The sequence below is a fragment of the Monodelphis domestica genome, chromosome 6 (genome assembly GCF_027887165.1).
Source record: "Monodelphis domestica isolate mMonDom1 chromosome 6, mMonDom1.pri, whole genome shotgun sequence".
NCBI classification, from domain to species: domain Eukaryota; kingdom Metazoa; phylum Chordata; class Mammalia; order Didelphimorphia; family Didelphidae; genus Monodelphis; species Monodelphis domestica.
The window spans coordinates 289,374,400-289,662,757 of NC_077232.1; the positions used below are offsets into that span (position 1 = coordinate 289,374,400).

Consider the following 288,358-nt stretch of genomic DNA (forward strand, 5'->3'; position numbering starts at 1 on the left):
ATTCCCTTTCTCCTTTCCACTTTCCTGAGTGGTACCATAGATAGTGATATATCTTGAATCAGAAAGACAGGTGTTCAAATGCAGCCGTAGACACTTACTCAATTTGTGGCTCTAGACAAATAATTTAGCTTATCTTCCTCAGTTTCTCTTATCTATAAACTAGAAATAATAAAGCACCTACCTCGCAGGGTTATTTTAAAGAAAAAGTAAGATAATATTTATACAGTATTTTGTAAGCATAAAAAGTTATATAAATACTGTAAATTTTTTTTTTATTTTTAAAACCCTTACCATACATCTTAGAATCAATTCTCTGTATTGATTCCAAGGCAGAAGAGTGTAAGGGCTAGGCAATGTGGATTAAGTGACTTGTCCAGGGTTACATAGCTGGGAAGTGTCAGAGGTCACATTTGAACCCAGGACCTCCCTTCTCTGGACCTAGTTCTCATCCCCTAAACCACCTAACTTTCCCCAATACTACATAATATTAAAAATGTTTTGAAATCCACTCAAACTTGTCCAGGGTCACATAGCTGGGAAGTGTCAGAGGTCACATTTGAACCCAGGACATCCCTTCTCTGGACCTAGTTCTCATCCCCTAAACCACCTAACTTTCCCCAATACTACATAATATTAAAAATGTTTTGAAATCCACTCAAACTCCATTTTTTTTCAAGAATATTCTCTGTAGGCAAATAGCATAAAAGGTAGGAAGCTTTTTTCCCCAGAGGGGTGACAGCACAATGGGGAACTTCCTGAGATTTCTCATCACTATGCTGCTATTGCCAGTTTGCCCATCATATGTCGGAAATCTCCCTTTGTATCTGCATTACCTGGATTCAAATTGAGATTGAACCAAATTAAAGCCCCAAGAGGTTACACCTCAAAAAAACAAGTCCCATTGCCCATGGCTTAAAGCAGGAAGAAGTTATTTCTCAAGTTAACTTTAAAACCAAGTTCATAGTTTTAGCATAATGTGTGAGTCATCCAAAAACATATTCAGTAAATGTAGATGAGGTCCTTTCACTTCCAGCTCTTTTCTCTTTTAGTTTAACACATTTTGATGCAAACATCAGTTTTTAAAATTGTGAAAATAAAGTCGTCATATTCTGATAGTTTATACGACAGGTGAAAATATGGCTACACATTTTTTAAGGTGGGTTCTGTAGCTCTAAGGCAGCGGTTCTCAACCTCTCAATTTGTAGCAATGAGAATACATAATGCATATCAGGTATCTACATTCCGAATCATAACTGTAGCAAAATTACAGTTTGGAAGTAGCCACCGTTTGGGGTCACTGCAACTTGAGGAACTGTATTGCGGGGTCACGGCATTAGAAAGGTTGAGAACCACTGCTCTAAGGTCAGAAGTCTCATTATTAAGTAGCAATTGATTTGATGTCCAATTAAGGTCTTTTGCTAGTAAACTTTGGGAGAGATTCTGGGCTTGAGAATTGCAATCTTAACATTTTCATCAATGTCTTCCAGAAACTGAAAACCTTCTCTCCAGAGATCTGCACATAGTTTGCCATTTCCTTATCCCTACTATTTCTCAACAATATGTGACTAGCACATGGAGCAAGTGCACTTGGGACATGGAGTTTGGAATATACTGTTTAGTTACCAAGTTGCCCTCTTAAGTAAGCGTTCACAGGTTTTCTAATCAATCAGTAATATGTAAGGGATAATAATGCTTGTGAACTGAATTGCTTTCAAGCCATACTTACAATGAACTGCTAAAGAATCATCCTCCTCATTTCAGGGAGGTAGTAGGGACTAGTTTTCTATGGAGAGAAATTCACTCAGAAAGGCCACTGTCCAAATATGTAAATTCAGGAGCTCCATGTAACGCTTCACAATACATGGCAATCCGAAGCATTGGAAACATTCACAATTCAATTTCTTACTGACTAGAGGCTGCTTTTCTTACATTAAAAATCAATACAGCCTTTCTTGTTTCATCATACATTCTTGCAGCTGATGTTACTTTTTTCTCTAAGTTGTAAGTTTTCATAGAGCTTCCTGTAACAAGGTCGTTTGTGTTTTGCCAAAAAGCCAATTAAAGCTGAAAACAATGGTACAGATGACATTATCTGCTGACCCTGAAAGGCTCTCCAGCTATTTTCCAGTGGTCTGGGGCTAGGGAGTTGCCCTGCCGTACTAAAACAATCAATATTCTTTACTTTGAGGGGCAAGGGAGTATCTAGGCAAATTTGTCCACTAATTCCATTATATTTCTATTTACACATTCTAGGAAACTCTTGAAGATGTTAAGTCGTAAAGATCATCCCCATAAAATTTGGAAATACACAAAAAGATCATGTCTGATGCCTTTGAACATGAATTCAGACCCTTTTTCGTGCCCAGTGCAATAATAATATTTATAGAGGGAGAAGGGGTAGGTAGAAAGTGAACTTCTCCCTTATTTCCTCTCTTTTTGCTACTGTTGTGGCTACATTCAAATGCAGAGGAAAGACTCTTAAGAGACTCAGAATCCTTACTTCTTCTTTCCCCTTTTTCTCAGAAAAGAAATTGCTTTTTTTTTTTAACTCATGACTGATCAGAACAAGAGAGAAAAAGAATTCTGACTAGATCAAGTGTTCTTAACCTCTTTTTGTGTTGTTGACCCCTTTGACGATTTGATAAAGTCTGTGGACCCCCTCTTGGCATAATAGGGATGGAGGAAGTTAACTGGGCATTCTAATGTAATGACCAAAAAATTTCAAATTAAAAAACGCATAAGATGAAATACATCAGATTTCAAAGGAAACGTTATATTAAGATACAATTATCAAATTTTTTTAAGTCCTCTTGGGCCTCAGGTAATCAAATAGACATTTCTGATGGCACTCTCACTCTACACAAAGCAAGGCAAAACCACTCATTGTACTAAGCATTGAGAATATAGATTCTTAAAAGGGGGAAATAGCAAGCATTTATTAAACATCTGCTATGTGTCAGTCATTGGGCTAAGTGATTTATAAATATTATCTCACGTGTATAACTGAGTGGAATTGCTTGTCAACTTTGGGAGGAGGGAGGAAAGCGGGGGAGAGGGAGATAACACAAATCATGTAACCTTGGAAAACGTGTAAATTTGTTGCTGGAATAAAATAAAGAAAAAAAATAAATATTATCTCATTTGATCCTTTCTATGATTTTATGAGGTAGGTGCTATTATTAACTCCAATTTACAGTTGAGGAAACTGAGGCATATAGCAGTTAAGTGACTTGACAAGAATCACACAGGTAGTAAGGTTCCAATTTCAGATTCACAGTTAGGGCTGTGTTACTGAGCTTGAAAGTTTTTTTTTTTCCCTCTTCTATAAAGTCTCTTAGGCTAAAGTCTCCCAATCCTGTTCCCCCTCCTGTTCGCACCCCCACCCTTTTTCTTCTCTACCTGCCATGCCACCTGCTCGAGTTTATTGGGACACACAATCTTATCACACCAGTGGGACTTATCTTACTCTGTTTACAGCTCTTGTGCTTACAAAATGCCACGGGGTAGTACTAGGCTACCCCTGATAAGGTAGGGGAGTGGGTATGTGGCGCAGAAGTATGTCCTAGTCTTCCCTTGTTTCTTAAACCAGAAATCATTTTTGCCACCCTACCTGATACATCAAATGTGTTAGGAAGCTCAATTAGCTACTCTAAACCCAGGGCAGAAATATCTTACCTTAGAGAAGTAAGGGTACTTTTTCTTTTTTAGCAAGTAAAATCAAGTAGTTTAATTTCTCTTGCCAAAACAGAGTTGACAGTTCTAGTAAGCACCCAACCTCCTCTGCCTCCTATTTTCATCTATGAAGGCTCACTCTGGTTGGTGACTTTTGTCTTAACAGAGGGAAGAACCTGGCAGGATTGAGGGGCAGAGATGTTCTCAAACAACTTCGGGGTATTGGGGAATCCAAAACAAGACGCAAACTGTGCCCATCTTTGAACATATACACAAATAAATAAACATGGAGTAGACTCGAAGTAAAGCAGGGAAGTTTCAAAGATGGGAGCAAGAGGAATTAGGAAAGGCCTCTTGGAGGAGGTGGTAGTTTAGTTGTCTTGAAGAAAGGTAGGGATTAATTCTGCAGGTGAAAGTGAGAAGGGTGAATGTTCCAGAAATGATCACTTCAGAAAGTATGTGACGAAGGAGGAACAGTCAGCAGGCCAATTTGATCAGAATGAAGAGTTGGTGAGTAATATGAAATAAGACTGAAAAGTTAGATGCTGACCAAACTGTGGTTCCCATCAGTCCCTCTCCTTTTTTGGTGATTTGTCCCATAAGGTTTAATGAAACACAGTCCCTTTCATCATAGGAATGAATTTCAATTGCTCATATCTCCTGTCTTCCTCCAGAACCTGTTCAAGTACAGATAGGTTATCACTTGGTATCATGAATGAACTTGCTAAACCCATTTTCACTTGGGCAAGAACATGTTACAGGAAGTCAAAATGAATATAAAATGATTGCTCATGTTAAACGTATATTTTTTTCTGTTAACATTTCCATATTTGGTCTCTATGTCTTGTCAATGCATGAGGGTCATTTCTAGGATAGTTATTCCTGGCAAATACCATTTTATACTGTTAAGAAATGACTTTAATTCCTGGCAGACCCAGGAAATAGATGGAAGCATCTTCATTTTAACCTGAGGTGTCTGAGGCAAAGAGAATCAGTGAAAAACCTTGGAGTAGAACCCATATATCCCAAAATTCTATGCAGAAAAAAAAATACTATTGGATGAAATTTCTTCTTCTTTTCTTTAAAGATTATTTCATCAGGGTAGGAATTTGTAGCATCAACACAATGAAAACCCCTTTCACACATTAATGGACAAATTTCCTGAGATGTCATGGCAAATGATGATAACAAAAAACCCCTTTGAATTTAGTGAATTTAGTGAAACTGGTCCTAGAATGACAGAATCACAGTACACTCCTGGGTTAGCACTCAGAATCTTTCCTCGCTGACCTCTAGTAATGCAATGGATAGACCATAGAACTTTTTTGTACTTAAACAACAACAACAACAACAACAAAAACCCCAAACCTTTACTATTTGTCTTGCTATCAATTCTAAACCAAAAGAGTGTCAAGAGCTAGGCAACAGGGTTTAAGTAACTTGCTTAGGGTCACATAGCTATAAGTATATGAGATTTGAACCCAAGTCTTCCCAACTCCATGTCTGTCAAACTGTGCTACTTAGCTGCCCCTAGAACATTGAACTTGAAGTTAGGAAGACCCAAGTTAAAAATTTATCTAAGTTGATTTTTGTTCCTCAGTCATTTTTCAGTAATGTCCAACTCTTCCTGACCCTGGTTGCCTTTTTTTGGCCAAGATTCTGGAGTGGTCTGCCAATTACCTTCTCTAGCTCATTTGACAAATGAGGAAACTGAGGCAAACAGGGTTACATGACTTGCCCAGAATCACACAGATAGCTAAGTGTCTGAGGCCTGAATTCAGGAAGATGAGTCTTCTCAGGCTCCAGATCCAACACTCTATCCACTCTGCCATCTAGCTGCCCTACCTAACATGATTACTTAGCTACATGACTTTGGGCAAATAATTTAACTTCTCCCAACCTTACCCAGAAAATAAGGATAGTAATAGCAGCCACATCACAGGGTTGTTGTGAGGATCACGTGAGATCAAATATTAAAGTGTTTTGCTAACCTTAAAGTACTTTGTGAAATTCTAAGCTATTTCTGTCTGCTATTATTGTTATTGTGGTTATTTCCAGTTTGGCAGAGTCTAGGACAGCTGTTGAAAGCCTAATCCATATCATATTCAGAAAGCATAAAAACTCAGGTACCTGAAATTTTGTGGAATGTGTCTTGAAACTGATTAAATTTTAACTGGGAAAATGTTGAACAAAATAAATAAAAATACAACATAACATAGATAATGTTAATTCATAGTTTTCTAAGCTAATATGCTGCAGGCCAGGATCTCTTTTTTTTTGTTTTTTTTATTTTTATTTAACATCCCTAAAGGACAAATGGGTGAGGGAAATAGGCATATTTATCCTGGGGAAGAAAAGGTAAAGTGGGAAATGATAGCTGCCTTCATATATACTGTATTTGGCCTCTAAGAACATGCCCTAGAGCAATTCATAGAAACAGCAAAGAGGAAAATGTAAGCCTGATTTTGAGGAAAAAAAAAATCCAAACAGAACTTTCCAAAAGAGAAAGGAACATTCTATTTAATCTTACTGCAGAATCCCTAGAATTTTCTTTTGGGAATTAGGATGACACTTTTAATGAGATGAAAACAAACTTCATTCAAAAAAGCCAAAGAACTCAAACTCTTTCAAAATGTGGCCCTCCTCCATGCACATCCTTACAGAGGCTGGATGATTGAATACAGCAGAATTATGGGAGGAATTTCTTTCTGTATAAGTTGGTCCTCCCAACTGTAAAAATCTGTGATTTTGTGAAAGTTGAAAGATTGGGAAGTCATAGTCAGAGATTTCTGGGATAAGACAGTCAACATTTGGGAGGTAAAATTTTGGTGTTGCCCTGGACTTGTCATTGTCACCCCACATATACAATCAACTGTCTAATCTTATTGTTCCTCCATGCACAGCGTGTCTAACATCTCTATCCCTTTCATAATCCACACCCATCCCTTTCTCTCAATTTACACAACCACTATTAGAATTCAAGCTTTTATCACTTCTTGACTGAAGTACTGATCTCCTTGCTTTCAGTCTCTCCCAACTCCAATGCCTGCACTCACCCCCCCCCCCATCCCTGCCCTCCAGCTGCCAAGGGGATGTCCTAAACTGCAAGTCTGACTCCAGTGGCTGACTACCAACATCTAATCAAATATAAACTCCTTAGTTTGGCATAGAAAACCCCTCATGACCTGGTCCCATACTACTCTTTAAGCTTTGTTGCACTTTGTTTCTTCTTTTTCTTTCTTTTTAAACATGTTTTTTCATTTACCCGTTCATCTTTCTGATCCAATGTATTGAGATACTCGAGAGAATGTGAATTCAGTGTTGAAGGAAGTGGTCAGGGATGGATGCTGTGTGTTCTGAAGGGTGCTGGTTTTCTATGAGTGCAAAATGGAAAGGATTTCAGAGGAAGAAATTTAAAAGAAAAGGAAGTTTGTTATTAATAGAACTGGCATTCTAGAGGGCACAATGGAAGAGAAGAGTAAAACTGGAATAAAGAGGGCTAGAGTTAAGATGGAAGGGAATGACGGCATGGGAAATGGTAATAGGAGAAAAGTTTTTGTTTAGGGATCCTGTGACTGAATCACAGAAATAAATTGGGGCAGCTGGGTAGCTCAGTGGATTGAGAGCTAGCCCTAGAGACGGGAGGTCCTAGGTTCAAATCTGGCCTCAGACACTTCCCAGCTGTGTGACCCTGGGCAAGTCACTTGACCCCCATTGCCTAGCCCTTACCACTCTTCTGCCTTGGAGCCAATACACAGTATTGACTCCAAGATGGCAGGTAAGGGTTTAAAAAAAAAGAAATAAGAAACTATTTAGAAACCACAGAGTCAGAAAAACCTGAGTTCAAGTCCAGCCTCAGACACTACTAGTTTTGTATCTTTGAGCAAGTCACTTCACTTCTGTTTTTCTCAGTTCTCTCATTTTGCAAAATGGGGATAATAATAGCACCTACCTCAAAAGGTTATTGTGAGGATCAAGTGGGATATTTATAAAGCACTTAGAATAATGCCTGGCACTATAAACATGCTAACTATAAAGTACCACATAATTGGGTCTATCATCCACAAAAGTTCTGAAAAATGATGGAGGGTGTCATCCATGGGTTCTCTCTCTCTCTTTTAACATTAGGGGGAAAGGGAGCTTGACATGGGATCTCATGATTTGGATCTCAGGGACCACAATGAACTCAAAATCAGTGTATTTGTTTGCCTCATCTTGATTAGCAAGGGTTGAATGATGCAGTCAGAAGGTATCATGCACGTAGTTCTTACTTGGGGCTGATATCTGAAATCTTTCTCTTACATGGTGTCCTTGTGGGAGAAAACCTCATTTCTAAGTTTTCCATCAGTGCTGTCTTGTTAATTTTTTTACTTACCTTTCTGGTGGTGAGAGGTGGGAAGAGTCTTCTATGATAGCTATAGAACTAAAACTGTGGTCTCACCTGCTCCGATCTTGGTTTTCTTAGAACCTTGGCTCTTGTGAGTGGCAGTCAGTTAGGTTGTGCAATGGATAGAGTGCCGAGTCTGAGGTCAGGAAGTTTCATCTTCCTTAGCTCAATCTGACCTCAGATACTTACTAGTTGTATTACCCTAGACAAGTCACTTAGTCTCAGCATTACATAGAGGGAATTGTCTGATGAGCAAGGTGACTATAGAGTTGGAACAATAATCAAGCACATCGAGAAAAATGAAATTATAATGTCAAAAAAACACATAATCCATGTGTCTTCTTCAACACATTTTCCATTTTTAAAAATATGAAAGTATGGGAAAATATGAGGTAGAGAATGCTGGGTCTTATAGAAAGGTTTGCCTCAGTTTCCTCTACTGTAAAATGATCTGGAGAAAAAAATGCAAAAACATTCTAGTATCTTTGCCGAGAAAATCCCAAACCAGGTCAAAGAGACAGGCATGCATGCTAAAAAATGATTGGAAAACTATTTTACTCATATATATGCATATACGTATGTGTGTGTATGTATGTATTCTTTCCTTTTCTTTCCTTTTTCCCTTTCTTTTCTTTCTTCCTTTCCTTCTTTCCTTTTCTGTTGCAACAGTTTGTTTGTTGGTCTCTCTCTACCTCAAGCCTCTCCTTATTCTAGTCCATCTTCCACTCAGCTGCTACATTGATCTTAAAGATCTGATCATATAGCCCTTCTTGACAAATGCCAGTGACTGTTACTTCTAGGATGAAATACAAAATCCTCTGAAATTTCTAAAGCTTCTTTCAGTCTGGCTCCTTCTAATCTTTCCCATTTTCTTCGGCTTATGTCACTCTACATACTCTATGATCCACCAATTCTGGCCTTCTTGTTGTTCTTTCTATATACAATCTCCTGACCTTTTCACTCACTCACTAGAATGTTCTTCCTTCTCACCTTTGTCTTCTTGCTTCCTTGAAGACTCAGCTCAACTCCCACCTTCTACAAGAGATCTTAATTCCACCCCACTCCAACCTGTTCATGGAATTCCTGTGAGATCACCTTTCTTTTGATATCTATTTATCTATCTCTACCTCTATCATCTATCTGTCTATCTCTATATTTATCCATATGTGTGTGTGTGTGTGTGTGTGTGTGTGTGTGTGTGTGTGTGTGTGCACTAGGGTTTTTTTACTCTTTCTACCATGTTAATATTGAACCATATTCAAGGTCCAGGGTCCAGGGCAAAAACTGTCTTCCATTTTTCTTTGAATTCCCAGTCTGGCAAAACAAACAAACAAACAAACTTGGCTTACTAAGTGCTTAATAAATACTTTCCAACACTGAATAAGGACCAAGACTTTGGTTCACCAATAAGTCACTATTTATTTATGTCCAGAGTCTTCTAGGAGACTTGGGTTCAAATCCCAACTCTTAATAACTTTCAAATTGTTGGACTTCAGCTAAGTCAAGTTTTTGTCACAGTTTCCTCATCCATAAAATGGACATGACACTATTTTATCATATGTGAATGAAATGCTTTGTATATTTTAGAAATGTGAGTTTTTAATATGATCACTGGCTAACAGGACTCAAGTGAACAAAACAGAAAGATAACTGAAGCAGTTAGCCAGAGAAGTCTCTGAGACCAAAGTTCCTTTCTATCTTAGCATAGTGCTTAAGACTTAATAAATATTGATTGATTGATGTGTTAACCCATCCACCATGATCCTGGATCTGGTAATTTCCTATGGTAGCTAATTGCCATAACTAGCAATTTTGACATTCCAGAGCAAACTTAATGGTAATGGCCTGGAGCAACCAACCCAAGAACTGCTCTGAAATCAACAAGGAGTGGTGTTGGTCATGGTGCAGACCCCAAGACATCTCTGGTCCTTGCTGAGGATGATCTCTGGAGAGGAGCCAGGCAAGGAGAACTATAGAGTATCAATTCGGGGGCTTTCTAAATTTGAGGGTGAGTGCCCTGGGATATTTTGATACTTTAGTTCTCACCCTTGTTGAATCAACATCTCTTGCTTTCCAAATTATTCATCTCTTTCCTTGCTAATATTTTCAATGGCCCCCTCTTTACAAAATTTGCTTCCTTCTATCCTCCTGCATGGCTCTGAATTCCTTATATATATTTAATTATTGCCAAAAATATTTCCTCTCTCCCTCAACTAGACTGTAATCTCTTGGATGATATGATCCTGTCATCTGTCACATGCATGTGTGGGAGGCATGGTGATGAGTGATTGGATCTGAGAGCCACTGTAGCTGTGGAGAGTGAGAGTTAGCCTGCTAGGGAGACTAGCGGCAAGAGAGAGAGAATGAGATAAAGATGAAGGACAGGAAAGATTGTGTCCAGCATGCCTGAGGACCTAGCAGAAGAATCATGGGGCTATGATCTTCATTTATTATGACAAAGAGAAAGACTTTCATAGAAGGTAAAATATTAAGCATTACAACATTCCAGGGGGGGGGATGTTACTTTCCCAAAGGATGATGTTTATTAAAATGATTTCACACATGAACATTACCAGGGTTGCTATTACAGACGTAAACAAGTTGAGAAATAGTGCTTGCTAATCTGTTCTTGGGGAAAGGCAGATTTGATACTTTCAATCATGATGTTACAAGGACTTCTTTGCTCTTCAGAGTGAGGGGGGCTGAGAGCAGCAGTGCCTTTGGGTGAGAGATTGGGACCTTGCCAGCAATCTCAGTCAAGCATGGCTGCTTTCCTCAGTGGGCCTCTCGGTCATCCTTTGTATCTTCCATTGTACCCAGCACAATGAAAGGTAAGGATTTGTTGCTTTATCTAAATGTGCGCATGGTTTCTTTAAATGTTTATTGATTTAATAATAAATCAACTTCTTTAAAAGATATACTTTTAAAGGAAATTTTAAATCAATTGCTTTAAAATCTTTGGTAAGTTTCTTTAAAAGAAGTCCTTTTGTTTGGCTATGATGCTTCTTACAGGTAATGGTAAATTTCCTTCTAGCTTTTGCTAATGGACTCTTTGAACACCAAATGTCTCAATTTCTTCATTAACTCTCTGCAGCATGATTCTTTCTCTCTCATCCCTCCTCCCCACTGATTTGGCAAAACTATTCTCTCAAGGGCCAGTGTGATCTCTTTCTAGTCATTTTCAACCTTTCATCAATCTCAATCTTTCTATAACATTTCACTGTATTGATCATAACTGTAACTAGCCACTCCATGCTCACAGTAAATACTGAAAAATAAATGAGAGTCAAGGACACCATAAGGCAGCTGCTAAAGAATTCACCAGAGGAGGGATTATGGTGTATTGACCAAGGAACATCAGTTGTAGTACATGAAGGTCTTGGGATGCCTCCCTGGATATGTGGCTAGTCACTTAATCCTCTTTGCCTCAGTTTCTTCATCTGTAGAATGAGCTGGAGAAGGAAATGGTAAACTACTCCAGTATTTCTGACAAAAAAAAAAGCCCAAATGGGGTCACAAATAGTTGGACATAACTGAAACAACTGTAAAACAAAAACACAAGATGCAAGGTTAACAGGCCTGGCAATCCCTCTTCTAAACATTGATACCCTGGAGCAAAATCCCCAATCATCCCACTCTAGATAAAACTAATTGATTATGCGTTGGATCTGTAAATTCTTCCTTGGCTTTTCATGTGGTTGATTTATATTCCTTCTCCTCTTTAGTGTTCTAATCACTCCTTAACTATATATTCCCTATTGTTTTTATCCTTTCTTTTTTTTAATCCCTATATGTAAGAATAATTGAAGTCAAGAAGCCTCTGCTACACTAAAACCATCCAGTTTCATAAATGGGAGCAATAGTCCTGTGGACATAAAGCATTCACAGGCGGAGAAAGAGATCCACTTAATACTCTTAAGTCTACCATTTCTGCACTTAACCACTCATTCACGTCTCCTCCACCCTATGTCTATAGATAGGTATAAATATGATATTTTGCCATTACCTCAAATACCACATTCCAAAACTGGATTCACTATACTTAGTAATAGGAGTCATTAGAGCTAATATAATCTAATTCCCTCTTTTTTTTTTCATATGTGGAAATGGACTCCCAGAGAACTCAAGGCAGTATCAATTCATTCTTTTCAATGTTTGAGGAAGCTAATTGGTGCAGTTGATAGAGCACTGGCTCTGGAGTCTGGAAGACTTGAGTTCAAATCTGACCCCAGATACTTATCAACTGTGTAACCTTGGGCAAATCCCAACCTCTGTTTGCCTCAGTTTATCCACTGGTGAGATGTAAATAATGAGTATCTACCTCCCAGGGTTATATCAAATGAGATAATTATAAAGCAATTAACAAGGTGCCTGGTACATAGTTATGCTATAAGATGATGATGATGATGATGGTGATGATGATGATGATGTAGAAATGTGTATGCCTTGTTCATTCTATTTACATGAGCACTGCCATAGCCCAAGTCTAGATTTTGACAGCCTCCTAGCTGGCCTCCCGGCCTCTATTTTTTTTTTTAATTTGTTTTAATCTATCTTGTGAAATGCTACCTTTTTCATTTTCCCGGAACACCATTTTAATCATATCATTTTTCTGCTCAAGACATACAGTGAGTGGCTCCTTGAGTTGTCAGTGGATTAAAGTTGAAACTGTCTGTCTTCCAGGGCCCTCTTGTAATCCAACCCCTCCCTACCCATCCAATGTTATTTCCCAATAATGCCCATACATCCTCCAATCCAGTCAGTCAGGCTGGTTTTCTCATTGTCCTACAAGCATATCAAGTTCATTCTTGCCTCCACCTCCCCACACCCCCTCTAATGCTCTCCTGCTCTTCCTCTGAGATTATCCAAATCCTATCCATCCTTTAAAGCTCAGTTCAAATCAGTTAATAAAGTTGTGAGAATCTGTCTGTCTCTTCTCTGCAAAGAAGAAAGATTCCCTACAGGGCTACATTCTTGTAGCTTCTGTACATTCCCAGGTAGGGCAAAACTCAAAATGGACTTGTTCAAAGTCCTTTCTCACTTATTGTCATACGCTTTGTAGGATGCTACCACAAGACCATAGCCAGAAATATGGATTTGAGAAACAGGTTTAAATACAACCAGAATGACCCAAGAGTTGGCAATTGACTTTCCTGCAGAATTCCAAAATCTCATATTTGAAAGGAACCAAGGTAATTGGTTCAACTCTCATCAAAACAAATTCTCTTCTATATATGTTGCATGAAAGAGAGGAAAGAACTCAGAATATGGAGTTAAGGAGACCTGAATTCAATCATTCACAGAAACTTCCTAGCCATGTGACCTTGGACAAGCAAGTTGACCTGTCTGCTTCAACTTCCCTAACAGTAAAATGGGGTTAATAATGGCATTTACCTCCAAGGGTTGGAATGAGGAGCAAATGAGACTTTTGCCAAGCATTTACCACAGTGCTTGGCACATAGTAAGTGTTGAATAAATGTCTATGCTTTTCCGTTATTCCCTCCCTGTTTGGGCACTTTGGTTTCCTCTTCCAAAAAAGCAAGAGGTTGAACTGAATGACTTCTAATGTCATGGTTAATGGTGATCAACATCATCAATCTGTCACTTAAAGACTCCCAGTGAGGATGAACAATGAGACAACCCATTTCATGTTTGGATTTTTGGAGAGGAGGGGTGAAGAAGTTAAGCTACCAGAGTTACAATTTTGAAAGTGTGGAGGGCCCAATTCTCACAATATTTGAAATGCAAAACGGCATGAAATACTTGGTAGGAAATGATAGTCATTATTTTTCACCTTCCAAAAAAGTAGTGATCAAGAAAAATTGATAATAACTGACTCATATTCCCTTTGTTCTATTTCTACAAAATCTTTAATTCACTACACACATTTTGACAGCATCTCTGATGGAGGCATGAGAAGGGAACAGTCAGGCTTTCATGAATGATATTCCAAAGGAGACTACATCTTGTTAGTTACACAACAGAGAGAAAACAAGATCCTATTGTGTTGACAATTGGGTACAAAAGAAAGCATCTGATTCAGAAGAGTAAAGCCCTCCCTTAAATGATAGCCTCTGGATGTCTCCCATCAACATGGTGAAATCCTCCAAGATTCCTTTAAGGACATTGTTGTGAATATTCTCAGAAACTTGTCATCTGACTATATGTCCTTTATTATTTCAGCATTCTGTAACTTAATCTTTTTAATCAATCAGCGTTATCCACAAGGAAAGAGCAATTGCTGCTTTTGTTTGTTTATTAAATGAAAATGAAAACAATAATCCTTAGTAGAGAATTCACAAAATTTTGTGAGCTGCCTGTTTGAGAATTATTCCAGACATGAAAAATAAATATAATGTAGAAATAAATAGCTTTGTAGTAAAATATAGAAGTTTTGACTCTTGAATGATAAATAAGCCACAGGACATTAGTCTTATTTTAGTTCCATATATCAAGAGTTTTCTAGTAAATTATCTTCTTGGCTGCCAGAAGGGTATTCCTCAGAAGCATTGCCACAGTCATAGGCCCCACACCGCCTGGCACTGGAGTGATAAACTTAGCTTTCTTCTTAACTTCTGATAAAAGAAACAGAACATTTGTTATTGTGACACATTATTCAGATCATATTCCATGTTAATAATAAAAAAAATAAACATCCATCAGAGGGACAGTTTGGTGGCTCAGTGGAGAGAGAGTCAGTACTAGAGATGAGAGGTTCTGGATCAAAATTTGGGCTTAGGCTTCCTAGCTGTGTGACTCTGGGCAAGTCACTTTACCCCAGTTGCCTAGCCCTTACTGCTCTTCGGTCTTGGAATCCATACTTAGTATTGATTCTAAGATGGAAGGTAAAAGTTTTTTTTTTAATCCATCAAAAAAGAGAACTTCAATATATTATACACATATGTCTTTTGCAAGAAGCCCCTCTTTGTGTTGAGAAGAGGTGGGGAAGGGTGTGGGGAGAGACAGAGAGACAGAGAGAGGCAAGAGAGGCAGACAGAGAGACAGCAGAATGTTTTAATATAGGACCATAGTTAGTTCCTCATTGTCTCTCTGGTGTAGTAATTTCTTTCTCACACCTTCCCCATAATATTCCAATCATTTAGAGTGCTCATAATGCAATAAGAACTGGATTCCAAAGAGATAAGGGATAGAGGGAGTGGAAATGGAGACAGGATAGATGCACTAGAATTTCAGTATTCTGTGCAAGCAGATCACTTCGGAAATGGGTCATTTAACTATACAAGACTAACTGCTCACAATTATATTCAATTAGGTATAGTAGTACCTTTTCCTTGCAACTGACTGGTTAATGATGCTAGAGCTCTTCCACCCAATCCCAGGGCTCCAAAATTCCCTGTGTTCTTCTACTCAGCATCACCATTTTCCCATTTGTTCAGGTTCTATTGTCTTCATTCTATTTGCTTCACATACTCACCCCACACATCCAATCAGTTTCCAAATCTGATTATTTCTACCTCTACAGTATCTCCATATGTGTCTCCTTTCAATTTAAATAGTCATCCTAATTCAGTATCCCCTCACCTCTCACCTGAAATCTCTCTTGTTTCTATGCCATGGTATGTTCTATCCCCAGTACCTGGAATGTGCTCCCTTCTCATCTCCACTTTCTTAGAATTCCTATTTTCTTTCAGGACTCAACTCAAATACTACTAGTCAGAATGAAGCCTTTCCTGATCCCCAAGGCTACTAGTATCTCCTCCCATCAAATTACCTTGTTTTTCTTGTGTACGTATTTTTATATACCTATGTTGTCTCTCCTTAGAGAATGTATGCTTCTTGAGGGCACCTTGCTATATAGGATATAGCTTAAGACATATTACTTCAATTGATCTCAACCTAATGGAATAAAAATAATACATATTAACTAAATTGCTCTGACGTGTTTATAGAGACCCAGAACATAACTACATTTAACATTCCATTCATACACTGATTTTGGACAAAACTGAGCAGAAATTGTCTGAAACTTTGCCTCCTGTCCACATTTCCTTCTAATTTTTACAGTAATACTTCTTTCATAACAAATGACTTCTAACAAATCCCCAAATACTCTCCTTTCCTAGTAATAAAATCCTTTTTATAAGCTAATTTATTATTAATAAAAAAAGAAACTTTTGTTTCCAGTTTTTAAAAAAAGAGTGTATTATTGTAAGGAAAAGCAATTAAAACTGTATAATTATCACTTGTGAAAGTAAAATTTTATTGAAGACTACATTAACCTCACAACTTTCTTCTTTCAAAGTTAAGAAAGGTTTCTGGGAGGAAGAGGGCGTTAGAAAGCAAAAAGAAAGTGATTGATGTATAGAGGGAAAAAACATTGGCCTTAGAGACTGAATATAAGTCTGAATCCCAGTTTTCAACTTGGTCGTTGTATGATCTTATAAAAATTATATTGAAACTCTCTGACTTTGTAAAATGAGAGCATTGGAAGAGATAATCTCTAAAGTAGCTTTAGCTCCAAATCCATGATATGATGATAAATAGAAGAGTGAAAATGACTGCTAAACTGAGTTAACTTTATTAATGTAATGAATTTTGTATTTTCTACCTTCTAAATGGGCAGGGGAGCAGAGGAATGGAGAGGAAGGAATAAAATCTGGAACTGAAAATAAAATCGAATGAAAAACATTATACTAATTGTGAGTGAGATTAACTTAGTAATAAAACAGAGGAAGATAGCAGAATAAACTAGGAAGAAAAATTCAACATTTTTTGTTATTTGTTATTTACAAGAAATACTCTTAAATGTAAAGATTCACTTTGGATAAGAACAAAAAAAGGAAAATGAAGAAATTGTATTATATGATTTTAACGTTCCCTTTTAGTTCTAGATCTTTGAAAATCTTTCCCTCTCAATTATGACCTCTATTTAGTGTTTCACAGCTAGTCTATTATGAAGCACTTTTCTCAGGTGTCAGGTCAGATCAATGACCGTTAGTGCAGAAAGTTTGAGTTTTAGCCATTATGGGTATACTGACCTGTTGGTATGAGGGACAATTGGGGTGAAGTAAGCAAGGTTAGAAAATAAGACTGTGTGGTCATGTATGGCCTAATGTTATACTTAGTAATAAAAAGATAGTTAAACCTTAGAAAAGATAATAAACAATAAATTATATTAATAACAAAATGAAAGATTATAACAAGGGCCTCACTGCCTGCCTCTCTTTCAAGCCATGTTTAAACTATTTTCTTTAGCAATCTACTTTTATCCCAAATGTAACCATTTGAATTTTCATAACTGAAACATAAACATTTGTCTGATGTATGATTTGATGAACTCAGCTGATGTTACTACATGCTTTCGCATTTGCCATCGAGACCCCTGGCATAAGTGGTGATAATGACTTAGATCAATGAAAAATAAAATAGAACATAATGTCAAGACAACATTTACTGTGTATCAGGTACAAAGAAAGGGGAAAACAGTTTCTAGTCTCCAGAAATCTACTGGGAGAAACAATGTGAGACCAAGTAGGTGTAACAAGTTACATACAAGAAACACTAAAGATGATCCACAGAGATGAGGCACTAGAATTAAGGGAGTTCAGGAGAGGCAAACTAGAACTCCAAGGAAGCCTGTAGGTGGAGATGGGGAGGCAGAGATTTCTAGGTATGGGAAGAAATGGGAGTGTCCTGTGTAAGGAAGCAAAGAGGGCAAATGTAACTGTATCACACAGTATGTGGGACTGTACAGAGTGTGAAAAGACTAGAAAAGAAGGTAGGGTCAAAGCTTGAAGAGTTTTCAATGGCAAATAGAAGACTTTATTATATAAATATAATATATTCTTGACATATAAGATGTAATTAATATATACATTATAATTCTGGAGGTGATAGGGAGGCACTGGAGTTTATGTCTGGGTGAATATGTCTGATATAATACTTGTGCTTTAGGATGATCAATTTGACAGCTGAGTGGAGGATGAGCTATAGTGGGAAGTGATTTGAGTCAGAGAAACCAAACAACAGGTTATGGCAATAGTATAGGTGTGAGGTGATAAGGGTCTGAATTTGGGTGTCAGAAGATAAAGGAGACAAATGAGAGAACTGTAATAAAGGTAGAATCAATATGTCTCAGAATCAGATTTGATATGGGAAGCTGGGATAAGGTTCAAGAAAGAGTAAGGACTTGGGGAATGACATCTAAGAAAATGGCTGCTCTTTATCATCCGTTTCAATGAGCATTAATCAGATAAAAGCCAAGAAATGCCATACAAATATTATTTCATGCTACTGTTCATTTCCCCATCCCCATTTTAATTTTATTATTATCTCAAAATTGATACTACAGTCATCTCTCACTATATCAGGGTTCACTTATCTCAGCTTTACTGTATTGTGGGTTTAAAAAAAAATCTAATTCTGTATCACAGAGTTTTTGCTATATCGTGGGATTTTTCAGATGAATACCATACAGTACAATGGAAATGCAGTACGCCACTAGCGCTTACACAAGTTTGCCAAGTAAGGTTGTACACAGCACTGACAGAATGACAGAATGAAAAGCGATCAAACACAGTGCTGTGTTCTGTATCCTGGGTGCTGATTGGTTCAGTGTTTATTTAAGAGTGTGGAAAATGTTAATAAGACTGTGAAAAAGGTTTATAGGAGAGTGGAAAGGGTTTATAAAGCCTTAAAATATATATAAATAATAAAATAATTATAATGCTGCTACTTGGCAAATTTTCACCTATCCTGGGAGTCTCTGGAATGTAATTCCCTCTACAGATGAAGGATCCCTGTAAGAATCAGTTCCAAAGCAGAAGAGAGGCAAGGCTTAGACAATTGGGCTTAAGTATCTTGCCCAAGGTCACACAACAAGGAAGTGCCAGAGGTCATATATGAACACAGAATCTCATACTTCCAGGCCTGACTCTCTATCTACTAAGCCACCTAGCTGCCCTGCCCATTTCCATTTTATTTTATTTTACTTTACTTTTATTAAATATGTATTTATTAAGTATCTCCTAGGCACTATACTAGATGATGCAGATGCAAGAACAAAGAACTAAATGATTCCTACTCATAAAGAGTTTCAATCTAATGGAGGGAGAAAATGCAAAAATTTATCTATAGTATAAATATAAAATTTACATACACACTTACTGGTTAAATACAAGGTCATTTCATATATTATTAAGTGAACCACCTTTTTTTGAAAAAAATATATGTTTTTTACCAATTATATGAAATAACAATTTTCCAAGAAGCTTTCTGAAGTTATAAGATTCAAAATGCCTCCTTCCCTCCCTTCCCTCCTGATCTGGGTTATACATATATTTTCATGCAAAACCTATTTCCATATTGCTCACTGTGGTAAGAGAATAATCATATAAAAACAAAATCCCAAAATAAAAACTCACATAAGGTAAGGTAAAAATAGTATGCTTTGATCTGGATTTCAACCACAACAGTTCTTTCTCTGGGAGTGGATAGCATTCTTTGTTGTAAGTCCTTCAGAATTGTTCTGCATCAAGGGAGAGAAATCTGGAAACTTTGGCAATAAGCCTGGAAGAGCTACAAGAATCCTGCAAGCAGGGAAGAGGCGATGGGCAAAAAGGAACTTGGAAACTTGGAGGAAGAGAAAAGCTGATCCAGGCAGCTGAAATGAACTCCTGGCATAGAGTACCTGGGCAGAGGGTTTTTTTTTAGGACTCTGACTGAATCTCAAAGTCAGTGATCTTTCTCTCCCAGAATTTCTGATCCCAGATCCTCCTGAACCCCAGTCAGAGGACAAAGACTTTTAAAGACAAGCAGTCCACAAAGAAGATCTCTACAATTCCTTTTGAACCTTGAACTTGGGGACACTTGCTATACCAACCAAGAAACCCGGGTTTCTCTACTCTGAACCCTTAAGGGTTCAGGTTATCAGACCTGAGCAACCTAACTTTGGGGGGAGGGTGTTAATTAGATAGGGATACCCTCTCCCTCTTTCCCTCCTAAATCTCAATCCTTACCATTTATCAACCCTGTCCCTTTCCTGCTTCCCTTGAATAAACTCAGTCATTAGAACCCAGAACTGACTTCAGCTTTATTAGAAGACAGCCTGAATTGAGGGGGGAGGAGAAAGGGTTTCTCTCTCCCAGAAGAAAGAGACTTACCACCTGAAGCCTCTACCAACAAAGATCACAGAGAGCCTGCCAGTAGGAATTGAAGGCAGCCATAGTGAGGGAGTCTAGTCAGAGAGTGCTGAGGAGGAAAAGACAAAATCCATCCTCTTTCTCTCCTCTGGCTAAACAACACTCACTCTGTCCCCTGCTTTAAAAGGAAGAGGCTCCATTTCCATTCTCCCCTTTCCCCATTATATTATACTGTATTCTTGAGAATAACTTAAGTCTTTCACAGTTTCACAATCCAAAATACTGTTGTTACTGAGTATAATATTTTCTTGGTTCTGCTTATTTCACTCTGCATCCTCTTCAGCGTTCCTTCCACAATAGTATTCCATCACTGTTACATACCACAATTTGGTCCGGTCAAGATGGCGGCTTAGAGAAAGCTAAAGTTGAGATCTCCGGAAAACCCTTCCCGACCGATCTCAAACTATAAGCTCCTAAGGCGCCGAAATTCAAGACGATCAACAGCATAGACCCTGGGAATCCTCCTCCTGGACCTGGACCTGGATCAGAAGGTACGGCCCCCCTCAAAAGCCAGAACCCGAGATCACTCGGACCTAAGGGGTAGGAGCGCAGAGTCCAAGGCTCCGGGAAGCCGCAGCCCCGCCCCGCTCAGAGAGCAGGGTAGTCTGAAACAACAACAACCCTCAGGGCCTTCTATCTGAGTCCCAGTGAAAGTCACTGCCCTCGGAGCTCCCCCTGCAGAGAGCAGGGTTGTCTGAAACAACAGCAACCCTCAGGGCGGGCAAGACAAGCCCATCCCCCTGCAGGCCGACGAAACAGCCTCACTGCCAGCTATTCTGAAGGCAACTTCCAGAAAGCAACCCGACCCAGAGAGCCGGGGGAGAGTGTGGCCCCCTGGTCCAACCCTTCCACTCCAGTTCCAGTGAGGCATACTCAATTTAACCCAGGGAAACCTCATAGAACCAACAATCTGCCCAGGACTAAAGCCTCTGAACACCAGACAGAGATAAGAAAAGCTAATCCTCCACATTCAGAGATGGCAAACTCCACAGAAGCACAGAAGCCCCAAAATACCAAGAAAAATAAGAAGAAAGGGGCGACTTTGGACACATTCTATGGAGCCAAAATACAAAATACAGAGGAGATAGAAGATGATATACAAGAAAATGCTCCAAAACATACCACAATTTGTTCAGCTACTCCCCAATTGAGGGCCACATCCTTAATTTCCAATCTTTTGCCACCACAAAAAGGGTTGCTATAAATATTTTTTGTAGAAGTAGATCCTTCTCCCTTTTTTTAGATTTATTTGGGATAGAGACCTAGTAGTAGTATTACTGGATTAAAGGATATGCAGTTTTATAGTCCTTTGGATACAGTTCCAAATTGTCCTCAAGAATGTTTGGATGAGTGGACTACCAGGTAAACATGGTTGCAGTCTAGACGCAAGACTCTTCCTCTCCTCAGCACCTACTGATATAGACTACCTTAAAAGACCAAAAAACCCAAATTCATGAGAATGAAGGGACTCTACAGTACGGTGAAGCATTGAAGGTACATGGGATTTGTGCATTGCCAAATTATAAGGGGGTGAAAAAGCCCCCACCAAAATATGAACTGATCTATCCTCCCCACACCCTACCTACAGAGCCAGAGTCAGAGCCAGCTTGTGCTAGAAGCAGTGAATGAGCAAGGGTCACCTCTGGAGTGAGTGAGGGGAACCTCTGGAGCAAGCAAGGGACACCACTGGATCCTTGGCAGCTGACTATGACCACCAAAGACTTATCCCTGAAAGCAGCAAGACCTGAAACCCCAGCAGGATGAAGAGCGCACACCATGGGCACTCACAGGAAGATAGCACACAGAGAAGGGCAGCAAACAGCAGAAGCTGTGGAGATTCAAGAGCTTGCCTCAGGCAAAATCCTTGTTCTTAACTCGATACACAGAGAGCCTGCCCATCTCACTCAGATTTCTGACTAAAAAGGGAAGGAAAAACCTCCAGAGTGATGGCAAATCATGCCCAGGAACAACAACCCCCCTCCAGCAAGAAAAACAAGAAGAAGGGGTGGACCCTGGAAAATTTTTACAGAGGAAAAACCCAGGCTACAGAGGAAATAGAAGAGGAAATTCAAATGAATGCACCAAAACCTTCCAAAAAATGGAAATTGTCCACAAGCTCTTGAAGAATTTAAATTGGAGCTTATTAAAAAGATGGAAGTCTTCTGGCAAGAAAAGTGGGAAATAGTTCAAAAAGAAAATAACAGTTTAAAGGACCAGAATTCCCAATTGGAGAAACAGCTAGAAGCCACAAAAAGCAGGATAGACCAAACTGAAAAGGAAATTCCAAAGATTATAGCATAAAATCAAAAGATTAAAGCAGAAAACCAAAAGATTATAACAGAAAACCAGGCCTTAAGGACCAGAATTGGGCAATTAGAAACCAATGATCTTGCAAAACAGCAAGAATAAATGAAGGAAAATCAAAAGACTGACAAAATAGAAGAAAACATAAAATATCACACTGAAAAGATGACAGATCAAGAAAACAGAGCAAGGAGTGACAATTTGAGAATCATTGGTCTACCTGAAAACCCAGAAATAAACAGAAATCTTGACATCATACTACAAGAAATTATACAAGAAAACTGCCCTGATGTTCTTGAACAAGGGGTCAAAATAGACATTGAAAGAGTAAATAGAACACTGTCTACACTAAATCCTCAAAAGACAATTCTCAGGAATGTAATTGCCAAATTCAAGAGCTTCCAAGCTAAGGAGAAATTTTTACAAGAAGACAAAAAGAGACAATTAGATATCTAGGAGCACCAATCAGGATTACACAAGATCTGGCAGTTTCCATGCAAAAGTACTGCAAGGCTTGGAATATGATATTCAGAAAGGTAAGAGAAGTGGGTCTTCAACCAAGGATCACCTAACCATCAAAACTGATTATAAACTTCCAGGGGAATGTATGGGCATTCAACAAAATAGAAGATTTCCAAGTATTTGTAAAGGAAATTGGAGAAAAATTGATTGTTCATGGGTAGGATGAGCTAACATAATAAAAATGACATTTTTATTATCGAAATTAATTTACTTATTTAGTGCCATACCCATTGAACTACCAAAAAACTTTTTTACTGAATTAGAAAAAAACATAACAAAGTTCGGGGGCAGCTGGGTAGCTCAGTGGATTGAGAGCTAGCCCTAGAGACGGGAGGTCCTAGGTTCAAATCTGGCCTCAGACACTTACCAGCTCTGTGACCCTGGGCAAGTCACTTGACCCCCATTGCCTAGGCCTTACCACTCTTCTGCCTTAGAGCCGATACTATGTATTGACTCCAAGACGGAAGGTAAGGGTTAAAAAAAAAAAACATAAAGTTCATTTGGAAAAACAAAAGATCAGGGATATCCAGAGAAATCATGAAAAAAAAATGCAAAGGGAGGAGGACTTGCAGTCCCAGATCTCAAACTATACTATAAAGCAGAGGTCATCAAAACAATTTGGTACTGACTAAGAAACAGAAAGAAGGATCAATGGAATAGACTTGTGGTAAATGACCTCAGCAAGGCAGTCTATGATATGCCCAAAGATCCCAGTTTTGGGGACCAAAACCCAATATTTGAGGAAAACTGCTGGGAAAATTGGAAGACAGTATGGGAGAGATTAGGTTTGGATCAACATCTCACACCCTATATCAAGATAAACTCAGAATGGGTGAATGACCTGAATATAAAGAAGAAAACTATAAGCAAATTAGGAGACCACAGAATAGTACCCTTGTCAGATCTTTGGGAAAGGAAATACTTTAAAACCAAGCAAGAGCTAGAAAAAAAATCACAAAATGTAAAATCAATAATTTTGATTACATCAAATTAAAATGTTTTTGTACACACAAAACCAATGCAAACAAAATTAGAAGGAAAGTAACAAATTGGGAAACAATCTTCATTACAAAAACCTCTGACAAAGGTTTAATTACTCAGATTTATAAATAGCTAAATCAATTGTACAAAAAATCAAGCCATTCTCCAATTGATAAATGGGCAAGGAACATGAATAGGCAATTTTCGGTAAAAGAAATAAAAATTATTTATAAGCCCATGAAAAAGTGTTCTAAATCTCTTATAATCAGAGAGATGCAAACCAAAACAACTCTGAGGTGTCACCTCACACCTAGCAGATTGGCTAACATGACAACAAAGGAAAGTAATGAATGCTGGAGGGGATGTGGCAAAGTTGGGACATTAATGCATTGCTGGTTGAATTGTGAATTGATCCAACCATTCTGGAGGGCAATTTTGAACTATGCTGGAAAGACACTAAAAGACTGTCTGCCCTTTGATCCAGCCATACCATTGCTGGGTTTGTACCCCAAAGAGATAATAAGGAAAAAGATATGTACAAGAATATTCATAACTGTGTTCTTTGTGGTGGCAAAAATTGGAAAATGAGGGGATGCTCTTCAATTGAGTAATGGCTGAACAAATTGTGGTATATGTTGGTGATGGAATACTATTGTTCTTAAAGGAATAATAAACTGGAGGAATTCCATGTGAACTGGAACGACCTCCAGTAATTGATTCATAATGAAAGGAGCAGGACCAGGAGAACATTGTACCCAGAGACAGATACACTGTGTTAAAATTGAATGTAATGAACTTTGCCATTAGTGGTAATGCAGTGATCCTGAACAACTCGAAGGGATCTATGAGAAAGAATACACATATTCACATTGAGTGGAAAAATATTCACATTTAGGGGGAAAAGTGTGGGAGTAGAAACACTGAAGAAAAACAACTGCTTGATTACATGTGTCGAGAGGGATAGGATTGGGCATATAGACCCTAAATGAACATCCTAGTGACAACATCAAAAACATGGAAAAATTTCTGATCAAGGTCACATGTAATACCCAGTGTAATTGCAGGTTGGCTACAGGAAGGGTTGGGGAAGGGGAGGGAGGGATAGAATGTTTCTTGTAACCAAGGAATAATGTTTGACTAAATAAAAAATAAATATATAAAAAAGATAGTGGCCTAGAGAACTGAGAAATTAAACAAGGATCACACAGATAGTAGTCGTATTTGAACCTTCCTCTTTCTTGTTTCCAGCACATATTTCTAGCCGCCATATTATACTGCTTCTCTTTTATTATCTTCAGCTTATCCTACTAAGATGATTTCCTAGATCAGACATTTTATTTAAAATATTTAATTAAATGTAATATGATATAAACATGATATATTTAACCAAAATATTAAATACTTAAATAAATATAAAAAACCATCTAATCTAAATATGTCATAAAATACAATATTGAATGTTTTAAATAAAAAATGCCTGATCCAAATATAATTTAATAATTAAATATTATTTATTGTATATTTCAAATAAATACAAGAAATTGCCTGATCTAAGAATCGACAGGAATATGGGATTAAAATCTGGTCTGTTATGTTTCCCTTTTGTCCCCATACTAACAGTTAGATACTTTTCTTTTCTGAAACTGGTTTTATTTCCTAACTAGAAGAACTAGAAGACTCAGGTTCTAGAAGAAGATTATATAAGTCACTTTCTTACTAAAAGGATGAGTGTAAATTTGACATTGGAAGTCAATTAATGCTTAAACCATCACATGATAGGGATGATGGGAGAACAAAGAGCTGTCAGATTACATCAGTGCCTTAATTTTAAAAAAAATCCAGAGGTCACATACAGTCACAGGGTGTGGCTAGATTACTCATGATAGGTAGTAATAGCAACATAAGGGACATGCAGATATCCTTTTAACTACCCAAGTTAGAATAAAAGAATATGTATGTGATCATCAGCCTTTTGGCATCGTTCCCTAGTGCTTCATGACAGGGTGTCTATGGCTCAGGTATTATGGTCTGCTCTAGACACCTTATGCTGCTAACCTTCTGGAACCTAATGTTTTGATCAGTCAAAGTAAGCTATTTACTCCCTTAACAAGTTGCCTTGACTCTTAGGGTACAATGTGGGGCATAATGGTTAAAGGGTAGAATTGGGGTTCTACTCAAGAAGCCTAGGGTGTATATCTAGTAAATGCTTCCTATCTGTGTAACCATAGTTTAAATCGTTTCACCTCTCTGCAGCTATTTCTTCATCTGCAAAATGGCTCTAATAAGAGCTATTATATCTACCTCAAAGGATTATTATATGACTCAAATGAGTGTATATAAAGTACTTTATAAATCTTGAAGTACTCCATAAATGTTAGCTATCACTATTAGTATCATACCATCTTCTTCATCTTTTTTGATGGTGTCCAGATAGAAATAGTCCTGGGATAAGTTGCTATCCTATTATTATGAGTCCTTTAAATTCAGTGTTCTATGAATAATTGATTGCCTGGGTGGATATAACTGCTTACTATTGTTGTTGTTCAGTCATTTCAATTGTGTGACCCCATTTAGAGTTTTCTTGGCAAAGATCTTAGAGTTTGCAATTTCCTTCTCCAGCTTCTTTTACAGATAAGGATTTACCCAGAATCACACAGCTAGTGTCAGAGGCTTAATTTGAACTTAGAGAAGTGGGTTTTCCTGACTCCAAATATAGTGTTTTATTCACTGTACTATGCCTTGTTGCCTATAAAGGATCTTATCCCCATCTTTTTTTTTTTTTTTATCATGATGCCTGATGTTTGATGAAGATCCAGAGAGCTTCCAAGTCATGGAAGTGTGACAGAGACTGACACATAAGAAAAGTGCCAGGCTGAAGATTGTGTGGAACTGATCACCTCAACGGGGATGGGGCCCCAGCTGATGGGAATCTGGAGGAGCAGAAGACTCTAGTTGATAGAGGAGATGGGCTCTCAGTCAGGAGAAGCGGAAGAGAGAAGGTTGAAAAGGACTTTCTCCTGAGGGTTACTCACTTTTTCCTGTCTGTGACTGGAAATTCCCCCCCCCCCTCAACAATTCCCAATTGAAAAGACTATTGAAGAAGAAACATTTTAAATCTGTCTGACTTTACTTCGGATCCTGTTTGTCCTGAGTCTGAACTGTGGCCAAGGGGTCAAACCCAGGGTGAGTCAACCTGACTTTCTCTCAGGGAAACTCAGGTCAGGGTTGCCAATGCCTGAGTTCCCCTCAAAATGAAGGAGGGAGGGGAAAGGGTTTAGATGGAGACAGAGATCCCCTTTTCCCCACTTTCCTCTCCCATTCTTTCCCTGCTAGTTATTCCTTTGTATTACCCTGATTGAGCTGACATTAAAATAGTTATTTTTTCCCCAAGCTGTGAATCAAGTGTGATTGAACAGATCAAGGGGTCTCGAGTAGTGGAGGGTAGACAAGAGGGACAGAAGAATATGGGAGAGTAGCCTTAGCTAAGGAGAGAAGGCAGAAGAGGGAAAATCTTCAAACCCCCTCTCTTCTCTCTGAGTCAACCTTAAACATCAGCTGTCTCTCCTGAACATCACACTGCTTTGAGAAGGGAGGTCTCCACTCTTTCTCTCTCTCTCTATACTTCAAGATTGAACCCCTCAGTTACTACTAAAAAACTCCTTCAATACAGAAGACAGAGTAGTGGTGGGAATCAAACCAGATTTGCTGATGGACATTTCCAACTATCAGAAAGCACTGAGGCCAGCACTCATTCAGTTCCTGATGGACCTGATGTGAGGCCAAAACATGCAAATATAATTCAGGTAATAGTTATCTCCCTTCTTCTGACTTGGACAATTAATCAGCTGGTACAAAGAGGCTGTAACGGTTCTGCCATATTGTGTGACAACTAGAGAGAGGACATCAGAGAATGAGAACAGTGGAGTTCCATAGAAACCTAAAGAGTACTAATAAAAATGATGATTTACCTCTCCAAGGCCAGTCACAAGGGATGATATTTCCTCTTATTCAAATTCTTTCCCATGTGAGAGAGAATCTTTCTTTCTTGGAATGTTGTTGTGGTTATCCGGTCACAGGATTTGCTCTGCCCTTCCACTGAACTCTAAGTCCTCTTAACAGTAAGTTTTGAAGTAATGGGCTATGAGGTTAATAACCTATTGATTCAGGAGATACTTCTGACCATATTTGCCAGGTACAGTTTAACATGGCAGCAATGTATTTTTTTGGTAAGACTTAAATTGATCATCGTAGCATCTCTTCAAAGGTTCCACTTCTCTGCTAGAACAACCTAGATGCTGGAAATTTTAAAAACTGGCAATTTAGGTACAGGTTCACTTTTAGGAAGGATATAGAAGCCATTGACAAGCTAATTCTTATGCAGACTGGGCACCACCATCTTGAAACTCTGCTTACTGCAGTCAAACAAAAAAAAATTAGGATGGAAACACATGCTCTTTGTTTACCTGTTACCATGAGACTTTGAATTCCTTGCCCATGATGCTAAACCTTAGAAACATTTTGTCCCATTTAACTTGGAAATTATAAATATTTTGTGATGTTACTACAATTAAAAATGTCTTTCTTTAATTTTAGGAATGCATACTATCCGATTTATCTGGCCCTTTCTGAATTTCCTTTTATTCTCCATAAAAAAATTAAACAAACAATAACATTCTTACTTTCTCTCTTAGTATCAATTCCAAGACAGAACAAGAAGGGGTAGGCAATTGGCATTAAGTGACTTGCCCAGGGTCATATAGTTAGGAAGTGTCTGAGGTCACATTTGAACCCAGGTCCATCCAACTCCAGGCTTTGTACTCTATCTATTGTGCTAACTAGCTGTCCATTTCTGGAGATAGTCTTAGATAGTCTTTGAGGGAGCTTTGCTGTAGACTATGGTTTGGATTGTGGGCTTCAACTTGGGCTCTGACTCTTGGATTACTTTGTTGGGTGAGTATAAGGCTGACCCCTTTCCTAGCTTCTGGAGAGACTAGCTTCCATCTTGGAGAAGGCTGCATGGTTACTCATTACCAGCCTTCCTGGTGGAGAGCTAATTAATCTCTGCCTGGACTAAGCAGATCTGGAGCAAAACATTTAGGTTGATAGGATAGATAACTTCTCTATCCCCCTCACATTTCTCTTCTTTATTATTTCCTCTCTATTTGCAAATATTTGTAAATAAATATCTGACTCAAAATATAGTAAATACTGGAGACCACATAATTTCATATAATCATTGTCCAACCATTGATTTTAATCTTTATACTCTCAAGTCCTGAACTCCATCTAACTGCCTATCATATGGCCATTGAAAGATTGCTTGCATTTTTCTTCTTTGAATTACTTTTTTACTTCCTTTGACTATTTGCCTATTTGTAAATGGTTTTCAGATATCTATATCAATGTCAAAATTGACTTCTATTTAAATATCAATAGATATATATTGATATATACACATACATGTATTGTGAATCTTAAAACTGCTCAGACTCTACTTCAGAAGATTTGATTAAGCTATTCCCCATTCTCTACAATGGAGGTACTTGGTCAGGAATGTATTGGGAATTTTAAAATTACTCCACCCTGCTCAGACAGTGCCTTAGGGGAAGATAAAGTTGTAAACTCCTGATTGAACAATGAAAAGTCCCTAACTCATACTTATAGTAAAGCTAGAACCTTAAGCTAGGTCTATTTTTAGATCTAATACAAAAGGGTGCTAAGTACTTATAAAGGTTAAATTAACCACTAAAAGGTCAAGCAACTTACAAAAGGCAAGCTTAACAAAAGAGGTGTGAAGTTTTAGTCTACCCAGAGAAGGTGAGAACTAAAGAGTGGTGAGAACTAAGAATGGGCAGTCCTGGGGGAAAAAAAAACAACAACAACAAAACATCTACTGTGATTGGTAGATGTGAAAATTTAGGGGAGGTGACATAAGAGAAAATTTCTTTAAAAGGAGGGGACTTATTGAATTTGAGTTAGTTGGTGAACTTAGTTGGAGTTTGCAGTTAGTTGGAGGAGCTGGGTCTCTGAACTCAGTTCAGGAGTTGAGGATTTCAGTGAAGGACTAGAATTTGCTTGGGACAATCTTGTGGTGAGTGATAAAAAACTGACTAGTCTCTCTTAAGGCTCTGGCCTAGGCCCTTCCTACTATTTTTCTCTCTTCTCTCTCTCTCTCTCTCTCTCTCTCTCTCTCTCTCTCTCTCTCTCTCTCTCTCTCTCTCTCTCTCTTCCCTTAATTCCATCATTTGTATTAATTAAAATCTCCATAAAACCCAGCTGACTTGGGTATTTCCATATTTGGGAATTTTCCCATGGCGACCACTTATTTTTGATTTAAATCAAGACACTAAAAATTATCTTTACAGTTTTGGCAATTCATTCTTGAAATCCACATTTTCACGGTTACAGTATACATGTATGTATATAAATTCCCTATAAATCTTGTATATCTGAATCAAAGATATTTTCCCTGATATTTTTCCATGTTAACTATTTCCCTTCTGTTCATTTTATTTGTGTGAAATCTTTTACAATTTAATGTAACTAGAATTGTCTATTTTATCTCCTCTGATTATAAAATGACATGTAAGCAATTTGTTAATCTTAAATTACTATGTAAATACTACTTATTATTGTATTATTATTATTTTCTATGTCCTTTATTTGGTGGAAAATTCTCCCCCTATCCATAGCTATGAAAAAAAAATATTTTCCCCTTTTCTTATAATTTATAATCTGACTTTTTATATCTAAGTCAGTCAGTCAACAAGCAATTGTTAAGCATTTATTATATGTCAGGCACTGTACTATAAGGAGAAATACAAAGAAGGGTAAAAACAGTCTCTAATTCACCTCCTAATGTGGGAAGCAATATGCAAATAATGAAGTACATGCCAGATAATTCAGAGTAAATAGTAGGTATTTTAATGGGAAAGACACTTAGCACTATGAGAAGGAATCATTTCATTCTTTGTACTTGTAGCTCATGCCTGGCATACTACCAGGCACATAGTTCATTTTGTTCAGTCTTTTTCAATTATTTCCAACTCTTTATGATCTCATTTGGGGTTTTCTTTTTTTTTAAATCCTTACCTTCCATCTTGGAATCAATACTGTGTATTGGTTCCAAGGAAGAAGAGTAGTAAGGGCTAGGCAACAGGGGTCAAGTGACTTGCCCAGAGTCACACAGTTGGAAGTGTCTGAGTCCAGATTTGAACCTAGGACCTCCCATCTCTAGGCCTGGCTCTCAATATACTGAGCTACCCAGCTGCCCCCCATTTGGGGTTTTCTTGAAAAAGAGTGGTTTGCCATTTCCTTTTTCAGTACATTTTACATTTGAGGAAACTGAGACAAACTTGGGCAAGTTTCCTGCCCAGGGTCATGTGGCTAAGAAGTATCTGAGGCTGGATTTCAACTCAGGAAGATCTGTTTTCCTGACTCCAAGTCAGGCAATCTTTCTACTGTACCATCTAGTTTCCCTGGAACATAGTAGAGGCTTAAAAAATACTAGCTGATTGATTTATCTGGTCTATTCTTCTATATTTCTCCATTTTATGAGTGAATTGATCCCTTTTACATTAATTATCATGACTATTAATTGTGTTCTTTCCATCATATCCTCTTACATGTTTTTCTCCCTTACTTTACAAAAGAGAAAGGGATGAAGGAGAAATAATGTGATCAATTTATATATCTTGTATTTGAAGTAATCTGATCAAACTCTTTTGCTGTCCTTTCTTCACCTAGCCAAGACCATAATCACTGATCCTTACACTTCATGTTCCTATTTTAAATGTTCTTTGTGGCCACCCCTTTGAATTTGAAATTTGTTCTAATTAAGATTATTCTCTCCATAACTCTCCCTACTTCCTTAACCCCTTTCTACCACTTTCTCTTTTTTCCATGTGGAATTTTATGTATTTTCTACACCAAAGTCATTTTTTATGCATGAACAACCCTCCTTTGACCACAAGGGTTCAGGTCAATATGTGACACTGACCAGCTAATATTCTTTTATTCCTGAGCCAACTAATTGACCAAATTTTGCAAATTTGAGATTAGAATAGCAAAAAAAAAAAGTCTTCACAAATTGAAGAATGAGAAGAAACAAGAACTGTTTAGTAGGACCAGTTAATTCATTTTATCAGAAATATATATATATATATATATATATATATATATAAAATTTTACAAGAAAATAATGAATAAAGCCTAGCTAAGACATAAGAAAAAAATCTCAGAAGCCATAAGCCAAGATGAATCAAGCAATTAATCAAACATCTCAGATAAGCAATAAGCATTTTTAAGCAATGTGAGCCTTAAGAACAAAGATTATCATGTTTTCATTGTCTCCTCAGTGTTTGACAGATAATCACATAGTAGACACTTAATGAATTCTTGGTAATTTACTGCTGAGAATATGAAAATACAAAAATGAATTGGACTATTCTCAAAAGGACTTTATATTCAACTAAGTGAGCCAAAATTTGCATATATAGAAATGTATGGAGACAAATGTCAAAAAAATATGTAATTATGGAAGACACAACCAGTTGGGGAGATCAGGAAAGGCTTCAGGTAGAGGTATCAAATTTAAATAGAAACATAGTTCTCTAATCCATACATAAAGATTTCTGCAGACCACATATTGATTTAGAAACTCAGATTATAATACTATGTATTTTTATTTATTTTATTGAACATTTCCTAATTACATTTTAATCTGATTAGGGAGAGTTGTGGGGCACATGAGACATGTATTTAATACCTCTAATGGAGAATATGGTGTTTGAGTGAAATAAAAGTAAATAATTGAGCAGTGCAATTATAAAAGAAAATTTACCAACTCATAGAAGTAGAAATGTAGAATATTGGAATTCTTAGTTTCATCACTCATTTAATCAAAGAAAGGATCATATTTTAAAGCTGGAAAGGTCCTCAGAGCATATCTAGCCCAAGGCATTAGAGATAAAAAAAAAATATACAAAGTGGCACCTTGACACACGAGTTTAATTAGTTCCATGGCCAAGCTTGTAACTCAATTTGCTCATGTGTCAAATCGAATTACCTCATTTAAATTAATGGAAATGCAATTAATCCATTCTGGCCCCAAAAAACCTTTCCATGGAAGTTTGTTTCTTCCTCCCTTTTAGAACATTCCAACAATGTGTGAAACAAGTGTTATAACACAGTTCCAACGCATGACCTGTTGCAGCATTTTCTGGGTGTGACTTTTCAATAAACTGTTGAATGTTTTCCCAAATCCTCAACATTTCCTTATTCTTGCTTGTACTGATTACCTCATTCACCTCGGGCTCCTCCCCACTACGTAATTTTCTGCAAAACCTTCGTATGCTGCTGCTGTGGTAACTCCTTTAGTTCCTTGGTCATTAGTTCCTCGCTGTGCTTCTCCACAAGGTCAGCAACCTCGAGCAAAATCAGTTTAATACAGATGCTTGCATGGCCATACAAACACTGAACTAAAGGAGGCAGCCTCCTGTAACTTGTAAAACCAAATGTTCAGCAGGCTATCTAGTGGAGCGTGGCACAAGCTCGTGATTCAAATATTCAAAAAGTTTGTACAAAAATATTCATAGCGGTGCTTTTTGTGGTGGCAAAAAAAAAATAGAGGGGATGTCCTTCCATTGGGAATTGCTGAACAAACTGTGGTATCTGATAGTGATGGAATACTATTGTGCTGTAAGGAATGATTAACTGGAGGAATTCCATGTGAACTGGAAAAACCTCTATGAACTGATACAGAGTGAAATAAGCATAATCAGGAGAACATGAAATATTGTGGAACAATCAAATGTAATAGACTTTGCTATGCAATGCAATGTAATGATCAAAAACAATCTCATGGTATTTATGAAAAAGAATGTTATCCACATCTAGAGAAGAACTATGGGAATAGAAATGCAAAAGAAAAACATGATTTTGTATTCAGTTACATGGGTATATGATTTGGGGTTGTGGTTTTTAAAAGATTACTCTATTACAAAAATAAATAATACAGAAGCAGGTTTTGAGTAATAATGCTTGTCAGCTCCAGGATGAGGGAGAATACAGGAAAGAGAGAGAACATGAATCATGTAAACATGGAAAAATATTTTTAAAATAAATAAATTAAAATAAAATATAAATAAGGAGTGGCCAGTCTTTATGACTTAGTTTTCTTCAAAGCTCAGGTCAAGAACCAAACAGTGTTGGTTCACAGAGAAAATGCTTTAAATGTGCTTGTTGCTTTGACTTGACTTCACCTCCCACATAAGGTCTTTCTTGATCTATGCCAGTAACTAGTAGTTTTTTCCCTCAAATTATCTTGAATTTATCTCATATTTTGCACAAACCTATAGACATGCTTGCTCTCCCCAAATATCCTTGAAGGCAGAGTCAGTTTTACTTTTCCCTTTATAATCTTGTGCCTAGAACATTCTTGGTTGATGGGTTGACCTTCACTACCAAGAATTTCAATATTTTCTGAAGAAATGAGAAATGTTTTTACCCAGTGACCTAAATTTAATTTAATCAATTTAATCATTAGTTGGGGGTCCATAATGTAAGACAAATATAAAGAACTTTTAAAGGGTACTTTTAAAGTGGGACTAGAAGGAATCTTAGAAGATCATCCAGATCAATGTTTTCCCATTTGTGAACTAAAGACCTACTTGGGGGATTACAGTAATAGTCTTAAAAGTTGGCATTAAAATTCTTTAATGGTGCCTTAATCAGTAAATAATTATCAAGAACATTAAAAGTAGCATATTAAATTGTCACAAAACAATTTGGGGATGTCAAAAGGAGTCCATGGGATAAAAATGTTGGGAGTCATTGATCTGATCTGCTAATCTCCTTCCTTTCTCTCTCTGCATATTTTAAAAATGAAATAAACTCAGAAACCAAAGCTCAGAAGTGTAAAGGGACTAGTCCAAAGTCTCAGAGTTAATTTGTCAAAAGATTAGAGAATAAAGTGGTAGCTAGGTTGCTCAATGGATAGAGTACTAGGTCTAGAGGTGGGAAATTCTGGGTTCAAATCTAGCCTTAGACACTTCCTAGCTATGTGACTCTGAGCAAGCCCCCAATTGCCTAGCATTTACCACTCTTCTGACTAGGGATGGATATTTAGTTTTGAATCTAAGATGAAAACTAAGGGCACTTTTAAAAATAAATAAATACAGTATTATGGAATGGGAATAAAGAAAAGTCAAAATTTGGGAATCAGTGTAAAAACATGTTTGAAAAATTATTTACTAAAATTCTCAAGCATATGAGGTAAATAGTGGTAGTAAATAGATGTTCCCATTTTCTACTAATTGGGCATGTTACTAGAATTTAATTTCCAACTGGGGACATTTCAATGAAGGTGTGCCATAATCATGGCAACTTCTATGAGCTCTCAGATCCCTCATTTGGGAAGCGGGGAGAAGAAGAGGGAGAAGAGTTTAAGGTTAGCACTATAAGGTTAGCCAATGAGCTGAAGTCTGAGCCAATAAATTACTTCATAGATAAGAGGCATCTACCAACCCTTCAGGGAGGAGTCAGCAATTAGCAAATGCTTTAAGCCTGACTTAATTTTTCAAATCCCATACAGAAAGCAAGCATACAGTGCTGTGGGGGAAGAGGTAGTCAGGAGCAGCATGAGCCACCTTCTTCTATCACCTTTAGTTCAATTATATATAGCCAGTTAACTCTTAGAGGTCATATAAGGAGAGATGAGTACATAGGTACAGAATTACTACCTAGGTACTGAAATGTGTCACTACCCACGGGGAGTACAGAAGACTGACTATCAACAGGTGAAGCATGCTTTCCAAAAGCATGAGCATTCAAAAGAGAGAGGCAAGAAAAGTACAAAGAATCCCCCTTTAATTGTCCACGGTGGATGATAGAAGCAAATGATAAAGTGAGGTTTCCAGTCACAGAAAGAAATTAATGATAGAGGAGAAAGAACACTAGCTCTGATGTTAGAGCTTGAGGGTTCAAATCCCATCTCCCACCCAAGAAATATTATTTTTTTCTTCTTAGATTTCGCTTCCTCTTCTAAAATATGTGAATGCATTGCTCTAGATAAATTATGTCTTCATTAAGACTTATTTTCCTCATTTATAATATGTGGACTTGATGGATTTCTGATGCCTACATGAGTAACCTTGATCACTCTGTTCATTTTCCATATGGAGATGGGAGGATCCAAATCCATAAAACTATAAGGACTACTATATTGTTGTTGTATATTGCTGCTGTATTAGGACAAAGTAAATTTCCTTTTGTGAACTGTTCAATGATTAATGAATGGCTCATTTCATCCCAAAATTCAGTTTGAGCTGGGCCTTGGCTTACTCATCTGTCATACAGGACAAACAGTATTGAACTCATGAGAACTGAGTTCCCTTTACCTCTAATTCTATTATGATTCTACAGCCATTGTAAAGTGTTTTTTTTTTCCTGAAACAAAAAGGAAAAACAGAAATGTAGTTTAAATTCCTATGACACACTATATTTCTCCTCGCTTTAAAATGTAAAAACTTTACACATACACACACAAAAAAAACACAGAAATTTTACATGAAAAGTATGGATACACAATACTGGAGCAATGAGGCAGCTGACACATTGCTTAATCTGGCACCCATGGATTGGCATAGTGTCATTTGCCTCATTGTCAATGATGATTAGACCAAATTGGTCTGATTATACCCTATTCTGGCATATAGGTTGGAATGAAATCTCTATGAAAGGAGTGCTTGAAATGGCAATGAAAAATAACAGTTATACACCACACTCAGGAATTTGGGAAACACATTAAAGTGTGGTTTCTACTTAAAACAAGAATTTGGCTTCTCCAGTGGGAAATTAATATAGAATGTGCCTTGAAGTGCTTGAAGCCCTGTCACCAAGTTTGCCCATAGTGCCAAGAGCCCTACCCTTTCACCTTAGGGTCCGACTTGGCAAGTGGTCAGCCCAAGGACCTGAAACGCACACAGAGAAGATTAGGAAAGGCATTGGCAATCATCCTTGGCTTTTCAGGAGTACACAAGGATACCAGTCTCACCCAAAACAAATACAAGACTTGTTAGGTAACAATTCTTGTTACCAAGAATTCAATTTTCATTTTACAATTACGTAAAGAGGAACTCCAGACATGTGATCTAGGTTTCTACTGTGAGAAAATCATCCTCACTCTTGGCATTTCAGGAAGCAGCCAGTTTTCTGATAATTTTATGTTAACTTAATAACAGTTTAGATGAAACATTTTAGTTCATTACAGTATCCATTTTCTCTCCATTATATCAAATCCTTAGAACAGGAATTCTTAAGCTTGGGTCTCTGGATAAATTTCAGGGGATCTATGAATTTGGGCAGGGAAGAGGGTATCTTCTTCTTCACTGACCTTTAATTGAAATTTAATATTTCGTCAAATCATTTTAAAATATTATTTTGAGGAGTCCATAGGCTTCAGCAGACTGCCAAAGAGATCAATTACACCAAAAAGGTTAAGGACCCCAACCTTATAGTACGATTCTGCTATGATACCTCTACAGAATAGCTATGTGAATGCCCATCAAGGGAAGTAACAAACATGTCTATGTTCATAAAAGACTTTTCCATACTGATAACAAATGGGAAAGGAGAAAGAAGGGACAAAGAATAGGCATTTATTATGCATCTGGGGATAAATAATATGCATCTATTAAGCATCTACTATGTGCCAGGCACTGTAATTTACTTTTCCTTAATAAATATTATCTCATGCAATCTTCACAACAGTACTATGAAATCAGAACTATTGTGAGTCTGATTCTGTAGTTGAGGACACTAAGGCAGTTTAAGTTTCCATCATTAACATCATTATTAGCAACAGAGTGCTACTGAATGTCTGTTTGTTTGTTTTTTAGTAAAGGGGTGTTATAATTTTTCAATATCAATTTGACAGATACATAAAATATCAGGGATAGGAGAGACTGGAAACTTGAGGTTTAGGGACTGGAAGCAAGGTCATCAATCAATCAGTAAGCTGCTGAAATAGTCTAACTCAAAATTAATGAGGATCTGAAGTAAGATAGAGGCTACATGAATGAAGAGAAGGGGATAGATATAAGAGATATTAAGGAAGTAGAATTATAGAAGACCAAAACTTGATACTTGATGAGATGTGGTAGGGGATGAGGGGATGAAGAATTGAGAAGGGTTATGGATGACTCCATGATTGACTGGAAGGACGAATAGCCTGAATGGGCTCTCCCACAGGGAATGAGACAGATATATAAGATAGATCAACTGAGAAAGAGTTCCCAGTCTTGTTCAAGGGGAAATTTTCCAAAACCTCTAATGGGACAAACTATAAATATAAACTTGCATGAAATTCTGAAAAATTTCTCCTTGGATGAGACTGAGATAATCTGAAATATTTGTCTCATTCCCATTGAGAGAGCTCATTCACCCTATGCATTATGTTATAATCTGCTATATCAAATTTTTCTAATTTTATGTTGCTAATGACTTTGACATATGGACTTATTAATATTCAATTTTTTAAACCCTTACCTTTCATCTTATAATCAATAATGTGTATTGGTTCCAAGGCAGAAAAACAGTAAGGGCTAGGCAATGGAGTTAAATAACTTGCTCAGAGTCACACAGCTAGGTCAACTGAGGTCAGATTTGAACCCCGGACTTCCTGTCTCTGCGCCTGGCTCTCAATCCACTGAGCCACCCAACTGCCCCTGAGAAAAGAAAATATTCGATATTTTTGATGGCCTTTGTTGAGCATTTGGTGGGAGGGGAACCAAGCCTTTGGTAGCTTGGTGCATTTCTCATTTTCTGCAGACTAGTAAAACTTAGGAAGGAAAATTATTCTAGTCTGATATTCCTTCTTTGTGGAGAGTAGATGGGCCAGCTTTGTGGACCCAATCCCCTGCTCCTCTCTTGGTAGGAATCAAAATCTCCTCTGGAGATAAGATTCCAGCAATACTAATGTATGTCTCTCCTCAAGACATGTTTTGACAAAACCATATGGACATAAACATAACCTCCATGGGCAATTGAGGGAAACTAGTTCTGTACAGATGATACACTCAGAACATGTGTACCAGATTTCTTTAGAATGATAATGTAAATGGCAGAGCACACATTGAGGTTGTGTGTAGCTAGGGTTTTGCTTATTTTAGAAATTCATCTATAGCTCCCATTTTATGTCTTCTTAGCCTTAAGAAGTCCATGTTTCTTCTTCCGTTTATAAGTATTAAATATCATGCATCTCAAATTCATTTCTACATGTGCTGTCCTTTACACTTTGAAGTGGGGACAAGAAAAGGAGGTATTACTATTATTTTTAGAATTCTACTCTAGGATGTACAATGTATACAATAATGTATGTAGAACCAGGAAGACCTGAGTTCAAATCCTGCAGAGAGATAGAAGCACTTGCCTCCCAAGATTCTGTGAAGCTCAAATAAGATAATGTATATAAAAGCACTTTGCATATTTTAAAAGTTGCTAAATAAATATTAAATATCATTATATTTGACCTCTCTCCTAATTACATGTTGGCATTAATGAGTCACAAAACATTATAGTCGTAAAGGACATTAATATTCGCAGACTCCACTCAACACTCTCCACTGTTGTCAAAAAGTCATTACCATTCCCCTTCTAGGAAGCTCCATTGGGAAATTTTGATTCACATGAAGCTGAAAACTGTCTGCACGGTTCACCCTTTGGTCCTAGTTCTGACCTCCTGGACCAAGGAAAATTAGTCTTTTTATTCCCCATTACAACTCTTTAAATACTTGACAGTGGTTAACCAAGCCCTACCAAAGCCTCTTCTTCAGACCACCCCTCCCTACTTTCTTTAACAGACTCTCATATAGTGTATCCTCTAGATTTCTTATCACTCTGCTTCCAACCTCTTCCATATATGTTCAAGCTTTGTGAGAATCTTTTATAAAATGTGGCGACTAGAACTTAGCATAACACTTCAAATGTACTCTAGACAAAAGTCAATGGAATGGAATGGAATGGTGAATTACTTTCTATTCTCTGGACACTAGATTATATTCAATACTTTTTTAATAGCATGAAGCTTCCCACCTTCCTCTCTCTTCCCCCCCCCCCCCGCCCCTTTTTCTTTCTCTTTCCTCTTACTTCAAATGAAGTCTTACAGCTAGGGTTAGAAGAGGAGAGATGCTCATATTTTGGGGAAATGAATGAATGAATAAACATTTATTAATCTCTTACTAGGTGCCAAACACGATATTAAAATCTAGAGATGTTCTTTTGAGAACTATTTATTTGTTCACAATGCCTTTATGGTAATTTATACCCTGTATATACACCTGAAAATACTCATACTTTAATGCTTTTAATTTATTTTTTATTTTAATTTTAATTAATTTAAAAATGCTCCTCAGTGGAACCCTCACAGACAAATCTGTTCTAGAATGAAAGGAACAAGACTCAAAGAGAAACAGTTGGAGGAAGTTTCTAGGCAAAGTTCTTTAATCACAAATACAATTTTCTTTTGCTTCTTCAGGGAATGTCAAAAGCAAAGGGTGGCTATATGACAACAGGCCAAATCAGCCAGCTATTAAGATAGCAAATCCACTCTTCCTCTGTCAAGCAGAGAAATGTGACCACTGATGATGGCCTGGGAAAGAACTAAGGGATGGATAGACTGGAGGTCATTATGAAGTCAAAAGGTTTGGAATTTTGGGGTTCATAAGCATGCAAAAGGAACACTTGTGGGTGCCAGCAAGATCAAAAGAATGATCATCTCTGTGAGTAAGTAAGGTGAGGTAGAAGAGTAGATGATGGGAACTCAGCAGATTGAGGAACTGGGAAGTTAGAGTTTTTGAAGGAATATCAGCATGCAATATGAATCCTCTAATATGAAGAGGAGTTGGGATGAAGAGAAAGACTGTGAACTAGAGACCCTGAACTAATTTATTAGGAAGAAAGGAAAGTGTCCAGAGAGACTGAAAGAAAATGGCCTTCAAGATCTTGACTGAGCAATAAATTTGAGACAAAGCATCCTAGAAAATACATGCCTGTTATATAATTATATATTCAATATAATTATTTGCAACTTTTTTATTTGCAACTATATTTTAACTTTATTTTATATCTGCAACTATAATTAAATGCAACTGAAAGGATTTTGTTCTTGGGTACTCTCTCTCCTTAACTTCTGTCTTGGTTACTAACTTCTCACTTAGGTCACAGAGAAGACATAGCTCAGTAGATTATAGTATCCCCAAACCCATCTGTGAGTGTAATATTACCCTCCTTTCCCCAAGGACACTCTCTGGGAATTGTCTAACTTCTCTGAGATAATCATGGACATAAAAGAAGTTCCACCATTATCAAGGTGCTTTTTAGGATCTCTGCAACTTGTCTCAGATAAATTCCTAGACTAACGATGGTGGATGCCTCTTTTGACTGTCCCTCCTTCATCTATAGATGCATTCTTTGCCTCTTACATGGGCATATGAATGAATATCTTAGAATTTGAAACCAGATGAACTGAAGAATAACTCAACCTTAGGGATGACAGCACAGATCTAAAGCTAGAAAGTTCTGGTCTGCCTGTCTTCTGGTCCAACACTCTTATTTAACAGATGGAGAACTGATGACCATGGAGATGTAGTGACTTGCCCCAGGTCTCACAGGTGGCAGAGGCCAAATTTGAACCTATAACCTTTGGCTACAAAATCTAGTATTTTTTGTGGCATTCATACTTTCTGTTTTCTTTCTCTTCTAGCCCATTCTCTTGCCTTAATACTCCCCAAAACAAACTATGTAATCAGTGTGGGCAAGGGTCTTCCTACCTCCTCATGGTAATAGATTGGAAATCCTTTTCCCTTTATTGATGGCATCATAAATTACTGTGGTCAAAACAAGCCTTCAAAGAATGGATGATTTTTTTTATGCCAATTGAACTAGGCTACTCCTCAAAAAGACCTTAGGCCTATATCTTAACAATATCTATCTGAAACCATCTCAAAAGAAGTATATTATCTTTATTCTAAATCTGTTCCTTCTTCTGACTTCATTATTTGTGTCTATGGCACCACTTGGTCTCCCATGTTAATAATCTTGAAGTTATCTCTGACTTCTTTCTTTTTCTCATGAGTCCAACTGGTTACTAAATCCCAGCCATGACACATCCTAAATATCTCTTGCATCTGTTCCCTCCTCTCTATTTCCATTACCACTATCCTAGCATACTCCCTCATTATCAGCTGCTTGAAATGTCGTCATCTAAGCCTAATAACCTGCTTTTGTTAAATGCAGGATAGTCTCATTTTACTGAAATAAAGAATATGAACTACCAGATTGGCCCCAGTGAAACCTGGCCCAGAACCAGGATGGGGAAACTGAGGCTGAGAGGTTAAAAGATTTGACTAGAATCATAAAGTTGGCCAAAGTCAACTCCAAGCCTTCTAGTACCAGAGTGGGGGGGGGGGGGGGGCGGGTTAACACTTAACCATATCTCTTCTTTCTTTCTTTTAAGGAAAACTAGAATGACACATTCTTATTCCATCATCTTTACTGTGTTTTGTTTTTTTAGTCATATTTACCTTTAGTCATAAATATATCATGTTAATGTTAAAATATTTTAAAACATTTATATATATACACATACGTACATTATGTACATATATGTAATATATCCTCTTAGACGATAATTTTTGGTTGGTTTGTTAATTTCCATAAAACCCTATTTAAATTTATTTATGATCAAATAGTACAAAGCAAACCCTTTTTTTTAAAACTGTCCCTACCATGCAAGAGAGATTTTTTTCTGCTTATTACCTTCAAAGTCCACATCACCTACTAATTTTGTCCTTCCTGTTACAGGGTCACGGATATGGTTGATACCTACATCAATAACAGCAGCACCTTCTTTTACCATGTCAGAGGTAATCATCTTTGGAATGCCTGAAAAAAAAGAAACACACAGTTCCAAAAATAAAGCTCATTTAGGTTGTTTTCAGATAAAATAGCACTGTTTTTACTGTATATTTCTAAGATTCATAGAATGTGATATGTGAAATAACTTCCAAAGAAAGAAATTTAATGTACATATTACTTTGATGAAAGGAATTCAAATTAGTGAGGTAAGCTTTAATGGACAAAACTTTGGTAATACCCAAATTGGTAACATGAGACTGTCTAAAACATAAACACAAAATTTAATTTATGGCATCTTTACGGCATGTTCTTAGTATAGAAGTATCCTCTCTTTTATTAATTCTGGGCAAGTTACTTTGTTTGTCTGTTTCATCTTTAAAATGAACTAGAAAAAGAAATTGCAAACCACTCCAGTATCTTTGCCAGAAAAACCCCAAATGGGGTCATGAAGAATTGAACATGACTGAAAAATGACTAAAGAAACTACCTCTCTTTGGAGAACTGAGTAATTCCTGAAAAGTTATCTCTACAAAACAAACTGTGTTCTCATTGATTTCCATCCAAGGTTTGTGCATGAATACAAATGTTTTATGGGACAGTATAATTCCCTATATACTTTCCTATTTTAATTATCGGAAATATCAGCAAGATTCTATAGAAGAGCATGATTTCCCATAAACTTTTTAGTTTCATCATGGAAAATGCTAGTGGCATAAACCATTTTTCCCCAGGTTACTTGGGAGACACGCTGAGATGAGAAAGTAGCAGGTTGCTCTGGCTGAGGTTGTGAAGGGGCATAATTTTACCACTAAAGAGACTATTACCCACCCTATCATTATCATTACCCACCCCAATTATTGCTAAAGTTAGCACCTTTCTCTGCTTACCACATGGGGGCAAGGGAGATACCTGTCCGTAGGTGAGCGATGTGAATCAAGTAGGGTATATGAAATGAGTCAAAGCCTATCAAGTGCATAATTCAGGTGCACATCTCAATATAGCTCAAGATTTTCAATACTGTTTTCTAATCTGCTCAACTATTTCCCTTAGCTTCCTCTATTTCTCAATAGGATATTTGTATCTGACCTTACACTAATAAGTGATCACTGTTCTATATCCTAAAAAAAATCATTATTTCCTGGAGATCAACAAAAAATGTAAAATGCTGGCCTTCTCATCTCATCAATTCAGTGAATGGAACAGAATTCATTATAGAGTCAGACCTGTTAGGTAACAGGTAAACCTGCCAGTGCAAGCGACTATAAGAAGGTAAAACATACATAGAAAAGGTATTTTTAGTTGCCCCTTCATAAAATATTCATAACTTGGACTTAGAGCTGGAAGGAATCTCAAGGGACACTTATTTCAACACCTCTAATCTCCAAATAAGAAACCGGAGGCTCAGGATGTAGAGTGACTTGCTTAGCATCATAAAGCGAGTACATGAAATGTCAGAAATGAAACTTGAACCTAGTTATTGCTACTTTAATTTCAACACTATCCATTGCACCACCTCCTCTACTTGTATTCAATCTATCTTGAGGTACTTTTGTGAAGAAACTGCTTAGTAACCTAATCCTGACCCTAATTCCATTTCTAACTCTAACCAAAAAAGGGAGCTAGCAACTGGAATAGTAGAAAGTATGCCTGTTGGATGGTGGCTCACTGTCCACATGTGCAAACAGGGGAGAAAGAAAAGACTTCTCTTAGGGATTCTTCACATCCACCAGGAAACCAGTGTCTACCCATCAAAACATCTGCCCTCCTGCCACACAGATAACCTCTCTGACCCCAAACCTTGCACTTTTCACCTCTTGCTCAAAGAGGAGTCATTAAGTCAATACCACCTTTGTTATGAGAAACAACAAATAATACTAATGATAAATTATTTACATATCACTTTATGATTTGTGATGTAATTTATAAATATTATCTCATCCTTACAACAAACTTGGAAGGTAGATATTATTATTATCCTCATTTCACAGATGAGGAAACTGAGGCAGATAAAGGTTAAGTGACTTGTCTAACAACCCACAGCTGGAAAATGAATGAAGCAGGATTTGAACTCAAGGGTTCCTGAATACAAATTAAGCATTCTTATCTATTGTACCACCTACCTACCTCTGAAATAGGAGAAAAGCTTCCCAGCTTCCATATACCCATATCAGCAAAAATCTAAATTTCACACAAGATTGAATAATGATTAAAAAATCCAATGAGAAGCTTTAACGACTTCTTCCATCAACAGAACTGCATAAACTGTCAGCTAGAGTCCTTGTTAGCAAAACAGGGACCAGTAGAAAGTAGCCTGTCAATATGACCAGAGATGATCAGGGATATATCATGCAATGTGTCTAGAGGCAGCAAGAGTGGAGAAAACCCTGGGTTGAGGATATTAGAAGCTCCCATAAATGGGAGTAACCAGCAAATAGTCCACACAGTACCCACCAGTGTGATGCCCCATGTTGACCAAGACCTAGAGGACCAGTATAGGATCCTCTATTTGGCTTTTGAAGTCCTTCATAACCTCGTCTTTCCTAGTTTTCCAGACCTTACTCCCCTCTGTGCACTATGGGATTGAATGACCCTGGCCTCCTTGCTGTTCCTGAAAGAAAACACCATCTTTGAACTCCAGGAATTTTTTTTTTTATTACTTATCTCCCATATCTGAAATGTTCTTCATCAATTCTACTTTCTGGCTTCCTGGGCTTCCCTTACATCTCAGCTCAAGTCCTACCTTCTCAAAACAAACCTTTCTCATTCCTGCTTAATTTTAGTGCTTTCCCTCTGAAATCATCTCTAATTTATCCTGCACACACCTCATTCTTCTACAGCCTGAACTTCATACATTATCTACCATGCCTCTGAACCCTTTGTGTTGTCTTCCCATAGTAAAAATGTAAATTCCTTGAGGGTGAAGATTTTCTGTGTCTATTTTTATTCCTAATGCTAAGCACATTGCTAGGTCAAGATTAAATTGTGTTTGTAGAAAGTAAATTTTGATTTAGTGGGAATTATGAAATAATATCAGTTCACATTGAATATGAGTCAAAATCTAATTAATGTGGTGAATGTGAACTAACTGAAGGTGAGTCTGGCCCCATTCCATCATAAAAAGACTTTTGACAAAAGTTGACAAAACAAAGAATACTTCATATGGAAATACCACCAGCTCAAAGAGGAGGAGACTGGTTATTACAATAGTACAAAGATGATACTGTAACTAAACAACATTAACATTTTAATCCATAGTAACTCTAAGATAGGAAAAGTGAGAAACTCCAAGAATATGATCCCATGAAGTATATATTTCAGAATATCATTTGCAAATCTTTTCCTTTTCACTCCTATATCTTTAGCAAGGATGTTCTTAATAACTGTGTTAACTCTTCTGAATAGTTTGTTGAGATAGGAAAGTAATCATATACACTGATAAACTATTGATCCAGCCTCCTTTCAGATGAATTGAAAATTGATCTTCTAATATTTCTAAAATTGTGTGGCCTTTAGCACAGACCTCTTCTGTATAAACTTTATCTAATTGACCTACTTTTTCATATTTTTTCTGATATTTATATTTAATCAAACAACAAGGGGAAATGTGATCCTATAGTCCAAATATGTTGCATTTACGATCGTAAAGTTTGTTATAGATATTTTTAGAGATCCTTTACATTTTTAATATTTATTGTTCTTATAGCATCGAGGTTAAACCAATTCAGGGAGATCTAAACTAGTTATGTTTCTTCCCAAGGTTTCTATAAAATTATTTTTTTCTCTCCACTATGTGCTGCTATTTTGTAAGGCAGAAGTGTTCAGTCTTCAACTACATACACCATGAGATTCCACAAGAGTTTTTATTATACATCAATGCTACCAAATATTTCTATTTGGCAAAAAGTTAGGTATTTGTTTCTAGGTCCTTTAGATCTTTATGTTATAATCACTATTTTTTAAATTTTTGTAAATTCTCAACATTTGCAAAATATCCTTAATTTTTCAAGCCACCTTAATTTTAAATATATGACTTACTTATAGTCATTAAACTTCCTTAAAAAAATAATAGCAGTCTGTGGCAATATCTGTTATTTTATCTTTTTCTCATTTTTGATACCAATAGTTTGAGTTTTCTTAACTGTGTATCATATTTTCTTTTCATATTTAATCTTCCTTCTAATTTGGGATTTATTTTGATCTTTAATCTAAAAAGTCAATGATATGATGGAATACAGAAAACTGAGTCTGAAATGGCCCCATACAACTTAGTCATTTCTTGTCTGTTTGGATATAATCAATTTCATTTTTTTTTATTTTAAGTGAATCCTAACTCTCTTCTGTACTCAGGATGAATAGGTTTAAGGCATCTATATAATTAATAAATCTTTGGCATCTGTCAGCAGACCAGTCAACATTTGCATTTATTAAAAACCTATTATGTTCCTCATTTCTTTCTCCAGAACTATGTTTTCATTTTCATTAAAAAAAAAAAAACAACTTCTTATCTTCTGTCTCAGAATTGATACTCAGTGTTGGTTCCAATATAGAAGAGTGGTAAGGGCTAGATTAATCAATGTTAAGTGACTTGCCCAGGATCACACAGCTAGGAAGTATCTAAGATCAAATCAGAATCATATTTTCTAATACGTTTTAAACTGTCCCCCACACATCTAACTTTGCATTGAATTCTTTGAGTATTCACATATATGACAACTTAATTTGGGGATGGTTCTTTAATTTTTCTGCCTCTTTTCCTTCTTACTGATGTTGCCTCATGAATTACAATTTTTTATGGTTCTCTTTCTGTAAATGATGATAATGGGCATTAAAATATAAGATGGCCACTGTTTCAAATAATACTACGTCATTTATATTACAATATGTCAGCATGGATTAAAGGTCTTAGGTTAAATTGTACAAAAAATCAAGCCATTCTCCAATTGATAAATGGGCAAGGGACATGAATAGGCAATTTTCAGTTAAAGAAATCAAAACTATTAATAAGCACATGAAAAAGTGTTCTAAATCTCTTATAATCAGAGAGATGCAAATCAAAACAACACTGAGGGATCACCTAGCAGTTTGGCTAATATGACAGCAAAAAAAAAAGTAATGAATGCTGGAGGGGATGTGGCAAAGTCGGGACATTAATTCATTGCGGATGGAGTTGTGAATTGATCCAACCATTCTGGAGGGCAATTTGGAACTATGCCCAATGAGCACTAAAAGACTGTCTGCCCTTTGATCCAGCCATAGCGCTGCTGGGTTTTTACCCCAAAGATATATATAATAAGGAAAAAAATGTACAAAAATATTCATATCTGTGCTATTTGTGGTGGGAAAAATTGGAAAATGAGGGGGTGCCCTTCAATTGGGGAATGGCTGAACAAATTGTGGTATATGTTGGTGATGGAATACTATTGTGCTCAAAGGAATAATAAAGTGGAGGAATTCCATGGAGTCTGGAACAACCTCCAGGAATTGATGCAGAGTGAGAAGAGCAGAACCAGGAAAACATTGTACACAGAGACTGATACACTGTGGTACAATCAAATGTAATGGACTTCTCCATTAGTGGCAATGCAATGACCCTGAACAACCTGGAGAAATCTATGATAAAAACCACTATCCACATCCAGAGGAAACACTGGGAGTAAAAACACCAAAGAAAAACAACTGCTTGAATACATGGGTCGAAGGGATGTGGTTGAGGACATAGACTCTAAATGAACATCCTAGTACAAACAACAACATGGAAATAGGTTCTAATCAAGGACACAAGTAATACCCAATGAAATTTCGCATTAGCTGTGGGAAGGGTAGGTGGAGGGGAGGGAGGGAAACAATGTGATTATTGTAACCAAGGAACAATGTTCTAAATTGACTAAATAAACTAATTCAAATGTGGGGGAAAAAAAGGTCTTAGGTTATTGAAGATTATGCCCACAAAGCAAAATTCCCATAAAGTTTTACAATAGTGGAAATTTTTTAAGTATGGACCTGGAAACATAGTGATTTTCTTTTCAGGGACCAGCTTAAATAATCACAAAGAAGCGTATCTGTCCAAGGCAACCCATGGAAAAGGAGAAAATAAGAAATAACCCCCAGTCTTGAGCTACTGTTCTGCTTTTGCAATAATGTCAAGCAGAATATTTTGAAAGGGAACAAAGTGGGTTAAGAATCACACAGTTTTTAGATACTCAATAAACTTTAATTTGACTATTGATGCTCTAAATGTTAGATCATTTTCAGTGACTAGTGAATGGGCATATTGTCAGAGGATCTGAATCATATTAAATCTGACCTTGCTGGAAATGAAACAGAAAAAAAGAAGTTGCAGCTAAGTAAAAGGAGCTCCCAGGTACTGAATAGAGAAGCAAAGAAAATAATTGGGAAAGTGAATTTTATCACACACACTCAGAAGGTATGAGACATATTATTTCATGAGACATTTAGCCATCATGTATTACAGTACTAACACTATATATTTATAGAAAGACCATCATGAAACTAATTGTGTACCAACATTAGCAGTCAGTGACTAAGTAGTAGAGAAATTCACTGAAGAACTTGACAAGACCATTCAAATTATATTAACATACACTCTGACATGGTGACTTTCATGCAAAATTGGCAAAAATGTGAAGACAGGGGAAATGTTTTTAACAAAATATGGCCCAAGAGAAAGAAATGAAAGGTTAGACTTCTAGATTACACAGAAGTCTGTCTTTGTCTCATGAACATTTTATTAAAAAAATAATTGATAGGTGTTGGCTGTGGTGAGTACCAAATATTTTTTTTAAAAAAAGGAAAAAATAAAAGAAAACAGATACATTTTAGAAGACTAGAAAATATTTATTATAAAAGCAGGAATTGTCCCATGATCTGTTTTCTGTGCACAGACAGATCACTGATTCATCAAAACAAAGATCAAAATTTGTAATAATGATGAGAAAATAGTAAAGGAAAATATATATGGCATACAATTAGAGGCAGCTAGATGGTACAGACCTAGACTTGGAGTAAGGAAGACCTGAATTCAAATAAAGTGTGTGACAGAGGCTGGCACTAGAGAAAAAGTGCCAGACTGAAGAGTATGTGAAATTGATCACGTCAACAGGGGAGGGGCCCCAGGAGTGGAGATCCTGAGGGGAGAAGGTGGATAAGGACTTTCTCCTGAGGGTTACCCACTTTTCTTGCTGGTGACTGGAAATCTTTCCCCCCAACACTTCCCAACTGAAGGGACTTTCTGAAGAGAAACCTGAGCAGACTTTACCTCAGCTCCTGTTGCCCAGGGGTGAATCAACCTGCCTTTCTCAGGCTGCCAAGGCCCGAGTTCCCCCCAAACTCGAGGAGGGAGGAAAAGGGTTTAGCTAGAGACAGGGACACCCTTTCTCCACTTTCCTTTTCCCTGCTCATTATTCCTTTTGTATTACCTGATTGAGTGGACATTAAAAGTTATCTGTTCCCCAAGCTGAGTGTGAGTGAACAGATCAAGGGGAGACCTTTTGGGTCTCGAGTAGTGGGGGGGGGACAAGAGGAACAAGAGCAAATTGGGGAGAACAGCTTTAGCTAAGGAGGGAAGGCAGAAGAGGGAAAATCTTCAAACCCCCTCTCCTCTCTCTGAGTCAACCTGTTACATCTGCTGTCTCTCCTGAACCCCACTTTGTGAGAAGGGGGGTTCTCCTCTCCTTACCCCTCTCTATACCTCAGGGTCCAAGCCCTCCCTTGGGACTACATTCCTTTTCTTTTTTTATTTTTTTAAAACAGTCACTTACTAGCGCTATGACTTTGGATAAGTCACTCTCTATGTCTCAGTTTTCTCATCTGTAAAACAAAAATAATTATGGCACCTACCTTATAAGGTTCTTGAATGTACTAAATGAGATAATATTTATAAAAAATAATTATGAAGATTTACCCTTGAATTATTTAATCCATTAAAATGTATAAAATGAGAAATGGACAATAGAAATGACGACACTAAAATAATTTCATCCATAAGTTAAATCAGTATAAGTTAATTGCTGCAACAAGGAGACCAAGAGTCTAGAAATAGCCTTAATCAGGAAGTATTTTACTTAATTGACAAATGGAGAGTGATGGCAGCAAAAGTAGTATTATGATTCCTGAAGTGCTAAGAGAGGAAGTAGAAAGGCACTATAGAAAACAAAAGTGGGGAAAAGTTATTAAATTTGATCAAGTCTATTTAGAAGGATGAAAAGATACAATTTTGAGAATGTGGAATGACTAATTTACAAATTGTTTTAAAGAAGAGAAAATCCTGGAGGTACAGTAAAAATCTTGATAATTTTTTATTTAAAAGGGGAGGGGGAGTGAAAAAATCCAGTAACTAGACCTGCTTTATCTCTTAGTTATACAAAATCTTCAAGAGGATAACAAATAATCTATTCCATAAAGGAATAGATTATAATATAATATAGAATAGAATATAAAATAAAGAACAAACTGGGTTTTACAAATGTTCTTCAATAACAGACCATATGCTTACCTTCTCATGATTCAATGAAATATGTAGAAAATATTAGATTTCATTGGGCTTATTATTTGTTGATTAAAAAAAAGTTTTTCACTTTATAGAACGAGACATTACCTTATAGACTCATTTATAACAAGGATTTCCCATCCACGTATTATGATCACTTAGAATTCCATGGAAGATATAATAACAGAATTGTCTGTTCACTTAATAATAAACATCAGATAAGGTATAAAATGGGAAGATATATGCTTGCCAAAAGTATGAGGCAGATTCAGCTAGGAATCCAAGTTGAAATGAACCCCCAAGATCTTGTTTATGGGTGACATTATTTTGATCTAAGTCCAAAATATTGTGGAGCCTCTTAGAAGAGATTCATAATCACTCAAAGGAGTTTGGACCATCCTTTCATGCAAAAATAATCAAGTTAAGGAAGAATATTTCTTGCCCTGCTTTCAATATGCATAAAGTATATCCTTATTAGAACTCATTCAATGGTACCTATATAGTCAATTTTCAATATTCATGCATTTAATTGTTATTTCAAGCTTTTGAATATTTTTATTTGTAACCTCATTTTCACTTTTCCATTGGCACATTCACAGTGCAGTAGAGAAAAAAATGAGAGTTGTGATGTGCACAAGTTTGTGGAGCAGCTGGTATCCCACTACTAGGTGTTTCACTGATCCTTTTCACCCTACCATTGTAGAGTAATGCCCGTGCATTAGTTTTTTGTTTTCGTTGCTTGCCTTTAAAACTCAAGTTTTGTGTTACAATTATACCCCCAAAGCATAGTGCAAGTCTCTTGGGCTCTAAGGTGAAGTCAAGACCTCATCAGTCTCAGTGTCTTCCAACAGCCTTAAAGAAAATATTAGTCATTTCAGAAGGTGGCCAGGGTAGAAAATTTTAGTAGAACAGTATATAGTAAAATGCCTCATACCATCATCCAACATGATGGAAGGTTCAGGTTCAGGTTAAAAATTGTTTTCTTTTTAAGAATTTTACAACCTCTACAGTATTTATAGTACCACATATTTCATGTGTTTTGATAAGTGGATATTGTCTAAAACCAACTTTTAAAAAATTGAGATGTTAGTATAGTTCAGAGAACTCAAAGGAATTACTTGTAAGAAAAAAAATGTTTCACACTTTACCAATGTGATTTTATATACTACACTTATGGATTATGTGTCAGAAGGAGATGGACTGGTCCTAAGAGATGACAAGAGTATAAATGGATGGAAAATGGACTCCAGAATACCCTTGTTATATTAAAAGAAGGAAAGGAAAGGCTTCAGAATGTAGAGGTAGGAGCCCCCTTAGGAATATTTTGATGAGAGTTCACACATGGATGGGTTGTAATTTGCATCCCTTGAGGAACTCTCAAATTGAAGAGATCACAACTCCTTTTGAATATTTCCCTTTATTTGAAATGATATAGTATCTGTAATTCCCTCAGTCTCATTTAAGGCAGGCTTAGCAATACTCCTTTTTAAAATCTAATTCCATTCTTAAAAGCAAAATATTAGATATTTAAGTCATCTGATATTTTTTTCCTCTAAAGAACTACTAAGAAGATATCCCTTTGGATAAATTTTATATAGCTTTCTAGTTTATACATGGAATTAAATTTCTTATAAATGGCATAAAGAGTTAGCAGGTCTCTTTTTTGAAATGACCAAATATGTTGTAAGAAAGAAATGAAAATTCCTGAAAGACATGGTGTTAAAGTAAAATAACTTCTCATCATCTGTTGATGGAATTTAAAATATAAATGTTTGATGTCTAATGGAATGTAGTCATCTCTAGTCCTTTCTGCTCACATCATTTCAATATTAGCTCTTTTGTCTTGAGAGGCGGTATAGGGGTTGCGGGGGGTGGGGAGATACTGTAGGGAATGATTCTGCTTGGAGTTAGGAAGGGCTGGGTGTGAATCCACCCTCTGGTACTTACTAGCTTAACTGCTGGGAACATTCAAGTCTTCATCTACAAAATGGAGACGATCATCCTAGTACTTGTACTGTATCTCACAATGTGGTGGCTTTAAAGAACAAGTGAGGGAATGCATGTGAAGTGTTTTGCCAACCTTACAAGCCACATGAATATCCACTATTATTATATACATTTTGCACCATGAAAGGCACGCCCACAGTCCTATCTATCTCCCTAATGGGGGTAGTTATCTTTCTTATTTATAGGGATCTAAAGATAGGTAAGCCAAGAAGTTTCAGAGGCCCTAAATTAGGCTCCTAATTTGACATTAATAACATTTCAAAGTTGTTTTCATTCACACAGGGGCACAAGCAGATCTCAAAAGTGCTTAGCAAGAGAGAAGAATTCCATGTTTAGTTCCTTATCTGTTGTCTTCCCATAACCTACTATTGTTGTTTTCAGAAAACTTCCTCTTTAATGGCTAACAATCTGAGCCCATCCCACATCAATCATTTCCGAACCTAGACAAAAAATAATGCTGTTCACATGGTGAAATGGTTACAATGAGCATTTGGTAACATCTGTGATTGAAGTCATGCATACCTTTAATATTATAATTGAAAAAAGTCTTACATTAGTAAGATAATTATATGTCAGAGCCTAAGGCAGTTTTATGTAGGAAGGTTTGTTTCTTTTTTCCCCAAGCCAATTAATTCATCTATGAATTTCTTTCTGGCAGAGGAAAGAGGTCTATTAATTTGGAATTTCAAAAGTAATTGTGGTAATTATAGTAGGGCGGCATCTTTTCATTTGGGAAACCCAATAGGAAGATGCCTATAGTAGCCAAAGATTTCTCTGCATGAATGAGGTGGCTGGTGGGGACCTCTCTGATTGGTGGAGAGACTCACCAATGAAAAGGTTGCTCTGAATCATACTCCCTTAAAGTTAAGTGCCCCTCTACTGGAGAGGAGTGTACTTGGGAGTCTCACAGCCTACTAAAGAAGAAACATAGGTTGCTGTCCAAGCTCAATGCAACAGACAGAATGTGAAACAAAATAATCTCTATTCCTCATTCTGGGCACTCCCTGGGAAGGGGTAAAAGCCTTAACATGTTACAGGGCTGATATACAGAGCTATCTTTTCCTTGATTAATCAGGGTCCAAACTGGGTATCTTTCATGAAAATTCAGCAGATTCACAATGATGAATTCATGAAATTACTCTCAGAGAAAAGATTGTCCTTGTGGGATCTCCTAACAAAGCCACCTTTGCTGCCACCAAGTGGCTCATTTTATGCCTTTCTGATAACAGGAAGGCTGGTGTTTACATAGCATTTTTATTTATATAACATAAGCTCAGAGTTGTGCAGGCATTATCTAATTAACTTCCACAATAACTCAGTGAGGTAAGGGGAGGATTACCTATTATCTTCATTTCATAGAAGAAAATTTTAAGGAGCTGAAAGGATGGGTGGTTTCTTGAGCTTACATGATAATTCAGAGGTGAAATGAGGAATAGGATGAAGGACACTTATTCAGGGGATAAAAGGGGGATCTTCACTTACCATAATGGCTCACTCAGGTGAGATGGTTCTAAGGTATGAGGTTGAAAACCAATGGAAAGAAGATGGATGTTACATATAGAGATACCTATAATTCTACTTCCCAATTGGGGGAGCTGCTTTCTGTATTTGGCTATTGCATTTCTCCAAACTATTTTAGAAATAAAAAGGAACTATAAAGATCATCTAATCTACTACCTACCTCACTTAACACAGAAGGAAATTAAAGCCCAGAAAAGACTTTTTTAAAATACATTCTGTCTTAGTGTCAGTTCTAAGACAGGAGCAGCTGAGGCAATTGACAGTAAGGGACTTGCTCAGGGTCACAAAGCTATAAGTTTCTGGGGCTAGATTTGAATCCAAACCCTCCCAACTCTAGGCCTGGCACTCTACTTGCTGGGCCACTTAGCTGCCCTCAGATTCATTTTTGTAAAATCATTTCACCTCACTAACATGAAACTGACTTGCAGTTTCTTCTTATCTTAGAAATTTTATAATAAACATTTATTTACAGAGAGTTCTTCTGATACATAGTATGTTTCCCAGCACATACTATATACTTAATTGAAATATTTATTGAATGAGAGATTCAGCATGGCAATATAGCGTAATGGACAGAAAATTGGTCTTGGCATCAGATAGATTGTAGGATCCTGGGGAAATCACTTCAGAGAAACTGGCAATTGCATTGGTAGAAGGAATTTTCTCCACTGAGAATTCCATATACCAATAAACTACACACACAAACATATACGTACAATATATTATATGTATATGTGTGTATATATGTATATTAATGAGAGAGAGAGAAAGAGAGAGAGAGAGAAAGAGAGAGAGAGAGAGAGAGAAATTGATACACTGGAGAAAGTGCTAGACTTGGAGTCAGGAAGTTCTGCATTAAAATCCTGCCTCATATACTGTAAGAGAGTAATACATTGTAAGAGAATAAGACTGCAGAAAACCTGGAGAAAAGATGCAATGAATGAAAGCTTGGAGATCCTTCCATCAAGGAAAAATTCCAGGGGAGAATGTGACCTGGAGAAGGCAGTTAAAACAGGAACACACAAACTGCTTCTGGCTGACTCTTTTTCCTGAGACCATTGGGAGAAAGAGCTGAGGATTTTTCTCTGCCTTTTGGCCATTAATTTCCTCTCTGAGATATTGGAGGTTGACTCTGAAGACACTTTCAAAGCTGTAAAGAACATCCCTCTTATAATTTTCATTATTCAATTTAAGATTTATTTTAGATTAAGGAAATCCTAACCCCTCTATCCTATCTAACTTCCTTTTCTCCTCCTTCCTTAAAATAAACCCCATTTCTAACAAATTTATAGAGTTGAGTTATCTGTCAGACTTTTAGTCAACTTACTCAGTCTGAATCCCAGCTTCACTCCAAGGGAAGAGAATAACAGAAGTTGGTGGGAGGGGAAGAGGGAGATGGGGGTCTGACTCTTCACTACCATATTGCTCAGCAGCCCCCTATTACCATAAACCACCTAACAAAATAGCCACCTAATACAATACCTATTAGTTGTTTGACTCTGAACAAGTCACTTAACCTCTGCCTGACTCAGTTTTCTTAGCTACAAAATAAGAATAACGATAGCACCCATCTCCTAGAGTTTTTGTAAAGATTAAATGAGATTATTTGTAAAGTATTTTGCAAATTGTAAAGTGCTATATAAGGGATAATTACATTAGAATCTAGAGGTATTACATGGATATAATGGAAAGAATATAGTTCTGTAGACAGAGGAACTACATCTAAAGCTTATTTCTTGTGATTTTTTTTTGGTAAGTCTTTAACTCCCTGGGCCTCAATTTTTCTCATCAGTAAAATCAGTGAATTGAACTAGGAGACCTCTAAGGTCCCCTACAGCTATAAATCTATGATCCTATAATCCCATGAGTATTTACATAGGATTCTTCTTTTATTTGGACCATATTTGAGACATCTTCCATTCGTTGACATTACCAGTCAGAAGACTACTAAAAGAATTATCTCTTCAATTGAATTCATCAAGAAATTATATATGACATAAATATGTAAATGAGAGATAATTTGTCAGAGGATTTCCATAAAGGAAGAATTTTGTTCCAAGGTGAGTGCCATTTTATAATCAATGTGCAAAAATCACAATATTATCCTGTATTCTCTGCATTTTTCAACAATTATGTAAGTACAGGTGTTAAATCGACTATTTCCATCTCATAAGATACCCTGAATATCTGTGTAGATAATTCTTATGAAGTTAAGAAATAAGATACATAAATTGGTAGATATTATTGCCTTTATTACACTTGTCTTTTTTTCTATTCTGTTGGTATTTTCCAATTCTTGAGATAGCTCATAAGATGCGCCTTCAATTTTTAAATTTGTCCTTCAATCCAGACTTTCTTGGTTGTGTTTGGTCTAGTCCAGCTACTCTTACAACTTCATGGGTTTCATTTTCCAAACACATTGGGAACTAAGGTACTAGAATCCAAATGTGGTGATTCCATTGTCAATGATAGTCAGATTGGAGGTTTATGGACATATCAATAAATCTTTTCAATTTTATTGTTTTCTCCTAATTTTGTTTCTGAATGCTGTTGGGATGGTTTGGCTTGGTTAGGTGTTAGGTCAAGTTTTACATAAAGGAATTCTCATTTTTAACACTTTTCACTATTTTCTAAAAGTTTTGTTCATAACATTCCATTATACTCCTCTTTTTACAGTAGCATTTTACAAAATGAACTTGCATTTTCAACTGTTGTTGCCTTCAGTTGTTGTATCTCTCCATTTGACAGGTCATACATTTTCTGGTGAAGTAAAATTTCTGGATTCTTTTGATTTCTTCTTTTGGTTACTTTATAGTAATGATAACCAAGGTTAATAGATATGCCTTTTTTCCATTTCTCAATTTTCAGCACTGATGACTTATTTGAACAAGTCAGATTTGAGCTGTTATAATTATAGGATGTCATTTCATCTTTATCCAGTCTTCTAATTTGCTGTTGATTATGACCTTTGTTCTAGGCAGAGAATTGTCTCATACAAAACAATTGAAAGGTATGATTTTAACTAATGACTTTCTGTCCGTTAAGATATGGTCAATTTATTTTTTGTTTTCTTGATGTAGTCTGGTGCTCGCCATATCCAAGTACCTTTTGACAATCTTCGGGGGAAAAATTATTACACATATGTAGACATGAGGCTTCTAAGAAGTTTTCTAATCTCCTGTCATCCTTCCCTGTGGGACTTTCATGATGAAGTCACTAAGGGTTAATGTATATGCTGATTTAGTTTTAAGAACCATGTCTGGTGTTTCATTGACTTTGAATGAGTTGATGAATGACAAAACATTTATTGCACTGTTATTTATGTAGATACACATAGGAAAAGTGATACATTCTTTGCCCCTCAAGAGTTAGTTTATGGAGATAATACAGAAAAGGGATTTCATCTGCAAGGCAGATAGAAAGGCTCAGTACTCTCAGGGGCTCAGTGGTACTATATATAGCAGGGTCTAGGAGTTCTTAGGGTACATCAGTAGATGACCTTGTCTGGGGGTCTGGAATTGTAGAGGAAGATTAGAATATAATGACTGGAGGGTAGTAGGATATAGTAACAGATCTAGCAGTAAAGTCTAGTGGTCTTCCTTCTTACTGAAAAGATTATTGTTGGTGATTCTCATTTCATTTATTTAGTGTTTGAAGTCATGGTACCTTACCTGCTAATCTATGAGGTCTTGTAAGATAAGAGAAGAGAGATTCTACATTGAAGAGAGACCAGTCTCTGGGAGAGACCAGCTGAAGAGAGAGTGGAGGAGAGGTAAGAAAAAAAAGCTGAGAATTCTAAGGAAGAATCAGAAGCTTGAGGATCCAACTTCTGGCTTGGGGAAAGTAGAGGAGAGGGGTAGATTCCCTGAAGCTGAGAAGAAGTCTATTTCCTTGGAGATGTACTATTCCTTCTGAAACCCTGAATACTTCCACTAAAGACATTCAGTTACAGCAGTCTAAAATTCTCAAATGGGATTGTGGGTTGGGACTTTTGAACAGAGCCATCCACAGACCCTTGTCTTAAGATTTCTCTTTCTTTCTCTTTCTCCCTTACCTGTGCCTGGACTCATAGATTCAAGATCTAACTAGTTGAGAGTAGGGACAAGAAAGCAGTTGGCAAATGCGACAGGTCAGGGCTGAGAATCCTGTGACCTCCAGACTCGGGGGGTGGGGGGACAATCTGCATGAGGGGAAAATCTGTATGGCTTCCCATTTTACCCACTTTCCTGCCTGACCTCTCTGCCATCCCCCTCCTACCTGAACCTCAATAAACTATTTGACATTTAGGATTTGGATTAGGATTCTCTAAACAACATAGTTAAGGGGATTGAAGTTTGGGGAAGGTCACACCTCTCCCCAAGAGAGAGTTGGCTTCCAGACCCCAGTGATTCAAGATTGTCTGACCAAAGGAACTGACATCTTTCCTTGGCAGCTAACCACTTCTAAGTCACCAAGAAGGTTGACAGTTAATGTCCCTGGAGGAAGCAGAGGCATAAGAGATCATCTTGCCTCTCAAGGACCAATTTGACCTCAGGAGCCTCTGAGTGGGATTCTCCAGTCTCCTGTCTTCCATCTCCCAGAAAACATCTCTGTGGAGATAGTCCTTTCTTTAAGGGGATAGGATCTGACTTATCTCCCCCCAGAAGTAAGGGAGGAGAAGAACAAACAGAAGAATCCTTTCACTATCACTCACACCAATTCCCTCTTACTCTCCATCATCTCTTCTCCAACATTACAGTCTGGACTGGAAGAAACAGTTAAGAAGGCAAGCTGTCTCTTGGGACTTGGCTGCCCCAGGGTCAAGATAAAGAGTAAAGGGGAGGGAATTAGGAAAGTTACCCTCAGTAGTAGATTTTCCCACATTTTAAAATCAACTCTGTGGCTTGCCTCTTAAATAAGGGCCTTTGAACCATCTAGGTTTTCTTTTCTCACCTAAGAAAAGTATTGGAGTCCCGAATAGTTAATTACTCAGAAGACTTCTAAATCAATAGGTTACATTAACATTTTAATAAAACATGACTTCCTGGAGGTCAATAACTATTTTGTTTTAGCATTTGTAGCTTCAGTACCTTCCACATTTTATTTGACTTGTTTTATTCTGAAGTCATTTTTTTTCTTTTTTTATATATTTTTTATATATTCTTTATACAATGCTGCCTTGTTTGCTTCCTGATTAATAACTGGACCATACTTTGCTCAATCATATTCTAGTAGGAACTTAATAAAATTTATTGATTGATTGATTCACAAAAAGTTTCAGCAATAATAAACCAAATACTTTGGAAGGTACGCTTTGGAAGGTAACAAGTACCATCCCCAAGCCAGCTCTAATTGTCAGGAACTTGGTCCTTGTGTCACTCAATTTCCCTTTGAAACTTCCAAGATTGTTTCCAGATACTTCCTTGAAAAACCTGATACTGTGTTGCCCCTTTGCTTCCAACTGGCTTGAAATTCTTACTATTATAGTTTGGAGTATCATTGGGTTACAACATTGTCTCTTGAAGGCTACTATTTAAATGAATTTCCCCCCACCACAAACACCTTTGGGTTGGTATAGAAAGACTCCATCAATCTTTTCTAGCCCTTTCTTAATCAACCACTGCTCAAAGTTCCAGTGATCAAATGAACTCAAGTAAAATAAACATAAGGACCAAAAAGCATTTTTTTTGAGGGGGGAGAAACAGCCTCATGAAAAATGATTGAAACAAAGATGGGACAATAATTTGTAGAAGTGGAAGATTTAATTTTCTTCCCCTTGTAAATAGTCAAAATTATGGAAAGGAGTGAAACCACTTTTTCCAGATTTTGATATGCAACAGAAAAAAATGTGTTTAGTATAACCAATGAACCTTCCACTGAGCTTCTGGACTTATTTGGAATTCTAAGGCTGTTCTTTGCAGAAAGAAAATACATGTGAAATTGAGACAACCCCATAATCTCAGACTTAGAAGAGCCCCCAATTAGTCAAGCCTGTTCCTGAAAAAAAAAAATCTTCAACCAGCCTTTGAAGACTTCCATAAGAGAGCATCAAAGAATTGTAGCACTTGAGATACTTTCAGTTTGTCCCTAATTGTGGCTGTGAAGAGGCTTTTTTTATGTCAAGCTAAATTGGTCTCTTTCTATTTTTTAACCACAGTTCCTGGTTCAGGTCTCCAAGGCCAAGGAGAACAAATCTGTTTTCTAATCAATGGAATAATTCTTCAGATACTGGAAGACATCTATCTCCATGCCATGAATCCAAGGTCTTTTATGATCCTAGCTGCCCACTTTTAGCTGTTTTCTAGCTTATCAATTTCTTTCTTAAAATGTGGTATCTAGAAGTGAACACAAAATTCCACATGTGGCCTGGCCAGGAGAGAATAAAGAGAAGCTATTATATTAGTCTCCTGGTCCTAGGCATAAAGCTTCTCTTAATGCAGCCTAAGATTTCATTAACTTTCTGGACTGAAAGTTAAACACACTCTTTGACTCACAGTGAGCTGTGAGCCCATTAAAATGCTCATTGCCTTTCTAAGTCAAAGTGCTATCTAGCCATACCCTCCCCTTTTTGTGCTGGTGGAATTGATTTTTTGAGTCAAGTATAAAACTTTGCAATTACCTCTATTAAATTTCATCTTCTAAGAATCAGCCTATGTTTCTAGTGTGAGATGATTTCTTGGAATCCTGGTTCTTTCATGCAGCAAGTTACTTATCCCTCCTACCTTTCTGACATAGGCAAATTGGATAAGCATGTTATCTTGACCTTTATCCAAAACACTGACTACAATGTTAAACAGCCTAAGACTAAACCACAGATCCCTAGGGCACTCTTCCTTCAAAGCTGATATTAAATCATTAATGACTATTGTTGTAGCCTACCCATTCAGTCAGTTCTGAATTCATCTAATTGTCATTGTTAGCCTACATTTCTCTAGTGTCTGGCAAAACTATCAGGAGAGATCTTAACAAATGCTTTGTTAAAACCTAGATAACTCCTCCCCTGATTTCCTAGACCAAGGGTCAGGGAGCTACAGCTTAAAGGCCAAATCTAGGTTCATTTCATTTCTATTTTTGATATGGTCCAACCCTCATACTTGACTATTAACCCAGTCAAGAGAGGAAATGAGCTTCAGCTGACATGACCTGCTATTGATGAAGCCATATTGGCTCTCTGTGATCATTGCTTCCTTTTCTAGCTGTTCCCTAATTACCCTTAAGTGATACCTTGTAAGATGCTCCAGAAAGCCACTATCATCATAACAGAAACTCCTCAGTCCTTGCCTCTGAACACTAAAGCTTGGTGAAATAACTGAATGATAACTTGCTGGATACAAACAAAAGTTAATTGAAAATCAAGCAAGTGAAAACACATCTTGAGAATTCAGATCAGATTTGATTAGAGAAACCCCAAGCTTCTTCTGGGAACACTTTGTTCCCAAGGAGAAAAGAACACCCCAGAGAACATCATTTTAATAGTCTTAAATTCTTCTTCAATCCCAAACTAATTGGCTGGCACTACAGCATGGTGGAAAGGCAGGGCACTGACTTAAGCAGTAAGTGAAATACTTGGGACAGTCACAGGTCTAGGGAGTGGTGCCCCAGGGTGGGGCAGCAGTTGTAGAGGAGAAAAGGAAAAAACAATGAACAGACCTTTATCAAGTGGCTTTGATTTTCCTAATTTGCAAAATGAGTCCATTTAACTAGATTTCTAAAGTCCTTTCTAGCTTAGAGAGTATGTCCTTTTACAGTTCAGTGGGTTTATGATGTTCTAAATTATCTAAATCAGAGAAACAAGTAGAGGTAGCATATATTGATACCAAGAGCAGAGGTTGCCTCAGGAGGGTTTTCACTTTCTCCAAAAATCAAGAGTCAGATCTAGATCTTTCCAGATCATAGAGCATTGGGCTTCAACAGAAGTTGTTGCTATTCAGCCATTTTAGTCACATAGGACTCTTTTGGGAACCCATTTGGGGTTTTCTTGCCAAAAATACTCAAGTGGTTTTCCATTTACTTCTCCAGCTCATTTTATAGGTAAGAAAACTAAGGCAGTGACTTCTCCAGTGTCACACATCTAGGTCTTTTTTACTCTAGGCCTCTATCTAAGACATGAGTCCAAATCCAGTCTCAGCCACTTAGTAGATGTATGGCCCTCAGCAAGTTGCTTAACTTCTAGATACCTCAATTTCACACTAGCTGTGACCCAACGCAAGTCACTTAACTCTAATGGACTCGGTTCCTCAACATCTCTAACATGAACTGGAGACAGAAATGATCAACCACTCCAGTATTTTTGCCAAGAAAGTCCCAAATGGGTTCACGAAACATTGAACCTGACTAATAAAAATGAATGATAGCATATGGTAGGCATCTTGTAAAGCACTTTGGGGATATTATTTCATTTGATCCTCACAACAACCCTGTATAGTTAATTCCTCCTTCTCCTTCCTTTCCCCACCCATCAAAGGCTGGAAGACTTGCTAAAAGTCCCAGTATTCAAAGCAAATTTATGTTTTAGTGTAGGATTAATAAACCTCAGTTCCAAATGGATGCCCTTCTCTGCTCTTTGAAGGAGGTGAAAAAATTATACAGATTATTAATAAAGCCATAATCATCAGATCCTTTGATAGACACAGGGACCATCAAACCTGCAGACTGCAAATTAAATCTAATTGTTAGAGCATGTTTGAATTCCCTGCAATATCTTTATTTTGAGTATCAATTCTAGCCATTGTCACCCTTCTATTTGTCCTTCTTTTATGCAATTAAAGATATACATCACTCAGAGGCAATTAATATTGATCTTATCTTCATCTAGTGAAAGTCTTAAATTATTATTTAAAGAATTATTGAATTATTATTATTGAAATGTTATTGAAATTATTATTGAAAACAGAAAATAAACAGCTTAAAAAAACCCTAGATTCAAACCTCTGGCTTTTTGAGGTAAAGAGAGGAGGGAGAGAAAGCTAAATCCCAGAAGCCACCTGGATTTCTCTGGATAGAAGAGTCTTATCATCTCTCAGATTCTGTCAACATGGAGAGTGGGCAATCATCAGTGGCTGCAGTCACTCAGTCTACTCACCAGCAGTTCCCATTGAGATCTTCCAACATAACTATTGCTACTGTTGGTGCTGCTACTGCTGTCACAGAATCCCTGGCTCTTTTTCAACTCACAGAAAAATTCAAAATCATCCACTTTGGTGGAAACCCTGCCCTCCAGCTCAGAACGTGTAATAAACAGTTCAATCTCTTCTCAGACTATAAATCCTAGGAGTCTATTCAGCTGTTGCGAAATGTCTCTCACAATTTCAGGAATAGATCTCAAATATGTGGTAGCACCTTCTCTACTGATTTGTACACATATATCTAAACACAGACATATATGCCACTTACCCATATAGACAGTGGAAAAGTTACCAAACCTAGGAAATCCATTTGGTGAAATCCTAGGCTTACTCACTCTCATTCAATTGCATCTTTACATAGAGTTATAAACAGCAAATGCTTGGTGGTTGTCATGCTAACTTCCCCTTCTTTCTTTCACAAAAGATTTACAGTGGGGAGAACCAGCAGTCTTCCTTCAATCATGAATAACGTTTTTTCTTTTTAGCTTGGCTACTCACTTTTTTGATCCTATTTTTGCTCACTTCACATTGGATAAGATTCTGCTTGGGCTTTCATGGATTCAGGCTGGGAAATTCCCAGAGTAAAAAATATTAGAGGAGCATGATATGGTTCAGAAGTGTCAATCTCAGATAGAAACAGTGATCACTAAATTGTAATAAGGATCTCTGTGTTCTGCATCTTGATTTAGTAAATCACACATATATTTTTATTAAAAATTAACACACTAAAATTAGAGAGAAATGACAGTTTAATCTGGTTCTGGCTACCATTATTAAAAGTACTGTGGGTCACATGCACACATGTACACATTTGATCTCTCTGATAAGTCATATTGCTACTGGCCTTGGAGAAAAAATACTTAGGTTAAAATTCCACTTTAGATACTTTTTTTTGTGTTCAGTTGTTTTTAAGGCATACTGATTCATTGTGAGCCCATTTAGGATTTTCTTGGCAGAGATATAGAAGAGGTTCACCATTTCTTTTTCCAGCTCATTTAACAGATGAGAAAACTGAGGCAAACAGGATAACTTGCCCAGGGTCATAAGTCATAGCTAAGATGATGCTTTCTGACTCCAGGTCAGGCACTCTATCAACTGGACCATCTAGCTGCTCCGGAGTGAGGTATTTAGCCTCTTTGTGCCTCAGTTACTTTATATGTAAAACAAAGGTATCAGACTCAGTGGCCTCAAAGGCCCTTTGACCTCAAAATTTATCATATCATAATCTTATTCTTCCATATGTAAGTTTTCCACCATAACTGAACTGAAGTTTCTCATTGTTAATTTCTCTTGGCGAGCAGCTATTTATCTTATTGAATGATGAGGTGTGTACAGCCCTCATATCTAATGTTCAAAGGACTATGTATAATGAACTAAAATTGTCCTTCATCCTAATAGCCCAAGAAAGTCCCCATTGTTATCTGACCATGGCCTCCAGCAGATTCCCCAGAGCCCATTGTCAGAATCAGAGTGATTCATTCTTTTCTCTCATACAGAAAATGTTCTCGTTTACATAATTACCCCCTGGATTATGAGTGCACCAACTAGTTTCCATTTAGAGTCTACACTTCAGACTCCCTAAGGGAAAGGAGGTGAAATGTGATTATGAGAAAATAGTTTATGAATATGCAATAATAAAGGGTAGGAACAAAGATTTAGATTTGATCTGCAAATTAATTCCTGGCCATCAAAGTTATATAAAAAAATGTCCCAAGAGTCTGAGTCTGTTCCAATGAGCCAATCTAACTACATATTTTGCTAAAAACACATTGGGGACTCTGGAAGAAAGTTGTAGAGATGAAGGGATAATTTCTTCTCTTTCAGATGAATAATCAGTTCTTCTACCTGGTTTGGAGAGAGTGGACATTTCATGCTTGACACATGGTACAAGAAAAAAAAATCAGCAGCATAGACTTTATAGGGACTGAGAAGAGGAGGGAGGGAATAATCATTTACGTGCCTACTCTGTGCCAGGCTAAGCTCCTTCTATAGATATTATCTCATTTCATCCTCACAAAAGTCCTGTGAGATAGGTGCTATTATCCTCAGTCTTTAAATGAGGAAACTGAGGCAAATAGAGGTTCACTGACTTGCCCAAGGCTTAACTCTTCTTGACTCTGGGTCAAGTGCCATGTCCAAGTGCTGTAGATGAGGCTAAAAACACCCACATTCAGCCATGGGGAAATATGAGTGGTTTCATTGTTGTTGGTTTTCTTTTTTATTATTTTAACAGATTTTTTGTCATCTGATCAATAATTCATTATTATAACAGATATGGGGGGGTGATATGAAGTATCAATAGAACTTAGCTTTGTAAAACACTTTACATGCTTGTTGCTCACTATAACCCTGTGAAGGAGATGTTATTTTTACCCCCATTTTACAGAGGCTGAGCGATGTGTCCAGGGACTCATGGCTAATAAGTATCAGAAGCAGAATATGAACTCAGGTCTTGCCAATTCCAAGATTCCATATTATCCCAGCAATCTTTAAATCTTCATGTTTTAAAAAATATTTTGTCATTAAATAAAACAACATTCATTTTCTTTTCAACCCTTTCCTCCTCCTTTCTTTTAATTCTAGAATTGCTAAAACCATCAAAATTAATACTTTGTGGACAATGGCCCATGAGACCAGAAGCTATGCATGTAAACACTCAGTGCTCCTTCAATCTTTCTTTCTTTCCTTTCAAAGTTGGAGAAAGGAAGACTTAAACCACTCAGTACCAAATAAAACACCTACCCCTTCCAAAAGTCATGATAACAATAACCAAAAGCTGGGGGAACTCACTACTTGGAGCAATCACTTGAAATCACTCATCATCTCTCATGTGAGATAACTGAACTTGATCTCTAAAGCTCCTCTCCAATCTTAAAATTATAGTAAGGAAAAGTGATACCTCATCTTCTCCTTTTCCAAGATGATTTTGTATTCTAATTCTTTTTTAAGAGATTAATAAGCATCAATAACCATAAATGTTTGATTTGACATTTGTCTTTTCAAAAAAAAAAAAAACCTAACCAACATTTTGAAGTTGTAGAAAGAACACATGGCATGTTCAGAAGACTTGGAGGGAGTCTTAACTCTGTATTCTTCTAGGCATGTGACCTTTGGTAAGTCAGTCTATATATTTTCTTGCTTCAGTTTCCTTTTCTATGAAAGGTGGCTACAGGGCAGCTAGGAAGCACATTGGATAAAGTAGTGGGCTTGGAGTCTAGAAGACTCATCTTCCTTAATTCAAATCCAGCCTCAGACACTCACTAGCTGTGGGACCCTGGGCAAGTCATTTAACCTTGTTAGCTTTAGTTCCTCCTCTGTAAAATGAGCTGGAGAAGAAAATGGCAAACCCTTCCAGTATCTCTACCAAGAAAGACCCACATAGGCTCACAAAGAGTCAGACATGACTGAAATACAATAAACGGTGGCTGACAATGTTTGGAATAACTATCTTACAAGTTTTTAGGGAAGAAGGCCAAAGAAACAACTTCCAGAAGAAAGCTGTCAAAGCTTCAGAAGATTTATAGGGAAAGAAGAAGGGGGTAGGTTTTCATGTTGCTTCATAAGCCCTGTTTCAGGATTTGACTTGTGTTCACTTAGAGGAGTAAAGTGATATCCAAAAGACCTTATGGAGGGTCCCTGACATTTTTTCTACAGGTCTATAAAGTCAAAACTACTTTTATAATACTAATTATACATTATATACTAATTAAAATATTTTATCCTTTTCCAACTACACACTTGAGTGAGGCTGGGTTTATTCATATACTTAAATCAAAATAACATCATAGGAGATTGAATGCAGAAGCAGATAAGAAAATTCAATTTTCTTCTAAGACAAAGATTTGCAAAAATTTGTAACACCATGCCATTTTCAGTAATTTATACAAATAATTTGATATATAATCAGCTATATCAATTTTATGCATAATTTCAAATACCCCTAATAAAATTATTTAGCAATGTCCTGAAGGAGAAAGAATGATGTATTAGATGTATGAAGGAGGAGAAAAATGTTTCAATGATAATGAAATCAAGATGGCAAGCAATAAGTTTTGTGGTGTGGAAAATGGATATTTGTCAGGCTTTAATAGGTAAAAAACTTCCCTCTATCCTTTGTCCACTCCCCACTTAGGTTCTGAACTGAGAAGTTCTTTTTCTTTTTTTCTTCTTCTTATTCTTAAAGGCCTTTAACAATCAGAGCTCCCCTTTGATTTTCCTAAAAGCATTAACTCTGAAGACACCTGGATAGCTTCAAGAAGCATTTAGAAGATTTAAAGGATGTAATGTGAGGATCAGGAGCCTCTTAGGGAATGATGTACCAGCCCATGGATGAATGATTTATTAAACACTTATGTTTTTATGTTTTATATTTATAAAACACGATGGTAAGTGCTAGGGATATAAGTAGAACATCAGATAATTCTAGCACTTAAGGAGCTCACATTCTAATGGAAGAGACCATGAAAAAAAAAAACTTTTCAATCTTTAAAATACTGTGCAAATGCTAGCTATTATTATATACAGCTTTTAGGAGAAATGATGCACTACTTTCTGTCAATTATTTCTTAAAATCCTGAGCTTATTCTCAAAGGTAAAGAAAAAAATCCTCACTATTCATATTTTGAAATCTATTAAATTTCTGTGTATATTAGTAAGATCTATTCACTTGTGATATGGCAGTAAATAAGGGAAAAAAAGGTAAAACATCAATAATTCTCAAAAATTTCCCTCATTTTCAAAATTATAAGTAAATTAGGTGAACACAGAATAATAAACCTGTCAGATCTAAGGGAAAGGAAATAATCTAAGACCAAGAAAGAGATAGAGAAGATTATAAAATGTAAAATGAATAATTTTGATTACATTAAATTAAAAGGATTTTGTACAAACGAAACCAATGCAACCAAAATTAGAAGGGAAGCAACAAATTGGGGGGAGGGGAAATAACATAAACCTTTGACAAAGGTCTAATTTCTCAAATTTATAACGATCTAAGTCAATTATACTCAAAAAAAAAAAAAGCTATTCCCCAATTGACAAGTGGTCAAGGGACATGAATAGTCAGTTTTCAGATAAAGAAATCAAAACTATACAATAAACACATGAAAAGGTGTTCTAACTCTCTCATAATTAGACAAATTCAAATCAAAACAATTCTGAGGTACCATCTCACTCCTACCAGATTGGTCAATATGAAAGTAAAGGAAAATAATAAATGTTGGAGGGTTTGTGGCAAAATTGGGACACTAATGCATTGCTGGTGGAGTTGTAAATTGATCCAACCATTCTGGAAGGCAATTTGGAACTATGTCCAAAGGGGCTTTAAAAGAATGCATACCTTTTGACCCAGAAATACCACTACTAGTTTTGTACCCTAAAGGTATAATGATGAAAAATGTTTGAACAAAATTATTCATAGCCATACTCTTTGTGGTGGCAAAAAATTGGAAAATGATCGCTGAACATATTGTGGTATATTATGGTGATGGAATACTACTGTGCTGTAAGGAATGATGAACTGGAAGAATCTCCAGGAACTGATGCAGAGTGAAATTAGCAGAACCAAGAGAACATTATGCACAGAAATGAAACATTGTGCAACAATATAATTTAATGGACTTTGTTAATACAGAACAGTCCCAAGGGACTTATGAGAAAGACTGCTATCCACATTGAGAGGAAGAACTGTGGGAGTAGAAACACAGAAGAAAAACAAATGACTTAACATTTGTTTATGTGGATATATGATTTGGATTTTTGGTTTTAAAAGATTTGCTTATTGCAAAAATGAATAATATGGAAATAAATATAAGTGAAAACATTTGTATAGCCATGTGGAAGTGCTTATTGGATCTGGGATTGGGGGAGGAAAGAGAGGAGGGAAAGAAAATGAAATATGTAAACATGGAAAATATTTTTTAAATAAAATGAAAATTTCCCTCATTTTCCCTAAGCTAGTCAACACTAGACTTTGTTGGGCATGAAAGAAAGGAAACTAATCTTCTGAATTTAATAAATGTTTATTCATTGATTTATTGAACAATAGTTAAGGGGCATGAAAATACCTTAAAAGCTTCTAACTTCAGCCCTAGAGATGAGAGGTCCTAGGTTCAAATCTGGCCTCAGACACTTCCCAGCTGTGTGACCCTGGGCAAGTTACTTGACCTCCAATGCCTAGCCCTTACCACTCTTCTGCCTTGGAGCCAATACACAGTATTGACTCCAAGATGGAAGGTAAGGGTTTAAAAAAAAAAAAGCTTCTAAATTATTCAGATCATTAGCATTTTTCATTCTGGGAAATGTGGATCTTAATTTAAAAACAACAATAAGAGCAACAACTCTCTCAGTAGTCCAGGTAACATCATTTGATACAGGGAAAACCTATTCCGCTCCCCTTCATTTTTTGGCTATATTTAAAGTAAGATCCACTATGAATTAAGGTGAGAGGAAATTAAAAATTATTGGGACATCAACATCATTTTTATGGGATTAGCATCTGTGCCATGATTAAAGAGGAAATGATTTGGAAGGTTCTAAGACTGAAAAGTTGGTGATCTTCATTAAAAAAAAAATGCCTTCCAAGAGTTGCTGTAAAATGGTGGGTTGAAGGCCAACCTTGAAGCTATGAAAACCTATCTTTCTCATATACTGATTGTGTTACTTGGCAAATCATCTCATCTTAGTGTTTCAGACAATTATCTTAGACTTATCTGTGCTAAGCTGCACTGATAGAGGGAATTTCCTTACTTAGGATTTCTCTATAGTCATTAAAACAACAAGTCTACTATAAGGTCATCCTGTTGAGATTACCGTCCATTTTACTCTGTCTGTATCTTGTATGCACATAGTGGTTTGCAGGGGGTCTCTCCCCATCAGCTCCTTTTACCCTATAATCCTTTCTGTGTATTCTGAATTTAGCACAGTCCCTGAGATACACAATAAATGCTTAATAAATATTTCTTTATTAGAGGCAGTTAGGTGGTTCAGTGAATAGTGTTGGAATTAGAATCAAGAAGACCTGGAGTTAAAATCTCCCTTAAACGCATAATTGCTGTGTGACCCTGGGCTTAATTTTAATCTCTTTCAGCCTCAGTTTCCCCATTTGTGTAATGTGAATAATAATAGCATTGAGATTATTGTAGGGATCAAGTGGGATATATGTAAAGTCTTTTGTAAGCTATAAGATTTTATATAAATAATAGCTATTGTTATTATTATTATTATAGTAGCCACCCTGCTGACTACCCCCTTCCTTATTTATCTAAAGAAGCCACAGATGCCTAGCCTCTTCAATGAAAGCAAATTCTAAAACCTTGAGGCACTAACTCACATAGAACAGAAACTATAGGGAAGGTATCCTGATGAAATTTTAACAGTCAATCAGAAGGCTTTCACAAGCTCCAAGGTGATGAAAAACAAGAATTGTTTCTTGGAGAATTGAGGAGTGACGTGCCAGCAGAACTCCTGAAATCCAGACAATTTCATGAATTTCTTCCAAGTGTGAGAGTTCCATGTAACGTTGTCATTAAGCAATCATATACCACAAGTTCTCTACATCCAACACTAAGGACCTTCCTCTCAATTTAGCTGTTGATAAATTTTCACATGTGATATTCTGAAAGCAGAACTAAAATGCTTTTCCCAAAAAAAAAAATGGCACTTAGGACCAAACATATGGCTCTTAGGAGTGAATGGCACTTCTAAGCCTCAACCCATTGATGACTGATGGTAGGTTTGATGAAATCATTTCACTTTCTGCTAGTTATTACATGTTAGGAAGTTCCATTCCATACTACACCATCTGAATATATCACAAGAAGGATAACTACTCTTGTGGAAAGACCTGGTTTCCTACCCACACTAAAAAGTACAGAGACAATCTCTTCCATTTTGGGCATAAGAAGACTGACACCATTTCTCAGTTATGTCTATCTACCCCTACCCCTGCAGGTGTGGGCACTGAGTCACTGAGCTTGGTCTCATGCCATGTTAAGCCTTTGCAAGAAGACACAAAGTCTCCCAGAGAATCTGAATTCTGAGTGTGTCCTGAAAAGTTCTTCTAAATAATCTGCCCTTTTACTTCTGCCTTCTGGCAAGACCCTGTGAGGGAATGAATTCCCTTTTGGTGGAGAAGGTCAAGCAGAGATGTGGACTAACCACTTGTTGGAATGACCATTTAGCTAGGTAGGATTCTTCCTGGATTTTCAAGCATGAGGAAGCAGGGACCCCAGGCATCAGTCAGAAAGGTACCGAGAAACACTTGGGAAATGGGGAAAAAAGGCTAAAGAATTTCTAGCTAGGACCTGGCTTCTAGGAAATCTGAGAGAAAACCTTTAAACAACCTCAACACAAATAAGCATGCCAAGTGAGCAGATGGGTAAACATAAGATAATTTGCAAACATAAAGGAATCTAATTTGATTTCTTTCCCTTTCTGGACAGAGGACCAGATCTAGAGTCAAGAAGACCTGAATTCAAATCCAGATTTACACACTAACTGTATGACCCTGAGGAAGTTGTTAAACCTCTACCTGTCTCAGTTTCTTCATATACAAAATGGGAATAATAATAGAGAATAATAATAATAATACCCCCCTAGAATTGTTGTCAGGATAAATAAGATTTTTTAATAATGTGCTTCACAAAAGTTAAATCAGTATATAAATGCTAAACATAATTATTATTGTTGTTGTTAGGGAAGGAAGGAAATAAGTATTCATGGAATGTCTACTATGGGCCAAGCACTCTGCTAGGCTCTTTACAAATGTCATCTCATTTGATTTTCACAATAACCCTGGAAGGCAAGTGCTATTCTGATCCCCATTTTACACTTGAGGAAACTGAGGCAGACAGAGGGTAAGCAACTTCCCCAGCAACTAGTAAATGTCTGAGGCTAGATTTGAACTTAGAACTTCCTGACATAGGTCTATAGCCTGACTCTGAATTGTCTCAGTAGAGTGGATTGGGCCTCTCTGTCTTAGTTAAGTCTAGCTGGAATCTAGTTTTTTTTCAAATCTCAGACAAACTCTTTCACAAATTAGCATCAATTCATTCTCTCAAATTACCTTACATCATAGGTTATTATGGTCCCTTAATTCTAAAACTTACAATGTTGCAAAAAATGAAGTAGCATATTCATTTGTATATTGACATAGTTGCATGACTGATGTTTTAATGATCAAATATAATTTTTCAATTTTACTAAATTATTGACTAAAAAAATGGCACTAGACTTATGAAGTTACTGGTTTTCTGAACTCCCAGATAAAGGCTTTCTTGTCTATGCTGTGATACCTTCTCTGCCACTTATGGTTTTTTTTGGTTTTTTTGGGGGGGTTGTCTAGAACAATGGTGTCATATTCAAATAGAAATAGGGATTATTAAACCATACAAGAGAACCCCTGAAGGCTGCATATCAATTTAGTTTTAAATGCAATATTTGTTGTTCTTCAGTTGTTTTCAATCATGTCTGACTCTTCATGACCCCCATTTTGGGTTTTCTTGGCAAAGATACTTGAGTGGATTGAAATGTCCTTCTCCAGCTCATTTTACATATGAGGAAACTGAGGCAAACAGGGTAACATGACTTGCTCAAGGTCACACCGCTACTAAGTGTCTGAGACCAGATTTGAAATCATGAAGTTGAGTCTTCCTGACTCCAGACCCAGCACTCTGTGCACTATGGTACCACCTCACTGACCTAAATGTAATATTATCTATGTCCTATTATATTTCTATTTATTTCAAAAAATTTCCAATTATATTTTAATCTGTTTCAGGCAACAGAAGTGCTGTGGGCAACACACTATATTTTGACACCTTTGACCTAGATGATTAAGAGGTTAGGTATCACCCAAAATACATAACCAGGATGTGTTTGTCAGGCTTGAACCCAGGTCTTCCTAGCATTAGAGCTGATAGTTTATCCATTATCCCCATTTTCTCATGTTTACAATGAGAAGAAGAAGAATAACTATTAAAATTTATTCATATATTTGATTTTGTCTAATTTGTTTTAAGTGGTTATGGATCTAAAACTATGCATACCTTACCCAGCAATACCTTATGAGACCTGAATCCTAGAGACATCAAAGAAAAAGGGAAATGCATATATGTTGAAAAATATTTATAGCAGGGGACTAGGTGACTCAGTGGATTAGAGTCAGGCCAAGAGGTAGGAGGTCCTGGGTTCAAATCTGACCTCAGACACTTCCTAACTCTGTGACCCTGGGCAAGTCACTTAACCCCCATTACTACTCTTCTGCCTTGTAACTAATACATAGTATTGATTCTAAGACGGAAGATAAAGGTTTAAATATACATATATACATATATATGTATATATATTAGCAGTGCTTTTTTGTAGTGGCAAAGTACTGAAAACTGAGGGGATGTCTGTCATTTGGAAAATGGACAAGCAAGTTATGGTATATGACTGCAATGGAATACTATTGTACTGTAAGAAAGTCAAAAAGGATAATTTCAGAAAAATCTGGGAAGATTTCTATGAACTAATACAAAATGAAGTGAGCAGAAACAGGAGAACATTATCTACAGCAAAAAAAAAATATTATATGATGATCCATTGTGAAGGACTAAACTATTATCAGCAATGCAAGGATCCAAGGCAACCCCAGGGAACTCATGATAAAAAATGCTATTCATAGCCGTAGAAGGAATTGTTGGAGTCTGACTGTAGATTAAAGCTTACCATTTCTTCACTTTATTTCCATCATGAGTTTTTCCTTATAAGCATGATATGTGTCTTCTTTCACAACATGAGGAATATGGAAATATGCATTGCATGACAGCACTGGTATAATCTATGTCAGATTACCATCTCAGGGAGGGGGGAGAGAAGAGAGGGAAGAAGAAAATTTGGCTTGCAAAATGACAGAAAAGAGTTGTTAAAATTATTTCTACATGCAATTGAAATATATCAATATATATATATACATAACTGTAAAAAAGTGGTTATGGCTTTCATTTAAGATATCATTATTTCATTTAGGATATCATCATCATCAAACAAGTCATCAAAAATGGAGGCATGAACTTGCTAAGTCATTTGCTACTGTCAAGGAGAATTTCCAACACAGAGTACAAACAGAAAAGAGATTCTCTAGAGATGGTGAGGTCTTCTAGATTCTCCTGTTTATGGGTGGCATTGTGCTGATTGCATCATTATCTGGAAATTTTCAGCTTCCAAACTGTGATTCATAACCACTTAAGCTAACTACTGGACCAGAAAAAACCCCACCACCACCAACAAACAAGTATGTGAAAAAGGCCAGTTGTCTAGACTATGATATGCAATTGAATTGACCCCTCAGTATATATGCATACACACACACACACATATATATATTACATAAACATAGTTGGCATTGAACTGTCCCCAGGATCACTGTGGAGGAAAAGAGTGGGTCGGATTTCATTTGAGAAATTACTCAATACTTTTAATGACTCCATGCTTCTTTCTGAAACAAAGGGCCATATTTTTAACATCAGTATTCTTTTGGTGATGTCATATGGTTTCAAGTCATGGAATAATACCATTATCACCAAAGAATTAAAATTTCAGGTCACCTAAAGGGAATGGCAAGATGAATGGAAGATATAAATAGGCGGTGACATGTAACCAACAAAGAATTGCACAGGAGAAATGGTGTAAATTATTTCATCACCAAAGAGATGCGTGGCTAGATAAGGAGGTAATTCAGTCATGCAGAAAGAATGAGGGATAATCAATGACCAATTAATATCCCTGAAATTTCAAACTACCTAGAAGAAGACCATTAGATTGTGAAGTCAGTCCTTTAGAGGACTGATTAAAGGGTATGGATAAGAACTGAAAGACAGGAAGCCTTGGAAGGGTTTTAATCAGTACCACGAAAAAGAGTAATTATCTACATTAGCTGAAGACTCTTTTTGAAGTACTAAGATCATAAGTTATTGCTAAGCTATCAGACTATGAGAGAGAGAGAAAGAATTCAAGAGTGAGGCTTTCCAAGGACAAAGGAACTGTAAGTAGATAAGCTAGAGAGAGAGAAAAAATGGTGGAATTATGAAAGACCATAAATGGTGTTAGATATTGGATTAGATTACCTTTGAAGTCTTTTCCCATTCTAGGGATCTGTTTCTAGGGCTGCAGGCTTACAACATCTAATTCAAAGTTGTCAGAAATTGTACCAACTAGGCTAGACCTTTTAAAGCCCCAACCCTTGAGCCTCTCTCTGCCAAACACCCTGGCATTCTGAATATCAACTCACCCTATTCCAAGGAATTTGTATATGACAATGACAGAGGAAAAACTTTATTTGGAGCAGAGGGCACCCTTTGAAGGAAGGTTCTCAAAGATGATGATGATAATGAAGTTGGAAAAAGCAGCAGAAAGCTATGGATTAGTCATTTGGCATTGCATAATGGAGTTAAGAAGAATATCCCACACAACTGGCCATTTTCCCTGCCTTATATAGCAGTGCCGTTCATTAAAGGGGTGGCCCTAGAGAGGCTATGGTCATGATTATGAAGCTATTTGTGAAGTGGGAGGGGACAAGGACTCGATGAATCATCATTAGATATTCTGAAAATGAACTGAATCCTGACTTTCAGAACAAAGATGGACCTTTGGAATAAAGTTTAGAGACGGATATTTGGAGGAAGCAAAGAGATTTAATTTTCCCACGTCCTAAAGATTGGTAGCATTTTCCATTTGATTAAGGACTTCCCCAGTTCCATAGTAATAAAAGATATCTGAAATAAGTCAACTTTAAAGCATGTCTTATATTCTGTATCATTTTCTATTATTTAAATTCTACCTGATTCAAGATTTTTAGCAAAAAATGGCAATAAAGAACTGATGTCCAAAAATATATTGAGAGAATTCATATAAACATAAGAATAATACATATTTCTAAAAAATAAATGGTCAAAAGATATGAACAATTTAAAAAAGAAAAATGCAATGTATCAATAATCATGTGAAACAAAAATCTGAATCATTAATGCTAAGAGAAAGGTAAAATAATAAAATTCTGGGGCCTCACCTCACCCTTATCAAATTGATGAGATCACAAAAGAGGAAAACAATAAGTGATGGAGGGACTATAGCAATGCTGTGGATTGGCTCAAATGTTCTAGAGAAGTATTTATAATTATCTTTTAAAAGTATATGCCCTTTGATCCAAAAATGGTCCTACTATTCATATACCCAAAGAGATTAAAGATAGAAAGGTCTCATTTATACATACATATTTCAACATCTGTGTAGAGGGAAATGGCGGGCTAATAGCAAAGAGCTAGAAAGGAAATGGGTTCCTGTTCACTGGAAAGTTACTGATGGTAATGTGGTATCTGAATATAAAGAAATATTACTATCCCTCAAGAAATGATGACCATGAAAAATTTAAAGAAATCAACTTATCTGATCAAAGGCAGAGCAAAGTAAGCAAAATCAGGACAATTTATATGATGACCACAATCATGTTAAGAAATGAAAAAAAATTTCAGAACTAGGATGAATGTGACCTATGTGACTTCTGAAAATGCTGGGTAAGTTTGCCAGAGATTAGACCAAGGAATACATTCTGATTGGTTTTATTGGCTGTAATTATTTGTTACAATGGAGAGTTCTATTGGGATTGGCAGATATTGGGAAGTTTGGATATTAATTTGGATTGGACATTTGGATAATAATAAGAAAGGAGCAACTATGAAAAATTTTAAGAGAAAAAAATTAAATATTACTTTGGTGGTTATGTGGAGAATGGATCAGAGGGAAGAGACTCAGAGGCATGAAGACCAATTAGAGAGTCATTCCAAACTATTTTTACGGCAATCCTTCAGAATTCAGAATCCACACAAAATATCAACATTTCTGTTTGTCACCAGCAAAAAGCAGCAGGAAGAGATAGAAAAATTCCATTTAAAATTAATACACACTGTATAACTACTTGGAAATCTACTTGCCAATATGCCCGCAGTAACTACATGAACATAATTACAAAACATGCTTTAATAAAAGAAAGAAAAAAGGATCTTTATAAAATCAATGGTCAGCAATATCTCTAATGGGGATAAGGTAGCGTTTCCAATAAGAACAGGAGTAAAACAAGAATGCCCACTAACCCCATTATTATTCAATGCAGTATTAGAAATGTTAGCTTTAGCAAAGATCAGAAAAAGAAATAAATAAGCATAGACAAAGAGTAAACAAAATGATCACTTTTTGCAGATGATAATGATGGTTTACTTAACCCACAAGAGTCAACTAAAACACTAACTGAAACAACATGAGCAAAGTACACACATCAGAATGATTCTGCCAGTCCCCTTATCCCCTATGGCAGCATGCTTCCTTTGCCTATTATCTCCATATTTTGTAATATGATGAAGCCTCATATTCCCATGGCCAATGTCCTTGGGGAAAGGAATGGGAGTTGGACTTGTGATTTTATTAATTTGGGTAGCTCCCCAATGAAAAAATTCCTTTGACCAATACAAGTCAACTCCTTCTTTGAAATTCCTTGAGTTTCCTACAGCACTGAGAAGTTTGACTTGACTAAGATCACACAAAGAGCACACGTTAGAGGAAATACCTGGATCCAAGTCTTATTAGCTTTTCAGGCTGATTTTCTATCCATTTCATAATATTGTCTCAATTTTTCTTAATGACCTCAAATCATAGGATCAGGCCCTCTCATTTCACAGATAACAAAACTGAGTCCTAAGAAGTAAACAACTGTTTCTTCAAGGTAATACAGCTAGTGACAAGATTTGAAATCAGCTTTTTAAATTAATTCCATGTTCTTTATCCTATCCCGTCCTGAAAATTTCTTAAAAATTAAGTGATGTCACTGAAAGGAAAAAATATAGACAGTTACTATTCTTGCCCTGGTTAAACTTGAATACCTCAAAGATTAGTTTTCACATTTTTAATGGTGTTCTTATGGTCTTCAGTAAATGATCATATCTGGTTACCTTTTACTATCTCTTTTCTCCACCTGCCCCCTAGTAAAAGCTAATTCAAAATAGTTCATCATCACATTATTAAGTCATCTTCTAGGCATTTTATCAATCTCCTTGAAACTCCATTTTACTCCTCCTTCTATTCATCCTTATTTCTCCTAGATGCCATTGCTTCCATATATGCTGACAATCAAGTCAGGACAGTGATCCAACCCTCCCTGTTTCAGTTACACTATTTGAGATCATTATCTACTTCTCTGATAACCATTCCTAAATTAATTTGTTTATTTCTCACAACTTCTTTAGAGCCTTGTCACCATAGACTCTCCAGAGTGCACTCATCCTAATCCCGATCCCAATCCCCATCCTCAACCATACCACCCAGGGAAAGTTAATCTGCCCAACATTCAAATATACTCAGGGCTATGCTGGCCAGGTAGATGACTGACGGATGAGTACCAGCCTCACCCCTCTATAACCAGCCAAAGAGAGGCTCCCTGCCTTTGACTTTCAGGCAGGGCCAGAGACTCCCCATTTGCCCAAGAATCTCCCACCCCCTACTTCTTCCCCAGGAAATAACAATTAAATCATCAATGCCATTATTTACTATAAAGGGTGTGATAATCTACCTTGTCCTGTAACTCCAATCAAAATTCTTCTGATTGATTCCTAGGCTAAATGAGGAAACCGCATTCTCTTCTGGCTACTACTACCAATAGCCTCATCTTCATCATATCAGTTTACTGTGTCTCTATCAAACTCTATCTTGCTCCTCATTACTCACCATTTCTCAGCAATCTCTCTCCACCTTTGAGGTTCACTTTGGCTGGATATATTACTCGATCCATTTCTAAAAGGCTATTCTCTACTGGCCCCTGGGTTATTCTCCCTTCTTCGTTGAGGAATCCATTAACTGGTTTACAGTCTCCCTCTTCTCCACAATTTTTACCCTCATTCTTGTGCACTTCAATTTCCATTTTGTTTTTCTTTCCATTCCTTTGCTTCTCAACTCTTATGAGTTGCACTTAACTCCACTAAAGGTCCACATAGGTATGGCAATTCAGGAGAATACTGGAACTACACAATACCTGATTGACTGTTAAATTTTCAGTGTGAGCATTTATACCCCAGAAATTGGCAAATGCTACTAAATAGAGCTTAATTTATTATTTTATTAATCATCTAGACTTAAAAAGAAATGGAGAAAATGTTAACAATGTAGATTAAATAAAAAAGTGCATTTTTGATAGCCTGTTGTTAAATATTTTACCAGAATACCCCAAATCTCATCATCACCCACAAGTATCTACCTTCACTACCCATAATACTGAAATTCCTCTAACCATAATCTTCTGTTTTTCCAATTCACCTAAAGCTTATCCCTCACAAACTTATTAGCTGCCCTTGCTGCAACCTTCAGTCACTACCCGCTCCTACCTTCCTAGGAAGATCCCCAGTTCTGGCTTCATTTTCTTCCCTTCAAAAACTTAAGCATAACTATCAGTTCAACCTTTCATTGCCCTTTATGTCTTTTGTCACAGGTCTTTCCAAATTCCAGTCTTATATTGCAACTGCCATCTGCCTCCTTTGCTCCTAAAAAGTAGCTTACTAAAAGTGGATGAAAGAAGCCCCACAGTTCAGTTGACCTAAGTGTAAATTTGCTTCATGTAATCTCAATTTGGCCTCCCTGCTGCATATCAGTCCTTTTGATTCTTCTCTCATTGATTCTTCAGTTCATTCTCCTCAACAAATATTCCATCTTCTCCCTCTTATATTCATTCAACTTACATGACCTTGACTCTCTCCTTTTTGGCAAAGGACCCCATCAAACTCTGTCTTCCAGATCATCTCTCCATTATCTCTGGTTGTCACTTTCTTTGTTGCATCTCAAAGGAAAAGGTAATCCTTCTCCTTGCAAACACACCAATCCTTTACTTATGCCCCTAATTCCATCTTTTCCCATCACCTCTAGTATGGCATGTTGCCCCTTTGATCTCTCCTTCACCTGACCCTAATTTTCAGGCTTTTCTTCCCTATCAGTAACAAATCTGTCCTGATCAACATCCACCACCAACAAGATTTCAAGAAAAAAGTTTACTTTATTCTCTCAAGTTATAATTCCATGTATCTCATCCCTTTCACAGCTAAAGTCACCTAGTCACCACTTCTGTACTCACTGATTCCACTTGTTCATGTCCTACTTATTTCTCAAACCTTTGCAATCTGGCTTCCAAACTCATCTTTCAGCTGTTGCTATCTCTCAGGCAACCCGTGAGGATTCATATGCTATATGTGATGGTCTTTTCTCAGTCATGATCCATATTTGACTGCTCTCCAGCACTTGGTAATGTTGATCACTCCCTCCTTCTGGCTCCTCTCTCCTGGTTCTTCTCTTTCCTGTCTAACCTCTTTCTTAGTTCCCATAAATGCACTTCATTAATTTTGCTTATGTTGTTCATTTTTCTTTTTTTAATCATCAGCTTTTGTTTTATATCATCTCCATTTGCAAATGTATTCCTCCTTCTTTCTCTGCCCAGTGAGCCATCCTTAGTAGTAAAGATTTTCAAAGAAAGAGAAAAATGTGAGCTGCTTGAGTTTTTCCCTCCTTGTATTCTCTCTCAGAGAGAAAACAAGAAACGATAGAACATAAAAGACTAAATGGGAGTTGATACCTATGATCAGTAAGGAATGAATTTAAAATAAAATAAAAGTATTTATAAGCACTATGTGCCAAGCTCTGGACATAAAAATATAGAAACATTCAAGAGAGTGTCTGCTTTTAAGGAACCCACACTCTAATAGGGAGTTAATGAGAGAATTTCTCTTACCCTCTCGTCATAGCTATCTACATATATATCCACATTATGTAACAATACATATATATTAACATGTTACATATAGCATCTATAGTACATTATAATAGAATGTTAAATATAATACATACTTTTGTACATGAAATTTGTGTTTATGTCTATAATTGTGCATAAATATTATAGTTACATATAATATATACTACTATATATTTTATGTGTAGTTATACATGTATAAATATTTCTCTATGATTAATGTTATATATACATTATTTATATGTACACATATTATAGGAGGTAAAGTAGAGATAGAGGGTTAGGCCTGAAGTCAAGAAGTTGTTGATCAGTCATTTTCAGTTGTTTCTAACTCTTCATGACCCCATTTAGAGATTTCTCGGCAAAGATCCCTAAAGTGGTTTGTCACTTCTTTCTCCAGGAGTCAAGAAGATATGAATTAAAATCTGACCTCATACACTTACTATCTGTGTGACCCTGGGCAAGTCACTTAACCCTGTTTGGCTCAGTTTTCTCATCTGTAAAATGAGTCAGAGAAGAAAATGGTAAACCACTCCAGTCACTTTGCCAAGAAAATCCCAAATGTTGTCAAGAAGAACCATATATTAAGATGTACATTTAACACATTTGTACATAAAAATAAGTTTTAAAAAGTAACAGGGGACATGTCCTAGCACCAGGAGAGATCAGGAAATGTTTCAAGAAGTAGTAATAATTTGGGCTAAGCTTTGAAAGAAATGAGAGACAGAAATGAAGAGGGAGTGCATTCCAAGCATAGGGAAAAGCCAGGGCAAAGGTGTATGGCAAGGTGTATGGGAGACAGGAGATGGAATGTTTGTCACCCAACTGTGTGTGAGGAACACCAAGACCAGTTTGGCTGGAATGTAGAATGAGTAAAGGGGAGTGACATGCAATAAGGTGGGAAAGATCATTTGAAACCAGTTGTGAAGTCCTTTGAATGCTAAACAGAAGAACCTGACAGGTTTTTGCATTGGGCTGAATTGAATATGATGAAATTTATTAGAGATAAATGTAGTCCTATTCCTGGATGTGAATGATCAACTTTACAAGTACAAGATTTGCAGTTTGTCAAAAAAATATTTGGAGGGTTGGCTAAATTGCAAGTTTAATATAAACCAACAGGGGATGAAAGTTAAAAACAAAACAAAACAAAACAAAAAAGGCTGCCCATAAAGACCAGAGCTGGCAAAGTGCCTGGTTTTGCAAAAGAAAACTGAGGAAGATGATGTATGCCAATCCACTTGTTTTGTTGAATTTTCCCAATCTTTGTAAATGGTCTTTCCCTCATTGTTAATTGTCTTAAATTGCTCGTTTTCGGTGCTCTTCTGCCTTCTTTTATCCCTACTCATACTTTTTTTTAGGGACTTAAGACAAAAGGATACCTAGGACAAATGGTTTCTCTTGTCTTCATATACAATATCTTGGGGCCAAGATGAAGAAAGACAAAGGTGTTATGGCCAATATTCTACACGCCTAATTGGTGCCCTCTGGTGGTAGGGACATGTCCAGGGCCATAACTCAAAGCATTCTCTCTCTGATCAGGGTGCTTTCTGTCAGGGGACTTGATTTGGGCTTCTGGAATTTTCACAACTAAAAGGGATGGTAGAAATATAGTCCTTCCATGGTCCCCTAGAATCCCAGCTATATTTAGCAATGCTCCAGGAGCACAGGTTCTCTCGGTCGTTAAACTGTGTGGTTATTTTATTACTTTATTTACTCAGCTTAGAAGCATGGATACAGATCATTACTAGAATACTATATTTGGGTTGTAATTCCAAATTTATTGTAAGGTCACAGAAGAACTATTAAAGTGTTGAAAATCAGATGTGGATTTGAATGTACTACTTTACAGCTTTCTCCTCTTCTTGACATCCATGCTACAACTAGGGATTAAAGGGTTTTTTCTTTCCCTTTCTGTCAATTATTTCTTCCTTGAAGACCATAAATTTTGCTTTCAGAAGTCTTATTCCTTTTCTAAACCATTTAGAACATCCTGTTGTGGTTCCATGCACTTCTGAGTATCCATGGGTCCTCCCTCTCATTCATTTTATTTATTCATAGATGCCCAAATTCTTTTGCCCTCCTTATTTTCTTCTTTAGCTCACTTCTGACTTGCAAACCTTTGATAGCTATTTCAGTCTCAAAGTGTATCTTATTCTGGACAATTTGTGGGTCCCCAACTTCAATTTCTGGCCCCTGTAACATTTGGGGGAAAATAAGTGGCCTCAGCTGGATGCAGAGCACTTTCCCTCCACCTTGTGTGGTACAAATACACACACACACACACATACACACACACACACGCGCGCGCGCACATGCATGCACATTCTTCTCTGTCCCCTCTGTTTCTCAGTTTCCTGTCTAAGTGCCATAGTGCTGCTGTTACCATAATATGAGCACATTTCTGCCATTTGGAATTTATCTCTCTTCAACCCTGGGCATTGGGACAGTTGGGAGCTGAGTTCTTTTGCAGGAACAGATACATATCTTGAAGCCCCTCCTCCCTTCCATTACCACTGTTCTCCATTCTCTAGCTGAGATCTGTGATAGCAAATAGTGCTACAACTATTCATTATTGTAGAGTTTTTTATTGATATCTTAGTCTGAGTGATTTTTTTTCCCATTTTACAAATGGATTTCCTTAGCCCTGAGTGTGTGTATGGGGCAAAGGGTGGGAAGGATGCTTGGTGTCAGGTTGTAGAACTGAGTTCTGATGCAAGCATCAAGATCTGCTTGTGCAGTCCTACTTCTGGGAGGGTGTGTTATTAGGGGATGTTTAAGGGGAATAAACAAGAGGTAAACATCTAAATATTTTGAGTTTATTACTGGGGAAATGGGATAGGAATGAGGGTAACAAGAAGGGAAATTTCTAAATCTTATCCTCAAAACTAATTTCTCTAATAACTATCCTATTAGCTAACTTCCTAAGTTAAATAACTTAAGTTCCCCCCAAACAGAACCTCAGCTTACGAGTTAAAGGAAGAAGCAGTATCTTCATTCCTAAACAAATTCATAGCAGATATATATTTCTGAGCTCAAACTATAGTTCCAGAGATGTTTTTTGGACTTCAATGGACGTACAAAAGAAATGTCCATATATTTAAAGTCCATTTAACTGTGTAACTTGTGAGCTTCTACCTAATCTTCAACAGAATGTGATTAATGTGCAATATAATGACAGCTAAAAACAAATATGAGAAGAATCTAATAAAATTCACTTGTTGAGACTGAATATAAATTTAGTTGGTCACCAGAGATTTAATTTCTAAATCCCAATGAAGCACTCAAGTCAGAATGGTTTATTTACAATAGGAGGAAGAAATTAAGAGAGAGAGAGAGAGAGAGAGAGAGAGAGAGAGAGAGAGAGAGAGAGAGAGAGAGAGAGAGAGAGAGAGAGAGAGAGGAAAAAGAATTTAAACTGCTCCAGCTCAGGATGAGCCAGGAAGGTGTTCAGAGGCCTTGGCCAAGGGGGCCTCCCCAGAAGGCCAAGGGAAAGGGGAGTCAGTCTTATCACTCACCATGTGACCATCTCAAGGAAGTCTTCTGGCGCCAAAGCTCCCTTACCACAGGAAGTGATGCAAAATATAAAGGCAGTTCTTTACATCACTTCCTGTGTCTCACATGTGCCAATGGTGGCTTAAGCTTGGCTTAGGACAGCCCAGGGGACAGTCAGTTGTTTCTGATTTGTCACTTGCTAGCACATGCCAGTGTGGTGTGTGTGTATACATTCCTAGGTGCTAGAAAATGGAGAAAATCTAAAATTTACACTGTGTGACCCTACACAGGTCATAAATTCTGTTTGCTTCAGTTTTATCAACTGTAAAATGGGGACAATAATAGCACTTACCTTAAGGGTTGTTGTGAGGATCAAATGAGATACCAATTACAAATTCCAAATGCTTTGCACTAAATCAGAGGTCAGCCACTTGCCTTAGCACAATGCCTGGCACATAGCGCTATATAAATGTCAACTATTGTTTTTACATAAAATATCATAATGGATCAGCATTTATCTTTAACAGATAAATATTTGCAATTGATTTTTATGATAGAGAATGCTAACTTTGAGTCCCAGTTAAATGAGCTATTCTCTCCCTTAAAAAGAATTCCACCCTTCTAATTGGTAAATGTCTATTATTTTAAAAATTGTGCTAAATTATTACATTATGAATTTATTTTCAAGTATTAATTTGATCAATAAAAAATTCATGCTAATCATTTTTCTCTTTTGTTATACCTGTATAATAATGTAGATTTTACCTCTTGGCCATCAAAGTCTAAAATATTTACTATGTGGTCATTTACTAAAAAAGTTTCTTCCCCTCCCCCCCTCCACAACCAAAGGTATAACCACTTTGGAAAAATTCATTAAGAGTTCGGGAAGGAACTCTGTTTCTTGAGGATACAATTAGTGATTAGTTCAGAGACCCCTTGATAGATAAACTTAAGAGGAGTCTTCTCCATTTTCAAGTCTTCATTGCAGAAGGAAGAAGAGTTTGATAATGTCAGGTAATGGTTAGAACTGTTAGGTTCACCTTGGACCAGGCTGAAAGGAGAATCCTTGGAGGAAGTGGTCAACAGAGGAATTCAGGGAAATGGTTCTCTAAAGTGCACTAACATTTTAAGGAGACTGAGACTAATCTCTGAACCTTCATTGAATCTTGACTGGGGAATTGTGCTTATGGTTTAAGAATATTTTAAATTAAAACTCCAAAATAGGTTGTTAAGAGAAGTTTTCAAAAATAAGATGAATATCTTAGCAGAAGATGCTTATTTTCGTTAATAGAATGGTTTCCACCAGGCTCATGCCCCAAATTCAGAGTACAGAATTTTCTTCCACTGGTCTTACCTGCAGCAACTATGATAATATCAGCCAGTTGTGTGTGGATCTTCAGTTGCTCTTCTGGAGTATATCTATGAGTTATTGTCACTGTTGCATCACCTGAAATGAATGTATAACTCCCATTAATATTGACCAAATTGTGATCATTTTGTTATATGTATATATATATACAAATCTACAATCAGGGAAGCTATTTCCTGTTAAGACATTCATTTGAAACAATCAGTCACTTTTTAGGATGCTATGATACTGTTTCTTTCATGAAGTCCATCCTCATATGATGTGATGATCAATTCTAAGGCTACAAGAATGGAATATAATTTCTTGAAGATATTATACTAAGGTAGGAAGAAAGGCTTGTGGAAACTGTTTCTGTCATCCTAGGACCAGCCTAACTAAGTTTCGACAAGTTTATTACCAAACAGATTCCATAGTGATGAATATTTTGGCTAAAACAGCTCCTGATGAGTATCTACCAAGCCAGAAAGGGCCTGTAAAGGAATTTTCAGGGTGGCAAAAAACACCTCCTTTTTAAAGTACAGAAGAGAATGAAGCAAGAATTGCCTCTCCTACATGGGGAATGGCATCTTAATAGATTTAAAAGTCCATTGAAATGTCCAAATGTTCAAGGTATCCATAGCTAAAATGTGCTTTTTAAAAAAAAATACAGCTTTCATTACTTCCTCATCCAATCAGGGCATCATCCCAAATAACAGAGAAGGGGAAGGAAAGCAATTCAGTGAACCAACCAACACACCCAGATTTTTTCACCTTTTTTTAAAATGATTTTTAATTTTTCCCCAATTACATGTAAAAACAGATTTTAACATTATTTTATAAAATTTTGAGTTCCAGATTCTCTTCTTCCCTTCCTTTCTCTATCTCCTCTCTGCTCTCTGAGATGATAAGCACTGTGATATAGATTTTACATGTACAATTATGTGAAACATTTTTCCATAATAATAATTGTGTGTAAGAGATCTCAAACAAAAAAAAAATAGAACAAAGTTGAAATATAGTATGATCTAGTCTGCAGTCAGAATCCCATCATTTCTTTTTCTGGAGGCAGATGGTGTTTTCCATTCTGAGGTTTTGGGGAATTTTCAAATCACCATTTTGCTGAGAACAGCTAAGTCATTCACAGTTGTTCACTGCACTATATTGCTGTTACTTGGTACAAAATTCTGCTTCTGTTCACTTCCCTTTGCATCATTTTCATTTAAGTCTTTCCAAGTTTTTTGGAAGTCCTCTTGCTCATCATTTCTTATAGTCCAATAGTGTTCCATTATAATCATATATCACAACTTGTTCAGTCATTTATTGCCCAATTTAGGCACAATCCCCTCTAGTTGTTTGCCACTACAAAATGAGCTACTATAAACATTTTTGTACAAACAGGTCCTTCTCCCTATTTATCTCTTTGGAATATAGATCTAGTAGTAATATTGCTAGATGCAGAATTTTAAAGCTCTTTGTCACCTACTTCTTCAAAGAAAGTCAGAAGGCACATTTTTATCATCTCTAGAATAAATTATAAGCTTTATTCTATACAAGAAGGCAAATAACCACAGAAATCAAACTCCTTTAAATTTATCCTTTTTTAAAAAATAAAAACCCTTACTTCCATCTTGGAATTGAAAACTAAGCATTGGTTCCAAGGCAGAGAGCAGTAAGAGTGAGACAATTGAGGTTAAGTGATTTGCCCAGTGTCACACTGCTAGGATGTTTCTGAGGCCAGATTTGAACCCAGGACTTCCCATATCCTGGGACTTTTTCCACTTAGCCTATTAGCTTCTCCTATATGTGTTTCATTATTCCTGAAGGCTCCTTGGATAATGATGGGCTCGTATCTTCATTTATTACAGTCACTCATCAATGACTTTGGAATTCACCTCAAAGACACATCTAAATATGTCATTTCTTGGCTTTTGGCTAACTTGGTAACTTCAGTTCTCTCTGCTATCCCTGAAGTTTAAACAGATCCATGAGGCGGAAGCAGATTATAATGGATACCAATTATACTGAACCATGGTTTAAAAAGAAGAAAAAAAAAGGCTCATGGGTCCAAGGTTTAGAATCTCTATCCTAAAGGAAGTAAAATCTATGAATATTTTCTAGGCAATTTATAATAATAAAATATTTGCTATTTCAATATATTTTGGGAACCAAAACTGGCTTTTGTTCATTTTTTATGTAGTTCTGAAGAGGTGAAACGTACTGATCCCTAAGATTTAATTCAACATAAAATTTCTGATTCTGGGTCTTAATTTTGTATTTATATTTGGAATCTACTCCTTTAATCATAACTGAAATCAGGGGAAGCTACATGGTTCAAAGAATAGAAAGCCAACACCAGGATGGGAGGTTCTGGGTTCAAATGTGGCCTCAGATACTTCCTAGCTATATGACCCTGGCAAGTCACTAAACCCACATTGCCTAGCACTTACCATCTTCGGCCTTGGAACCAATACTTAAAAGGTAAGGATTTTTTTTTTAATCATAAGAGGAACGAATGCTAACCATACAATTAGAAGAACCAGGTTCCTCTCTAAATCTGTTTCCTCATTTATTAAATGAGGATAAAAAGTATACTACTTACTTTAATTGAGTTGTTTTAAGAAGAGCTGAATAATTATTATTAGAGTGCATATCCTCTCTCATAAGCAACAGTAGCTATACATATGGAGAAAGACAGGAAGGAAAGGGCTTAAGAGTAGAGTGCTAAAGGTAGCACATTTAAAGCATAAAGAAAAAAAAAGCAAAGTTAAAATGAGGAGCTGGAATAAAATTTGTTATTCTTAAGGACATTCTAAAAAAGGAAATATAAACATGTTTTCTGGTAAGGCAAAAATGACAAAATTGACATCGCCAAGAGAGACAAAGTAATAGGTCTTTTATTTGTTTCAGTTGGATGAACTGGTGGATAGTGATAGTTATAGAGATGCCCCCACCAAAAAAGGCAAAAAAAAATAACATTAATGAAATGTTGAAAACACGCAAAAGAGCTGAAAAATATTTCAAAGAGGGATACAGATAAGCAGATTCAATTTAATACACATTTTTAAAACTTTATGCTATGGAAGTTCAGAGTTCCACATAAAATGCTCTTTGATTTTTCTTTCTATATCAAAATGTTCACTTGTTTGTAATAAAAAATAAGAAAAAGAAACAAAAAATTAAAACCTCTGAGGTTAGAAAGTGTACTAGGATACTTAGCCAATCATGAAATACTTGAGTATCTCTCAGGAAGCTGCCCTGAAGAAAATATCTGGATGAAAATGGAAATGCAGAGCTTTCTCAAGTTTCCCAAGTGTACATGGAGCTAAGCATTGGGTTTTTTTCAGAATTTTTTTGAGACATGACCCCTGTCTTGTGGAGTATAGAAGTGGGGTGTCTAGGCAAATAGAAATGATTTGGCACATGCATATGCCAAGTCAGTGGCAGAATGCCTCGATGCAAATTTTATGAAAGCATCACCTTGCCCTTAATTCAATTTAACCCTGAAGTAAATGAAAATAGAGATTCAGAGCTTTCTCAAATGAGATATTTGTAAAGTTCTGAGCCCAATTCTTAGCACATAGTAGGCCCTTTAGAAATGTTTATCTCCTTATTTAGGAAAATATATCGCCTATATAAAGAAGAGCCATAAAGCTTCATATAATTTAGGATCCTCTGATTATGTCCTAGTCATATCCTAGTGATATAACTTTGCCTAGAATCAGGAAGACCTGAGTTTAAACTTACTTCTCATTTTTAGTACCTGGAAGGCTTGAAGCCTTTCTCCTTCCAAGAAGCACACTTGAAAAGATAATTGTCTGTCCTTTTAAATTTACTCTAAGGAAAAGTCCAACAATCATTTCCTTTGGGAGAAAGTTTCATCATCAGTTGGAGTTCAAAATGAATGCATCTTTCTAAGCTAACCAATAGCTTGTCTCACTAAAATGAGATACCATAAATAAAAGATAAACACAAAATACAATGATTTGCTACATTCACAAATATGTATGTACATATATATACACACACTCAATCCTCAACATTCTTGTGTTCAACTTTCATGACTCTTACATGATTTGGCATTGGCACCTGCACACATTTGAAGCTCTGTATGGTAGAGAAAAAAATGGTAGGTGCAATGTGTATAAGTTTGTGGAGGGGTTGGTTCTTATTCCCCCTGCCTTTGAAAGAGCTCTGGAGACATTCTTTGCATATTTTTCATTGTTTGCCTTTAAAGCTCAAGTTTTGAGTTTCAATTATGTCCCTAAAGTTTAGTGCAAATCTCTTTGGTCTCAAAGCTCTTAAGCTCAAGTATGTAAAGTCAACGATACTATTTACTGAGAAAATAAAGGTGTTAGATAAACATTGTGGCAGAATGTTCTCAGGGTCTATCCCATGAGTTTGGTGTTAATGTATCAGCAATTCAGTATATAGTTCAAAATTCTTTGTGTTAAAGAAGTGTTTCTTTACTCTGGGATTAAGAAATGATGATACTTAGCCAAAGTCAGGAAGGGCTACGTAGTTATCATTTGGAAAGAAAAAATGGAATCATTTGTTCACTATATGAAGACAAGAGCCAGGGCACTCCCTGAAATGGATGTGTTTTTAAACCAGAGGCACAGTAACCCCGACAAAAACAGAGCAGAGCATGCAGGTGGATGTGAAATCATCCCCTGCTAGATTGTAAACTATTTAAGGTCAGGCACTATATCAGATTTATTTTTGTAGTCCTCTTCCCATTGCCTAACAAAGTGAATTTGCTATGAGCTTGATAAATGCTTGTGGAATGAATGGAAGAATGACATTTTCCTATTTAAAATATACTTTGGCGGTAAGGGAGGGGGGAAACAAAGACTTATTGACTTAGAATAAATAACTATCCCCATACACATAAATACAAGGTGTCCCAAATTCTAAGAGCTTAAAGCTTGGGAGGACTATACAAATTTGTCCATCTTCATTATACTCTGTGTGGTAGATAAAGTGCATCCATGTAGGCTAGAGGTAGGCAATCAGGAAGAAAATCTTGAAGCCTAATCACCAGAATAGATCCTTCAAAAACCCTCTTCTTCCAATGATTTTCCTGAGGGACCCTTCTGGAGTAACTTAAAGTAGGATTTAAAATTATTATTGACAAACATAAATGATTTTATATATGTGTATATATACACATATATGCAAAGATATATGTGTACATATATAATATGCATACTGAAATGTATGCAAATATAGGTAGAGGTATGTGTGTGCATAAAGATATAGATATTTTATGAGTGGTAAAATTCAAATTCTGAAGCCCAAACACAGAAAATAATACTGGATTTGGAGTTTGGAGGCCTAAACTTGAATTCCACCTCAGTTATCTAGTCTGTGTGAGACTGAGAAAGTCATTTAACTTCATTGTGATATAATTCCTTTATCCCTAAACTGCCAATAAGAAATGCTCTGTAGAAATATCAGTCACAATTATATTATCACAAGACATAAGTCCAGTCTCCTACCTCCACACTTCTGTGCACAGATGTTCTACCCCATGTCTGGAATGTACACACCCTCCGCACTTCTGACTCTTGTCATCACTAGTTTTCTTCCAAGTTCACTCAGCTCAGATGGCATCTATGTGACGACTTTCCTGACACTTTCCATCCCACAAGTGTTAGTGTTCTTCCAAGACACCTTGAAATAATTTTCTATTTATTTTGAATATGTGATAAAGCATTATGAGTGTCTACTGTGTTTCAGACACTATGCTAGGTGCTGGAGATAGAAATATGAAACAGACAGTCCTTTTGCTGAAGGAGATTAGATTTTAGTAGAGAGACAACACATAGACTTAAAAACAGATTTGAGGTTAAGAGTTAACTGTGTGACACTAAGAAGTCAGTTTACTTCTTCAAACCTCAATTTTTACATCTATAAAATGGTGATAACTTCTACCAACTTGACAAAGTTAAGAGGGTCAAATAAATTCAAGTGATCTATAATTGTTCAGCATGCTAAAATTGAATTTTATGATTCTTCCTACATTTGAATGAGTCTATTTACCAAAAGGTAAAACACAAACTAAATCATTAAATTCATATAAATAAATAAGAATGCAATTTTACTTTTTTAAAAAACTGACTATGTGCGGCTATTTTGAAAAAGTACAAGTAAAATTGCTTGAATACAATATCCAGCGACATACCTCCAGGTCTCTCATGCTCTCCATCAGTGTGTAAAAGCATTGTAATGGGCATTCCAACATTCTTGGATCTTCCAACCACAACCACATTTTTCCCAAATGTTTCAATTCCTTAAAAAGCAAAGTTGGATTTGAATTCAGAAAAAAACAACGAGAAGCAATTTAAACATCTGACAATCTCCAAAGACATAAATTAAATTATTATTCTCTGACAATTTTGTAATGTAATATTATTATATTTGTTTACATTTTCTTTAATGCTATTAGGGTGAAGGTAGCCCATTTCAGAATTTCTCGCTTGGATTCAAATGATCATGCAGGCTATATTTAATCACCATGATTTTCTTGGAGAATTGTACTATAGTGGCTTATAAAATCCCTGCTATCCTGATTCCAGTAATCTTAATCATATTGAGCCCAAACCTGTGTCAACTGAAGGTGAGGAGTTGGGGTAGGGGAGGGATTATAGAGGAGAATATCTGACACAAAGTCCAACTATTACGCTCATAGCTTTAACATCTGTGTGACAACTTATCTGGCCCTCATTTTACTCAAGTCTAAAATACAAAGGTTGGGTGACACCATCTCTAAAGTCTTTTCCAACTGTAAAATTCTAAGAACCTACAATCTTTTCCAGAAAACTTTTGTTTACTCTTAAATTATAGAATAGCATATTATGAGGAGGCTAGACATCATCAGAAGCTGGTACACTGAGGAATGGCTAAAAAGGGGAAAAGAAAGCAATAAAATCTACAAAGAAGTCTGCACTCATTTAGACCAAAGGCAAACAAACTGTCCTATGTACCACAGTCAATAATGAAATTAAAGCAAAGAGTAACAGTTGATATTCATAATGATAACTCTGAGTCATAAAAACCCATTTATAGAATTTTCTTTCTAAGAAGGCAAAGACATATGAAACATCCTTTAGGGGGGAAAAATCTCATAAAAAATAGTTAACATTTAAAAAAATATTTAGGTGTCTGGAAGATTTGTGTGGAGAACCAAATTTCCCTAATGATATGATCAGAAACTCATTGGAACAAGAATCTTTAAGTGGTTTTGCACTAACTGTGTGACCTTGAGCAAGTCACTTAAATATCCCAAGCCTCAGTTTCCTCACCTATGAAATGAATTTATTAATAGCACCTACTTCCCCAAATTGTTCGGAGGTTGGGAGGATCAAATGAGATTATTTGTAAAGTACTTTTCAAAGTCAGAAGGGACCCCTCAGATTTATTTAGTACAATGCCCAACTTTTAGAATGAGGCAATGGATAACCATAGATGTGAAGTCTTTAAGATTAGAGAAAGGAAATCATGAAAGCAAAGATTCAAATCCACATCTTCTTCCCCAAGTCTTTTTGACGACGCTTCAGTCTTCTCTTCACTACATGAGAAATATGAGAGAGAGTACAAAAGCAAAGAGAACATCAGGCTATTGGTCTATATTTTCAGTGTATACTTTTTCCCTAAACCCTTACCTTCCATCTTGGAATCAATACTGTGTCTACAACCAAGAATCAACTACCCAATAAAACTGACTATATTCTTGCAGGGGAAAGTATGATCATTTAATAAAATAGAAGACTTCCAAGCATTCATAATGAAAAGACTGGACTGGAACGGAAAATTTGATGCCCAAACACAGAACTCAAGAGAATCATCAAAAAGTAATTAAGAAAGGGGAAAAACAAAACAAAACAAAAATTTTTTAAGGGACCCAAGAAGTTAAAATGATATGTATCCCTACAAGAAAAGAGGATATTGGTAACTCTGAAAAATTGTTATTACCACTTGGATAGCTATAAGAATTATACTTAGAGGGAACAGTGATAAACTGTATAGGATGAAATGCCAAGACATAAATATGTAACTAAATATACATGTATGCATAAATATATATGTGTATATATATATATTTCTATATATATATATATATATAACTAGAGGTAAAAAAGAGATTAATACTAAGAGAAATGGGAAAAAAAACAAAATGGGGTAAATTTATATGTCATGAAGAAGTGCATGGTGAGAGTGGGGAAGAAACCAATACACTGGAAGGGTAAAGAGGATGGAGATAGGAAATACTCAAATTTTACATGCATAGAAATTGACTCAAAGAGGAAAGAACAATCGAATGCATTGGGGCAGAGAATTGATTTGCACCCTATAGAGAAGTAGAAGGGTAAAAACTGACTAGTGGGGAGGGAAGCAATACAAGAGAGGGAAAGGGTGGGGGCTTAGTTTAAAAAGACCATAAGAAAATAAGAAGGGAATAAGAAGGGTGAGGATAGAAAGGGAGGTAAAATAAGGGTGGGAATTAGGTGGACTGATTAAACAAAACAATGGTGTAGAAGGAAATAGTGAAAGAAGAAAGGGCAGAACTAGGAGTGAGAATCAAAATGTTGGGAAATACACAGCTAGTAATCATAACTCTGAATGTGAATGGAATGAACTCACCAATAAAAAGCAAGCAAATAGCAGAGTGGATTAGAAACCAAAATCCTATCATATGTTGGCTACAAGAAACACAAATGAGGAAGATAGACCCACATAGGGTAAAGATAAGCAGATGGAGCAAAATCTATTCAGCATCAACTAAGAAAAAGAAGGCAGGAGTCACAATCATGATATCTGACAAAGCCAAAGTAAAACTAGATCTAGTTAAAAGATATAGAGCAGATAATTACATCCTGATAAAAGGCATAAATGATATCAGTACTCAACATGTATGCACCAAATCACATAGCATCCAAAATTCTAAAGGAGAAACTAGCAGAGCTCAAGGATGAAATAGATAGAAAAACTATACTAGTGGGAGAGCTGAACCTTCCTCTATCAGAACTAGATAAATCAAACAAAAATAAATAAATAAGAAAGAGGTAAGAGAAGTGAATGAAATCTTAGAAAATTAGAGTTAATAGATATGTGGAGAAAAAGAAATAAGGACAGCATATGGTACATTCACAAAGATTGACCATGTACTAGGGTATAAAAGCATGTCAAATAAGTGCAAAATAGAAGAAATAATAAATGCAACCTTTTCAGATCATAATGCAATAAAAATAATAATTAATAAGGGTACACGGAGAGGCAAATCAAAAATTGGAAATTAAATAATTCTCCAAAATCGGTTAAAGAACAAATCATAGAAACAATTAATAATTTCATTGAAGAAAATGACAATGATGAGACATCCTTTCAAAATCTATGGGATGCAGCCAAAGCAGTGTTCAGCTTGTATCCTTGAGCTCATATATTAATAAATTAGGGAGGTCAGGGGTCAATGAATTGGGCATGCAAATAAAAAAAATAGAAAGTGAACAAATTAAAAATTCTCAGATGAAGATTAAATTAGAGATCCTAAAAATCAAAGGAGAAATTGATAAAATTGAAAGTCAAATTACTATTGATTTAATAAATAAAGACTAGAATAAATAAGACTAGAAGCTAGTACTTTAAAACAAAAATAAAATAGACAAAGTACTTATCAATCTAATTTTAAAAAAGGAAAGAAAACCAAATTGACAGTATCCAAGATGAAAAGGGAGACCTCACCAACTAATGAAGAGGAAATGAAGGCAAACATTAAAAATTATTATGCCCAATTATATGGCAATAAATATGGCAATATAGGTGATATGGATGAATATTTACAAAAATATAAATTGCCTAGAATAACAGAGGAAGAAATAGACTACCTAAACAATCCCATACCAGAAAAAGAAATTGAACAAGACATCAAAGAACTCCCTAAGAAAAAATCCCCAGGTCCAGATGGTGACCTCAGCAAGACAGTCTATGACAAGCCCAAAGATCCAAGATTTTTGGACCAAAATCCACTATTTTATAAAAATCAGCTGGGAAAATTGGAAGACAGTATGAAAGAGATTATGTTTGGATCAACATCTCACACCCTACACCAAGAAAAACTTAAAATTGGTAAATGACTTAAATATAAAGAAGGAAACTATAAGTAAATAAGGTGAACACAGAATAGTATAGTTGTCAGATCTTTGGGAAAGGAAATAATTTAAAACCAAGCAAGAGCTAGAAAAAAATCACAAAATGTAAAATAAATAATTTTGATTACATCAAATTAAAAAGTTTTTTGTACAAACAAAATCAATGCAAACAGAATTCGAAGGGAAGCAACAAATTGGGAAATAATCTTCATAACAAAAACCTCTAACAAAGGTCTAATTACTCAAATTTATAAAGAGCTGAATCAATTATACAAGAAATCAAACCATTCCCCAATTGATAAAAGGGCAAGGGACATGAATAGGCAATTTTCAGATAAAGAAATCAAAACTATTAATAAGCACATGAAAAAGTGTTCTAAATCCCTTATAATCAGAGAGATGCTGATCAAAATAACTCTAATCTATCTAATCTATCACCTCACACCTAGAAGATTGGCTAACATGACAGCAAAGAAAAGTAATCAGTGTTGGAGGGGATGTGGCAAAGTTGGGACATTAATGCATTGCTAGTGAAGTCGTGAATTTATCCAACCATTCAGGAGGGCAATTTGGAACTATGCTGAAAAGGACATTAAAAGGCTGTCTGCCCTTTGATCTAGCCATAGCACTGCTTGGTTTGTACCCCAAAGAGACAATAAGGAAAAAGACTTGTATGAGAATATTCATAGCTGCACTCTTTGTGGTGGCAAAAAAATTGGAAAATGAGGTGATGCCCTTCAATTGGTGAATGGCTAAGCAAATTGTGGTATATGTTGGTGATGGAAAATATTTTGCTCAAAGGAATAATGAACTGGAGGAATTCCATGTGAATTGAATTGACCTCCTTTTTAATTGATGCAGAGTGAGAGGAGCAGAATCAGGAGAACATTATACACAGATACACTGTACTTCAATCAAATGTAATGGAGTTCTCCATTAGTGGCAATGCAGTGATCCTGAACAGCTCGTAGGGATTTACAAGAAAGAACACTATCCACATTCAGAGAAAAAACTGTGGGAGTAGAAACACAGAAGAAAAAAAACTGCTTGATTCTGGGTCAAGGGGAATGTGATTGGGGATGTAGACTCTAAATAATCATCCTAGTGCAAACACCAACAACATGGAAATAGGTTTTGATCAAGGACACATGTTAAACTCAGTGGAATTGCGCATTGACTCTGAGAAGGGGTGGAGGGAAGGGAGGGAAAGAATATGATTTTTGTAACCAAGAAATGGTGTTCTAAATTGACTAATTAAATAAAATTTTTAAAAATTAAAAAAAAAAATTTTAAAGTGCACTGGGAAAATAATTGTAGCCAGACCTGGGGTCAGAAAAGCTTATCATCCCGAGTTCAAATCTGGCTTCAGGTACCTACGACTATGTGACCATGGGCAAGTTATTTAACTGTGCCTCAGTTTTCTCATCTGTCAAATGAGCTAGAGAAGAGAATTTCAAACCACTCTAGTATCTTTTCTAAGAAAACCCCCAATGCAGCCATGAAGAGTTGTACAACATTGAAAAAGTCTGAACAGGTTCCAGTGTCTGTTTCAGAGGAAGAGGGAAAGACATTCTACCCAGAACTTAATAAGATCCCACAAATTAAATCAATATATACTTTAATAAACAAAACTTCAGAGCAAAGGTGAGAAGAGGGAAGTGTGATGAAAACTACTTGGAAAATATGACTCAAGGGACATAAAGATAAACAGATGATAGCTAGATAGATATACAGATAAAAGGCCAAAGAGTTGTAGGTTATATACGAGTCTGGTCCTGTTTATCATGAATAATTTAAAGAAGAAATTCAGATTTGGGGCATGGTAAGCAGCTGAATATTTTGATAAAATGAAATTATTTAATGAATAAAAATGACCCATTATTGATGTGAGAATCATTTAAATATTGGCTGTCTGTGTACAATTACACTATCAGCTTATGGAGAAAAGATCAAAACAATTCCAGATTTGAAGACAACAAAAAGGAAGATATAGTATGCAATTAAAACTACTCCTACCTGACCTAGTTAAACAGATTTTTTATTGATGCTGCAAAATTGGAAATCATTATTCAAAAGGAAATAAATGAGGTCAAAAGAGCCTAGAAATTGCATTAGCCAGGAAATACTTGGAAAACATGACAGCCAAGGGCAATATTGTTTTAGTACATAAATTTTTGAGTAAAGCATGTTGGAAGAGGGTGGCAGAAGATTATGGGTCGCATTACATCAAAGTTTCATTTTTAAAAAGCCAATTAACCTGAATCAGCATTAGGACATCAAAGGATATAACTGGTTTGAGATCAAATAAAAGAAATGTGGAGTAGATCCATCAAGATTTTGATAACAATGTGTTCCTCTATCAATGGCATTTGAATTACAGCATTTACACTCAAACAGTTCTTGCAAGAGGATATAGAAATAGCACTAAAAATAAGAAATATGGAAAGAACACTTGGACAAGAAAAGGCATATACAATGGAGACAACACAGCTTTGGAAGGGAATCTCTTGTAATAGGAAAGAGAAGATGCCAAATACCTCCAAAAAATCAAGTATCTAACAAGGCCATAAATGAAATGTCAATAATTACTAACCCATGCTTATTCTATTTTTCTGTCTCCACAAAATCTCCATAAGAATATTCTGCTGTGTGACCCTGGGCAAGTCACTTGACCCCCATTGCCTAGCCCTTATCACTCTTCTGCTTTGGAGCCAATACACAGTATTGACTCCAAGATGGAAGGTAAGGGTTTAAAAAAAAAAAAAGAATATTCTGCACATGTGTAGAAGCATTACTTCAGGGGTTCTGAACTTTTTATGTCATTGGTCTTTTGAAAGTCTGGATAAACCTATGGAATCCTTCTAAAGGAATGTTTTTTTGTTTTGTTTTATTTTTCATCTTCACTTTTTGTCTTGGAATAAATACTAAGTATGGGTTCCAAGGCAGAAGATTAGTAAGGGTTAGGTGATGGGGATTAAATGATTTGTGCAGTGTCACAAAACTAGGAAGTGTTTGAGGACAAATTTGAACCCAGGACCTCCCATCTTCAGGCCTGGCTTTCTATCCACTGATCTACCTAGGTGCTATTCAAAGTAATGTTTTTAAATGTATAAATAAAATACAGAGGGTTACAAAATAAAAATATATGTAAATAGTTAAGAGAATATTTTTAAAAACCAAGTTTGTGAACCTTGGATTAAGAACCCCTGCCCTTGATAATGGTCTGAGAAAGAACCAGAAAGACTTTTATCATGAACTTATATCCACAAAATGTCAAAAGGTTTAGATGAAAGTTTCTTATATATGATACAACACAATGGTCGGAAATGGACAAGCATTGCACAGGATGAGGTCTGGATGGGAACAGCTACACTGATAAAATCATAGATACATCAAACTACTTTAAATATGTTTCAGATTAGCACTTTCCAAAGCTTCCCATTTTCCTCTCCTTCTCAGGATAATAGCATTAAATCTGGAGTCCAGCAGCAAACCATCTATCAATCATGTATGTGAGTAGCGCTTACACATTTATCCATTCAATAATTATTGAGCATCTACTAAGTGAATGGAATATGAATGCGAATGGAATCAATGAACAGCTTAGTATTTCTATCCAACCCCCTCAGATAATTTCTTACCTACCTGTTCTTTTTATTATCTCCCAAACAGCACAGGCAGTGGCTGGTATCAGAGAATGCTGATCAAGACACAATCGTCCAACATTGACAATATGAAATCCATCGACATCTTTTCCAGGGGCAATTCCATTACATACCGTCCGTTCATCTATATGGTCTGAAAGAGATTCAAAATTGGCTCATTCATTTAGAAATTCTATAAATCAAATTTTAAACAATCATGTCAAGCTATTCTTGGACTTTTATGAATCATTTCACTTTTTTGGTCACTTCTTTGATATAACAAGTAATGATAAAAAGTTCTTTAATCATATTTCTCCAAATATATATGTGTATGTATACATATATATGAAATAGGGCAAGTTTCTTCATCTTTCTAGAGCTCAAATTCCTATCTGTACAACTAAAAGTTTGAGCTATCTGTTCTTTAGGGTCTCTGCCAGCTCTAAACTCTGTGATATGCAAATCCAAATGCCAAGAGAGGCTGATCTACTAGCCAAAAAGAAATCTTGGTCAATGATATATTATTTCTCTGACCTCAAAGGAATCAAATAATTGATCTGGACCTCAATCTTACTCATGATGGTTATAATAGAATTTTGCTACTACAGAAGATTATCATGAATTTTAATCAATAGGCATTTGGTAAGGCACTCTAAGGGCCCAAGATGAGACATATGGACAGATGTTGAGGAATTCCGTGAATCATCCTGAACATCTATTCATTCCAATAAAATGTTTGAAGGGTTTATATTCATAAATCATTAGCACAATGCAACTCCAAATATATTTACTTGTTACTAAAATAATTAATTATGGGAGGAGACCAATATAATTTGTCATGAATGATCAGAAATACTTACACATAGGTTAACTATGATGTCATTGCCCAAAATGAATGGTAGATGCACAAATATAGAACATCATATTATATAATATTATTACTATATATTAAGTAATTTGTGTTACTAATAGCCCAACTCTTAACCTATTAACAAAACAACATATCTGAAAAGGCCAAAATTAAGTTGTATCTGTTGTATTAAAATCCTTGTGCTAATTATATATTCTATACTATTCAATCAAGTCTAGCTTTTGGCACATATTGGCTGTGTTAACCTGGACAGGCTGCCTCAGGCAGCTCTCTAAAATTCCAAGTCGACAAGAAGTTGCCAACATGCAATGGTAAAGAGAGTTTCCTTATATAGGAGTTCCATATACTAATGAAATCATAAGCTGAACAAATAATTTTTTATAAAAGACCATAGCTTGAATCTAAACTTCATTTTTTCTTACAAGCTTTCCCCTCCCTCTAACCTGATCCTTTTAACTTTTAGACAAATATAATGCATTTATTATAATGCAATTATTAAAGTATGCAATTTCCCCCAAGACAAATGGATTTATCAGTATCAGATTACAAAAATTGATTGAATCATTGCAATTGCATCAGACTCTTCATGACCTCATTTGGAGTTTTCTTGTCAAAAATACTGGAATGGTTTGCCATATTTTTTCCTCTAGCTCATTTTTACAGATGAGAAAATTGAAGTAAACAGAATTAAGTAACTTGCCCAGAATCACATAGCTACCAAGTGTCTGAGGCTGGATTTGAACTCAGGTCTTCCTGATTCTGGGGCTATCCACTGCCACAGTAAGTTGCCCCTAAGATTTTAATAATATGCAAAAAGCAGTAGCTTAAGTCTCATGTTTTTAAAAGAACATTGTTTGTGGGAGATAAGTTATGCATTTCTAAATTCAATATTTTGCACTTCTTTCTATAAATCAATTTCATTTCATGTGTTGGTAAACAACTAGGAGGCCCAGAGGATAGGGTGTAAAACCTGGAGTCAAGAAGACCTGAGTATCAAAGGAATAATGAACTGGAGGAATTCCACATGAACTGAAACAACCTCCAGGAATTGGCGCAGAGCAAAAGGAGCAGAACCAGGAAAACATTGTACACAGAGACTGATACACTGTGGTACAATTGAATGTAATAGACTTCTCCATTAGTGGCAATGCAGTGATCTAGAAAAATTTGGAGGGATTTATGAGAAAGAAGCTATCCATATCCAAAGGAAGAACGGGGGAGTAGAAGCACAGAAGAAAAACAATTGCTTCATCACATGGGTTGATGGGGATATGATTGGGGATATAGACTCTAATCATCCTAGTGCAAATATCAATAATATGGAAATAGGTTTTGATCAAAGACACATGTAAAACCCAGTGGAATTGCACATTGGCTATGGGAGGAGGTAGGGGGAAGAGAGGGAAAGAATATGAATCTTGTAACCAAGGAAAAATATTCTAAATTGATTAATTAAATAAAATTAAAAAAAAAAAGACCTGAGTACAAATCTGGCCTCAGATACTAACTGGATGACCTTGGAAAAATAACTTAGTTTTAGTAAGATAAGGATAATGAAAGCACCTGACTCAAGGTGGTTATGAAGAGCAAATGAAATTATATTTGTAAAGTTCTTTACAAGCCTTAAAGCATACGTACATGCCAGTTATTATTATTGTTCAGTTGTTTTTCAATTATGCCTGACTTTTTCTGACCCATTTGGAGTTTTCTAGGCAAAGATACTGGAGTGATTTGTCATTTCCTTCTCAAGCTCATTTTATAGATTAGGAAATGGAGGCAAACAGGATGAAGTGACTTGCCCAACATCACACAGCTAATAAGTGTCTCAAGCTGGATCAAATTCAGGTCTTCCTGACATTAGTTGCAGTGCTCTATCCACTGTGGCACCTGTCTGCCTCCAGGAATTCCTTAGCCTTATTTAATTAGCTTCAAAAACAGAGTCTGCACTCAGAAGAAACCATATCGTGGTAAAAGCAATGACCTTTCTTTAAAATGAGAAATTATTTTAATCTGAATGTGATGATGATATTATTAAAAGTAGCTTTGCCTGACCCTAAATTCAAAATGCAAGTTTCATGACCAACTTTTTTTTTTTAATTCAGTAACTTCCCAGGTCAACAAGTAGCTATTACTTGTGATGAGGCTCAAATTGGACCAATCAGTAGGCTAGCTCTGATATGAACTATATAACCTACAAAAAGTTACTTTACCTCTCTAGAACAAATTTGCTCATCTGTCAAAAAAAAAAAAAGAAGCTAGGGTTAAATTATCTTTGAGGTATCCCTCAACTATAATCATATGACAATTAGCCATGATAAAGAATGAGCCACAGTTGGACTGAAAGATCAGATCATTAGTTCTTTCAAAATAAGAATTGCCTAATTCTGGTATTAAACTATGATTGCTACATAAGAACTCTGTTATTCAGAGTTCATAGCAATGAAAATATATGATAGCCCTGAAAGATGGCTGACTAAATGGAAGGACAGATGTTTACGTTTCACATTTCTACTTCAGAAGGGCCTTGAAGTTGCTTCCACACTGAATAATGATCAAGAATTAAGTGAGAAAGAATAGTGACTTCTTCAACCATAAATCTGCACAAATAGTCAGCTTAAAGCTAAACTTTAGCTGATGGGGAGAAGAAATGAAACAAACAAAAGATAAAATGATCCAGGAAACAAAGTTTGGTTTTCTAAGCATATCGATTTATTAAGCAATGCATGCCAGTTGCCCAAAAAATTAGGACCAAGTCCCTTCCCCAGTTTAGGGCTGGACCATGAAAACAGGGAGAAATGGACTTTTATATAGTAAAAACAATCAAATGAGACCAATTGGTTAAAAGGAAAGAATAATATGATTTCTAATTGGATGAAAGTTTAAGGACTTTCCAGGTTAGAAGGGGGAGAGTGAATAGGCATAATTTCCTGGATTCAGGAAAAAAGGAATCCCACTCCTTGTATCTGTAAACAAACAAAGGAAAATGGAAACACTAACCAATTGATCGATGCTGGCCATAGATTGATGAGATAATTTCTAAGATCAATTTTAACATTATGGGAGTCTGCCACATGCCCAGACCAATTCGGATAGCATCTCTCCATGTGGAAGACACAAGAAAGTTGCTCTGAGAAAATCATGTAAGGGAAGTGCCTTCGGGAGACTGGAACTCAAGAGGATATTAGGTAACTTGTTCTGATCAGCTAGGAATGTGATGAACATAAGGCATTCAAATGCCTATTAGCTTCAGTAATGCGAGGGATCTGAGAGACTCATTCAGGGAGTCCTGAGATAGAATTGGCGTTTTCAACCTTAGAGTTTTGAAAGGTTGTGTGAGTGAACCATAGGAATCCAGGAGTCAAAGTATAGGTAAAGTTTCCCATCCTTGATGCCCTAGGGAGCAAGAAGTGATTTTCAGAAGTGACCTTTAGGACGTCAGTCCAGTAGATTGATTTATCCTGCAATCATGCCACATCTGAATGTGAATCAGGGACCAATGCTATATAGAATTGTGAGGAAAATTGAGAGAAAATCATAGAGATTAGGCCAGCAAGTGGTTACTTGTAGGAACTGAGTGAACCACACTAATTCTATCTTGTGACTTAATTCTGAAGCTAGTTTCATTCCCTTTCTATTCATTTATGGACCTGATCCAAATTCTATCTTGTGAGAAAAGTTCATTCAGTTGTGATAACTGAGAGAAAACTTTATAGCATTCTTTAAACCTAGCCTTGTATGGCTGGGAAACTGGACCACTTTTAGCTGCTATTTAGAAACCTTTAACCAAGGACCTAGGTTATGTTGTCTGAAAATAGAGTCAGATTCTAAGATTAATGAAAGGAGTTTTCTCATAATTATACATCTCAAACATCCCATATGACTCGTCTAAAAACTGGAAGATGTAGCTTGCCTGGTTTTAAGAGAGTGAGTCAGAGAATTCTACCACAGACCAAATAGTCTATTAATACTTATCACAAATGGATCAACATTGCTATCTTGTGGCCAATCCTGATAAACTCATCTGAACCCCCCAAAAAATGTATTTTTAATGAAAGAAAATCTAATACAATATTTTTACAACCTTCCCTTCCCTCTTGGAATAAATACTATGCACTGATTCCAAGACAGGATATCAGTAAAGGCTAGGCAATGTGGTTAAGTGACTTGCCCAGGTTCATACTTATAGGAAGTATCTGAGGCCAGATTTGAACCCAGAATCTGCCATCTCTAAGCCTGGCTCTCTATCCAGTGAGCCAAATAGCTCCCCCTAGTCCGATATTTAGAATTGATGACTGACATAATTAGTTTAAATAATTTTCAATTGATATCTTTTGTTTGTATACCACTTTTCCATTTCCCAGTGTATTTCTCCACCTTTATCATTCCCAGAAATACATCCTGTAACAGTTAAAATTATAGTTGAGACTGAAAAAAGTCTAAATTTAAATGGTCGCCTAGGGAAATCCCAAACAATAAAATACCCATCAACTGCCAAATTTTTATGGTGATTTAATTGCAACAGGAGGAAGAAAATATTAGAGGGAAAGAGAAAGAGGGAGAGAAGGAAAGGAGTTTAACTCAGAACCACTCTGGCTCGAGTTGAGCCAAAGCGGGTGTTAAGGCCTTGGAGAACCAAGGCACAGAAAGGAGTCAGTCCTTTTCACTCACATGACCAGTCTGAAGGAAAACAGTCTGCGGGGCTCCTCAAACCTCAGGCTCCAGGATCCATCTGCACTCTAGCCCTTCTCACAGGAAGTCCCCAGAACTCCAGAGGCTCTTCTCTACCTCACTTCCTGTATCTCTCATGTGCTAATGGTGACTCAAGCTTTACTTAGGACCACCCACAGGTCTGTCCTTTCTTTTGCACATGTCTGTTGAAGGCCATATTCTCAAATAATTAAATGTATATTTGTATAATAGTTTGTAAGACTTAAAAATATGATCATGTCATCTTCACAACAAACCTAGGAGCTAGGTAGTTTTATAACCACCATCTTTAAGCTGAGAAAACTGAGGCAGATAGTGGTTGTTACTTGCCCAGTGAATAAATATCTGATGATGGATCTGAACTCACATCTTGGCTCCAGGTCAAAGGATCTATCAACTGTACCACCTGACTCCTTATATCAGATAATACTTTTTGCTAAATTGTGAGATAGGATTACCTATGTTTGCATGACTATAGTTGTCTATATTTTTCTCCTTGAACCTAGTAGTTACTTAGTAAATGCTTTCTGAATCTAATAAGCTATGTAGCCAACAGATCCAACAGAATATCTTCCAAAGCTACATAATGTTACATCTTCGCTTACATTTTCATTTATCTTTTTGCTTGTGGCATTTTAATAGACTGTTGAAAATAAAGCTACAGAATGAGGTAATTTCAAAAGCCTTCAGTATTTTCATGTTATAATAGACACATTTTTATACTTGTCTCTTTTCCACTATTTTAGAAATAAAATGCAACACTTTGGAGATAACTGTGAAACATGCCATTTTTTTCCTTAGAATTACACCCAAAGCATACCATAAAATTACATTACCTGGCAAAGGCAGCTGAACTAATATGCCACTAACTCTTGAGTCCATGTTCAGTTGTTCAGTTATGTCCAAAAGTTCTTCCTGAGAAACATCTTTAGGTTTCAGAATAACTTCACTACCAATGCCTAGAAGAAAATATAAAGGAGTCAGGTAACAATAATTTGGGTACATATTAGAAGTGGCAGGGACAATAGGTCAATTTCAATACTAATTTCCAAGAATGACTGGGGCTGGGAGTTGTACCTAACTCGAGGTGCTCAAGCAGCCTAGAGGTTGAGGCTAGTCGAAGGGTTCTGTCCTGCAATAACTATACTCAATCCAACATCAATGTGATAAGTTCCCTCAAGGAAGGGGAGCATCTGGCTGCCTAAGAAGAATTGAACCAGCTCAAATCATAAACAGAACAGGTCAAAGTTATCAAGTTGATCAATAGTAGGAATGGTCCTGTGAATGACTGATAAACTTCCAGTCCAAAAGAGAAATAGACAAATAAATAAATAAAAATAAAATAAAATAACACAAAATGACAACAGAAACCTCCAGGATATTATACTACCTGGATCTCACTTAATTTTATGGTCTACTATTGATATCTCTCTATGAAATTCTGGTAGGTGCTCTAATTTTTTGTAATGTGACCTCTGATTTCTTTGGTAAAAGTATCTTCCAGCAGGGAACTCTCTCTACCAATGTAGGTCAAGAGCTTTCTTTTTCACTTTTATTCTTAGATAATTGATTGGGGGTACTAAAATACTAATTGACTTCCCAGCATCACATAGTTAGTACATGTCAAATATAAAACATTAAACCAGATATTTTGATTTTGAGTCTGGCTTTGTTCATTAAACTATTCTCTCTCTCATTTTACTACTGAAAATACCATTGACACATGCATAGACCATTCTCATAGAAATTTTAGAAAGATCCATATTTCCAAAGGAAAGAAAAAAAAATCTTGTATGACCCTAACACAAAAGTCCAATAGTCACAGTAATGATTTTTAAATATTTTACATTATTTTAAATCAAATTTTATTTTCAAATGAAGATTTGTCTTTACTTCCTCCTCCATTGAGAAAGAAAAAAAAGTTACAAACATGTATAGTCAAGCAAAATAAATTGCTGCTTTGGCCATGTCCAAAAATATATGTCTCAGTTTGCACTGAGTTCATTCCCTCTTTATCAGGAGGTGGGTACCATATTTTATCAGCAGTCATATGGAATCATGACTGGTAAACCAGAGTTCTTTCAAGTTATCCATCTTTACAATATGATTACTATTATATAAATCATACTTGTGGTTCTGTTCACTTTACTCTGAATCATTTCATATAAATCTTCCCAGCTTTCTCTGAAAAGATTCTGTTTATCATTTCTTACAGCAAAAATTCCATCAATTCATATGTCATAATTTGTCAAGTCATTTTCAAATTGATGGGAATCTCCTTAGTTTCCAATATTTTGCCAACACAAAAGAGCTGCTTTTTGTACCTATGGGTCCTTTTCCTCTTCCTTTTATCTTATTCACAATAATGAATGAGCACACACACATATAAAACATATATATATATATGCATACACATATTAGGAAGAGATTAGGCCTATGTCTCCAAAAAATATCTAATCTTTTATATTCTTTGGAATCTTCACCAGTTTAAGGGAACTTGAAAATTATTAAAATGGTGTAATGGATGGAAGAATGGAGTTACCCACCATGATTACTTTGAGACTAGAGAGTGAGAGAGGTGGGATTGTGAACTTTAAATTACTCCACCCTACTTAGTCTAACAAAAACAGGAATGTCTACACCCATACTTAAGTATTAAGTATTTAGGAGGATGGCCTATGACAGACATGTGCTAGCAAATGACAAATCAGAAACAATTGACAGACCTCTGGGCTGTCCTAATTCAAGCTTAAGCTACCATTGGTACATGTGAGATGCAGAAAAGTGATATAAAAACCGTCTATATATTTCACGTCATTTCCTGTCTCTGGCCTCTTTTGGCAGCGGAGAGGTAGTTGGTGGCAGCATGCTGAATGTTTCAGCATCTTGGCATGGCAGCAGCTATTGTCCGGGTTAGCGGTGAGTTTTCCTTGATACCATACTGGAAGAAGCCTAGTAACCTAGTTCAGGTGAGGCATCTTTTCTGACTTCTCTTTCAGTGTTTAGGCTGATTCTTTTCTCCTTTACCTTCCAAACATTATTCTCTTAGATAAAGCTTCTAATCTTCAAAGACCTCGTGGCAGAGGACTTTGAACTCCCCCTGGCACAAGCCAGGCAGGAGAAATCCTATACCTTTCCCTCTCTTTTCTCCGTAATTCCTTCCCTCTATATTAATTACACCACCATAAATTTCCAAGCTGATTTGGATATTTTATTTGGGATATTCCCTGGTGACCAAAATTAATTTAGATTAGGTCACAACCCTAAAATTATCCTTACAAGATGGAGCCAAAAGATGGAGAGGGGATATAGATTGATCCTCCCCTCTCTTACCCTAGTGAAGACAGCACCAATTGTTTTTTAGAGGGACAAGATATGTCCCTTCAGAAACTGAGTTAAATATAAAGTCAATGACTAAAGTTGACTCACTCTCCTTGAAGGAAAGGTTCAGCTTTCTTATTATAAGGGAACACACATGACAGGGAGAATAGGGTTGTTGAGTAAGGGAAGTAGGAAGTGGGAAATCCTTAAGAATTAACAGCTGAACCTCTCCCCAAATCCTGAGGGTTCAAGCTATCTGCTGGACTCTCCTTGGTCAGTTGTGATCTCTGCCCTAGCTTCTATCTACCCTAGTTGTAGCAGGAAGTTCACAGGACAACTTTAGGGGATAGAGAGATAAGTCTTCTTTGGGTGGATGGCTTTATAATAAAGTCCCATCCACAGCTTTTATCTCCAGCTGGATCCAAGGGGTTTGGGTTCACTGAGAAATGGTCACTGCTCAGAAGGTCTTCTGTCTCAGAGGTTTCTCTTAGACCAACCACTCTAGTGGAGTTCCCAGAGAGAAGTGAGGTGATATGGCAGTTTCTCCTCAGCCCTTCTCTGTTTCTTTTTTGGAATCTTCTATCCTCCTTGCCCTTCCCCCACTTGAGTTGCTCTTTTGGCATGCTGGATAGCTTTAAAGTTATATTATCTCATTTGTGGATTTCTTCCTCAAATTAGGCCTATACTTTCCAAATTTACTTTCTAATTTTTCACATACTATAACACAATATAAGATTCCAGAGTCAAAATATGTTGTTATTGATGATATATTTTTCACTCTAGAAATAATGGCAGATTTTTATAATTTCATATATATTTGTTTCTCTTGAAGTTTTATCTATAAATGTTTTTAAATTTAGTCAAATCAAATTTTCTGCAAACTACTTATCCCAACTCCTGCCTTTTGATTATTTATGATTACTGATCATATTCTTCAGGCATCTTCAAGTCAACATGTCAAGTCAACAATCATTTATTTATTAAGTATTTACTATGTGTTAAGCACTGGGGATTCAAGGAAAGGAAAAAACAATCCCTGTTCTCAAAGAGCTCATAGTTGAATGTAGGATACAATATAAAAAAGACTATGTACAACCAAGATAAGAGAGGAAAAATTGAAGATAATTATCAGAAAGAAGTCACTAGTTTTAAAGGACATCAAGAAAGGCTTTTTGCATAAGGTGGAATTTTAACTGAGCCTTGAAGGAAGCCAAAGAAACCAGGAGGGATCCACTTCAGAAACGTTTTACAAATAAGCATTTATTATAGGTGTCACCTAGACAATGTTGACAAAGATGTCACCTTTGGCTACCATTCTTCTTTATTTGGCAAAGAAATCATATGTTTCCCACCAGAAAAGATTTTCTAAGTTCTTTTGGCCTTCTCATTGTGACATTTACTTTCCATTAGTTCTGTCTTAAGAAATAGTGATTGATAATCATTTAATGTCATTACTTTTTTTCATTTCTCACTTCTTAGCATGAATAGTTTTCTTAAATAGGTCAGGTTGGAACTCCTGTCCTTTCATGCAACATCTTCTCACCTATATCTTTTCTTATCTAATTTGGTGTTAATTTTTACCCATGTTCTAACAGGTCCAAGAGGACAATGTCAGTCAGGAAAACTTTATTAAGCATTGTTGTAAGTGCTAGGGATTCAAAGAAAAGCAAAAACTTAGTCCTTGTCTTCAAAGAGCTTGCAGTCTAAGGGTGGAAGACAATCTTCACAACTATGTATATATGTTCTAAATTAGCATGATCAATTGACAGTTGATTCTGAACTAACTCCCATGAAAGAAACCATAAATTTCCTATTTATATAGTCTTTCTTTTTTCTTTTTTTGTACAAGTTTCTCCTGATTCTCTTCTTGAAATATTAATAATACATAGATATAAAGTTTATGGACCTTTGACATCCATTTTTTTCTTTCTTTGAAAATGAATCATCTCACCTTGGCTGAAAATACATAGTCATTCACTGTCCCAATTCTACTAGTGACTGACAAGGAAGTTTTGACACTCCATTTCAGATTTGGGATGGGAAGCCTCCTATGTAGTTTGATGGCCTTTTCCTCCAAACATCTCACCATACTGGTGCTAGACTTAGTGTGGACACCCAATCAGTTTGTTGTTGTTGTTCAGTTATTTCAGTCTTGTCCAACTCTTTATGATTCCATTTGAGGATTTGGGGGCAAAGGAATAATTTGTCATTTTCTTCTGCACCCAAACAATTTAGCCCACTGTAGCTCAAAAATCCCAAGCTCAAGCCACTCACCAACCTTGGTAGCAGGAATTATAGGCATGAACAACATACTTGGTCTCCTTCACTTCTTAATCCTAAATCATATTTTCCACCATCATGTGGGCCCTCATTTATAGTAAAATGACTAAATATTAAGGCATATATTTGACTTGATTTAGAAGATCTTATGAGGGTCATCATAGAATTTCACTCTTTTCTCATTTTCTGAAATAGTTTGATGACATGTATATTGCAACCATATTAACTATGGCCCATTTCTTTGCAGTCATCTTGAAACTGCTAATGAAAGATGACCAAGTTTCTTAGGAAATTATGTCTCTTGTTGCCCTTGAATCTCAATGAAACCAGTGCTTTTAATTTTATTTCTTTCCTGTATAATACCCTTCAGTTTATTTATGTCTTCTGAAGTTCATATTCCTTTTTCCCTTTCCTAAGGGAAAGTGATTTTCCCTCTGATTGGAAACATTTAAGCTGGATTTAAATGAGCATATGTTAGTGATACAGCAGATTTAGAGCAGTGTTCTAGATCGCTCTTGCTATTCTAGAGTTCTTCCAGCTTGAAGATTCTATGATCCCTGGATTGATAACTAGAGCCATCTATCCACGGGAGGAGCAGAATGTGCCAGTCACACTAAAGTACACTATGCTTTGCTTTTAAATCATAGAACATTATTAATTAAGCAAAGCTAATGCAAAAGAAAAAAAAAGATTAATTTGATTTTTTTCTGACTTGTTTTATCTCTCTTACATTCTCTTCCTGCAATGACATACCAAGTCATATATTTCTATGATGTTAAATAGCAGGGGATTGTTCAAAAATTAAACCGGTAAGAAGGTTGCATATGAAAAATGTTTATCTAATATTTAATAGAGATGTGTTGTCATGAAATTCTTACTTACCTACTGCTGTGGCAGCTTTTATCTTATTTCTTACGTATGTATGGCTTGCTAGGTTGTCTCCTACTAAAATGATACTGAGATGAGGTTTTCTGTTCCCAAGAGACACCCATGATTCTACCTCATGTCGTATTTCTTTACAGATTTGTCTGGCCATTTCAGTTCCTGAGATAATGGTGGCTTCACATCTATAAAACCAGATAAGCAAACAAACAAAAAAAACAATTAAAGAGACAATATTGATGGATCAATCAACAAGCATTTAAGTACCTATTATATTCTGAACAAAGAATATAAGGTAAAGGGATGGGGGCAGCTGGGTGGCTCAGTGGATTGAGAGTCAGGCCTAGAGATGGGAGGTCCTAGGTTCAAATCTGGCCTCAGACACTTCCCAGCTGTGTGACCCTGGGCAAGTCACTTGACCCCCATTGCCTAGCCCTTACCAATATTGACTCCAAGATGGAAGGTAAGGGTTTAAAAAAAAAAGGTAAAGGGATAATAATTATTCATCCAGGGCATGACCTATTGGTCATTCATACATATGAATGGTTAGGCAAATTACAGGAGGGGAGAAGGAAATAGGAGCATAGATTGAGAGTAAGAAAAGGCCTATCCTTGAGGGCATCTATCTCCATCTACCCACTTTACATATTAGGAGACCTAAATCTGGAGAATTGAAGTAATTCCAAGACCATACAAAGAGCCAATGGCAGAGCCAGGAATGGGACTTGGGTCTCCTGACTCCAAAAAAATTTTTAATGTTCTAATAACAATCTCAGAGAGAAGAAATAAGACCTGAGCTGGGAGGAGAGTGAGTATAAGAAAATGGCTAAGCTGAGTTGAGAACACGTGTCTGCAGAAACCCAAGATCCAAAGGGGCTGTTGGAGCCCTCATTTGTCAGAGCTCAGAGTAGGGCTGTAAAGTCCATACTCAGCCAGGAAACAATGCAAAATTTGGCTTTGGACATTATAAATTACCACTTCTGGGCAACCAACTATCACCAAAGTAGCATCATCCTACTCCTCTGCTGAAGGGAATCTATGATGAAATCTAATGTTACCACTACTAAGCTAAATATACCCAACTAATGTTGTATTATAGCTGTGTCCACCTATAGGCATCGATGACCAAGGGTAATCCTGAAGAGAATCTGGTGACCTGGGTTAGGTCTGAAACGACAGAAATGCAATATTTCCTATCAAACCTTGCCAAGAGGAATATAACCATGGTCCCTCCCTTGGGAATAGGCATGACTTGGAAAACAGACAACTGGACTTGATTATACTCATCCCAAGTTTGCTGCTGGCAACTTAATTCTGATATCTGCTATTAAAGTTTAATGGCTATAACTATTATGACTGTAGAAGGGCTAGCTTAGCAGTACCAGATTTCAAACATATTACAAAGCAGTAATCATAAAAACAATAAACACTTTGATATTGGCCAAGAAATAAAATGGTGGATCAGTAGCAGTGCTCAGTAGACCTAGTACTGATTAATTTATCAGCTAATATGAAGTTGTTCTTAGTTTGTATGGTTCCTTGGGACAGTTGTGCTTCTTTAAGATGGTATCTTGGTGCCACAAATATAGCTTTGACTAAAGGCAGCTTATCCGCCCTAGCTATAAAGGAAGAGAAGCAGGACAATGAATCAAAGCAAAAGAAAAGGAATCTAGGAAGAGAAAGAAGGGTAAGATTTAAGGAAGAGAAATGAGTTGTTAACATGAGAAGCTTCAGTGCCTCTCTATAAGCTTCTAGAATTTTTTTTAAAATCCTTTTTTGGTATTTAAGCCGTGTACAATTTGATTCCAACCTATCTTTTCAAACTGATTGCATACACTCCATGTTTCAGCCAGACTGGTCTGTCTATTCATTGTTCGCATCCCAAGACTCCATGTCTTTTCAAATTAATTATTTTCAATCAATCAAAATATACTCTCTTCCCCTATCTTCCCTCACCTCCCAAGAAATCAAGAAAAAGAAAACTCCTATTAAAAACATAGTCAAGCAAAACAAATTTCCCACCTTAGCCATATGGGTGTGCAAATATATTTATATTTATGTATAAATCTGGACCCTATCTCTTTGTCTTTGCACAAGACCTTACACAGTACCTTGAACATGTATTTGATAAATGCTTTCTGAATTGTTAAGTGGAAGCTAAGGAAAAACTAAGGTTAGGATGAGGAGGAAAAAGAAGAAAGCATGGTGCTACATAGGCTAAAAATGATTAAAAAATAATAAGGGTAGATAGGGGTTACAGTGAATAGTGCCAGACCTGAATTCAAGAAGACTTGTCATCTCAGACACTTACTAGCTGTGTGACCCTGGGCAAGTCACTTAATGCTATTTATTTCAGGTTCTTCATCTATAAAATGACCTAGAAAAGGAAATTGCAAACCCTCTAGTATCTTTGCAAAGAAAATCCCATATGTGATCATGAAGAGTCAGACATGTCTGAAATGACTAAACAATTAATGATCATAAAATGATAAAGTCAGGAGTTGAAGGCCCACACAGGAACTTTCACATAGTCATTTGCCAATGAAGTTAGAAGCAGAGAGGAAATAATGCATTTTTCCCAAAGGACATGGATGGGAGATAGCAATAAGAATAAAGGTGAAGTCAGACACTTGAGTTCAAAAAATGAATTGCCATTTATAAGAAAAAGAATTTAACTAAGATAGATGTTCTCCTAAAAAGATCTGGAAGTTTCATTGGTACTGAAATTTCACTTAGTCAATAGTGTAATTTTAGCCCCAAAAGCTAATCAATAATTAGGCTATGTTGAGTGTCTAGGATTAGGGGGAAGTTAGGTGGCTCAGTGGATTGAGAGTCAGGCCTAGAGATAGGAGGTCCTGGGTTCAAATCTGACCACAGACACTTCCTGGCTGTGTGACCCTGGGAAAGTCACTTGACCCCCATTGCCTAGCCCTTACCACTCTTCTGCCTTGGAGCCAATACACAGTATTTACTCCAAGATGGAAGGTAAGGGTTTAAAAAAAAAAAAAGACTGTCTAGGATTTACAATGGTCCTCTGCTCTGTCCAGATTGCATCTGTAATAGTATTTTCATTTCATAATATCATATTTTAGGAAGGATTTGGATAACCTAGAGAATATCCAAGAGAGCAACCAAGAAAGTGAAGGACCTTGAGATCATGCCACATTTAGTTGTTTGTTCTTTATTTGTGAAGACAACCAGTGACACTGCAGAATAATGTCTTTACTTGCCTGCAAATTAGATTGAAGTGAGGCAGAGTTGCACAAAATTATCGGTCATACTCTCTTCCAGAGCCATACAAGTCTAACAGCAAGACAAAAGGCAGGATGAGGGGGGATGGCCTGGGATGCGGTGGATGACTTTGGCATCTTCAATGTTTTACCAACCTCTAAGGGTTCTGTAACACCTTTTTCAGCTGCCTTCATAGCTACTGAAAGAAACCGTTTTCATCCACCTGTTTCACCAGGGCAAGGGCAGACGCCCCCTTAATTCACCAATGGGTTTAGCCTTATCCTCAAACACAAAAGGCTGGTTGAAGGTTGAGGGAGTGTTTTATTTGTAGAAGAGAATTCTTAGGGGTTACATGAAAACAGTCTTCAAATATCTGAAAGTCTGTCACCTAAGAGACTAGCTCTGCTGAGACTCAAAAGACAGAATTTATCTGGGTTTAAACTCTACCTCTGTCACTTACTACTACCTAAGTAATCTTGGGCAAATCACTTAGCCCCCTGGCCCTTAGCTTCCTCATCTATAAAATGAGAGGGTGGGACTAGATAATCTCCAAAGTCCCTTCCAGCTACTACTCTATGATCTATGAATAATGAGTACAATGGGCAAAGCCTGATACAAGGAAAATTTTTCTAATCATTGGAATTAACCACAAATGGAATTGGTTGCCTGTACATGGTGTGGAACAAGGTAGCATTGTGGTTAGAGCACTGGATTTGGAGTCTAGAAGACCTGAGTAAGTGTTGGACAATTAGTATCTGTATGACCCTGGGAAAGTCACTTAACCTGTTTGCCTCAGTTTCTCCCAGAGGAAAATAATAATAATAACGGCACCTAACTCAGAAGGTTGCTTTGAAGATCACATGAGATAACAATTGCAAAGCATTTAACACATTGCCTGGCACATTGTGTCATATAAATTTTAGTGATTATCATCCTTAAGGGATAAATAATACCCACCTCATTAGTTATCTCTGAGCAAAGTCTGGATGATCTTTGATCAGGAATGTTGAACTGGGGATTCTTTTTCTCCCCTAAGACTCAAACAAATATCTATTAATTATCTCATGTGTGAAGAACACTGAGTTAAGCACTGGGGAAAGATATTTGGACATAATTTCAGATTACTCTCCAAAATGATTAGATCACTTTACAGTTAATAGTTTATTAGTGTTCCAATTTTTCCACAACACCTTCAACATTTGTCATTTCCTCCTATCAATTTAGTCAATCTGATAGGTATGAGATGGTTTCTCAAAGTTGCTTTAATTTGCATTTCTCTAATCAATAATGGTTTAGAGCATTTTTTCATGTGACTACATATAGCTTTGATTTCTTCCTTCAAAAGTTGCCTTTTCATTATACCCCAAAGAGATCATAAGGAAAAAGACCTGTACAAAAATATTTATAGCTGTGCTCTTTGTGGTGGCAAAAAATTGAAAAATGAGGGGATGCCCTTCAATTGGGGAAAGGCTGGACAAATTTTGTATCTGTTGGTGATGGAATACTATTGTGCTCAAAGGAATAATAAAGTGGAGGAATTCCATGTGAACTGTAACAAATTCCAGGAAGTAATGCAGAGCAAAAGGAGCAGAACCAGGAGAACATGGTACACAGAGACAAATACACTGTGGCACAATCAAATATAATAGACTTCTCTACTAGCAGCAATGTGATGATCGAGACAATTCTGAGGGACTTAGGAGAAAGAACACTATCCACATCCAGAGGAAGAATTGTGGGAGTAGAAACACAGAAGAAAAACAACTGCTTGATCACATGGGTTGATGGAGACATGATTGGGGATGTAGACTCTAAATGATCATCCTAGTGCAAATACTAATAATATGGAAATGGGTCTTGATCAATGACACAAGTAAAACCCAGTGGAATAGCTCGTTGGCTATGGGAGGGGGCTGAGAAGGGAAGGGAAAGAACATGAGTCATGTAATTATGGTAAAATATTCAAAATTAATTAATTAATTAATTTATTAATTAATTAAATGAACTTTTAAAAAAGGAAAGAAAAGAAATGCCTTTTCCTATATTTTCACCATTTAGCAATTGGGGAATGACTCATTCTCATAAATTCAACATTATCAATATATTTGAAATATGAAGCCTTTATCCAAAAAAAACCCATCAAAAACTGTCTAAAAACAATTTATTTTTCAAAGGAGCTCTTATTCCTATCATCTCTTAACACATAATTAAAAATAGCAACAAACAAGTAATGTCTTTAATGACCAGGAAGTTCTCCAAATAGAGCATATAAGAAATAGCTATTTCATTAAGAACATACTTTGGAACAAAGCAATGTCTGAAGGTATTGAATTCATTGCTTACTTACTGAATGTGACTGTCTAAGCTATATGCTGTCTTTACTTTTATTATTTATTTCTGAAGGTCAGAAGAGAGATTATGGCTAGAGATATTGATTTGGGATCCATATATGTAGGGCTGAAGCCATGATAGTTAATGAAAATGTCAAGAGAAACGTGGGGAAAAGAGGAGGGGACCAAAGACAAAATACTGAGAAACTCTTCCATTAAGAGTTTAAGGAAAGAAAGAACAGAAAAGAAGAGTTAAAAGAGTAGCCTGAGGGATTAGAAAACCAGGGAATTTTCCCTTTAAATATTTTTTTCATTAAAAAATTATTTTCTCAATTACATATAAAAGCAATTTTCATATTTATTTTTTAAACTTTTAGGTTCAAATTCCCTCCCCTCTGTCTTTTCCTTCTCTCCCCATCTTGAGAAGGTAAACAATTTGATATGTTATATATGAGTAGTCATGCAAAACATATTTCCACATTAGACTGTAAAAGGAAACACAAACCAAAAGCAAAACAAGAAAAATAAAGAAAAAAATTTAAAAAGTAAGCTTTGATCTGCATTTATTCTCCATACATTTTTTCTATGGAAGTGTACAGCATTCTTCATCAAAAGTCCTTCAGTGTTGTCTTAAATTATTGTTTTGCAGTGAAAAGCCAAGTCATTTAGCTGGTCATTGTACAATATTGCTGTTACTCTGTATGATGTTCTTCTGGTTCTGCTCACTCCACACTGCATCAATTCATATAACTTTTGACAAGCTTTTCTGAGAGCACCCAACTAAGCATTTCTTATAGCACTTAATATTCCATCACAATCATATACCCAAAACTTGTTTAGCCATTCTCTTTATGATAGGCTTTCCCTCATTGTCCAATGCTTTGCCACAACAAAAAGAGCTGCTACAAATATTTTTGTACATATAGGTCCTTTTGCTTTTCGTTTTCTAGCTTTTGTGTGTGTGTGTGGAGTGGGGAGGTAAGGGGGGGATGGTGTTACAGATCCAGTAGGGTATTGCTGGACCAATGGGTATGCACAGTTATATACCCTCTTGGGCATAGATCCAAATTGCTCTCCAAAATGACTGAATTAGTTCACAAGTCCAACAGCAGTAAATTACTGCCTCGATTTTCCTACTTTCCCTACAGATTTTTCATTTCCTTGTTCCTTCATAGTAGCCACGCTGATAAGTGTGAAGTAGAATAAATGCTACAGAGAAGTAAGGGAAGATGATGACTGAGATAAGACTATTGGATTTGGCAATAGGGTCACTGGTGACCTTTAAGACAACAGTTTCTATAGGAGTAGAGAATGAAAACCATATTGCTCAGGGCTGAAGGATGAATGGATGGTGACTAAGGAATATGGTCCATGTGCCAGACTTTCTAATACCCTAAGGAGATATTATGACCTAATAAATCTTTTCATTTCCAGGTAAAAGGACCCATTTCCTTCAACACTTCTTCACATGACATGATTTCCAAGATCCTTGTCATTCAAATGATCCTTCTTTAAAAAAAAAAAAAACTGCCTTCTTTCAAAAAATACCTTCTTAAAGAGGCCTTTGGTAATTCCTTATGTTATTATTAGTTGGGGCTCTCCAAAAATCACTTTTTTATTAAAATGTTTACATATGCATTCCTTTCTCCTTTCCCTCTAGTAAATATTCAGGCCTAGATGGCTCCCACAGTCCATCATCACTTCTAGATGAAGCTAGAGGAAATCTCATAACCATCATGAGTCAGTAAATTACTAATTTATGTTACTAAGAAGATTAAAATCAGTCCTGGATCATTTTCTTACTGATCTTATTTAGAAGTAATTTATTTTGTTCTCTAACTACTTAAGTCATGACCCTTTGTATCTGAACTTTGTTCAAAGACTTAGCTGACCAGTATTGAATTAAAAGAAGTAGATATTGATCAGGTATTATATATTTGATTCCATTATTTTGTATTTTGTTCCACTTTGTAAGTGATTCTACTGTATTACCATAATCTGTATTTTAAATGCAGCCCAGTCCTTCTCTTTGTCTTATCAAAACATCTTAAAGAAGGAAACCATAAGTAAATTGGGTAAACACAGAATAGTATACATGTCAGACCTTTGGGAAGGGAAAGACTTTAAAACCAAGCAAGACATAGAGAGAATCACAAAATGTAAAATAAATAATTTCGACTACATCAAATTAAAAGGCTTTTGTACAAACAAAAGCAATGTAACTAAAATCAGAAGGAAAACAACAAGTTGGGAAAAAATCTTCATAAAAACCTCTGACAAAGGTTTAATTACTCAAATTTATAAAGAGCTAAATCAATTGTACAAAAAATCAAGCCATTCCCCAATTGATAAATGGGCAAGGGACATGGATAGGCAGTTTTCAGATAAAGAAATCAAAACTATTAATAAGCACATGAAGAAGTGCTCCACATCTCTTATAATCAGAGAGATGCAAATCAAAACAACTCTGAGGTATCACCTCACACCTAGCAGATTGGCTAACATGACAGTTATGGAAAGTAATGAATGCTGGAGGGGATGTGGCAAAGTAGGGACATTAATTCATTGCTGGTGGAGTTGTGAACTGATCCAGCCATTCTGGAGGGCAATTTGGAACTATGCACAAAGGGCGATAAAAGAATGTCTACCCTTTGATCCAGCCATAGCACTGCTGGGTTTGTACCCCAAAGAGATAATGGACAAAAAGACTTGTACAAAAATATTCATAGCTGCGCTCTTTGTGGTGGCAAAAAATTGGAAAATGAGGGGATGCCCATCAATTGGGGAATGGCTGAACAAATTGTGGTATATGTTGGTGATGGAATACTATTGTGCTCAAAGGAATAATAAAGTGGAGGATTTCCATGTGAACTGGAACAACCTCCAGGAAGTGATGCAGAGCGAGAGGAGCAGAACCAGGAGAACATTGTACACAGAGACAAACACACTGTGGTATAATCGAATATAATGGACTTCTCCATTAGTGGTGGTGTAATGTCCCTGCACAATCTGCAGGGATCAAGGAGAAAAAAACACTATCCAAAAGCAGAGGACAAACTGAGGGAATAGAAACACCAAGGAAAAGGAACTGCCTGACTACAATGGCTGAGGGGACATGACAGAGGAAAGACTCCGAGCGAACACTCTGATGCAAATACTAACAACATGGCAATGGGTTCAAGTCAAGAACACATATGATACCAGTGGAATCACATGTCGGCCACGGGGGGTGGGAGGGAGGAAAAGAAAACGATCTTTGTCTTTAATGAAAAATGCATGGAAATGAACAAATAAAATACTATAAAATTAAAAAAAAAAAAAAGAAGTTCAAAATTTCAGTTTCCCTCTCTATGGTTGGATGTACAAGTTATAGCTCTCCCATGAACACTGCTAATTAGAGAGAAACTCTGAGCATGAGAACTGCTATCTCAGCAATGCCTATAAATCAGGTCGGCCAAGGGAAGTTTGTTACTTCACATGAGTCCAGTCTGTGAGAAGCTGATACCTGTGTGCCATTTTTGAGAAGCAGACCAAGTTGACTTTGGTCTCCCCCAAGTCCCTATCTTCTTAAATTTCAGGTGACCTTAAGTCATGCCTGCATATCTCTAAGTCTGATCTGGTGACTATCACCTCAAAAATTCACAAGGAGCATTCCTTAAAGACAGAGAAGGATGAGCCTATGCCCAGCTTCCTTAATGTTACCAGTCATGATTTTCTAAATTCATGATGTTACGAAGCTCATAACTAATGATGTGATTTTCTGTTCTTTGTTCTATGACTATAAACATGTTTTACATCCCCAAATCAAGGTCTTTTAGCTACTCAAGGGGCCAAAAGATCTACTTTATTAGTGGGTAGTGATGCCATTAATAAAGCATAATTTTGCTTTAAAAAGCCTACCTTAACTTCTCCATTTGTTTATAAATTCTATTGAAACATTACCTGACTTCAACTGGGTGTTCACTGCAATAAGGCAGTCATTAAATTTCTTGCTATCTTCCTATTCCCTATCTTAATCCCAACAGAAGCTATTCCAAAAACCTTCTCTTTCTTCCAGAAGGTTCCACCAACTCCTCTTTCCTCTCTTATGAAAGAGGATTTAGTGGAAGCCAGGACCTTTTTCCTTACTTTACTGAAGGATAAAAAGGAAATAATAGCATGAAATCCCTCTTCTCCCATTTTCTTCATCTCAAAACCTCTTGATGCCATCTCTCACTCTCTTCTCCTTTTTCTGTCTCTGACAAAGAAGTTCCCTTATTTTTGCCAAGGACAGTCCCTTCACATCCCCTCCTGTTTCGACAAGAGATTGTAATCTCAATCTCTTCAATCTTCAATCTCTCCCAAGGTAGAAAGAGGGCCTTTAGTAGGAGTTTGGTGCCATTTCTGAGATTCTTGGACTCAGGGTCCTAAACTATGTCCCCTAGGGATTGAGGGGATATGGTAGTGGTTTTGAATGTCCTGGCCCATGCCATATCCTGTCTTTCTTTCTGTGTATCTTGTTACCCTATTGATGGTGGTTGGCCATCAGTTAATAGTGGTGGTGGGAAATGGGGTAGATCAAATAATGACTAAAAAGGCTGGGTTGAAAGTAATGTCAGTCTACAGGTAGGTAGTATAGGAGCTTAGACAACAAAAACCAAATCAGTTATAAAGAAATCAATGTTTAAGTCCCAAGTAACTTTTTTTATAAATCATAGGCACAGAAACTATTCACCTGCAAATCAAGACACCTTTTTTCAAGTCCAGTCCCAGCTACTAATTTGGGCCAGTCAGAAATACTCTAGTATTTAGTTTCTTCATCTGGGAAAAATGAAGTGAAATTAAAGGATCTCTGAGGTCCCTTCCAGCTCAAAGGTTGTCTAAGTGTAAGATCTAATAATGGTACCTTGAAAAAGAGGAGGAAATAACAAATTGAGATGAAAACCCACAATTTGTTTTTGTTTGCCTGGCAAAGAATATTGTTGTCTTATTTTTAAAATAAAAGGAAATAAGTATCAGATTTGGAGCAATTGCAGCTGAATACACAAGAGAGTGACAGGGCAAAATCCTCATGAATTAATACAAGAAAACTCAAATCTTTAAAATAAGACCAGCCTCAACAGAGTCTGCTGCAGAAATAGAAGCTGACTCATAGGTTTGGGAATAATCTTGTGATATCTTTATTCCTCTGCAGGGACTCTACCCTGGCCCAGCAATGACAAACTGAGAAAAGGGCAAGAGTTGAAATGTATTTAGTTTCTAAGAGAGCCCAGAACCCCAAGGCTGTGCCCAGAATATTCTCTAGGCACTCCATACCCCTGCAAAAAAAATGGATGCTGATTTGGGCACAAAGAAGAGGAAGAGAAACTGGAGTGGTGGAGCAGTGTGCTTGGCAACACTTGTCCTGAATAAACAGGACTGAAACACAGCTGGAACTAGATCCTGTCCGGCCAGAAGATACTCAGGTCAGGGACACAGGCACATCCAACCCTTTGGCATATACATATGTAACATCATGGGATTAGGGCTTTCGAATTTAGAAACCTTTAGAGATCATCTAGTGTCACTCCCCTATTTTACATCTAAAGAGCCTGAATCTAAAAGAGTGATTTGCCCAAGATCATACTAGATAAGGGCAAATCAGAAACAATTGAATTCAATAACAATAACTGAATTTAATTTATTCAGTAATGAATAATTGAATTTGATACAGTTCAGTAAAGTCGATAACACAATAACATAAAGAAGGAATCTGTATTTGATGGGAAATACTTTAAAAATCAGAAAGCAATTTGACAATAAGCAGATTGAAACTAAGGTCTTTCACAATCTACAAAAATCTCAAAATAGATGTGACCTGAATATTAAAAGGTTACCCCATAATGCCTATCTTCTATCTACAAGCCACACTTAAATAGACTTGTTATTATATAGATTTATAAGGTATACATACTGAATACTTCCTCTTAGCATGTTTCTAATGTCCCCTGCTTTATTCAGAAAGCAAGCATGAGGCATATATGTGTGTATAAACATGTTATTGTTGAGTCGTTTTTCAGTTGTGTTCAACTTTTCTTGACTTCATTTGGGTTTCTTCTTGGCAAAGATACCAGAAGGGTTTGTCATTTCCTTCTCATTTCATAGATGAAGAAATTGAGGCAAACAAAGTTAAAGGGCTCGTCCAGTATATGAGGTCAGATTTGAACTCAGGAAGATGAATCTTTCTGATTCTAAGACCAGTAATCTATGTAGTGCACTACTTGGTTGCCCCATGTATATATGTACATATTATGATATATGCATTATTATATGCACACACACACACACATATATATACATCCAAATAATGACATAATTTAGGCAAGAGACATATTCTTATATGCATATACATATATGGGGTGGTGGGATATGGGGTGCAATGCACATATATTTAAATTATATATATATTGTATATTTAGTACATACATATACATATAATATACATATAATATAGGCTCATGTGTATGAATACATGTATATTTATATGCACATATATGTATATACTGTACACATATAAATATTCTATGTAATTTATGGTATATATGCCTAACTCCTGCCTGTAATATTCTAATATACACCTATCATATACATTTATGTGTCTACATGTATGTGTATATACATGTATATATATACTTCTTGCCTATTACATGTGTGTGCATGTATCCATATATGTGGTTCAATTCCGGTCCTCACAGACCCTAAAACTTAGGAGATAAGTCAATTTAAACAACTATAAAACTGATAATCAAGAAGTAAAACTTATGAAGGCTTTTCATAAGATACATATTCTAAAAAAACCAAGTTAACCAAACCCTTAACCTCTGAGTTCCACGAGAAACTTCTATGGATTGCTTGAAAGTATGTGGTAATAATGATGATGGCAGATTCCTAAGGGTCTGCTTTTCTGTTTTGTCAGCAACTTAAACCATCTCAAGCTCAATTCCAGGCTCATCAGACATTAACACAATGGGGTTATACCTGCTCCTCACAATGGAGGAAACTGAGGCTGCTTGGTTGTTGTCCTTTGTACTCATAGGGAACCAAAATGACATCACTGGTGACATCTTCTGATTAAAAAACAGTTGAAGAAACGGAAGCAGAAAGGGATTTAAATGACTTGCTCAGGATCACACATCTAGTAAATGTCTGAGTCCAGATCTGAATTACAGTCTTCCTGACTTCAGGCTGTACAACCTAGCATTTGGGTTGAAATCAGATTTTCTGTATATCCAGCTAACAACAATGATCTAAACACTCTAAATGGAATGATGGTCTCAAAATCTTCTGACTAGCAGGGTCCTTAGAGATCACTTAATCTTAAATGGAGACAGCAGAACCAAGATCAAAGTATCAGAATGATGTCTAAAATTAAACAGGAAACAGCAACTGGCAAATAACTTGCTTACTAGAATATCCTTTCTATAATAAAGATCAAAGGAAGCAAATCAATACTTTGCTCCCAGAGAAGAGATGAGAAGACATTTCTCACTCCTTTATCTTTATGAATGCAAAACACAGTATTATAATCTGACTTGGTGGGCCTGTTGGCTAAATTTGTTGAAACTTGGGTTTTTTTTCTCATTTTACTTTTTCACTCTTTTTCTTTTATCATTTATTATAGTTAGTTCACTGCATAGGGACATGGAAAGGGTTATTCTAAAATTGTGACAAGGAAATCACTTTAAAAGACTGATATATATTAATTTAAGGTCACCAAGGAATTCAGCTATGTAATTCCTAAATGAAAACTCAAGTCAGCACTCAACCTTTTATGGAGTTTTTAATTACAAACAGGAGGAAGAAAGGTATTAGAGATAGAGAGAGACAGAGAGAGAGACAGACAGAGAGAGAAAGACAGAGAGAGAGACAGACAGAGAGAGAGAGAAGGGAATAGGGCTTAAATACCCCCTCTGTTTAGGCTGGGCCAAAAGGCCCAAGCCCTTAGATAGCTGAGGCAAAGAAAAGAGATCAGTCCCTATCACTCACTTGACCAAAATGGAGAAACAGTCTCAGGGGCCTCCACCTCCAGCCTCCTTCAAAGCAAGCTTCTCAGAGCACAACCTCTCAGAGCAAAACCTCTCGAACCCCCTCAGTCCTCAGACCCCGCTATCTTTAAGGAAACCATCTAAGTTCCCTCCCCTCAGTTCTCACATCTACCAATCACTGTCCATGTCTTCCCTGTGCCAATGGTGGCTCTAGCTTAACCCAGGACCACCCAGAGGTCTGCCCCTTTGCACATGTCTGCTGAAGGTCATATTCTCAAATAATTAAATCTTGATCCTTGCTGCAGCCCTTCCTAAATCCTTTTACTCTGAGTAGGGTGGAGATTGTAGTTTCAAGACCTGGTTCTGTCATTCCAAGTATCTCTATTGTATCAATTCTAAAATCAATCATGACTCTATTGTACTAGAATTGATACTATTGTATCAATTCTAAAATCAATCATGACAATCATGACTAAAATCAATCATAGAACTTCCTGTTCTATGCTTAAGCATAGGTCAAAGCCCTTTCCATTGTTTAGCAAAAGGTTTCTGTCCTAAAGTAGTCTTAGGTAGGGAGAAGGGTCCTCCCATGCCAAGGGGGTTCACATTCCAATAGAGTTCTTACTATCAGTAGGAAATTTTTTCCAGTATGAGATTTCCCAATGGGGAAATTTCCAACATTCATAAGTCTAAGAAATTTTAAGGTTTACAATATGAAGGTGATATAAAAAGATGCTAATCAAAAATAGATAATACAGATGATGCAGAGATAAAAAGATAAGCTTTGCTAGTTGCAGAAATGTGGCTTCTTCTGATGTTAGCCTGATAGAAGATAAAGAAGTATTCCCAATGCAGCTTAGTAAATGCCACTAATATGAGAGATTTAAGTAATTTTAAGTTATAGGCAGGTCAATAAAATTGAGGTCAATAACAGAAAAAAATAAAAATCAAGACATATTATATATTAGAAAGGTGATCTTCCCCTGAAGATAAGAACTAACTATCCTGAATGCTTTAGCACACATGATAAGTGTTTAATAAGTGTTTAACGAGTGATTGAGCTTGTAAATCTGCTCAAACTATGAAAATTATTTGACTACAATGACCCCACAATGTAGCACCTCATAACAACCCTGAGAGGTAGGTGTAAAATCCCCATTTAACAGATGAGGAGCTGAGGCTGAAAGAAATTATGGCTAGTCCAGTGCCCTGAATATAAGGACAATACCACTTTAAAAAACAAATGACAATATCAATAATTTTGACCTCAAATTGATGTTTTTTTTAAATAATTTCCACTGATTGGTATTTCATTAAAGAATTATTTTAACATGTTAAAGTTAAAGCCACTTTAGCTTAAGGCTTTGAATAGCTGAAAAAGTGGAGAAGATTGTTTGTTTTTTGTTGCTGGGATGTATAATGAGAATCAAAATAGAGGACTGTGAAGAAGTTTATCAAATGAAATAAAAGTCCCTTTTCAAGAGATAAAATAACATTTTAATTCATATTTCAAGACAATTAAACAGTCAAATATTACACTCATACCAGCCTATCAGGAAACATTAAATTCCTGACAGTGTTATTCTATTACTTAAAAGGAAATAAACAGTAACAAAAAGATAAAGCTCAGGGCCAGTGGGAAGGGAGGAAGACAGTGGTGGACTCTGGAAGGTGGAATCTCTTCTCTCTGCTGCTCCTACAAGAGAAAAGAGAAACCAGTGAGCATCAACACACTGTCTTGTGCCCTTCCAACCTATGACCTACAATTTCACTTCCTGTCTCATTCTTTTGGCCAGCCTCATCAGTGGACAGGGTACTTGGTGCCCACCCATCAAAAATAGAAGACAAATTATTCAGCCTTCAAAAAAGAGATAGATACACAAAGTGATTCAGCAAGAAAATTACAATTTCACCAACTGGGAAAGGATGCTACCCTAGAAAGTACCAGCACCAACACTAAAAAAAAAAAAAAAACTTCTCTCCAAATTTAATATACATAACCCCACCTCAAAAATAACAACTTTTATCTCTCCTTTAATTGTCATTTAAAATGTGCAGAAATTAAATATGAAGAGTAATGTGGAGGATTTATCTTTAATTTTTTTTTTTAATTTGGAAGAAAATTTCAGCCTTGATACTTAGCTCATCTACAGTCACACCATTCAGCCTCTCTGGATCTTTTCCTTCATCTTTGAATTGTGATAATAATACCTGTAGTGTCAAGCTTACCTGGGAGGGAGGGAACATGACAGATAGAGCTAGACTTAGAATAAGAAAGACTTGAATACTTAATACTTACTAGCTCTGTGACCCTAGACAAATCATTTAAACTTTCTCAGCCTCAGTTTCCTCATCAGTAAAATGGAGATAATAAAAGCACTTACCTCACTCAAGTGATTATTAATAATTTATCTAGGTAAAGTGCTTTGTGAACCTTTAAACAATATATCAGTGATCGTTACATTATTGTACAAATCAGTTAATGAGTACAACAGGGTCTGAACATTTTAAAGTTTAAAATAAGTGTTACATATTATACAACCAAGAAAAAAAATCCATCCTAATATAAAAGTAAGTCAGAAGCCCATTATAAAAGATTAAAAGTCATTATCAGCAAATTCTTGACAATAGAAGTTGGCTTATATAGTTTCTTCACTCATCTTACAAATGGAATTCAATGGTATTCATTAAATCAAAATTTAAGTCAATGGATCAATCAAGGGTTACAGAGATTTCTAGACCAATCAACACACTATTGCAAATCCAATGGAACCATGAACTATTGCCAAATACATATATAGGCTTGTGGAAAAAGCTATGATAAAAACCTGCTCCCAGCCATAATCCAACTGGCCAAGGAAAATGCATTTAAACCATCATTGCAGCCCTTGACCTCCAAACTACAAGCCAAAGGCAAACAACCAAGAGGTATAGAGGGGAAATGCCAAGATGAAACTGCTAATATCAAAGCAGAGTACCTATAAAGCCATACTAACTTTGATCCTGGACAATTCAAAATTATTGTCATTTAGTTTAATTACATAAAAAGCTAAGGCAGAAAAATAAGGTGTCTCTGGAGTGTAATTTTGCATAAGGTCACTTTGAGAAAAAGGGTGCTTTAATGTGTTAAAGTATAGTTTAATATGGGGGAAAGGGAGAGAAGGATAATTTATTCCAAACCAGAGAGGTACTTGTTAGTAATTTCTGTGCACTATATACAAATACCATTCCAGCTAGACCTAATGTTAATGTAATAATGTAATATTAGTGGAAAGAGACCCTGTAAAGTTTACAGGAGAGAGAGACAGAGACAGAGAGAGAGAGAGAGAGAGCTGACAAGTCAACAACAAGCATTTAAGTACTTATTTGGTGCCAGGTACTATACCAAGTCCATGGGAAACAAAGAAAGGCAAAAAGACAACTCCTTGCCCTCAAAGAACTTATATTCTAATGGGGATAGACATTTATAAAGGGGAGTAGGAAGGAAAAGGTTTGCAAGTATGGCAGAAGACTATAGTAGTAAGTTACGTAGAAGCCTGGGTCCAAAAAAACAAGGTAAGGTTCAACTATTGGAACGGAAGCATCCATGGCTGGAATGGAGATGGAAGGGTAGTAGGACCATTGTGAAGAGTCACAAGAGTGCTTTATTATTGGGGGAGGGGGGCAGCTTCTATGCACATCCTATGCGTAAGATGGACTTGAAAATAATAATTTGGTAGCATTAATTAATGAGTTAACTGGAACAATAAAGCTAACCAAACAAGAGATTTCATTGAAAGCTCAACAATACATTAAACAAATAACAATTCATAGCAAAGTTGACAGCTTTTCTCCAGTTATTCTATGTGGATATCCACAATATACAATCAAAATGTCTCTAATTCCAACTCAGCAGCAAGTATTATATTTAATTCATTCTTCTTCCCTTCTATGATCCTATCTAATAGTTGGATTATGCCCTAATTTCCTATATATGTTTGAATCTATTAGTTGTGTTCTTATATGAGTGTCAAGCAAAAGATAATTTAGGTTAGACCATGGAGAACAACTGCTTGGATATTTGGGGTAAGGTAAGTGGGGAGGGGAGAATAATACTTGGTTTGTGAACTTGGATGATCGGCAGGATGGAGGTGCTTTTTGGCAGAAATAGGAAAGTTCAGAAAAAGGAGTCTGAAGGGGGAAGGTAATAAAAGTATAGGATCAATCTGCCACAACCCATCCATGCTTACTCACCCTGTGAGATTCACTCTCTCCCACTCTAAATGAAAACTAAGTGGTGGGTGTGAGGTACAGAAGGGCTCTCACTAACAGTTATCCCCAAGCCTAGAATTCACCTCCAAATTATATCTAACACAGTTGAAAGACGAAGATTGGGATAATATTTTCCAAATGATACCTGGACTACCATGTCATAGTTTACCCAGGTCATGATTAGGCTATAATTTTCCTGATAAGCATGGGAAGGGGCACAATGAGAGAAAGTTAGGAGGATAATGCATGAAGAGTTGGATGATTATGATGAAAGCTGGCCTTGTGCCCACTTTCATATTGGTTCATCACACAGCAGCCTCCTTGTTATTTCTCAACCCTGGCACTGCATTTTCTCTCCATTTTCATTGGTTCATTTGAGTCCCTCATGCTTGGAATTCTCTTCCTCTTCAACCTCTGTCTCCTGGCTTCCTTTAAATCTTGGGTAAAATCCTACCTTCTATATGTAGCTTCACTGCAAAAGAGAAACTCATATTTCACAAGTAATTAGGTGCCTGTAATTGCTTCCAAAAGCCATTATCAAAGCCCCTATACTACCCTTCCCCTAGCCCCTGAGCAATGAATCAACATCAGTCCTGAACCTCGACCTACCAGTCTAGAACCCTATCTTATCCCAGCTAAGAAAACTATAAAACTCCACTCTGCTTAATAGGTTAGGCCACCTAATTTCTCTCAGCATCCCAATGGACCTTCCCTATGTCCATAATATGCTTTACTACATAATACACTTTCTCTTTATAGCCCATTGTTATTATCTGTTGTTTTTTGTTTGTTTGTTTGTTTTTTTGTCCTGTGGGACTTCCCCAACAATACCAGTTTTCTCATTCAAAGCATCAGCTATTATCCAATAACAGGGCTAAAAATCTATCTCTACCTCCCAAATCTCATCTTATGGAGGAAAAAAAAAAAGCTGGACTGTAAGCTCCACACTCTCCCAATTATTTGTCCTTCAGATTTTTCTCTTAGCTGCATAAGAGGTATATAAGGAAAATTCTTGCCTTTCCTGTTACTGTTCTTTGGAATTCTAAACCACACTCAAACTACAAAGAAAAGTTTCCCTTTCTCTCTGTGATTACTCCAAGTTCAACTGTATGTACACTGTTTGTACACAGACAAATGTCTCCTTTATTAGACTGACTCTTGGAAGGCAAGGAATTGCTTCTGCCTTACTTTTTATCCCCAGCAACACCTGGCACATGCTTAATGAATGCTTCTTGACTTCACCTTTGGGTTCATGCTTCAGATAAATGTATCCTCAGTGTCTCTCCTGAATTCTAGTCCCACATAATCTAGTCTCTGGTCTGGAGGTGTGAATTGATCCAACCATTCTGGAGGGCAATTTGGAACTATGCCCAAAGGACATTAAAAAACTGTCTGCCCTTTGATCCAGCCAAAGCACTGCTGGGTTTATACCCCAAAGAGATAATAAGGAAAAAAAGACTTGTACAAGATTATTCATAGCTGTGCTCTTTGTGATGGCAAAAAATTGGAAAATGAGGGGATGCCCTTCACTTGGGGAATGGCTGAACAAATTGTGGTATCTGTTGGTGATGGAATACTATTGTGCTCAAAGGAATAATAAAGTGGAGGAATTCCATGGGAACTGGAACAACCTCCAGGAAGTGATGCAGAGTGAGAGGAGCAGAACCAGGAGAACATTATACACAGAGACTGATACACTGTGATACAATTGAATTAATGGACTTCTCCATTAGTGGCAATGCAGTGATCCTGAACAACTTGGAGGGATTTACAAGAAAGAACACTATCCACATTCAGGGGAAAAACTGTGGGAGTAGAAACACTGAAGAAAAACAACTACTTGATTACATGGGTCGAGGGGGGTAGGATTGGGGATGTAGACTCTAAATGATCATCCTAGTGAAAACATCAACAACATGGAAATAGGTTCTGATCAAGGATACATGTAAAACCCAGTGGAATGGGGTGGGGGGGACAGGGGAGGGAGGGAAAGAATATGATTCTTATAACCAAGGGATAATGTTCTAAATTGACTAAATAAAAATTTCCCAAAAAATAAAATAAAATGCAGATAATAGCATCTAAAAAATAATCTACTCTCTGATGGCCATTCCATTGGATATCCCACAGGCATCTCACAGATTCAGTATATACAAAGGAGAAGGTATTAACTTCCCTGCCTCCTCCAAATTTCCTATTTCATTGAGGATACTACCATCTTTCTAAGTCATGTAGGTTCCCAGCCTCAGAGTTCACTCTTGCTCCTCTCCCACCTGAAATAAATAGAATTGTTGTCAATACTGCCATTTCTACCATCCAAACATCCCTTACACCTCTTTCTTTCCTTACACCACCCAACCTCATCATCTCTACCCCTACTATTGTCACAGCCTCTTAACTGTTCTTTCATGTAGCTGCAAAAGTGAAATTCCCAAAGCATACATTTAATCTCACCATTCCTCTATTCAATAAGATCCAGTGGTTGTCTAATGACCCTAAGGATCAAATAAAATTTGAGTCTAGCATTTAGAGCCTTTCATAACATAGCTTTCTATTTCTTGAGATATCCCTCAAAGGAATTTTTCATCTGGAAATGACAACTTTGTATTCATAGAAAAAATAGCTAGCAATTTGTTGGAAGTAAATATCAACTGTGTGATTAAATAATTGTCATTGCCCTTGTTGTATTTTGGGGTGGAGCCAAGCTGGCTATTTTGCTGTATATAACTCACACACAACACTCCATCAGGTATCCTTGTGCCTTTTGCATAGGCTGATCCTCCTGTCTGATATGTCCTCTCACAGTCCCTTAGAATTTCTAGCTTACTTTAAATGATGCTCAAACACTTCCTCCTTTTTGAGACTTTTCCTGAGTTGCTAAGCAGCCAATATCTCAAACTTCCTATTAATTGTATACATATTCACATCCACCGGTTGTTTCCCCAGATAGAATGTTACCTCCTTGAGGGCAGAGACAATTTTCTCTTTATTTTTCTGTCCTTGGTGCCCAGGACAGGGGCCTGGTACATAGCAGGTGATAAATAAATGTTTCTATTGATTCAAACTCAGAGATTCTGTATTTGACTCATGGTTAAGTAAGTGCACATATACCATTTTCTTTTAAAGAAAATAAGACAGAGAAGTAATACCTTTATAGAACTTTGCTAAGGGTGCGTTAGGAAGCTCTCTCAAAGTTACCCAAATATAAAACACTCTGTAATGGGACTTACTAGCAATAATCTTTTTGTGTAATATATCAGTGATCAATCAGAAAGTGGGAAGATTTTCATCTCCAATCTATCTGGGTAATATGGAAAGAGCAAGGGGCCCAGATTCAGGAAGAACCAAGGTTAAATTTGACCTCAGACACTTGCTAGCTATGTGACCCTGGATAAGTCATTAACCTGTTTGCCTCAATTTTCTGCCTTGTGAGGATCAAGTGAGTGCTTAGTACAGTGCCTGGCACATATCGGGCATTTATATAATAATTATTATTATTACCCATATTGCCCACTCTACCTCCATCCCTCTGTGTGTAAGCTTCCAAACTTTCAGCTCCAATTATTCAGCTAGGCTGGGTGATAACAGGCCACCTGGAGCAGCAGTTGCACAGGAGTCATTGGGAAATCCCTCCCACATACACTTGCCCTGAGCCTGCAGATCACCTAAACAATAACAACAGTAAAAAGTCTAATATCATATATATTTTTTGTCCTCAAATATATCTATATATATTAGATATGAATCTATACAAAATAGGTATTGCAAATTTGCACTGTTATCATTTATTGTTTCAATTATGCCCAACTCTTTGTGACCCCATTTAAGGTTTTCTTGGCGAGGATACTGCAGTGGTTTGCCATTTCCTTCTCCGGCTTATTTTACCAATGAGGAAACTGAGGTAAACAGGGTTAAGTGACTTGGACAGGTTCACACAGGTACTAAGTGTTTGAGGCCACATTTGAATTCAAGACTTCCGGACTCAAAGTCTGACTTCCTGACTTCCTGACCCCAGACTTGGTACTATGTCCACTAATCTATTTATCTACCTTAATTTAGATAGATAGATAATAGAGATAGACAGACAGTCACAGATAGACAGACAGACAGAGAGATATGGATAGATAATAGAGATGGACATAGAGAAAGAGATGATGAGATGAGATGAGATGAGATGAGATGAGATGAGATGAGATGAGATGAGATGAGATGAGATGAGAATAGATATATCTAAAAACAAGCTCAAACTTTTTTTTTGCACTGATAAGCTTTGGAGTCAAAACTTTTTGGAGCCCTATTAATCAGTCAAACAATTAATCAATATTTACTAAGCCCCCACCAAGTTCCAGGAAGTGTGCTAAGCGCTGGGGCACTAAAGGTAACAAGAAGCTCCTGAAGCAAGGACAAAGACTTCCAATAACTAACTGCGAGGTGCGTGGGTTTGAATGTCTGGATTTCAGCGGAATACATTTCTACAAAGGAACTTTGGGTGGACTGGACTTGGGGAAGGGCAGAACCAGACTCAGCTAGCCTCCTATCACAAAGCACGACATCCTCCTCTCTCCTTCCAGCGTGAGCGTGGCCGTGGTCGTAGTTGGCAGGCGGAAGCGGCCAAGCAGACCCACGCGCGGTGCCCCGGACACTGACCACAACATAAATTGTTACAATCTTTGCGGTCAGAATAGTCTATCTACTCCCGTGCGGGGCGCCACTACCTGCCTGCAGTCGCGGCCACGGTCTGGGTACTGTTCGCAGTCATGCCGCCTACGGGCCTGGCTTCCAGGTCGGACCTCACCTTCCTTCCACTCCTCTTCCCAATTCAGGAATATCCTAACGGGGGCTACCGGGTAATTCAGGGCGTCGGGCTCCTCTTACCTGACAGCGCTACTTCGGAGGCTCCGGGACACGGAGTCGGCTCCTCCTCGCTGGACAGAGAGGAGGAGGCCCCGGAACAGAGCCCGGCCACCCGCAGCGCCCGGCGCCGCCATAGCCTTGGCCTTGGGCCACCCAAGCTCCGCCTCCTACTCTTCCTCTTCGGCCTGGGCGAGGCCGAGCCCCGCCCCGCTCAGTGGCCGAGCACTGGTCCTCTACCAGCCTCGGAATGACGCGAGTCAGAGGAGGAGGGGGCTACCCGTTCAGTGCGAGGGGTGGGGGAGGTGGTCAAGAAAGGAGGGCTTGCTTCTACCAGGAATTATAGGCCTGGCCGACCCGCTGCTTTTTGTGTTCAGTGTTGAGAATAAGGATAGAGGCGGTGGCTCTCGATTCCCTCCCTTTACCCGCTTTGCATCTGGCTTCAGTCCTCTTTGAACCCGTGATGCTCTTTCCAAAGTTCCCAGCGATCTGATCTGCAAATCTTTTCTTAGTTTCCTTTTTTGTTCTCTTTGTGGCATTGGACACGGTTGGCCACCGCTAGATTTTGTGACACGGTTTTCCCTCTATCCTGGCTCTTTTACCAAGGTCTGGTGACATCCTCCCTTTTCCTTTCTTTCCCTTGCATATGTAACATGGTAACTTCCCTGATGGTCTTTGTATCTCCAATATTTGGCACAATGTAGCAGCTTAATAAATGCTTCTTAATCAATTAAAATTGATTGAATACAATCTGGTTGATCTAACTTCCTGTGGCAAGTCTTTTCACCTCTCTCAGCCCCTGATTATAGATAGCCTTTGTTCTTTTCCAGGGTTCTAAATTAGAGACCGTACCCCTGATCTGTTTTCCAATTAAAATACAAGGCACAGAGAAGTTGGGGCCTGTGGTTGTAAAAACATGAAGTGTTTTTTGGAATTTCCCAAGTCTGTAGAGCTAACAACATCCAGTTCAAACCTTTCTCTATGTAAGATTTCTCTAAAAGCCTTAACTTCAACCACCACAAATGAGCAGCTAAACCTGGCTGCTTCATTTATGAACTGCCTAAACATATTGACAAAAAATATATTGAATATTTATGGCTTGCAGAGAGCCCTATGATAGGAACTGATCAGAACTAGTGGTGCTACAACAGAAATACATAAAGAATCCTTAGGAAAGGGTAGGGTGAAGCCTCAGTGTCTAAGCACAGAGGAGTTTTTGTCTGCAAGTAAAACTAATGAGCAACGATGAACAAGTATTTGATAAGCTCCTGCTACACGTGCCAGAAAAGATGAAGATGGGGGGGAGGGGCTGAGCATCATATGTAAAGATCAGAGAGAAGGCCAGTTTCCTTAGATTATAAAGTGTAGGTGAAGAAACAATGTACAGTGGAGTTGGAAAGAGATTAGGTAAAGACTGTGAAGGGCTTTAAAAGCTAAACAGATAATTTGTATTTAAATCTGAAGTCAACAGGAAGCCATTGGAGTTTATTGAGTGGTCAGATCTGGACTAAATGGAAATCATTTTGACAGTATCCTTTGCACTTTCCCAATCTGATTTAGATGCTAACCCATTCTCTTATTTTGCACTATTTTTCTTTTTCTAATAAATTATAAAACACTGTAGGCAGTGTTAGCAGAGGCAGCAGCAGAAGGAGGAGGAGGGGGGAGGAGGAGGAGGAGGAAAAGGAAGGAAGGAAGGAAGGAAGGAAGGAAGGAAGGAAGGAAGGAAGGAAGGAAGGAAGGAAGGAAGGAAGGAAGGAAGGAAGGAAGGAAGGAAGGAAGGAAGGAAGGAAGGAAGGAAGGAAGGAAGGAAGGAAGGAAAGAAGGAAGGAAAAAGAAACTAGAAACTAGGTATTTGATTTTTCTGACCAGAGCCTCCCCAAGCCTCCAGAGCCCCTCTTTGTACTGTCAGTTACTTTGCAAAACATGTTAAGTAAACTATTCTCCAGGATATGACTTCATATGTGGTAAAACTCAAATTGCAATCTCCTTTCCTCAGTCAAAGTTCCATATATTATTGCTGCTTTAGTAATTCTCTTTAATTCAGGTTGACAGTAGAGTAAAAGAAAATCCTTTGCATCAAAGGGGAAATTATAGGAGAGATCTAGAAATTTATGACCACTGACTGAATTATTTTACCCGACAACATTGTCTTCCAGGAATTTCTAGATTGAGTCCTTTTTAGACTTGCCCTACTGTTAAAATAAAAGACAAAGACTGAATTATCTATCAATTGGGAAAAGACAAACAAATCAAACGTATCTGTCCAAACACCATGAGCTCAGATTATTGAATTTAGACTGCTCCCAGACACCTTAAACTCAGGCTACTGATTCTTTCCCAAGCTTTTGTGAACTCAAATACCCAGGCTGTTTTCTAGTCCTGCCCCCTTTCCTCTAAATTCTAGTCAAGCACAACTTCTTTCTGTAGTTCAGTGGAAATCCCACGGCTACAGTTCTGTGCATCTTCCCAGATTAATCAGTCTACTTTGATTAAAGATTCATTATTATAACAACTTTGGTAGTTTTGTATATTTTTTTAGGTTCAAATCTCCTTTATCAGGAATTCTAAACCTGACCTTTCATTTGTTTTTTGTTTTAATATTTTGATAACTGTATTTTAGTTTATAGTTAAATTATTTGCTTTGTAATCTCATATATTTTATTAATTTAGAAACATTATTCCTTGGGTAACTAGGTAACTCAATGAGTAAGAGGGCCAGGCCTCATGATGGGAAATCCTTGGTTCAAATATGACCTTAGATTCTTCCTAACTAGGGACCCTGGTCAAATCACTTAACCCTAATTGCCTAGATATTACCACTTGGAGCTAATTCTTAGTACTGATTCTAAGATGCAAGGTAAGGTATTTTTTTAAAATAAATTAAATAAAAAGCAAAAACATTATTCCTAAAAAGATTCAATGACACACACATAGAGGGTTAAAAACTCATGCCCCATATAAAAATATTTTTAATCTATTGGACTAGGAGTCAGAACACTTGAGTTCAAGAGCTAGTTCCTCCCATTTACTAAATAAAACTTCTTTCTACATTTGATTCCTTATTTGTAAACTAGGAATTATAAACTCTATGTCTTGGAAGTTTACTAGAAGGTAGTGGGTAGAAGGTCTAAGCTTGAAATTTAATTTATATGAGGGAACTCTGAAGTGAACTCTGAAGTGAACCTCTATCAATGCTGGTTGGTACCTTCTCAGCAAATTATACAACTAGGTCTTAATTAGGGCAAATCCCCTGAAGTGGGTTCATGCTTTTAGAAGTTATAATTATGTACAATTATATGAAAAAAATATGGTATGTTAATATCATAGGACTCATTTTTAGAATGTGTCAGTAGGATGTTAACCTAGATCATCTTTGCTTCAGGGCCACCATCCTACTGTAAGGAAAATACTTAAAAAATCATTATATATGCCTTTTGACTTTTTTTGCTTAGTACAGTGGCTGGCAAGTAGTAGGTCCTTAATATATTCTTAATGATTTTTTTTTAAAAAGCTATGCCCAGGAGAAGAAGTCAAGATAGAGGCAGCAAAAGTTCAAACCTCTGAAAACTTCCTTACCAATTACAAAATACATGCTCCTGGGGAACTAAAAATCAAACCTAACAACAAGACAGAGCCAGGGAACCCTCCTTCTGGATTCAACTTAAAAGATACACTCTCCCCAAAACCCTGAATTCAAGAACACCTGGGTTTAAGGGGAAGGAAGAAGGAAGGTCCCAGGCTCCTCCCCCACCTAGAGCTCTAAGACTCCAACAGCAATTGGAACCTCTGGGTGGGCAAGGGTGCTGCTCTGGAGAGAGTACCTTGTGGACAAAGGTGTGCCAGACTCAGAGCACCAAACACAGGCAGCAGGAAAGCAGTTGGAGAAGAAGCTCAGAGTGAAAAGTGGGCAACCTCATTGCAGCAGCAGGGACACTCCATATTGCCCCCCTTCCCGAGATTTTGGCCTCAGGGCACATCCAGCTTGATCCAGCTGGACTTAATCCCATCAAAGTCTTCAGAGGGCAGGGAAGCTCAAGCTCCAACACCCCTCCCCACTGACTGCACTGACAGATTTGCTGACTAAGCTCCAAGGGGGAATACTGACAGAAAAGCCCAAAACAATAGATCCAAAAAAAAAATGAGAGGAGAAAGAGTGCAGGCAACTGCAGGGAGTAAAGAAGTGCTAAATATGAGCAAACAACAGAAAAAGAAAAAAGAAATTACAATCAACAGCTTCTATACAGGCAATGAACAAAGAGCAAAGGGGACAGAGAAGGATGAGGAAACACCAAGCAAAAAAACAGAAATCCCAATGAATTGGATACAGGCTTTGGAAGAACTCAAAATATAATTTAAAACACAATTAAGAGAAGCTGAAGACAACTGGGAAAAAAATTTAAAAAGCAAGATTAGTCATCTGGAAACAGAAAACAGTGTCTTGAAAGCCAAAATTAATCATCTTGAAAATGAGGCAAAGGAGATGAAAGAGGACCTCCAAAGAAAATCAGACCAGAAGGAGAAGGATGACCAAAAAGTCAGGGATGAAATCCAGTCTTTAAAAATCAGAATACAACAATTAGAAGCAAGCGACTTCACAAGGCAATAGGAAACTATAAAACAAAATCAAAAGAATAAAAAAAAATTGAGGAAAATATGAAGCACCTCATTCACAAAAGAGAAGATTGAGAAAAATTGTTTCAGGAGAGGCAACTTAAGAATCAATGGTCTAAAAAGTGCTCTACATCTCTTATAATCAGAGAGATGCAAATCAAAACAACTCTGAGGTATCACCTCACACCTAGCAGATTGGCTCACATGACAGCTATGGAAAGTAATGAATGCTGGAGGGGATGTGGCAAAGTAGGGACACTAATTCATTGCTGGTGGAGTTGTGAATTGATCCAACCATTCTGGAGGGCAATTTGGAACTATGCTCAAAGGGTGATAAGGAACTGTCTGCCCTTTGATCAAGCTATAGCACTGCTGGATTTGTACCCCAAAGAGATAATAAGGAAAAAGACTTGTACAAGAATATTCATAGCTGCACTCTTTGTGGTGGCCAAAAATTGGAAAATGAGGGGATGCCCTTCAATTGGGGAATGGATGAACAAATTGTGGTATATGTTGGTGATGGAATACTATTGTGCTCAAAGGAATAATAAAGTAGAGGAATTCCATGGAGACTGGAACAACCTCCAAGAAGTGATGCAGAGCGAAAGGAGCAGAACCAGGAAATCATTATACACAGAGACTGATACACTGTGGTACAATAGAAGGTAATTGACTTCTCCATTAGTGTCAATGCAATGTCCCTGAACAATCTGCAGGGATCTAAAAGATACTATCCACAAGCAGAGGATAAACTGTGGGAGTAAAAACACCAAGGAAAAGCAACTGCCTGACTACAGGGGTGGAGGTGATAGGACTGAGGAGAGACGCTAAATGAACACTCTAATGCAAATACCAACAACATGGAAATGGGTTAGAAACAGGAACACATGTGATAACCAGTGGAATCGTGCATCGGCTATGGGAGAGGGAAAGGTGGCGGGAGGAGGTGGGGAGGAAAAGAAAATGATCTTTGTTTCCAGTGAATAATGTTTGGAAATGATCAAATAAAATAATGTTTAAAAAAAAGAATCAATGCTCTACTGGAAGACCATAACAAAAGAAAAAGCCTGGACATCATACTACAGGAAATTATTCAGGAAAACTGCCCCAATATTCTAGAACAAGAGGGAAAAGTGGAGATTGAAAGAATCCACAGATCACCTCCTGTACTTAATCCCCAACTGACAACACCCAGGAATGATATAGCCAAATTCAAGAACTATCAGACCAAGGAAAAAATAGTACAAGCTGCTAAGAAGAAGTCATTCAGATACCATGGAAATATAATTAGGATAACACAAGATCTGGCTGCATCTACACTGAAGTACCAAAAGTCATGGAATATGATATTCCAGAAAACAGGGGAACTAGGTCTACAACCAAGAATCAATTATCCAGCAAAGCTGACTATATTCTTACAGGGAAAAGTATGGTCATTTAACAAAATGGAAGAATTCCAAGGATTTGTAAAGAAAAGACCAGACCTGAATAGAAAATTTGATGCCCAAGCACAGAACTCAAGACAATCATCAAACCATAATTAGGAAAGAGGAAAAAAAGAAAAACAAAACAAAAAAAAGAAAAGAAAAGAAAACTTTTTTAAGAGAACCAATAAGTTAAAATGATATGTATCCCTATAAGAAAAGAGGTAATTGGCAACTCTTAAAAATTGTTGTTATCACCTGGGCAGCTAGAAGAATTATACTTAGAGGAAACAGTGACAAACAGTATAGGATGAAATGCCAAGACATAAATATGTATATGTATATATGTCCAACTAGAGCTAAGAAAAGAGGTTAATACCCAAAAAATGGGAAAAGAAACAAAAAGGGGTAAATTTATATGACACAAAGAAGCTCATGGCAGGAGGGGGGGAGAACATCAATACACTGGAAGTGTAAAGAGGTTGGATAAAGGAAATACTCAACTCTTATGGGCATTGAAATTAACTCAAAGAAGGAAGAACAATAAAATACATTGGAGCAGAGAATTGATTTGAGCCCTAAAGGGAAGTAGAAGGGTAACAAATGTATTGATGGGGAGGGAATAATTATAAGAGATGGTGGGGGTATAGTTTAAAAAGACTATAAAGAAAATAAGAGGGGAATAAGAAAGGAAGGGGATAGAAAGGGAAGAAAAATAAGAGTGGGAATTAAGGGGACTGATTGAAAACAAAACAATAGACAATAGTGAAAGAAGAAAGGCAAGACTAGGAGTAGAAATCAAAATGCTGGGAAATACACAGCAGGTAATCATAACTCTAAATGTGAATAGAATGAACTCGCCCATAAAACACAAGCAAATAGCAGAGTGGATTAGAATGCATAATCCTATCATGTATTGTCTACAAGAAACACATATAAGAAAGGTAGACACACATAGGGTAAAGGTAAGCGGATAGAGCAAAATCTATTCTATATCAACTGAGGAAAAGAAGGCAGGAGTCACAATCATGATATCTGACAAAGCCAAAGAAAAAACAGATCTGGTTAAAAGAAATAGGGAAGGTAATTACATCCTGATAAAAGGCAGTATAGATGATATCAGCACTCAACATGTATGCACCAAATCTCATAGCATCCAAATTTCTAAAGGAGAAACTAGTGGAGCTCAAGGATGAAATAGATAGAAAAACTATACTTGTGGGAGACCTGAACCTTCCTCTATCAGAACTAGATAGATCAAACCAAAAAATAAATAAGAAAGAGGTAAGAGAAGTGAAGGAAATCTTAGAAAAATAGTGTTAATAGATATGTAGAGAAAAATAAATAGGGACAAAAAGGAATACACCTTCTTATCAGTAGCACATGGTACATTCACAAAGACTGACGTTGTACTAGGGCATAAAAACATTGCAAAAAAGTGCAAAAGATCAGAAATAATAAATTCAACCTTCTCAGATAATAGTACAATAAAGATAATAATTAGTAAGGGTAAATAGAGAGGCAAATCAAAAATTAATTGGAAATTAAACAATATGATTCTCTAGAATCAGTTACTCAAAGAATAAATCATAGAAACAATTAATAATGTCATTGAAGAAAATGTCAATGACAAGACATCCTTTCAAAATCTATGGGATGCACCCAAAGCAGTGCTCAGAGGGAAATTTATATCCTTCAGTTCATATATTAAAAAATTAGAGAGGGCAGAGGTCAATGAATTGGGCATGCAAATTAAAAAACTAGAAAGTGAACAAATTAAAAATCCTCAGATGAAGACTAAATTAGAGATCCTAAAAATCAAAGGAGAAATTAATAAAATTGAAAGTCAAAGAAGTATTGATTTAAATAATAAGACTAGAAGCTGGTACTTTGGAAAAACAAATAAATTAGACAAAGTACTGGTCAATCTAATTTAAAAAAGGAAGGAAGAAAACCAAATTGACTATATCCAAGATGAAAATGGAGACTTTACCTCTAATGAAGAGGAAATAAAGGCAATCATTAAAAACTATTATACTCAATTATATGGCAATAAATATGGCAATCTAGGTGATATGGATGAATATTTACAAAAATATAAATTGCCTAGACTAACAGAGGAAGAAATAGACTACGTAAAGAACCCCTTATCAGAAAAAGAAATTGAACAAGCCATCAAAGAACTCCCTAAGAAAAAATCCCCAGGTCCTGATGGAGTCACAAATGAATTCTATCAAAAAATTTAAAGAACAACTAAACCCAATATTATACAAACTATTTGACAGAATAAGCAAAGAAGGAGTTCCACCAAATTGTTTTTATGACACAAATATGGTACTGATTCCAAAGGCAGGCAGGTCAAAAACAGAGAAAGAAAACTATAGACCAATCTCCTTAATGAATATAGATGCAGAAATCTTAAATAGGATACTAGCAAAAAGACTCCAGCAAGTCATCACAAAGGTTATTCACTATGACCAGGTAGAACTAATACCAGCAATATAGGATGGTTCAATATTAGGAAAACCATCCACATAATTGACCATATTAACAAGCAAACCGACAAAAATCACATGATTATCTCAATAGATGAAGAAAAAGCCTTTGACAAAATTCAACACTCATTCCTATTGAAAACACTAGAGAGCTTAGGAATAAAAGGACCTTTCCTAAAAATAATAAAGAGTATATATCTAAAACCATCAGCAAATATCATCTGCAATGGGGATAAACTAGAAGTCTTCCCAATAAGATCAGGAGTGAAACAAGGATGACCATTATCACCTCTATTATTTAACATTTTACTAGAAACACTAGCTGTAGCAATTAGAGAAGAAAAAGAAATTGAAGGTATTAAAATAGGCAATGAGGAGAGCAGGCTATCAGTCTTTGCAGATGATATGATGGTCTACTTAAAGAATCATAGAGAATCAACCAAATAGCTAGTTGAAATAATCAATGACTTTAGCAAAGTTACAGGTTACAAAATAAACCTACATAAGTCATCAGCATTTCTATATATTTCCAATACATCTCAGAAGCAAGAATTAGAAAGAGAAATTCCATTTAAAATCACCTTAGACATGGAAGGGAAGTAACAAATTGGGAAACAATCCTAATAACAAAAACCTCTGGCAAAGGTCTAATTACTCACATTTATAAAAAGCTAATTCAATTGTTCAAAAAAAACAAACCATTTTCCAATTGATAAATGGACAAGGGACATGAATAGGCTATTTTCAGTTAAAGAAATCAAAACTATTAATAAGCATATGAAAAAGTATTCTAAATCTCTTATAAGCAGAGAGATGCAAATCAAAACAACTCTGAGGTATCACCTCACACCTAGCAGATTGGCTAACATGACAGCAAAGGAACGTAATGAATGTTGGAGGGGATGTGGCAACATCAGGACATTAATGCATTGCTGGTGGAGTTGTGATTTGATATAACCATTTTGGAGGGCAATTTGGAACTATGCCCAAAGGTCTCTAAAAGACCGTCTGCCCTTTGATCCAGCCATAATACTGTTGGGTTTGTACTCCAAAGAGATAATAAGGAAAAAGATATGTACAAGAATATTCATCGCTGCCCTCTTTGTGGTAGTAAAAAAAATGGAAAATGAGGGGATACCCTTTAATTGGGGAATGGCTGAACAAATTGTTGTTTATGTTGGTGATGGAATACTATTATGCTCACAGGAATAATAAACTGGAGGAATTCCATGCAAACTGGAATGACCTCCAGGAAGTGATGCAGAGCAAAAGGAGAAGAACCAGGAAAACATTGTACACAAAGACTGATACACTGTGGTACAATTGAATGTGATGGACTTCTCCATTAGTGGAAATGCAGTGATATTGAACAACTTGGAGGGATCTACAAGAAAAAGCACTATCCATATTCAGAGGAAAAACTGTGGGAGTGGAAAAACTGAAGAAAAACAGCTACTTGATTATAGGGGTCAATGGGGATATGATTGGGGATGTGGTCTCTAAGTGATCATCCTAGTGCAAACACCAACAATATGGAAATAGGTTTTGATCAAGGACACATGTAATAAATACCCTGTGAAATTGCATGTCAGCTATGGGAAGGGTCTGGGAGGGGAGTGAGGGAAATAATATGATTCTTGTAACCAAGGAATAATGTTCTAAATTGACAAAATAAATAAATTTGAAAAATAAATAAATATGCAATGTCAAAAAAAAGCTATGCCCACACTTTCAGAAGTTTTAACTCTTCTGAGAGAACATGTGAAAGTGTAATTGACCCCTTTTCCTACCCAATAAATTGTGATAGGAAACTTGTTAGGTTGAGCCAAAATTGAGACCAATTTCCTTAAAAAAAAGATATTTAATGGAGATTTGGTAAGGAGTTCTCCACTAAAGGAAGGGCTATACTATTTAGAGATAGATGTTTAACAGTTGGCTTTCTGGGGGGAAATTTACTAACAGTTTTTAGTTTCATCTTCATTATTAACATGTTCCATAGCACTTTATTAAATCTAGAAAATTAACAAAATAAGAAATCAAGCTCTGATTTGTAGTATTTGCTGATATCCAAGGTATATATGATTATGATTTAACAATGGATTCTCCAAACTAGTTAAAGCTGGCTACAGCACACCATTGTTTTTTAATGCCTAAGGTTCTTAAAGACTATGCCAATTGAGCACAAATTCTGAAAAATTTTAACAAATAAAAGTGGTTTCCAATACTAGCCTAATAATGAACTGTATGCAGGTTGTCCAAAGATAGGTGGGAAAGAAGGATACACTAGGAGAAAGAAGAAATGAGATGAAGAATGGTGAAAATTATTTAATATGAAAGAGGCAAAAAGAGCTTTTAGAGGGTAGTAGAAAATGAGGGATTAACCAATACTTGAAATTTATTACACTGAAATTGGCTCAAAGAGGAAATCCCTTACATACTCATTTGAATATAGAAATCTATCTTCTGTAGGGAAGTAGTAAGGGGAGGCAATAAGAGAAATGCAAGTAACTGATGTGAGGGAGATCTAAATTGAAAATTGCCTTGAGAAATTCAGCCAGGAAAAATGCCAAGGCCCTGATACAGACAGATAAGCTTCAGCCCTTGCGCTGGGACCTGTCCAAGGTCCCTGATAAACTTCAGCACTGAGACCCCAGGTGCAAAAAGCAACTTTCCAACAAAGGTTATTCATGAAAAGTATTTAAACCTCAGCCTGTCAGAAGCAACTTGGAACTCTGATGGCAGAGGTTCCCACTGATGCGCATATCAGTTTTTCAATAAAGGGCCTTTTCTGTGTCTGATTGCATTGTCCGTGATCTTCCATGGTGGTGGGTGAATTCCCAGACCTTAACATTTGGGGGCTCGCCCGCTTCCCCTACCTTGGAACCCCCTGGGACAGGAGGGCTTAAGGCACTGCCTTGGACTGGACCTTCAGTTGAGCTGAGTCTTGTGTGGCTGTGGGCGCGAATGGTGACCAAATGTGTATGGGGGAGATGAGGACCCCTGATAGTCATAAGGCTTAGTGGAGCATTCATTCTTGCAGTTTAAACAAGAGCTCCTATGTCAAGCCCAAGGGCCCGCCTTTTTCTAAGGTGAGAGGCTTAGCCTCGCGGCATTGGTCCAACCCTCCCACCTGTTTCTGAGTGCAGACTCTGACATGGCTGCAGTTCTATGTCCCTCACAAGAGGGCTAGTCAGCTCCCCAGAGGAAGCGTTTGTGGTCAGAGGTGGGGAAGGAATACGGTCCAGGGCACTTCCTGCACTCAGAACTTTCAGGGTGTTTGAGGCCCCTGAGCACGGTAGTTCAAGTCTCAGTCTAATTTTCAGGCCCTGGGCACGGGATTTCGTGTCCCTGTCAGGTACTCTGGCACCTTTGGGAATTCCAGGCACAGAGTTCAAGTCTCTGTTTGGGAAAGGGGTTCGAGTCCCCTTTTGGGGAAGATATTGCACTCCTAGGAGAGACTGGGGGATGCCCCATGATCTCTAGGTGATTTTGGGGCACTGAGTTTCTTTTTTTTTGGAGTAAGGGAGGACCACAAGGGGGGGCTGGCTGTCAGCAACAGCCCAGAGCAGCTCGGCTGCATTTTTTTCTTTGCTGGCTGACTGCCAGCCCCCTAAGAGCAGCTCAGGCCATTGACTGCTGGTATCAGATTTCTTTCTTTGTTGCGGCTTCCCTGACTGACACCTACCTGCTTTGGGCAGTTTTTAACCCTTTCCTTGCAACTTCTTGGTCTCAACATCAGAAAATCAGCCTGTTTGTCAAACAGTTTGCTTATGGTTTTATGGTCCTTACAAGTACGTGCCAAGAAATGAGATCTTAAGATAAGCTCCTGGGATCAGGGTAGTTTATGTGTCCGTGTCTCTGTTCTGCCTTTTGCTGTTTGTCTCGTGTGTCTTTCTGTATTTGGACGCAGGTATGTGGATGTGTGGGAGAGGGGGTCCTATAGGGTTCTTTGAGTCTTTGTTGTGGCTGGATTAATGGGAAAAAAAGGTGGGGGGGGAGCTTGGGATGCAGGGTCACAAAGGAGAATAGATTTTGCACCCCTGCTCCCTCTGCCTGCGTTCCAACCAAGCAGGCTATGATGAAATAACACTGCAGCAGGCTTCAGGGCGGGAGAGAGAGTGCAATTAGCCATTCAATGATTCTTCCCTCCTTTTCCCTTTGGATGGGCCCCCAAGGGAGTGGAAGAGAGAAAAATTCAGAACAGAAAAGGGGAGAGTTTTACTCCATAATTAGAGGCTACTTTTCACTTAAAATTAATGGTTTGATGTATGCAATTTGGGAGCATTGTTAATGATTTCGATATGACCTAAATATAATTTTGCATCAGTTAAATGTAAAATGTTAACCAGATTTTATTGAACAACAAAACTCCTGATTAGAAGTTTGCTTTGTTAAACCTTGCAATACATAATGATTTCAGTGAATTTGAGAATTATGTAAATGTGATTGATAGCAAGTCTAATGCAGAGAGGAAAGTTTATTCTGTATGGACAGAAATTGTACTGACTACTTTATGGATGTAAAAGTCATTCAGAAAAAATGTGTGTTGTTGAAAAGAACTTATCCTAGAATTTGAACTTGGGAATCCTTCAAATCACATTTATTTTAATGTATGTGCTGTCAGAAATAGCAGCAAGAAATTATATTACACACACCAGAAGGTTTTTTTTTTCTTTTTTAAAGTGGTTAATCTGTGCATGGCATTAATGAGATAAGTGCTAAGAATTGATGTTTTACAAAAGAGGAAATTTTTAAATGATGTTATATGAATTGTTTTTAAATGTGAAAAATGCAAAATGCATAGGAAGGAATTTGTAATCTAGAAATGAACATGTATGTATGCATGCAGATGCCAAATGCTGGAAATGAGTAATGCTGAGTGAATGCTAAATATGTATGCATTATATGATGAAGAGGATTAAGTTTTCCACCTAAATAGGTTAAGGGTATATGACATACAGCCTGTGTGCCCTTAACAAGACAAATTCAACCAGCCCTGTAATCGAGAGGGCTTGTCATGAGGATTAAATACAGTCCAGCTTCAGGTATATCAGAGAGGTCAGGCTGGAACGCCAGGTAACATGCAGCTAACTAGGGAAAGGTGATTAAGTACATGTGAAAGGAAATAACTTCATATCTTGTAACCAAGCTAGATAAGTTAATAATTGGATTTGGGGGTGTCTGGATTCATTTTATGAAGTGCTCCATTTCAATGAGAGTAATGAATAGAAATACTAGTTGATATTATGATACAACAAATTATAAATTGGGATTTAATCAAGTATGTAGCAATATTTTGCGCTAAAAGAAAACTAAAATGAAGGATCTAAATGCTTTGTACTTCAGCTTGGTTACACACTGAAAGATTGCTAAAGAACTTAATCAAAGTTATTTGAAAGTTGTGAAGTTCAAACTAAAAATTCACTGAGAGTAAATTATTATGAAAGAGGTTTGATAAATTCAAAATTTTAAATTGTAATGGGCCAAGTTTGCTAAGTAATAAAATCTAAGTCAAGGCCAGCAGCCTTGGGATAAAATTGCTCAGAAGCTATTAATCCCTTCCTTGCACCCAGGAAGGAGAAAGAAGTGCTTATAACATTATGAACTGACATAGGGGCTTCAAAGAGTTAACAAGCGCTGTGTGAAAGAACTTAAAGATAAGTATATCTTAATTGTAGAAACGGAGGTTTTAAGGTGCTCAAGCAAGCAAATATTGCCAGCCCTGGCTGACCAAAAAAAAAGAAAAGAAAAGAAACTTGTTTGCAGCTGTGGAATCTCACTACAAACATTCCAGGTCCAGAATGATAAAATGAGTTGAGTGATCTGTAATTGATGAAGTTACCTCATACGAGTTCTGGGGATTGTTGGTTGATATTTTGATTACATTTTGATCTGTATAAGGATATATGTGACAAACAATAGCCAAAGAATAGGTGGGGTGTTAAAAATGGCATATATGTGAAAATGCTTGCTCAGAAATTTGATTGTTATGTGAATGGCTGCTAAAATATGTTTAAGTATTATTTGGATGTAAACAAAACCTCACTGTAAATCTGACTCAACTATATAGTTTGTTACCTCAGTCTACCAATTTGTACTATGAACTGAAATTTATAATGGTTGAGCTCTATGCTAAAGACTGTTCAATGATGTCATCTTTTAAATCAGAATTCTTTAGGGTTACCGATTAGCAATTGAAGTGATACCAGGGGGCTGGTTGTTTGACTTATGATAGTAAAAGCATGTTAGAGAAAGTGGGGAGGTATGTTGGGGTTTGAATTTGGAAGAAAGGGACTTTGATTTAAAGTCCATAAAGCTTTAGTATGTGGGTTTGTAAAGGAAGAATGGACGGTGTGTTCTGCTTTTAAGCAGAGGGTTTTGGAGGAACAGAAAGGGAGAGAGAAGGTGAAAGGGAACAGATGAATGTTCTGCTCTCATAATTGGCTCTTTAATTTAGGGATAATATATAAAGTCATGTATGTGGGAAAATCAGACATGATTCTTTGGACAGTTACCCTGAAGTGATTCCTGCATGACCTTGTCTTAGTCTTTCAGATGGCCTAGGTCCAGGAGATGCTACAGCCCTGGTTTATAGGGAACCACTTAATTCAGCACTCATGTGACTACACCTGATGTGTAAATACATGAAAATAATTGCGTGATCAGCCTTATAGGGATATTAAAGGCTTGTTTGGGGGTGTGGAGATTTGTTTCTGGATTGCTGATAAGCAAAATTTCTCTCAGCTGAAATGGGGGAAACCTGTCTTTTAAGGAAAAAGAAGGCTTCTGGGACCCAGTGGCAAGGGCTCTAAGGAGAGAAAAAGTCCTAGGATGGCTATAGAGAAGGCAGCCCAAGGCTCACTTTGGACTGAATTTTCCTGACCATCCTCGAGTGGAACAACAGTGGCAAGTGACAGCCTTGCTTGGTGTGTCTTTTGTGACTTGGAGATATTTCCCTTTCAGGGCCTTCTTCCTTCGTGACAATTCCCATGATCAACACATAATGCAAATGGTGATATTAAAGTTTCCATTTCCTCAAACAACCCTAATAATTGGGAATTCTCAAATTGTTAGGAACATGCTTTGAGAAATAGATGGAGTTTATTCCTAGATGGCATGTATTATAGCCTTAATTTACCACAGTTGAGGTTTGGTTCTTGAGCTTGGAAAGATAGCTCACAGCCTTCTTGGTTTCCCCAGCCTCTGGGGTAAGGAAATACATCTGTAAGATATTGTTACTCCAGTGTTTATAGATGTTAGAGTTAATGTATACTTTGCAATGGGATATTCTTTAACAGAAATATCACCTACCAGCTCTGCAAACAACTCAGGAAGGGATCTGTTCCTGTCAGAAGATGATTTCTGAAGATGAAGGCTGTTGGTTAAGATACCCAAATGCAAATGTGTGATGTTCATTGCTATTGTATTAATGTCCTGTTCCTATCTGCTATTGGCCCCAGTACACTTCTCTCTTAGGGGCTGACTTCCCCTTGTGACCGGTCTGCCAATCGAGGGAAGGAGTGACAGGACACCCTTCAGATCTCCAGGCAGTTCTTCACCGACCTGGGACCCTGGAATCCACTGAGGACGCGCCCCTAAAGACACTGTCTGCAGCCTTCCCTCCCCCTCTTATTCCCCTCCCTCTCTCTCCTACACATAGGTAGGGACAGCTCTACACCCATGCTCAGCACTGAAGAAACTACAGAAGATCTGGACCTCCGCCCCTTTCCCTTAGACATTTGGAGAGAGGAGGGGATGGGATGGCAGGGGGCACTGAACCAGGTGGGACCTGAGACTCTGGCCCTCTGGGAGGCTGTGTGGTTCCCCTATGGATGGCTGGGCTGGCCAGATGGCACGACTCACCAGAAGCAGTGGGAAAACAGCTAGCAAAAGGAATACATGACCCACTCGCTTCCATTACTTCACTTTCTCCCCTGCCTCTTGGTTTCCCCCTCCCTTGTCACAGAGTATCCCTTAATTGGGAAATACCTTATCCCACCCGCAGGAGCGCACTGGCTGTGCCCCCGTTCTGGCCTACAGCCCTTGGCCTCCCCTAGCTCCCTCACTGCCCGCTGCACCCCCTCACAATAGTACCCCGAGGGACCTACTATGCCAAGCAGGACCCCCTCTTCCTTAAGGAGAGGGGCCTCTGTGCAGCCTTGGGTGAGGAATGTTGCTTCTATGTTAACCACTCAGGGATTATTAGGGACTCCCTGAGCAAGCTACGAGAAGGTCTAGAAGCCCTGACGGAAGGGGAGGGAAACACTCACCTTTTCAATTCTTCTCCCTAGTCACGTCCCTCATAGGACCCCTCATAATCTTAACCCTACTCTTGACATTTGGCCCCTGCATTTTTAACCGCCTCGTTCGGTTCATGAAAGGCCAGCTGGGTGCCATCCAGGGTTTGGCTCTCCGAGAACAGTACCGACCCCTAGTGAGCCCTGGGCTGAAAGCCACAAGCTGCCTCAGTGGACAGGCCTTCCCTCTGCCCCCTAAGAGAAAAAGAAGTTGGAAATGAGGGAGATCTAAATTGAAGATTGCCTTGAGAAATTCAGCCAGGAGAAACGCCAAGGCTGCTACAGACAGATAAGCTTCGGCCCTTGTGCTGGGACCTGTCCAAAGTCTCTGATAAACTTCAGCCCCGAGCCCCCAGGTGCAAAAAGCAACTTTCCAACCAAGGTTATTCATGAAAAGTATTTAGACCCCAGCCTGTCAGAAGCAACTTGGAACTCTGATGGCAGAGGTTCCCACTGATGCGCATATCAGTTTTTCAATAAAGGGCCTTTTCTGTGTCTGATTGCATTGTCCCTGATCTTCCATGGTGGTGGGTGAATTCCCCGACCTTAACAGATGGAAGGGAGGACAGATTAATGGAGGCAGTGGTCAGATGCAAAACAAACTTTTGTAGAGGAGCGGGTATAAAAGAGAGACAGGGGAATATGAACAGGGGAAAAATAGGATAGAGGGAAATAATCATAACTGTGAATATGAAGGGAGCAAATTCATTCAGAAACAAAAGTGGATTAGCAGAATTGATTAAAAATCAGAATCTGACAATACATTTCAAAAACATACTTAAAACAGAGAAATATAGAGCTAAGATAAGGGTAGAATCATCATCTCAGATGAAGTAAAAATAAAAATAGAACTAATTTAAAAAGATAATCCGGGAAACTACATTTTTCTAAAAGGTATCAAAAAAAGGGCAGAAAGGTGACTTAGTGGATAGAAAGCCAGATCTAGAGGTCTGACACTTTCTAGCTGAATGACTCTGGGGAAATCAATTAACCCCAGTTGCCTACCTCTTATAACTCTTCTGCTTTGGAACCGATGCTTAGTATCAATTCTAATGCAGAAGATAATGATTTTTTAAAAATAGAAGACATAGTCAATGAATTGATTTCATTATTAAGCATATATTCACAAATGATGAAGCATCTAAAATCTTAAATGATAAGTTAGATGAGTTCTAGGAGAACTAGAAGCAAAACTTCAAAGGAAAACAATAGCGTATTTGCATATGATAGAAAAAGTACTGCTCCTTGGTGTTTTGGGTCAAGAGAAAGAGGGGGGAAAAAAACAAACAGATTTATTTCCCAAAATTGACTAACACCTTTCTAAAGGAGGAGTCCAAGATCAGCTTTAAAAAAATCTGCTTGAAAATTAGAAGGCGTGGGGTTCTTTTCTCCATGCTGAAAAATGGCTATGGCAGGCTAGAAACACACATGTGGAGTGCGGAAAGGGATTGGGGCAGACAGATTTTTATATGTCACCCTCTGTGGGAGAAACAAACAAACAAACAAAACCCGTGGCTTGGAGTGGCAGGCAGATCTGGTTGTGGCTAGAGGGGGCTCCATGCTGGGTGGAGAGCATTAAGGAATGCTGGCTTAAGCTGATGGATTGGAGAAATAGCAGGCAGTGGCAGGCAGCAGGGAGGGGTGCAGTGGCCACAATGGTGCGAAAACAGATGTGCAGGCTTGAAAAAATATATCTATTCTATCTATAAAATATTTGAGAATTCTAGCCCTTTATGGTTGCCAAAATGTAAAGATTAAAATTAATAATCAATAACTAACTTTTATATGTTAAATGTTTTATTAATAATAACTAAATTAAGAAGAAGTACCTGAACTCAGCACAGTCATGTAAGAAAAAAAAGAGAGTGGGGGGGGAGTTACAGCCAGTTAAATACTAATAACGTGATCTTGGCAACATGGAGACGCAGGAGAGATTATAGGGAATTTGGGGAAATACTAAGGACTTCTGGGGAATGAAATCAAAGGTTCAAAAATCTCCATTCATAACAAATGATAAGTAGCATTTACTTAAAATTATCAACAAGTGTTATCTGCAATGGGGGGTAAGTTAGAAGTCTTCCCAATGAGATGAGAAACAAAGCAAGGATACCCATTACCACTACTATTATTTAATATTGTATTAGAGAAATGCTAGCTTTAGTAATAAGAAAAGAAAAAGGATTTGGAGGAATCAAAGTAGAGGAAATGAAGAAACAAAGAAATTAAACTACCACTCTTTGCAGATGACTGCAAAGTGTACTTAAAGAACCCTAGAGAATCAACTAAAAATAGTTGAAATAATTAAGAATATTAGTAAAATTTTGCAGGATACAGAATAAACCCACATCAATCAACAGCATTTCTATAATATTACCAAACAAAGTTCCATAGTAAGCAATAGAAAGAGAAATTGCACTTAAAATAACTTGACAACATAAACTACCTGAAATTCTATTTCCCAAGACAAACCCAGAAATTATATGAACACAATTACAAAACACTTTTTCACACAAATAAAGTCAGATATAAATAATTGGAAAAATATTAATTGTTCTTAGATAGGTTGAGCTAAGATAATAAAAATGATAATTCTTCCCAAATTAATTTACTTATTCAGTACCATACCAATCAAACTACCAAACAATTATTTTATAGAATGAGAAAAAACAATAACAAAATACAAAAGATGACCTAGTAATACCAAATCTCACACTGTACTAAAAGTAGTAATCATCTGAGGGAGGCCGGAAAATGGCCAAACTTGAGAAAACAGGAAGGCCTAACAAGCTGACCTGTCAGAACCGTAAATATACCAAATCCTAGCAGGAAGGCCTAATGAGCTGGTCAGCCTTGAGAAACTTGTCAGAACCATAAATATGCCAAACCGCCAGCTGCAGTAGGTACCAGATAAAGGCCAGGAGGACCCCAATAAATATGTCAAACAACAGGCCAGGAGGACCCCAATAATATAGAATTGTCAAAGTTCCAAGAATAGTAGGAAGCCGATAAGAGCCATACATGCAGGCAAAATTCCAAGGATGGTATATAGTAGATAAGGTACCTACGGAAAAGTATAAAAAGCCCAGCCTGTCAGAAGCAACTCGGAACTCTGATGATAGAGGTTCCCACTGATGCACGTTATCAGTTCAATAAATGGCCTTTCTCTGCCTGTTTGCATTGTTCGTGGACTTCCATGGTGGTGGGTGAAATCCCGGACCTTAACACATCAAAATAGTCTCATACTATCTAAGAAATAAAATGGTACATTAATGGAAAAGTTCAGATAAGCAAAATACAGGGATAAATGAACTTAGCAATCTAGTGTTTGATAAAGCTAAAGACCACAGCTTTTGAGATAAGAACTCACTATTTAACAAAAATTACTGGATGAATCAGGAAATACTATGTCAGTAATAGACTAATATCTCACAGCCTATACCAAAATAAGGTCAAAATGGGTATATGATTTAGATATAACAAGTTATAGCATAAGTAAATTAAAGCAGATATAGGGAGAAGGGAAGAATTTATGACCAAATAAGAGATATAGAACATTATAAGACAAAAATGAATAATTTTGATTATATTAAATTAAAAAGCTTTTGTACAAACAAAATCAGTATAACTAAGTTTAGAAAAGAAACAACAAACTGGGGGGATGGGATTTTTAACAAATTCCTCTGATAAAGTTCTAATTTTTCATATTATTATCTCATATTATAGAGAATTAGGTCAGATTTATAAAAAATACAAGCCATTCCCCAATTGACAAATGATCAAGAGATCAAGCAATTTTCAGATGAAAAGGTTGAAGTCATTAATAATCATATGAAAGAATGTTCTAAATCATTCTTGATTAGAGAAATGCAAATTAAAACAATGCTAATACCACCTCATACCTATAAGATTGGTCAATATTAAAGTGACAAATGTTGCCAAAATTGGGATACTAATGCATTGTTGGAATCATGAACTGATGCAACCATTCTGAAGGGTAATTTGGAGCTATGCCTAAAAAGCAATGAAAGTATGCATACCCTTTGATCTGGTAATCCTCCTGGGTCTATAGCTTGAAGTGATAATAAAAAAGGGGGAAAGGCCTTACTTGTACAAAAATATTTATAGCAGTTCTTTTTGTGGTGGCAAAAAATTGGAAATTGAGGAGATGTCCATCGATTGGGGAATTCCTGCACAAATTGTGACACATGCTTATATTCAAATACTATTGTGTTATAAGAAATAAAAAGCAAGATTATTAAAAAAAAAAGCTGAAAAGATATGCATGAACTGATGCAGAGTGAAATAAGCAATTTCAAAACTATATAAACTATTTGGAAAAATAGATAAGGAAGAATATATGATGTTAATGCCTAAACCAGGGAGGTTAAAAACAGAGAAAGAAAACTATAGACCAATTTTCCTAATGAATATTAATGCAAAAAATTTAAATAAAATACTCACAAAAGGATTAAAATAGTAAATCACAAAGACTGTACACTATGACCAAGTGGAATTTATGCCAAAAATGTAGGAATGATTAGACATAGGAAAACTATCAGCATAATTAACCATATCAATAACAAATCCAACAAAAATCATGATTATCTCAATAGATGTAGAGAAAGCTTTTGACAAAATATAACATTCATTCCTATTTAAAAATAAACATTATGAAGCATAGAAATAAATGAAGCTTTCCTTAAATTATAAGTAATATCTATCTAAAACCAGCAGTAAGCATTCTCTGTAATGGGGATTTTCTAGAAACCTCAATAAGATCAGACCAGCATCTCACATTGTATACAAAGATAAGGTCAAAATGGGCACTTGATTAGATATAAGGGATGATATCCTAAGCAAACTAGGGAAGCAGAGAATATTTTACCTGTCAGAGAGAGATAGAAAGAGCAATATAGGTTGTTGAAAGGGTAATTGTGATTACCTCAAAATAAAAAGGGTTGGTACAAACAAAACCAATGTAGCCAAGATTAGAAGGAAAGGAAATTTATTGAAAATTTCTCTGATGAAGACCTAATTTCTCAAATATATAAAATTAAAAATCATTTCACAGTTGAACAGTGGTCAAATGATATGAATAGGCATTTTTCAGAAGAAATAAAAGTTATCAAAAGTCATATAAAAAAGTGCTCTAAATCATTATTGATTAGAGAAATGTCAATGAAAACATCTCTGAAGTACCACTTCATAGCTACGAGATTGGCTAAAATGATAGAAAAGTAAAATGACAAATGCTGAATAGAATACAGAAAAACAGAGATGCTAATGAACTGCTTGTAGGGTCGTGAACTCATCCAACCATTCTGGAGATGAATTTGGAACTATGCCCAAATTTGGAAACTATGCCCATATATATCTATATCTATATATGATGGGATATTCATCAGTAAGAATGGTTGAATAAGATGTGGTATATAATTGTGTTGGGACACTATTGTGCTACTGAGTGGAATGATTTCAGAAAAACCTGGAGAAGACTTCTATGAACTGACACAAAGTGATGTGAGCAGAACGAGAACATTGTACATAGTATCAGTAATCTCATACAATGATAAACTGTAAATAATAACATTCTGAGCCATACAATGATCTGAGACAATTCCAAAAGGACTTATGATGAAAAATTCTATTCATATCCAGTGAAAGATCTGATGAATTCTCAGTGCAAATCCAAGCATACTTTTAAAACTTTCTTCATTTTACTTGTTGTTTTTGGTCTAAGTTTTTTTCTGCAACATGGATAATATAGAAATGTGTTTTGCTCCATGTCTCCACATATATCTATATTAAATTGTTTGCTATCTTAAGTAAGGGGGAAGGAAGTGAGTGAAGGAGAGAATTTGGACCTCAAATTTTAAAAATTAAAACAAAGAGAAACATTAAAATATTTTTACATGTAACTGAGAAGCCAGGCAGGATTGAGAACCATGTCTAGAGACAAGAAGTCCTAGCATCAAATCTGACCTCAGAAACTAGCTATGTGACCCTGAGCAAGTCATTTAATCCCCAGTTAATAGGAGTCCTTATTGCTCTTCTACCTTGGAACAGTATTGTTTCTAACGTGGAAGGTAAGATTTTTTTTTTTTAAGAATATAAGCATGCTAGAATACAGAATTTAGAATCATTTATGGACATGACTTGAAGCTTATTGATTGGAGGATGGGAAGTGGGAGGGGGAAAGGAACGTATTACAGTTTTACCTAAGAAATCAAAGAATAGGTTTTAAAAATTGGTAATGGGAGGCGGAGTCAAGATGGCGTCCCAGAAGGAGCAGAAGTTCAGACCTTTGAATACCCTTCCTAACTGATCATAAACTGAATGCTCCCAGGTGACTGAAAAACAAACTTAACAACAAGACAGAGCTAAGAAACCCTCCTGCTGGACTTAATTCAAAAGGTATGCCCCACCAAAAAGCTGGAATCTGAGAACACTTGGGCTTAAGGGAAGACAGAAGGAAGGTCCCAGGACCCATCCCCTCTCCCACCCTGAGCGCTGAGACTCCCAGACTCCAGTGGCAGCAGGAACTTCTGGGTGGGCAAAGGTACTGGTCTGGAGGGTATACATTGCAACCAGGGCTGTGCTGAGTTCAGAGCATCCAACACAGATAGCAGGGAAGAAGCTAGAGAGGGAGCATAGAACTGGCAGCCTAGCCAGAGCTGTGGAGATCCTCCATATTTTCTCCAACCTTCCTGGAAGTTTTGGACTCAGAGCACACCCAGCCCAACTAAGCTGAACTTAATCCCATCAAAAGTCTCCAGAACTCAGGGAAGCCCAGGCTCCACATCCATCCTCATTGACTGCTGGACTTTAATACAATCAAAAGCCTCCAGAGGACCGGGAAGTTCAAAACCCAACAAACCTCCACCAGAGACTACACTGAGAGATCTCCTGTTAAAGCTCCAAGAAGGGAGACTGACAGAAGCCCCCAAACCAAAAAAAAAAAATGAGAGGAGCAAGAGCACAGACAAATACGGGGAGTGAAGAAGGGATGAATTTGAGCAAACAACAGAAAAAGAAGAAAGAAACTACAATAGACAGCTTCTACTTAGCAAATGGAATGGAGGGGGAGAGATCAGCAAACGATAAATCAGAAATCCCAGCGAATTGGATACAGGCTGTGGAAGAACTCAAAGCACTATTAAGAGAAGCTGAAGACAATTGGGAAAAGAACTTAAAACAGAGGCACTTGAACTAAAACGAGAAAATAGTGTCTTGAAAGCCAAAATTAAACAGCTGGAAAATGAGGCAAAGGAGATGAAAGATGAGGTGAAGAAGATGAAAGATGAGAAAAAGGAGATGAAAGATGAGGTAAAGTGAATGAAAGATGACCTCCAAAGAAAATTAGACCAAAAATCTTAAATAGGATACTAGCAAAAAGACTCCAGTAAGTCATCACAAGGGTTATCCACTATGATCAAGTAGGATTCATACCAGGAATGCAAGGATGGTTCAATATTAGGAAAACCATCCACATAATTATTAACAAGCAAACCGACAAAAATCACATGATTATCTCAATAGATGCAGAAAAAGCCTTTGATGAAATACAACACCCATTCCTATTGAAAACACTAGAAAGTATAGGAATAGAAGAGCCTTTCCTAAAAATAATAAACAGTATATATCTAAAACCATCAGCAAACATCATCTGCAATGGGGATAAACTCAAACCCTTCCCAAAAAGATCAGGAGTAAAACAAGGATACTCATTATCACTACTATTATTTAATATTGTACTAAAAACACTAGCAGTAGCAATTAGAGAAGAAAAAGAAATTTAAGGTATTAAAATTGGCAATGAGGAGACCAAGCTGTCACTCTTTACAAATGATATGATGATTTACTTAAAGAATCCTAGAGAATCAACCAAAAAGCTAGTCAAAATAATCAACAACTTTAGCAAAGTTGCAGGATACAAAATAAACCCGCATAAGGCATCAGCATTTCTATATATATCCAACCCAGTTCAGCAGCAAGAATTAGAAAGAGAAATTCCATTTAAAGTCACCCGAGACAATATAAAATACTTAGGAATCTATCTGCCGAGACACACAAGGGAACTATATGAACACGACTACAAAACACTCTCCACACAATTAAAACTAGATCTAAACAATTGGAAAAGCATTGATTGCTCATGGGTCGGACGAGCTAACATAATAAAAATGACCATCCTACCCAAACTTATCTATCCATTTAGTGCCATACCCATTGAACTTCCAAAAAACTTTTTTACTGAATTAGAGAAAACCATAACAAAGTTCATTTAGAAGAACAAAGGATCAAGGATATCCAGGGAAATAATGAAAAAAATGCAAAGGAAGGTGGTCTTGCAGTCCCAGATATCAAACTATATTACAAAGCAGTGGTCACCAAAACAATTTGGTACTGGTTAAGAGACAGAAAGGAGGATCAGTGGAATAGACTTGGTGTAAATGACCTCAGCAAGGCAGTTTATGACAAACCCAAAGACCCCAGCTTTTGGAACAAAAATCCACTATTTTATAAAAACTGCTGGGAAAATTCGAAGACAGTGTGGGAGAGATTAGGTTTGGATCAACACCTCACACCCTACACCAAGATAAACTCAGAATGATTGAATGACCTGAACATAAAGAAGGAAACTATAAGTAAATTTGGTGAACACAGAATAGTATACATGTCAGACCTTTGGGAAGGGAAAGATTTTAAAACCAAGCAAGACTTAGAAAGAGCCACAAAATGTAAAATAAATAATTTTGACTACATCAAATTAAAAAGTTTTTGTACAAACAAAACCAATGTAACTAAAATTAGAAGGGAGGCAACAAATTGGGAAACAATCTTCATAACAAAAACCTCTGACAAAGGTCTAATTACTCAAATTTATAAAGAGTTAAACCAGTTTTACAAAAAAAAAAACAAGCCATTCTCCAATTGAAAAATAGGCAAGGGACATGAATAGGCAGTTTTCAGTTAAAGAAATCAAAACCATTAATAAGCACATGAAAAAATGTTCTAAATCTCTTATAATCAGAGAGATACAAATCAAAACAACTCTGAGGTATCACCTCACACCTAGCAGATTGTTCAACATGACAGTAAAGGAAAGTAATGAATGTTGGAGGGGATGTGGCAAAGTCGGGACACCAATACACTGCTGGTGGAGTTGTGAATTGATCCAACCATTCTGGAGGGCAATTTGGAACTATGCTCAAAGGGCGATAAAAGACTGTCTGCCCTTTGATCCAGCTGGGTTTGTACCCCAAAGAGATAATAAGGAAAAAGACTTTGTACAAGAATATTCATAGCTGCACTCTTTGTGGTGGCCAAAAATTGGAAAATGAGGGGATGCCCTTCAATTGGGGAATGGATGAACAAATTATGGTATATGTTGGTGATGGAATACTATTGTGCTAAAAGGAATAATAAAGTGGAGGAATTCCATGGACACTGGAACGACCTCCAGGAAGTGATGCAGAGTGAAAGGAGCAGAACCAGGAGAACCTTATACACAGAGTCTGATACACTGTGGCACAATCGAATGTAATGGACTTCTGCACTAGTGTCAATACACTATCCCTGAACAATCTGCAGGGATCTATGAGAAAAAACACTATCCTCAAGCAGAGGACAAACTGTGGGAGTAAAAATACCAAGGAAAAGCAACTGTTTGAGTACAGGGGTGGAGGGGATATGATTGAGGAGAGAAGCTAAATGAACACCCTAATGCAAATAACAACAACAAGGAAATGGGCTCGGAGCAATGACACATGTGATACCCAGTGGAATCGGGGGTTGGCTAGGGGAAGGGTGGCGGGAGGAGGTGGGGAGGAAAAGAAAATGATCTCTGTTTCCAATGAATAATGTATGAAAATGACCAAATAAAATAATGTTTAAAAAAACAAAAAACAAAAAAATGGTAATGTTTAAAACGAATGCCACTAAGAGCCAGTAGGAGCTTCAACCTGCTCAGGCATGGAAAGCATGAGGGACAAACTCTTAGGTTTGTCTTAAAAGTCATCAAATCTTGTGAATCACTACAACAGAATCAAGACAGGGAAAACAAACCCATTTGTGCCAGAGGCATGTATTATCCACCAGAGGGCAAAACTCACTAGCTATTAGAAGGGAAACTAGGGAGGAACACAGAAATCCCCAGCCATGTTTGTACTGGTGGTGAATATCCTTTGGAGCAAAAAGAAAGGATGATGAGCAAAGACCTAAAATCTAATAATCTCTGGAGCATGAATTTATTGCATTGAATTATGTTGCCAAAACTAATTGAGAAACCAATATCAGGATGTGATTACTGGGCTAATCATTTTCATGACATCCCAGCAGATGGCAGCAGAAGATAAGAGATTCTAGGGTATACTTGCTAAACCGTAATTAGAGTATTTTTAAGAAGATCATGGTTATGATAGTGCAATTCCCATATTGAATGGAGCCATGGAACCATTGTCATACTATCCTGACTGTCTTGTCATCTTGTATCTATCTAAACAATTCCAATCCCCACCCCCCCCATATCCCATCAGGTCATCAATCTCATTTGACTGGATTGCAATCTCAGATTGCCTGGAGAGGGGAAGGAATGTCAAATGAGGCTGGAAAGATTCATTAGGGCTAGCTAGGTTATGTAAAACTTTAAAAGCTAAATACTTTTTTGAGGCAATAAGTTATTTGGGTCTGTGTTAGGAATTAGTACAGACATGGTCAGATCTGTGTTAAAGGAAATTACTTTAAGAGTGTTTAGGGATGGATTGAGATATTCAGAGATTTAAAGTGGGAAGATAAATCAGACGATTGCAATAAGGCAGTGTATTAATGTGTTAACTTTGTGAGCGGAGAAAAAGGGTTGGATTTGAGAAATATTTTGAAGATAAAAAGAGCAAGATTTGTGAACAAAGCCAAAACCGAGTAACAATGTATGGGGGTAGCAATATTATGCATCAGGTCTATTTTTCAAAGCAGGAGGTCAAAAAATCATGGAAATATGTAAATGCATCAATACGGAGAGATAATACACACATGTATGTATTTATATCTAAGTATCATATGTACATACAAGATTACTATTAAAATGTGAATGGAAAGAACCACTAAAAATGTTAATTAAAATTACAAAGAATGAGTATAACCTGCAAGATGTGAAGACATCCACAAGTGGGAGGTATACAAGTATGATATGTTCTACATATTTTCAAACTTTTTGATGTTTTGACCAGTTCTACTGTTTGCTTCTTCATTTTTTCTTGTCTTTAAAAATAATACTTGTTATATAGGAACTGGATTTAATTAAGGCAGAGTTGCATGAAACCATCAGTCTCACTGTCTCTTACAGAGTCCAAGTCCATCGGCAAGGCAAAAGTCTGGATGCCTGGCAGTGGTCCAGGATGCAGAGGATGGCATCTTTGATGTCTAACCAAGCTCTGAGCATTCCATAGAGCTCACTTTTGCTGCCTTCATGGCCAGTGCAACAAATAGTCACCCTTTCCACCAGGGGAAGTTTTTGCATGCTTGGGGTAGACGCCAATTATCAGTCACCCTCAATCTGGTTTAGCCTGCCTGCCAAGGTGGTTTATTGGGGTATGACTGCTGCACATGCTTCAGCTTCTTGGAACCACAGGTGAGAACTAAGTGACAGATGGATATCAAAAGTGGATGAGCAGCCCTGAAAAGGGCTTGGCAAGCCCTCAAATCAGGAGCACTAGTCTTCCCTGAATACCCTGAATTCCCAAGGACTATGATGGAACATAGAAGACTGCATCTACTGCAATTCCTTGTTGTTTTTGAGACCTGTAAGTTCATTCTGATTTAGGGAATTCCTGGTGGATAAACTCTCTATTGTAAGCTTAAAATTAATATACAATAACTCTAAATATTATATTTAATAAATTTATTAATAATAACTAAAAATTTAAAAGCTAGATTAAAAAGGAAGCTAACTCAGCCACAGTTGGGAGAGAACAGAGAGAAAGAGTGGAGTTATACAAACTTTATCTACAACAACAAACAACACAAATGTGAGGACTAAGGGGAAAGGATTCTTTGGAGAAGAAAAGAATTCTGGGAGATGGAATCCAAGGATTCAAGATTTTCTAATTACACACTATACTACTGTGTATTAGCACCTCTTTTGTAACTCACAGGCATAGAGATCTGCCTGGATCACAAATTTTCCTCAGTCTTAGAAATGGGAAAGGTTGTGTGATTTAGGAGTGTTACCACTCTCATTCATCATTTTTGAGGAAAGAAGAGAAGAAAGCATTACTCAAATTTAACCGTCAAACAAAGAAGGAAGGGACAGGAGTTCTTAGCTATCTTGGAACTTGCACATGAGGAGATTCATAGAAATTCAAAGACATGGAATAACAGTGAAGGTGCAGTGGTATTCAGGAAGGATGGAGTCTGGTCTGGACATGATCACATTACTTCTTAGTGAGTTTGTAATACCTTTGGCCCAGGGCTCAAGCAAGAAATAAATGATGAGGTAAGAGAGTCTTGTGCCATACAATTATTATCTTTTTTGGTCCTCATAACAACCATGAGAAGTAGGCACCATAATTATTATCGCCAATGTACAGATGAAGAAACTGAAATAAACAAAGGTTAAGTGACTTGCCTAGGGTCACATAGCAAATATCTGAGGACAATATCTGCTCTACCATCTATGTACCCCTGGGCTTTACCTTAGGTAGAGCTCCTGGCAAGAGAAAATGCTACATTTCCAGACTCATTAAAGTCTAGTAGCAAGACAAAAGTCTGACAAGGATGTCCTGAAATCCAAAATTTATAGTTCTATTCAGAGAACATTTATCTATGCTTTCTTTTCAGCACAATTAGTCATTCCTAGTATCAAAAGTTATTTCTATGGGTTCAATTCAAATGCCTCTAGTCAATTGTCTAAGTGTTTAAAATCCATACCACTCACTTTAGCTTAATGTATACTTGAAGAAGACCCAATGTGGTAACAATAATATTGAAGTGATAAATTAGAAAAAACATTTAGCTATTATATAAATTAGAAGTTAATGTTTATATATTCACATACCTTGAACTGTATTGCCAAAAAAAAAAAAGAGGTTTCCCTTATAACCCTCTGCTTTTTATTTTCTGATTCTGAGAAAAGGTCTCTAGGCTTCATCAGACTTCTAAAGAAATCCATGTCTATCCACAAAAGGTTAAGAATTCTTAATTTAGGGGGAAATGAAAAACTTAGTAAAATGTTCCAGGCCAGTCTCTATGGTCTGTGAGTTACCTGAATCAGTGGCACACTTTTAGCTTCCCAAGAAAGATGACTTGGAGAGAATATCTAGAAATTAAGCATTCATCTCTTGATAGGGGGAAGAGGCAATAAAAACCAAAATTTTCCTATAAAGAGAGGGACTACCTGATGATTTTATCCAACACATGTGGAAGGGGGAGTACACAGCTGGAGCAAGAAAATTAATCAAGCTTTTCAGTACTATTGCCACATTTATATAGTGGAAAATCATTAGTGCTGAAAAGGGCATGTCAAAAAAACTACTGTTGCAGCAGGCAACCAAAGTGCTGAAATAGAGGAGACTATTCAGAATTTTATCTTCTGTATTTTTCTAGCAGTAGAGTCTTGTGTTTTGTTTTGTTTTTTATTTGAACACTCTGAATTTGGGTTATGAAATTCTTGGGTATTTTCCATATGATGTTTCTTTTGGGAAACAATTATATATTTTTCTACTTTTCCTTTGTTCTCATGTTCTAATAGTTCTAGGAAGTTTTCTTTTCTGATTTCTCAAAATTGGTATTCTACTTTTACTTGATTATGTTCATGGAATATTATGATTCTTAAATTATTTCTTCTTGACATGTTTTCTAGGTCATTTGCATTTGATAGTAGATATACTGCTCATTTTTCTTCTGTCTTTTGACTTTGTTATAGTAGTTTCTAGTTCTCATGACACCATTGAGTTCTGTTTGCATCCTTAAGGGGAAATGTCTCAAAGCAGCTTCATATTCAGGATGTGAAAGGAATAATCACCCTCAAAGTACAGTAGTGCTAATTGTGATTTTATTAAGAATTATCAAATGATACAAGCAACAGTTTTTTCTTTGTTAAAGGAGCAATCTCTCTTCCAACCCCACTCGCCATAATTGCTTTTATTCCAAAATGCTCCTAAATTTGACAAATCTACGTGACTTGGGAACGAATCTCTGCATTCTTCTCTTCCTTACCTTATAATTCTTTTTCTGGAATTTATTTCCTATTAGGCTTGTTTAGTTCCCACCTACTGAAATTCTTACTATTCCAACGAGCTTGGTTGGATTTCTTCATCCTTCACCCTTGTATAATGTGGTAAGAGCAACAGCTACTATTATTCTGTGTAGGATGCAGAGTTGTAAAACTGGAAGGTACCTGCCACACAGGTTAGTTTTTCCTATCATTGAGACTTAACTAGTCCACAAGACTGAGACTCAAAGTATGCTATGACATAGCTAAGAGATGTTATGAAGATAAAATCAATAGGATTTAGCAACAGATTGAATATGGGGGGTGAGAGGGAGGAGTTGAGAATGGCATCTTGATCGGAGACCTGGTTAAATGAGAAGATGGTGTTGCCATTAACAGTAACAGAGAAGATAGGAGGAAAGAAGGGTTTGGGTGAAAAGATGAGTTCAGTTTTGGACATGTTAAGTTTAAGATGTCTGCAGGATATACAGTTTGAGACATCTAAAACATAAATTTGTAAATGGCTTTTTTGGTGGCCAAAAATTAAGATTATACATATATATGTATATGTATATATAATATGTAAAACTTTTTTTCTTCAGTGTCCTTGGATATAATGTCAGAATTAGTATTGCTGTGTCAAAAGGTATGCACAATTTAGAAACTTCTTTTTTTTTCTTCCCAGAATGACTGAACCAATTCACAGCTCCTTCAACTGTATACTAATGTGCCTTTTTCTCCACAGCAACTCCAGTATTTACCATTTTCATTTTAATCAACTTTGCCAACCTGATGGATGTAAATGGTACCTCAGAGTTCAGATGAATATGAGGTTCAAGTGACACTTGGGCTGTACTTTTTTATGTAGACAGGATAAGCTCTCCCATCTCCACTTTTCTTTGTTATGTATTCTTTTCCATTTTCCCCTTTATTTTAAAAAATAATCACTCCCAGGGTCTCTATCCTATTTGACCCCGATCATATTACAATTCTTAGGAGATACTTATATCATGAACCCCTCTCATTAGAATGTAAACATTTTATTTTTATAAAGCATTTTCATATTTCTCATATGTATTAACCTTTTTATATTTCTCTTGACTCCTGTGTTTTCATTACAATTTCTATTCAATTCTGGTCTTCTAATGAGAAATTATTGGAAGTCTCCCAGCAATATTTTTGACATAGAAGAAGACTGTATCAGTGTGAGATATGTGGTTGGTCTAATGAATCTGACTGGAGCTTTTAAGACTTCAATTCTTTTCTTATGTCCTGTTTCTTTTAATGCACCCTGGGTGGCAAAAGAATATCATGGAGGAAAAAAAACCTGATGCTTTGAGGCTAGAAATATTGAGTTTAAGAGCTCTTAATTAAGTTCCATTGGTTAGCACCTTGCAGGAGAATATTTTCTTAGTATTCAATTTCTTTGAGGAGAAAATATCATTCATCTGATAACTGAAAGTTATACTAGGGCCATACTGTGGCTGAGCAATAAATCTGATCTGTGTAACCCTCAGAGAGGAATGCCATGAGTAACTCTGACAGTGTAAGTCTAAGATGAATACAATTTCAGCTGCCTTACAAGTTACCTTTGCCTTCTGGGTAAAGTATAATGATTGTAATGGGCTGAATGTTTTTCTATTTCCTATATTTATTAATTTGTTCATACAGTCCTTTATGCGTTATATAGTTTTTCCAACAAAGGAAATTACAAGCTGTATCCCAATTTCATTGAGTCTTTATGGGTGGGACTCTATAAATTGAGTTAGGGGAGACCCAGACAGGATCCATGACCAAGCGTCATCTTAGAGATCTTTGTGGAGAGTTCTGGATTAATGACTCTAAAAGAACCTGAACCCCTTGAAAGTGAATTCTTCCTGGAATAGAGGTGCATCTGTAGAAGCCCAAAGTTCCTTGTAGGGGCCACTTTGTGATGGGTCACATTTTGGGGGATGGTCCAGAGATAGAATATTCTCTGCTCTATCTTTAGGGCAGCAGAGAGTCTCTGAAATATTTTGTGAATAGGCTAGCAACAATTAGTCTTATGCTTTAGAAAACTCAATTTGGTAGCTATATGGAGGATATAGAAGGAGGCCGATTAGAGGGCTATGTGGTTCAATGGGAAGAGATCTGGATTTGGGTCAGATGACCTGGATTTTAATCCTCATTTTGTCATTTACTACCTGAGTAACTTTGGTTAAGATACTTATCTCCATGGTCCTTATTTTCATCATCTGTAAAATGAGGAGATATGACTACATAATTTCTAAAAATCCCTTCCAACTTTAAATATAGGCCTTATTTCATAGGGTCATTTTGAAAGGAAGTCAATTTCTATTTAGTATATACTACTAAAATGGGGGGGGGGGAGGGAAGCAATAGATAACCCATCAGAAGATCTGGGTTTGGATTCCAGTTCTCTATTTACTATTTGTGTAACCTTGGACAAGTCACTGTGTCTTTTTCAAGTAAATTTCATCATTTGAGTAATGAGAAGTTTGGACAAGATTCTGATGGTTAAGATCTCTTTCACTTTTTCCACCCTGTGAAGAATGTGAGCCTAATACCACATGTATTATCAGGGACATATTCAGTCTTGCAAAGGCATAGGAATGGTGTTAAATGAACATCTTTTCTAATACTTACATTTTATGGATGAGGAGATAAGCTCAAAGAGCTTGTGACTTATCCAATCATTCATTGATTTTGCACAGAAAAAAACTATCTTGAAAAGTTATTTACACTCAAGCCATTAATTACTAGTTGAATTGATTGATCTAATACAACTTCATTTTCCTCAGCTATATGTGCAAACTTATCCTTAAATTTTATTAGGATCGAAGCTGAAGGTAAGGTGCCATCTGTTAAAGGTAAAACTTAAATGTGTGTGAGTTTGCAGACTGACAGGAAAGGGCAGAGTTCTGAAATTCTGAGAGAGCAGCTGCTGTTGGAGAGAGAGAGAGTTAAGCTTAAGGCTGTGGCTTTTTTTTCCCTCTGGGTGGACCTGAGGAGAATTAGCTTTTCCCTGTGGAATTTAACTGCTTGTTCATCACATCTTACTGGCTATTTGGATTATCCTGTTACTTTTGGCCTTTTGACACCTGAGTTCCTGTACTGCTCTTGTGAGAACTAATAGCTGATTGTGAGACCATCATTGGGCCTTGTCAGACTTGCACACAGACCCTTTTCTCTTAGATTATCAAAGGGGTTTTAGCATTAGTTTAGTTAAGTATAGTAATTTTAGGGTTATATAGTAAGTATAGGAATAGAGTGGAGAACCACTCAGAAGCAATCTCTATGGAGAGATTTGTAGATCTGGGGAGGTACAGATATTTAGTAATAGAGTAAGGTATATCCAAATCCCTTCCAACCTATCCTTATTATATTAAACATCTGTTATTGATAACATAGGGTTCCCTGTGTATGTGTGTCATCTCAGGGTCTAGCTCTGACTGCACTGAGCTTGAGTAACCTTTCCAAACCAGGTTACTGGCCTAAATAAACATTAAATTCCATCCCCAAACCCAACAGTTATTTCACATCAAAATACAAAGACAGCATTTCCCCCCCCCCCCATAAAAACATAACTAGTTTCCATAGACAAATTGTTTTAGGTCTCAGTTTCCTTCACTGTAAAATGGTGATCATGCCAACGCTACTTACATCACAGGGTTAGAGTGATGGAAGTGCCAAGAACTTTGTGAATCTTAAAACAAATTTAATGAGGTTGAATATATAAATGCAAGATATTATTATTACTAGGACAAGCAATTGATGTTTTTCTTGCATTTTGTATTTTTACATAAATATCTCAAAAATATGCTACTGTGACCATTGATTTACCATGTCTTTAATCAAAATTCCTAGTTTTAAAAAATTTCCTGTCCAAAGTTGAATTTCTAGCAATACAATTTGGATTTAGAAATGATCTTAAGATCTTATGTGATTCTGTGCTGACACAGCTGGCAAAAATCCAGTTTATGTTAACATTAAAAAACAATTTACTTAAGAACAGATCAGATTTGATAACGTCAAATATGTTTTGCTGCTACCTTTGGCTCTGGTTACTATATTTTTTTCCTCTGAAGTCTATGAGAAGCAAGATATTTTCTAGTTAGCTTACATTTCAGAAATAATAGAAACCCAAATTCTCATAAACTTTTGGACGTTGTCTATTTTCATTGGTTTATCACAAAGTGAAGTTTCAATTGTTCTTATTGTTCTTACAATTATTTTGTTTTATTTAGATAATCATTTGAGTATAATTGAATTTTGATGGTATTGATCAGATGTTTTGAGGTATTTAGATATTTATTCATTTGAAAAATATTTATTGGTCATCTTCTTTGTGCAAGGCACCACAGAAATTGATTTCAATCAAAGATGGTCTTTAACTATGTAATAGTCACAGTGTGGTATGCTAATGTCACCATAATCTAAATACTGGGTCACTAAGATAAAGATGTCTTTGATTTAACCTGATAATCTATTGCATTCAATGAGAATAATGCATGGAAACAATCAGTAAGTAATGTAGAATCTAGTAGATTCAGGGGAATTCTGCATCTCATAGAAACAGCTTCCCCTTTTGGGGAACTGGGTTTGTATCCTGCCTCCATCATCTATTAGATACATGACTACAAGCCTGTCAATATATCTCTGAGACTCAGTTTTCCCTCCAATGCACAAGTTTCCCCTGAGAGGTTTTCTTTTTTTTATTCTTAGCTGCTTCTAGAGGCATAAGCGACAACACCCATCTATGTATAGAGGCAGAGAATTATGTTGATTTTATGTGTTAAGTCAAGGCTTCACTATGAGATTTGTGGCTATTGCATGATTTGTAAATACACAGGGTTGAACCTTTAGGGATCTAGACTGGTATTTACATGATTGACAACCGAAATCAGCACAAAATTGATATAAGAAAAATAAAATATCCTTCATTTTTCTAAGCTCTAATTCAGTATCACCAAATACATATGGACACTGTAAAATCATTGTCCTACAAACGTATCTCAAACTCAACATGGCTAAAGCAGAACTGATTTACTTTCCCCTCAAAGTGGTCATTCTTCCAACTTCCTTAATCCTATTAAGTTCACCTCCATCTTTCTTTAAAAAAGCAAACAAGTAAACAACTCATTGATGTTTAAAAATGTATACTTAAAACTTCTGAATGACTTCTTCTCCCAATAATGTAACATTCAAGTTTAATCAAACAAAAAAATGTTCAAATAGTCTATATTTGATCAAGTATGCCTCACTCAATGCCTATAATTAGTCTTTTGCTGAGAGGACCAGAGGCATGCTTCGCCTCAGAAGTCATGATTGTTCACTTCATTAATCATAATTCTGAAGTTGTTCAGTGTTGTTTTCCTTTGTATTATGATTTCTACAATGTAAAATATTCTTCTGATTTACCTTACTCTGCATAAATTTATACAGATCTTCCCAAATTTCTATGATTTTTTAAAGTTCATCCTTTCTTACAGCAAAATAATATTCCCTTACATTGCTATATTTGTATAAAAAACCGTAACCCAGTTGATGGATGTATACTTTCTTTATAGGTCCTTTCCACTCCACAAAAATGCCTGCTAAAAGATTTTAGTATATAAGAAAATTTTCCCTCTTTCTTTGACTTCCTTGGGGTATATAGCTTATAATGTTCTTAATGAGTTAAATGGTATTGATGAATTTTCTAGAATAATTACAAACTTTTTCCAATTCATAGTTCCACCAATGCATTAGTTCTCCTGTTTTTTAATAGTTCCTTTAACTTGTTTTTAACCAATTTAATGCTAAACTATCCTAATCATTCAGATTTATAACCTTGGAATAAGACTTAGCTCTCTCGATTTCTTCACCTCACAGTTTTGTTTATTCTTCCACCAAAACATCTGTTTATCCCTTTCTTTCTATTCACATGATCATTACCCTAATGCAGACTCCTATTACTTGTGGCTTGGAGTATTATAATAGTCTCCTAATTCATTACCCTGTTTCCAGATTATCTCCTGTCTTGTATTCTTTATAAGATAACAAACTGTATCACTTTTTTCTCAAAAATACATACATATGAACAAGCCCAACTATTATCCACTGGTAATTTTTAAGTCAGGCCAAATTGAAAGCAAATGAATCCAGTGTACACTCTTGAGCAAACCCTAGAATGCTGACATATCCAATAAATTGATTGCAGCTGGGTGTCTGGTGAAAAGGAGTTTCAGGAATAGATACTGACTTTCCAAGACATCATTACTACCATCCTGCAACTAATTAAAATTGGTACATGTTGCCAGAAACCTACATAATGGTGAGCAAGAGAATGTTTTAAAACAGAGATTTAGAAGTCACAGATTTATTAGAACTTTACTGATTAGTTGAAAGTCATATTCAGCATCTCTCCTAGGATGAAAAGAGAAATAAGACAATTAGTAGTCTCTTCTCACTCTAATCTCTCCTCCACACAGATGCCAAAATTATTTTTCCTAAAGCATATAATCAATTAGTTGATTCTGTTACCTCTGGAAAAAAATATTAACTTTTCTTTTTGGCATATAAGATTTTTCATGATGTAATGCCAACCTAATTTTCTCCTTCGCCCATTGAAATGTTGCTGGTAGAATGAATGAAGACGACAAAGTAAATGTCCTCTTGTATTTTTTCAACTATCATCATTACTGCCATCATTCTTTGGATAAACAATGTCAAGTCAAATAATGAACAGACGATTTTATAAAAAAACACTTTGCTGGACATGAGGATAGATTCAAAACTAGAAGGAACCTCGAAGACCATCTAATCCATTCCTCTCATTTTATAGAATAATAATAACAACTAACATTTACAGAACATTTTAAAGTTCATAAAGCACTTTATTACTATATTTTACTTTATTAATATTTTTACTTTATTATGTTGTTTGATTCTGACAATCCTTAAAGAGAGGTACTATCATTATCTTTATTTTACAGATGAGGAAACTGAGGCAGACAGAGGTTAAATGACATTCATTGTCAAAGACCTAGTAAGTGCTGAAGTGAGATCTGACCTTAGGTCTTCTTGAGTTATTTCCCATGTCCAATGTTCTCTATGCTATGGCATTCAGTGAGTATGGACAAGTGCTTAGTATTTATGGAACTGTTCTGTGAAGACAGTAAAGAATGTGATAAGCAAAACAAATGATTTAAGAGCAAAATGGTGAATTATAGCAAAAATTGCAGAATTTTAAGGTGGAAAAACTATCAGTAGTCATCTGCTCCAACTAATATCCAAAAGGAATCTTTCTTCTAATATAACTAAAAGGGAACATCCAGCTTTTTACTTGAAGATCCACCTGGCAGGGTCTAAGCTGGCATGTGAACACCATTGCTATGGGAGATACATCACTTACTAGGAAAAATAATTTCTTTAAATAGTCAAAAATAAAAATGAAAGTAAACATTTTATTTATTTATTTTTAAAGTTTTATTGATGTATTTTCTTTTATATCACAAATATTTAGAGATTACTTCTACTTTGGTGCTAAAATTAAAAACAGAAATAGAACAAAAACAGAAAATGCCTCCACTTGAAAGGGGAGAAGTCTGTTCTAACAATGATAACTAATCTTTAAGAAAGAAAAAAGAAAGATTGCAGAAGAAAAGGACCTCAGCCTTTCTCCCCATCAAAGAAAAGGCCTCAACTATATCTCTACCATCAAAGAACAGCATTCTCACATTCATTTTAGGATTAAAGAAAAAAAAACATTGCCTTAATTTCTCACTTCATCCAAAGGCAGGACCTTAACTGGACTGATGATAGGAGAAGACAACTTTGGTGTATATTGTGAAGGAAAAGGAATAAAGACCACTATGTTAAAAAAGGTCCTGAATTTGATTTGATTCTCAAAATATTAGGCATTTAAAACTCAAATCCTCAGCAACAAGGAAAAAAAAAACTAAACTAAAAGAATAAAAGTCTTTTGTGAAGCCAAGAATGACCAACGCATAGGAGAATAACTTAAACAATCCTATAACCAAAATCTCAAAGAAACAAAATTTGCCTACCAGAACAATCAGAATTTTTAAAGTAAATAATACAGAGGTGGAGCCAAGATGGCAGAAAAGAGACAGACCCCTCCTAACATTCTTTTACAAGCAACTTTAAAATAATGCCTCACTGAATTTTGGGGTGATAGAGCTTAAAAAAAGGTCAGAGAGGTTCTTTTTTTTTTTCATCTCAAAAAAATTTAGATGATTGGCAAGAGAGTTATGTGACAATAGGATGGGAGTCAGTCCAGAATGTGTATGACAGCAGCACTACTAGAAAGCCTTAGAGGAGGTTGCAGCAACAGCTTTGGGAACCTTCATCCCAGAGATAGAAAGGGAGCTGGGTAAATGATTAGTATGATATTACAGGGAACCCTTGCTGGGAATGGGTGTAGAACCCTCTTGCAATGTCCAAACACAGTTCCAGGTCATAGTTCCAGGCTGAAGAGGAGCACTAGTAATTGAGACTAAAGGGGAAGAGAAGACATGCTCACAATTCCAAGTGTAAGAAGAGTGCTATGATTTGTAGCAGCAGGGGAGAAAGGTCCCTTATGGGGTGAATACCAGAACATATGCCAGGCGATCAGTGACCACATCTCTTCTTGGATCATGCTACCTTGAAAGTGCTGGAAAGTACAGACTCCCAAAGTCACATAACTAAGTGTCTAAGACCAGCTCTGAACTCAGGTCTTCCTAACTCCAGGTCCAGCCTTCTATCTTCTGAGCCATTTAGCTGCCTGACTATTTGAAATCCATGATCTTAGCTCCCTTCTCCCTCAAAAAAAAAAAAGAACCTGAATTTCATTTTTCAAGAAATAATTAAAGAAAATTTCCTAGACAAAAGAGGGCTATATAAAATGGAGAGAATCTACTGACATACAGAAATGCAAATGCCCAGAAATGTCATTGCCAAAGCCCAGAGCTTTTAGGTAAAAGAAAAAAAAATACTACAGCAAACCAGAAATAAAATGTTCAAATATTGAGGAACCACAATCAGAATCATGAAAGAGTTAAAAACTATTGTTTAAAAGAAAATTTATTTTTCATTTTCAGGGAAAGGTCCCGATAACATTCTTAAAGAGCTGAACAGAAGGATGGGGAGCTCCAAAAATCTTGAGTTTAATTCATGTAGAAAGTCCTCATTGAACTAAGATGGAGCAGTACTTATTTTTCAAATAAGAAATTCAATCTTTTATCTGGTGAACATTGTAAAAATTGAATCCTGCAAAATCCTTATATATTAACCAGTGATTTAGCTCTTTGGTCTTTGGGTGTCATACAACAAATAAAGACAAAAAAGAGAAATTGAGTGACTGGGTTCAGGCAGAGTTCTAATGTAGCAGAATTTCCTTTTGACTGCACTGCCATCTCTCAGGGCAGTCCACTTTTTTTTTTTGGGGGGGGGGCAACCAATTTTCCTAACATCAAGCCTAAATTTTTCACATTGAAATTTCAACACATTTTTCCTTTTTCTGCCCTTAGAGATCAAGAACAAATCTATTTCTTAATTTCCAGGACAATTTTTAAATACCAGCACATAATTATTATTTCTTCTCTTCTTCTGAAGTTAAACATTTCCACTTCCCTCAACTAATCCTTAAATGACATGGACTCAGGGTCCTTTATTATACTAAATGCTCTTTTCTGAATGTTCTCCAAGTTTTGAACAACTTAAAAAAAATGGTGCCCAGAGTCAAACACATTACTCCTGACAAGATCTGACAGACATAGTACAGTGGGACTATCATTACTATATTTCTGGAAATTTTGTCCCTCTTATGCAGCCCAAGGCTGCATAATGAATGTATGGTATATGACCTGAGGCAAGAAATTATTTTGATATGTCTTCATTTTCAGACAATGTGCATTTTTCTACTGGAACCATCCTAACTCAGAACATCTGACCTTTATCACTGACAGAGAGAGAACTGCACCTCTTTTAGGGTAGTTCTCTGTCAGTTGAGTACTAGATTTCTTGACATTTATACATGATTTGTGACTGTCTCTTACTGTATTTTTAATTCTGTGGTTTTATAAAATAGTATTATTCCAAGCATCAGAAGGCAGTCATTTTTACTGCTTATAAACCATTGTCAGAAAAAGGACTGATGAACTTGTAAGATCTTTTTTTTTTTAATTTGGTCAATTTAAACATTATTCCTTGGTTACAAAAATCATATTCTATTCCTCCTTCCCCTAACCCCACCCTTCCTGTAGCTGATGCCCAATTCCACTGGGTATTACATGTGTCCTTGATCAAAACCTATTTCCATGTTGTTGATGTTTGCACTAGGATGTTCATTTAGGGTCAATATCCCCAATCATATCCGCCTCGACCCATGTAATCAAGGAGTTGTTTTTCTTCTGTGTTTCCACTCCCACAGGAAGGAACCACAGCAACCCAACTTCTACCCAAAAGGAATCTCCAGTCCAACTTATCTGACAAGTCTTCCAGTCTTTGTCGATCTACTTGAAGCATTTTCTTGGTTTATCTCCCATGCATGGAATGCTCTTCCTTTTTCATATCTGTCTATTATCTCCACCTCCAGGAACAGTTAAAATCCATCTTCTACATGAAGCCTTTCCTGTTCTCTCTTAATTCCAGTGTTTTTTTTTCTGTTGATTATCATTTAACCTGTCTATAACTCACAAGTACTTTGTTGTTTCCATCTTGTTTCCTCCATTAGATTGTGAGTTCATCGAGAGCAAGGACAATCCTTTACCTTTGTTTGGATCCTGATCACTCAGCACAGTGCTAGGCACAAAGTAGGTATTTAATAAATGTCAATGAATAATTAATTGATGTTTATTGATAAATAAGTAATAAATGTTTGTCAATAAGTAAATAATGTGTTTGGTGATAGCTAAAATTTATTGATTAATAATAAATATTTAGGGGTAGCTGAGTGCTGGGACTTGAGTTAGGAAAACCTGAGGTAAAATCTAGCCCCAGGCACTTATTAACAGTGTGACCTTTATAAGTCACTTAACCTCTGTTTGCTTCAATTTCCTCATCTGTAAAATTTTTAATTCTCTATCATTAAGATTATTAATTATTAATATGAATTAATACCTACCTCTCTGGATATTTTAGAGGACCAAATGAAGTAATATTTGTAAAATACTTAGCACAGAGCCTGGTACACAGTAGGTGCTATATAAATGCTAGCTATATTGTTGAGGTTGTTGTAACTATACTCCTCCAAGGAAGAAGAATCCCCAAAGTTTTACCTCTCCTAATGCAACCCGTCATTGTGTTCCTCTTTTTTTTTTTTTATTCCATACCATATTACCAACTCAGGTTGACCTTGTAGTCTACTAAAACCCCCTAGATCTTTTGCAAAATAACTGATGTCTAATGAGGTGTCTCCCATCATATACTTGTAAAATTGACTTTTGTACTCTTGTATAACCCTATGCATTTATCCTTATTAAATTTTATGCCCAATGTCCTAACATGTCAAGATCCTTTTGGGTTTCTTTTCTTTTCTTTTTTTTTCTTTATTTCTTTTAAATTTTTATTTTTTAAATATTTCTCCATGTTTACACAATTCATTTTCTTTCCCTTCCCTCATCCCTTCTCCCTCCCAGAGTTATTCCCAAGCAGTTCCACTGTGTTGTACAAATGTTATTATCAAGATCCTTTTGGATCCTGACTTCATATCACATTTGCTGTGTTAGCTATCTTAACCAATTTTGTGTCACATGCAAATTTAATATGCCTGGCGTCTGTTCCTTTATGCAGACTTTTGATAGAAATATTAAATATTAAACAGCACAGGTAGAAGCACAGATTCCTGGAATGGTCCACTGGAGAATTACTGTTTGCCTTCAGTCATCAAAACACTATTTCAAGCTTCTCAATGTATTATCTACTCCATTATTTCTATGTCTTCTCCACTAGAAGAGAATTGAATGCTTATTCAAAAGATCTACTAAAATCTAGGTAAATTCCATCTGTGGCATTCCCTTTATCTACCGATTTAGATTCTCTATCATAAAAGAAAATCTGTAGATAGGAACAACATTACAGTGACATTGTAAGCTACAGATGGCAGCGATGTTTATTTGATTTCTTTCTGAAGAGGTAGTTATAGTAATCAGAAAAATAAAAATCCCAGGGGGGAATGATGAGGTTTCCTAACCTGAATATCACATTAACTGTGGCTAAAATGTTAACATGTGGTATAGTGACCACAAACCAAAATAATATAGACTTGAATATTGCTATTGCAAGAACCACAGAACACATTTTCATGACTCATTTAACAGTTCTTCCTGTGTGCTGATTTTTAACATCTGTTCTAGAATGAGTTATTTTCCAGTAAAACAAAAAAGTAATTCAGTCCCTAAGGATATGTTTCTTAAATTTCTAAAGACAAGCCAACTTTGTTTAAAAAAAAAAAGCAATGCTCTCATTTTGCAATATCTTTGTCATTCACTAATTTGATAGTCAAAACTCTCATCTATCAATCTCTTTAATCTTGATTTATTAATAATGTGAAGTTCTTCAAATCAGTGCCATTTCTTTTTGAGAATAATGCATCTATTTACATATGGTCATATCATCTAGGGCATTCCTCAAGAGTGAACCCTGCCAAAAGCTAATCCATGCCTGAAGCACTTTTTGGTATTAGTATTCACTAAAATCTGTCACATAAACTCTTATCATGTTTTCACTTTTACCAACTAGCCTGTAAATCTTAAAATTTCTTAGACTTATGAATGTTGGAAATTTCTCCATTGGGAAATTTCATACGTAAAAAAATCTCCTACTGATAGTAAGAACTCTATTGGAATATGAAACTCCTTGGCATGGGAGGATCCTTCTCCTCCCTACTTAAGACTACTTTAGGACAGAAACCTTTTGCTAAACAATGGAAAGGGCTTTGACCTATGCTTAAGAATAGAACAGGAAGTTCTTTGAGTCATGATTGATTTTAGAATTGATACAATAGAGATACTTGGAATGACAGAACCAGGTCTTGGAAACTACAATCTCCACCCTACTCAGAGTAACAGGATTTAGCAAAGATCAAGATTTAATTATTTGAGAATATGACCTTCAACAGACATGTGCAAAGGGGGCAGACCTCTGGGTGGTCCTGGGTTAAGCTAGAGCCACCATTGGCAGAGGGGAGACATGGACAGTGATTGGTAGATGGGAGAACTGAGGGGAGGGAACTTAGATTTTTGGCTTAAAGATAGCGGGGTCTGAGGACTGAGAGAAGGTAGATACTCTGAAGGAAGTCTGAGAGGAGAGAGGTCCTGGAGGGAGAGCTCCTGGAGAGGTCTTGAAGGAGGCTGTGGAAGGAGAACTCAGGAGGAGGATTCTCTGGAAACATTTCTTGAAAGGAGGCTCTCTTGGAGATGGAGCCTGAGGTTGGCATGAGAAGCCTTACCTAGAGAGATCTTGGGTGAGTGATAAAACTAACTGACTGATTTATCTCTTAGGACTGAGGTCTAGGCCTTATTGACTTGAGGCCCTTCATTCTTATTCCTTTCTTACTTTCTCCCTTTTTCTATTGATTTGTTGATTATTGATTAATTGATAAATTAAATTTCTCTATAAAACCCAGTTGGCTTGGGTATATTCATAAATTGGGAATATATTCCCTGGTGACCATCTTATATTTATATAAAACCAAGACACAGTAGAAAACATATTTCAGCGGTCATAATTGTTATATATTTCCCTTGCTCCCAAACATTTTAATTATCACATTTTATGGCTCCCACTCTCTTATCTACAACTATTTAATGCTCCCAACCATTTTAAATCTAACAAGCCACAGGCTACATAAATTCAAAACAAAAACACTTAACAAAAATCATAGCAAACAAAAAGTCAAAAAGAGATTTCTCCAAACACACATTAGCTACACTCTCCTGCAGGTGACCACCTGTCCAGTGAGGGAAAGAAGGTATTTAAAGAATTCATGCCATGTAAGGCACACACTGTCCAAATAACATGCATAAAAAGGCACATGACGTTAACTCTTGTATACAGAGCACCAAGATAGATAGGGGATATATGTGGCCAGAGCATGTATGTGCTCAAAGCAAAGAATGCTTCCAATCTTGCAGGGCTGTCAATGTCTGTTGGTTTTTTGAGGCAGCTAAGTGACTCAGTGCAGAGTGCTGGTCTTGAAGTCAGAAAAACCCGAGTTTAAATCTAGTGTCTTATTCTTGTGGCTCCCAGTAGCTGCTAGCATGCAGCAGTGGCCACACCCCGGGCAACGGCTTCGACAGGCCGGCTAAACCTTGTGAGGGTAGCCATCAGGTCGTCGTGGACCCCTGGTGAACTAGGGCTTTGCTCACCCAGCATGTGAAGACTGTTTCAGCGGAACAGGCAGAAGAAACCAACAAGAAGATTCAACGGCTGAGATGGCAACGCAGCAAAGCACTGTGGAGTGCTTAGGGCGTGTTGGAGCACAAAAGACAACACGGCCATCCAATGCAGCTGAGGAAGTCTCCAGGTGTAACAATTTTTCGTGCCACTGGACCCAGGCTTCCAACGCCAAGAGAGTGGGACTGTCTCTGTGCACCGACTTTTCCACTTAAATCTTCACGCACAAGTGTCTTTGTGCACAAAAATGCACAAAAACAATTATCATCCTAGGTTACCGAGAGACTACAATAATAATAATACAATAATAATAATAATAACATATTCTTATTAGGGACACAGCATTAAGTAAGCCACTAAACCACTATTTGCCTCAGTTTCCTCATTTGTAAGATGAGGGCAATATTAATACCTACCTCTCAGGGTATTTAAGAAAGGACCAAATTGAGTAAATGTAAAGTATTTAGTACACTGTTCAGCACAGAATAGATGACTTAATAAATACCTGCTCTCTCCTCCTCTCTGATGGACATTGAATGGTTTTACTGGACATCTTCACTGGTCTTATGGTCACTAAGCTTGTTTATACTATCATCATCTGGGCTTTTATCCCTCAAGAACCATCCAATAGGAGCTTTTTGTGACTAGAAAAGATAAAGACAGATTGATAATTCTTTTAGCCTATAGTCAAGACTATGATCTACTATATCTGGCTAAGGGTACCCAACCAAGGTCAGCCAGAATATCCCCAAGGCTAACATTAGGATTATTCTTCTTACCACCTATATCAGGTATTAGTGTGAATGGAGTCCATGGCTCTAGATAACCATTTAATTTTTTTTGGTATTGGGAATTTTCTTATATTAGGAATTTTTAAAGAAATTTTTAGTATTAGGAAATTCCTCATAATTTCTTTTAACATTACTATCCCCATCCCACATCACAGAAGGATATGAAGATTATACACAGATGTCAGTATAGATAGATATAGAGATGGATAGTGGATAGATTGATAGGTAATTAGTTAAATAGATATACAGGTAAATGTTATATGACTTGAGATAATAGTTAAATCTGTGAGAGCTGAAGCTGTTACAAAAAAATATAATAAATAGGAGAATAGAAAAGGTCCTGGATCAGAACCTTGGGCAACACTTAAAGTCAGGGGTTACATTCTGGAGGGCAATTTGGAACTATGCCCAAAGGGCGATAAAAGACTGTCTGCCCTTTGATCCAGCCATAACACTGCTGGGTTTGTACCCCAAAGAGATAATAAGGAAAAAGACTTGTACAAGAATATTCATAGCTGCACTCTTTGTGGTGGCCAAAAACTGGAAAATGAGGGGATGCCCTTCAATTGGGGAATGGCTGAACAAATTGTGGTATCTGTTGGTGATGGAATACTATTGTGCTCAAAGGAATAATAAAGTGGAGGAATTCCATGGAGACTGGAACAACCTCCAGGAAGTGATGCAGAGTGAGAGGAGCAGAACCAGGAGAACACTGTAAACAGAGACTGACACACTGTGGTACAAGAGAACGTAATGGAGTTCTCCAGTAATGGCTTTACAATGTCCCTGAACAACCTGCAGCGATCTATGAGGAAAAAAAAAAACTAAAACTAAACTATCCTCAAGCAGAGGACAAACTGAGGGAGTAAAAACACAGAGGAAAAGCAACTGCTTGACTACAGAGGTTGCGGGGACATGACAGAGGAGAGATGCTAAATGAGCGCCCTAATGCAAATACCAACAACAAGGAAATGGGTTCAGAGCAAGGACACATGTGATACCCAGAATCGCGCGTCGGCTAGGGAAGGGGTGGCAGGAGGATGGGGGGAGGAAAAGAAAATTATCTTTTTCCAATGAATAATGTATGAAAATGGCCAAATAAAATAATGTTTAAAAAAGTAAAATTAAATTAAAAAGAAATAAAGTCAGGGGTTCTGATGCAGATGGTGAAGCAGAAAAGAAGACAGATTCACAGGCCAGATTGGTAAAAAGAGAACGATATGAGAGTAGTGTAACAAAAACTCAAAGGGAAAAGATGATTTAGAAGAAGTGATCAATCATATCAAATGCTGTAGATAGGTTAAGAAGATTCAAGAATAACAAAAGATTTCCATCTCCATGGCAGCAGGCCAATTCTAGTATAATGCACTGTTGCTACTTCCTAAAAAACACTGTTTGTCTGTCCTGTTAGAAGCCTTATTTGGGCTAGGTATCTTTTAATCTGAAATATAATATAAATTCTGGAAGGTCAGGGATCTGTTGGGTTTTCTTTTTTATTCATCTTTGTATCCCTATTAGAGATAATTGAATTTTGTAATGGAAAACATGTAGTGGTAGATTATTTTATGCAGTAACCAAATCTATAAGTGTCAGATATCATCAGGACTACAAGATTTGGTCAATTTGTATTAACATACACAATGGTAGAATCAACATTTTGGATAAGAAATAAGAGATTGAATTTGACACTCTTATGGTTCATTTATTTTATTATTCATTCATTTGCCATATGTCTAAGAGTGCTCTTCCCATCAAGTGATGTCACAGAGACTGCTGGACTCAAATATCAGCACTCAGTTCTGCATCTATTAATTAGAATTCCAAAGGGATTATTTTTCCTTTGAGGGTAAATGGTGCAGAAATACCATATGAAGATTCAAAAATGGGAAGTATAACTCTCTGGGACTCCACATTGGCTGGGACTCCTTGCTTTTATGAATACACCAATGGGAGCAAAAGGAATGGTATGTCAGCATTGTCTAATTGAGCATTGTAAGCAGGGAACTGTAGAAGCAGCAAGACAGAGAATGGGTGGGTGAGAATGTGAGGAAAAAAGGAAAACATCCTTATATGAACTCCATATCATAACTTGCTAACCTTACTTTAATGTCCATCTATATTTTCTCTGCTCTTGAATAACAATAGAAATTAGACCTATGATTTCACTAACATATGGAATTTCTTCTATCAGCACAGATTGGCATTTTTCTCTGCACCTTATATATTTATAGAGGTAGCCAAAGCATTGATAGATAAGTGCCTTCCCATAGCTGGACTTGAACTCAGATCTTCCTGCCTCTGAGACCTAGTCTTCATCTACTTTTCCACTCAACCTCTACATTCCCCTTAAAATTCTGAATAAATCACATTCCCAATAAGAGTGATTTTTTTCTGTCTATGAATTAATGGTTCAAGTGGTTCAAGAAACCAGACAATGAGAAAAGTGATTTGCCAGGCCTTGATTAGGATGATGGTGAGTTGATTGGAGTTTCTATATAAAATATAGCATACTATATCATAACATAGCATATCTGTGTAGATCTCAAAATATTTCCTAGAATGCATTGTAAGCATTAAAATAATATTTCTCCCCAGATACATATTTTATAGTTTATTAGAAAAGGTAGACAAACATTCCTCTAAGTAATCTGACTATGGGGTCCCCAGCCTACAAGTCTCTTCCTCTCTCCCTTCACCTGCCTGCTCTGTTCCCAACTTCTCCTTTTTTCATTCTCTTCTCGCTTCTCCCTCTCTCAAGCCCACAGCTTTGACATTTATTGATGTACAGCATGTACAGGGACTCAAACTTGGAACAACTGTGTTATATCAGGAATGTTTGATGGACAAGTCAAGCTACTCAGGAGAGGGAGGGACTTCCTTGACACAATTCCCCCTGTGATCCTTTGGGAGACCCTAAAAGTCATACAATGTTGCATTTTTCTAAGAGAAAGTTATAATAGTTGGTGATTAGAGTGGAACATGAGAAGTAAAATACAAAAACTGATTGATAGACATATTAACAAAATGCCAATTAGGGGTCAGTTCCCTTTGGCATAAGAGTTTACATTCAGAATAAATATGTTCAACTCCCTTCAATTCAGTTCATTATATCCCAAAGTTCATTCTGGATCTTTTGATGCAGTGTGTGGTTTCTTCAGGCATATTTTCAGCACCTTCTCCAAAAGGATCCACTTTCTTGATTCAGGATGTTGGCAAATTTCTTTTCCTGAAATTTCTCCAAAATTTTTTAAATCTTGGATTTTAGGATAATTACATAATCCCCCCTGAGCAGGGTGTTGACCAACACCAGAATCACACTGGGATACATGACTGAGTTATGGGGTATATGAAACAATTGTCAAAAGAAAAACAAAACCAAAACAAACCACCACCCCCCAAATCCCAAAAGAGTAAAAATTAAGTTCTGTATAAAAATAACAAATACAAAAATGTTAAAAAATAAAATAAAATCTTACATGTATAAAATTCTGAGTAAAAAAGAAACATGTAATAGTTTCTTGAATCACAGGCAAGGCTCTATTAAAGTGACTTATGTCCCACAAGCATGTAGGACAATAGCAGCAATACAGCACTTTACCCATTTGTGGCCAGAACTACAGATAATTGCCAAACTATAAGAAAGAAAGGACTAAATTTCAGCAGCAAATTGGAAAAATCATTCCCTTGGCTGATTGTACCTTCACTGTCAGAGATAGGGGGTGCCAGGATAATAGCCAAACTGAGGTACTTGACTAAGAATATTGTACATGGAGAGTGGTAAATAAGTCAAGTGCCACAACCTCGATTCTTACACTAAGTTCAAGTCCTATCATATTAGCATAGAAGTTCAACAATCCTCACTGGATTGGGTTTGGTTCATTTTGACCTTGTGCTACTTGGCACTGTATATTGGCTCTTTTGTTCCCTTCTCCTGGAATCAGACATAATCTTTTAATAAAGTCCCATAAAATTTATTAATGTAAGGCAGATTTTCATAGTCTAAAGCTTTTGGGTATGCATATTACTAGGGCTAATAGATACTGTAAACTTATGCAATAAACTTTATCCTTTAAGTAAAAAAACAAAACAAAACATTAATACTGATTTCATGTACTGCAAGGATCACCAAGGTTAGGAAAAAAAGAAGGAAAAAAATCAAATATCCTATTACAAACATAAACAGAGAAAAAAAATTAATCATAATTTCACATTTCACATTCCATGTGACAATGTGTTAGCCAAGCAGAGGCACAACACAAAAAGTCCTCACTGAAAAATGAAATTTATATCACTCTTAACTCAGCCAGAATCCACAGTGTGAGTGTACTGTGGCAGCAAAAATATGGGTTCAAGACTTTGAATTGCCAAAACTGTAAAAATAATTTTTGTGTCTTGATTTTATATCAAAAATAAGTGCTCACCATGGGAAAAATTCCCAAATATGAAATACCCAAGTCAGCTGGGTTTTATGGAGATTTTAATTAATATAAATCAAGGAATTAAGGAAAGGGAAAGAGACAGAGTAAGAGGAAATAATAGGAAGGCTAGGGCCAAGACCAATGACCTAGGCCTTTTCTCTTTAAGAGAGAAACTAAGTCATTCTTTTATCCATTCACCACAAGATTTTGTCCCAAGCAAAACTCCAACTAAGTTCAGAGGCCCAGCTACTCCAACTAGTCCAAGATCCAACTCACTCCTAAGTTGAGAGAGCCAGCTCTTTTTAAAGAGAAATTTCTCTCATGTCACCTCCCCTAAATTTTCACATCTACCAATCACAGTAGATGCTTTTCCTAGGACTGCCCACACTTATTTTTTAGTTCTCACCTTCTTTGGGTTGATTATATCTTTTGAGTACTTCACACCTCTTTGCTAAACTTGCCCCTTGCAAGTTGCCTGATCTTTTAGTGATTAATTTGACCTTCATAGGTACTTAGAATCCTTTTGTATTAGATCTAAAAATAGACCTAGCTTTAAGGTTTTGCCTCACTATAAGTATGAGTTAAGTACCTTCATTGTTCACTAAGGAGTTTTATAACTTTATCTTCCCCTAAAGTATGCCTAAGTATGGGTTGAGTAATTTAAAGTTCCCAATACATTCCTGATCAAGTACCTCCATTGTTTAAATAGGGAATAACCTTAACCATAACCTTAAGATAATATTCCAGTGTAGAGTCTGAGAAAATTTAAGATTCACAGTACATAAATTTTTCACCAGGTAAAAATCTTTTAAAAAACAGTAGCATAACAACTAATATTCTAAAAAGTACAATAATCCCCCAAATTATAAGAGCCCATTTAAGGATAACTGTAAACAAACCTATTCATTGCAGCTATGAGAGGTTCCACCAGCTATCATTAGGATTCACGTGAGTCTCTATAGCTACTTGCTGTGTGTCATTAAAAAGCTTTTGAAATCATGAATATTTATCCCAGGTTCTACAGATTTAGCCAATCTTTCAACTTTGGCAAAGATATTTTTAACAAAATTTATTTTTACCATTATTCCAAAATTTGGTGAAACAGAAACCTAAAAAAACTCTATCCTTGTGATGAATAGTTACAAATATAATAAATCCATTTCGAAGCTACTAGGCTTCACAGGAAAAAATCATTCCCATCTACTAGATGAGATTATAACACATCACAGAGTAACTAAACAACTTGGGCACCTCCCTCCCTCTTGGTATGAGACTGTAACAGTGTACCAGAACTGTCTCCAATATGTCCCAACCATTTTCACGTGGAGCCGAGGACTAAAAAGGAAAAATCACTTCAGGTGTATCATCTATTATATTTACAGTAAATGTAGAGATGGGAAAAATGCAATAATGCCAATGCACTCTACTTCAACTACAAATGGACCCTTACCTCTTGTTACAAACAACTCAGAGGCAGGCAAATGATCAATCTCTGTAGGGATGCTCCCAGGTATCTAAAAATCATTTTTGAAAACACATTAAAATCAATTTAAATTATTAGATGAATAAATTCCACAAATGTATACAGGTTGAAACCAATGTGATGGAGTCCATCCATCAGCTCTATATGACAATTAACAAAGGCAAAAAAGGAATAAAATGCTATTTATGGGATTTTATAAAGATATTCTTCAGCACAATCATAGGGGAGGTACAAATAAAGATAATATAACAGAAAATTTAAATTTTGATAGCTTATGAAGTAGTTAAAAATAAATTACATGTACCTTGTATTTGGAATTGTGTTACAGAGACTTCTTCATTCTGGGGAGGGGAACAAACTGAAACAGTTAACATCAATAAAGCAATATGGTCTGACAGGGCTTAAAATTCACCTCCAGACTCTTCAAGGTTCCTTTCCCTCCCAAATACCTTCATTCATCACAATCCCTTTGTCCACACCTCTGGGGTCCCCCATACTGAGGGGAGTTCCCACACTGAGTACAGATGTTTGAGTGTGAGTTTTGATTTGCCTCATTCGAATAACCATTCCTCCTATTATTATCATTATTCCTGAAACTTCTATTCCTATTTTCCTGATTTCTCTTCTTACAATTCATAATTACATTACCCACTTTTCCACAAAAGTAACATGTTAGTGGTTATTTGGTGGATTCTTGTAAGGAAGCTATGATCTCTCCTTGCTTTGCCTTTACAACTTTCAGTTAATTCTTTTATTTCCTTCCTCAATTCCTCTACTAAAGTAGCATTCTCTTTATCCTTCTCACCCTGTTTAGCAGTTGATTCCTTTATTTCCTTCCTTAATGCTTCCTCTAAATCAGTGTTCTCCTTCTCCTTTTCCTTATGTCCCTCAAAAATATAAACTGCCACTCTTTTTAATTCTTCAAGGTCCATAGTAGGCCAGTTTGGACAGCTAGTCATAAAATAATTTCCAACTACCTTACAACTATTTTTCACAAATTATATTCTGGTTTTTCTACAGTCCCATTCCCTATCAAGATTGAGCTTAATATATCTTCCTCCCAGCTCAATAAGTCTATCAATAAACTGGGAGGGATTTGCATTGTCTTCTTGCTTAAGATTTTCAAATTTAGTCCATGTACCAGGCCTATCAGAACAGGCTCTCATAGCTTTTAGCAATGCATTTCTAGCCTGGCATAGTTGTAATTAATCTTGCTCTGAATTTGGGTCCCATTTTGGATCTTCAGTTGGCCAATGAGTTGTTCCCTCTCCCTTGGTCTGATTAAATAAATAAATAAAGAATCTTATTCCTTTTCCTTTCTGTTAGCAAGGCCTGGAGCAAATTTTCCAAATCAATCCATGTGGGGTTATATGTATGAAAAATGTTCTCAACCCTATTTATTAACAAGATAGGCTCAGTTTCAAATGAGGGCAGTTTTTCTTTGAATCTCTTGATGTCTAGTGGAGAGAAAGGTGTATGATGTCTAATGTTTACTAAATCTCCTTGTCTGTTATATGTAGGGACATCTCTTAGAAGGAAAAGACCTTTGTTTGAATCATCTGTGGTAATTTCTGCTTGGCCTGTGTTCTGGTGTTCAATGAAGTGGGTTTCAGTGAGGCTAGTAGGAGAAGGGGGTGGGGTGGTTGAATGGAGCTGGTCAGCAGGTGGGGAGGCAAAGCGAAAAAGATCAGGGGAGGAGCTGGGGGCATAGTGGAGAAGAATAGGGAGGGGTTGGGGTGGAGTGGAGAGGAACAAGAGAAGGACTGGGAGTGGGATGCAGAGGAATGGGGAAGGGCTGGAGGGCAGGGTGGAGAGGAGTAGGAGGGGTGAGGTCTAGAGGAGTCATAGCTATGGTAGGTGGAAAGGAGGGTATGGAAAAGGATTGAAGTAGAGATAATATAGGTGGGATATGGGAGATGGGTGGGCACTGCATAGTTAGAAGGAGGGTATGAGTGAGATGTTAAGGGAGGGTAGAGAGGTAGATTGGGGGAAAGGGATGGGAGGAGTAAGGAATGAGTGAAGTCGGACAGGGAGAAGAGCTGAGGGGTTCAAGTCCTTGTTTGGGTCAGTATGAGGAGAAACCTCCTCATGGGCCAGGTGGGATGAGAGTGTGTTTCTTGCTAGATTCCACTGAAGGAGTTAAGCTAGAATGGTTTGGTTCCAAAGAAAGAATGGTTTCCTCACTGGAGGGGACAGTTGATTTATCAACATGATATGCCCACAAGAACTAGTATTTATAAACTTTGGAATCTTTTTTTTTTTTTAATGGCTAACTCAAATCTTTTATGATTTTGAAGTAAAAAAAGCCATATTTTGGTCAGGTAAAAGATATGTCCATCGATGCCTTACGAAGTTTTCTAGCTTCTTTCTTTGTCATCCAATTTTCTTTAGGTAGATTAGGATCAGCCCAAGAATTAAGAAATTTATGCAGGGGTGAATCAGGAAGAATATTTCCTGATTTCCCTTGATTTGTTCCAGTATTTCCCATATTGTCTAGTCTGTATGTCCTATTTAAGCTAGTTTGATTATTGCTAACTGGTCAGCTTAAACAATGAAAAGTTTCTAAAACATAAAAAATGGAGACACAAAGTTCTTCAATGTTATTGTGGAAGGCAATAAAAGGTTTAAAACAAAAAGCTAAAGTAAGGAAACAGTAATTGTTGCACAGCAATAGTATCAATAACTAATGTGTATTTTGTGTAATAATTGTTGCTATTAATAATTAATAACAATATGTATTTATTGTTGATGTGTTTACTGTTGATTATGTTATCAATAATTAATAATGTACAATTATTCTACTTATCATTATTAATAATTGATAACCACAAACCATAAACAACTAGTATCAATTATCAATAACTATTAGTAATTAATAATAGGATTGACTAATAATAGTTATTGAAAATTAGTAGTTATTGTTATTGATAGTATTAATACTATTGTGTTCTAAAATTATTCCTTAACATTGCATGTTATTAATTTGATTTAAATGTTGGCTTTGTTCAATTTTAGAAATTTGCTTTTAATTTAAATTCAATATTATTAATATTTAACTATTAACAATTCTTTCATTTAAATGTATTCAATTTAATAGCATTATTTTAGATCACTAATAGCAGTAGCAAAGGAATTATTTTTATTTTCCTGCAGTTTTAATTCTTGACAGTAGGTGGCACTATAAATGCATGTAGAGTTGGAGGCCTTTATCTAAAAGCAATCAGATAAAGGAAGAGAAAGGAAAAAAGTTGTGGCTTTTGATATGCTAAAGGAAGGCAGTCAGTCTACCAGGAAAGCTCAAGGGTGGGGGAGGAAGAGAGAAAAACTCAAAGAGAACTTCCTTGTTAAAATGCAGTCTGAAGAAATGTGCTGAGGGGGAAAGGGAAGAAAAAAAATAATTCCAAAAAGCACTTCCTATTAGCCCAGTTCTAAGGACTGGTTTTGGGGTGGGGGGGAGGGGACAGAGAAGGGAAAGAAAAATGGAGTTAAATCCCTTCCCCTCCCCCAGAATGAACAGCCATGTGTTTTCAAAGTTGGAGAGGCAGGGAGCCCCTAACTTCAGTCCACAGCCTGGAAGGACCCCCAGGATTAAGCAGGTGTGGTAAGCCGGGAAAGTCAGGCAGACACTGGGCTGGGGAAGATCTGTTGGGTTCTAGGGCCCCTTGGTTAAAACAAACAAACAAACAAACAACTTGGTCCCATTTGGAATGGGGAGGGGATGGGCTCCCATGCACTGGGCTGTGCTGAGCTGGGGAAAGGCAGCAGGTGTTGGGGAGCCCGAGTCAATTTCCCCTGTATTGCTCACCTGGGGAGCGTGCAGAGGCTGGGAAGAAACAGGAGTCCGCATTTTTTGCGCTCAGGAAAGTCAGACTGTCAGGGGGCACGCTGCGGGACCCTGCCCTGTCCTCTACCGCCCCACTCTTGCCCAAAAGGGGTTGGGTGGGGTGGAGAACTGTTATGGACATGGAAGGATACCTTTGGGGTTCGGGAAGGATGCCTTTTGCAAGCATGCAATGACTCCAAAACTTAGCTTAAAAACAAAAAGAGATTTATTAATTTAGAAAGTAATGTTGAGAGTGGCCAGGGGGATAGCAAGGTGGGACAGCAAGATGGGGAGCAGTTTCCTGGGAGGACAGCATGAAAGGAAAGGCTGTTCCTCCATGGGGACAGCATGGATGGAGAGGCATCAGTTCTGGGGTTTATATACTCTTTAGATGCTATGTCCTGGTGTGGATGACCAGAATGTTAGTCCCTCAGGCATTTGGTGGAGTGGGGTGGTCATCTGACTGGGGTCTGCCTGGAGGCATAAAGATTCATTTCTTTGTCCATCTTAAATCTAGAGGACAAAAGAATCTCAGGACCCTGGGTGGGGTCATTGGGTGTTTCTAGGTTAAGAGTCACAAGGATGCAAGGGCAAAGGAGTTTTCCCTGATAATAGTTGGCCTGGGTTTCTGGGGGTACAGTGCCCATGTCAGAAGGGCCCCCAGGATTAAGTTAAGGGGGTGTCTCCTCACTCAGCACAGTGCCTGGTGGAGCAAAGCTGCAGTATGAGCCAGCAGTTTCGTGTGCCTGGGGAAGTCAGGGACGGGGCTGGGCTGGGTTCCTGTGCTCTGGCTAGGTCTCTACTGACCCACCGTTGGCTAAAACAGGTGGAGGTGGGGAAACACATGGGAGAGACTTTTCTCAACAATTCATCTGAAGGGGCGCTTTAGATGGTTCTGCCTCTTTCTCAGCAAGTGTCATATATACAGGCAGGTGCAACTGAGTTTCTATTAACCTATGCTGGCCTAAGCACTTATTTAAAACTTCTCAGAAGAAAAGTAAAGGTCTTCAAGAACCAATCTGGTCATCGTCAGTAAGAACTGAAATAATATTCCTACCCAGATATACATTTTATAAAGTTTATTAGAAAGTGTAGACAATTATTCCTCTTAGTAACCTGACCACAGAGATAAAGATAGGAAGAGTGAGTTTAGTCAAAGAGCATTAAAAACACAATGAAAAAGAGAAAGAAAGAAGAGGCAGGAGGGAAAGGGAGAAGGAGAAAGAACAGGACAATATATATAAGAAAGAAATGGAGGGGGGTAAAATAAAGACAAAGACAGAGAGTCTCTAATCAGCTTGCTTTTATAGAACAGAGAAAGGATAGCTCATCTCAAAAGAATCCTTCCTTCTGATGCCCAGCTAGCCAATCATGGTGAGTTTCCTGTGTCATATCAGTTAGTGTCCAGTGGGAATGCCAACACTTTTAAGAGGAAGTGTCCCTTATATACTTGCAGGGTAAATTACATGTCTTATGATCTCATGAAGGGGACTCATCAAATTGTTCAGACTCTCCTGAGTAATCCCTTAGATACAGAATTATAGAATAATATGATATTCTTAAAGTCATTTAGCTTGTTTTAGTTTTCATATCTACATTTTGAGAAAAATCCAATGTGTCGGAATTCTTTAAATAAAGTCCAATGTAATTCCAAATCATATGATGTATTGAAAATATTTTATACATATAATGCTTTACAGTTGTGAATGCAGCACACTCATAGACATTATCTCTTTAAAGAATAAAGTCAGAATTATATTTATATAAGTATATATCTCAAACTTTAACTCTCAAGTTTTTCTTTTAATTAAATTATATTTTGCAAGAATAATGCATATTCTTATTTTTGCTTTTCAAAGGAAATTTTCCTACTTAGGAGTAATGGAGCCACATTTTTCTCAACAGTTTTTTACTTTACCTTCACTTTTGTCTCTAAATCATGGTACCTCCCTATGTTCCTTTGTCCCATTCCTCATCCTTCCATTTTAGGACTTTTTTTTAGTCAAAATTAACTGAATACTTTACACAAACTAAGAAAATTATTGCAAGATATTGGATTTCCCCTTTCCCTTCTCACAAGTATTTCAATATTGTCCTATATTCTTAAAAAAAAAAGATTTCAGAGAAAAGAAACTTTAGAAAGATGAGATTTACTATGAAAAAATGGGAAGTCGGTTTTAAAAAGCCTGTATTAGTCACCAACTGTGATCAAGGCAGTTTGTTTGGATGACAAAGAAACTCATTTATCAAAATCTATAGCAAAACAACCAATAAGTTCTTTGAATAGTCTTAGCTTCCAGTTTCAAGAGAGAAGATGAAAGAGGTTAGTTCTACTTCAGGTTGCCATTGCTGCTCTAGAGACTGGCTACTCTGGGGGGTTTTCCTCATGGGTAAAACCCAGGATCCTTTTATTTGAGTTGTTATCTCACCCTCAGTGAAAGAGCTCCTTTTCTCTGTATCATCTGGTATACATTTTCTTATAATTGCCTTCATTGATTTCTGTTTTGAAAGTGATTTGGATCAATAGTTTCCTTTTCTAATTGTATTCATTATGGAATTGGTATCAGATGGGAAAAGGGTTAAGCCTTGGATATAGCACTTGGGATCCCCCTTCCCCTAAAAATAACAAAGCAATCAGAAGTTAAGTGAAACCCAATCATAACCCCTAGACCAGCGGTTCTCAACCTCTCAATTTGTAGAAATGAGAATACATAATGCATATCAGATGTTTACATTCCGAATCATAACTGTAGCAAAATTACAGTTTTGAAGTAGCCACCAAAATAATTTTTTGGTTTGGGGTCACCACAACATGAGGAACTGTATTGCGGGGTCACGGCATTGGAAAGGTTGAGAACCACTGCCCTAAACTAATAACATTCAAGGGAACATATAAATATAATTCTAATATGATATTCTCTCTCCCTCTGAGAAAAGCAGAGAAAGCTTCTAGTTTTGACCTTCTGTTTCCCTTTCTTACACTCTGCCCCAAAACACTATAGAGCAACCCATAAGATATCTGTAATCATTTAAAGAATGTGGCTTTTCCATTCACATAAGATAGACTAATGTGAATTTTAAAACTACTCCACCCTACTCAGACCTACTTTAGAAGATTTGATCTAGCTATTTCCTGATTTGTAACAATGGAGATACTTGGTCTAACAGAATCAAGTCTTGGGAACTCTACATTGCTACACCCTACTTAGTTTAACGAGGTCAGGAATGTCTGCACACATACTCAAGGATTAAGTATCTAAGAAGATGGCCTTCAACAGACATGTGCAGAAACAGCTGACAGACCCCTGGGCCATCCTAAGTCAAGCTAAGCTAACATTGGTACAGATGAGACGCAGGAAAGTGATGTAAAACTGTCTATATAGGGCACATCGCTTCCTCTCTTCCGCCCTTTTCCCCAGAGAGGCCGCTCTGGCCGTCAGCATGCTAAGCATGCTAAGCATTCTGACATCTTGACGTGGTGGCAGCTATTTGTCTTGGTTTTGGTGGTGAGTTTTCCCTTGAGCTAATTCAGGTTCAGGCATCTTGGCTGAGCCCTCTTGGAGTTCAGGCTGATTCCTTCCTCTTTTACTCTCCAAAACATTACCTTCCTAAAGTCTATAATCTTCCCCCTGGCACAAGCCAGGCAGGAGAAATACTACACCCTTTCCTTCTCCCTTCTTCTTAATTTCTTCCCACTATATTAATTAAATCACCATAAATTTCCAGCTGACTTGAATATTTTTTTTAATTTGGGATATCCATGGTGACCAATAATTAATATTGTTTAGGTCACAACACTAAAACTATAATTTACACTAAGTGGATAAAAAATATCTATTGTCCAGAGTTGTAGATAAATTTAGATGGACATTATAAAGCATGTCCTACAGTAAGCATATCTAGGACAATGAATTCAGATGGACAATAAATTGGGCCCAGGATTCAAGGAGTGGAGGAATGAAGGCTGAAAGATTTTTGCAAAATTGAAAAGCACTTTTATTGGCTCCAAGCCTCTTTCCATGAAAACAAAGGCTCAACCTCTTCAATGCTAATATTTTGTCAGTGTTTTAATATGACAGTGAGACATGGAATACCAGTGCCTCTAAAGAATTCAAAATAAGCATCATACAAAGAGCAAGGTATCAGCCAGCTGTAGTATAGAACCAACAAGAATCCCCAAAACGGGAAAAGAAAATGTGCTGGTCAAACAACAAGAGCAAGAAAAGTCAGATGGATAGCCAAATGGTATCCTCACAATGCCATGAGGAGAAATTAAAAAAAAAGGACCCCAGCTTATTGAATATAATCTTTCTGCCAAACTTTTGGGAAGACATGGAAAAGATTCACTTGATGAACCAAAATGGATAGTCATCTTCCTCACAGTTATGAACTACTTTACTTGATCAAATCACAGATCCATTTGAACACAAAGTATTTTTATCAACTTAAACAATTACAAATTGAGTAACCGAGTCAAAAAGAGGTCAAAGTACTTATCCATATATTCATTAGAAGAATTAGAATTAGAATCCAATCTTATATTCTTAGTCCAATTCTTTATATATTAGAGTTTGTTACCTTTGTAATGTAAAAATGGAGATTTGAACCCCAGACTTCAATCCCCAGAAGTCCTTGGTAGTTCCCAGAATTCCCTATAATCTCACCTGAGTCCTCACCTGAGTGCGAGATCACAAATTATTATTTAAAGGGGCTCTCTGCCTACTTTGGCTCTCTCTTCTTCTGCTTCTAAGCACACGCGTCTCTCTACCTGGCAGGCAAGATGTAGTGAGTAGATTGTACATGCTTTCTTATTTGTATTTCTTTATCCTTGATTTCTAATAATCTTTAGTAAACCTCATAAAATATAATACTTTTTAGTAGAGAAACTAATTTAATTGTTACAGTTGCAATATATGTTTTGGTTGGAGGATGGAGTGGGAAATTTAATCTTAATAAATGATTTACAGACAATATGCAGATGCTTATAGATTCTTCAAGGTAAATCCTCTTTGTAATTCACAAAACCTTATTCATGTTTCTCTTTCCATTTAAAAATGTACACTGGACCCCATGTTTGTTATTACTTCTTTATATGGGAAACAAGATTGCTATTCTGCTTTTTCTACTTTCCAAAGATAGATTGAACACCAAGAATGGATTTCGAGGACTTTATCATTTCATTACATTTAATTGGACTAAATTTTTATTAAAGAATCTAAGTCTATTCTACTATTTTGGAATCAGTAAAACCTGGGGTAGCAGAAAGAAGAGGACTCAACATTTTCATTCACTTGTTTTGACTAATTTCATGTTAGAATAAGCTCTATTTCAGTAAAAATAGGTAGTCAAGATTGCCCTTATGTTTTTATTTTACTTTGCCCCAGTTATTTTGCAAGACCTGCCAAATGATAGAGGTCACCCAATCTCAGGCTCTAAATCCAATGTCAATAGGAGCCTCTTTCCCCTTCTTTGAATCACCACAAAGTGCATTTAAGATCAGTGACTGACCATTTGTGAATTCAAACAACTTATATTCATAAGCCTCCTTGCCCCATAGACACTTCCCTTTTCTGTGGAACAAATGATGTTTCTTCTTGCCTTGACTTGTTACTATGGACAAAAATAAACAAAAAGAAACTTTACTGACTTATGCTCTAAATTGTGTCTTTTTTATATAATGCAACTAATACAAAAATTAAGATTTATTTTATTTCTCCAACCCTCCCCTGAACATCCTAGACTGGGCATTACAAGAAGTTTTTGACCTATTCACATACTTTCTTATTGATTTCCATGGTTTGAGCTCCCTTCTAGTTCTCTCATTTTTTTTTGCTTATTATTTTTTTAATTCTTGATTATTATTTATTCTGATAACTTTTGATTTATCATTGCTAGAGTAGATTTAAGAGATCTGTCTCTTCTACCATTTTTATACCAGACTTAACTGGAAGTCCTCACCATTTTGTCTTAAATTCCTTAAGAACATTTGAGGCATCAAATCTCTTTGAACCAGCAGCACTTAACACAGAGCTTCACATGTTGTTGCCATTTTTCAGTTGTTTTAGTCATGTCTAACTTTTCATGACCCTATTTGGGGTTTTCTTGGTAAAGATATCAGAGTGCCTTTCCATTTCCTTCCCCAGCTCACTTTACAGATAAGGAAACTGAGGCAAACAGCATTAAGGGACTTGCCCAGGGTCACACAGCTAATAGGTGAGACCAAATTTCAACTCAGAAAGATAAGTCTTCTTGATTTCATATCTGGTACTCTATCTATACAAGACCCAGCCACCCATATTTAGAGTTATTATTTAATGAACATTGAATTAAACTGAATCTTGTATTCTGCAAATATTTATATATTTCATATATAACATGAATATACAATACATCTGTGCATTTAAGTTGCATCAATGTCAAGGATTCAAGGAAAAGGAAAATTCTTACTTAGATTATCTATTTTTGCTGTCTGATTTCTATAAGAGGTTAAAGATCCTTATATAGAGTGAGAATGAAGAAGCACCATCTTCCAACATTAAGACCCAACCAATTAAATCACATTACCAATGAAAGTTATGAAACTCATCTTTGGTCCAATGGAAATAGCAATGGCTCTCGAAGCAAAAGAAAACTCTTTGACCATAGGAAGTCTCACTTGAGTTCCAGCCTTGCATCACCATTATTTTTTGATCATCTTAAGTTGGACGATCTATAGATCATCAAACTCAAAATGTCCAAAATATAATTCATTGACTTTTCCCTCTTCAAAACCCCTCTATTACTGTAGAGGACATCCCAGTCACCCAGGCTCTCAATATTGGTGTCATTCCCAACACCTCATTTAAACTCTCTCCACATATCCAAATTAAAATCAAGTCTTTTGCATGCTCCCCTTCTTTCTACCCTGCCACCACACTGGTGAAAGTGCTTGTGTTTTGCCTAAGGTATTGAAATAGTGTTCTAATAGTCTCCTCATCTTAAGTCTCTGTCCACTGAAGTTGTTCCTCCATTCAGTTGCCAAATTGATTTTCCAGAAATGCATGTAGATCTGACCATGTCACCACCTTTGCACATGCTCAATAAACTCCTGAGAGTTTATTTCCAGGATCAAATTTAAATTAAATTAAATCAAATTAAAATATTTTTTTCATTTAAAGCAATAAACACAGATGCAAAATCAAATAATTTTAAAAGCAGAAGAAAATTTAATATATCGATTATTTTTTAAAAAGTGACCTAACAAAATAGATCAAAGAGAGACAATTTAGCAATCACTAGGCTTCCTTTATTTAAAAATAAAAGTAGATAAAATTATTTTAAGAAATCATAAATGAGAATTGCTCACATCTATTAAAATCAGAGGGAAATCAGAGGCAGAGGAAAAAGAAGCCTTTTGCAATTTTTATTAGATCTCATGAGCCAAGAATATTTTATCTTATAGAACTATAGTTCTGAAATGGAAAATGGATTTTTATTGGAATAAAGTGCTTTTACATATTTCTGATGGAAAAAACCACAGCAGAATAGGAACTCTGATATATAAACACAAGCATTCAGAGCAATTTCAAAAAGTAAACTTACTTGAGCAACTGAAAGGAACTGTGTGATAACAGAAGAAGAAATAAGTGTCCCTGTAGAATCTTAATATCCTCAAAGAGTATTTAGAAAGATAAACAAGAAAAATAGAAAATCTGTATGTTGATTCTTTTCTCATAGTCTAAGAATGGAGGATAAAAGGATGAAAATATCAATGAAAAAAGGAAGAATAGAAATGGAGATTTTTCCTAAACCATGTGACAAAGAAGAATGCAAAAACATGGAGCAAAGGGTAGAAGAGAAGTCATCAGATGAATATCACTCTTATCTAAAATGTATGGAAGAAGATTGAATACATACACACATATGTATGCAAATATATTTTAATGTTATTTGTTTTCAGTCATTTAAATCAAACCTGACTCTTTGTGCCCCCATTGAGGGCGTTCTTAGCAAAGATATTGGAGTGGTTTGCCATTTCCTTCTCCAGTTCATTTTACAGATAGAAACTGAGGCAAACAGAATTAAATGCCCAGGGACACCCAGCTAATAAGTGTCTAAGTATACATTTAAACTCTGGAAGATGAGTCTTCGTGACGTCAGACCCAGCACTCTATTCACTGCACCACCTAACTAGCCAGTTTGACATTGAAACAGGAAAATAAGGGAGTTGGGGAGAAGAATTTGAGGGAGGATAATACCAGGAAGCAATTTTTAAAAAGAACTTACAGATAATAAAATAAAAATAAAAATAATTTTAAAGGCAAAAAGAGAGAAAAATTTTTAAAAAGGTAATAAAAGAAGGGCAATGCAAGAAGATACCTTATATTGTCTCCTAGATAAGTGGACTGAACAAATGGTGGTCTATGAATATAATAAAATTGTTATTGTGCTGTAAGAAATGACAAGTCGATTTCAGAGAATCCTGAGTAACATGAGCTGATACAGAGTAAAGTGAGTACAATTAGGTAAGAAACAAATTCATATAAGAAAAACATTGTCAAGGAAAAAAAAACAAATATGAAAGTTCAAACTCTGATCCATGGAAATAATCAACCATGTCTACAGAGGGCCTATGATAAATCATGTTACCTACCTGTCAGCAGAAAAATAATAGATTCAAAGTACAGAGACATATATTTTAGATGTGACAACTATGTGGATTAATTTTTTTCTTAGCTATATTTATTTGTAAATAACTATTAATTCATTTTTACATTACCTACATTTCCCCCAACATTCCAGTCTCTTTCCAGACATCTGATATAATAAAGAATATATTTTGAAGAAAAAAAGTTTAAATTTAAATTGATCAATATATTTTTAAAAATCTGTTGCACATCTCTACAAAGAATTTGGGGAAAGTATTGTCTCAAATATCTGATTTGGGGCCATGCTTGTTCTTTTTAATATTTTAACATTCACTTTCAATTGTTTTGCAGTGGTTTTCTTTCTTGCACTCAGATTTCAAATTAATCATCCTAAATGTTCATAAAGCACAAATATAACCACATGACTCCCTATTCAATAACTTTCAGGGGCTCCCTATTCCTTTTAGGATCAACTATAAAATCTATTTTGCTTTCACAGCCATTTATAACCTAATCTTTACCTACCTTTCCATTCTAATTTTTAAACCCTTACCTGCTATCTAAAATCAATATTAAGTATTGACTTTAAGGCAGAAGAGTAGTAAGGGTTAGTCATTTGGGATTAAGTGACTTGCCTAGGGTCACACAGCTAGGAAATATCTTGGACTAGATTTGAGCTCAGGACTTCCATCTCTAGGCCTGACACACTGAGCCACACAGCTGCCCCCTTTCCATTCTTCTTCTGTTTTTCTCTCTTCCACTCACTCTAGGTAACCTAGTGACATTGATTCTCTTGCTATTTCTAATATATATCATTCCAATGCCTCTTCCAAGCATTTTCTCTGCCTGTCCTCTGCTCTCTGTTCTCATTGGCACCTCTTGGCTTCCCTGACTCCCTTAAAGTTTTAGCTAAAGTTTAACCTTCTACAAGAAACTTTCCTTGTCCCTTTTAAACTTAGTGTTTTCCCTCGTTTGTCCTTATTTGTACATAGTTGTTACATTCTGTCTTCCCAGTTAGAATGTGAATTCCTTGAGGACAGGACCTATTGTTTGTCCTTCCTGTGTGACTAACATAGTGCCCAGCACATAGAAAGAATTTAGTATTTAGTGGCTGACTGACTGGTCCTTGGGTAGAAAAACCAGAAAAGTCTTCAACATATTGGGTAAGCCTTTTGGGAGGTCATTTATTAAGAACCCAACAGCAACTAAAAAGCTGGTGGGAATAATCAACAACGTTAGCAAAGTTGCAGGATACAAAATAAACCCACATAAATCATCAGCATTTCTATATATTTCCAACAAATCCAGGCAGCAGGAGTTAGAAAGAGAAATTCCATTTAAACTCATTCTAGACAATATAAAATACTTAGGAATCTATCTGGCAAGACAAACACAGGGATTGTACAAACACAACTACAAAACACTTTCCATACAGCTCAAACTAGATCTACATAATTGGAAAAACTTTAATTGCTTATGGATAGGACAAGCTAACATAATAAAAATGACCATTCTACCCAAATTAATTTACTTATTTAGTGCCATACTTATCAAACTACCAAGAAACTTTCTTACCAAATTAGAAAAAACTATAACAAAATTCATTGGGAAAAACAAAAGATCAAAAATATCAAGGGAAAAAGTAGTGGTCATCAAAACCATATGGTACTGGCTAAGAGAGAGAAGGGAGAATCAGTGGAATAGACTGGGGGCAAGCAACCTCAGCAAGACAGTCTATGATAAACCCAAATATCTTGACTTTGAGGACAAAAATTCACTATTTGATAAAAACTGCTGGGAAAATTGGAAGACAGCATGGGAGAGATTAGGTTTGGATCAACATCTCACACCCTACACCAAGATAAACTCAGAATGGGTGAATGACTTGAACATAAAGAAGGAAACTATAAGAAAATTATGGGAACACAGAATAGCATACATGTCAGACCTTTGGGAAAGGAAAGATTTTAAGACCAAGCAAGAGTTAGAAAAAGTTATAAAATGTAAAATGAATAATTTTCATTACATTAAATTAAAAGGTTATGTACAAACAAAACCAATTCAACCAAAATTAGAAGGGAAGCAACCAACTGGGGGGAAAAACCCTTTATAACAAAAACCTCTGACAAAGGTCTAATTACTCAAATATATAAGGAGCTAAATCAATTGTACAAAAAAATCAAGCCATTCCACAATTGATCAATGGGCAAGGGACATGTATAGGCAATATCTAAAAGATAAAGAAATAAAAAGCACATGTTCTAAATCTCTTATAATCAGAGAGATGGAAATCAAAACAACCTCACACCTAGCATATTAGCTAATATGACAGCAAAGGAAAATAATAAATGCTGGAGGGGTCATGGCAAAATTGGGACATTAATGCATTGCTGGTGGAGTTGTGAATTGATCCAACCATTCTAGAGGGCAATTTGGAACTATGCCCAAAGGGCTCTAAAAGACTGTCTGCCCTTTCATCCAGCATAGCACTTCTGGGTTTATATCTCAAAGAGATCATAGGGAAAAATACTTGCGCAAAAATATTCATAGCTGCACTCTTTGTGATGGCAAAAAATTGGAAAATGAGGGGATGCCCTTCAATTGGGGAATGGCTCAACAAATTGAGTTATATGTTGGTGATGGAATACTATTGTGCTCAAAGGAATAATAAACTGGAAGAATTCCATGGGAACTGGAATGACCTCCAGGAACTGATGCAGAGTGAAAGGAACCAAGAGAATATTATACACAGCGACCGACATACTGTGGCACAATTGAATGCAATGGACTTCTCTACTAGCAGTAATGCAATGATCCTGGACAATTCCGAGGGACTTATGAGAAAGAACACTATCCACATTCAGAGGAAGAACTGTGAAAATAGAAACACAGAAGAAAAACAACTTCTTGATCGCCTGGATTGATGGGGATATGACTGGGATGTAGACTCTAAACCATCACCCTAGTACAACTATCAATAATATGGACATAGGTCTTGATCAATGGCACAAGTAAAGCCTAGTGGAATTGTGTATTGGCTGGGGTTTGGGGGAGAGGAGGGAAAGAACATGAATCATGTAACCCTGGAAAAATATTCTACATTAATGAAATAAAAATTTTCAATAAAAAAAAAGAACCCCACAGGATGGGCAAACAATGGAGAAGTTGTGACATGAATTTTTAGAGAGAACTCTAAAAATGATGGCATGAGAGATCTATTGATTTTGATCTTTTACATGGAAAGGGCAATGTTTTATTCCACTTTCTATTCTAATATCTAGTACATAATAGTTGTTCAATAACCACCTCCCCAGTAAATAAACACAGTGATGATGTCTAACTCAGATTGTGACTATATTCCTTTTTTTATGCAACTGAACTAAATTTTCGTCTAATGAAGCATAGTGGAAGGCAAATTTTTTGACAAGAATGAAAATATTTGTACAAGGTGAAATGTAGAACTAAATAACTAATAAATTTAAAGCATAATTTTGCATGAAATATTTATGTAATTAATGATAAAAGCATTGTTTATTCTTGAACTATCTACTTATGTGAATTCTCCACTCCGTTGTGTTTTGTGAAACTAATATGCACAAACTGATTCCAGTTACATTTCACCTTTCCCTGAAATCTTTTAAGAAAAAAATGTATTAATTACCACAAGAAAAATAAATGGTGGATGAAAGTCACAACAGCTGGACTTTGTTAGAAGGGAAATAAACTGTCAGCATTTGCACTGCTTTATGTAAACTTCATTCAAGTGGAATGTGTGGGAATAAATGTGGTTTAGAAATTCCAAATTAAGAAATTTGGGAAATAACCTTAGCAATAATCTCTTCTTATTGTACAATCCACTTCTTAAGTAACTCTTTTAAAGAAATGTTTACTATTGTTTGTCCTTCCTGCTGATTTGTTTCTTTAATATCATTTCTCTATTCTGTACCCCTTGGAAAAAAAAAGACTAACTAGTATCAAAGTCAAATTTACTGATATATCAAACCAAAACTTTATGACTACAAGCAAAAATGAATCTATTATAGTATTGTAGTAACATCAACATCTTTAACTGTCACTTCATACCTTCCTTTAATGATAGGGGAGCTAATATGATCAGAAATATGTGTTTATAAAATTAATCTGGTAACAGTGTATAGGATGGATGATTAGAAGAGTATTTATAAAGTAGTATTAACACTAATTAAGAAAAAGTAAGGAAATAGAATGAATCATATTATTTCTGTATAGCTTAAAATGGCTCTTTAATGCCTCATTTATCCCCTCCCCTTTCACTTTTGCCTTTAAGTAAGAAATTACTTTTCTTAACAATACTAATAATACTCACTGGAATACTGGAATACTCAATCCTATCACTCAACTCCCAAGATACAACATGACTTTTGAAATCCTACTATTAACTCCTAGCAAGAAGCTTGAAGGAAAAGCAATGTTAGTAAATAACCATCTACTATGAATGAAGCACTGTGCTAAGCTCTGGAAATGCAAAGTCTAAAGATTCTTCCCTTGAGGAGCTCACAATTTAATGATATGCATAAATAAGAGATAATTATACGAGATAAATAGGAAATGACTAACAGGGAAGCCATTACAATTAAAGATTGAGAAAGGTGTTCTGAAGATAGTGGATTATAGAAGCAATTTAAGCCCAGCTCTCCTTTGCTGTATTTAATGCATAAAATTTAAAAAACAGGTGTGGAGAGGAGAAGGAGGAGGAGGAGAAGGAGGAGGAGGAGGAGGAGGAAGAGGAGGAAGAAGAAGAGGAGGAGGAGGAGAAAGAAGAAGAAGAACAAGAAGAAGAACAAGAACAAGAAGGAGAAGAAGAACTACAAGAACAACAAGAACAACAAGAAGAACAAGAACAAGAACAAGAAGAACAAGAACAAGAACAAGAAATAATGCATGAGGGGGGCAGCTGAGTAGGTCAGTGAATTGAGAGTCAGGCCTAGAGACAGGAGGTCCTAGGTTCAAATCCGGTCTTAGACACTTCCCAGATGTGTGACCCTGGGAAAGTCACTTGACCCCTATTGCCTAGCCCTTACCACTCTTCTGCCTTGGAACCAATACACAGTATTAATTCCAAGATGGAAGGTAAGGGTTTATTAAAAAAAGAAAGAAAGAAAGAAAGAAAGAAAGAAAGAAAGAAAGAAAGAAAGAAAGAAAGAAAGAAAGAAAGAAAGAAAGAATGCATGAGGAAAATCTCAAAAAATAGACTACAAAATAATTTTAAAGGCTCAAGTACAGTGAATAAAAAATGTTAAGAGAAAGTGAAGCAAAAAACCTCAAAGACAGAGTAACATTAGAATTAAACTACTCCTTCCCATCCAAGACTTCACCAGAAAGTAAACCTAAAGCCTATAGAATTCTTGCTTGAAGGTAGGTGTTCCAGGAAATTGGACTGAACACATCCCAAGTCAAGGACAGCTTATTCAGGTACTTTACCGGGACACTAGGTCTCAGGCCAGTAGGACAACCCTTTTGAGATGCCATGTGAATCTTCTTTATTGGGTACTGTGGCAGGAATCACAGGTTCCCAGAGTTCCCCGAACTTTAGGTCTGGATACAAGGTCAAAGTTCTAGACTTGAAATCTGGAAGGAGGCAGTTTCTTAATCAAGTATTACCATAAGAGAGTGGGGGAATAAGGTCCAGCAACCTCATGCAGAGTTAGGGCAGGGCAATGTCTACCTGAAAATAATAGGTACACTATATATTCCATTCAAGATCTGAACACCTCTTCCTATGTGACCTTTGAAATGCCCACTCTATAAATATTTCCTTTTATTTTAGATCTCCTCTATTTTAGCTCCATCTATCTTCTAACAGTTACTGAGGCAATACTCCACATTCAACCACTCAGATGACACTATATCCTTGTCTATCCTTTCCAGATTCTCTCATATCCTCAAACTTATTTATCCTAGTGAAGTCCTTGATCCTCGAGGACTCTTTCAAAATTTCCTTTCAGTGGCATCACTCAGCAAACTCTGCCTTTAAGGTTTGCTCTAACCAAAGTTATCAACCAATTCAAATCTTGAAACTCCCAGGATGTCCCCCATCTTTTCTCAATGAATTTTTTGCCTAGCTCACAATCTTCTCATCCACCTCAGTTTATTCTAGTAAATAAATTAAATATTTTAATTTCCAAGGTCCTCTACAACTCTCATGATGTACTATATTCTATTCAATTCTATTCCTTTATTCAACTAATCAACAAACATTTATTAAGCCCTAACCAAGTACCAGGCACTGTGCTAAGCTTTAAGGCTGCAAAAATAAAGCAAAACCAAAACCAAAAACAGAAACAGTCCTTGCCCTCAGAGATTTTCTATTCTAATGGTGAAGGCAATTTGCACAAAGTATGTAGATTTGACAGAACGGTATCTCTGAGGTGAAGGTATACTAGCAACTTCAGTAGGAGGAAATGGGGAACCAAGAAAGACATCCTGAAGAATGTGGGATTTCAGATGAGCCTGAATAGAAACTAGGATTTCTAACAGGTAACAGGAAGGAAATTCCAAGCATGCAGGACAGTAAGTACAAAGATCCAAATTAGGGAGATGGAACAATCTTTGAGAAGAATTGCAAATAGGCCAATATGACTGGAACATAGAATATGTGTATGAAAGAAATATGGAAAAATACTGGGAAAATGGGAAGGGACTGTGTTGTAAAGATCATTAAATATCAAAGAAGAATTTCTATTTGATACTAGAGGTAATAGACACCAAAGCTCATTGAGCAAGAAGAGAGGTGGTATATTCAGGTTTGCAAGAGAAGCCAATTTAATAGCTTTGGTAATATAGTCCAGGTAAGAGGTAGTGAGGGCTAAAAAAAGAGTGGAATTCTGAATATCTGACAGATATTCAAAAAAAGAAATGGCAGTAGTTTGCAGTTGATTGGATTTATGTGGTGAGTGAGGATGTGTAGTTGGAGATGATATTAAGGTTAAGAACACTGGCCACTGAAAGTGGTGGTACTCTCAATAATGATAGAGAAGTTCAAAAGAGGGGTGTATTTAGGAAAAATATAATAAGTTTTGTTTAGGACATGTCATCAGACATCCAGTTCAAAATACACAGTAGGCAGTTGATAAAGTATCAGAGCCCCAGAATAACTAAAAGTGGATATATTTATCTGGGATATCATCTGAGATGGTAGAGATGATAATGATGATAACAGAATGCAACGGAACTGATGAGATCAGAAGTTGAATGTATGAAGAAAAGAGAAAAGGGTCTACCATTAATTGTCTTGGAAGTCCAACAAAGACAAAGGAGTGGTTAGAAAAGTAGGAAGATAACAAAGAAAGATCATCAAATCCTTTGGAGGAGAATATGTGAGATGAGATGGTATCTGTGTTCAATTACATTGTAAGCTTCAGAGAGGGCAAAAAAGATGATGAAAGATTTAAAACTGGCAAGAAAGAGAAAATTAATGACTGAAGAGAATGAGGAAATTTAAAAAGCATATATTAAGTATTGACTATGTGCCGAATTGTGGTAAGTACTGGAGATAAAAATGCAAAATTTAAAAATCTTACTACCAAGGAGCTTCTAATAGATGGAGATAACACATATAGATGAGGTGTGATCAGGGAGAAATATTTTTATTGTGAAAGTGATGAGTAGATCCTTAAAGGGGTAGAATGACTCATCCTTTCCAAAAGCAAAGAACTAATTTGATTATGGTACACAAGTTGGGAAAATAGGTGGGGCAGAGGGGATATATGTGTCAGCATGGCATAGCCCAAATGACAAGGAACTGCAAAGTGAAAAGTAATGAAGACAAAAGCCAAAAGGATGAGCACTAAGAGTGAGAGAAGAGCAAAGGGAAGTGAAGGTACTTAGTATATATGACTTTCTCTAGGGATTTGAGTGAGAAAGAAAAGATATAGGATAATAGCATTGATGGGTCTAATTCAAGGATGAAGGAGACAAGGAAATGTTAGAGATGATAGAAAGAGAAAGTCTGAAAGAGAAAGACAGAGACAGAGAGAGAGAGTCAAATGTACTGGTAGAAGGGTTATCTTTGATAAGGAAAAGTGCCATATTTTCAACAGAGACTTAAATAAAGAAGATAGTGGAAGATGAAATCAAGGTGTGAAATAAGGATGCAGGGATAAAAAGGAACTCATAGTGAATGTATTCTCTTCCTTCCTTCCTTCCTTCCTTCCTTCCTTCCTTCCTTCCTTCCTTCCTTCCTTCCTTCCTTCCTTCCTTCCTTCCTTCCTTCCTTCCTTCCTTCCTTCCTTTCTTATGAGGCAAGGTCTTCAAATATACAGTAGGGAAAATTGAGGTTGGAAGAGTAAAGAGATGATCTAGAACAGCTGTAGGAAAAACAATTAATTGAAGAGGAATTAAAGGATTGTCTTTCTTCATTTGGGGCCCAGGTAAAATTGGTTAACATTCATATATAGTGCCCCCCCACAAAGTCATGTGATTTCATCCAGTAACAGTTAACAATGTTTAAATAGAAGTAGAGGAAACAGATAATGGGAATGATCCAAGGTTAAAGCTTGGAAAACTTTGAGATATGATTGAAAAAAGTAAGAAAAGGATTAGAGCAGAAGATAATGTAGAGTTGAACTTATTTACTGGGGTCGAGGTAAGTAAGAGAGAACAATATTGCCAGAATAGTGGGATGAACTTGGAAAATATTGAGGATAGGAGATATTGGAAGTCAGGGCTGAGATGGAGAAATATATATAAGAATAATAAGGCATAGGGAGCGATGGAATTATAGGAATGATGAGTATAATAATTATAGGTGCAATCATATAGAAGTTAATTGTTCTTAATCATGGAAGTGTAACATGAGTGACTGCACAATCAAAGATGTGATCATCATCATATATAGAGGAGGGAGAATGGAAAGTGAATCTTAAAGAGGATAAGACAAATGGTAGAAGGAGGATCTGCTAGTGACAGTGGTGGCAAGGGATATTTAAACTGCCCCTAAAGTCAGTCATTTTATCAGTCAAAAAGAGCATATTGTTTACTATATACCAGGCTAAGAACTGAGTATACAAAAACATGCAAATAAGTATGCACATACAAGATACATATGACATATAATTGGAAGGAAATGGTAGGCACCAGAAGTTGGGGGAGGGTGAGTAACCACAAAAGTCCTAATTCAGAAGGTGAACTGAGTCTTGAAGAATCTAAGAAAGCAAGATGGTGGAAGTGAAGAGGAAGAGGATATGTCAAATCACCAAGGTAGAGCCAAAGAGAAAAATGGCAGAAACTCTAGTCTGGTTCAGCCAATCCCAAAGCCCATTATTCATTACATGTTTACCAAATGGATCGAATTACAGGATATCTCAATATGTTTCAGTGAGTCTTCAAGGCTTTTCCATTACACATCATCTTGAATTTCCCAAAAGTAGATGTCCCAGTTTCTTCACATAGGGAGACACTATCAGAGGTCCTCTGTGCATAGGAGTGTGCTGAAGTCAGCTTACCCTGGCTCTCTCTCAAGATGTGATTGTTTGATTTTCAGCTTAAACATTTTCACTTCAGGAACTGGCAAATGCCAAATTAGGACTTGACTTGTTTTGTTGATTGTCTATACTTAAGAAAGTGATGAAGAAAATGTTAATAATGCTGTCTAAACCTAAAGTATGTAATGTATACTTTCCCCTTCTGGAAAACCAGTTGATAAACATTGATCAGCACACCATTATCTGTACATATGCCAGTTCCCATTGAATAATATTGCTGCTATTGTTCTGAAGTTATAAAATATAATTACTGTAACATATAATTAGTGGTTTCATGTATAAGCATCTCTATTCTTTATAAATTAAAATATTTGTGTTTATTGGGGATTGAAAGCTTATAATAAAGAAAATTAAAATGTTATAAAGCTTTGTTATTAAAAAATAGACTAATATAATAGATTAGATGAGCAAGACCTAGAGACAAATAAGCTTAGTGCTTGATAAACGCAAAAGCTCCCCAAATAATCATATCAACCCTATTTGAATTGCAAAAAATGGAAACAAATTTAAGAAATAAATTATATGTGAATTTAGTAGAGTGAAGAATATAAAAAAAAATAGAAATAGAGTAAGCTGAGCTAATATAATAAAAATTATAATACTACCTAAATTTAATTTACTTATTTAGGGCCATACCAACCAGATTACCAAAAAAACTATTTCATAGAACTAGAAAAAAAAATAACAAAATTTATCTGGAAGAACAAAAGTTTAAGAATATCTAAAGAACTAATGAAATAAAAATTGAAGGATGGTCTAGTGCTATGAGATGTAAAACTGTATAAAGCAGTAATCAACAAAACAGTCTGGTACTGGCTAAGAAATAGAGCAGAAGTAAATGACCTTAGCAATCGAGTGTTTGATAAATCCAAAGATCCCAGCTTTGGGAGTAAGAACTCACTATTTGACAAAAAAATTCTGGGAAAACTAGAAGACAGACTGGCAAAAATTAGATTTAGATCAATAAAAATAGGTATATGAGTTAAACATAAAGACTGATAGAAGTAAATTAGGGGAATATAGAATAGTTTACCTGTCAGATCTTTGGAGAAGGGAAGAATTTATGACTAAAGATATGAAATTAATAATTTTAATTATATTAAATTAAAAAGGTTTTGTACAAACAAAACCAATGCAACCAAAATAAGAAGGGAAACAACAATTGGGGGATATATAACAAAATTTTTTTATAAAAGTCTCATTTCTCAAATATTTAAAGAACTGAGCCAAATTTATAAGAATCCAAATCATTCCCCCAATTGATAAATGGCCAAAGGATATGAATAGACAATTTTCAGAAGAAGAAATAAAAGCTATCAACAAACATATGAAAAATGTTCTAAATTCCTTTTGATTAGAGAAATGAAAATTAAAACAACTCTGAAGTACCACCTCACACCTATCAGTTGGCCAATATCATAGTAAAGGAAAATGATAAATGTTGGAGGGAATATAGCAAAAATAGAACACTAATTAATTGCTTGTGGAGTTGTGAACTTATCTAATCATTCTGGAGGACAATTTGAAATTATGCCCAAAGGGCTATAAAAGAATGCGTACCTTTGATTAAGCAATACCACTACTAAGTCTGTATCATGGAGAGATTTTTTTAAAAAGGAGGGAAAGGACCTATTTGTACAAAAATATTTATAGCCTCTCTTTTTGTGGTGACAAAGTATTAGAAATGAAAATGATGTTCATCAATTGTGGAATGGTTGAACAAATTGTGGCATAAAATGGTGATGGAACACTATTGTTCTGTAAGGAATTATGAATAGATTGATTTCAGAAAAAGCTAGAAAGACCTACATGAATTGATTCAGAATTAAATAAGCAGAACCAAGAAAATATTGTACATAGTAACAGTAATATGTGGAATGATCAAATGTGATAGACTTTACTACTAACAACAATACAATGATAAAGAACAATTCCAAGGGACTTATGAAAAAGATTACTATCCATCTCCATAGAAAGTGTATTATGGGGGGTAATTATAACAGAGGGGTTCAGTCTTTCAGTATAGAGAGGAGGAAAGAAAGTGAAGATCCCCCTTCTCAAAGCAGAATACAGGGGAGACGGCTGATGTTTAGGATTGGCTCAGAGAGAGGAGAGGAGGTTTGAAGATTTTCCCCCTTCTGCTTTCCCTCCTTAGCTGAAGCTGTTCTCCCAGATTCACTCTTGTCCCTCTTGTTCCCCCTCCACTACTTGAGACCAAAGGGTCTCCCCTTGATCTGTTCATTCACACACCACTTGGGGAAAAGTTAACTCTTTTAATGTCAACTCAATCAAGGTAATACAAAGGAATAGCTAGCATGGAAAGAATGGAAAAGAGAAGTGGGGAAAAGGGGTCCCTGTCTCTATCTAAAACCCTTTCCCCTCCCTCCTCGAGTTTGGGGGGAACTCAGGCCTTGGTAGCCTAAGCCCTCTGAGAGAAAGTCAGGTTGACTCACCCCTGGACAACAAGTCTATTCAGGTTTCTCTTCAGAAAGTCCCTTCAATTGGGAAGTGTTGGGGGAAAAGATTTCCAGTCACCAGCAGGAAAAGTGGGTAACCCTGAAAGTCTTTTTTTCACCCTCTGCCTTTGGCTTCTCAAGACTGAGAGCAGCTCCTCTACCAGCCAGAGTTTTCTCCTCTCCATATTACAATCCCTTGGGGCCCCTCCCCCATTGAGGTGATCAGTTTTACACACTCTTCAGCCTGGCACTTTTTCTTTAGTGCCAGCCTCTGTCACCAAAGAACTGTTGCAGTAGGAATACAGATGAAAACATATGATTTATCACTTGTTTATTTGGATATATGCTTTGGGGCTTTGGTTTTATAATATCATTCATTTAAAAAATAAATAATATGGAAATAAAAAAGAAAAAGATATGGATGAACTAACATGAAGTGACAGTAAAAATGGTAATAGTAACAATAACATGAATAATAATATAAAGACAACAGTAAAAGAATAATTCAGGGCAAATGCAAGGTTAATGCTGTTTAAGATAAACTGATATTGGAACATATTTATTTACTGTTTGCTAAGAGACAATAAATAGTAATAGTGGCATTATATACCATTTCCTTCCCAATCACTATATCAGATGATTTTTCTCAACTGATTTTAAGAGAAACTAGTATGGGTATAAGATTTATTGGGAAGTAATTGTTACATCAAAATAAAATGCATTACTTAAAAAAAAAAGACAAACTATTTTAAATAAGGAATAGCACAAAATGGTCCCAACTAACAACACAATACTAATAACTTTCAATTTATAATATCCAGTAATTTTTAAAGGAAATGCCTTCTTTGGGTATAATTGCTAATTTAATCTTCCTAAAAAAACCTGCCATGTCAACCAGTGTGCCCAAGGACCTAAAATGCTTCCCTTTTACCTACTGCAATCCCCAAACTACTTTGTCTAGATTCCCAAGGCTTTTTGTTTTATGGTCCCATTCAATGTTATGTAGATAATTTCACTTCCTACTATGTCTTAATATATATTTATTCTTTCTTGATGTTAGGTGGATGAATAATTTTAAAAGAGAGTGAAAATCAGTTAGAGATCCCATAAGCAATGAAAGTTAATCTCAGTCTCCTCCTAGAATGGGATTGGCCAATAAAAGAGGTAACACTATTAGACACATATTATAAGAAAGTCCCCAAAGACAGTCAGATCTTGGAATCGTGGCACCTGATAATGAAAAGAAATAATGGTTATGGACTCCCAGAGACAGCAATGTTCAGAGCACATCAGAAAGCTATGCCCAAAGGGAATCTTATGAGAACTCTAAGAAACGAGAAAATGACTTCTAGGGTCAAAAGTCAAGATACACTCCATGGACATTTATAAACATTTTTCTCATAACCATTGTACTTTTATGAACCCAGCCTTCCTAGGCAGGGACTTTGTAGGTAAAAAGATAGAGCTTGGGGGACTTTTTTTTTTGTTCTTGCTTTTCTCTAAATTCTTCTTCTAAAAGACCTGGCTTGAAAATCAATTCTTATTAGTAATGGGGACTACACTAGATGAGGGTTCATGATCAACTGTAATAGAATCCTTTCAGGATTACTCTTAGAACCCTAAGGAGAGCATTAATCATGGTCTCCAGTAAAAAAAGGGCAAGGGGAGCAAGAGGATGTCTAAGAGTCAGACTTTCTGAAAACAGTATTTGGAACATCTTGTGGTTGCTAAAGGAATAGGCTATTATGAATGAAAGTGGAGTACTTATTTTCATCCTGATTCTACATAAATTTGAAGGGCTGATTCCATTAAGTGGTGAAGTCAGAGGCAAGGGTGCTTCAACATGAACAAGTTTGAAATGAACAAGAAGGGAGGAATGAGTATAGACAGCAATAAATAATTCATCAAAGTACAGACAGCTTTTCTTAGGCTGACCACAAAAGAGAATAAAAATATTGGGTGTCCCACAAGTCTTACTGCATTTAAAAGCTATTAAACTTTAATAAAGCAGAAATAACCAAAGAATTATCTTATTGATACAAGAAAACTATTTCATAGTTAACTGGACACTTCCTATTCTCTATATGATATTCTTCCCCCTTCATTTTTACTTTTGAATTTCCCTAGCTTTTTTTTAAAACCTTACCTTCTGTCTTAAAATTGATGACAAATGTAGGTTCCAAGATAATAAGAGCAGTAAGGGCTAGTCAAAAGAGTTAAATTACTTACCCAGGGTCACACAGCTAGGATGTGTTTGAGGCCAGATTTGAACTTAGGTGCTATCAACTGAGCAACCTAACTGTTTCTTTTCCTACCTTTTTTAAAAAACAACTCAAATTCCAATTTTTTAAAAAACTTCTCACTCACCCATCTTCCATCCCTCAATGCTAGTGTCTTCTTTCATATTACCTTTATCTACTCTGTACATATCACACATACATATATTATTTACATGCCATCACCTTCCTTTTAGGGTGAGGGCAGGGAACTTGCTAGTGTTTTTATTTTTCCTTTCTTCTATCTTCAGTGCTTACTACAGTGCCTAGCATGAAATTGTACTTAATAAAGACTAGATGACTGACTGACTGGACATTCTCTTCTCCTTCCTAAAATATAATACCCAGAAGTGAACAAAATACTCTAGAAATCATCTGATTGGGACAGAGAACAATGGAACCATTTCCTTGGGCTGACAACTACAGTAACTTTTAGCACCAGATTTGTCTTTTAACAGTAGCTACTTCACACTTAACTTTTTTCCATCTAAATAAACCTCCAAACTTTTTTTCCATTAAAAATGGATATTTAGACTTCCGGTCAAGATGGCGGCTTAGAGAAAGCTAAAGTTCAGATCTCCGGAAACCCTTCCCTACCAATCTCAAACTATATGCTTCTAGGGCGCCGAAATTCAAAACGATCAACAGCATAGACCCTGGGTATCCTCCTCCTGGACCTGGACCTGGATCAAAAGATACGGCCCCCCTCAAAAGCCAGAACCTGAGATCACTCAGACCTAAGGGGTAGGAGCGCAGAGTCCAAGGCTCCGGGAAGCCGCAGCCCCTCCCCCCTTAGAGAGCAGGGTCGTCTGAAACAACAGTAACCCTCAGGGCCAACAAGACAGCCTCAGGGCCAGCTATTCTGAAGGCAACTTCCAGAAAGCAACCCGACCCAGTCGAGGGGGCACCCAAACAGCAGGGAAACAGAGAGAGCCGGGGGCGAGTGTAACCCCCTGGCCGGATCCTTCCATTCCAGTGCCAGTGAAAGTCATTGCCTTAAGGCATACTCAGTTCAACTCAGAGAAAGCTCATAGAACGGACAATCTGCCCAGGACTAAAACCTCTGAACACCAGACAGAGATAAGAAAAGCTAATCCTCTCCATTCAGAGATGGCAAACTCCACAGAAGCACAGAAGCCCCCAAATCCCAAGAAAAATAAGAAGAAAAGGGCGACTTTGGACACATTCCATGGAGCCAAAATACAAAATACAGAGGAGATAGAATACAATACACAAGAAAATGCTCCAAAACCTTCCAAAGGAAATGGAAACTCTCCACAAACCCATGAAGAATTTGAATCAGAAATAACCAAAAAGATGGAAGCCTTCTGGGAGGAAAAGTGGGAAATAATGCAAAAGAAATTCACACATCTACAAAACCGGTGTGACCAACCTGAAAAGGAAAACCAGGCTTTAAAGGCCAGAATCAGGCAACTGGAAGACAACGATCATGTAAAAGAGCAAGAATTAATAAAGCAAAGCCAGAATACCAAGAAATTAGAAGAGAACATGAAATATCTCACCGACAAGGTGACAGATCTGGAAAATAGAGGGAGAAGAGATAATTTAAGAATAATTGGACTTCCAGAAAAGCCAGAAATAAACAACAAACTCGACATTGTGATACAAGATATAATCAAAGAAAATTGCCCAGAGATTCTAGAACAAGGGGGCAATACAGCCACTGACAGAGCTCACAGAACACCTTCTACACTAAACCCCCAAAAGACAACTCCCAGGAATGTAATTGCCAAATTCCAAAGCTCTCAAACAAAAGAAAAAATCCTACAGGAAGCAAGAAAAAGACAATTTAGATATAAAGGAATGCCAATCAGGGTCACACAAGACTTTGCAAGTTCTACTCTGAATGATCGTAAGGCATGGAACATGATCTTCAGAAAGGCAAGAGAGCTGGGTCTTCAACCAAGAATCAGCTACCCAGCAAAACTGACTATATACTCCCAAGGAAAAGTATGGGCATTCAACAAAATAGAAGATTTCCAACTTTTTGCAAAGAAAAGACCAGAGCTCTATGGAAAGTTTGATACCGAAAAACAAAGAGCAAGGAATACCTGAAAAAGTAAATATTAAGGAAAGGGGAGAGGAGAAAAATGTTATCTTCTTCTTTTATTCAAACTCTCTTCTATAAGGACTACATTTCTATCAATCTATGTATACTAACATGTGGGGAAAATGTAATGTATAAATAGGGGGTAAAGAAAGACCAAATAGAATAATCTTTCTCACACAAAGGTTCACATGGCAAGGGGAGGGGAAGAAAACTCCTATAAGAAGGAGAGGAAGAGAGAGTTTTTTACATAAACCTCAATCTCAGGGAAATAAACTCTGAGAGGGAAAAACATCCAGATCCATTGGGATCTTGAATTCTATCTTACCCAACAAGGGTAGGGAGAAGGGAAAACCAAGGGGGGGAGGGGCAGAGGGAAAACAAAAGGGGAGGGAAAGAGAGGGGGAGGGGGAGGGAACAAAAAAAGGGAGGGACTAAAAAGGAAAACATCAAGGGAGGGGACAAGGGGGACTGATTCAAAGTAAATCACTGGACTAAAAGGTAGAGCCAAAGAAGAAAAGGTTAGAATTAGGGAAGGATATCAAAATGCCAGGGAGTCCACAAATGACAATCATTACTTTGAACGTGAATGGGATGAACTCACCCATAAAACGTAGACGAATAGCAGAATGGATTAGAATCCAAAACCCTACCATATGTTGTCTTCAAGAAACACACATGTGGGTTGACACCCACAAGGTCAGAATTAAAGGATGGAGTAAAACCTTCTGGGCCTCAACTGACAGAAAGAAGGCAGGAGTGGTAATCATGATATCTGATAAAGCCAAAGCAAAAATAGACCTGATCAAAAGGGACAGGGAAGGTAATTATATTTTGTTAAAAGGGACTTTAGACAATGAGGAAATATCATTAATCAACATGTATGCACCAAATAATACAGCACCCAAATTTCTAATGGAGAAACTAGGAGAATTGAAGGAAGAAATAGACAGTAAAACCATATTAGTGGGAGACTTACACCAACCATTATCAAATTTAGATAAATCAAATCAAAAAATAAATAAGAAAGAGGTAAAAGAAGTGAATGAAATCTTAGAAAAATTAGAATTAATAGACATATGGAGAAAAATAAATAGGGATAAAAAGGAATACACCTTCTTCTCAGCACCACATGGCACATTCACAAAGATTGACCATACATTAGGTCACAGAAACATAGCACACAAATGCAGAAAAGCAGAAATAATGAATGCAGCCTTCTCAGATCACAAGGCAATAAAAATAATGATTAGTGATGGTACATGGAAAACCAAATCAAAAACTAATTGGAAATTAAACAATATGATACTCCAAAATCGTTTAGTTAAAGAAGAAATCATAGAAACAATTAATAATTTCATCGAGGAAAATGACAATGGCGAGACATCCTTTCAAACCTTTTGGGATGCAACCAAAGTGGTAATCAGAGGTAAATTCATATCCCTGAATGCTTATATTAACAAACTAGGGAGAGCAGAGATCAATCAATTGGAAATGCAAATGAAAAAAGTCAAAAGCGATCAAATTAAAAACCCCCAGCAGAAAACCAAACTAGAAATCCTAAAAATTAAGGGAGAAAGTAATAAAATTGAAAGTGATAGAACTATTGATTTAATAAATAAGACAAGAAGCTGGTACTTTGGAAAAACAAACAAAATAGACAAAGTACTGGTCAATCTAATTAAAAAAAGGAAGGAAGAAAAGCAAATTAACAGCATCAAAGATGAAAAGGGGGACAGTACCTCCAATGAAGAGGAAATTAAGGCAATCATTAAAAATTACTTTGCCCAATTATATGGCAATAAATACACCAATTTAGGTGACATGGATGAATATATACAAAAATACAAACTGCCTAGACTAACAGAAGAAGAAATAGAATTCTTAAATAATCCCATATCAGAAAATGAAATCCAACAAGCCATCAAAGAACTTCCTAAGAAAAAATCCCCAGGGCCTGATGGATTCACCAGTGAATTCTATCAAACATTCAGAGAACAGTTAATCCCAATACTATACAAACTATTTGACATAATAAGCAAAGAGGGAGTTCTACCAAACTCCTTTTATGACACAAACATGGTACTGATTCCAAAACCAGGCAGGTCAAAAACAGAGAAAGAAAACTATAGACCAATCTCCCTAATGAATATAGATGCAAAAATCTTAAATAGGATACTAGCAAAAAGACTCCAGCAAGTGATCAGAAGGATCATCCACCATGATCAAGTAGGATTTATACTAGGTATGCAGGGCTGGTTCAATATTAGGAAAACCATCCACATAATTGACCATATCAACAAGCAAACCAGCAAGAACCACATGATTATCTCAATAGATACAGAAAAAGCATTTGATAAAATACAACACCCATTCCTATTAAAAACACTAGAAAGCATAGGAATAGAAGGATCATTCCTAAAAATAATAAACAGTATATATCTAAAACCATCAGCTAATATCATCTGCAATGGGGATAAACTAGCCGCATTCCCAATAAGATCAGGAGTGAAACAAGGATGCCCATTGTCTCCTCTACTATTTGACATTGTACTAGAAACACTAGCAGTAGCAATTAGAGAAGAAAAAGAAACTGAAGGCATCAAAATAGGCAAGGAGGAGACCAAGTTATCACTCTTTGCAGATGACATGATGGTCTACTTAAAGAATCCTAGAGATTCAACCAAAAAGCTAATTGAAATAATCAACAATTTTAGCAAAGTTGCAGAATACAAAATAAACCCACATAAGTCATTAGCTTTTCTATATATCTCCAACACAGCTCAGCAGCAAAAACTAGAAAGAGAAATCCCATTCAAAATCACCTTAGACAAAATAAAATACCTAGGAATCTACCTCCCGAGACAAACACAGTAGCTATATGAACACAACTACAAAACATTCTCCACACAACTAAAAGTAGACTTGAACAAATGGAAAAACATTAACTGCTCATGGATAGGACGAGCCAATATAATAAAAATGACCATCCTACCCAAACTTATTTATCTATTTAGTGCCATACCCATTGAACTACCAAAATACTTCTTCACTGATTTAGAAAAAACCATAACAAAATTCATTTGGAACAACAAAACATAAAGGATATCCAGGGAAATAATGAAAAAAAACACATATGATGGGGGCCTTGCAGTCCCTGACCTTAAACTATATTACAAAGCAGCAGTCATCAAAAAAATTTGGTACTGGCTAAGAAACAGAAAGGAAGATCAGTGAAATAGACTGGGGGAAAGTGACCTCAGCAAGAGAGTCTATGATAAGCCCAAAGATCCCAGCTTTTGGGACAGAAATCCACTATTAGATAAAAACTGCTGGGAAAATTGGAAGACAGTGTGGGAGAGACTAGGAATAGATCAACACCTCACACCCTACACCAAGATAAATTCAAAATGGGTGAGTGACTTAAACATAAAGAAGGAACCCATAAGTAAATTGGGTAAACACAGAATAGTATACATGTCAGACCTTTGGGAGGGGAAAGGCTTTAAAACCAAGCAAGACATAGAAAGAATCACAAAATGTAAAACAAATAATTTTGACTACATCAAATTAAAAAGCTTTTGCACAAACAAAACCAATGTAACCAAAATCAGAAGGGAAACAACAAACTGGGAAAAAATCTTCATAGAAACCTCTGACAAAGGTTTAATTACTCAAATTTATAAAGAGCTAAATCAACTGTACAAAAAATCAAGCCATTCTCCAATTGATAAATGGGCAAGGGACATGGATAGGCAGTTCTCAGATAAAGAAATCAAAACTATTAACAAGCACATGAAGAAGTGTTCTAAATCTCTTATAATTAGAGATGCAAATCAAAACAACTCTGAGGTATCACCTCACACCTAGCAGATTGGCTAACATAACAGCAAAGGAAAGTAATGAATGCTGGAGGGGATGTGGCAAAGTAGGGACATTAATTCATTGCTGGTGGAGTTGTGAACTGATCCAACCATTCTGGAGGGCAATTTGGAACTATGCCCAAAGGGCGACAAAAGAATATCTACCCTTTGATCCAGCCATAGTACTGCTGGCTCTCTACCCCAAAGAGATAATGGACAAAAAGACTTGTACAAAAATATTCATAGCTGCGCCCTATGTGGTGGCCAAAAACTGGAAAACGAGGGGATGCCCATCAATTGCGGAATGGCTGAGCAAATTGTGGTATATGTTGGTGATGGAATACTATTGTGCTCAAAGGAATAATAAAGTGGAGAAGTTCCATGGAGACTGGAACAACCTCCAGGAAGTGATGCAGAGCGAGAGGAGCAGAACCAGGAGAACATTGTACACAGAGACTAATACACTGTGGTATAATCGAACGTAATGGACTTCTCCATTAGTGGTGGTGTAATGTCCCTGAACAATCTGCAGGGATCTAGGAGAAAAAAACACCATTCATAAGCAGAGGATAAACTGTGGGAGTAGAAACACCGAGGAAAAGCAACTGCCTGACTACAGCGGTTGAGGGGACATGACAGAGGAGAGACTCTAAATGAACACTCTAATGTAAATATTATCAACATAGCAATGGGTTCAAATCAAGAAAACATGTAATGCCCAGTGGATTTACGCGTTGGCTATGGGGGGTGGGGGGGGGGAGGAAAAGAAAATGTTCTATGTCTTTAATGAATAATGCTTGGAAATGATCAAATAAAATATTAAAAAAATGGATATTTATCCATGCTTCACCCATTATGTATGTAATTAATTTTTAAGTATAGGATTTTATATTTATAACTATTATATATGTTTATTATTATGCTATTATAGCAATAATATATAATAATATAATATGCAATAAAATAATTATTGATGCTACTGTAACCATATAATATAATTACTATTATAATAATATATATTATAGCATGATTACTATTATAATAATATATTATTATAATCATCATTATTCTATTATTCTTTATCTCTATTATGGCATGATATTTGAACCATTATGTCATCCTATCAAGATGCTTTGAGATCCTGTTTCTGCCATGTAATAAATTATATTAGCTAGTTCTTCTAGTTTTGTAGAAATTACAAATTTAATAGACAGACGGTAGTTGTCTCCATTGAAATATAGTCTTGGTTGTCTAAGACATCCAAATAGAATCTTGTGGCAGAGATGTTTGGGCCATGAAGGGACTGTGTTCTTTTGGCAATGATGTCACATTGGCTCAAGCCCCAACTTAGAAATCTGGGAGTAATGGACTTCTCCATTAGTGCCAATGCACTGATCCTGAACATCCTGGAGGGATCTATGAGAAAAACCACTATCCACATTCAGAAGAAAAACAGTGGGAGCAGAAACACTGAAGAAAAATAACTGCTTGAATACATGGGTTGAGGGGATATGAATGGGTAGGTAGACTCTAAATGAACATCCTAATGCAAACACCAACAACATGGAAATAGGTTCGGATCAAGGACACATGTATTACCCAATGAAATTGCGCATCAGCTACGGGAAAGGCGGGGGGGGGGGGGGGGGGGGGGGGGAGGGAGGGAGGAGGGAGGAATAGAAAATGATTTTTGTAACCAAAATAAAATAAAATTAAAAAAAGAAACCTGGGAGACTCTCTTATACAGGAAAATCAGCGCAGCAGTTCTCTATTTGCAGAACCCACAGTCCTTATTTCCTCTCACTTGTTCAGTATCAAAAATCTGAGGCTTTAAAGGAGGCAGGAATCTTATGCAGACCAGCCCTTAATGGAGAAGACTGATGCAGAGATAAGGAAACCAACTGATCTCAGCCCTGAAAATCTTCTCTAAGAGGGAGGTTAATTCTATTCTTGAGGTGAAGGAGAGATAAGGGTGAGTCAGGTAGTGGCATGAAGAAAGATTTCCATGAAGAAAGTCTGGCAAGTTTTCTCCAGACAATTAACAAAAGGTACAGAGGGAATGAAGAACAAAAGCTGGTGGGGCTAAAGTTAGTGGTGGGAGTTGGGTGGAGGAGGAGATGGAGAAAGATTAGATAAGGTGGCATTTCCCTTTGCCAAACCCTCCTTAGCTCCTAACTTGTACATGGCCTCCAGACTTTCTTTTAATAACTTTTGCATGTCCTAGAGCCAGTTTACAGTTTTGGGAAATTACTAGAAGGAAAAGCTGGAGTTTAGAAACGTCTTTCAGATTTTGCAAGACTATACAAATCTTTAACAGTGTTGAATAGAGTAATGGAGAAGGCAGAACCACAGGACACCTCCTTCCTGCTTGATATTGGTCCTTTGATCAATATTCTCGGGGCATGGTTTTTTAATAATAGTATCAAATAGTTGTCTTCATAATATCTTTGCTATATGACCCTTCATCTCCTCTGACACTGTCATCACCCTTTTAGTTGGTCTTCCTGCCCCAAATTTCTCCTTATTTCAATCCATCCTCCACTCATCATAAAATATCAATCAGGAGACAGACACATTCACACAAAATTAGTCTTTCATGTTTCCCCCTTTCAATTCACATTTTATTCTTCTAGTATTAATTCTGTAGCTATGTATGGTGTTCTCCTACTTCTACTCATTTCACTTTTCATTATTCCAGGTAGTTCTTTTCAAGTTATAAAAAATTAGCCTGCTCATCCTTTCTTATGGTGCAGTAGTATTCCATCACAATTATATGCCATGATTTGTCTAGCAATTCCCCAGTTGATAGGCATCCCCCCGGTTTCCAATTCTTTGCCACCACAAAGAGAGCTGCTATAAATATTTTGGAACATATAAGTTCTTTTCTTTTTTATTCAGGTTCCTTGGGAAACAGACACAGCAATGGCATTGCTGGATCTAAGGGTATACACAGTTTTATCACATTCTGGGTATAATTCCAAATCGCTCTTCAAAATATTTGGATCAATTCACAGTTTCACCAAATAGTGTATAATTGTCCCAATTTTTCTACATCAGTAACCTGATTTCCTTCGAGAATCCCAGAGATTAAACTAAGCATTAATTGAAATAATTAAAAACATCAAAAAACAACAAAAATATATCAAGATATATATAAAATAAGTCAGCAAAATTACTAAGATGTAATTGTTTTCCCTTCATAAAGTCTTTAAGCAAAGGCTAAATTATATGACAAGAATGTCATAGTAGAATTTTGGGGGGTGGAGGTTTAGGTACTAGTGGTCTAGATTGTCATTGAGGCCCTTTCCAATTCAAATTCTATAATTTCAGAAGATCTTGAGAGAGAACACAGAAGAAAAATAGAAATAAAGTCATTCCATTTTTCTCTTTGCCTTTTATTAACATTAGTCTAGGTGACCCAAAGAGTAGTCTTATCTCTTCCTTGTTCTTCTAGCCTTCAGCATGTGTCTATAATAACTTTTAGTCATTTTAGAACCAAGCATCTTTCACCAGCCTTCTACTTTATCTAGGGTCTTATCCTTCCTAACACTATGATTGTTTTCTCAGGTGCGGTCTATTGCTAAAATTATCTGGATAGCAGTTTCAAACAAGATAACAATCCAGTGTTCAACTCATTGCCTGTTGCTTGTTCTTTATGACAGTTGGAAGACTATGAATGATTCAGCAGCACTAATGTACAAAAGAACCTCCCTATATATAGCCTCCCTATATCTTCATTTTCTTATCTACAATATAGGGTGTTGAAATGTTATGAATACCTAGGTTCCTAGATTCCATGGTTACAGTAGCAAAGTAAAAACCCTAGAGATAAGATCAATAGATATTTAAGGAAATCAAAATGAAGCAATAGTTCTGAGTTAATAACCTCCTAATTAGCTTCTCACCTTACAATCTCTTTCTTTTCCAGCCTATCCTTCATGTAGCTACCAAAATAATTCCCCCTAGGCATGTATCTGATTATGTCATTGTGCTGTTCAAAAAACTTCAGAAAACTCCCTAGGAAAAAAATACTGCTATCTTACCTAGTGTTTTAAGCCCTCCACAATCTAGCATGAACTTTCTTTTTCATTTTTTAAAAAATTTAACTGGACTTTGGCATGTATCCCTCACCCCTATCACAGATGGGGTCACAGATCACCCCTATGTCTGGAATGCATCCCTACCTTTCAGAATCCTCTGAAGTTGATTTTTTTCTTCTCATCACTATCATCTTCCCAAGTTTACCTTTTTGCTTTGACCTCCTCTCCCCTTTCTTCCACTCCATCTGTTTTCCTGTTTAATTTCAAATATCTCTAGACCAAATGCCTGCATTTAAGTGTTCATCTTCCTTCACTTGAAAATATAAAAATAAGATTCATGAGAAATTGGGAAACCTCCTGTTCTGTTTGTGTTCTCTTCTCAGTTACCTCAATTTATAGAAATAGCAAGTTTCTGACCATTTTCTTATTTCTTCCTGATTATATTCTTTTCCCTTTTTCTTTACTTTCTTAAAACCAACAAAATGGTACAAAGCCATACTTTATCCCTTTAGTAGTATTTTTCTTTTGCAATCTTGATTATGTGGGTTAATGATGGGAAAGTTCTTTTTTCTCCTATTAGGGTTTCCATATTCCATTTTCATATAGAACTTTCCAATATTTATCTTTCTAAATTCTTCTTGTCACTCATTTTCAAAGATCATACCCAGCTCTGGTCATTCTACCAGGAATTTTTGAAAACCCTTTATTCTATTAAAGGTCAATTTCCCCCACCATTGCATAATATCTTGTCTTGCAGCCTAAGTGATTCTTCACAATAATCCTTTATCATTTTTTTTGTCAATCTTGTGTTCCAGATTTCCTGTTTATTGCAGTTGCAGCATAATTTTATATGAGTTTTAACTGTGCTTTCTCTCTTCCTGGCTGCTTCTAGCATTTTTTTTCCTTTGACCTATATGCTCTAGATTTTGGCTGTGACATTTCTGGGTATCCTCTTTTTCTCTCAGGAAGTAGCCCATGGATTATTTCTAACTCTACTTGACCCTACCTGGTTCCATGAGATCTAGGGACTTTTCTGATTTCTTGAAAAATATGATATCTAGATTTTTTGGTTTGGTCATTGTTTTTAAGAGCAATCAAAAAATTTTAATTTCCTTCCATTCAATCTGGTTTCCAGATCAATCATTAGTAGATATTCTAATTTTTTAGTCTATTGACTTTGTTGCATTTCAAAAAAAAACAAACTAACTTTGTTTTGTTCACTTCATTCTATTTTGATTGGACTCCACTACTTTGATAAGGTTTTCTATTTATCTTCTAAACTCTTTATTCTCTATTCCCCCTTCCTCAAGAACTCTAATTCCATTTCTTCTCATTAATCTTGGAGTCCTTGTTGGCCAATCAATTCAGTAGTCCATAGGATCTATGTATACTTATTGTGAGTAACTCCCTTTTTGATGTTTACCAGAATCCATAATATTCCTTGATTATATTTTAACATTTTGTTTTGTTTACTTACATTTCTAATCTAAGTTTCTAGAGTTGTAGCTTCTGCTAAGGATAGATTCTTCTGTTTCTTGAACTCTTTTTTAAAACAATCTTCTTACCTTTTGTCTTAGAATCAATACTGTGTATCATTTCCATGGCAGAAGAAAGGTAAAGGCTAGGCAATGAGGGTTAAGCAACTTGCCCTGGGTCATAGCTAGGAAGTGTCTGAGGTCCTATTTGAACCCAAGACTTTCCTATCTCTAGGACTGGTTCTCAATCCAGTGAACCACCTAGCTGCCCCCCTCTTTCTTGAACTCTTAGAAGGGATGATCAGACTCTGCTTGGTCCTATGCTCTCTGAAGCCAGGGTATCATTGAAGCCAAAGTTCTGGTTAGGGGAACTAGCACTAAATTTTAATTTTTGCCATAATCCTTGAGTCCTCCAGTAACCCAATATACGAACTCTCTTTGGTCCTTCTCTGCCTCTTTCTTATTGCATAATTCCCAATTGGGAATGAGTTCTGCCTCCTATTCTGCTCTGATTGCCCCTAATGAGATGTGGCAGATGATCCTGGTCTATAGCTTCTTCAATGGTCCTTCAGGTAAGAACTTCTTGGGTACAACCCTGACACCCTCTCTTCTACTATGGAAGAAACATTGGCTTCAAGTCTCTGAGTGTCCTTTGTCTTATCTCCTTGAATGATGATTTTTCAGAGACTGGCTCTGGTTCCTCTGCTGATCTAAAAGACTTTGGCCTAAATTCTATAAACTTCAGGCCCCTTTCACTGCAACTTGTCCTTTCCATTCTCTGAATTGAGATCCTAGGCAAAAAAGCCAAAACATGATTCATTTGATTTCCCCAATAAACATGGGAGGTAGAAGCTGAGGCAAACAAAGATTAAGTGACTTGCCCAAGGTCACACACACAGTTAGTAAGTGTTTGAGGTTGTTATAAATAAAAATTAATATATCTACCCATTATTAATTTTATAAAGTTTAAAATCTCTTTCTTACTCTAAGTCCTCTGACCACATGTCTCCTAGCCTGCAAAAACTCTTCCTCTCCCCCATTACCTGTCTCAACCTGCCATTCACACAAAAATCCCTGAAAAGACCTGCCCCCTCTCTTTTATTGATGTTTGAAGATGCTATGCTGGCATTTGAAGAATGTTGATGGACCAGGTCAGCAACCCAGGAGGGGGAGGAGATGATATCCCTTGACACAAGGTCATATTTGAATTCAGATCTTCCTGACTTCAGGTCCAATATTCTATCCACTGTGCTGCTTCACTGTCCCATTGTAATGTTAGTTAAAACTATAATGAACAAATCATTAATGTTCCATCAAAGTGTCAAACATGTAAAAACATGTAGCAATTAAAATCAGAAAATAAATAATTAAAAAACAAATTGTCAAAACATTTATTAGATATTCACTGTCCACAAAGCACTGTGCTAAGCACTGGGGATACAACTAGAAAAGTCAGAGTCCTTCCCCTTCAGGAGCTCACATTCTAATGAGGGCCACCATACATATGGAGAGTTTTAGCTATAAGTCAGGTAGAAAGATCCAATGATTCTTAGAGTTCAGCAGAAAAGAAGATGGCCATGACTCATCTAAATGTCATTATTTAATGCCACTATTCCCAGGGTTCTTGAGTTTAAGGTCCCATGCTGCCCCCATCAGGGTCTGAAGGGAGATAGTGGTCAAGGTGATAGAAGATATTTGATTTACCCAACACATGTAGATTCTTTACTCCCCCTCAGAGAGCCTTGCTAACTGAAGTTGGCTGACTTGCCTTCCCTATGAGTGATAGTTGTCTAAATAATTTATGTGGAGGGATAGCTCTTTCTCACCAGGAGTTGATTATTCCAATGATGGCAGTGTGGGCTGGGTTGAAGGAAGGGTTGATAGTCTCTTAGGGGATGATGCCTGTTAAAGGGCTCCTATGCATTTCTGCCTGCTGCTGGCAGTTAGTAGGTCAGCAGTTAGTGGAAGTGGTGGTGTGGAAGGTGAGCCCCTTCTCCACAATTATTTCTCTCCTCAATGCAACATGTAATTAAAAGAAAAAAGAATGCTGCTCCAACTTGGAATTTGGCATGGATGTGACTTCAATCAAGACAAATTATGAAGGATAAGCTAACAAGTTGCTAGAATTAATGGAAAGCAACAACCAGAGAACCATGCATTAATCAATATCTGAATATACACCAATACTTCATCTATGAATAGATGTGTGAAGTAAGTCAGTAATATATGCAAATGAGCAGCAACTTATCAACAATTAATGGAAGTCAAAAAAATGCTTTTTGTAATCCTATGAAGTACAGTGGGTTGATCATGAAAGAGAAAACCCCTATGAGGAAACAAAAAAAATAAAATATCTCAGAAATCTGACCAGGTTAAAAAAGAACATTAATTATAGCTCTGAAGAGGAGATAAGAATCATAAGGTATTTTTGTACCATTGTATAGGAATCTGTAAGGAATTTCATCTTTATGGTAGCAATACTGGTTGAGGGTAAATTACAGTGGAGGAAAAAAGAAAACGTTCAAATGAAACTGGGAACAATAATCCTCACCCCACCCCCAATCTACCAGGAAAATAAAACAAATAAAATTAAGAATCATCTAAAGAGGGGTGGGGTGGGAGTCCAGGGCTCAGAATTTTGCTCAGAAGCAAAATTAAAATAAGAAGAGAAAAGAATAAGGAGGTGATGAGTAATAGAAGGAAGGGGAGGGGAGGGAAGGGAAGAAGAAAAGGTTGGTTGTTGTCCTTTGTACTCAAAGAGTACCAAAATGACATCACTAATGCAGGGTCAATGTATTATGTCTAACTGTGGCTGATCTGGCCATTATGAGTTCAGAAGACTGTAAAAAGTCAGGCACAAAGACCCCTTATGAACATTTGGGATGGAGATGTCTCCAAATTTGCACAAATCACATCTCTTTTGAACTACTCCATTTCTGCTTTGCTCACTGAGTACAGCACTTTCTTTGATTCAAGCCTTCCATGAAGAGTAGCCCTGTGCCAATGTTTCCCACAACTCACAATCAATACTGAAGTTGTTCAGAGAGACCTTGAGAGTATCCTTGTGTTGTTTCTTCTGAGCAATGGGGGGAAAGGGGGAGGAAAAAATGAAAAACAACTCAAAGGAGAATTCCACACAAGGCAATGGTACAGGCTGCCCATTTACTTGGATGTCACAATTCCAACAGCAATCCTCAGCCAGTTCCCTGCAAGCCTACAGAGATGCTGTCCATTATTATTCAGCAAGTCTAAAATATATCATTTAACCCTAGATGGCGCTGCACTCAAGCCCCTGGCCAATTGATTCCCTCAGAGTTTAAATTTAGCCCTTCTCCAAAGGATGCAGAATTCCCTCCACCCAGCCAGTCTACATTCTTCCAGCTCCCCTCTCTCTGGTGGGTTGAATTTAAAGTCAGACAATACTACTTCCGATGTCCTGGTGACAATTTCTCCTCTGGCAGTCCTCAGTGCCCCTCTTGCTTCTATGGAATTGAAATGTACCAGAGACCCCTGTATTCAAATAAAGAAATGCCTTATGATAGCTGTCTCTTTTTCAAAGCTATAATTGTCTCATTTTAATTTGCTTTCATGTATATAATCATATTGGGGTAGGAAAATAGGGAGGAAACCCAGTGGTTTTTGTTTAGTCAGCATGACCTAGGGAAGATTTTAACTTCCAAATCCCATCCCACCCAATGTGCATACAGAAGACTGCAGTCTTTCATCTTTCTCCCCTTTGTTATTGTTATTAAGTCACTCAGTTGTGTCCAACTCTTCATGATCCTATGACAGGTCCTTATATCCCCTACTAACTCTCCAACTTGATCCAAGTTTATATTCTCTTTCACCCTGGGACGAATTCATTCAAGAACACAGAGATAATGCTAATAATGCTGGGGTAGAAATCTGAAGCTTTAACTTCTAGTCTTAAACCTTTGCCAATCAGCTATGTGATTTCAGACACATAATTTGGTGTCTCCGGGATTGAATTAGACCCTTTTGGGTGTCTTACAAATTGATAGTCATTTGTTTAAAACAACAACAGCAACATTTCTTTGAGGACTTGGTACAGTGGAGCCCACTTATAATCCTTGCCATTGGGGAACTGAGGCTGGTGATTGACTGAATTCAAGAGTTCTGAGATGCATTAGGGATTTTTTAAAAAAGTCAATTGCTCACAAAGGCTAGCACCCAAATGATGACTTACTAGGAATGATGCCACCATACTGCCTCAGGAGATACAAACAGAGCCAGGTTTAAAAAAAAATGGAACTGGTTAAAGTTGGTTAAAGTCAATTAGAATGGAGATCAGCCAGGAAAAATCAGCCAGGATTGCTCTCCCATATCTGGTGAGATAAGTAAATGGAGTCTGAAAAACAAATCAAAAACCTCTTAGGCAGACTGAAATAAATGTTGGAGATTTAATGTCAGATATATGTATATATACATAATGAAAATTATACATATAATGAAATATATAACAAAGTTATGATGTAATATATATTATCATACACATTATATCTGATACTCCTATAGTTGAAAAAAAGAGCCTAGACTAGCTATTCCCATTTTTATAATCTAAGATTATATGTCTATGCCTTCCAGAGAACATCAGTCTCCACCTCCCTCCCATGGCAGAATGGTCCTCAATGAGGGCTGAATTCTTTCCCTTGTAAATAAAGGAAGCAAATTCCTGGGAACTTACATTTTTCAAAATAAACCTTGCTTCAAGTCCCCCACCAGCTGGAGGATGAGGTATGTTTCCAATCTACTGCAGTCACTCCTACCTTGAGAAAGATTCCAGAAGAGGTGGAGATCAAGAGAACTGGGCTCTGGTCCCAACTCTGCCACTCACTACTACTTATGACCCAAGGCAAATTATTTCTCTCCCCTGAGCTTCAATTTCCACATCTGGAAAAGAAAGGTTTAGACTAGATTATCCCTAAAGGCCCCTCCCACCTCTATTATCCTATGAGTCTGTGACCTAGTCATTTATCTTTTCCACACTTCCTTTCCCTCCTTTGTAAAATAAAGGAATTGAGTTAGAACATGCTTTAAGGTCCTTTCTAACTCTCAAGTTTAATGAGTCAAGTGATCAATGGAATGCCATCTTTTCTTTATGAAAATGCTGATGATGATTCATAGCCAATGGTGTTTTAGCTCTTTTTTCCCTAGTAATGGTAATGGATACCATGACATCTTTGGGCATGATGGATAACTGGACTTAGCCAAGAGGCCTGAGAAAAATTGAAAGATAGCACTTCCCTATCTTTCTGGTCTTCTATCTTATTCTACCCCACATGCTCAGATATATACTGACAATGGCCTCTTTGCTATTCCTCCTTGCACCTCTTTATTCTGGCCATTGTCACTGGTTGTCCTCAATGCCTGGAATTCTTTTCTTCCTCAGCTCTACCTTCTTACTTCTTTTATATCCCAACTGAAATCCACTTCTTACAGGAAAGAAGCCTTTTCTAATTTCCCCTTAGCTCCTGTGCCTTCCTTTTGTTGATTATTTAAAATTTCTCCTGTCTGTAGTTTGTACTTGGCATTTTATATCTTGTCCTCCCTCATTAGACAATGAACTCCTTGAAAGTAGATACCTTTTTTTGCCTTTTTTGGGTAGCATCCTCACTTAGCACATAGTAGGCACTTAATAAATGCTTACTAACTTGCATATTGATTTGATCCAAAGGGAAGATATAATCTTGAAGTCAAAGGCAATCCACCCAAGAGACCTTTCCAGACTTTGATGTATAATGTTAGGTGTGAAGGCATGAAGTATTGCATTTATAGTTCTTATGATTTGGACTGAAGTGAAAAATTTGCCTAGTTAGTGAAAGAAATGCAATGTGATTGGCAGGGATGTGAAAGATGTTAAATGATTAGAAAATTTGGTACCATAAAAAAGTTTTCCCTTTTAAATGGTAAAAAGCTCCCCTTTAGGATGCATTTTTCCCAGTCAATAAAAGAAACATAAACAAAGAATGAATATTCTCAAAATGGTTTATTTCATAAACTTTGTAATCATTTATTAACAATAAATATTTAAATCTCCTTGTTTTAGGACATAAATAGAATTAAGAATATTGTGTATTTTTATACTAAACATGACAGTATGCCATACAAATAAGACATTAAATGTCTAAAGGCTAATTAGAACATTACAGTTCTTAAGACTTCAATATAAATACATAGTTAACAGAAAATGTCAAATAGTTATAAATAATGATCATGATGAACTACATAAATATGGAGTTTCTTCCTCACACAAATCACAATCAGCTTTAAATAGGTACGAAATAAATGAATCTCAAAAAAGTTGAAAATATCACCTTAAATGAAATACAATGCACATGAAGGAACAATTGAAATAATGTCCAGTTTAAAAAGTGATAAGGAGACATCAGTATAAATTTAACAACTAGTTTCAATCACCCTTTTTAAAACCAACAAACAAAATAAATAAAGACACTGTAGTGAAGAATTCTCAAACAAATGATAGATGCTGATACTTTTCTGGCTCTTAAGATGTTCTTGTGTTCTCAAAATGGAGTTGCTTGGACAATGCAAAAAGTCATCATCTCCTTTGAAGTTACTGGGTGGAACTGTTATAAAAGAAAAAAATAATAAACATTCAATCAAAATTCCAAACCTCACTACAGCATGGTCTACATAGTCAAAGGAAAGCAAAAGAAATCCATCAAATAATCCATTTATTTTCATTTATTTTTATATGTATTGATTAAAGTCACCAGGTAATTGTAGAGGCTTCCCTCCTGAGGAGAGATCTCTTGAATCTTAGAAAACTAAGTTTTTTTGTTTTTTTTTTTTAAAGAGGGGATGGATTTTTAAAGGATGCCTGCCAATTCCACTCCACATGTTGGCAAATAACTAGCCAGCATAGCAGATGGAGAGCTAAGCTTAAAATCAGGAAAACTTGGATTTGATTCTCACCTGTAGTAAGACCTGTGTGACTTTAGGCAAGCCACTTGAGCCCTCCATGCTCTCGACTATCCTCTAAAATTCTAAGTTCAAAAGGTGCCCATTTGCATTGGTAAAGGGGAGTTTCCTCCCCAGAGTTCCTGATGCCATGAAATCATAGGCTGAATGCCTATCACTGTGGTATCAGATATGATGGCAATATTCATTCAAATTTGGGGCTGAAATTGTGAAACAAAGAGTAGATTGAGACTATGGACTTGTGTACCTTTTCAGTCTTTTAAGCTAAAATCCTGATTTCACCTCTTTTAAAGGAGGTGGGGTGGGAGGAGATGGTTTGGATAACTATCTAGACATATCAAACTGATAGTTACCTTTTCAACGCCTTTTCCACGAGTTTCTTTACTTGGGGAGCCTCTGGGTTAAGGCAACGTTGATTCCCATTCTTTAGAGTCGCTCTGCAAAGGAGGAGGAGAGAGAAACTATGAGAGACTGATTCCTAGGGTTGGAGAAGGCTGAACTGCTGAGGGCACAAAGGGACTGAATGCAGCAGTTTGCTGCCATTAAAAGAAAGACAAGGAGATAAACTTACATGACTTCGACATTGGAGCAGTGTGGCCCGGCTGGGATCACCTTAAGGCTGCCAATGGCCTTGAAGGGAACTCCTTGAACAGTTTGCAGACACTGGCAACGTAGCTCATTGGCCACAGGCGCTCCTGAAGAAGAAAAAAGGTAGATAACTGTTACGGAAAGCAAGTATGTGTCAAAGCATCACAACCTCCAGACATTTGTCCCTATCGTTTCGAGTCCACTCCTGTCTCCCAGGGGGCACACCAGGTCCCGGTCCGCACCTAGCCTGCGCCACAGCTGGAACAACAGCCCTAACTACAGAGGCAACCTCCCTCCAGTTGTCCCCAAGTGCTTCCCGCTCTTACCGGTGGCTAGCCGCACTGAGGGCGTTAGGAACACGGAGAGCAGACACAGAAGGAGGAGGCTAGACATCTGGCAGAGACTGCGGCTCATGGTGGAGGACTTTGGTGCTTGGAGCTCTGAAGACAAGAGAAGAGGCTGACTGTTCCAAAGCTCCTTGGTGCTGTGGCTCCCCATGCTCCAAGGACCGCTTTTATCCACTGGGCTTCTGGTCCGGAAGCGGGAAAACCTTTGGTTCGGGAAATTCCCGGTCCCGTGTGCAGTGTTCTGACTCAGGAAGAAAGGCACAGAGCCCGCCTCCCGGGGGGGCGGGGAGGGGCTCGGGATCTGGCCGATCGCCCGCCCTCCAGGCTGGGGTTCTCACTTTAGCTCCTGGGCGCTCCTACTGCTACGCGTTAGGCAAGCCAGGTGCGCCAGATTCTGCCCCAGGTGGAAGGAGAATGTAGCCGTTTGTAAGTCATCTCTTGGCTTGGAGAGAGTCGAGTGTGTTAGGGTCCTGGGCATGGTAAATGGGAAGTGGGCTTGCTTCGTTGAACTCAGAGGTACAGTCACGACTCGGTCACGTTCCCCAGGAAGTGCTTTTTATTCTTTCCAAAAAATGTAGCCCGGAGAGGACGCAGGCGAGAATTCTCTGGGGGAGACAAGGATTCCTCGGACACTTGTTGCTGCAGGATTCCTTGCCAGTTTCTCTGGATATTTTGGAGAGATCTTCGTGGAAACTAAATCCAGGGCTGATGATTCAGACAATGCTGCCTAGCTAGAATTAAAGACAGAAAATCAGCCTTGGACCTTATAATATACTTGTAAAAAATCTATTCCATCTACGCGGCATATGTCAACTCACAAGCCACAAAGGGGAGAGGAAACAAGCATTTATTAAGCACCTACTATATGCCAGGCACTGTGCTAAAAGTGCTTTACAAATAAACATTATCTCCTGTGATAGTCACAACCCTGGGTGCAAGGTGCTATTACTATCCCCATTTTACTATTTAAGAAACTGAGTCAGACTAAAGTTTAGTGACTTTCCCTAGTCAATCAGCTAGTAATTATCTGAGGTTTCCAAGGATGTGTGTGTGTGTGTGTGTGTGTGTGTTGTGACAGTCTTTCAAAGGGAATCTAATATTAAATGGCATTTCTAGGTCCCTATCAATGTAAGGCTTCTAAAAGTCTATGGTAATAGGCAGTTTATGTTCTTACCTATATAAACAAGGAGTTTACAGAGATTCACCCTCAGACATGGTCATATGTTTCTCTGAATGGCTTCTCTTTGTTATCATTTGAGCTTGTCTGTCTCTGTCCCTCCTGCCTCTCTCTATACCTCTCTGTTTTCCAAACTCTTATCTCTATGTCTCTGTGTCTATATCTATCCCTCTCTATCTCCTGGTATATGTCTCTATCTTTTATGTCTCTCTGTCTCTTCCTCTCTCTATCTTTCTATATCATTGTCTCTCTGCCTGCCTGCCTGTTTGTCCCTGTCCCTCTCTCTGCCTCTGTCTGTCTCTCTCAGTCTCTGCCTCTGTCTCTGTTCCTCTCTCTATGTCTCTGTCTCTGTCTCTCTCTCTGGGTAGGAAAAGTAGGGTGATATTGAAATAAATGAAGAAAATGAAAATGATATAGAAACAAATTAAATATACATACATTTTATATCTGTAGAGATCAAAGACATTACTAATCCATTTAGAAAATTACTTATCCATTTAGAAATCCTATAGCACAAGGGAGTGCTGAGTTCATTGTTTATTTTAAGAGTAATGTGGTAATATCATCTCCTTTGCTACAGAACTTCCTCTCTGAAAAAGTGGAATTTCCAGCATAGGAGCTAGTGCCAAAACTGTCTTTGGAATGTACAAAAGGTCTGAGTTGGTATTTTATAAGGATTACAGATCTGATTTAAAAAAATTTGAAGCAGAGTATTTCAGTAAATAGGATTATATGAAGAATATTGGCATACTGTCATATTTAATAACTTGAGAATTAGGTGGCAAGAACACTGTTACTGGACCTGGATTTAAATACTGCCTGCTGATGATATTTGGTATTGGAGTGGCCATAGGTAAGTTAGTTAACCTACCTCAGTTTTAGTTTAAAACTCTGTAAAATAAGGTTGTGGGACTATCTAGCCTCTGAGATTCCTTCCCACTCTGGATCTATGCTTATATTCCCAGATGATTTGAGGCTGTATTTTATAATTAAGCTGTTGAGCACTTTTGGTTCTTCTCCTTTGAGAAATAAATGTTAGAATAGCTTAATTCACTGAGTGAGTTGTGATAGCTTATGAATGCATTACATAGAACAGTCACAAACACCCCCAGGTCCATTTCTCATTCAGGTAAAAAAAAAAAGGAGTCCCCACTGGCCCTGAGATTAGAGCTTATTGATGTTTGCAGACAAATAATACAGCCAGCTCAGCTTGGAAACCCTGAGAAACCAGAGGGCTTTGGACTTCAGTCTCCAAGAGAGGTTTGAAGTAGGAAGTAGCGCTTGTGCTAACTAGGAAATTAGCAAAAATGTGTCCCTAATTCCCTTCTCCTCCAGAGAGACAGATGACAGAGAGACAAGGAGAGAGGGAGATTATGTGTCATGTAATTGGGGGAGTACATTGGTATCTTTATGACTGTACCTTTTGTAGTAAATATTTCTGTATGGAAAAAAAAAAATTAAATGCATTCACTTAACCCCCAGTGCCCAGCCCTTACCTCCCTTCTGCCTTGGAATCAATGCCCAGATTTGATTCTAAGATGGAAGGTGAAGGTTTAAAAAAACTTAAAAGATGAATGTGTTACATCGTATTTATGTCAGGAGGCAGCCTAGTGGCACAGTAGATAGAGTACTGGGTTTGGAGTTTAGAAGACTTGAGTTCAAATCAAATCTCACACACTTATTTGTCGTTTGACCGTGGGCAAATCAACTAACCTAGTTGTCTCAGTGGAGCCAACAAGCATTTATTAAGCAGCTGTACTGGGAATACAAAGAAAAGCAAAGATATGGTCCCATCCCTAAAGAAGGAGAGGAAATATGTAAACAACAATGAATAAACAAAAAGTAGGTAGGATAAATGAGAGTGAATTTCAGAGGGGAAGCACTAAGATTAAAAGAACTGGGAAAGAATGTACAATAGCCTAACTTTTGTGATAGAGTTCCAGAAGGGATCTGATATTAGATGGCATTTTGGGGGTTCCTCAAAATGGAAGAGTTCTATGAGTCTATGGTTATAAATAAGTGCTTTGTAAATTCTGAAGAACTATATAAGTGTGAATTATTATGATTTCTTGTTATTTTGCTTTCAACCTCATGCATAGAAATCAGATGATCAAGTTGCTGTCCTGGTACCATTCTTTTATATTTAATACTCTGCAAGCTATTGACAGGGGACATAAATTGATTTTTGTGGCTGAATAAGAATATTGGGATATAAACATATTCTATAGAAAGGAAATAAGCATTTATTTAAGTGCCTTTCCTAGGAGATGGGTGTTATTACAATCTTCACTTTATAGCTGAGGAAACTGATAGCAGACAGGCTTGCCCAGGGTCATATAGCTCATAAGTGTGCAAGGATAGATTTGAACTCAGATCTTTCTGACTATAAACATAGTGCTTCATAAAGTGTATCACCAGCTGCATTAATAGATTCACTGAAAATAGCCTTTAAGACAACTTTTATAGCAAACAGAGATGATTTATACCACATTCTGTTCCAAATAGTTTTAGTTTCTTTCCCCAGATCTCTATATTTTGAAGATTTTCATTCCATATAGTTTAGAGATGATAACTATTTTGTATAGTGACATTTAGTAACAACATTGTTCTTAAATGTTCAGGGACTAAAGTTATGTCTAAACAGTTGTGAATAACAATTATCTGAAATGATGTCACTGCAGCTTATTTGTTAAACTCTGAATATTTTTTCATTGTCTCATTGGTTACTGTGGCCAAAAAATGGTCTTTAATTCCATTCTTCTTCAGTACAGTGGCATAGTGGGGAGAAAGGGGCCAAAGTCATCTAAGAATGACATAATTTTATAAACACTTCTAAAGTTTAATGTGATATTCCCATTTTGAGACCCTTGACTAATAATCAAATAGCCATATTGTTAAAGTATTGTTTTTGTTGAATTATATGAATCTCAATATCCATCCAGTAAATAAAACCAAAAGGGGTAAGGAATTTGGAGCTAAATGGGAGGATAATGCATAGATATTTATTTGAAGAGGCAAAGAAAGGAGTTGGGGGGAATGGGTTTTATCTTACATCCAAAGGTACCAGTTTCTAGGATACATGGTCATCACATTACAGTGCTCCTGACAAGTAATCGAACAGTTTAATAGTCATGAAAGCAGGAATCCAAATTGCTTTCCTGAATGACTGTACAAATTCATAGTTCTACTTATGGTAAATGAATATGCCTATTTCCCCATAGCTCCTCAAATTTTTCCTTATTTCCTTTTATTATATCAACTTTTCCAATTTGAAGGGTATGAGTTGAATCTGAAAGGCGCTTCCATTTATACTTCTCTAATTATTAATGATCTGGATCATTTTCCGATATGGTTATTTATGGCTTGGTGTTTGTTTTTTATTCATGTCCTTTAAAAAAGTATCATTTGGGAAATGGTTGTATTTCTTATAAATATGAAACAGTTTCTCATATTTTAGAAATGAGATCTTTAGAACTTTGACCAATACAATGACCAATCATAGTTATGGAGCACTTAGGATGAGGCATGCTATTTATGACCTAAAGAGAGGTGATAGGCTCAATTGACAGAATGAGACCTATATAGACAATGTAGGAATTTGTCTTATTTGAATAAACAATTGTTTGTATATTGCTATATATGTGTATACATATATACATATTCATAGAGAGATATACATATGTATGTATATATATTTGTTGAAAGAACTGTCTTTTTTTCTTTCTCAGTGATTACAGGAAAACATAAGTGGGAGGACAAGAAGCAAAAAAGCTTATTACTGAAAAATATTAAATCAATATTATTTCTGATCAAGTATTAAATTATTAAGATTAAAAATAATGCAGCTTATGGATGAATATTGGTTGCTAAGATATTCTATAAAGAGCTTGGTAAGATCAAATGATCCATAATTACTTTTAAACCATCTATTATGTTCCAGGACGTGTCACTACATTGCAGAGAGACTTGCATAGTTCAATGAAACTGAGCAATGCCATGTAAGGTTGCCCAATATTGATAGATCATAGTGAGGACTTCTGAGAAAAGATGATCCACTAGAGAAGGAAATGGCAAACTCCAGGAAAATTCCATGCATAGTATTATATGGTCCACAGAGTCATGAAGAGTCAGATATGACTGAATGACTGAACAACAGTGTGCCAGGCATACACTGTGCTAAGTGTGAGGGATACAAAGATATCAATACAATGGTTGCTGACTTGAAGGGAGGACTGTATATTTTAATGAGTGAGAAAGTATGTAAATAGAGACAGAATATTTTTTTAAATGACTACAAGGTAGTTCCTGGAGGGAGGGCAATAGAAGCTGTGGGGATAGAGAAGGGTCTCCAGTGAAAGGTAGCACTTGAGCTGAGTTTTGAAGGAAACCAGGGGTTCCAGAAGATAGAATTGAAAAGGGAGAGCATTCCTGGAATGGCAGAGAGCCAGTACAAAGTCAGGAAATGCAATATGGGGTATACAAAGTTGCCAGAATGTAGAATGTCTAGAAGAGAATAACATGTATAGAGATTGGAAAAGTAGGAAGACATTAGGTTATGAAGAACTATAAATCCCAAAGAGAGGAATTTGCATCCAATTCCAAAGGTAATAGGAATTTTATTGATTAAGAAAAGAACATGGACATTGAGGCTATTAAGGGACCTGATTCATTAATTCCCTGGTAGTCATAAAAGATGAATTCTGATGCAGAGCCAACATGGTGGAATAGAGGTAGCAACCTAGCTGAACCCTTCCAACATTCCTTTCCAAACAACTTTAAAATAGTTCCTCAAATTCAATTTTGGAAGAGCAGATTTGAGTCTGAGTGGAGAAGAGTGATGTGACTCCTTCACTAAGGATTTCTAGTTAGAGAACTATACTACAGAAGGAAAAATGTGGTGGGCCACCCTCAAGGTCTTATGACACCTCAAAAAATGTCCTGATCTTTGGACTTTGTGTTTCTTATTCTTTTTTTTTTCTTCATTCTAATTCTAGGGAATGAAGTTGCTTATCTCGACCAGGAATGCAAATCACAGGGGTCCAAAAATCCAAGCTAAGTGTTGCATCTAATGAACTAATCAACCAGTAAGCACTTATTAAGGGTGCCAGACATTATGTTAACTACATAGAGCAGGATTACCACAATTCCAGCCCACCAGAAGCCAGAAGCAATGCCAGCTTTGGAAAGGACCTTGATGGGACCAATGCTAGGTGAGAACTGTTTGAGCCCAATTTCTTCTTCCCCTCAAGGTAATGTATGAAGGGATTATCCCCCCAAGATGCTGGAAGAAATGTTTTTATATTTGTTCTTGTTTTATCTATGAAGTAAATATTCTTTCCTAGAAGCCAACCAGTGTTACGGGTTATATGGATGTGGGGTGCTAATCATTGGACCCCTCAAAATGTGGGAAATAGACTTATAGAGGTTCAAATGAAGAGCAAAGAAAAGCAGTACTTGAAATACCCCAGGCTAACCTGGAACCCTATGGTGAGATATAAATAGTTCTGGGCCTGAGATGGTGGGGCCAAAGTCAACTATGTTGACTACACAATTAAAACAAATTGTTTTCTCTGTTAGTGACAGTGGAACCATGATCCTTGAATGCTCACATAAAAGTAGAGAGGAGATAGAAATGGCATGAAATGGAGCTTAATAAATGTTTATTGACTCAGAATGCATGTCTAAATCAATGAAATCAGAGATTTACTTGAAAAGAAGAATTAAAAAAAATTATGGACTTAATACACTTCTAATATGCCAAACATTGTGATAGGTGCTGAGATTAGATACAAGCAAGTAAGGCAGCCACTGCCCTCAAAGAGTTTATATTCTAATAGAGGAAGAAAATGCATAAGGAGGGACAAGAATGGGAAATCAATTGGGGAGTTAAAAAAGGGTTACTTGTGTGTCATTAAGACTTAGAGATGGTTTGTGGTGGCCAAAAATTGGAAATGAGGGGATGCCCTTCAACTGGGGAATGGCTGAGCCAATTGTGGTATATGTTGGTGATGGAATACTATTGTGCTCAAAGGAATAAAGTGGAGGAATTCCATGGGGACTGGAACAACCTCCAGGAAGTGATGCAGAGTGAGAGGAGTAGAACCAAGAGAACATTGTACACAGAGATGGATACACTGTGGTACAATTGAACATAATGGACTTCTCCATTAGTGGCAGTGTAATGTCCCTGAACAATCTGCAGGGATCTAGGAGAAAAAACACTATCCATAAGCAGAGGACAAACTGTGGGAGGAGAAACACTGAGGAAAAGCAACTGCCTGACTACAGCGGTTGAGGGGACATGACAGAGGAGAGACTCTAAACGAACACTCTAATGTAAATATTAACAACATGGCAAAGGGTTCAAATCAAGAACACATGTGGAATCACGCGTCGGCTATGGGGGGTGGGAGGGAGGAAAAGAGAACGATCTTTGTCTTTAATGAATAATGCTTGGAAATGATCAAATAAAATATTATAAAATTAAAAAAAAAACTCTTGTTAGTAATCCTGATGAAAAGAAATCTATATTAAAACAACCATTAAGCAGTGAAAAAAAAAAGACTTAGAGATTGCCAGGGAGTTATGTGTTAGGCCTGGGACCAGGCAAAATAAGATGCCAGTCAGATCCTGAGGTCCAGTTTTGAGTATCTTAGATGTTGCAGTTATAGTTTAGGGATTTGCCATTTCTAAATTTTTTTTAAGGATAATGAGCTTCTAATGTATAATTCTAGTCACCTGATTACATCTAAATATCCAGTAAATGCTAAAATTTTGCAACCCACCATGGTGTTTCATAATTTCTACTGCTTCATTGCATAATCTACATGAACCAGTAAGTGTTTAATGATTAAACTGCTTAAAGATAACCTTTCTATGATTTCTGGTTGCCATCATCTGATGTTGATTTTCTCTCATAAACTTCTCCATTCTATAAACAAATCTGCATGGCTCAGCAATTTATCTGACACTTCTTTGTTCATAGGTTGTTGGTTGTTGAATTCATGAGGATGTTAATCATGGAGGACCTTGAATTCTACCTTGGGATCTTAGCCATCTCATATGCTATTGAAAAAAGAGTGTTCATAAATGTTTCACAAGCAACTCTCCTTAAAAAAATGTATGCATAACATATTTTAAAATTTACTCTGCATTGTTAATTTCCAGAACACTTTAAGTCTAGAGAGTCAGTAAAATTAACCAAATCCTGATTTGTAGCATTTGCCCATTTCCAAGATGTATTTACACTTGTCTCTTGTGAGCTGGTATAAGGAAGCAGGTATACCCCAACTGTTATATAAAACCATTTTAAACATTGTATTTACTAGATCCAGTAACAAAGAATTGCTATCAACCTGTATGATTCCTTTGTAAAATAAGGTCTGATTGTTTCATAAACATTGTTACTATAACTTCACACACACACACTTTTTTATAAATGAAGATAAAACTTCCCGGCCCGGGAGAAGTTTAAAGGTAGGAAAATAGAAACAGGATAGAAGTTTTGAATCCCGCGAAGGGTGTGAAAGAGCCGACCTTAGAGATGTGAATAAATGAGTCAGTAATCAATTATTAATATTCGGGAGCCACAGCCCTGCTCCAACCACTGGACGTTACTATTTAGGCTATTCCCATCCAATGATCCCAATTTAACACTGCACTGGTCAGAGGATAATACTAGCTCAGTAGGAAAGGAGATTTAGATACTAAAGGAGTTAGATAATGCTAGGTATTAGCATTGGAAAAGAGAGAGAGAGAGAGGGAGGCCTGACCGAAGGGCCAGGCCTCAGGGAAAAAGATAGAGAGGAGAGAGAAAGGGGAGAAGTTGCTCCTTGGCAAACCTGTCGATGTCCTCGAAGTGGGAGGAGCTGGCTGCGTCCCTTTCTTTTATTCTCTTTGATATACAAATGAGCTCAATACATATTGATAAGTTACATGATGCCTCAATACATATAGATGAGTTACATAGTGTATTGCCATTGGATAATTGCAAATTATGACAAGGTGAAGGTGGGGTTATTATCCTCAGGTGAGTGAGACAAAGGGAAGCAAGGTTTTGCACCCTAACTTCAGCCACACTGAGAATAGAGTTCATTGCCATGCTCAGAATGGCCATGTGCTCACTCACAATCCTTGTCTCTCCATAATACCTATGGGCTGGACTGCTACAGAAGAAATTGAGGCCAAGAGATTTAAAAACTTGTCCCCAGGTCACATAGCTAGTAAATGCCCAAGGTAGGATTTGAACTTGAGTCTTCTTGACTCTGAAGCCCATACACCAGCCACTAAGTTGTCTAGCTATCTCAAAAAAAAAAAATCAACCTTCACTATTTCATCAGAAATAAACTAATCAAATTTGAACCATGATAACTCAAAGAGAAGGAAAAAATTCCCCAAAGGGGGAAACTTTTTTGTGTCTTTGAAAATATCTCAGACTTAAATTATTCCTAAAGAAAATATTCTATAATCAGGAAACAAAGGGAAATAATAAAATCAGATAAAATAAGAGAAAGTTCAGCTTTAAGGTTTCACCAACTAATGCTATAAAAATGCTATTATTGCCAGGTGCACATCACTCTTATGGAATAATCTTCTGGAACTTCCTAGAGTTCCTGGAACTCAAACTAAGGGGCTCCTTAACTCTACAAAAAAGCCATACTAAGATAAATTAAATTCAAATGAGGACTCTCTTTTCAATGTAGTTAACAGTTCCAAAGGGGAAATTAATTAAACTTTCAAAGTATGTCCTTGTACTTCATGATCCCAGTCACTTCTGAGGAGAGTCAGGAATCCTGACAGACTTTGAGAAATGATTTGGGTTTCCATAATAAGGAGATCAAGGACTCCACCACCACCACTCCCCAAATATAATAAAAAGGGAAAAACACAGTCTTTGTAAGAAATAATCATAGTTAATGGAAGCAAATCAATCTATTTGTCATGTTCCGAAACCTAAATCTTATTCTATATCTCCTTTGTCAGGAGGGTTGGTCTTCTAGAATGATGGTTGGCCATTGCATTGGTCAGAGTTCTCAAGCCTTTCCAAATTGTTGAGCTTTACAATATGGTAGTTATAGTATAAGTTGTTCTCCTTGTTCTGCTCACTTTACACTGCATTAGTACATTCAAGTCTTCCTAGGTTTCTCTGAAACTCTCCCTTTGATTATTTCTTATGACACAATAAATAGTCTATTAATCAATCAATAACCATTATTAAGTGACTATCATGTTCCAGGCAAGCACCAGGGAAACATATACAAAGATTAAATAGTCGCTACTCATAAAAAAGCTGTTAATGGGTGAGACAAGTGCATTATGTATATATTTGTGTGTGTGTGTAATATATCTAATAAATTTAATTTTTTCATAAAGTATTTTACATATTAAAACCTAACCAAAAATTAATTGTATTGCTTAGAATTTCTTTATAAACAATAACAGATAAACTTGAACAATTACTTTTCACAAGAAGCCAATAAAAATGTGTTTTAGACAGTCATTCTATATATTCTAGTACAGGTTAGAAGAGAAGAAAGACTGACTGTTTTTGGCAAAGAGAAAAAACAAAGGAAAGTAATTAAACCTGTTAAAATGTTTCATAGTACTGAATATGAATAACTGACATTTATGGATCACTTCATGGTTCACTAAGTGCTTTACACACTCATTTTATCCCCACAACAGTCCTGTAAGTGTTATTGGTACTCTTACACACACACACACACATACATATATATATTTGTATATATGTATATTTATCTATAAAGCAATATGAAATTATCAAATAAACAAAAACAGGGGTAAATGGTTGGCCCAGTGAATAGAGAGCCAGGCCTAGAGATGGAAGGTTCTGGATTCAAATTTGACTTCATATACTGGTTAGGTTTGTGATCCTTGGCAAGTCAATTAACTGCAGTTGTGTAGCCCTTACCACTCTTCTGTTTTGGAACCAATACTCCATTGATTCTGAGAATAGAAGATAAGGGTTTTAAAAATAAATTAATAAATGAATACATGAATGAATTTTATATATTATTTATATTTTATTATCATTAGTTAATATGCATACATAAATGTTTACATATTATATTTTATATATTTATAAAACTGATGCATATAAATGTACATATAACAACATATAATGTCTGGATAATGAACTTCACACAAAATAATAATAGCTAGGATTAAATATTGATGAGTATTTACATAGAACTTTACAACTATTTTCTCATTTGAATGTAACAAGAACCCAAAAAGGTAGATATTTTTGTTATTCCTATTTTTACCAGTGAGAAAATTGAGGCTAGCAGTAGTTTAGTGTCCAGGGTCAGTAACTGTCTCAAGCCTGATTTAAACTCAGGTTTTCTGACTCAGGATCAGGCATTGAGCCACCTTGTTACCTTTAAAGGAGTTAAATATAGGTAATAATGAGACTGAGGGTACTAGCACTTGGGAGTGGTGAAGAGGGAATGGCCAGTGGTTTCATGCAGAAGATGGTGTCCAGGTGGCATTAAAAGAAAAAAAAGAAGAAGAAGAAGAATTCTATGACACAAACATAAAGTCTTTCCATTTAGCTAGACTGAAGTAGTAGGAGAAGTGTAAGAAATGCCCAGTGAGGTTGAAAAGGTAGGTTGGAGCCATTCTGTAAAGAGCTTTAACAGCAAAACATAGGAACTTATATTTGATCCTAGAGGCAATAGGAAGCTTCAGAAATTGATCTGAGTAGAGTAATTAAATGGTCAAGTCCACACTTTAGGAAAAATTACTTTTGATTAAAGGGTGTAAGAAGGACTAGACTAAGGAGGAGTTGAGGCAGTGAGACCAATTGGGAAACTGTTACCATATCAATACACTCCCTTTATTTTGGTTCTTTGCTACCAGACAAATAAACAAAAAAATACTGCTCAAAATGTTGTTGGAGTTAAGGGTCTTTTTCTTCTTTGGGAACATGGCTCAATACTGATATTGCTAGATCAAAAAGAATTTACATTTTTGTAACTTTTGGGATACACTTCCTAATTGTTTTCCATAGTGTTTGGACCAATCCACAGCTCCACCAATGGTATACCAGAGTACCAAAGTACCAGACCCACCAACAATTATCATTTTTCTTTTTTTGTTTTCTTTACCAATCTGATAGTCTATACCAATCTGATCTCAAAACTGTTATAATTTGCATTTCTCTCATTATTCACTTGGTGCATTTTTCATATGGGTTTTGATCACTTGGATTTCTTTCTTTCAGAACTATTTTGTGGGTTTTCATATATTTGTATAACTTCCTTATATATATTGAATATATATCACACTGTTATGAAACTTGCTACAAAGATCTCACCCCTGGTTAGTCGTTCCCATTCTACTATTAATTGTACCTATTTTGCTTATGCAAAAAGAAATCTTTAAATATTATGTGATCAAAATTGTCCATTTTATTGAAATGTTATTTTGTTAATATTTATAAGTGGGGGAGTGCTTCAGTTTGCTTTATATTTGTTAGTGATTGTGCTTCCCATCACTAGAAGAATTCAAGGAAAAGCTAGAGGACTACTTGCTAGCAATTTTTGAAATAAAAAAAGAGGTTAAACTTAGTTACTTCAAACTTACTTTCTAGCTACAAGGTTTTGTACATTTCTTTGGAAAGGTAGAGTGTTGGGTTAGCCTTAACTCAGGCTTAACTCCTTATCTTCAAGTTTAAAATTGGAATGGAATGAAATAAATATAGATAATCTCATTGTTATTGTTGTCCAGTCACATCCAGTTTTTCATGACTCCATTTAGAATTTTCTTGACAAAGATGTTGGATTTGGTTTGCCATTATTGGTTTGGCACTGGGTTGTCATTTCCTTCTTCTGATCATTTTACCACTGTGGGTAAACAGGGTTAATTGACTTGCTCCGAGTCCCATAACTAGTAAGTATCTGAAACTGAATTTGAACTCAGCTCTTCCTTACTCCAGGTCCAGTACTCTATCTACTGTGCCATCTAGCTGCTGGTAGATCATCTCACAGTTTACAAAAGCAGGGTGATTCAGAAAGGATAGAAAATGAATGCATTACCATGCTGAAGTAGTTCTTCTGGCCCACCAGTCCAAAGTCTAAAAGTTGCTCTTAATTACTCGTGTGCTAATTTGGGGGCTTGGTCCATCAGGAAGCTATAGCCCTGGTCAGCAGGGCTAGTGCCATCTCAAGAATGGTTGCAATACCTTTTAAGGAAAAACTAGCCTGACCTGCTTCTTTGGGCGATGGTGCTTAGCCTGTCAGTAGGTTATTGTGTTTCACTGGCTTTTTGGTAACTGTTTCTTTGTCATAAGAGAAGAGTCATAGAGTGGGATGGGAGGTTGGGGAGGAAGAGGATTTATCTTGAATGAGTGTGACATAAAAACAAAGGGTGCTGCACATCTTTCAAAAAGGTATGCAAATAGTATTCTAAACACTCTGCCAAGGCAAGAAGATCTGGGGTTAGGAGTAAGAGAAATGCCATTTTCTCATTTGTCAGTTCTTATCCTTGTTCTGCCATTTTCTCTCTGCCCCGTTGGGCGTGCATTATTCCTATTCTCTCCAACTTTGCACAGCCTTTGGAAGCCACTCTTCTCGTTTGTGACAGTAGTTTGGTTAAAATTAGATACTCTCCTTTTCACTAGCACTATACTAACCTCAGTATCTGAAAGTGTCCCAGTCAGGCAGTCCAGATACATGGTACATGATACTCACTATCTGTGCTATTTGGTCGAGGGGTGCCAGGCTAGCTGTATGTTACATATCCATAAAGCTTAATTCGCTAAACAAAAATCAGTCGGAATTGGGATATTTTCTCCCTGCAGATACCACTGTTCTGGCTGCCTCTGTGTGGAGTTCTTCTGTCTTTCCTCCTTCCCAGTGACTTTCTCTTTCCATTTCCATGGTGGTCAGCTCTTGTGTGCAGTGAAGGAGGGGAGGAAGAAAGTCTGGCATGAGTGATGTGGGATTGTAGTGAGGGGGACATTCACACTCGGAAGAACAAGCCTGAAAAGGCTGTTTTGTTGTTGTTTTTTTTTGGGGGGGGTAGGGGAGGCATTACTATGGCTTGGGGATTGAGGATGCTTTGTGGCAGTTCAAAATATTCCAGTTGTTTAATGTTATTTCATGAGATTTTTTTTAAAACTTGCACATTTATGTCTGCTTTTCTTGTGGGTTTATCTTAAACTTCCTGTAGATGGTACATGATGCCTTTTGCTGAAGTTTTTAGTTTAGAGGAGTTATCTTACTCTTCCTTTGCCATTTATGTGATTGATAGCAATCTATTTTGATGGTAGTGTGAGTTTTTCAATTATTTCTTGGACAAATAACCTAAGGAGGCCAGAAGACATCTCTATTGTTGCTCTCAAATCTACAAATAACTATCCTTGATTCCTTGGCTTGCTACCCCACATTATCTTCTTTTTCTAGGATTCTGATGTTTCCTGGCTGATTACTCTACTGACAGAAAGCATCTGTGGATCTATATTCTTATTCTTTGAAGGACAAACAGCTGTTTGCTCCTGGAAGCATCAAGCTTCCTTTTCTTTGAGAAGAGTCTCAAATTGTGCCTTGGCCTCTTTTTTTCTTTCCTTTTCTGTGTGACTTTCTCCAACTTTCCAACCTCCTAACACAAATCAGAATTCTTCTCTGCCTCTGCATATTCTTTTTCTTCTTTCTTTTCACATCAATGCCCCAATGGCAAATTAAAAACAAAGAAACATTTATTTGTCCTTAATAACCTGGAGTTTGGAGAGAGATTTCTTGTACCACTTCGCCTCCTCTCAGAGCAGAAAGACCAGTTGAGAACCTCAGCATTTCAAACTGCTAATGGGTAATTACAATTCTGAAGTTATCCCTTTCTCTTTCTTTAACACTTTGTTAATACCTTGAGAGTCTCATTAGCATCTATTAAGGGTCTGATAGCTACATTCTACTTCTCTATGACTTATGGTAAAGTGAATAGAATACTGGGTCTGGATTTAGTCTTAAATTCAAATTTAGCTTCAGAGACTGTCTAGCTGTGTGACCTTGGGCAAGTCACTTAATTTTATCTGTCTCAATTTCCTTAAATATAACACAGGGCTAAAAATGCCACCTACCTTGCAAGGTTGTGGTGAGGACTAAATGAAATTATATTTATAAAGTGCTTAATATTATGCCTGGCACAAAATAGGTCCCTAATAAATAAATCAATAAATATTCTGAAATATTTATGTAAAACATATATAATACTTATGTAATACATAAATAAATATGCATGTATATAAATAAATAATATACATAAATAAAATTCTTATACAATAATTATTCAAATAAATATCTACATAGAAGGCACCTTATTCTGATCATCTTCAGATTTCCCCCTAAGCTTAGGTTCCTATCCTTGAGACTGATCCTCTTTCAGATCAAGCTGTTTTCCCTCAATTTATCCCATCTTCCCAAACTTCTCTTCAAATTCCATCTGTTATTCTTCACAACACCCTGGGCTTCCCAATTAACTTTACAACTCCTTATCCCTCTCATTCCCTGTAGCCTCTCTTCTCCAATGAGATCTGCCTCAAGATCTTGCTTGAAGAAGCCATAAGTGGAAACAGTATTAGTTTATCTATATTTAAATCATATTGTGAAATAGTAATAAAGGCACATGAGAGATAAGAGCATAGGTAAGTTGGTCCAGTTGGCCGTCTGGAAAAGATCTTCCAAAGTTATCACTTTATCACTTTGTTAATGCTTTGAGAACTTCATTATCATCTATTAAGGGCTTGACATCTCTGTTCAACATCACATTCTGTGATTGAGGGCACAGTGAATAGAACACTGGGTCTGAAATGTGAACCTTAAATTCAAATCTAGCCTCAGAAACTTAATTTTACCAATCAGTGAAAGACAAAAAGTTTCCTTAGGACAAAAATTGGAACTAGTCAGCTGGCACAAGCACAGAAAATTGAAAAGGAGTAGAATTGGCTTTGAACCTCAAAAGAACCATAAAGGCTCGATGGTAAGGTTATTAAGGACCATATTCAGAGAATAAGGAATAAGCTTAGATATGTTAGACAAGATATTATCAAGTCAAGTTTCACCTGAGGAAAGAATTATCTGGTTGCTGAATATGTTTTGGTCACCACACTAGATGTCAAACCAGGTCAAGAAAGCCAGAGACAGGCTAATGAGAAAATATAAAATGACATCTGGTTTGGGATCAAATAGCCTCTTGGGGAGTTGGGCTAGCCAATTGCTTACCTACTAGGAGGATTAGACCTATCTTAATCCTGTGTGTTTTCTCCTTTGTTCTTTCAATTTTCCCTTAAATGCTTTGCAGAATAGATTTGTTATCCTGAGCAAGCAGAGAAAGAAAGTGTCCTGAACTTGGAGTTTGAAGGCTTGGGTTTAAGGGGCATCTGACCCACCAAGCTTTGAGCAAATAACATTCTGGGATCCTATTTTCCTTCTGTGAAAATAAAGGTAATCTTAACATCCGTCTAGCTTTACGTTTCTTGATTCTAGAGATGTGGGATTGTAGAATGAGCATTAGTCAGAAGTGAGTTCTAGTGAAACTTAATAGTTGACAGGGAGCCAGTCATCTAACCTCTTTGGGCATTGGTTTTCTCACCTGTAAAATGAGAGATTATTACTATTTGTGCCACCATTTTATTATACCTTTAAAGTCTTATAGAAATATGAGATAAAATGAGATGGAAGGAATGTGGAGCTCACCTGTGTGTTGCCCCCCACTCTGTCTGTATTATTGATATGACAAGTTCATATTTGTTAAACCTGAGACAGACACTGGTTATGAAGTCATCTGTTTCTCTGTTAATCATCTATAATCTTCTATCTGTACAAAATTCTCACAGTTTCTTATAACTGAGCAAAACAAAAGAATGTTTATAGTCATGGAAACAGGCTCCTCCTGATGCACTGCCAAGACGTGCATGGAATGTGGAGTCTCCAGTTGCCAGGAGAAGTGTAATAGCGGTAACTTTCAGGACTATAATAACGATACTTTCCACTATATTTGATGGTACTTTAGTGGAGTCCAAAGGGAGCTTGTTGAGAAGGAACTGAATGTGAAGGGCTACTGAGAGGTGCTGCACTAGTAGTAGGGGAGTCCCTGATGTAAAAGGGTGATGGAGAGTTGAAGGGATCTCTGTCCTATAAGACCCTGGGAAAACCTCAGATTCAGGCACAGAGAGAATCTGGAGACAAACTCTCCCAGTGACTCGCCCCAGCGAGGGAGGGTTATGATGGCTCTCTGTTGAAGCTGATTTCAGATACTTTCCCAAGTTTTCAAACTAAATCACTTGTCCGAATCTGACAGTGATGTAGATGTTTAATGAGGTAAATAAAGGCAGGTTGGGAAGATGGTAAGAGGGACTCGGTATCTCTAATATGATTTCCTATCATAGTCCTTGGCCCAGGTAGCTTTATAGCTGGCCTGGGTTTCTCAGTCCTGGACCCAGACTAAGTTTTCCCAATTTATCTATAATATCTCTAGCCTTAGAAAATGATAAAATAGGTGCAAGAGGGCTGAAGGGGAAGGGGAGCGGGGCTCTTCTTGTCCATGAGTCCATGGCTTCCTCAGGCTTTGAGGGATCTGATCCTCTGTAGGGATGTTGTTTGAGGTATCAGACTGACGCAGAAGAAACCTGAACGTTGGAACAGATGTCTTCTTCTGGCTCTTGATGAGGGCCTCAGTAAGGAATTTACATCCTGATTGGTCAAGGTCCCAGCACAAAAAGCCCAGAATTCCATGTGTATCCATGTGATACCCAGTGGAATCATGTGTCGGCTACGGGGGGGGGGGGAGGGAGGGAGGAAAAGAAAATGATCTTTGTCTTTAATGAATAATGCATGGAAATGATCAAATAAAATACTATAAAATAATAAAAAAAAAGAATTCCATGTGTATCTTTCCCAGGTCTCTTCTTCTCTCCTAGCATGCTTTGCTCTCCAACCATTTCTGCCACTTAAGCCCCTCTGGCAAAATTCCATTTTCCTCTCTTGTACCCATCCTTACAGAAGCAAGAAAACAATAAAGACATCAGAAAATTGGAGAGCTGGAGAAGTGTCAGCTTTATGTAACTACATAGCTTGCTCCCGGGATTCTTCTAGTCCAAAGCAAAAACTTTCAAAAGGGAAGTGGTTTTCCTTTTCCATCTACCTCCCCACTCCAACATCCAGAGCTTATTTCTGATTTCAGCCATAGTCTGACCACTTTTATCACTTTTCCAGATTACTGGCAAAGGAGCTAAGTGGTGCAACGGATAGAGCACCAGACCTAGATTCAGGAAAAACAGTTTACATCTGGCTTCAGATAGTTGATAGCTGTGTGACACTAAGCAAGTCACTCCACCCAATTTATTTCAGTTCCTCATCTGTAAAATGAGCTGGATAAGGAAAGGGCAAAGAAAGCACTCTAGTATCTTTGCCCAAAATACCCCAAATGGGGTCACTAAGAGTTAGACATGACTGAAACAACTGAGCAACAACAAAAGATATTATTGACATTCTCAAACACAGTGGTTCAAACCACTATGGAGTTCAAATGTTTTCTTTTCTTCATGAATTTTCCATCCATAATAAGTGCCCACTATGTACAACTGTGGGCAGCTAGGTGAGTAAGTTGATAGAGTGCCAAGCCTGTGGAATGTAAAGATTAAAATTTAGGGGAGATGGGGAGACTGAGGCAGGTAGAAATTAGTTTCTCTCTGCAAGGAGTATTATATTTTTTTAGAGGTTTATTGAAGATTAAGGATTAAAGAAATTACAGGGTAAGAAACACGTGTCCAAGCCATAGAGTGGCCTAGACACAACCTCACCTACATTATGAAAAAAAGTCAGGCCTGCCCCAAAATGGAAGTCCAAGAGCGAGAAAAGCCCATCAAAAGCCTTTGAATCAGCTTAAATACCTTCTCGATCTTGGCCCAGGTGAGATTACAAGGCATTCTGGGGAAGTGGAGCAAAGGCTCGTGGGGATTGTAGTCCTGTATTCGAGTCTATTTTTTACAGAAGTCAGGCTGTTATTCCCTATCTGAGCTGATTCTGATGAGACTAAGGTTTGTGTTGCCTATTACTACCCTCATTCACCATCCACTATAATAATTTCCACCCCCACCTCTTTTTGTGATATAATTTACCCAATTTTACCTCTCCCTTCCCATTTTTCTCAGTCTAATCCTCTCTTTTTTTACTATTTGATTTTTTTTTGCATATTATCCTAAACAACTTACTACCATACCTCTGTCTGTGTGTAATTTTTCTAACTACTATGATAATAAAATTTCTAAGAGTTACAAATATCATGTTTCTTTGTAGGAATATAAACAATTAATTGAAACCTTATTGAGTCCCTTAAATTTTTCTCTTTTTTAAGTAGATTTTTATGGATATAAATTTTTCTGATTAAGTCTGGTCTTTTCTTCAGGAATACTCAGGAATCTTCCATTTTATAAAATAATCCATATTTTCCCCTAAAAGAATATGTTAACCAATTCCATTGCCTTCCAGAATATCATATTCCAACCTTGAGATCTTTCATTGTAGAACTGGCCAGATCCTGTGTAAGCCTGACTGGAGATTCATAATATTTGAATTGTTTCTTTCTGATTGTTGGAAGTAATTTCTCCTTGACATGGGAGCTCTTGAATTTGGGTATAACATTTCTGGGAGTTATCATTTGAGGATTTATTGTCTCTCCTGGTTCTATTTTCCAGGTCAGTTGTTTTTCCAATAAGATATTTCATATTTTCTTCTATTTTTTAATTCTTTTGATTTTGTTTTATGTTTCTTAATGTCTAATGAAGTCATTAGACTCTATTTGTCTGACTCTAATTTTTGTTAAAGAATGATTTTTTCCTCATGACTTTTTTCCCTTCCTTTTCCATTTGGCCCATTCCACTTTTCATGGAATTCTTTTCTTCATTAGATTTTTTTGACTCTTTTTCCACTTGACTAATTTTACTTTTTAAGCTGCTATTTTCTTTTTCCATTGTTTAATTTATTTTTCCTTTACTTTAGTTTTTTCAACATTTTTTTCCACTTCTTTTATTTGATTTTTGAATTCCTTTTTGAATTTTTCCAGTGTTGGAAACCAATTCCCATTTTTTTTCCAAGTTCTGCATGGAGTCTCAGGGGACGTCCAGCTCTGCAAGTTCAACTCCACTGGGCTTAATATCATCAAGTCTTCAGAAGGCAGGGAAGCTCAAGCTCCAACACTCCTCCTCCACAAACTGCTCTGAGAGCCTTGCTAATCTCCAAAGGTGAAGGCTGACAGAAAAAACCCAAACTTGCATTATTCCCTACTGAATCTGTGCCTTTCTCTTTGTCTCCATAGAAATTTTCTATGGGTAGGTATTTATTTTGCTGTTTGCTCATTTGCCCAAACTTTTTTTGTTTGTGGACTGAGAGTTCTGAAAACTAATGATTCTCTCTCCTCTGATGATGACTTGAAGGATTCAGTATTGTGAGCTATTTCACTCTGGTACTAGGGGCTATAACTCAGGCTTAAAAAAGGGTCAGTTGCTGTGGACTTTGGGGCCTCACTGTAAGTTGGTATCAGGGCTTGGAACTTAATGGGCTGGGTGTGAAGTGTTTAGCTGTTGGCTTAGACAGAGTCCCAGGCTCCCAAAGTTGGCCTATGCCTAAGCACAGAACCTGGCACATTAGGTGGGGAGTGGCTGGCCCACACTTCTCTGTGTGCAGTCTTATTGGTAGTTTTGTGATTCCTGTCATTTTGAGGTACTATTTTAAGTTTGGTTTGAGAGAATTCTTGGACCAACTTTCACTGCTACTAAGCACCATCTTGACTCTACTCCCCACCAAATTCTAGGCCTGGAGTCAGAAAGACTCATCTTCCTAAGTACAAATCTTGCTTCAGGCACTTCCTAGCAATGTGAGCCTGAACAAGTCACTCCACCCTCTTTACCTCTGTTCTCTCATCTAGAAAGTGAACTGGAGAGGGAAACAACAAATTAATCTAGTATCTTTGCCAAGAAACATTACTTTTAGCTCAGGCATCTCTCCCCTTAACTCCTCTTACAACCCCCCACACACATATACTCCATACCCTATCAACTAGCAGATTTTGTAAAATCTGTTCCCATAATGTATTTTTGATCTGTCTCCAACTACCTGTTACTGTCACTGTGGCCCTCATCATTTCTCACATGAACTATTGTAATGGATTTCTAAATAGGTCTCCCTTTCAGTCCTTGCTCTTTAATCCATACTTCACCCAGGTACCAAAATAAACTTGTTTAATATACTAGTATAACTTTGCCCTGCTTAAGACTTTCAATGGGAGACAGAGTCAAGATGGTGGTGTAGAGGCAGTTTCAGACCTCTGAAAACCCTTCCTTACCAATTAAAAACAAAATGCTCCTAGGGGACTGAAAACCAAATCTAGCAATAGAACAGAGCTAAGGAACTCAAACCCTGCTGGACTCAACTTAAAAGGTATGCACCCCAAAAGCCTGAATTTGAGAACACTCAGGTTTAAGGGGAAGGAAGAAGGAAGTTCCCAGGACCCCTCCCCCACCTACAGCACTTAGTCTTAAGCAGTGGCTAGAATCTCTGGGCAGACAAGGGCACTAGTCTGGAGGGAGTACCATACAGGTAAAGCTGTGCCAGGCTCAGAAAAACAGAAAAAGAAAAAAAGAAATTACAATTGAGAGCTTCTATCCAGGCAATGAATAAAGAGCAAATGGAACAGAGGAGGATCAAGGAACACCAAGCGAAAACACAGAAACTCCTCTGAATTGGACAGAGGCTTTGGAAGAACTCAAAATACAATTCAAAACACAGTTAAGAGAGGCTGAAGATAAAGAACTTAAAAAACAAGATAAGTCATCTGCAAACAGAGGCACTTGAACTAAAATGAGAAAATGGTGTCTTGAAAGCCAAAATAAATCAGCTTGACAATGAGACAAAGGAGATGAAAGATCAGAAGGAGAAGGATGACCAAAAAGCCAGGGATGAAATCCAGTCTTTAAAAGCCAGAGTGCAATGATTAGAAGCAAGTGACTTCACAAGGCAGCAGGAAACTATAAAACAAAATCAAAAGAATGAAAAAATTGAGGAAAATATGAAACATATCATTAAAAAAACAGAAGATTTAGAAAATCGGTCCAGGAGTGAAAACCTAAGAATCATTGATTGGTCTACCAGAAGATCATGACAAAAGAAAAAACCTGGACATCATCCTACAGGAAATTATCCAAGAAAGCTGCCCCAACATTCTAGAACAAGAGGGAAAAGTGAAAATTGAAAGAATCCACAGACCACCTCCTGTACTTAATCCCCAACTGACAACACCAAGGAATGTTATAACCAAATTCAAGAACTACCAGACCAATGAAAAAATGTTATAAGCTGCTAAAAAGAAGTCACTCAGATACCATGGAACTATAGTTAGGATAACACAGGATATGGCTGTATCTACGCTGAAGGACCTAAAGCCATGATATTCCAGAAAGCAAGGGAAGCAAGTCTACAACCAAGAATCAACTACCCAGCAAAACATGAGTATATTCTTACAGGGGAATGTATGGTCATTTAATAAAATAGAAGAATTCCAAGCATTCATAAAGAAAAGACCAGACCTGAACAGAAAATTTGATGCCCAAACACAGAACACAACAGAATCATCAAAAGGTAATTAAGAAAGGGGAGAAAAACAAAACAAAACAAAACAAAACCTTTTCTTAAGGTATCCAATAAGTTAAAATGATATGTATCCCTACAAGAAAAGAGGATATTGCTAACTCTTAAAAAGTGTTATTATCACCTGAGTAGCTAGAATAATTATACTTAGAGGGAACAGTAACAAACTGTATAGGATGAAATGCCAAGACATAAATATAGATATAGATATAGATATATGTATGCATAAATATATATATATATATATATATATACAACTAGAGTTTTTAAAAAAGAGGTTAATACTAAGAGAAATGGGAAAAGAAACAAAATGTGGTAAATTTATATGTCACAAAGAAGCACATGGTGGGAGGGGGGTGGAGAACATCGATACACTGGAAGGGTAAAGAGGTTTGAGATAGGAAATACTCAATTCTTATGTGCATTGAAATTGACTCAAAGAGGGAAGAACAATCAAATCCATTGGGGCAGAAAATTGATTTGTGCCCAATAGGAAAGTAGAAGGGTAACAAACTGACTGGTGGGGAGGGAAGCAATAAAAGAGAGGGAGAGGGTGGAGGGGGAATTTAAAAAGACTGTAAAGAAAATAAGAGGGAAATAAGAAGGGAAAGGAGTAAAAAGGGAAGTAAAATAAGAGTGGGAATTAGGAAATATCAGTACTCAACACGTATGAACCAAATGGCATAGCATCCAAATATCTAAAGGAGAAACTAGTGGAGCTCAAGTATGAAAGAGATAGAAAAACTATACTAGTGGGAGATCTGAACCTTCCTCTATCAGAACTACATAAATCAAACCAAAAAATGAATAATAAAGATGTAAGAGAAATGAATGAAATCTTAGAAAAATTACAGTTAGTAGATATGTGGAGAACAATAAATAGGGACAAACGGGAATACACCCTTTCAGCAGCACATGGTACATTTACAAGGATTGATCATGTACTAGGGCATAAAAATATTGCAAACAATTGCAAAAGATCAGAAATAATAAATGCAACCTTCTCAGATGACAATACAATGAAAATAATAATTAGTAAGGGTACATGGAGAAGCAAATAAAAATTAATTAGAAATTATATAATATGATTCTCTAGAATTAGTTAAAGAACAAATAATAGAAACAATTAATAATTTCATTGAAGAAAATGTCAATGATGAGACATCCTTTCAAAATCTATGGGATGTAGCCAAAGCAATACTCACAGGAAAATTTATATGCTTGAGTTCATATATTAACAAATTAGGGAAGGCAGAGGTAAATGAATTGGGCATGCAAATTAAAAAAAAACTATAAAGTGAACAAATTAAAAATCATAAGATGAAAACTAAATTAGAGATCCTAAAAATCAAAGGAGAAATTAATAAAATTGAAAGTTGAAGAACTATTGATTTGATAAATAAGACTAGAAGCTGGTACTTTGAAAAAACAAATAAAATAGACAAAGTACTGGCCAATCTAATTAATAAAGAAAGAAGAAAACCAAATTGACAATATCAAAGACGAAAAGGGAAACTTCACCTCTAATAAAGAGGAAGTTAAGGCAATCATTAAAACTTATTATGCCCAATTATATGGCAACAAATATGGCAATCTAGGTGATATGGATGAATATTTACAAAAATATAAATTGTCTAGACTAACAGAGGAAGAAATAGACTACGTAAACAACCCGTTATCAGAAAAAGAAATCGAACAAGCCATCAAAGAACTCCCTAAGAAAAAAATCTCCAGGTCCAGATGTATTCACAAATGAATTCTATCAAAAAATTCAAAGGAACAAATAATCCCAATATTATACAAACTATTTGACAGGATAAACAAAGAAGGAGTTCCACCAAATTCTTTTTATGATACAAATATGGTACTGATTCCAAAGCCAAAAGGTAAAAAAACAGAGAAAGAAAACTACAGACCAATCTCCTTAATGAACATAGATGCAAAAATCTTAAATAGGATACTAGCAAAAAGACTCCAGCAAGTCATCACAAGGGTTATTCACTATGACCAAGTAGGATTTATACCAGGAATGCAAGGATGGTTCAATATTAGGAAGACCATCCACTAATTGACCATATTAATAAGCAAATCAACAAAAATCCTATGATTATCTCAATAGATGCAGAAAAAGCCTTTGACAAAATATAATACTCATTCCTATTGAAAAAACTAGAAAGCATAGGAATAGAAGGGCCTTTCCTAAAAATAATAAACAATATATATTTAAAGCCATCAGCAAACATTATCTGCAATGGGGACAAACTAGAAGCCTTCCCAATAAGGTCAGGAGTGAAACAAGGATGCCCATTATCACCTCTATTATTTCAAATTGTACTAGAAACACTAGCAGTAGCAATCAGAGAAGAAAAAGAAATTGAAGGTATTAAAATTGGCAATGAGGAGACCAAGCTATCACTCTTTGCAGATGATATGATGGTCTATTTAAAAAAATCCTAGAGAATCAACCAAAAAGCTCATTGAAATAATCAACAACTTTAGCAAAGTTGCAGGATACAAAATAAACCCAAAAACGTCATCAGCATTTCTATATATTTCCAACACATCTCAGCAACAAGTATTAGAAAGAAAAATTCCATTTAAAATCATCCAAGACAATAAAAAAATTCTTAGGAATCTATCTGCTGAGACAAACACAAGAACTATATGAACACAACTACAAAACACTCTCCACACCATTAAAACTAGATGTAATCAAATGGAAAAACATTGATTGCTCATGGATAGGTCGAGCTAACATAATAAAAATGACAATCCTACCCAAATAAACTACTTATTCAGTGTCATGCCCTTTGAACTACCAAAAAACGTTTTCCTGAATTAGGAAAAAAAACAAACAAACAAAGTTCATTTGGAAGAAGAAAAGATCAAGGCTATCCCAGGGAAATAATGTAAAAAAAAAGTGAAGGAAGGTGGCCTTGCAGTCCCAGATCTTAAACTATACTATAAAAAGGGTCATCAAAATAATATGGTACTACTGGCAAAGAGACAGAAAGGAGGATCAGTGGAATAGACTTGGGGTAAGTGACCTTAACAAGACAATCTATGATGAGCCCAAAGATCCCAGCTTTGGGGACCAAAATCCACTATTTGATAAAAACTGCTGGGAAAAGTGGAAAACAGCCCAGAAGAGATTAGGTTTGGATCAATGTCTCACATTCTATACAAAGATAATCTCAGAATGCTTGAATGAGTTGAATATAAAGAAGGAAACTATAAGTAAATTAGGTGAACATAGAGTAGTATACATGTCAGATCTTTGGGAAAGGAAAGATTTTAAAACCAAGCAAGAGTTAGGGAAAAAATCACAAAATGTAAAATAAATTACATCAAATTACATCAAATTAAAAAGGTTTTGTACAAATAAAACCAATGCAACCAAAATTAGAAAGGAAGTAACAAATTGGGAAACAATCTTCATAACAAGAACCTCTGACAAAGGTCTAATTACTCAACTTCAGAAAGAGCTAAATCAATTGTACAAAAATTCAAGCCATTCTCCAATTGATAAATGCGCAAGGGACTTGAATACGAAATTTTCAGTTAAAGAAATCAAAACTATTAATAAGCACAGGAAAAAGTGTTCTAAATCTCTTATAATCAGAGATATGCAAATCAAAACAACCCTGAGGTATCACTCCATGCCTAGTGGATTGGCTAACATGACAGCAAAGGAAAGTAATGAATGCTGGAGGGGATGTGGCAAAGTAGGGACACTAATTCATTGATGGTGGAGTTGTGAATTGATCCAACCATTCTGGAGGGCAATTTGGACCTATGCCCGAAGGGAGATAAAAGACTGTCTGCCCTTTGATCCAGCCATAACACTGCTGGGTTTGTACCCCAAAGAGATAATAAGGAAAAAGACCTGTACAAGAATATTCATAGCTATGCTCTTTGTGGTGGCAAAAAAAATTGGAAAATGAGGGGCTGCCCTTCAATTGGGGAATGGATGAACAAATTGTGTTATATGTTGGTGATGGAATACTATTTTGCTCAAAGGAGTAATAAAGTGCAGGAATTCCATGGGAACTGACTTCCAGGAATTGATGCAGAGTGAGAGGAGCAGAACCAGGAGCACATTGTACATGGAGATTGATACACTGTGGTACAATATAATGCAATGCAGTGATCCTGAACAACTCAGAGGGATCTAGGAGAAAAAAACACTATCCACATTCAGAGGAAAATCTGTGGGAGTAGAAACACTGAAGAAAAATAAGTGCTTGATTACATGGGTTGAGGGGGATATGACTGGGGATGTACATGCTAAATAATCACCATCAACAACATGGAAATAAGTTCTGATCAAGGACACATGTAAAACCCAGTGGAATTGTGCATCAGCTAAGGGGAGGGACGGAAAGAATATGGTTCTTGTAACCAAGGAATAATGTTCTAAATTGACTAAATAAAATTTTCAACAAAAAGACTTTCAATGGCTTTTATCATCCTATCATCATGGACTACTTTGTTGGTCCAATATTGTCTATGGAGTTCTTCTCTGAATTATTTTTTAGATACATTAAGTAAATTGCATAGGATTACAAAGTAATTTTTAATTTATTTTAATTTTTTTAATCGATTATTTTAAAATAATTATGAAAAGACCTTTTCAACATCCCACAAATTTTAGGAACATCGGTTGAGAATTCCTGCTCTCAAACTACACACAAACTTCTCTATGAAGTGTTTAAGTTGGCCATCATCTGCCTCCCTCCTGAATTTTCACTGTTTCCTTATTTTTGTTGTTCAATCATTTAATTTGTGTCCAACTTTTCATGACTTTGAAGTGTTATAGCAAAAATGCTGGAGTGGCTTGCTATTGCCTTCTTCACTTAATTTTATTGATAAGGGAACTGAGGCAATCAGGATTAAGTGACTTTTTCAGGGTCCCAGCTAGTAAGTGTCTGAAACTGGTTTTAAACTTAGGTCTTCCTGCACCACCTACAAGTCCCAGTTACCTTATCCTTTATACAGTTGAATTCCATCAAAGGGTCACAATTTGAATTCACTTTTCATCTTTCCACTGGGCTCAAACCAACAGACTTATTTTACATGTAACTATAGCATTGAATAGTGCAAATTGAAATAATTGCACCACTTGATGGGGGACCTTGACAGAGTCAAAAGAATCATACCTTTTGGCTTGGAAGGAACCTCAAAGGGCACTAAGTACAACCTTCTGATTTTACAGATGACAACAGTGTCCATAAAGGTCAGATGATTTTACCCAAGCCATTCAAGTTGTAGGCACCAGACAGGATTTGAACACAGGTTCCCTGATTCCAAACCCTGTACTCTTTCCATGTTATAACTTTCTGGTAAGATGTAAACTTCTCGAGGGAAAGAATTATGACTTTTTGTCTTTGTATCCCCAGGCCTCGCAGAGTGTTTTACCTGAAGTTATCACTGAACCAGTGTTGTTGCTTTAAAGAGATTTGAAAGAGAAGTTTCACTTAATTTAAGTAGTTTATTTTATTGTTGCTGCTTTCTGACTCATTTAAGTAAGCAGTGGAGCCAGATTTCCCAATCACTCATAGTTCTTCATTATTTAATAATCTCAGTTGATAAGCATTGTGGTTTCATTATTTATTTTTCTGTAAATTTATGGTATGGGTGGATAAGAAAAACTGTGTATACAGTGACAAATCTTTTCTTCACACAAACTTTCAACCACAACATGTCACAGTAGACTAAAAAGATACTTCCTTCCTTCTTTCAAAAGCAGCTGCTTCAGCCTCCAGCCTTATTCTAATACTCCTGTACAGGTTAGTTTTGTTACCAAGCTTTTCCAGTAAAATAAGTTGCCTTACTTCTTAGTATAGACAAAGAGAACCCCACAAAAAAGACCTACTCCCCAGGAAATACTCTAACAACAACTTGCATTTATATAGTGTCTTAAAGTTTGCAAAGCACATATTACCCAATTCAATACTTACAACAACCTTGGGAGGCAGACACTACTATTATTCCTATTTTACAGATGAGAAACAGAGACTAAGAGTAACTTACTTATAGTCACAAAATTGAAATCCTATTTGAACTCAGATTTAAACTTCTTGACTCCAGTCTTAATGCCCTATCTACTATACCACCCAGATGCCCAGGGTCAATGACCATGGCCAAAGGCAATGATCTCAGCCTCGGAGAGGAGGCTAAGGCTTATAGTCTTAGATGAGAGCAATTGGACAACTCTGTGTAGGAAGGGAATAAAGTCAATTTGTTAAATACTTAGTGAGTGTCTACTATGTGTAAATCACTGTCATGAGATACACAGGTAAAGAATTATATAATCCCTTCCTCAGTGAGCTCATACTCTAACAGAGGAAATAAATCAAATAAGGGAATAAAATGATATAAAATAGAATGTGATGGTGACAAGAGAGGGATGTAACATGTTTTCAAAAACTTGAATAGGAAGACTATTCAAGCAGGGAGAAATCAAAAAAGTTTTCATGGAAGAGAAGAAGGAAAGCTAAGATCTTTAACTGGCAAGTCATGTCAACCAGCACTAATTAAAGCATCTTTTATATTCCAGGCACTGTGCCAAATTCTGGGAATATAAAGGTATAAACAGTTTTTGCCCTCTAGGGCCTCACTGAGGGAGATAATGCAGACAATGATGACTGGGAGGGATTAATACAGAATAAGTGGGAAATAATGTCAAAGGAGAAGACAGTAATATGAATGAAGAATAGAAGAGGTAGAGAGAAGGAGGAAATATGTTCCAGGTGGTTAAGGCTGGAGTTGGAGAAAGATTATGAAAACATGCAGAGGAGGGAATGTCTTCTATCTGGGTGGTAGTGGTTGTTGTTAGTATTTCCTTCGGAGTAGGTCCCTTTGGTGCAGTTGTTTTTGTCTCTACTAAGATGGCAGGCAATTTATTTTACTGGGAAAGTTTAATAACAGAATTAACCTGGGATCATCATCCAGTGGGGCTGGACTGTGCTTGGGGGTGGCGTCCTGTCAAACCAAGAACTCCCACCAAGGATGTTCTGACTCGAAGCAGCAATCTGTGGCTATGGCAGCTGTCCATCAGCAAGTTTAAGCACCAGTTGCTGAAAAGCAGTAACCAAAAAGGAGAGAATCTTCTTGTCAGTTACATAATGAATAAATTGCTCCATACTCCTATGTTACTGGTGGTATTTTGCAGTATATACTGCAGAACCAATGCTCTCCCTGTAGCCTGAAATAGTTCTGAGATTGGTCCCAAGACAAAATGGTCCTTACTGACATGTTACTGGCTGGCCTTGTGGCTAAAGGACCATGGCCATTACCATATTAAAATTTCAGTATCAAGACAGCACAAGGTATATCATAGCATGTTAAGGGAGCACTAAAAGTTTAACTTGGAGAAAGGAAGAGTTTATGATCCAACAAGAGAGGATCATGGAAGATAAAATGGATAATTTTGATTACATGAAGTTGAAAAGATTTAGCAGCAAGCAAGAAAAGCAATGCAGCTAAAATTAGAAGGAAAGTAGGAAACTGGAGTGTGTGGAAGAGAGAGAGATTGGAAAAGCATGCAACAAGACAGGAAACAGCTGAGTGAAGACCTGTCAGTTGAGTGAGAAATATTCTGATTTGGAATGTTCCCGGGAGGAGCAGTTGGAAGGAAAGGAACAAACCAACTGAAGGGTTATGTCTTTTAACCTGGAAGACAGACAGGAGGTGGACTTGTGACTTTGAAGGCAGAAGAAAGAACAAAAGTCCAGATACCTCTCTGACTTGCTCTGTTGATGATAGTGACTGAACCTCCAGACCTATGAGACATTTCTCTCAATTGAACTATATTTCACCATCCTCCAACCTAAGACTCATTGCAGTATTAGGGAAATCCCCAACCCTCTTACCTCCATTTCTATCCTTTCCTGTCTTCCCCAAATAAACCCCTTACTTAAGATAAAGAAGAGAAAAAGTATTTTTATTTGAGACATCATAAAACTTACCCTGAGTTGATTTAGAGAAAACCAAAGAAGAATCAACAAGAAGAAGAGGGAAGAAGAAGGAAAGGGGGAAGGGAGGAAGAGGGAGGCAGGGAAGAAGAGGGAGGAGGGAAAGACAGAAGAAAGTAGGTAATAGCCTGATCTATTAGTTATCAATTACCAATCAATATAGACCCTTATTACTACTTATTACAGGGGAGAAGGAGATTTACAGCAGTTTTTTTTCTGATAAAGGCTTCATTTCTCAAACATAAATAACTGAGCCAAATTTACAAAAATAAGAGCCATTCCCCAATTGATAAATAGGGGTTAGGTGAATTGCCTAGGATTACACAGTAAGGAAGTGTCTAAGACCAGATTTGACTTCAGGTCCTCCTGACTCCAAGCCTGGCTCCCTATCTACTGAGTCACCTAATTGCCCCAAGCCTATTTTTAAAATCATCTTCCCCCCATCCCCCACAGAAAGACACATTGCTAGTAGTCTGGCCATCTAGTCTGATTTTTTTTTTGATAAGACAATGGATGAAACAAAGATAATTTAAAATGGCCTTGGTATCTTACAGCCCATTTTTGCTTCTGCAGTGATGGTGTCAGAGTGATAAGATAGAGAGAATCAGCTATCCAGTGACCCTGTGCTCCTTGCTATTCCTTCTGTATGATGTGCCATCTTTTCACTGGCTGGCCCCAGTGCCTGCCATGTCCTCCCTTCTCCCCTCCACCTCATGGCTTTCAAGGCTTCTTTCAAGACCCCAATAAAATTTTACTTCAATAGGAAGCCTTTTTAGTGCCCCCTAAATTCTAAAGATTCCTCTGTTGATTATTTCCAATTTTTCTTATCTATAACTTGTTTGTATGTAATAATTGCCTCCCTCATTAGACTTATGAGCTCCTTAAGAGGGTTTTTTCTTGCCTTTCCTTCTATTCCCAGTATGTAGAAAACAGTAGATGCTTAATAAATCCTTGCTGAATAAATGCTTGCTAAGTATCACATGGTTTTTAGACTTGTAGCAAACTTCATTTTGTGAACATCCTAAATGTCAGATTCTTGTACAAGTGGATGTATTGATGAAGAAATTGAATCAGTATTGATATTCTTGGTATTTATCTTTTAAATAAGGTGAGAGGACATTGAGCTAAGTGCAAGGATAGTTTGCAGGTACTCCTTGAAGAAGCAAAAGAATGGGAAGGTTGCTTCTATTGTGCACCCAGAAACAATAACAAACATTATTTCAAGGCCTATCTGATCATCATATACTACAGCACTAATATCTGTAAAAAGATCACCCTGAAGGGCAAATAGGTGACTCAATGAGTAGAGTGCAAGTCTGGAGTTGGGAGGACCTGGGTTCAAATCTGACCTCAGACACTTCCTAATTGTGTGACTCTGGGCAATTCCCTTAATGCCAAGTGCCAAACTCTTACTTCTTTTACTGATTTGGATCCAGTACTTGAATTGATTCTAAGAGAGAAGTTAAGGGTTTTTTTTTTTAAAAAAGAGAAACATCACTGAAAATAATTGAAAATGATGTACAAACATTGATGACCGAGGAAAAAGAGATAAAGAAATTCTAAACAGAACTTGATATTTTCTAAATCAAACCAACACATACTGTGGGAACCAGTGCTTATATCACTGATTTTGTCACCTAGCTATAAAATGGTGACTTAAAGCAAAAATGGAAAATATAAGGTTAAGAGAAATTAACGGAAAAGGATATTTCACAAAGATTAATGAGAAAGGTCAAAGAGTTGTAGATTGCTCAGAAACATCAACATTTTATATCATGAACATTTGCTTTTAAAAGAAAATTAAAAGCACTGGAAATGACAAACACCAAAAAAATACCATTAATTGGCTTAATTTTCACAGAAAGGATAAGACTTATTGAATAATCCCCTGTGTATAGTCAGTGTGGAAAGGAAACAAGACTGATAGTTGGTGGGGGAAGGAGTAACTGGGAGTGGCACTTGGGTCTTGTGACTTCCTTCCTGCCAGCAGAACTTCCTTCCTGGTATTGGAGGTGGGGGGAGGTTCTGCAGCCCAGTCTGGAGTGGAGTACCTCTACTCTGTTCAGCTCAAAGACACAGGATTCTGAAAGTTAGAACTATTCTTGTTTGCTTTCTGTCTACTGCTAAGATTCTGAATTTGACAAAGCTTGCATAGACATAGAGTAGACAGGAGGGGGAGAAACCCTCCACCAGCCTTTGAGGCCTGGCCTCAGCTCATAAAGCTGAGGAAAACTTGAACCTTATTTAGGGACATCCCTTTCCCCTCCTTCCCGACATTTCTCCAATCCCAACTGGTTATTAAACTTTATATTATTTGAATTTGCAGTCAGATAAGTGGACTATCTTTTCTGTGCATAGAGGGAGCTGAACATAAGTTCAGGCATTCAACAACAAACAGTCCTGATCGGACCCCTGATGCTTCCTCTCGGCAGGGGGCATCCCTCTCCTTTGCCTCACTGAGCAATATTCCCTCTCTCCCCTCAACTCCTCCATACCCTGCTACAAACCTCCCATTATCCCCCATTTTCCAATTCCTCATCTTTTCCCAATAAATATTGCAGTTTTTGGCAGAGTCAGCTAGGTTTTCCAACCTATTTTGTCAAGAACTTGGGAAAAAGAAGTCAATTGGAGTTGTCAGAGAAGTTTCAGAAAAATTGGACCTGCATACATTTCAAAAGTCTGTGAGACTGTGGAAAGTAACCATTTTGAGAGCAGTGTTGAGTACAACTAATCTGCCTAGTGATACCCCACCCAAAAGAAACCCCTCCTCCTAAAGGGAGGAGGCAACTCTTAAAGGGCCAGACTTAGAAACATTTTTTTTTCTGTTGCAAAGTGCTTTTCTAGATATAAGATAGCAAAGAAACTATTAGTTGGAAACTTATTTTTTGTCACAATTTATTTTCTGCTCAGGATCTATGAAAGTTTGCAATGGCTGAATATAAGTATATATTGCTTGATTTCATTCATTCCTTCATGTGCTGGAGCATTATTCTTCTTAATCCAATTATACTAAGCCCTAAAAAAAGGTGTGCATCTAATTTATGGGAAAAAACCAAAAGACAATGAAATGGCTGTGATGATGGGGGGAGATGATGCAACTAAAGCAAATGATGAAGCAACTGGCTGAAGAGAAACAATGTGGCAAAGGTATTAACCCACAACATGACATACCTAAAAATATCAATGTAGTTAAGAAAGAAAAGACAGATGGGGCTGAAGGTGGAATACCAATATTGCCACTAAGAGATCAAACAAGCCTACAACCAGATAGCGGCATAATTCATATTAAAACACATAAACCATTTACAACAGCTGACCTTGACAGTCTGAAAAAACAGAAGCCTTCCTGGTTTTCAGAACTGATGAGATGTTTAAAAGAATTTAAAAGAGCAATTAGGCTTTATGATCCAGATTTCCAGGACACTGAAATTCTTCTCTCAGAATTATTTTCAAAAATGGAAAAGCAACAATTCATTGATGAAACCAGAAACAATCCAAATTTAACATCATGGCCAGAGGAAGGAACAGACTTAGAGTTATCTAATAATGAAAATCTATGTTACCTAGGAAAGGCCAGAGAAGATCTATTAGAGGCAATGAAAAGTTTTTCAAAAAGACCAGATGCTTGGGGAAAATTTGACAGATTGAGATAGGAAAGTGGGGAACATCCATCAAAGTTCCTTGATAGACTGACTAAAGTAGCAGAGGATGTGCTTGGATTTGAAAATTTAACTGAACAAAATCTCCAACACATAAGGAGACAATTTGTGAAAGGCAATAATACACCTATATGATCATATTTTAAACTTCAGTGCCCAGACTGGGAAACACTAAGTCTGGAAGATTTAAGAAAAACTGCAACTTACATATTTACAGGTCATAAAGAAATCCTAGAGGAAAAGGATGAAATAATAAAAGAGCTCAAGGAGGTAAATAGCACAAGTAAACATAAAGAAATTGAAGAAATAAAAAATCTAGACACTCTGCAATCATACAAACCCATAAGAAATTACACACAAAGCAATCAAAGGAGAAATGTACCCAAATATTTCCTCTGTGGAAAAATGGATTACATGGTTCAAGACTGTTATTTAAAGGCACAATTATTCCAATCTAATAACAAACAGAGGTCCTGAAAAAGCAACGTAAAGTATAGCAACAATAATATACAAACAAATACAAAATGTTGTGATTATAATTGCAAGTATTCATTCTAAGCACCAAATTATGAAGCCATGGAGAGATACATCCAACAAGTAGCGAAACCACGTTATTCACAAGTAGTCTCGGGTGCTGCCAAACAAAGTCAGTTATGGAGCTATGTGCATGAGGTAACATCAAAAAGGAAAAATGGGAAAGGAAATAGGAAAAAATAAAAAGTAAGGAGACTGCATGCAGATAGAATTTGGGGTTCCAAAAACACAAAATAAAACTAAAGAACAGATAGAAGAAGAAATCCAATTAGATAATGATGTAACAGAGATTAAAGAGAAAATTTTTGGAGTGGTGGAACACGCTACAAAGAAAGAGGAAGGAACAGAACTGACAACAGTCTGTAATATACAAACTGCAAATGAATTAATTGTAGCACATGAGCTAACAACAGAAGGGTCCAATGGGGAGGAAAATGCAATAACAGAAAACATTCAAATTAGCAGATCTTCTGGAGACAAGGACACTGAAAGCAGGAAGGATATTACAAAAGAAAATACCAATGATATAATAGAAAAGTCAACCTTAAATCCTTATGCAGAAGAATTCCAACCAATAATAACTGCACAAGAAAAAGCAAACACAAACATTATTATGCCATCCTGTAGTCTCCATGATAATGAAATCCCATTGCAAACTGATGATGGATTGCAAAATGAATGTTCAAAGCAACAAGAAAAGTCTGAAGCTGAAGAACAAAACTGGGATTTGAACAAAATAGAAATAGAGGCACCTATGGTCCAAGTATGCCAACAAAATGAGAACACAGAACCAAGGGTCATGATAAAAGTGGGTAATGAGATCTTCCCAGCTCTTATCGATACAGAGGCTCAGTGTGACAAAGACTAAGAAAAGACTGAGCCTTTTTAGGAGTGACAGGTTCCTGTAGACAATGGATCCCAGGCCATAGACAAATAACAAAATGCTTTACGGACTTAACCAAAAACACAGTCACAGAACCCAAGCCTTGGCACAACTCAAAGAAGCAATTATAACAACTCCAGCCTTAGGTATTGCAGACTACAACAAGGAATTCCATCTCTTTGTACATGAAGCAAGAGGCATAGCTTCTGGAATGTTAGTCCAAACTTTAGGACCAAATGGCATATTATAGTACACAGCTGGATATAATTGAGAAAGGAATGATTCCCTGTTTGAGAGCAATCTCAGTGGTAGCAACCATGATTCAAAAGTCATCTGATTTGGTATTAGGATCAAAACTTAATGTCTACTCTGCACACCAACTAGAATCAATATTGAAGAAATGTCATTTACAAGCTTGCACACAGCAAAGACTTTCTCAATATGAAACTGTGTTATTAAGCAATGAAAACATCACTTTAAAACATTGCCAACCATTGAACCCAGCATCCTTGATTCCAGATCTGCCATTGGAAGGGGAACGCATACATAATTGCCAAGAAACAATATCATTAGTAGAAAAACCAAGAAATTATTTAAAAGACACTCCCCTGGAACAACCCGACATTGAAATGTATACTGATGGTTCAGGCATGATAGTTAACAGAGAAAGGTATACTGGAGCGGCAGTAGTAACACAAAGAGACATGTGTCCTTACCAAAGCACGTGAGCTCAAAAGGGGGCAGAGCTACTTGCTTTATTAAATGCTTTACAAATCGGTAAAAATAAACGGGTCAATATTTACACAGATTCCCAGTACGCATTTTCAGTAATTCACTCCACAGCAGAAATTTGGAAACATAGAGGATTTTTGACAAGTGCAGGCAAAGAGATCACATATGCCAAAGTAATAATGCATCTTCTTGAGGCTGTACAACTTCCCAAGGAAGTGGCAATAATCCACTGTAGATCACACACAGGGGCTAATGATCATGTGTCCTTAGGAAACCATAGAGCTGACATTACAGCAAAATTTGGAGCTAGAGAAGGACCTTTACATGTATTGAATTTCTCAATAGTTGAACAGGACAATCTAATTAATGCCTATAATGAACAGGAAATTCAATCATGGATCAAGAACTTAGCAGCAAAACAAATAAGAGGAATATGGTTTTCACAACTAGGCAAGCCCAACCTGCCTAAAACTTTATTTTATCACGTGAGCAATGCAATACATGCACAAGGACACTGTGGAACCCAAGCCATGATCACTTCAGTGAGACGATTTTGGACTGTACCAGGAATCTCCTCATATGCCATAAGAGTTTGTCAAAATGTAAAATTTGCATGCAGTTCAATCAGGGAGTTTATAAAACCAAAGGGTTAGGAGGTCATCCCTTAGCATATACTCCATTTGAATGCATACAGATAGATTTTATCAATATGCCAAAAGACAAAGGGTTTAAGTATTGGCTTGTTATCATAGACAGATTGACGAGATGGTCAGAAGTTTTTCCTGCCAAAAAGAACAATGCAGCATTTGTGGTCAAAATCCTATTAAAAGAAATCATACCTAGATTTGGGATTCCCTCAAAATTGGACTCAGATCATGTAAATCACTTTACTCAATCAATATTAAATGAAATTCATAAAAATCTAGGAATACAAGCAACATACCACACACCTTATCATCCCCAAAGTTCAGGGCAATTGGAGAGATTAAATAAAGACATCAAAACATTGATAGGAAAATTTTGTGCAGAAGCGCACCAAAAATGGACAGACATTCCGCCATTAATTCTGTTCCACCTTAGAACACTTAGACCCAGTGGAGATTTGCACATCTCTCCATTTGAGATGCTATATGGACACGCAATTTGGCAGGGAAGGACTTGTACTTGATTTAGCTATTTCCTTATTGTAACAATAGAGATACTTGGTCAAACAAAAATCAGGAATGTCTTGGGAACTTTACATTATTCCATTCATACTTGGACATACTTTAGGGGAAGATAAAGTTGTAAACTCGTGATTGAACAATGAAGGTACTTAACTCATACCTTATAGTGAAGCTAGAACCTTAAGCTAGGTCTGTTTTTAGATCTAATACAAAATGATGTTAAGTACCTATAAAGGTTAAATTAATCACAAAAAGGTCAAGTAACTTACAAAAGGCAAGCTTAACAAAGAAGTGTGAAGTACGCAGACGATATAATCTAACCAGAGAAGAACTAAAGAGTGGTAAGAACTAAGAATGGGCAGCCCTGGGAAAAAAGCATCTACTGTGATTGATAGACGTAAAAATTTAGGGGAGGTGACATAAGAGAAAATTCTCTTTAAAAGAAGGCTAAAAGTCAGTTCAAGAGATTTCCTCTGAACTCAGTTCAGGAGAATGAGTTCAATGTAAGACTGAAGCTTCCTTGGAGATGATCTCGTGGTGAGTGATAAGACTGACTCCCTTTCCTTTAGACTAAGGAAGGCCACTTTGGCCAAGGCCTTTAACTACTGCCTGGCTCAGCCTGAGCCAGAGCAGTTTAAATTAATTCTCTCTCTCTCTCTCTGTCTCTCTCTCTCTGCCTCGCTCTGTCTCTCTTTCTCTCTCTCTCTCTCTCTGTCTCTCTCTATCCCTCTTTTTTTCCCTTAATTCCTTCTCCCTTTATTAATTAAGATATCCATAACTCCCAGCTGACATGGGTATTTTATTATTTGGGAATCATTCCTGGTGACCAATTATCTAGATTTAAATCAAAACACTAAAATGATCCTTACAGGACTCATGATTCCATTGTTTTCACGTAAAACCAGAAAAAAATCAACATCACTGTAACAGACATAGAAGATAATTAGACAAAAGATAGTGCTGAGAAATGAAAACAAAAACTAATTAACATAAAAAAGTACACCACAAAGAAATAATAGTGACACATAATATTCAAGACAACTTTCCAGCCCAGAGGAAAAGATTTTAAACCAGCCCAGAGGAAAAGCAGGTGCTAGAGATAAGAAACAAAGAAAAAAAGCTAAAATGGACAGCTGAGACTTTGAACTCTGTAAATTTGTTTATATAAGAAGAGGACAGATGGAAAACGAGACTTATATGTAAGACTGTGTGTTGAAATAATAAAACAAAAGTAATTTCACATATTAGGAAAACAGCATGTATCACTACATAACTTGAAAGAAAGAAGAGATCCATCAGTCAACATGAGAAATGGAAATCTGAAGAAAATTGATAAGCATTACTTCAATACAACACTATTAGACACAAAGCACAAAATCATAAACTGATATATTGAGAGACCGTGTTTAAATAAACATGTGTCTGAAATTGTATTTATGCAAAATGTAAATATGTATATAGTTAGTTCCATAAGGTCTTAGGCAAACAGAAAGATCAATAGATATTTCTATTTGACGTCAGGATGTGGAACAATGTATATTATTGTGTTATATGTAAATAATCTCTATAAATAATGGATATATTATAATTAGGTTAGTAACATAGTGATAGAGTATGTAAATATTTAGCACAGCATGTATATATGTTGTACATAAGAAAATAGTTATAATAAGTAGGGAATAGATTAATAGTAAGTTAAGTTAAACATAGCATAGACAATTAGTTATACATAGAAATAGATTTAAGCTGCATTTGCGGATAGTAAACTTTTGTTTATTGTAAAGCTGATGCTTAAATTGTGTTTAATGAATACATGTATATATACATATATATGATAGTCTGCAAATAATAATATATATATAAGATAGGAAAACTATTTGTTTTAGTTAACTTAGCAAAAGTAATATTAACACTGATTCAAATTGCTTGTAATAGTTTTGTTTAAACATTTATTATAATGAATTTATTGTAAAACCCTAAAACTACCCTTACCCAAACTTTCCTGCTTAGAATTCCTTAGAGTAGATTTAGTAAATTGGTAACTATAATATAAATAGTGACTTTGGGAAGGTAACAATAAAAAAAGGGGATGATTGTGGAAAGGAAACAAGACTGATAGTTGGTGGGGGAAGGAGTAACTGGGAGTGGCACTTGGGTCTTGTGACTTCCTTCCTGCCAGCAGAACTTCCTTCCTGGTATTGGAGGTGGGGGGAGATTCTGCAGCCCAGTCTGGAGTGGAGTACCTCTACTCTGTTCAGCTCGAAGACACAGGATTCTGAAGGTTAGAACTATTCTTGTTTGCTTTCTGTCTACTGCTAAGATTCTGAATTTGACAAAGCTTGCATAGACATAGAGTAGACAGGAGGGGGAGAAACCCTCCATCAGCCTTTGAGGCCTGGCCTCAGCTCATAAAGCTGAGGAAAACTTGAACCTTATTTAGGGACATCCCTTGCCCCTCCTTCCTGACATTTCTCCAATCCCAACTGGTTATTAAACTTTATATTATTTGAATTTGCAGTCAGATAAGTGGACTATCTTTTCTGTGCATAGAGGGAGCTGAACATAAATTCAGGCATTTAACAACAAACAGTCCTGATCGGACCCCTGATGCTTCCTCTCGGCAGGGGGCATCCCTCTCCTTTGCCTCACTGAGCAATATTCCCTCTCTCCCCTCAACTCCTCCATACCCTGCTACAAACCTCCCATTATCCCCCATTTTCCAATTCCTCATCTTTTCCCAATAAATATTGCAGTTTTTGGCAGAGTCAGCTAGGTTTTCCAACCTATTTTGTCAAGAACTTGGGAAAAAGAAGTCAATTGGAGTTGTCAGAGAAGTTTCAGAAAAATTGGACCTGCATACATTTCAAAAGTCTGTGAGACTGTGGAAAGTAACCATTTTGAGAGCAGTGTTGAGTACAACTAATCTGCCTAGTGATACCCCACCCAAAAGAAACCCCTCCTCCTAAAGGGAGGAGGCAACTCTTAAAGGGCCAGACTTAGAAACATTTTTTTTCTGTTGCAAAGTGCTTTTCTAGATATAAGATAGCAAAGAAACTATTAGTTGGAAACTTATTTTTTGTCACAATTTATTTTCTGCTCAGGATCTATGAAAGTTTGCAATGGCTGAATATAAGTATATATCGCTTGATTTCATTCATTCCTTCATGTGCTGGAGCATTATTCTTCTTAATCCAATTATACTAAGCCCTAAAAAAAGGTGTGCATCTAATTTATGGGAAAAAACCAAAAGACAATGAAATGGCTGTGATGATGGGGGGAGATGATGCAACTAAAGCAAATGATGAAGCAACTGGCTGAAGAGAAACAATGTGGCAAAGGTATTAACCCACAACATGACATACCTAAAAATATCAATGTAGTTAAGAAAGAAAAGACAGATGGGGCTGAAGGTGGAATACCAATATTGCCACTAAGAGATCAAACAAGCCTACAACCAGATAGCGGCATAATTCATATTAAAACACATAAACCATTTACAACAGCTGACCTTGACAGTCTGAAAAAACAGAAGCCTTCCTGGTTTTCAGAACTGATGAGATGTTTAAAAGAATTTAAAAGGGCAATTAGGCTTTATGATCCAGATTTCCAGGACACTGAAATTCTTCTCTCAGAATTATTTTCAAAAATGGAAAAGCAACAATTCATTGATGAAACAAGAAACAATCCAAATTTAACATCATGGCCAGAGGAAGGAACAGACTTAGAGTTATCTAATAATGAAAATCTACATTACCTAGGAAAGGCCAGAGAAGATCTATTAGAGGAAATGAAAAGTTTTTCAAAAAGAAAATGAAGAAAGGTTAATATTAGTGAGAAAATGATGTGGTATACTGTTGAAACCATATAACCTTAATTATTTAAACAAGTCATTGGAAAAGAAAAATGAGAAACAGACAACAGAAATTACATCAACAATGACCATAATGATTTCATCCAGAACCTAAACTAATTTAATTGCCACAAGGAGACCAAAAGAATCCAAAAAATGTCTTAGCAAAGATCTGACCCACACAGAGTGAGGCAGCTACAAAAGAACATTTTGTTAGACTATAAACTTGTAGACACTGGATGACTAGGAATGCTGTTGTTTCATAAGTAGAAATAAACAGTGGAATGGCAAGAGACCCACCTAATCAAAGTTATTCCAAGATACCCAAAAAAATTCAAAGGAAGAAGAAAAAGGCAAAAATTTTTTAACAAATTGACTTCTCTTCTAAGGGGAGTGGAACCACAAAGTGTTCTTGTATCAAGACGGGAATAAAGATAATATTTAAGCAGATATAAATATTAAACTGTTACAAAGAGAATAAAGCTAGACAAAGCACCCAGAATGAATGAAAATAAATAAGATATAATTAAGGAAAAAGGTCACTAGAACTTGGGATTTTAAGAAAAGCTTCATATAGAAAATGATCCTTGAGCTACATTTTGATGGAAGAGAGAAATTCTATAAATTGGACATATAAATACTATGCATTTTAGCCTTTGGGAAAACCATCCTGTAGTCTTAATTGATCCATGGGACCAGTGCTTAAGTCACTGATTCTAGTCACCTAACTATAAAAGCCTAGAGTAAGAGGAATTAGACTCCTCAGACTTGAAGAACCTGGTTGACCAGATCAATCATAAGTGAACTCTGGTTCAGTTGTATCCTAGCAGAACATCATTTCCTTGCTACTGTTAAGTAGACTTCTTTTAGAAGTTTCATTTGTTAGATGGTCTAAGGTTTTCAAATTTGTTTTATTCCAAACCCTAAACCACCATACTATTTTGAATCAAGACTCCCCCACAATAATACTTTGAATCTAATATTCTTTTCCCAATCATTATGACAAAAGGGGGCAATGTTATTTACCCATGAATATTTTCCTTTTTGTTTATAAAACAGTAAGAGTTTTAAATATTCAATAACAGTTTCCATGTATTTTTTTCTACAGAAAACTAAATAATATAACATCTACTAAATCAGAATAAAAGAAAGTAAAAGAAGAAGAATAGCTGGTGAAAACAAGCTAGATTTCATGAGGAAGCTGGGTAAGACAACATATGTGTTAAAGGGGAAAATCCATGTAAGTTCAAGAAAAGGAATCTGCTTGTGAGGGGAACTGAGTACAAAAATGTCATCATGTTTCCATTTCTGTGGTGGTTTGGTATGGAGTAAAAAAAGCAGTCAAGACTATTTATAAATGCTTAATTAGACAGATAATGCTAGATATTACTGAACTGTAGACAGAAGTATATGTTTACACATTGGAAATTGGCAAATACTACTGTTCAGAGCTTAGTTTATTGTTAGTTTTGATGATTGTCTAGTATTTAGAAAGTGATGGATAAAAATGGTAATAATGCAGATTAAACTAAAAAATGGGTCCTAAGTACATCCCCCCACCCTGAGTCAAGCATTTATTAGCAACTGTTGGCTTTCAAAAAGCAGCTGCTTTCACAAATTACCCTCTATATTTAGGAATGGATGGAAATGTAATAGAACTCAATTATAACAGATAAAGAGAAAATCATGCTATTATTAGTTTTTCACAATTTTATGAAAGGGAAACATCATTCTATACTTAAGATATATGAGATTTCCTATTCTTTAGGATTCCAATTGGAGTAATTCATCCTAAATAAAACTTTAAGACACTGGAACAATTTAAATAGTGTTTAAAGCACGTCACGAGATGGGACTTAGTCCATGTACACAATGTTAAGTCTTTGAGTTCCATAGAAAGGATAGATAAGATTAAATTTACCACTTATCTCATGATGAGTGAGTGGTAATAGCATTAAGCTACTAAAACTTAACTTTCACAGACTGTTGTGACATCCTGTGTTTGAAATATATTATAAATATTAAGTCTTTAAGAATGATCATCATAATTCATCATTTTCGAAACTTCACATATTAAACTATAACAGATGGTTCAAAAAACCAGAAAAGAGGATAACTTTTTTTTTTATTGGAAAGTAACTATGCTTTATTGGAGGGATTAGTCTGAGTTGGCCTTGAAATGAACTTGAATATTCTGACTTAAATGTTGTACATTTAGTATTTTGAAGACATTTCTTTTTCTATTTCTTCCCAAAAGGTTTTGTTGGTAATATACATACAAGACTATTTTGAAGCAGAGGTGGGTATTTTATATCTTCCCACTTCAGTGAAGTTATTAATTATTTCAATTTATTTTTATTTGGATATTTATAGTTCTTTAAATAAATATTTTTTGAATATGCTTATTCCCTCAATTACATTTCTTATTGGTAGAGCTAATATTAACACAATAATATCAAATAATGGTGATGATAATGGTTATTATTATTGCTTGTGTGGTACAGTGGGAAGGGAATTGATTTTGGAGGCAAAAGCTATGGTTTCAGATATTGTCTCTGTCATTTACTGTTTGATTTGGGGGGATACATTTAACCTCTCTGAGTCCTAGATTTCTCATATTTAAAATTAGGAGGTCAAATAATATAGCCTTTATTGTCCCTTCTGACTCAAAATCCTATGAATAGCATTTCACTATTGCAGATGATATTTGCTATTGATTTTAAACTTGTGCCATTTGACACATTTAAGAAAGATCCATTTTCCCCTATACTTTTAAAATCTTATTATCATGAATGACTGTTGTATTTTATCAGAAGTATTTTTATGTATCTATTGATATAATCATATGGTTTAATATTTTTATTAACATGGTTTATTACATTTCTAATTTTCCTAATATTAAACCAAACTGCATTCTGATATCAAACTAACCTGATCATAGTTATCTATTTAAAATACTGATGTAACTCCTTTGCCAATCTTTTCTTCAGTATGTTTACAGCTATATCCATTAGAGATAGTATTCTATTATTTTCTTTTTCTGCGTTTGTCTTTCCCTGGTTTAGGTATCAGGGCCATATTTGTGTCATAGAAAATAGGAATTCTTTTTTCTCTAGTTTATTTTTTTACAAATCCTCTATCTTCCATCTTAAAATCAAAACTGTTTACTGGCTCCAAGGCAGAAAAGTGGCAAGAGCTAGCTATGCAATGGGAGTTAAGTGACTTGCCCAGGGTTACATAGCTAGGAAGTATCTGAGACCAGATTTGAACTTAGGACCTCCCATTTCTGGGCCTGGCTCTCGATCTACTGAGCCACTTATAAATAATGTATGAAGAATTAAAATTAATTGTATTTTGAATATTTGATAAAATTCACCTGTCAATCCATCTATTCTCCCTCCTTCTGGAAGTTTCTTAATGCCTTTTTCTACATAGAATTATTTAAATTCTCTATTTTTAGTTCTCTTAATTATATTGTATATCTCTCTTCATACAGTTCATTTAAGTAATTAGTTTTACTAACATGTAATTGGACAATAAAGTTTTTAATAATTTCTATTATTTTCTCTTCATTTATTATTAATGTTCCTTTTCATTTTTGGTAAATTAAATATTCTTTTCTTTAAATATTAAGTCAACTAATGATTTGTCTATTATGTAAATATATTTTTAATGGATCTTTGGTTTACTTGTCAATGATTTTATTTTATTTTCACTTTTGTTATCCTTTTCTTTCATTTTCAGAATTTCTATTTTTGTGTTTAGTTGGAGCTTGCTTGTTTATTGATTTTCTAGGTTTATTTATTGCCCAATACTCTAATCCATTCTTTATTTCTTTTGTTGATGAACATTTTTGTCCATATACATTTTAAACTAAAACTGATTTGGTTACATCCTAAAAGCATTCGATGAAGTGATCTATTCTTTCTATCATTCCTTGACTCAGAAGTCCTTCAGGATTTTATTCTTTAGCCTCCATTTAATCTTGTATCCTTTATTTAAAGGTCCTTGATGATTGTATATTTTATTCCATTGTCAATAAAAGATGTGCTTATTATTTCTTTTATTTTTTTCTTGCATTAGTTTATGAGTTTTGTATTCCCTAGCATATATATGGTCAATCTTTGCAAAGATACCATGTATGACTGAGTATATAGATTTATTTCTATGTCTATTCAATAATTGCCAGAGATACATAAAGAGTTCACCATATATAAGAGGTTAAGAACTCCAGCTATAAAGAATCTTCACCTCATCAAATCAGTTCTTCCTTGCTCTGTCCTGGGCTTTCCACTTCTCCCAAAACTGTTTTGCTTGGTGATCACATCAGCTTCTATGGTTTAAATTATAATCTTTATGCAGATGATTTTCATATCTATTTTGTCCGACCCTGTCCTCCCTCCTGACTTCCAGTCTTGCATCTCTAAACACCTATTAGGTACAACAAACTATCTCATATAGATCTTAAATTCAACACATCTGAAACTAAATTATCTTGGCCTCTAAATTCTCCACTCTTCTTAACTTCCAAATTACTGTTGAGGGTACCAACATCCTTCCAGGGACTTAAACTCACAGGACCCTTGATTTCTCACTCTTTCTGCCTCCTCAAATCCAATCCAAGTTCTATTGTTTCTACTTTCACATCCCTCCAACATGCCCCCTTTCCTCTTCTAGCTAAAGCAGCAAGGAACTTTGGGGGAGAGATAGGAAGCAAGAAAATCAAACCACTACCACCGCCTTGACTACTATTGTTTTTCAAATCCTAATGGGAACAGCATAGAAAAATCCTGCACTCAAGAGTCTGGAAGCAATGCTTTCAACACAATGCCTTTAGCCTTCCTCTCGGAATATGACTCTTATGAAGATGCAGTCTGGCCACTACTCCTTCAGGGACTACAGCCACAGTCACAGAAGATTCTTATTTCTTGTTCCCCAAGTCCTCAACTGGATCAAATAACTAAACATCAGAAACTGATATTCTTTTTTTCTTCAGCAAAAATGATATTAGAGAAATGATCTCTGCTTTGCCTCTTTACCCTAAGGGCCATGAGACTTTCCCATTTGACTTGTAACTGAAACCTTCCATATGTGTTATCTCTTTCATTAGAATGTAAACTCTATGAGAGACTATTTTATTTTTTTTTATTTGTATCCACAGGGGTTTACATATTATGTTGGATATACTAAGTGCTTAATAGTGCTTCTCTACTTATTCATTTTTCTAATTCTGCCCCCAGATTTAAACTCAGATCTTCCAGACTTCAGGTCCAATAAGTAAGAAGACAGTGGATAGAAATCCACTGTGTCACTAACTTCCTCCTTGGTTAGAAATGTCATTTGAGGGGAACCTGAGCTATTTCCTCTCTCTGCATGCAGCCCCATATGGTATAGAGACCTTGAAGCCCAGATGATTATATACATTGAGTAGAACAAGGAAGGACCTAAGAGAGTTATCACAAACTATGTCTAAAACCAGTTCATCATTCTAAGTCCTAACCTTTCTTTTCCTGGTGATTTGTTAAGGACATGGTTTCTGGGAGGTATGGCAACTAGTCATGAGAATAATTTTGTTGTGGCAAAGCTATTATTTCAAGACTCTACTTCAGTGTTTCATTATGCCAGCTGCCTGAGGTTTAAAGAAAGGTAGAAATCTTCTTGATGGCATAGAAGAAGGCCCAATCTGAAAGCTCCTTCACAGGATAGTGAGTACCCTGATCAGAACTAATGATGTAGTGTCCAAAAGGACAGAAGATATATTCTCAAGAGCTTTGATAATTGCTGGCATGGTGGCAAACTTGAATATTTTAAATTGTTATGGTTTGACTGAATCTTTAATTGGTGATTACCAGGGATTTAATGACTAAATTCCAAAATGAATTACTAAAGTATAATATAATTTATGGTGGTTTATTTTTACAATAGAGAGAAGATATTAAGGAATGAGATAAAGGGAGAGAGAGAAAACTCTGGCTTCCTCTGAGCCAGGTAGAAATTCTAAGGCCCTAATCAGGGAAAGGAGTCTCAAGATCATAGGCGCCTTTCTCGGAGGTTCACACCTCCAGAAAGGCAGGGAAACTCAGTCAGCCTTTCACTCACCACAGTGACTGTATAAAAGGAAAGCAGTCTGAGGTCTCCTGCAGGAGCTCCTCCAGGGTCGAGTTCCACAGTCAAGTTCAAGTGTATCTTTTCCAGTCTATCCTCAAGTGTCTGTCTTCCAGTCTCTCCTCCGAATGATTCCTTTTCACTCCAAGTTTGAGAGAATGATCCTCCAGTCCAACTCCAAGTTAGAGTTCTTCAATCTATCTCTTCTGGTCTCTGTGGTCCTCTATTTAAAGATCTTTTTCTCTTGTGTCACTTCCCCTAAATTTTATGTCTAACAATCACAGCAGACACTCTTCTCCAGGACTGCACACTCATTCACACTTGGGTCACAGACCTCCCACTCAATGCATGTATTGGGTGTTCACACCTTTTTGTGGTTAGTTATACCTTTTTTTGGTTATATCACACCTTTAGTAGTTAGTTCAGCACCTTTAGTGGTTAGTTACTTTTTTGTAGATTAAAATGGGTAGATCTACTTCAAATACTGAGTTAACATTTTTGGGGATTAAAATCTAAAAATAGACTGGGTATTACAATTCAATCTTCCCAATAAAGAAAGAGCTAAGTGCCTGCATTGTTACAATCAGGGGATTACAATTTAATCTTCACAAAAGGCATTGAAATACTATGACTTGAATTGCTTTCAAGTAGAGTAAAGGCAAACCTTTTGTTCTGATATGGTAGAAGTGGTCAATATAATCAATTTCCCAATTTAGAAGTAGGGCATGACTAATGGTGCTTCAGTCATAGATGCCATAGATTGGTATGAGGACCATAGTTGGGCAAAAGTAGCTTCCTCTTCTATTAAGGCATCATACCCACAAAAATCCATAACCATCATTAATGATAGAACACCCTTCCCAATATTTGCTGTTTTCATAAGGGCATCAACATATTTATTCATGTCAAAGGAGGATGGATTATGTTTCTATTGGGCACTACCATGCCCCATAAAAACTGTATGCAATCTGAGTCTTCAGCAAAATTTCTCCATTGCTCTTGACCTTAAGTAAAAATGTTTGATCATCTATTCTCATTCTTTTTTTAAAACTTAAAGATATTTTATTTTCCAAATACATGCAATAACAGTTTCCATATACATTTTCCAGAATTATAAGATCTAATTGTCTCCCTCTCAGAGATGGTAGGTAATTTTATCATGCAAAACATACTTCCATATTGGTCATTGCTATAAAAGAATACTCATATTACCCCCCCTATAAAACTATAAATAAACTAATATGGAAGGTAATATGTTTTGATCTGCATTTGACTCCAACAGTTCTTTCTCTGGCAACATCATAAGTCCTTCAGAATTTTCTGAGTTTATTAAATTGCTGAGAATAGCTACTTCTTTCACTGTTAATCAATTCACAGTATTCAAAAAATTGTGTACTATATTCTCCTGGTTCTGCTTATTTTGTTCTGCACTAGTTCATGTAGATCTTTTCAGCTTTTTCTGAAATCACCCTGATTTTCATTTCTAATTGCACAAGTGTCCCATCAATAATATATACCACATCTATTTAGTCATTCCCCAATTGATGGACATCTCCTCAATTTCCAATTCTTTGCCACCACAAAAAGAGTTCCTATAAATTTTTCATACAAATAGGCTCCCCCCCCCCCTTTTCTATTGTCTCTGGTGTATAGACCCAGTAGTTGTATCAAAGGGTATGTTCAATTTTATGGCTTTTTGGGCATAGCCCAAATTGCCTTCTAGAATGATTGAATCAGTACACAACACCACCAACAGTGCATTAGTGTCCTGATTTTGCCACATCCCCTTCCAACATTAATCACTTTATTTTATATTGGCCAATCTGATAGGTGTGAGGTTTTAATTTTCATTTCTCTAATCAAGAGTGATTTAGAACATTTTTTCATCTGGCTATTAACTTTGATTTCTTCCTCTGAAAATTGTTTGTTTACATCCTTTGACCATTTGTCAATTGGGAATGGGTTTTATTCTTATAAATTTGACTTAGTTCCCCAACTGCTATTATTTTCTTCTTGCATTGCTTTCATTTCTCTTCTCCATTTTTCCTCTGCCTCTCTTAACTGATTTTTGAAGTACTTTTTGAGATCTTCCAGAGCCTAAGACAATTAATATTTTTCTTTCATATTTTGAATTTATCTGATTTTCTTTTACTGTCCCCTTGTGAGTATGTGCCTCACACTTCTTTTTCTCCATAAAAATTTTCTATGGTTAGGGTTCTTGTTTGATATTTGCTCATTTTCCCAGCTTTTATCTTGACTTTTACTTTTTCACAAGGGTGGGCTCAGTTATCAGAATAGAGAGGACAGTCTTAAATTTATTTTTCCTTGCTCTTGTTTTCTGCAAGAAGTACTGAAACTTGCAAAAACCCAGAACAGTTTACATACACTCTTGTAACAGACAAAGTCATCGACAAACCAAACACAGCATTCCTCAGAATCTGGGTCATAATAGGTAAATTGACCTAGTTAGAGGAGACAGAGTATTCAGACTTTCCTAGAATCTTCAATATTTGTCAGAATTTCACTTTGTTTGTGAAGTGCACTAACATCCGAGGGCCATGGAAGAGTTATGAGCCCCACAGGGTAATAAAGAGTCCAGGTATGTGGTATGTGAATTGCTTTATATCTTATTGTATTGTAGTCAGTTCTGGGCCCCATTCAAAACAGTTAGACTTGCAAATGACTATGTAAATGGAATTGATCTGGATACTTATATGAAGAATGAGAATTCTCTAGAACCCCAAATGTCTAATAAGACTCTAGACTTCCTTTGTATATTGTGAGGAAGGAATGTCAGCTTATCCCAAATTTGTTCAGAATCACCTGGGTTTTTCTTGGCCACTATGTTTCCCAAAATTTGACTGTATATTTTGAACCTTGGATATTGGGGTTGGGGTTAATTTCCTGTCCCTGGCCCTCACATTGGCCACCATATAATTTAGAACTTCAGCCAATATAGCCTCATCTATCTTGGTAAACATTATATCATTCATGTAGTAATGTATATACATAACCTCAGGAAGGGAAGCCTCTTTCAGGGCTTTACCCAAACACTGCCAATATGATAGGTGATTTAAGGTAACTCTGGAAAAGAATAATGAAAGTCTATTGTATTTCCATTTTAGGTTAAAGCAAATGGCATCTGACTGGTCTCAGCCAAAGGAAGAGAGAAGAAATAATTGTGATGGGCACACCAATTCTGTTCAGTACCCCCTGTAAATTGTTAGTTGCCAGCCACTTTCCTCACTAGCCACAGGGAGTTGTTGTAGGCACTTTTGCATAGGGAAATACTCTATCTACTTTTATCTTCATCATTAAAGAAATATATTTCATCTTCCCAGGGATCCAGTATCATTTGATATCAACAATTTAAGATGATTTGGATTAATACTAAAGTTTTCCATTTGTCTCTATTCACAAAGACAAACATAAATTTTGCCCCAAAAACTCCTATTGGTGACCTCCAAGAGCTCATAAAGGCCATTCACACAATATACTCCCTTTAATTAGATAACAAAAATGGGAACCATACACCTTTTACCCCTACCATTAAAGCAAAAGTATTCTTCCCTTCAATGATCTGTCCCCTGACTACTCTTTGTAAAAAATTATATTTTATTTTTTATATATCAGTGTGATTTTTAATAACCATTTTCTGACATTTTGCAATCATGAGAATTAAAATTAATATATAACTCCAAATATTATATTTAATAAGATTTATTAAAATAACTAAAATTTTAAAAGTTAGAGTAAACTCAGCTGGGGTCACAAGGAAGAGAGTGAGGGTGGGGAAAACATTCAGCTTAAAAACAATAATGTCACAACACTCATGTGAATGAAGGGAAAAGGATTCTTGGGACAAGAAAAGAATTCTGGGAGACGGAGTCCAACTTTTTCTAATTATACACTATACATGTTCTCGCCTGCCTTTTCAATCCTCACTCTCCAAGATGGCAGGTAATATGATATAGATTGTACCTAGATTATCATACAATACATATTTCCATGTTCATAATGTTGTGAAAAAAGATACATGCCACACTAGAGAAAAATTCATGGAGGAAATAAAATTAGGAATGGTGCACTTCAATTTGCATTCAGACTCATTCAGTTCCTTCTATAATGATGGATAACCTTTTTATAATCATGAATCCCTTAAGGTTGTCCTGGGTCCTTGCATTGCTGATAATAGTTAAGTCATTCGTAGTTGATCATCCTACATTATTGCTGTTGCCATGTTCTCCTTGTTTTGCTCACTTCACTTTGCATAATTTCATGTACATCTTTCCAAGTTCTTTTGTGATTTCTTTCTTCATTCTTATGGCACAATAATATTCCTTTACAATCAGATACCACAACTTGTTCAATCATTCCCCAATTGATGGACAGTTCAACTCTTCAGCTTCCAATTCTTCACTCCCACAAAAAAAAAATGGTGCTATAAATATCTTTATACACATAGGTCCTTTGCCCCTTGCTTTGATTTCTTTGGGATAGACTTGTAGTTATATCTCTGGGTTAAATGGTATACATAGTTTGATTGTTCTTTGGGCATGGTTCCAAATTGCTCTCCAGAATGATTGTATAAGTTCGATTGTATAAGTTCGCAGTTCCACCAACAATGCATTAGTGTCCCAATGTTACCAACTCTCCAACATTTATCATTTTTTTTTTGTCATATTAGTGTAATAGGTTTGACCCTTGAAGATCGTTAACAAAATTGTTGTTAGGGTTTTCTTAGCAAAGATACTAGAATGGTCTATCATGTCTTTTTCCAATTCATTTAATGGATGAGAAAACAAAATTAAATAATTTGCCCAGGGTCACATAGCTAGTAATTGTCTGAGAATATATTTGAACTCAGAAATATGAGTCTTCCTGACTCCTAGCTGCCCCCTTATTAAAATTGGGATGCCTTTATGTATCTGTTTGGAGTCCCCTGGTATGATACTAATCTAGCTATCAGTGTCCTGCAGCCTCTTGTACACTTGGTGTTCCCCTCCTGCTGCCTCTTCTAAGTCACCATGGATCAGGAATATATCCTCAGAACCCTACTGAGGTTCCATTGCTTGGATGATTTGAGCCTTAAGACCTTGACCTTGGGAGAACCATCCCCACTTTCCAGTCTCCATATGCAAATATTTGACTCACTCAAGAATGCCAATTGGAGTGGGAGCCTTAGGGGATTCCTTAAACTTGAACAAAGCTGATGGATTTTTATTACCTTTAGCCCAGCACCACAACTGTTTCACCAGCATATCAATAGACAATAGATCAATTGCTTTCTTTCCTCTTTTTTTAAAACTCTTGCCTTCTGTCTTAGAAATAATACTAAGAATTGGTTGCAAAGCATAAGAGCAGTAAGGTCTAGGCAACTGGGGTTAAACTGACTTGCCCAGGGTCACACAGCAAAGAAGTATCTGAGGTCACATTTGAACTCAGGACCCCATCTCTAGGCCTGCCCCTCTATTCACTGAACCATCAAGCTGTTCCAATCAAATTCTTTCTTATAAATCTACTATAAAGGACAGCTATTTGGCCTTCATTATACCATCTTTAAAAGCCACTAGTTCCACCTCTAATAGCAGAATGCACTTAGCCAATTAAAACTTTCATTTTTAAACTATCAGTTCAACTTTTGCAAAAGGTCTATAACAATTTTCCCTGTCAACTTCTTCCAGAACCCCCTGAGCTAACTGTTATATGAAAAATGGGTTTAAATAATTGGTTCAACCATTGAGAAGCAAAGGGGGGAAAAACTCAATTCAGTTTAAATTAGGAAGCTTACAGAATTATTTATTAAATTATAACTTATGCCCTTTCCCCCAACATTAAGGAGATTCCTTAACTCTTGACCACATATCAGAATTTCTATCTTATAATACATTCTATGGAAATCTCAGCTACCCACTAGGATCTCCTGTTAACATCCCACATGCTAACTAATGTGGAAACATATAATATATAACATGAATGGTGTGCCATAGATTTTATGTAAAAAGAAAGCAAAACCAGAACAAATAAAATTAAGGAAATAGCAAGAAAACACATCATATAAGAATGTCTGGTAACAACAGTCATGGGAAGGGAGAGATAGAAGAGAGAGAAACCATTTAGGGCTTCCTTTGTTTATTGAAAAGAAACCATTCACATCTCTCATTCACAAAGGAATTACTTGAAGATTACTTTATAGTTTTTTTAACCACAGGCACCATTGTCTGTGACTGAAATGTAGTCTATTTCAGATCACCATCTCGGATCTGCTTTTCTTCCTCCTCTTTAGTCTCTACTAGCATATGACTGCCTCTATCACTGTTTAGTTCCCAGGGACTTACATTCTCTCTACTCTTTTACCAACCCCTCAAAAGCTTCCCAGGTGTTAAAGGATATATAATTTGGATAGGGGGAAGGAAAGTAATACAGAGGGATGAACATATAAATATTGAATTTATTTTAACATAGAAGGGAGGAAGGAAAGGGAAAGGGGAAAAGGTGAAATCTAAATTCTTTAACCCACTATAAACCCTATCTGACTTACTCTAAACTAAACCTAGGTTATCTAAAAGCATGTCCAACAGGGGATGGGATCAGTTTCTCACAAATAGTTCTTGATGAGCCAGAAACAAGAGTCCACCTGATGTCTTCAGGTGTTCTAGCAGGATAGTGATCTATTTCCCAGTCTGGCTGTCCACCATGAAGGCTGGAGTTACTCTTTCACCACAGCTAGAAGATACTCAAGGTCTGTTGTTTGATGGATGGGCTCAAGATGGTTCAAAATTATACCTCTCTCCTCCTTCTCTCAGATCCAAAATCAGTTGGAGAATTGTCTCTTCAACAGTTTAGAATCCTAACAGCCCTGGGAGAATTCCGAGTCTCACTCCCTGTCAATCATTCCTTGCATCTGTTTAATTCTCCTTTGCTACAGTCCCCTCTTTGCACAAAGCCTAAATCATGTTGAAAATACTATTTTGGCATTTGTGCCCAAACTAACTTATTTACAGATTACCTAAAGTAAAATATCTACCCAAAATAACAAATCACTTACACTCAACTATCTTAACCTAGCTAATACTATCATATTCTAGGGATTTAATCAAGGAAAGGGAAAAAAAGGGATTAAGTAATGAACAAGTACAAAGTTCAAACATATAAAAAAACACAAAAAGCAAATAACATCAAAAGCAAAAGATAAACACA

General features: G+C 36.6%; 2 protein-coding genes and 1 long non-coding RNA gene across 5 annotated transcripts; 1 reads left to right on the top strand and 2 right to left on the bottom strand.

Moving 5' to 3' along the window:
- Window positions 1-13,906: 13,906 nt before the first annotated feature.
- MTHFD2L (methylenetetrahydrofolate dehydrogenase (NADP+ dependent) 2 like) lies at window positions 13,907-135,762 on the bottom strand. 2 transcript variants are annotated; one of them, XR_008913042.1, is made up of 9 exons: window positions 135,282-135,671; window positions 112,592-112,776; window positions 106,945-107,067; window positions 100,532-100,684; window positions 92,923-93,030; window positions 86,745-86,837; window positions 42,844-42,969; window positions 15,792-15,916; window positions 14,506-14,634 (listed from the first exon to the last, which is right to left on the bottom strand). XR_008913042.1 is itself a non-coding variant. In XM_007495670.3 (8 exons), the coding sequence occupies exons 1-8, from the start codon at window positions 135,392-135,394 to the stop codon at window positions 14,522-14,524; spliced, it is 1,014 nt and encodes a 337-aa protein (XP_007495732.2). In that variant the 5' UTR covers window positions 135,395-135,762; the 3' UTR covers window positions 13,907-14,521. The 2 variants fall into 2 exon arrangements, 1 of the variants encoding a protein (XP_007495732.2); XM_007495670.3 differs by lacking the exon at window positions 15,792-15,916 and having other exon boundaries at window positions 13,907-14,634; window positions 135,282-135,762.
- A 95,732-nt stretch (window positions 135,763-231,494) lies between these two features.
- On the bottom strand, window positions 231,495-233,640 carry LOC100023783 (growth-regulated alpha protein). The gene is made up of 4 exons (XM_007495669.3): window positions 233,397-233,640; window positions 233,054-233,177; window positions 232,836-232,919; window positions 231,495-232,127 (listed from the first exon to the last, which is right to left on the bottom strand). The coding sequence occupies exons 1-4, from the start codon at window positions 233,566-233,568 to the stop codon at window positions 232,115-232,117; spliced, it is 393 nt and encodes a 130-aa protein (XP_007495731.1). The 5' UTR covers window positions 233,569-233,640; the 3' UTR covers window positions 231,495-232,114.
- Window positions 233,641-233,704: 64 nt separating this feature from the next.
- LOC103101721 (uncharacterized) lies at window positions 233,705-244,393 on the top strand. 2 transcript variants are annotated; one of them, XR_001622748.2, is made up of 3 exons: window positions 233,705-233,843; window positions 239,589-239,804; window positions 241,580-244,393. It is a non-coding gene; the product is annotated as an uncharacterized LOC103101721 (long non-coding RNA). The 2 variants fall into 2 exon arrangements; XR_008913044.1 differs by lacking the exon at window positions 241,580-244,393 and adding an exon at window positions 240,626-240,971.
- The last annotated feature ends 43,965 nt before the right edge of the window (window positions 244,394-288,358 follow it).

What these genes read in the sequence shown, in the direction of transcription:
- LOC100023783 (XM_007495669.3), bottom strand. Translation starts at nt 233,568, where the DNA reads ATGGGGAGCCACAGCACCAAGGAGCTTTGGAACAGTCAGCCTCTTCTC. An exon ending in CTCAGTGCGGCTAGCCACCG is followed by an intron (nt 233,178 to 233,396) that starts GTAAGAGCGGGA and finishes TTTCTTCTTCAG; the next exon opens with GAGCGCCTGTGGCCAATGAG. An exon ending in TGCTCCAATGTCGAAGTCAT is followed by an intron (nt 232,920 to 233,053) that starts GTAAGTTTATCT and finishes CCTCCTTTGCAG; the next exon opens with AGCGACTCTAAAGAATGGGA.
- MTHFD2L (XM_007495670.3), bottom strand. Translation starts at nt 135,394, where the DNA reads ATGGCGGCGCCGGGCGCTGCGGGTGGCCGGGCTCTGTTCCGGGGCCTC. An exon ending in CTCCGAAGTAGCGCTGTCAG is followed by an intron (nt 112,777 to 135,281) that starts GTAAGAGGAGCC and finishes CTGGTTTTATAG; the next exon opens with ATGTGAAGCCACCATTATCT. An exon ending in GGAGATAATAAAAAGAACAG is followed by an intron (nt 93,031 to 100,531) that starts GTAGGTAAGAAA and finishes TTGCTTTTTAAG; the next exon opens with GAATTGAAACATTTGGGAAA.